The sequence below is a fragment of the Moschus berezovskii genome, chromosome 18 (assembly GCF_049115385.1).
Source record: "Moschus berezovskii isolate FMDL1 chromosome 18, NW_MosBer_1.0, whole genome shotgun sequence".
Classification (NCBI taxonomy): domain Eukaryota; kingdom Metazoa; phylum Chordata; class Mammalia; order Artiodactyla; family Moschidae; genus Moschus; species Moschus berezovskii.
Window position 1 is genome coordinate 20450407 of NC_142477.1, and position 288358 is coordinate 20738764.

The window sequence follows — 288358 nt, forward strand, 5'->3', positions numbered from 1 at the left end:
TAAACCAAGTCAGACAAGAATTTCTGACAAGACTAACAGGAAGTCTGTCTACTACATTGAAGTGGCCTCACAGCTCCCAGGAGTCCCAGTGAGGGACCCACATGTATATGTAAACACAGAGGCCTTGACAATGGACTTCGGCGCCTTCCAGGCCATCGGAAAGCGCCTCTCCCCCTCTCCTGTTTTCAGTGGACTGACGTTCTCCTTGAAGGTCCCAGCATAACGAGCTGCACTCAGCAGACATCAGAACAGATTTAAATAATTTCATACCAATGATGTTTCAAAGCTGAACAATTTCAGCAGCATGCTCTAGCCCTTTGAGTCTTACTAAGCTTTCTACAGAAAAATTTCAAAACGAAGGATGATAGCCGGGCTTTATTATGTGCACGTACTATGTCACACATGCTTTATGACTCTATAAGTAGATATTATTAATATCACCTCCATTTTATCAGTGAGAAAGCAGAGGCATCTATTAATTAAATTACTCAGACTCTTTGTATAAGAACCTATAAGAATATCAGGTAAGTCATGTTTGACCACACAGCTCAAACCATACTGCCTCAAGGACATTATTTAATTCCTCTGTATAACTTCCAGAATTTCAACCTTTGAGGATTACTAAGCAATTATTTTTGCAATTATACCTCCTGAAAAATTTAATGGTTTACAGGCAGTTTTAAAAAGCTACCGTGCTGGGGAATATGAAGTTTTTAAGTCATAGAGCTTTGGGTTTATCGCCATATACGTCTCAAGTGGTCAAAGGCCAAGAAGTTAGTTTCCCCCAGAGAGGACCCATAAGGACAGAACCACGTCACCCGAGCCCCTTCATGTAACGCAAGTTCCTGGGCTGGCCCAAGGTCCCCACGGACGTACCTGTGCTTCCAGTCCATCCCAGGGCCCTGTATTGCTGCAGGACCCGGCCCACAGCCTTCTGATTCTTAGCAACAGCCACAGCTCTCAACAAGCCAAACCGCTGCTTGTAGTATCTCATCAAGGAGCGATGACCCACCCTGGCACCTGGTTTTCAAAAGAACAGTACTGAAGCACGGAGTTGGATCATTTTTCAAAGCAGAGTTATAAAGCAAGGGCTTTCCAAATCACTTTTCATGTTCATCTAGCTGGAAAACACATGTGCCAGAAAAAAAGCACTGTTCCATCAGCTGAAGAAAGATGAAGCTGCATGTTAACCAACGAGGGAAAGAAGGAAAACCCGAGCAGAGACACTGAGGGACATCCCTGGTGGTCCAGTGGCCACGACTCCGTGCTCCCAAAGCAGAGGGCCCAGGTCTGGTCCCTGGGCAGGGAACTGGATCCCACGTGCTGCAACTAAGAGTTCACATGCCACAACTAAAGATCCTGAGCTTGCAACGAAGACCTGGTGTAGCCAAATCAAAGAGTAAATAAATATTTAAAAAAAGACCCTGGAGGAGGAAATGGCAACCCACTCCAGTGTTCTTGCCTGGGAAGTCTCATGGACAGAGCAGTCCATGGCATTGCAAAGAGTCGCACACAACTTAGCAACTAAACAACAACAACACACAGCCAGGCAGACTATGATTTGGGGAAATGCTTCTTGATGGAAATGTGGCAAAAAACAGTGAAGTGACCTAGCAATATGGAAGAAAGAGTTTTGTAAGAAATTAAAACTTGTGTATAGATAATAGCTGCAAATATTCAACCAATTAAGTCTATGGCTAAAGCATTAAAAAAAAAAAAAAACAGCAGAGACATTGAAAAACAGAGATAATGACAAGTCACTGTCAGGTGAAAAATGCAGCATCCATACTTACAATATGCCTCCACAGAAATTCATGTGGCTGTCCCTACTAATACAGATAACAGGATCCTAGGAGACAAGGAATTTTAACTTTCTTTAATAGAAAAAAGATTAAGCACCAATAATGGCCTGATGTTTAGTTCTACAAGCCATAGTCTGGGTTTAGAAGAGAAGCCAATCCACTTTTCCTTTGCTAACATTCTCTAATGCAGTGCGTCTCAAACAGGGGTGACTTTACCCCTAAACGACACGTGGCAATAACTGGAGTCACTGCTGGTTGTCAAAGGTAGAGGGAAGCTCCTGACACCTAGTGGGTCGAGGCCAGGGATTTGGTTAAACACCATACAATGCGCAGGACAGCCCCTCAACGAAGAATTATCTGGCCCAAAATGTCCACAGGGCTGAAGTGGAGAAACCCCGACCAATGCTTTCTAAATGTTGGACGCTTTTTGGGTAGAAAGACCATGAACGGAATACTATAACTACTATAGACGGCTATATTTGCTTTTAGAATCTAGATTTTTAACCTACTGGAAAAAACTATTAGGTGATCTTGTGTGAAGTCCCGGTACTTGACAAGCTACCTGGCAACATTTTGCTCCCTACACAGATATGAATAAGTGATTACTTCCAGGTGTTTGATTTGTGACCAGACTCAGGAGACAACAAAAAAAGAAATTTTCAATTCCAGGATGCTGTGGTCTCTGGATACTAACATGAATGAAAGACGTCTCCCTGGACCCGGCTGTTCTGGTGGGGGAAGAATTAACAAATGAGACACAGCGATGGAGAAGGCTCGCACTTACATGGAGGCTCTAGCAGGAAAGCCCAGCAGTGCTGATGATGACTTTCTATTTAGAATGTAGCTCAGGATGCTCTGAGTTTGCAACAATGACTTCCTTAGAATCATTAAACGATAATGCTGCTCATCAGCACTTACTAAATTGATTTATTTACATTCGTGAGCAGCATTTAGAAATACGTGTTCTTGAAGGCTGTCTTTTAAGACATGTTTGAAGAGGGTTCACGAATCAGTGCCAAGGTTTCTGACACCTGGCAGGAGCACTGTAAACCACATTTAGAGCTACCCCTGTCCTGTGGCAAGACAGGAGCGCCTGACGGTATGCACCGAGCACAGGCGCTGAGAACAGCTCAGCTTGCAGACCCTCCCCAAGGAGAATTCATATCAAAACACAGCGTGCCTGTCCATAAGTAACAGATGGGAAGTGTCTGAGTCAGGCTGAAGCTACCACCTGTCCATCTAGCTTTTGCCACAGTAATAACTGCTTAGAAGACTGTCCACTCCTGATCTAAAATATGATACAAGTGAACTTCTTAATAAAACAGAGCAGATTCACGGACATAGAAAACAAGCTTATGGTTCCTGAAGAGGAAAGGGGGTCAGGAAAGGAGAAATTAGGGCTTTGTAACTGTAGTAGCAGATACAAACAACTATTTAAAAAATAGATAAACAACAATGTCCTACTATATAGCACAGCGAACTATATTCAATATCCTGTAATAAACTATAATGAGAAAGAACACACATATGCATATTTATGTAAAATGTTGAATCATTTTGCTGTTCACCAGAAACTCACACAACAGCATACATCAACTATACTTCAATTAAAATGAAAAAGACTGTCTACTCCTACTTAACAAATAGCCTAATGTTTGACATTAGACAGTGAAAATGAAAGTATCTCTATAATCTCCCTAAGGCTGACTATGTGTCTCTTGTGGATCCAGTGGCAGATCCTTCTGGCCAGTCAGCAACTAACTGGAAGTGTCCTCACACCGACCTGCTCTGCAGGATCTGAAGAGCAGGGGGGACTGAGCCGACCAGTCTTGGATACGAGTGCTCACGGCGCCCTCTACTGGATGCTCCACGTCACTGCCTCTGGGACCATAGAGATCAAGGCATCCGGTCCCATCACTTCATGGCAAATAGATGGGCAAACAGTGGAAACAGTGACAGACTTATTTTCTCAGGCTCCAAAATCACTGCAGATGGTGACTGCAGCCATAAAATTAAAAGATGCTTGCTCCTTTGGAAAAAAGCTATGACAAATCTAGACAGCATACTAAAAAGCAGAGATATTACTTTGCCAACAAAGTCCATCTAGTTAAAGCTATGGTTTTTCCAGCAGTCATGTATGGGGATGTGAGAGCTGGACTATAAAGAAAGCTGAGCGCCGAAGAATTGATGCTTTTGAACTGTGGTGCTGGAGAAGACTCTTGAGAGTCCCTTGGAATGCAAGGAGATCCAAACAGTCCATCCTAAAGGAGATCAGTCCTGAATATTCATTGGAAAGACTGATGCTGAAGCTGAAACTCCAACACTTTGGTCACCTGATGCAAAGAACTGACTCCTTGGAAAAGACCCTGATGCTGGGAAATACTGAACGCAGGAGAAGGGGATGACAGAGGATGAGATGGTTGTATGGCATCACCACCTCAATGGACATGAGTTTGAGCAAGCTCCGAGATTTGGTGATGGACATGGAGGCCTGGTGTGCTGCAGTCCATGGGGTCACAAAGAGTCAGACATGACTGAGCGACTGAACTGAACTTGGCCTGAAGCAACTATAGTCAAGGAATCCCAACTACTTGCTGCTTTTGAAACCAGTTTCATGCAGATTCTAAGGGTAGTTGATTAAATATCACTATGCTCTCCACATAGGAATCCTTCTCAACTCGGCTTCATGCTAACGTCCACACTGACCCAGTCATATAACTGAGCGTAATCAGAGGATTCTGAAAGGTGAATTTGTTCAAAGAAATAACCAGGTGATTGAATATACTGCCGTAATACCACTACACGTCTAAACGGTGTTTATTTGAGAGTTCCTACTTCCTTGATTCATTAAAAAAAAAAAAACCCAAACCAGTATTGAGGGAGAAAACCAATGGACAGTAAATTGTCATATCTCATTACAACCAAGACTGACCAGAGGATGACTTGTTTTTAAAATGAGATAGTAAAAGTACATGTAACTGTAGAGCTGGAAAAAATTTCAGAATATTGCTAGTTTCTGGTTCACTAAGAAAGCCATGTACTATTGCTATTTAAATGAATTCTATTAGAAGGTTTCAGAAGTCAGTGATCTGTGAAGAAGACCCAGGAAGGCAATGAATGATTTATATTGAGATAGTTCTTTTTCTGGCTCCAGGTCACACATGCGTTTTAGACACTACATACAGACTCTCCCCAGGGGAAAAAAAATAAAAACCTTATCCACATGGTCAAAACAATCTGTGTAGCCACAGAGGTTGTTATTTGATGCCGTTATGGCCTTTCCCCAGGAAAATGCACACACAGGAAGAGATGCAGAGCCCAGTTACCCCGGGTTGGGGCAGTACCTGACAGCAGGTTAAGTCTCTCCAGAGGCTACATAATGGTACAGTACTGCCCGGTACTCTAGGACCACAAGGGTCACTCACTACTGCCAAGTCTCCCTCAAGAGCTGCCTGAGGTCACCATCCGACACTTTAAAACAGCATGACTCGCTATGTGGACAGGCAGCTGTCAGTAAGGAAGTTCATGTTTCAAAAACGCGAGAACAGGACTTCTCTTGAAGTCCAGTGGTTAAGACTTTGCCTTCCAATGCAGGGGGTGTGGGTTCGATCCTCGGTTAGGGAGCTAAGATACCACTTGCCCCAGAGCCAAAACATAAAACAGAAGCCATGTTGTAACAAATTCAATAAAGATCTCTTAAAAAAAAAAAAAAAGTCCACATAAAAAATATCTTAAAAATAAAAAATAAATAAAACCCAAGAAACTGGACCTACAAGTTAATCTCACGGCCCTTTCTTCTTTGACTGTGTGATGAACAAGCAGAGCAATCTGCCACCAGGGACTGTAGGCACATATGATGTGTGGTCCCTGAGGCCACGCTGGAGCCCAGGATGGCTCCTTCGGCTCTCTTTACCTGCCCTGTGGCAGGCCCAGGGAAGTCACCTCCAACTTTCCAGTCACTCAGTCAACAGACATTCACGCAGCTCCCGTGTGTCTGAGGCACTGTGCTGAGATGAAAGAAGCCAGCTCGGTCCTCACAGGAACAGGGACAGAAAGCAAGCAAGTCAGTAAGTACCAAGAAGAAAAGACCCATCATGAGGGCCGTGTGAATGTCACAGGAGCAAAGGAGACTCTCCTCACCCGGGGCGGGAGCTAAGCTCAGCCTCTTGGAGCAGGGAACCAAAGTTGAGTCTCAGAGGAAGACAGAGGCAGCGCATGTACAAAGGCCTAGAGGAGGGAAACTTCTCGTGGGCAGGAAAAGGAAGCACACAGAGACGCTGGGTGACAAAGTGACCCTAAAGGCCAGGGCTTCCCCTGGGAATTCCAGAGGGAAAAGAAAATATAACAGAATGGTGTTTGTTTTAGAAAGAATGTTCCGGTGGCCAAGTGGAAATCAGACTGGAGAAGGCCAGAGAGGAAGCTTTCATGGTAACACAGACAAATGGATAAGGAGGTAAAAAAAAGGAAAAATATTCAAAACCCCAATTTCTAACTAATTAGGAACTGCAATTAGTTCCCATCTGGATTTAGGAGAGGAATAAAGGATCCTGAGAAGACACCCAGTTTTGGCTTTGGCAAACCTGAGGAGACTGGATCACTCTGGGCAATGTGTTGTCTAGATAGCTAAGGAGTCTTTCAGCTTCCAAAATTTTAAGTCCAGATGAAAATTCCTCTCAAAATAGGCTATATTTCTTAAATAGGATATGCTCACTGTTGAGCAGACTTTTGTAATGAAAAGTGCTAAAGTGGCTGCAAAACGAAGCCCACATTCCTAGTGATCCAGCCAGACACTGCTGGCAGGGACCAGCTCATTCACTTTCTCAAAGTCTACTGTGATCTTCGTCTCCCAGGTGGAACTAGTAGTAAAAAACCCTGGAAGGTTCCATAAGGGTCTCAAAGAGTCGGACATGACTAAAGCGACTTAGCATGTAAGGAAGGGGAACCTAATAAAATAAGGGCCCAAGCAAACAGTTTTTGAAAAAGTTATCAAACTTATTTCTGACGTTCTGCATTAGTATTTTCACCAGGGGAAGATGAGGTTAGGTCCCTTGTGATACACTTAAGCCTGTTTGCTACTGTGTATTGTACAGGGCACAATATTCTGCTGCATTATAGCTTTCTTATCACTGTAGAGGAGTTAGATCCTCAAGACAGGTTCTGCCAGCACTTTCCTCCAACTGTCACTGTATAAAGCTGCCCTTCACCTTAGAAGGTTATTATTCCAGGTTAAGCGGGGCTGTCTGTACCTAAACAGCAATATTCCATGTGGAGAGCGAACAGCACAAAGTGGTTCCTTCATGGCAGACATGTATCCACCGGCAGCACAGCTGCTTCTGCCCCCACCATTACAGCGAATCTCCCAGGCAGTGGAGAAAAGGTGGAATGGGCTCTTCACTGATGAGGTCCATGATCTTAGGCAAATTACTCATCCTGTCTAAGCTTCAGGTGGCTCATCCTGTCTAAGCTCAGGTTGTCAAATAAAGACAACAGAATCTAACTCATAGACTTGATCTAAAGATAAAATAATGTATCTGCCTGAACATGCTAACTTCTCAGTAAATATATTATTAGAACCTTATTATCTTATCATTCCATTCCCTGTCCTTTTAAAATGTATATTCTCTAGCTGCTCCCATTCCCATCAGCTAAGCATAACACTATAAACAATATTTCACACTTCTCATATTCATAGCTTTCCTTCTTCTTTTCATATCTGGGACAAAGTTCTACCATTATAAATCCTGTTTCCCAAAGGAGAAGGCAGAATTCAAACTCCAAGTCTCTCCCTGCACCAAGAATATGAACAGGAAGCGTAGGTGCTGTCAATCATATCCAACCATGCCAGACTAACACACACAGTCTGAACAACCACGGAAACAGAAATTAGTTCAAGGAATAAGGGCAAAGTCAAGTTCAACAAGAAAAATCCAGAGGGGCCAAAAAGCTAGATAATAAACAAAATGCAAAAGGTTTATGTATTGAAAAGAAAGGAAATGGCCGATTAAAGCACTGTAAATCACAACAAAGTGAGGAAAACACTGATGCAACTTAAACAAATAGCTAAGTCAGAGCTACTGGGCTCCCTTCAGAGTCGACCTTGTCCAGGGTACACAGACACACACCTGAAGTTGTAGGCTCTCTCCCCACGGCGTGGGAGGGAAGTGATGGGAGCACACTTCTCTGATAGTCTCAATGGCGTGAAGCTACGCATTCCGGACAAACGCACTTACCAGAAGGGAGAATCAGCTCCATGGTTTCATCGTCGTAATCCAGGGTCTTTTCTGAGGGCAACTCCTCAGTCTCATCATGGTCCTCGCCTTCTTTGTGATCTGGGTAGCTACTCCTGGAACCATGGAATGCCATTAACACACAGACCAAGACCCCAAATCTCATTAAAATACTGCCAACCTACTAGATCACTAAAGGGGTGGCGGGTAGAGGTAAACATCTACAGGGACTACACTCAAAGCTCCTGGAGAGAAAACAATTTGCTAGCATTTTCTATTTTCTCTTCAGTAAAGTAAGCAAACAGCCTATGAATTCAAATTGGATCCCAGACCTAAATGTAAAATACAAAACTATAAAAAATTCTAAAAGATAATATAGGAGAAAACCTGGATGACTTAGGGTTTGGTGATGACTTTTTAGGCATGACACAAAAGGCACAGTTCATGAAAGAAAGAACTGATCAGCTAAACTTCATTCAAATTAAAAACTTCTGCTCTGTGAAAAACAGTATCAAGAGAATTAAAATACAGATGTAGACTTGGAAAAAGTACTGACAGAAGACACATCTGATAAAGGACTGTTATCCAAATGTAAAAAGAACTTTTAAAATTCAACAGTAAGAAAATAACCCATTTGGCCAAAAAGGGTCCAAAGACCTCAACAGACTCCTCACTAAGAAGAAACACATGGCAAACAAGCATATAAAAAAGATGCCCACAGCATATGTCATCAGAAAAATGGAAATTAAAACAGAGATACCACTACACACCTATCAGAATGGCCCAGACCCAGAACATCTAATGCTGGGGAAGGTCTGGCCAGTAGGAATCCTTCGTTGCCAGCAGGGATACAGGAGGGCACAGCCACCTTGGAAGAGCTGGCCGCTTCTTCCAAAATCAAACATACTCTTACCATAAGACCCAGCCTGCCGCTTGGGTTTACCCTAAGGAGTCGAAAACTTCTATCTATACAAAAACCTGCAAGTGGATTACAGAAGATTTATCCAAATTCTTACAACTTGGAAGAAACCAACATGGACTTCAACAGGTGACTAGATAAACAAACTGTGGTACATCCATGCAAGGGAATAGTTTTGGATTACACCAAAAAAAAAAAAATGAGCTAGCAGGCCATGAAAAGACACGGAAGAACCTTAAAAGCACTGAAAGAAGCCTAAAAAGGCTACATACTCTATGATTCTAACCATACAATATTCTGGAAAAGGCAAAAATATGGAGACATTAAGTATCGCTGTTTTCTAGGGGTCGGGTGAGGGAGAATGATGAACAGGCAGAAGACCTCTGTAAGCCAGTGAACCTACTCTAACGGTGGATGCATGTCATCATATCTGCATCCGCCACGCGCACAGAATAGACAACACCGGGAGCAAACACTCAACTATGGATTTGAGTGGTAACTGGTGGGTCAACTTGGTTCATCAAATGCAACATACGTGCCACTGGGGGAGGCTAAAATGAGGGAGGCTATGCACTCGTGGGGTAAGGAGCACGTAAGAAACTGCTATACCTTCTGCCCAGTTTGTTGAGAACGTAAAATTGTTCTTAAAAAACAGTGAGCAAATAACCTAAAACAATTCTTTCACCTGTGCTATTTGTTTCTCTCAAGGAGGGCTGGCAAACAGGGGAAGAGGAGGAGACTGTACAGTTGGAGATGCAGCTCTCAATTTAAATCCTTACAGAAACAAGTTCTAGAACAGCGCAGTCCAGGAGAACTCTGTGATGATACAGATCTTCAGTCTGCGTGTCCAGTATGGAGGCTACTTTCAAAGCACATCTGCTTTTAAGCTTAAGTCTTGAAATGTGGGTGGTGCAACTGAAGAACCAAATTTTTAATTTTTAATTTAATTAATTACCCCAAAGAGTGACATGAGTACATCTAGAAATTAGCAAAGTAAGACACTGTAACTCTGGAAGAATCTCTGTCTTTCACAAACACACACGGAAAATAACTGGAGAAATTCACACTAAAATGTTAACAGTAAGGCAGATAAGTCAACAGGAATGGACAAAAGACTAGATTGGACACTTCACAAGAGATATCCAAGTGCTTAAGATACCCAGTTTATAAAGGTTCTCAACTGCACTAGTTCTCATCATGGAAATGCACATCAAAACCACAATGGATACCCCTACACAGTCACCAATGTGGCTATAATGAAAAACTGTCAGGACAAGGGAGAAACGAGAAATCAGGAGGAAAATGCAAAAGGACAACTTAAAAGACCAGGGCTTCTCTGAACACCTATACCAGGTGGACTCTGCACTCCTGGCATGGTCATGACACACACCTGCTTGCAAAGCACACCTGTGCCAGGTCATAGGCACACTGACACTAAGAACTAACCATTCAGGCAAAACTGAACTTCGGACCATTGACACCACAACATACAAAAACAAGTTTTCAAACCAGACAAACTTACAGTTTGGGCCTGAGATCGTCTCTTTGTCAGATATGTGTGTTAAATTAACTCTGTGATACTCAGTTTCTCATTTACAAAATGACAGGCAATAACCACCTCTTATAAAAGTGTTCTAAGAGGTATTAAGACTAGGATATCTGACAGAGTCAGACACAGGTACCAGGGAGGGGCACAAGTGAATCCAATGCAAATGTGATGAGTTTGCTTCGCTCCATGTTACAAACCAGACTGACCTAAAATCATAGAAGTCCGCAAATTCCAAAAGAGCATCCCCGTCTGTGAAGAGCTTACAGTGACTCCGGTCATTCATGTGCGCCTGGACTGCCTCTGTGGAGTAGAAGGATTTCCCTCTCTCGTTGCACCACAAGCAAATCTTCCCAACACCAACTTTCTCTCCTGGAAAAACAGTTGAGAAAAAGATATGAAAGCAGCTTTTTGCAGCTTTATGATTATATCTCATCATCTACCTCATCACAATTCAAAAAACAGGCACCAGGTTTTTGATTTTCACAAAATCAGGTCATTCAATCCAAGACTGGTGAGAAACACAAAGTTAATGCCCCCCAATAATGCAGGGCTTCATCATTAAAAAAGAAAAGAACATTATACTCACCCAAATATTTAATCAGTCCCTTAAGATCTGAAAGATATTCTACATCAGGAATAAAGAAGCTGTGGACTTTGGTCATATGAGCCACATTTTTTGTGAGGGAGCTTGAGTGATGTGGACAAAACAAGCAGTCCGTTATGGGGATGGCACCAAGGGGGGTGCTTCCTCCTGCCTCTTCCTCCTGTGCATCCTGCTCCTCCTCCTCCTCCTCTGTGGCTTCAGCATCGTCACATTCCAAGTCCTCGTCAGAATCAATATCCTCCCAGTCTTCAAGCCAGAGATTTCGAAAACAAAATTAGAAGATGTCATTGTTAGCTATTCATTTACCACTCAGCAGTCTGCATGGCTAAGGAATGCCTTAGTCTTCCTTGTTCAGGGCAGAGTAAAACCCTTGAAGGGGGCTTTGGCTCCTTTTCCAGGTATATATGAACGCTTTCAGTGTTAGTGGGATGTGAGACGCCATAGGGGAAGAAAGGGGGAAAAAAAAACCTCACCAAGTCAAGGAAGCTAGGTTGAAGGTTCAAACCTCCCATTTCAGGTTAGTTAGCTTCTAACTAACCTGTTAGTGAACTTCTCAGTGCACGGTCTTACCAAACTAAGTTAAGTGCAAGGCCATCATAACTAGATACCCAATAGAAATAACACATTCTACAGCAGAAGGTGTGGGGGGTAATGTGTACCCCTCTGCATATGTTAAAAATCTCCCCATTCAACAAACAGAGAAAGGATCTATTCATTCTACAAATATTTACTAAGCTAATTCTCACCCTCCGCCCATCTTAAGGTTTCAGTATCTTAATCTATTTAATACAACTGTGACGGGACGACAGAGGATGAGACGGCTGGATGGCATCACGGATGCGTTGGACATGAGTCTGAGTAGACTCCAGGAGTTGGTGACGGACAGGGAGGCCTGGCGTCCTGCAGTCCGTGGGGTCGCAAAGCGTCGCAAACGACTGAGCGATGGAACTGACAACTGATGGCCTGAACTGATAAAATGCCCTGTAAGGATGCTGGCCACAGCGGTCAGTTCAGAAAGCACGGAAACCACCTCCACTCATCATCTTCACGTAAAAACTGACACCGCCCCGCCCCAACCTCAAGGATAAACTGAAAACCTGAGGACCGACCCGTCCCTGGCCCCGCCCCCCAGGCCGGGCCTCACCGTCCCCATCGAGGTCTTCTTCACTCTCCTCCTCCCCCTGTTGTTTCGCCAACTTCTTCGCCTGCCGTTCAAACCACTGCAGCCGCGGAGGTTTCTCGCCCGGGTCTCGCGGCTGAGTCCCACGTCCTCCGGCGGCCACGGGACACCCGGGCTCCGCCTCGGGCGCGGGCGCCGCCTTCCTGGGAGACGTGGACGGCTGAGCCTTGATGACCTGCTGGATGGCCGCGTTCACCGCATCCTTGTCCACACTGTCCACGCCCAGCCCTTTCTCCAAGTTCTTCTCGTTCATGACGGCCACTTTCCGACTCACCGCCTGCTTCTCGAGCTCCACGTGCCGCCGGGACCTGAGGTGGTTCTCGTAGGCCTTGAAGGAAGCAAACTTCTTACTGCAGACGGTGCAGTAGGTGGCCGCGCCCTTGCTCTCCGGCTCCGCCAGGGCCCGCTGTGCCCGCAGCCGCTCCTGGAAGCCCTCGAGGCTGACGGGGGCCATGCCGGCCACTTTGCGCCTCAGGTTGTAGCGGTGCCAGTCCGTCTTGTAGTGGACCCGCTGCGCCTCCGCGTCTTCCAGCACCGCCCGGCAGGTGTTGCAGGTGTAGGTCGCCATCCCCAGGCGGGAAACAAAGCGCGACCGAGGCAGAAACCTAGCAACCAGAGGCCTGACCACACCAGAAGAGACGGACTGCAAGCTGACTTCCGGACTGAATCGTGTCAGCCCCAGCCGGACAGGAAGTCCCGCCTCTCAGGCTATAGCCACGCCTCCGCCGCGGAGAGTCCCGGGAAAGTGGGGGAAGCCAGTGAGGAATCCGGCCCCGCCCAGTCGACCTGAGCTGGGTGTTGAGTCAACAGAAGTGGGCGTGGCCTGAGGTGGTTGTTGATTGACAGGCCTAGCCACAGCCGAGTTACTGTCTGGGTTTGTTTTCTTTTCTGTACGTGGAGACCTGAGGCCAGGAAGCGGGGTCGCCTCGCCGAAACGGGGCTTGGGGAGTCCGGAGGGCTGTTGTGGTCGACCACCCGACGGTCGAGGACTCTCTGAAGTTCGTGCACCTGCAGCCCCGGGAGTGGGTGTCACGAAAGCCAGGGCTGCTGGTTAGACCGTTGGTCGGACCGTCTGCACCCTCGCCCCGAGGGCTGAGAGGCTCAGGTTGGAGGCTGAGGGAATTCACAGGAAAACCAGAGTCCAGGCCAGAGCCTCGGCCTTACTGGGGCGGCCCTTCCAATGAAGGGCGCAGGGGAAACTCCTGGATCAAAAGTTTGCACCTGGGAGCACAGAGCCCCGTCCAGCTGCTGCCCAGTAGGAATAGAATCCCGGCCGTGCAGGTCGTCTTAAATCTAATAGTAGCCATGTTTTAAGAAAGCAGAAAGACTTAAGATGGCCATTTTTTTTAACCCCGTATCATGGCAAATAGATGGGGAAACAGTGGCTGACTTTATTTTTCTGGGCTAAAAAATCACTGCAGATGGTGATTGCAGCCATGAAATTAAAAGACGCTTACTCCTTGGAAGGAAAGTTATGACCAACCTGTTGCTGAGTCACTTCAGTCGTGTCCGACTCTGTGTGACCCCATAGACGGAAGCCCACCAGGGTCCCCCGTCCCTGGGGTTCTCCAGGCAAGAACACTGGAGTGGGCTGCCATTTCCTTCTCCAATGACCAACCTAGGCAGCATATTAAAAAGCAGAGACATTACTTTGCCAACAAAGGTCCATCTAGTCAAGGCTATGGTTTTTCCAGTGGTCATGTATGGATGTGAGAGTTGGACTATAAAGAAAGCTGAGTGCCGAAGAATTGATGCTTTTGAACTGTGGTGTTGGAGAAGACTTGAGAGTCCCTTGGACAGCAAGGAGATCCAACCACTCCATCCTCAAGCAGATCAGTCCTGAGTGTTCATTGGAAGGACTGATGTTGAAGCTGAAACTCCAATACTTTGGTCACCTGATGCAGAGCTGACTCACTAGAAAAGACCCTGATGCTGGGAAAGATTGAGGGCAGGAGGAGAAGGGGACGACAGAGGATGAGATGGTTGGATGGCATCACTGACTCAATGGACATGGGTTTGGGTGGACTCCAGGAATTGGTGATGGACAGGGAGGCCTGGCGTGCTGTGATTCATGGGGTCACAAAGAGTCAGACACGACTGAGCGACTGAACTGAACTGAATTCTGTAACAAGCCCAGTATATCAGGCTTCCCAGGTGGTGATATGGTACAGAACCCACCTGCCAATTCAGGAGACGTGAGTTTGATCCCTGGGTCAGGAAGATCCCCTGGAGAAGGATGTGGCAACCCTCTCCAGTATTCTTGCCTGGAGAATCCCATGGACAGAGGGGTCTGGTGGGCTACAAGCCATAGGGTCGCAAAGAGCCGGACACCACTGAAGCGACTTAGCAGGTACAGCACACATCCTGAATATTATTTCAACAGGTAGTTAAGACAAAAGATTTAATGAGACATTTACGTGGTTTGTTGGTACTAAATCTTGGGATTCCAGAGTGAATTTACAATTAATGCCCACCTCATTTCGGACTCAGAGAAGGCACTGGCGACCCACTCCAGTACTCTTGCCTGGAAAATCCCATGGATGGAGAAGCCTGGTAGGCTGCAGTCCATGGGGTCACGAAGAGTCGGATACAACTGAGTGACTTCACTTTCATTTTTCACTTTCATGCACTGGAGAAGGAAATGGTAGCCCACTCCAGTGTTCTTGCCTAGAGAATCCCAGGGACGGAGGAGCCTGGAGGGCTGCTGTCTCTGGGGTCGCACAGAGTTGGACAGGACTGAAGTGACCTAGCAGCAGCAGCAGCAGCACTTCAGACTAGCTTCATTTCATGTGCTCAGTTAGCTGTGTCCTTTCATTTGTCCCAGCCCAGTTCTACAGGAGGCACTTATGTTGACAGAACGGGGAGTTCTGACACATCTGTGCACAGCCTAGCTAGAGCAATCAGCCAGTTTCAGAATTGAATGGCTACATGTTTTGAATACAAGAGAGCCAGAGCACCAAAGAAAAGACTTAAAAAAAAAAAATCAAGTCTAGTCTTGTATTCTTCTTGCTGAAAACCTTCCAGTGGATTCCCCTGACTCACAATAAAATTCAAACACCTTCCTACTCTGGTCTGAATGTTTGTGTTCCCCCACAATTCACTGATTGAAAACAGTGCCCAAGATGATGGTATTATTTAAGGTGGACCTTTTGGGAGGTGTTAGGGTGTGAGGTCAGATTTCTCCCAATGGGATTAGTGGTCTCCTAAAAGAGACCCAGGAAAGGATACATAAGTCTGAGACTACAAAGAGGGCCCTCACCAGACCATGCTGGCACCCTGACTTCCAGCTTCCCGAACTGTGGGGGAAAAAAAATTGTTTATAAGCCACGCGGTCTGTGATATTTTATTGTCCATGTGTGATAAGTTGCTTCAGTCCTGTCCCAATTCTTTGTGACCCTATGGCCCGCAGCTCACCACGTTCGTCTGTCCATGGGATTCTCCAGGAAAGAGTACTGGAGTGGGTTGCCAGGCCCTCCTCCAGGGGATCTTCCCAACCCAGGGATCGAATCCTGCATTACAGACAGATTCATTACTGTCAGAGCCACTAGGGAAGTCCAAAGTGACGAAGAGGATTCCCTTTCTATTCTAGAATGCCCACTACACCTACCCGTGACCTACCGCCCTACCCTGCTTACCCCCTTTAGTCACACTGACACTTTTGTTATTCCTCTAACAAGGCTAAGCAAGCATCTTTTTGTTGGTATTGTCTCAGAAATCATTTACTCTTCTGCTTGAATCAACTATGGCTGTCTTGCTCCCTTACTTTTAAGGTCTTTACCCAAACGTTTTTATAGGAGAGGCCTATCCATACCCTCTTGTCATAGCAGTGCCTACTCCCAGCTCATGAATCTTTCCCGAGCATACCTTTTCTCCACAGTAATGCGTGTGTGAGTTGCTCAGTGGTGTCCGGCTCTCTGTGACCCCATGGACTATAACTCACCAGGCTCCTCTGTCCATAGAATTCTCTAGGCAATATTACTGGAGTGAGTAGCCATTTCCTTCTCCAGGGGATCTTCCTGACCCAGGGATCGAACCTGGGTCTCCTGAATTGCAGGTCAATTTCTTTTACCATTCTTTACACATCACCGTACTAGACATGTATTACTCCATATCATATTACCCCCAACATCCAGCAAGAAAACAGCAGACCTTGCTTATTTCCATTTCTGTAAGTCAGGAGTTGGAGTGGCTCACCATCTCATAAGGTTGCAGGGGACAGAGCTTAAGTCCCATCAAGAATCTAAGGCAGCTGAATGTCTGACTGTGGCTGGCGGATCCCCTCAGAAGAGGCTTGTTTGCACACCAATAGCAGGAGGGTTTGGGTTCCTCCATGGAGCTGCTTGAGTGTCCTTGTAACACGGTAACTGGCTTCCCTCAAAGTAAGCAAAGTGGAAGTCATGATGTCTTTAAGTCACACACAGTCATTTCTACAATATGCTGTTACTTACAAAGGTCAGCCCTAATCAGTGTGGGAGGGAGTATGTGAGTACATGAATGGGGTGTCTTTGGGGACCATTTAGGGAAATTAGCCACCACTAGGATTTGTTGTTTGCTTCTAACTTCCCAATTTTAGCACTATTAGTCCACTATCCCATGAACTGCCTCCATCCTGGGCAGACCAGAATAGTCAGTCCCATTATAGGTTAGTCCTCCATTTCCAGATTACAAGCTCCCTGGGAACACGGACTCCTTTCCTTGCTATGTACCCCAAAACTAGAACAGTGCTGGCACATGGATTATTTAGTATGTGTTGAACAATTCTTTTGTGGTGATTTTTATTCCAGAAAATTCTGAGATTATCAAAATCTTTTAAAATAGCTGAGTCCTCTGGATACCCGTCTTAATAAATGTAATTAGTATGACTCCAACAGGGATACACAAAACAGTGTATATTTTCAAGCTTCTCTAAAATTAAAGCAGAGAATGGTGATGTTAAGCAAAGAATTTTTGTTTTCTTTTCCATCATCTGTGGTTCTTCAAGCATCTATTCCTTCTTCAGGTCATTATTTCCCCCCGACTTCTTCCATCTATTTCATGACTCATTTCAGCATCTTTAAACTCACCAGAGTGTTCTTACTTTTCCTTCAAAGGGACTCTACTTTCTCCACCATGTGAATTTCCCCAAGGGCTGCAATTCTATTAATACTTGGTCTCCTACAGAGCCTTCTCGTTCCTCTGAGTCTACCCTCCAGCACACAGAGATCCCCCTCTGCCGTCTTTTCTCTGTGTCACTCCTTCTGCCCAAGAATGGTTGTCTGTTCCCACAGATGAAGCTTACATTCCTTTGCCTGGTTTTCAGTATCTCCTATCACCTCTCCTTGCTACTTGTATCTCCAGGAACATGTGTGTTTTCTTCCAGACTACAAAACAGTTATCCAGCACCAGCTAGTGTCCTCCAGTTCAACCTGAGTCTAACACTATCTACCTGGAGATGAAGTCAGATCCCACAGGTCAAAGTGGTCAGTCCTGCACGACTGACCCCACTTCAGAAGCCACTTCCAGGTCCAGGTTGTGGTGCTTCTGACCAACTGGCTGTAAATCAGAGGTTTCCAGGACCTCCTCTTCAGTCTTGAGTAATTTACTAGAGCAGCTCACAGAAATCTGGAGACTAGTTTACTCACTAGATTACCAGTTTACTACAAAGGAAACAAAGCTAGGTAGCTTCAGTCATATCTGACTCTTTGTGACCCCCTGGACTATAGCCTGCCAGGCTCCTCTGTCCATGGGATTCTCCAAGCAAGAATACTGTGGTGGGTTCCTGTTTCCTACTTCAGGGGATCGTCCTGACGCAGAGATTGAACTCACATCTCCTGTGTCTCCTGCATTGCAGGCAGATTCTTTATCACTGAGCCATCGGGGAAGCCCTACCAAGGAAGCTAAAGGATGTAAATAAATGGCCCAATGAAGAGATACTTAGGGTGAGGTTGCAAAGGTCCCAAACGAGATTCTCTCTCCCTGGAGTTTTGGTTATGACATCCTCTCAGCAAGCCTACCCAGGGCTGTCCAAAAGTCACCTCATCAAGATAACAAAGACACATTTATCATTCTCATCATTTAAGACCTTCCAAGGGTTTCAGGAGCTCCATGCCAGGAATGAGACAAAGACCAAATGTCTGTATTTTATTATCACGAAATCACATACATAATATCCTGCTGCTGCTGCTGCTGCTGAGTCGCTTCAGTCGTGTCCGACTCTGTGCGACCCCATAGACGGCAGCCACCGGGCTCCGCCGTCCCTGGGATTCTCCAGGCCACGTAATATCCTACCGGGTTCTAAATTAATACACCTTTGTTTGAGATTTTTCTGTCTTGTTAAGGATGATAAGAAATTCACAAGTAACTAACAGAATAAAGATGGGTCAAGTACAATGAGATACAAAGGAAGTGGCGATGGGTATTTGGAATAGAAAAATGGCATCAACTAGGGAGAGAAGTTTTCATTAAGGAGTTGCCATTTCAGATGGGTACTGAAGGCGGTGAGGATAATGAAGACTTCACCTGTAGGTGGAAAAAAGGGGCTAGAGAAGAGATCCTGTGGACAGAGGAAAATAAGGGGCAGATTTAGGGAGATTACATACCTAGCTTGTGTGATACAAAAGATATGGTAAAGAAAGGGAAAGAAGACAAGGAAATATTAAGGTATCACCTTTGGGTAAAGAGTTGAATTCTAGAATTTGCCATTCACTTTGCAGTTGGTAAACAGTAGAGACTCAGAGTGTTTCTGTTTTTATGGGCATGAGGAATATAACTGGACCTTGAGTAGATCCAGCAGCAGTATCTGTAATTGACTGGAGAAACATTAGGAAAGAGCAGGTCTATCACCAACAGGTCCCTGATAAATGCAAGCCCACTGACTAAGAGAACTTTGAGTTAAATTTCTCCTTGGCATATCAAGGTACTATGTTAATGTGTTTTTAAAAATCACTTCTGAAGATTTTTAGGGTGAAAACAGTAAGAATGTTGCAGAATGAGAATATAAATACTGCTTTAAACCTAGATTGACCTTCCAAAATGAACTTGAGCCCTGCTTTATTGTTTCAGATAAAAATGCATGATCAGTGTATGTGTTTCCCATTGTATGGTTTTGCTCAGCATTTCCTATGAGAAGTGAACAAGACATCTTTCTATAGCTCCTCTACAATTAGAAAATCCATGCTTCCCATTTTAATGACTGTATAAATTCTCATAGTAAAGGATCTGTAGTTTCCCACTGAACTGAATCAATCACTAGGTCTATTGTTAGCACATCTTAAAACCAGAAACAGGACTATATGTAATGTCCCCCCGGCCCCGACCTGCCAGAAACACACACACACACACATAAGATGAAAACCCTCGACATCCCGATGTTTGATAGACTTAAGAGTACCATTATTATGCTGTGTAAATTTATAGTCATATAGGGCTTCCCTGGTGACTCAGTTAAGAAGCCGCCTGTATTGCAGAAGACCTAGGTTCAAGCCCTGCATCAGGAAGATCCCCTGGAGAAGTAAATGGCAACCCACTCCAGTATTCTTGCCTAGGAAATCCCAAGGACAGAGGAGCCTGGCAGGCTACACTCCATGGGGTCCCAAGAGTCAGATATGACTTAGCAACTAAACCACCACCATTCTTCAATAAATACTATTAAAGTGCATATGTAGTTATAACGCAAGTGTCCACAGAAAGTTGGTATGTCTCCACCATAGAGCTGGTAACACATTTTTCTACTCTACCTACCTACCTCCCTATCCCCAACCCCTTTTAATTTATAGTTTATAACATTTGATTCTCGCTTTATTGTTTATACCATCAAATCTTGAGTTTATCTCCTTGTAAGCTTGTAAGCTTCAGCCCATGCGGTCGCAAAGAGTCGGACACGACTGAGTGACTGAACTGAACTGACTGAAGCTTGTAACACATTCTTTAATTATTTGACTTATTTAACTTATTTTTCTCCTCATAGAAGAAACTGAAAAGACCTTTAAACTTTCTGACTTCATGGCCAAGAGTATTTTTTCCAATGAAGAAAACATACACATGAAAAAAGAAACCTGGTAACAAGCTATTTTATAAATACGTGACTGTATTTTTCTTCATGTCCAGAAACTCTTGCTGTAGCAGAGGTCAGGGATATTCCTCGCAAACCCACACAGCTCATAGATCTAACAGCAGGTTTTCATTTGTACCGAAATGGGCAAGATGATGAAGGCACAGGCTCACTTTTGTATCGATAAAGGACATCAAACACAGTCATGAAGCACTAATGACATGGAAGCCTCGTCAATCACGAAAAGCAGGCGGTCAGAGTCTTCAGTCACTTCCCTCCCTTTAACATTTGGCAAAATTTAGTCTCGATGCTTTAATAACTCAGAAAGAAAAAATAAATATGAGAGGCTGCATTAAAATGTCAGGTGATGTACCATCACTCTTTAGACCCAGAAGGGAAGGGATGAAGTAAAGAGAGGGGACCGCAGATTTCCTGTATTCTTGGATTTTCCTTCCTTTCTGAGGGGCTCAGATATCTGTGTGTGTCTGTCGAAATGCCACCTCTACCTGAAGATTGAAGAGATGGTTGGTAGCTGCTGGCATGGTCCCTCGACACTATCAAAAGTTTCTATCGCACAAACAGAATTAGCTTGATTTCTGCTCTTTAGTCCTTTGTTGAAAACCTAAGTCGAATTTGATGATTTATAAGTGATCTAAAATGTTAAAGTAAAAGAAATATATATTCTAGCTTCCTAAGAAGAAACAGATTACAGGTTTTGACTTCAATGGCAAATAAATACACTTGAAAGCCAAGCAAGTTTCTCTCCTGCCGGGGAGTCAGACTATGAAAACAGTTCTTGTTTCTCTACAGTGGATGAACACATCACTCATAGAACATACCAGGAACTATTTTAAGAGACGTTTTCCATAATATGAAAGATGAGGGTTGAACCTAGTTCTGAGCAGGCAGAATAGATCTGCACTCACAATATCTTTATCACAAATACATGATAACTGAAACAACAAATCGCAGCCTATCTCTGTTTACATCAAAACCACGTAGATATGTGATATCCAAGTACTTGCTTTCTACGCGCTAATATCACCCATTGCCAAGACTCGAGCTGGCAGTCAATGGAGCATGCCATTTATAAGGAAGCCTAAAGTCTACAGCTGCAGAAATAACATGGAAATGTATCAGCCTATCCACCGTAAATATATTTTCAAAAAAAGTATCCTAGGAAATTGATTTTAATAGTATCTCCCAAGTCTTTCAACCAAAGTGACTTTGATAATTTTTGTCTTTTTTTGTCTTTTTTCAAAAATTTTTAACTGAGTTGGTGATGGACAGGGAGGCCTGGCGTGCTGTGATTCATGGGGTCGCAAAGAGTCGGACACGACTAAGCGACTGAACTGAACTGAAGTATTAGGCACGAGGAGCCAATATAGCATGTGCTCACAATTGTTAATATTTCGGTGAGTTACAATAAACTGTTTTTGCATGCTTGAAAAACTGTGAAGAAAATGTAAGGAATACTTATGGGAGGATCTCAATAATTGGGTGTTTTCATTTTACTTTTAAAACAACCTCTAGTATTCAACTCCAACAACACGGTGTGTGTGTGTGTGTGTGTGTGTGTGTATACATATATATAAAGTTCATTTCCATGCTCATTACATAAAAATAACTATGAGAAATATCAATCTATCAGTGTCAGCTGACATATATCCAATGAATTCACTGCAGAAGGAGGGGGAAAGACCAAAAAATTTCTAAAGTAATCAGTAAAGCTCAGTTTGAAAAGATTTGATTTTTTTTTTTTTTTGCTTGTTTGAAATTTTTTTGGTAGTTTGTGCTCTGTCATAAGCTGATTCCCAGACTAATGGCCTCCGAGCAGATTTGAAAGGAAACCTGAAGACTTCTTATTTTGCTGGGCTTCTGCTTCCTGGTCTTGCGACAGTCCCAATTCACTCTCAATTTGATCAAGCTCTGACTGGTCCAGGAGTTCAAAGTCATCGCCCTCCTCCGTGTCTGTATCCTCCCCCAGGCTGGGAGCAGCCTGAGATAGCGCTTGGTGCACTCCTGCTAACTGGTCTTTGACCGCCGCGGTCACCGCAGCCGTGATGACGTCCCCAGCCAGGTTGCTCATCAGGTGCAGGGTCTGGTCACTGCTCAGAGGAAGGGTGAGACCAGCTGCTGACTTCTTCTCTGTGTTCCGTCTGGGACCGCTGTCCAACTGCTCCTTTTTTCTCTTGAGCTCAGTGGGCAGGCCAAGGCTCAATTCATCTTCATCGTTTGTTCCTGTGCCATTTTCTAGTGATGGAAAATCTGAAAGGTCTCGAGAGAAAACTTCCTCACTAGGCCGGTCAAGATCTGTAAAATGCAGAATACAAGTTGAGGCTTAAGCACCATAATAATTTTTTTTTTAATGATTCAACTTTTAACTGATGAAGCTGTTGTTTAGTCTTTAAGTCACGTCCGACTCTTTGGCAAACTCATCAGGCTCCTCTGTCCATGGGATCTCCCAGGCAGTGGAAGTGAAAGTGAAAGGCGCTGACTTGTCCAACTCTTTGCAACCCCACGGACTGTATACAGTCCATGGAATTCTCCAGGCCAAAATACTGAAGTGAGTAGGGCAGCCTACTCCAGGGGAACCAGCCTACTCCAGAAGAACCCTCCAGGGGATCTTCCCAACCCAGGGATCCAACCCAGGCCTCACCGCATGGTCCATGGGGTCGCAAAGAGTTGGACAAGACTGAGCAACTTTCACTTAAGAATACCAGAGTGGACTGCTATTTCCTTGTCCAAGCGGGATCTTCCCGACCCAAGGATCAAATCCAGGTCTCCTGCATTGCAGGCAGATTCTTTACCATCTGAGCCACCAGGGAAGCCCCTGAGACAGGATGCTTAAGATCAAAGGGTTTGTTATCCTGGTCTTGCAGATGTTTACAGCTTGTAGAGCTTGAGAGGATTTCAGTGAGCCTCTTGTTCTAATACACTTTATAGATGAGGAAATTGAGATCCACAGAAATTATGCCACCTGTGCAAGGCCATATAGTAAGTTAATGACAAAGGCAAGGCTACACTTGGGCTTCCCAATTTCCCAACCTGTATTATTTCAACATCACACAGCCTTCTTCCTTCCTCTAGAAAAAGGAAGTGTGTTCTTGCCTGTAAAGACATGTGTAAAATAATTTATTCATAATCCTTCATTATAATTGCTTATATTTTCAGTATATGGTTAAAATGACTTGAAATAATCCAATGAGACTAGCAAAAGTTATTGCACAAGAGTTGTCTCAAATTTTATTTTAAATTGTACTTAACCTAATTATAAAAAAGAAGAAAGCTTTTTTTTTTTCTTAACTAACTTGGAAGAAGAATATGAGCAACCCTGGAGTAAGCTTTTGATTCAGGAAACCTGTCCCCTAAGGTTCAGTCCCTCTTAATGAGAGCTGGCCCTGGATGCATGGGATTAGCTCTTCTCTTCCTCTTTCCCACAGCTGTGGTCTTTCTTGGTGACTCAGATAGTAAAGAATCTGCCTGCCATGCAGGAGACCTGGGTTCGATCCTTGGGTTGGGAGGATCCCCTGGAGATGGGAATGCCTATCCACTCCAGTATTCTTGCCTGATTCCACGGGGTCACAAGGCGTTGGACACGACTGAGCGTGTGTGTGTCTCACCATTTCCCATTGCTGCTATAAATAATGCCACCAGATATTCCAGAATTTTCTTCATTGTCAATTATTTGTTTTCAAAATAAAGGCAGAATTGGACATTGACTGGCTTAGATGTTTTTCTCACACTCTTAAATAATAGATTTTTGAGATACAATTCATATCCTATAAAATTTACCCTTTTAAAGTGTACAGTTAAGTGGTCTTTGGTACATTCACAAGGCTGTACATATTAATTACCAGTCACCCACCAGTCCCTCTTCCCCCAGCCCCTGGCAGTCACTCATCTAATTTCCTTCCACATGGATTTGTCTGTTTTGGACATTTCATATAAATGGAGTCACATAATGCGTGGACTTGTGTGTTTGGCTTCCTGCCCTTCATGTTCAAGTTTTATCTATATTATAGCAAGCGTCAGTGTTTCTATAGCCCAGTGATATTCCATTGCATAGATGTAGCACACTTTATCCAGTCAGAAGCTGACACAGTTAAATACGTTTGCATGGACTCAAAATAACACTCAGCGCATCTACAGGGGTGAGCATACCGTCAGAAGTGTCTGTCTGTGGAGTGTATCCTTCTGAGAGGTTGAAGGTCCCATTGTCCGTCCAGGAGATCTCAGACACATCGGTGTCAGACACAGACAATTCTTTGGCAGCAGTGGTGAGGCTAATCTGTATTAATATAAATGCCGGTGACACATTTCAAACTTCTATGGGAGGTCTTTCTAAAAATCCAACTAACACCAAAAATGTCAGAATGGTAAGAACCAGATGAGTACTTTCCTTTTAATAGTTCAATCATCTTAGAGAAATAGGAGAAGTTGTATTAAGAAAATCATTCCAGTTTTGGTACAAGTAGATACATTGACAGGCAAACCACACAGGGACGAATTGAAAATTGAACAAAAAATACCTTAGGACAAAGAGCTGAAAAGTCTAATTCACTGTCATCCTTGTGACTTTTTTCTTTATCTGCTTCTGTTGAGAAAAAAATTTGGAAGCTTTCAGTTTCCTGGCCAGCTCAGACAGAGTGTATTTTATCCATTATATATCCTGATCCCACAATCCTCATATGATCCAATGCCTCCACAAAATTAAATGTTTGCACATAACGAGCTTCACACATTTGCAAGTGTTTGGTTTCTGAGGGAAACAGTCCATATCAGTGGCTCTCACATTGTGGCCCCTGGACCACAGCAGTAACAGCAGCACTGGGAATCTTTTAGAAATACAAATTCCCAGGCCCTTCCCCAGACCAACTCAATCAGATACTCTAAGGGAAGCCGTGTAATCTAAACTTTAAGACACTCTCGAGATACTTCTGGTGCTTGCTCTAGTTGAGAATCTATAAGGTCAGAGGCCCAGTTAAAATGTGAAAGAGGACTGTGCTGGCCTTCCCTCTATTTTCCTTTCCTTCCCCTCTTCCATGGCTCCCACTCTCTGCCTTATCTGTGTCATTTGTTATTTGCAAGCACCTATGGATGGCATCACCGACTTGATGGACATGAGTTTGAGTGAACTCCAGGAGTTGGTGATGGACAGGGAGGCCTGGCGTGCTGTGATTCATGGGGTCGCGGAGAGTCGGACACGACTGAGCGACTGAACTGAACTAAACCCCAAAAGAAAACAATGTAGAGAAAGTAAACAATAAATAGCAAATATAGACCTCCGAAGCCTTTTCTCTTTCTCCTGATAGTTTGGATTAAAAAGTCAGTTTATTGTATGTGTGAGAAAAGAATAATAAAAGCCTAAGTAGGAAAAAGCTATGTTACTTTGTTGGGGGTGGGATCTGCTTCTGAAATAATATGTAGTTAATGGCTAAAACACCCTAAAATGCATTCAAAGTGATTTCATAATAAAGAGCCAGCAATGCCTCATTTCAGGTGTGGAATCTAAAATCCAAATGTTACCTACCAGATCGCTCACGTTTCTTCTGGTTAATATATTCTCTGATTCCAAAATCTAGTTTCAGGAGAAATGACTTGATTTTGCTGTATATCTTTTGTCCAATATCATTACACTTGAACAGTGGACACAAAAACGCACACAGCACTGAAAGATAGGCAGGAAGAGGGGTTAGAGGAAATGACCCTGCTTTCTAACTACCTATTAGTATTGCACAAAATTATTTCCGTTCCTTTACTGACAAACTGGGGTTTTTTCCCTTGGAGAAATGCCTCTGTGAAATAAGTTCATAATTTCATTCTTCCCCTTGTAATGAAAACATTTTCTCCCATACACACACACACATACACACACCCACAGTCACTGTTCTCAAAGACTTGAAGTTAGATAACTCCATCCACTCAACCCTCTTACACTCAAAGTTCATACAAAGGTTACATAGTTCTCACACAACAGTCCTGGATGAAAATATCAACTCTACTTATTTGTTAAATGACATTTCTCCATAGAAAAGTTATCACTACCCATTAGCCTCTCATCAGTCATATTAGGATAACACCACCATCTCTGGGGGTTGCTGTGGAGAATAACTGAGATGAATACAGACCATCTGAATAATGCCTGGCCCGTATTTAGACACTCTTTCCCTGGTTCTCTTCTCCTTTCTCTCTTAAACAAGGCAGCTCAAGGGCTGAAACATTCCACATGAGTTCTACTTGGGAGAATGAATTTGAGCTCTGACCATCTGCCTTCCCTTGTGGCTCAGTTGGTAAAGAATCTGCCTGCAATGAGGATGACCTCGGTTCGATCCCTGGGTTGAGAAGATCCCCTGGAGAAGGGGAAGGCTACCCACTCTAGTATTCTGGCCTGGAGAATTCCATGAACTATACAGTCTATGGGGTTGCAAAGAGTCGGACTTGACTGAGCGACCTTCACTTCATCTGCCTTTTGTACTGGGCTTTAAGAATATGAAAAGAAAAGAAGATCAACACAGTATGCCCTAATCAACAGTATACCCTCATGTTTATTTCTTTGCAGTTGTTAGGACACATACCCATTTACCTTTTTGAAATAGGAGTTGTAAATTCAAATATCTTTAGAAGCTGAGGAGGTATATGTAAAATGTAAAGGCTGATGCAAGAAAAATAGGGAAATAAGAAGGTTAGTTTAGTGGAGAGTTGTTGCCCCATCTAAAAAGGTGGCAGGGCCAGAATGTCACATTTTTTCAGAAAAAGCATGAAGTCACAACTTCTTTACAGCACTTTGGAGTTATAGTTGATATACGATAAACTGCATTCATTTAAAGTGTACAGTTTGAAAAGTTTTGACACATGCATATAACTAAGAGATAATCACTATGACAAATAATGAACATAACTGCCAGCCTCTAAAGTTTCCTCCTGTTTCTCTTAGCCCTACCTCTCCTGCCTTTCCCCACTCCACTCACCTCATCCCCAGAGAATCATGTATGGGCGTCGTCACTAAAGATTACTGTGAGTTATATATATATGGAGTCATACAGTGTGTAGTCTGTTTTTTAACCTGGCTTCTCCCACTCACATAATTACTTTTATATTTATCCAGATTATTGCATATATCAATTTTTTAGTGTTGAGTAGTAATCCACTGTATGGATATATCACAATTTGTTTACCCACTTATCTGTTGATGGACATACGAATTATCTTCTGATTTCGGCTACTACAGATAAAGTGAAAGTTGCTCAGTCGTGTCCGACTCTTTGCAACCCCATGGACTATACAGTCCATGGAATGTTCCAGGCTAGAATACTGGAGTGAGTAGACTACAGATAAAGCCTCTATGAACATCTGTGGACAAGTCTTTGTGAAGGTGTATGCTTTCATTTCTCTTGGGTAAATAAATACCTTGCTTTGAAATGGCTGGGTCATAGAGTCGTGTTTTGAAAAACTGCCAAATTGTTATCCAGAGAGGCTGCGCCATTTTACCGATCCACCAAGAGTGCATGAGAACTCTAATTATTCCATATCCTGCCTAATACTTGATATAGTCAGTAGTTTAAATTTCCACCACTTTGGTGGGGGTGTAATGGTGTCTCATTGTGCTATTTTTTTTTTTAAGTAATTTTATTTATTTATTATTTTTGGCTGTGTTGGGTCTTCATTGCTGCGTGAGCTTCTCTCCAGTTGGGGCGAGCAGGGGCTCCTCTCTACTTGCTGTGCAAGGGCTTCTCATTGCTGTGGCGTCCCTTGTTGTCGAGCACAGCCTGCAGGGTGTGCGGGCTTCAGTAGCTGGAGCACGTGGGGCTCAGTAGCTGTAGCTCCCGGGCTCCAGAACACAGGCTCAATAGTTGTGGTGCATGGGCTCAGCTGCTCCAAGGCATGCGGCATCTTCCCAGACCAGGGATCAAATCCATGTTTCCTGCTTTTGGCAGGGGGATTCTTCACCACGAAGCCACCAGGGACACCCTCATTGTGCCTTTAATTACATTTGAGCTGCCAATCATGCACAATGGCAAAGGAATTAATGTGTTTTGGGGGGTGGAGCATATAACTTTATTGTTTTATTCACGTAACTTAAAATGAGTCGCTTACAACCTTGTTTTTTGACAGTGATTTGTACAATTGTGGAAAAGCAACATGTCTCTAGAAAAAGGAGAAACTTTGAAGAGCAGAAAACTAAATAGTCAACTTGCTTCATAATCAAGAACTCAGACCCACTCTTCTATGCTATAGAAGTTCTTATAGACCATTAAATAACATGTTATGTGTTGAATCAATTAGCTGAATGTTCTACATACTTACACAGTAGATAGCTGAGTATAACCCCAGGAATGTAACTTCCCAAGATGGTAAAAAAGGTGCACACGCTGCAGACCAGGAGACAAAACTAGAAGTAACAGAACGGGACAGTTACTCACTCGCTCATAACACCAAGACACTTCAGAGCACAGGATGCACACACAGTTATTGATCTATTTGTCATCTATCATGTTATGGCAAACGTTCTTCAAACAGTGTTCTCTGCACCTAGATCTATTGACTGCTGTGTTCAACGAGCCTTAATCCACTTTCACATTAAATAATAATCATTTTGAAGGTTCCAGAAGTTAATCGCTGGCACAGAGAACATCTCCCATTAATCATGCCTGTGGCTACATTACTAGATGCAAGAGACCTGAAGAGTAGTATGTGCCTGGAAACTTTTACTCATGTCCACTCTCTGAAAACAATGCAGCCCAGGAATGAAATCTGTAAGTTCAAACTACATCTGTAAGTCCATGGAAATCCACAAATCCAGCAAAACATGTTAGAGAAATTAGAGGTATTTACATAAACATAACAGTAATTTACCCAGCTGGTAAGCAATTGTGATTGTAGATTACCAGTAGATTGTAGGATAAATCTACTGGCCATTACTATCCTCCTTTCTAATCACCTGCTCCTCAAACCAACTCCACTCCTAGGTCACCTGGAAACCAATGACGAGTGAAACTAAATTCCTACGGCAAAATTCAGTTATTTTCTTTCTGTCAGTTGTGGCCAAAAGAATCTCGGTTGTTTTAGGAAATTAAAACATCAAGACAGAAAAATTGTCCCATAAAGTCTTCACTTCTTTCCCATACTCTATTCTTTAAACTATCTTATTCCTTTGCTTTAAATTATGGTACTAAATTTCACTGATAAGCCAAGAAAATTCATTAAGTGAATTTCAAAATAAGTCATGAGGACAGTATATATAATTCTGATCAATAACTGATAAAGAGAAACAGGAAGGGGGTCTAAAATTCAGATTAATTTTGATTTTTCATTCCTGGCACAGGGTTAACAAATTCACTAATCAAAAGGAAGACAGATGAAACTGTGGGAACAAAATTAAGAGCTGTTTCTCAAGTATCAGGGGTCCTTGAAGAATATGGAGCTCTATTTGCAAAATGGAAGGGGAAAGACCATAAACATTAAAAGTACAAATAAAAGCAGTACTATATACAGAATTCAGTTTTGCAAAGGGATTTCATATTATCCACTAAATCTGTATTAAGAGCATCATCATCTTAGGCTAACTGACTTGGGGCACATTAGTGTAACCCAATGCAAAAGTTTAAGTTCAGAATCTTCTGACAATGTGTTTAATCATCTCAGTAAAAAAAAGTAACAACAGCATGACTTACTCCACCCCCGCCACCATATTGGTATCTATTCTAAAAATTGCCTTCAGTGAGTAAAATGATTTATCCATATATAATGCTGTAATGTTAGTTTGCTCAAAATGTGTCCAAGTATAGTTCTACTCTTCATTGAAGGTTAGATTTCCTGTAAGAGAGGGATTTTAAATGAGGACATTCCTAGGTCCTTCCTTCCAATGACAGGTGGACGTTCAACAAAACCTGACTACAGCCCTGGAAGGGGAGGGTCTACTGACGGCTCTGGACCTCACCCGTGGTGTCAGGATACAGCGGGAACTACTTCTACACATAGAACCACTACAGTGTGCATTTCTCCATGCAGCCCCTTCAAACCACTCTTGACTCTGCTCCTCATGGGTTTCCATCTTCATTGGAAAAATACTCATTCCATTCATACGATCACTATGGATGTTTCTGCCAAAGGTTTCCTTTCTTAAGTAAATCATACAAGAATCTTCACTTTTTAGACTGAAAGTGAGTTTCAGTTACCTCCAAAAGCATCCTCAAAGGGCTCTGTGTTCATTCTATCTCCCTGTGACTTGAGAACCAGTCTAGATGAACATAAACTGAAATTCTTTAATTAATTAATTAATTAAATGATAATTGCTTTACAATGTCGTGTTGGTTTCTGCCATACATTAACGTGAATCAGCCATAGGTATACATATGTCCCCTCCCTCTTGAACGTTCCTCCCACCTCCTGTCCCATTCCACCCCTCTAGCTTGTCACAGAGCCCCTAACACATTTTTATCTTTGGTCTGACTGAGTGAGAAGGCAAATCATCATTCATTTTATTTTAGCTAATAAGCTACACAGATATTGATAAAATAGAAATCCAATTCCAACTAAATTATAAGGTTGAGGACTTTCTAGTGCTAACACACTAACATTTCCAGACCTTGCTAATATCAGTTTTAATGGCACAGTTCCTAGTATGTTACATTCAGAGTTGGAGAACTCTTACAAGCTGATGAAATAGGTTAATTCATTTGTTTCCAAGTTTATTGCACATCTTAAAGCACACACATCATTCTCCTTCCCTGGAAAACTTGCCTTGCCAGGGCTCTGCTGTTTAAACACAGACATTTCTTGAAGAAATATGCTGAAATTCATCCATGACTCTGCAAGACAGTGGCTGAACCCGGGTCTTTCATCCGCTTTAGAATTGATAACTTCCCAGCTAAAGAGAGAAAAGAAAACAAAACTTTTAACTGAACTTTGGGTAATTTACTCACTGCTTCAGCAGTGAAGCTTCAGTCACTGCTTCAGCAGATATTCACTGAGCATCTTCTAATGACTATACTCTCTGGAAAAGCCACATAAATTCAGAGATGAACAAGTCAGATATCTGTCCAAGGAAGTTCATAGGCCAAGGCCAGCACGGAACTCCATGATTATCTGGTCACAACAAAGGAAAAGCATAGAGTGGAGGCTCTGGGGCATCTTTGAAGATGTCACTTTTACAGTACGATCTGGATTTGCACTATTTCCTATAAGGGCTAGGAAGGGTTCCAGACAAAACAGTGTACAGCGTGTGCAAGAGGCCCTGGTGTGAGATGGAGCTGAAGCACCATTGAGCTGGTGTGGCTACAGCAGAGGGAAGCAGAGAATAACACTGCAGGGAGCTGGGATGATAGGAAGAGACCTTGTGAGATTCTTAGTAATGTTTGAAACCTTAAGGATACAGAAGCCACAGCACCTTGAAAGAAACCTTGGCATAAACCTTATCATCCTCAGCATCAACACCAATATTGCATTTTCAGAACACTCTTGATCCTTGCACAACGCTTCACTGAATCCATGTATGTACAATTTATTGTTGGCCCTTCATGTTGGTCGTTCCCCTGCATCCAAGGATTTAGCCCAGGAGGGAGACATGCAGACACTGGGCATTTCTTACAAAGCCATTAAGTTCAAATGCCATTCTTAAAATCCTACCTTATCACATAAATATATCAAACAAGATCTACCAAGGGCCCCCAAATTCAATCATTTCATAGATAATTTTAAACAAATGTGTCCAGTAGAGGACACACTGTTAGTGAAATGTCCTCTGAACTGTGACTGCAAGGGTGCCAGAGTGAGACTGATCTCTAGATTGGACTCCAGTAGCCCTGGTGGCTCAGACGGTAAAGAGTCTGCCTGCAGGGCAGGAGACCCAGGTTCGATCCCTAGGTGGGGAAGATCCCCTGGAGAAGGGAATGGCAACCCATTCCAGTATTCTTGCCTGGAGGATTACATTCCATGGGTCGCAGAGAGTCGGACGCGACGAGCGACTAACACTTCCATGCCCTTTCCCTTTCAGTTCAGCCGTTCAGTCGCATCTGACTCTGCGACGGAGCACGCCAGGCCTCCCTGTCCACCACCAACTCCTGGAGCTCGCTCAAACTCACGTCCATCGAGTCTGTGATGCCATCCAACCCTCTCATCCCCTGTCGTCCCCTTCTCCTCCTGCCTTCAACTCAGCCCCACAACAAATCAAAGCCACTTTGGCCCTTAGATGCTCAACTATCCAGAAACTGTTTCATTTTAATAAATTTTCAAATCAACACCATGACAACTATAAGCAATACAATTTCCCTTTTTAGTATAAATTTTAAGCTAATTTAAGTGAGTTCAACAGCATTAAAAAAGCAAAAAAAAGAAGAAAAAATCTTGTCCTTCCTCTTTGCTCTCAATCAAAACTCTGCAGACAGTCACTGAGCCTCCAGTGTTCAGGCTGATGCTACTCCATGAGGTAGACATCTGCCAAATGACTTCCCAACTATTGTAAAAAATGAACTTTGGGGACATTCAGCTATCAGTTTGTGTATTCATGAACTCTACCCACTCGTGACTCACTGAGCAAGCCTGTTGACACTGGTGACCAAATCGAGTACTAGGTCTGCATATCCTCTGAATGATTCCAGACCTATTAAAAGAAACAGTAAGTGCATGGCTAGGAGGTCACCATCTGTAACAAAACCTTGCCAGTGTACCAACTTAATGGGAAACGATTTTGTACAGGGGAGTAAAAACTGAACTGGCTACTAACCTATGGCTTCCATTCTACAACAAACTGGCTTGTTAACAAATTGCCAAGGGTAGGCTCCTCTGCATTTGGCTCAGTGCATGACATACTGGGTTGGCCAAAAAGTTCATTTGGGCTAACATCTTATGGAAAAACCTAATAAATAAATGGCCAACCTAATAAATAAAGATGTAATTTCTACTCTCTAGGCATAGTAGGTAGTATATGAGCATTTGGTTAAACTGACTGGCAAATATAATTCTAAAAAAAAAAACTATGAAAAAACATAATGGAACTAATTTGATTATTATTATTTTAATGATTACAATGGAATGAGTGAACATTTTGTATTTTGAAGCAGATTTAAGATATACTTCCATTAGGATAATGAACAAATAAAGTGAGCTGTGTTCAGAAATGAAAGACGGAATGGAAATGAAGGAACACAGGTTCCATGTTTGTACATGAACCTCGGGATCGTAATACTGAGGGGAAAAAAATCACAGAAGAATACACACAGCATAATTTCACTTTTATAAAGCTCAAAATCACATTAAGCTAACGGTTCTTTAAGCAAGGAAACGTTAAAAACAGAAAAAAACAAAATTCAGGAGAGCACTTACCGCAGATGAGAGTTTGTAAAGAATAAGACTTAAGATGGCAATTCTTGAATATCCTTATGTTATATATCTTAAGTGCTGGATACACAAGAACGATGCATCGATATTACTGTTCTTAAAGCTATATACATGTACACATGCACGCCCTTGATTTAAAACTTCTTGATTATTGTCGCTTTTCAGTCGCTCAGTCGTGTCCGACACTTTGCCACCCCATGGACTGCAGCATGGCCAGGCTTCCCTGTCCTTCTCCATCTCCTGGAGCTTGCTCAAACTCATGTCCATAGAGTCAGTGATGCCAACCAACCGTCTCATCCTCTGTCGTCCCCTTCTCCTCCTGCCTTCAATATTTCCCAGCATCAGGGGCTTTTCTAGTGAGTCGGCTCTTCACATCAGGTAGCCAAAGGATTGGAGCTTCAACTTCACCATCAGTACTTCTAATGAATATCCACGACTGATCTCCTTTAGGATTGATTGGTTTGATCTCCTTGCAGTCCAAGGGACTCTCAAAAGAGTCTTCGACAACACCACAGTTCAAAAGCATCAGTTCTTCAGTGTTCAGCCTTCTTTATGGTCCGAATCTCATATCCATACATGACTACCGGAAAAAGCATAGCTTTGACTATATGGACCTTTGTTGGCAAAGTAATGTCTGTTTTTTAATACGCTGTCTAGATTTGTCATAGCTTTTCTTCCAAGGAGCAAGCATCTTTTAATTTTGTGGTTGCAGTCACCATTTGCGTGATTTTTGATGCTTAAATGTATAATCATTCTTTTAATTAAATAAGTAACATTCTTACATGAGTATATCCCACTTCACATCTTATAGTCAAAATACAAATGTTACCTCCTATAACAGTACTTTGGGACAATAAATCCCACTGGTTACTTATCTTTATTTTTAATAAAATCCCCTTAGAGAGTTCGGTCATGGGCTAGTGGTTAGGACTCTAGTGCTTTCATTGTCATGGCCAGGATTCAATCTCTATTTGGGGAACTAAATACTTGAGGCTTACCAAAAAATCTTTTTAAATGCCTTATCTTTACTTTTCTCCTTTGTTTTTACGCTTCTCTTCTTTTCACAGCTACTTGTAAAGCCTCCTCAGACAGCCATTTTGTTTTTTGCATTTCTTTTCCATGGGGATGGTCTTGGTCCCTGTCTCCTATACAGTGTCACAAACCTCCAGCCATAGTTCATCAGGCACTCTGTCTATCAGATCTAGTCCCTTAAATCTATTTCTCACTTCCACTGTATAATCATAAGGGATTTTATTTAGGTCATACCTGAATGGTCTAGTGGTTTTCCCTACTTTCTTCAATTTAAGTCCGAATTGAGGAACTAAAGAACCTCTTGATTAAAGTGAAAGAGGAGAGTGAAAAAGTTGGCTTAAAGCTCAACATTCAGAAAACTAAGATCATGGCATCTGGTCCCATCACTTCATGGGAAATAGATGGAAAAACAGTGGAAGCAGTGTCAGACTTTATTTTGGGGGGGCTCCAATATCACTGCAGATGGTGATTGTAGCCATGAAATTAAAAGACGCTTACTCCTTGGAAGGAAAGTTATGACCAACCTAGATAGCATATTCAAAAGCAGAGACATTACTTTGCCAACAAAGGTCCGTCTAGCCAAGGCTATGGTTTTTCCCATGGTCATGTATGAATGTGAGAGTTGGACTGTGAAGAAAGCTGAGCTCCAAAGAATTGATGCCTTTGAACTGTGGTGTTGGAAAAGACTCTTGAGAGTCCCTTGGACTGCATGGAGATCCAACCAGTCCATTCTAAAGGAGATCAGTCCTGGGTGTTCATGGGAAGAACTGATGCTAAAGCTGAAACTCCAATACTTTGGCCACCTTATGCGAAGAGTTAACTCATTGGAAAAGACTCTGATGCTGGGAGGGATTGGGGGCAGGAGGAGAAGGGAACAACAGAGGATGAGATGGCTGGATGGCATCACCGACTCAATGGACATGAGTTTAAGTGAACTCCAGGAGTTGGTGATGGACAGGGAGGCCTGGCGTGCTGCGATTCATGGGGTCACAAAGAGTCAGACACAACTGAACTGAACTATTCTAATGATACCTGCATTACTGTAAAAATCACAAACAGAAATGATTGTGTAAATCATGAAAATATCATCTAACCAAATGGGTTTTGGAAAGAGTATAAATGAGATAAAAATAACTGTATAGATTGTCCTGAATAAAATTTAATGGAAATATGATTTAAGAATAAAATCGGAATTCAAGGGCCAAGAAGAGATGTCACTCTACATGTACACTCTAAATAAAAGATGCACCTGGCAGAGTTACTTTCTGGGAATTTCATAATACTTTCCAATTGTCCAGTGGCTAATCCTGAGGACCAGTGGGCCATACATTTCCATTGTCTTCCATTATATATAGTCTACCAGTAACTGACATCATCACAGTTCTATTTAGGTAATTCAGTTACATAATATATTTGAATAATACAGTTATATAATTTAGAATGAGATGGGACAATTGATGGAAACTTTTCAAATTCCCTTCTTTTATAAGTGGGGAAAGGGAGATCCCTATTTTCTCAGCTAGTTCAGGGCAGAGCCTGATTTCCAATACAGTTCTCTTCCCTTTAAAACACGTGCCCTCTTCAGGGAAGAATCCGTTCAATGACATCTTGGAAGAGACCATGTATTGTAATTTAGAACAAAAAGGAACATAAGCTGATCAACCTCACTCCTTTAGAGTCAGGGGAAATGAGTTGTGACCAAGACCAACCGGGTATCATTAGGACCTACTCTTTACAGAAAGAAAAGAGTACTTCCTGTTCAGAATCCAAATATTCATCAGAACGTAAGATTCATGCTTGATGGGTGGTTGACAAGTTAATACAGGTTACAGATGCACCTACGTTCACACATGCGTGGGTGCACACAGGCTCTGAGTCGCTCCATAAAGAAACTCTAGGCTTTCCTAGAGAGCCTCGTCTGGAAAACGCATAACCAGAGAAAGGATCTCCTGTGAATACTGGACGATGCTAGGGAGACAGATCTTTTACATGGCATGTGGCTTTCTTCCCACCATCCCTGGCGCTGATCAACGGGCAATGAAAGTCCCAACCAAGAGAAATGGAGGCTGAAAAATAGTGTGAATCTTGGCCAAGTTTTTTTTTTAATTGTTAAATTTTTTTAAACTCTAGTTTGTATTTGGGAATCGCTGATTCACAATGTTCTGATAGTTGTTAATCAGCGACTCAGCCAACCACATACACGTATCCATTTTCCCTCAAACTCCTCTCCCTTCCAGACTGCCACATAACACTGAGCAGAGTTCCCTGTGCTCCACAGTAGGTCCCTGTTGGTGATCCATTTACAATATAGCAGCATGTACATATCCATCCCAAACTCCCTAACTACTCCTTACCTCCATCCTTCCCCCCAGGAATCATAAGTCTGTGAGTCTGCTTCTGTTTTGTAAGTTCATTTGTATCATTTCTTTTTAGATTCCACATATAAGGGATGCCATATGATATTTCCGCTTCTCGGTCTGACTCACCAAGCTCTTCACCAAAGAGTGTTAAGTGTTCTATGACTGATGTTCATTCAAGAGAAAAAAAAATAGATACCAATGGCTTCAGCATTAATATTCCAGGGCTAAGGATTTTTCCCCCACAGTTTCAGAGAGAACATTTACTTCTTTTGTTCGTCTACCTTTTTTTCTTTCCTTCTTTCCTCCCTACCTTCACTTGCTTCCTTCCCCCACTAATTTTCTCTCTCCCTCCTGCCTCCAGCGAGGAGTGAACCTTCGGCACACTCCTGCCAGGAGACAAGGACCATGTAAGAGTCCCTCCATCATGACCATCAATCCCAGGTTCCCAGATTCTCCTAGAATCCAGGTCACATGGTTCCCGGAGAAGTCATACCTCCCAGCCTTCCCATCTGTCACTTGGGCTCTGCCCAAGAGTCTGCAGCTGTGCAGAGCTTTCCAAAACATCCGTTTAGTTACATTCTCCTTTTTTAAAAAAATGATTTATTCTTAACTGAAGGATAATTACAGTACTGAGATGGTTTCTGCCATACATCAACATGGATCAGCCACATGTTTACATATGTCCCCTTCCTCTTTGGCCTCCCTCCCACCCCCATCCTGCCCCTCTAGATTGTCACGGAGCCCCGGTTTGAGTTCCAGAGTCACATAACAAATTACAGTCTCCTTTTTAAGATAAACTAAAGGGACAGATTTTTGACAATGAACATGCTCAAGATAAGCAGCTGCTTACTGAAGAACCAACATGGTGCCACCAGCCTGAGAAGTTCTAAGGGAAATGGCTCCTGAGACAAGCAGCCTCACTTTGTCCCAGAAGGGAGCTCTGGGTTCCCGGGAGAAGTTGAAGCCAACATCCCTTCCTTCTGCTTCCATATCTGTGTGTGTGTGTGTGTGTGTGTGTGTGTGTGTGTATGCTCACACCATGCGCTCAGTCATGTCCAACTCTTTTCAACCCCATGGACTGCGGCCTGCCAGGCTCCTCTGTCCATGGAACTGAAAAAATGAAAACTAAGTGACAATGAATGTCTCTCAGTCGTTGCGGGGAGCGGCCCTGAATAAGGGAAACATAGCTCTGGGAGCTGCCTTGTGAATTCAAGGGTCTGTGCACAGACATAGCTCTCTGTCCCGCCACCCCTTGGAATTTAGGTAGTTAAAATAGTTAATCTTTAAGAAGCACCCTTTTGCCTTGAATGCACAAATGACACATATAGGATTTATTATGACTGCCCAGAGGAAAAACAGACCATCTTGGTATGACTCAAGATAACATGTGGCGCCTTGGGATTGATGTACTCTAGACATTATCTCTTATGAGAAAACACCTGTAGCAGTAGAAAGTTTCTTGTAGGATAAGTATAAATATGCCTGTGAGAAATAAAGTGGTATCGCTTGCTTGTCTCTTTGCAGCAGCGATCCTCTCAACCCCATCTGTTGTCTGTTTTTTTTTCTTAGCCGTCGTAGCCATGCTCCGTGCCCAATTAGCTGTTGCCGGTGGGCCCGGCAAGTCGTGTCTGACTCTTTGAGACCCCATGGACTACACAGTCCATGGAATTCTCCAGGCCAGAATACTGGAGTGGGTAGCCTTTCCCTTCTCCAGGGGATCTTCCCAACCCAGGGATCAAACCCAGGTCTCCCGCATTGCAGGTAGATTCTTTACCAACTGGGCTATCAAGCAATTATTAGAATACACTTAAGTGTGTTAGTCACTTAGTCGTGCCCGACTCTTTGCGACCCCATGGACTGCAGCCCACCAGGCTCCTTCTGTCCATGAGATTTTCCAGGCAAAGATACTGGAGTGGGTTGCCATTTCCTTCTCCAGGGGATCTTCCCAACCCAGGGATCGAACCCAGGTCTTCTGTACTGCAGGCAGATTCTTTACCGACTGAGCTACAAGGGAATAAACATTCAGTCAGTTCAGTTCAGTTGCTCAGTCGTGTCCGACTCTTTGCGACCCCATGAATCACAGCACGCCAGGCCTCCCTATCCATCACCAACTCCCAGAGCTCACTCAAACACATGTCCATCGAGTCGGTGATGCCATCCAGCCATCTCATTCTCTGTCGTCCCCGTCTCCTCCCACCCCCAATCCCTCCCAGCATCAGACTCTTCTCCAGTGAGTCAACTCGTCGCATGAGGTGGCCAAAGTATTGCAGTTTCAGCTTTAGCTTCAGTCCTTCCAATGAACACCCAGGATTGATCTCCTTTAGAATGGACTGCTTGGATCTCCTTGCAGTCCAAGGGACTCTCAAGAGTCTTCTCCAACACCACAGTTCAAAAGCATCAATTCTTCGGTGGTCAGCTTTCTTCACAGTCCAACTCTCACATCCATACATGACCACGGGAAAAACCATAGCCTTGACTAGACGGACCTTGGTTGGCAAAGTAAAGTCTCTGCTTTTTAATATGCTATCTAGGTTGGTCATAACTTTCCTTCCAAGGAGTAAGCGTCTTTTAATTTCCTGGCTGCAATCAGCATCTGCAGTGATTTTGGAGCCCAAAAAAATAAAGTCTGACACTGTTTCCACTGTTTCCCCACATGTGGCCAAAGTAATCTCTTTAGGCAGTTCCTACGTGGAAAGGTGTGTGAACTCCAGAGCACTGTTTAAACAGTGGCCATGGCCTTACTCCAGAAACTCTGGTAGAGCAGGCCTGGGGTGACTTCAGAAATCTGCCCTTTGAAAATAGCATCCCAGGTGATTCTCAGGCAGGTGTTTCTTTTAACATTACTTTTTATTGGAGTATAGTTGTCTTACCACACTGTGTTATTTTCTACCATACCAAAGTAAATCAGCTATTTGCTGTTGTTCGCTAAGTCCTGTCCGATTCCTTTTGACCCCATGAACTACAGCACACCAGACTTCCCTGTCCTTCACCATCTTCCAGAGTTTGCTCAAACCCATGTCCACTGAGTCAGTGATGCTATCTAACAATCTCATTTTCTGTCACCCCCTTCTCCTTCTGCCCTCAGTCTTTCCCAGCATCAGGGTCTTTTCCAATGAGTCAGCTCATCACATCAGGTGGCCAAAGGATTGGATCTTCAGCGTCAGTCCTGCCAATGAATATTCAGAGTTGATTTCCTTTAGGACTGCCTGGTGTACGTTTATATACATCCTCTCTGTTTTGGATTTCCTTCCCATTTAGGTCACCACAGAGCACTGAGTGGAGCTTCCTGTGCTGTACAGTAGGTTCTAGATAGTATCAACAGTGTGTATATGTCAGTCTCAATTTCCCAATTCATCCTGCACCCCCCACTTCCTTGGTGTCCATAAGGATTGGTTCTCTACCTGTGTGTCTCTATTTCTCCTTTGCAAATAAGTTCATCATGAGTCAGGTGTTTCTTATCCTAAGATCAAAATAAGAAACATCAGTGAGAAAATCACATAGGATTCTAGTTTCAAAAATTAGAGACAAGAGGGGAATTCTGCTTTAGGCAAGATGGTATAGCAGGGACCCAACCTGTCCTTCTGGAGCAGGCAGGGGCCACCCCCTCCCAAGGTGGGTCATGGCAACTACTGAATTGAGGAGGCAGACGTGAGCGTAAACAGAGGCTGGAGCTGGCAGGACAGTGGGTCGGGGGGAGGGGGTAAGAGCTTGAACAGAGAACACAGGCCACCTCCAGGTCCCCTGGACTCTCCAGCTGAGGGTGACCACGGTCCCAGTGAGGAACAAAAAGCTTCAGAAAGGATGTGAGGGAAGGAGGGAGGGGAGTCCCGTGCTCACACGGCTGGGGAGGACGCTGGGTCCCACCGACAGGACTAGATACGCTCAGGATGTGAGGGAAGGACGGAGGGGAGTCCCGTGCTCACAGGGCTGGGGAGGACGCTGGGTCCCACCGACGGGACTAGATACGCTCAGGATGTGAGGGAAGGACGGAGGGGAGTCCCGTGCTCACAGGGCTGGGGAGGACGCTGGATCCCACCGACGGGACTAGATATGCTCAGGATGTGAGGGAAGGAGGGAGGGGAGTCCCGTGCTCACAGGGCTGGGGAGGATGCTGGATCCCACCGACAGGACTAAATACGCTCAGGATTCACACAACTGGGTAGAGTGCTCAGAGGTCCGACCTCAGAAGCGGAGAACGATGAGTCCAGACTGAAATGCCACTGTGGTCCTAACGTGGCTTAAAAGCAGGGTCTCAAAGGATCCAACTGATTTAAAGTAATTTAACTGTGTCATGCTGTTGTTGTTTAGTCGCTAAGTCATGTCTGACTCTTTGTGACCCCATGGACTGTAGCCCGCCAGGCTCCTCTGTCCATGTAATTTCCCAGGCAAGAATACTGGAGTGCGTTGCCATTTCCTCCTCCAAACTCTGTTATACATAGGAATAAAAATTGGTGAGTTTTGTTATGGACCAAATAACCTACACGGTCAAACTTGGATCTAAATGATTTTCTAATTTTTTCTTTCATATCTTTTTTTAATTCAGTTGAATTTTCATTTATTTATAACACAGAAACTTACAAAAACAAAATTTTTTTAAGTATATAATTTACAGTCTCATCAAAAGCCACCAAATTCCTAGGAATAAATATTACAAAAGATGTATAAATCTCCACACTAAAAGCTACAAAATATTAGTAAGAAAAACTTAAGAAAACCTTAGTAAATAGAGGAATATGTTCATGGAGTAGATATATTGGCATATTGTAAATATGTCAGGTCTCTCCAATTTGACCTACAAATTCAAAATTTCATCAATTTTATGCCAATTGGCTGCCTAATCCCAAAATTTACATGAGAATTTATTTTTTTATTTTTTAAACAACACACATTTATTTTTCACACATCTTTAGACTGGGAAGTCCAAGATCAAGGTGCTGGCAGACACAGTTCTTGGCGAGGACCCTCTACTTGGCTTGTGGATGACTACCATCGAGCTGTGTGCTCATGTGACTTTTCTGTGTGCACACGGAGAGACTTAGCCCTGGTGTCTCTTCCTCTTTTTTTTTTTATAAATTTATTCATTTTAATTGGAAGCTAATTATTTTTAAAACCAATACAATACTGTATTGGTTTTCCCATACACTGACATGAATCCGCCCCGGGTATACATGTGTTCCCCATCTTGAACCCCCCTCCCACCTCCCTCCCCATCCCATTCCTCTGGGTCATCCCAGTGCACCAGCCCCGAGCATCCTGTATCATGCATCGAACCTGGACTGGTGATTCGTTTCACATATGACAATATACATGTTTCAATGCCATTCTCCCAAATCATCCCACCCTCGCCCTCTCCCAGAGAGTCCAAAAGACTGTTCTATACATCTGTCTCTTTTGCTGTCTCACATATAGGGTTATCGTTACTATCTTTCTAAACTCCATATGAAGCAGAAATGCAGGTCAGGAAGCAACAGTTAGAACTGGACATGGAACAACAGACTGGTTCCAAATAGGAAAAGGAGTCCGTCAAGGTTGTACATTGTCACCCTGCTTATTTAACTTATATGCAGAGTACATCATGAGGAACGCTGGGCTCGAAGAAGCACAAGCTGGAATCAATATTGCTGGGAGAAATATCAATAACCTCAGATATGCAGATGACACCACCCTTATGGCAGAAAGTGGAGAGGAACTCAAAAGCCTCTTGATGAAAGTGAAAGAGGAGAGTGAAAAGGTTGGCTTGAAGTTCAACATTCAGAAAACAAAGATCATGGCATCTGGTCCCATCACTTCATGGGAAATAGATGGAAAAACAGTAGAAACAGTGTCAGACTTTATTTTTTTGGGCTCCAAAATCACTGCAGATGCTGATTGCAGCCAGGAAATTAAAAGATGCTTACTTCTTGGAAGGAAAGTTATGACCAACCTAGATAGCATATTCAAAAGCAGAGACATTACTTTGCCAACAAAGGTCCGTCTAGTCAAGGCTATGGTTTTTCCCGTGGTCATGTATGGATGTGAGAGTTGGACTGTGAAGAAAGCTGATCGCCGAAGACTTGATGCTTTTGAACTGTGGTGTTGAAGAAGACTCTTGAGAGTCCCTTGGACTGCAAGGAGATCCAAGCAGTCCATTCTAAAGGAGATCAATCCTGGGTGTTCATTGGAAGGACTGATGCTAAAGCTGAAACTGCAATACTTTGGCCACCTCATGCGACGAGTTGACTCACTGGAAAAGACTCTGATGCTGGGAGGGATTAGGGGTGGGAGGAGACGGGGATGACAGAGAATGAGATGGCTGAATGGCATCACTGACTTGATGGACATGAGTTTGAGTGAACTCCGGGAGTTGGTGATGGACAGGGAGGCCTGGCGTGCTGTGATTCATGGGGTCGCGGAGAGTTGGACACGACTGAGCGACTGAACTGAACTGAACTGAAACTCCATATATATGCATTAGTACACTGTATTGAAGTTTTTCTTTCTGGCTTACTTCACTCTGTGTAATAGGCTCCAGTTTCATCCACCTCATTAGAACTGATTCAAATATATTAGAACAGCCAAGGAAATCTTGAAGAAGATGCACCAAGCAAGGTTCAGACATATGCTACCATATTTCAAGATCTATTGTAAGGCTATTAAGTATACATGCACACACAGATGAACATATATGTATGTGTGTTCATATATATATGAACATACAGCTATAATTTAGTTTTTCTTTTCTCTTTTGTTTACTGATTTTAGTGTAGCAGTTATGCACCCTTCATGACATTTGTTCCTAGAAATCTGATGGGTTTTGATGCTATTATATATGATGTACTCTTTTTAATATATGCATAGTGACTTCCTTGTACAGTATTTATTCGACAAAATATCAAACTAACAAATGATAATGGTGGCACTATAGTTCAGTGGTAAAGAATTTTTTTCATCTTTTTTCATTGAAGTATAGTTAATTTACAATATTGTGATAGCTTCACGCATAGAGCAAAGTACCTTTCTTTTACTTGACTGTGTATATTTTTTCTTTAAAAATCTACTTAACAAAAATACTGTCTAAATTTTCTATTAAAAGGCAAACTAGCCTTTGCACAGTTTAAGGGCTCCGTACATGAACCAGGAATGCACTTGGCTTTCTGGGTGCAGCACACAATTCTCCCCGTTAGGGGGTTCTGTGAGACTAAGAAATGTGACGCCCGGGTGCTCTTTAAAAATAGACGGTAATTCCGGAGGAAAGAACACGTGCCGGCAGCCTGTTTCATCCCTTTCACTCCCAAGTGTCTTTGAGCACAACCAGAAATAATGCTGAAATAAATGAATCCTGGCAGAGAACAGACAATGCATTTCAGTATCATTTCCCTTTCGGTTCATTTCAATCAACCTACACTGTGTGGTGGTCTGTCTGACACCAGTCCCACCTCAGGGATCTCAAGATGACCAGTGAGTGATCTGACTGCATCTCAGCCAGTGAGTAAAAGGGTTAGGTGTGACCCAAGATGAGTTCTCTCCTGCTCACATTATATATGAAACTCACTTTTATAAAACGCCATTTCATTGAACTGAGGGCTATCTGCCGGGGGTGGTGGGGGGTGGTGGCGGGGACAGTCATAATCCAAGCTGGGGACTGGATATACGAGGAGAGCCTGTTGAATATGTTACTATCGTTTCCTTATTGTATATTTGATAGGATAATAAATCTTTTTAGTATATACTAGTGAACCTTGGGGCGGAGAAGCAATGGCAAGCCACTCCAGTACTCTTGCCTAGAAAATCCCCTGGATGGAGGAGCCTGGTAGGCTGCAGTCCGTGGGGTCGCTAAGGGTCGGACACGACTGAGCGACTTCACTTTCACTTTTCACTTTCACACATTGGAGAAGGAAATGGCAACCCACTCCAGTGTTCTTGCCTGGAGAATCCCAGGGACGGGGGAGCCTGGAGGGCTTCTGTCTATGGGGTCACGCAGAGTCGGACACGACTGAAGTGACTTAGCAGCAGTAGCAGCAGTGAACCTTGGAGAAGGAAATGGCAACCCACTCCAGTATTCTTGCCTGAAAAATCCCATGGACAGAGAAGCCTGGCGGGCTACAGTCCACAGGGTCACAAAGAGCTGGACATGACTGAGCGACTGAGCACAGTGAACCTAAAACTCAGAAGACAGTTTTAAAACTGAAAGTAATTTCTCAAAGCAAAAGAAGAGGTTTTAATATTCCAAAGTTTAAATCCTTGCACATATTTCCTTTTTAATGTTTTTTTTTTAATTGTGGTCAAAGTAATGTAACATACTATTTTAACTATATTTAACTGTACAGTGACGTGGCACCAGCTGCATTGACACTGTTGAGCAATTCTCACCCTCATCGTCTGCTGAATTTCTCTCCTTCCTAAACTGAAACTCTGTCCTTGCTAAACACCAACTCCCCGTCCCCCTCCCCACTCCTCAGCTGGCCCCTGGCAACTACCAATGTACTTTCTGACTATGAATTTGACTGTTTGGCTGCCTGATACAGAGAGCTGACTCACTGGAAAAGGCCATGATGCTGGGAAAGATTGAGGGCAGGAGAAGAGGACGACAGAGGATGAGACGGTTGGATGGCATCACTGACGCAACGGACATGGGTTTGGGTGGCCTCTGGGAGTTGGTGATGCACAGGGAGGCCTGGGGTGCTGCGGTTCATGGGGTCGCAAAGAGTTGGATACGATTTATTGACTGAACAACAACAAGCTCCCTCGTATAAGTGGAATTATATAAGTGCAGACAGTATGTGTCTGCGTCTAATGCATACTGGAATAACTCTTGCACGTATTTCTTGAGCTTTCGAGTTGAGGAGATAATCACCAACAAGAGACAGGAATCATGGAGCAGATGGAGAGAGACAAAAAGCAGGACCAGGAGTGTGAGGCGTGGGGGTGAGTGACGGTAGAGGCTGTGAATGACTCCTGATGCTCGGTGTGAGGTCATCTGGTTTCTGTTGAGTCCAAAACAAACCCAAACATAGATGCCCTCTTTGTAGAACCCATTCCCCCTTTTTTGGCTCTAGCTGGCTTCTGATTTCTGGCATTTACAATGTAAAACAAAGTGCTATGTTTTTCAGGGAGGAGGGGGTGCAGTGGAGAACTGTAGACTGTATTTTAAATTATAAGGTAGAAACAACTATTAGAAAGAGTTATGGAATAAGATTCCACAGAGTTTAGTATGACAGGTTCGTTTCTCTTCTGCTTCCCTGCGGACTCAAATGGTACAGAATCTGCCTGCAATGCAGGAGAGCTGGGTTCAATCCCTAGGTTGGGAAGATCCGGAGAAGGGCATGGCAACCCATTCCAGTATTCTTGCCTGGAGAATTCCATGGACAGGGGAGCCTGGCGGACTACAGTCCATGGGGCCACAAAGAGTAGGACACAACTAAGCGATTTTCAACTTTTACTCTCTGGGTTTTGTTTTGTTTTTTAGTTTTTAGTACTCGAATGGTTTCATTTGTTAATTTTTTTCACCTTGTTTTATTTTTTATTTGTACTTAAGTACAGTTGGTATACAATCAATTTGTAATACTGATATAAATATTATATGTTACAGGTATATAATATAGCAATATACCATAATTTTTGAAGGTTATACTCTATTTATAGTTATTATGAAATACTGGCTATATTCCCTCTGTTGTGCAATATATCCTCGTAGCTGATGCTGTATCTAATAGTCTGTGCCTCTTACTCCCCTCTACTATTTTGCCCTGTCCCCTCCTCTCCATTGGTGACCACGAGTTTGTTCTGTTTTTGTCATAGTCACTACTTTATTATATTTTTTAGATTCCACATATAAGTGAGAACTTGCAGTATCAGTCTTACTCTGTCTGACTTATTTCACTTAGCATAATGCCCTCTAAGTCCACTCATGTTTTTGCAAATGGCAAAGTCTCTTTCTTTTCAAGGCTGAGTAATATTCCATCATATGTATACACCACATCTTTTAATCCGGTCATAAGTTGATGGACACTTAGGTCACTTCCACATCTTGGCAATTGTAAATAATGCTGCTATGAACTCTGGGGTGCATGTATCTTTTCAAATTAGTGCTTTTTAGAAGTTCTATTTAGAGGCCGTTTTAATAAATTTAGAGGTCTATTTAGATGATGTTTAAATAAAGTTTTAATAGAATGGAAGGATGGAAACAGAACAAAAAACTCACACCAAAGAAGATGATGAAAAGTTCAAGTAAAGGGGGTTCCAGACAATGCGAAATCAAAATAACAACTAATTCTTACAAGGAGGGGAGCACCATGCTGTGATGTTGAAAACTTACCATCACATTCAATCCTTACATCCAGCCTATGCGTGAGGTGCGGTTTATTATTCTGTCCTACGGATGAGGAAACTGAGGCTTAGATACATTAATGGTTAAGGTCAGAGAACAAATACACACAGAATAGGAGACCTTCATAAATGGAACTGAAAATGCCGATCATGAGAAGCGAGACACAGTAAGAACTTTCTGGAATGGAACTTGGCAGCGTTTCAAAGATGAGTGGGAAAGAACACTAGAGCAGTAACATGGATGGATTATGGACTCCCAGAATGCTGAGCTACAGACCTAGAGACGCTGACGAAGGTGCAGCTTCATCTAGGTTCCCAGGTGAAGCTCGGGACCCAGGAGTTTAGATTCCTATTTCCTCTCTCCACTGCTTCAGGACCCTCAAGTGATTCCATATCCCATGCCAAGTCTAATGACACCATGTATGATTTTTATTCATTTATCTGAATGCTTCTATATGTTACCTATCACAATATTTAGTGTGTATTCCTTTATATGTATAAGAATATACCATAGGCAAAAAGTCTAAATAATTTGCAAACCAACTTTCATTTACATGGAAAGTTTTAATTTTTTCTTCTTGGAAATGGAGCATTAAAGTGCCACTGAAATTAAGTAATAAGGAAATAGGGCTCATTTATTCCAAACGTTTCCTGAACTGGAAATTGGTGTTTTGGGTGGAATTCCTTCTGGCAAAACCTGGGTCTTAATGCCATGGAGATCCCTGGATCCAGGCCCACCTTCTATTACTTTCTCGTTACTCACAAGCACCAGTGAGACCCATGGAGACAGGACTGGGGCCCGTGAAGTCATCCAGAATGTGAAACTCCATGAATATTCATCTTGCTATCGGGACAGAAGGATATGTTTGTTGCTGTTGGGCAATGTCAACCCATTAAAGAATATTTTCAGCTATTGCTGCTTTCTCTCAAAAACATGCACAAGTACACACACACACACACACACCTTTCTACTCACTTTTTAGATTTTCCATATCCCTAAGCCCTCATGTTGCAATAACCATTTCCAAATATCTTTAGAAGAACTGTCAAACTACCTCCAGAGAAAATACATTATTTTTACACTTTCTGGTTTTATTTTTAATCCATACAGATTGGAAGTTGAAGCTGAACCATATTTTATAGAAAGTTAGCATGTCGACATCCCATGTATTGACAAACTTTTGAAGGAGGGAATCTGTTATAACCTAAGCTGTCACCTAGCAACCGGGACAAACAGCTGCTTCACCCAAGGCACCTATAAATACACTTTGGCCCCGAGCCCTCCATCGCCCTGTCCTCGGTGACTAATGGTCTCATGTTCTCCGTCGGTAGTGAACATCTGTTGATGTTAACTCCTGCCGAATTTTTCTTAGAAAGGTCAGTCAATCTCCAGTTACAGATCTGGACATTTCTTAGGGCGACGTGTTATGACTGTTTTTAATCCTCCGGATCCACGGCGTGTTCCCCTGCGTGCGGGCGTGTTTGCGCGTGAGGGTGTGTAGGCAGAGAAACAAAATAAAAAACAGGGATTTGTTTCCCTGCACAAACACTCACAGAATTAGAACCATGACAAAGCAAATGAGACATGTCAACTGGAGGATTAAATAAGCAAACACGAGATTAAGAAGTTACATAGCACTCCATGTGAAGCCCTCACTTTCTCAGATCAACAAACCACATGGACATCTTTCTCCCCGGGCCAGGGACCAGGAGGCCCACCTGAGTGCTGGCTCTTCCTGCCCTGAGAAGCTGCGCCTCACCTCCCTCCAGGCAACTTGGTGTTTGATTTGGGGCTCTTTCTCTCTTTCTATACCACGTCACAAAGGAATTAGAAATCAGTCACTTTGTGAAACTGCCCTTCCTTCCACCTCAATCTCTGCCTTCCCCAGGAAGCAGAGATCGTCAATGATCAATTCACCAAAATCGTCTGGAATCCAGGCATTTGGTTGCCCATCACATTGCTTTTGAAAAAAAAAAAAAAAAACAACTTCTTTTGTATTGGGGTATAGATGATTTACTATGCTGTGACAGTTTCAGGTGAGCAGTGAAGGGATTCAGCCACACATACACATGTATCCATTCTCCCCCAAACTCCCCACCTCAATCCAGGCTGCCACATAACATTGAACAGAGCTCCTTGTGCTATACAGTAAGTACTTGTTGGTTATCCATTTTAAATACAGCAGTGTGTATGTGTCCATCCCAAATTCCCGAACTATCCCTCTGCCCCTTCTTCCCACTCCCCCTGCCCCAAAACCATAAGTTCCTTCTCAAAGTCGATCTGTTTCTGTTTTGTAAGTTCGTTTCTATAATTTCTTTTTAGATGCCCATAACCCTACTTCTTATATGATTCTAGCTTCTATGAACAGATGCCCGTAGTAGTTATGTTCCAGCATTTTCAATTTTGTTAATTTTTCAACAAGTAGACTTTCCTAAGTCGAGGGCATGAACAATTTAAATTCCATTACAAGCTCCTAACAAGCTCCTACTTGAGACCTTCAAGAGAGTCAACACCCTTTCATTTGTGAACACTGAAATCTGCTTTAATAACTACCCCTGAGGAAAGAAAAGGTTTCTACTTTATCCCTGAAGGACAGACAATACCTGAGAACCAGGAAACACTCTCCAAAGAAAATAGAAGTTGTTCTTGGGAAGCACGTTTGCTAATTCAGATATAAGCCTTTCTCTGCATTCTGTTTGGGATCTACATTTCCAATGAAGCACCATCCAGGCTTTACTATAGTTGGGAGTCAAAAGAAAATGCCCCCTCCCTGCTTTTTCTTAAAACAAACAAACAAAACCCTTTGGCCTAGCTGCATGAAACCTAAGCTTCTGGGACAATACTGAAGAATGTATTTCTAACGGTGCAAAATTTTTCATTAACTGTAAAGTTCCTCATTTGGTTTTTTGAGAAACCTTGGCCATGGCACTGGGCTGGAACAGGTATATACAACCCAAACAGGCTGAATGATGATCAAGTTCCTCCAAGGGGCATTTTTTTTTTTATAAAGGTCAATTAACATCAATTTTGTTTCAAGAATTTGTTGGCAGCATTTGTGTTAAAGGGGTACCTTGGAATATGGCAAACAGCAAGTCAGTGACTATCCGTCATTGAGACATTTATTAAAAATGCTACACTGCTGGGACTTTCCTGGTGGGCCAGTGGTTAAGAATTCACCTTCCAATGCAGGGGACACGGGTTCGGTTCCTGGTTGGGGAACTAAGATCCCACCTGCCATGGGGCAACTAAGCTCAAGCACCACCACAGAAGAAGCCCAAGCACTGTAATGAAGAATATGTCTCACTATGATTATCTATATATTTCTTGTCCCTTATATTTCTTCTGATTTTGCTTTGCATATCTTTGTTTCTTTGTTGTTAGGTGTCTAATGGTTTATGGTGTCTATCTTCTCTGTGAATTGCACCTTTCATCATTAAAAGTACTCATCTTTGTTTCATTTAAAAATAAATAAACAAAACAAAGATGACTCAGCACAGCCACACACACAAAAATATACAAATGCTACACTGTTAAATCATGGGCCCAGTCTCATCTTAGATCTTTAAAGAGTGAATTTCCTGTTTATTTTCTTTTGAAAGTCAATAAACAATGTTGATGATTCCTACAACAATGTGTGGAGAAGGAAATGGCAACCCACTCCAGTACTCTTGCCTGGAAAATCCCATGGATGGAGGAGCCTGGTAGGCTACAGTCCGTGGGGTCGCAAACAGTCAGACACGACTGAGCGACTTCACTTCACTTCACAAGAATGTGCCCCTACCAAGATCACTGTTACCAGTCATAGGAAAAATGAGAGTTGCATTATGATGTCTTATTACTTGCTAAACTGGCCATCTGCTGCTGCTGCTGCTAAGTCGCTTCAGTCATGTCCGACTCTGTGCAACCCCATAGACGGCAGTCCACCAGGCTCCCCCGTCCCTGGGATTCTCCAGGCAAGAACACTGGAGTGGGTTGACATTGCCTTCTCCAGTGCATGAAAGTGACAAGTGAAAGTAAAGTCGCTCAGTTGTGTCCGACTCTTAGCGACCCCATGGACTGCAGCCCAGCAGGCTCCTCAGTCCATGGGATTTTCCAAGCAAGAGTACTGGAGTGGGGTGCCATTGCCTTCTCCAAACTGGCCATCAGCCTCCCTCAAAAGCAGATTTTTAACAATGAGCTGCTGTGTGAGTACTGCATGCTTTAGTTGTGAATGAGTACAAGGTCATATCCAACAGCAGCATGGCGGGAGGTGGGGGTGCGTTTGTCACAAACTAGAATGGAGTATGTGGTGGGGGTGAGGGGAGGTAGACCTGGCACAGGTTACCGAGGGCCATGTTTTCTCGGGGCAAGGGGTGCAGTGGTTGTTGATGCTGTGGAATGAAGACAAACTTCAGAAGAACTTATTTCTCCCAGTGATAGCTTCTTCGGGAAAACAAAAATTCTAAAAAGCAATTAACACAGCCTGTCTGCTTTCAGAGAGTTGTTACAGGAATGTATTTCCCCTACTTTCTCATACACAGAGCAGCAGTAAGAATCTGGCTGAAACAGAGAAGGAGAAATAGCATACAACATCCCTTATAGGTGGAATCTGAAAAGAAACAATACAAAAGAACTTACTTATAAAACAGAAAGAGACTCACAGACTGAGAGAATGAACTTAAAGGTTGTGAGGGGCCAGGGTGGGGCAAGGATGGGGCGGAAGAGATAATGAGGGAGTTTGGGATGGACACGTACACGCTGCTATACTTAAAGTGGATCTACTGTGTAGCACAGGGTTATGTGCCAGCAAGGATGGGAGGGCAGTTTGGAGAAGAATCAGTTCAGTTCAGCCGCTCAGTTGTGTCCGACTCTTTGCGAACTCATGGACTGCAGCACGCCAGGCTGCCCTCTCAAGAGTCTTTTCCAACACCACACGGAGAAGAATGGATACGTGTATATGTATGGCTGAGTCCTCTTACTGTTCACTTGAGCTATCACAACATTGTTAACTGGCTGATCAGCTAGACCCCAATACAAAATAAAAAGTTAAAAAAAAAAAAAAGAATTTGGCTGGTAATGAACGAAAAAGGAGTTACCTTCAGTGCATTTTTCACCACCTTGATAACTGTTATTGTTCATTTTATACCTGAAAAGTGAAGGGGTTCCTGCAAACACTTTATTTAACGAGTTCCCCCAACACTTCATTTGCATTCACAATAATAATTTGCTTAGAAAACCTTATTCTTAAAAATTCATATTCCCTTGTGCAATGCAGTTCGATGCAAATAAAGGAGACTGGAAAGATCTAGGCTGAACTTCAGGCCAGTGAGAGAGGTGCCTGCTATCTCCCCCGTCCCCTTTCATCTTTGCAGACACTCACGGCTGCCTCCAGGATGCAAATTCCTTCCATGGTGTTCAGGAGAATCTAAAGGCTGCCACAAGCGATTTCCGGGTGGGTAAACTGCCAAGCCAGTATATTGGAGAACACCTGCTTGCCCATTATTGTAGCCATTTCTAGGAAGCTACCGACACTGAATCAGATCTCCTAGGAAAGTGTGTGTTCACACCTCCCCAGCTTGCTCAGGCCCCATGTTATTGGCCAAAAAGTTTATTCCAGTTTTTCCATAAGAAGTTATGGGAAAAATCCGAACACACTCTTTGCCCAATATGTCCATACCCATTGCTCCTCTCCCTCTAGGTCACTCTTTACTGGATTGTCTAGTCAGTAAAATGCTACGGGCCTTCATGTTTCTACACACAGAATGTATTATGATCCCATGTTCTGCTTGTACTCTATTGCAGGGGAGCAAAATTTGCCACCCCACATTGTGGATTATTTTGAGCTGAAAACAACCAAGGCCCAAAAAACTCAGGAAGAAACTTTGACCTTCTCCCTAAAAGGCCTAAAATAATGTAGATAGAGGGCCTGTTCCAGGAACCAAGCGAGAATCAGGGATATCAGCAAAGAACATGATCTGAGTATGGTGGGAGAAACTCGGCAGGCCTAGAGATCAGAGTCCACTCTGTGTGCCATTGCTCTGCAGGCCCAGCCAACCTTCACTTACCAAACTTGCTTTTTTAAAATTTATTTGGCTGTGGCAGTCCATGGGGTCGCTGAGGGTCGGACACGACTGAGTGACTTCACTTTCACTTTTCACTTTCTTGCATTGGAGAAAGAAATGGCAACCCACTCCAGTGTTCTTGCGTGGAGAATCCCAGGGATGGGGGAGCATGGTGGGCTGCTGTCTATGGGGTCGCACAGAGTCTAACATGACTGAAGTGACTCAGCAGCAGCAGCCAGGTCTTAGCTGTGGCACATGGGATCTAGTTCCCTGATCAGGGATCGAACTTTTGCCCCTTACACCGGGAGTGTGGTGTCTTAAGCACTGGACCATCAGGGAAGTCCCCAAACATTTGTTTTTCTAGTTCCATGTCAACTGCCTTCTAGTCTTAAAAGTCTGAAACCACTACCCCCAACATTCTCCGTGTCTTTAGCTAAAGATGGTAGTTAAGGTGAAAGTTTTGGCCATTGTGGGCAGTTACTCAGTTCTTCTGAGTGTCTCTCAAGTATACACATGCTAACAAACTTCTGTTCGATTTTGTTCTGTTAATCTATCTCATGGCAATTTAATTCTTAGACCGGCCAGAAGTACCTAGAAGGGTTGAGGAAAATGTCTTCCTCCCCAACACTATAATATAGTTACATGAAATAGACTTGATAAGAGCCTGAATAAGGTGAAATAGCTCTTTGATCAACCTTAATTGTTTACTTTTTGTTGAGTCCTGCCCCAAGGCCATAGGTGCCAGGCCTTGAATCAAGGCCACAGAAGCAGAGCCCAGAACCAAGGTCATCTCCGAAGCTGACTGAGCCCCTTTGTGACTGTTGCCAAAAGCCCCCTTGATCATCACCAACAGGCTTCCTGCCTCATATTAGGCAAAAATGCCCACCCCTGAAGTCACCCTATGGCATCCGAACCAATCACCTAATGCCAGCCTTCCAGCAGGAATTTTCCTTGTCTTGAAGCTATAAAAATTGGCGACTAACCCTCCAAAAGTGGTCTGTCAGGAGGCTGGCACACTGCATTTGCAGTACCCTCATTATCTCTGCTTTTTGCTTTTAATAAACTCACCCCCTTCCGAAATGCTCTGTGTCAGAAAATTCTTTTCCAACACACACTCAGATTGCCTCAACACTTTTTCCCATGTGGAACCATCCAGAACCACAAGGACAAGACTACTGTGACACGGCATGTAACTGGGCCTGGACATTCCCAGGGTGGTCGACATCCAGTTAAGTAGATCAGTAAGTGAAAGTGAAAGTTGCTCGGTCATGTCCAACTCTTTGTGACCCCATGGACTATACAGTCCATGGAATTCTCAGGCCAGAATACTGGAGTGGGTAGCCTTTCCTTTCTCCAGGGGATCTTCCTGACCCAGGAGTCGATCCAGGATCTCCTGCATTGCAGGTGGATTCTTTACCAACTGAGCTATCAGAGAAGCCCTAAGTAGATCAGTAAAGTGGTGCTAAATATTTCATCCTGAGCTCCTTGAGAGTTCATCATCCTTGGTAAGAGCCTTAAAGATAACGGGTCTTCAGGGAACTGACCGCAGCCAAAATAAAAGCATTGGAGGCAGACAGTCAAAGAAAATCATCTATAATTAAACAAAATGATGACTATTTTGAACAGATATGCAGTGAAAGAGAGAGGGAGATCTTTGAATCGTTGTCTTGAAAGACAGTCTACGTTTAGAACTGAATGTTGACCAGGACTGAATTTATCATGCCCACGCTTTTCTTTCCCACTAGCTCATGCTGCCATGCATTTTTAACAAATGGAAAAGATAGCTCATCAAAATGTTGGGTTCTAGAAAAGGTAATTGCTTCTATACACAGATATATGCCTTTGCTTCTCTTGTTATAAACAAAAGCCTATACCTTCTAATTTATGTACCTTTTAGCAAAACTATCTAGTACTGACATGGTCTGAACAATCCCTGTACATAGCATAACCACCAGACACCCCAGATGGTAAGAATATGATTAGGTTCACTTAAAAATCAAGTTTATTTTGAATATATAGCCTGAGAGGCCAAGAATGAATCAACTCTGTTATGAAGGGACTCTTTGGAATCATAAGAGGAAATGAAATTAATGTTCTTTTAATGAATTATGCTAAAGAATGCAGGAATATAATAATATACCTATCAGTGGCATAGCAACCCCAGAAGTCACCAGAGAGCCATTCTGACTACTCCACAGGAGGAACTCAGGTTTCTATAAACTAAGGAGCTGGACCAGACTGGATATTAACTGGTTTTGGATAATATTTAGCCTCCTTTGAAATATCTCAGGGATTCAGAGGGTTCCAGGTTGAGTACAGCTGGATTAGATCATCAATGACACCTTCTGTTCAAGGATTTTATAATCCATTCACATGTTTACCTGAACTCAGGAAAACTCTGGATATGTCCTCTACTTTCATGAAATAAACGTTTATTCTCTACTATAAAGAGTCGATTTAGAAACTGACATTAACTTTAGAGAGAACTATTTAAAGCTGACAACATCCCTTAACACACCCCCGGTGATACCGATGGGAAAAAGAATCTCCGCCATTAGCTATCAGTGACCCGTCAAGTACTGATGTCAAAGTGTCAGATCTCAGGCCAAGAGAGGGTCCCAGCAAACAGACCTCCTAATAAGCTGTGAGGGCCCCATCTGCTTCCCTTCTCTGAGGCCCTGAGGATATTAAAGATGTAAACTGTCAATATCTGTGGTCCTAGGATGGAGAAACCTAAAACCATATAAAGAATTTCACGAGTTGGAGCAAACTCCGGAAGATAGTGAAAGACAGGGAAGGCTGGCGTGTTGCACTCCATGGGGTCGTGGAGTCAGACACGACTGAGTGACAGAATAACAAGGAAGGTTCACCTTTCCTTTACTGATTTCTGGGCCGGACCCTGGGGACTGCAAGGCCAGAGCAGACGCCCCTTCCAGCCAGCAAGCCAGGCTCAGTCAGCTGGACCCTGGAGGTGGCCCCAAGGCTCCAACCTTCACTGGTTTGTTATCTTTCTTTTCCAAAGTTGCTAAAACATGTGAGTCGAAATTCTGTGTCTGGTCAAAGCAGGACCTCTGATTTCACTGGAAACATTGAGCAGAAGATGCAGAGATGAGGGTCAGAAGGCAAAGGCAAATTTTCCAGAAGCAATGGGAGATCCTTACTGTCAGGGCCTAATTACCTGGGAGTGATTAAACTTCCTATCTCAGATTTTCATCGTGGGGATTAAAAGAGCAAACACAGCCCATCTTTATCTGTTGCAAACTATGGTCACTTTTAAGCTGCTTTTTCAGTATTAGATAACTTCCCTATTCCAGGTGTTGTTGTTATTGTTTAGTCCCTAAGTCGTGTCCAACTTTGCAATCTCATGGACTCGGGCTCCTCTGTCCATGGGGTTTTCCAGGCAATAACACTGGAGTGGGTTGCCATTTCTTTCTCCAGGGGATCTTCCTGGACCCAGAAGGCAGGCAGATTCTTTCCACTGAGCCACCAGGAAGCCCTATCTGGGCTCCTGTAGATGATTAATTCTCAGCCATGCTTATGAGAAGTTGGTATGAATATCCTTAGGCTCAGAGTAGAACCTGAATGCTGATTGGAGACTGACAAACCAAGCAGTACACTCGCGGGTCAGTCAACTCTATCCAGGGGACATTAATGCTTGCATATGTTCTGTGGGAACTATAAATGTGCCAGCTGAGTTAGGGCTTGGAACAAGACTGGCGTTCTGGCATAAAACACATCCCAGTGAATTACCCATAATTTCTCATTTCATTTATTTACAGAGGAACAAGAATTTAATAAGTCAAACAACCCACATATAGGATCATCCTCAACTTTTATGCTTATTTTCCCACCAACCTTTTCAGTTGTTTGTCCACTTTTTTCAAAAAAGTATTATTACTTTGTAACTGGCCCTTACTGATTCTAATACATTTAACTTAATTTTCATAAACAGCTGTATGTATTAAGTTTGCCTGTCGTGTGAAATGTCAGAGTGACAGGGGTTTAAACAGAGAGCACTTCTTCTCTCCCTCAGGGACACCAGATCTCTGTAACGCTGAAGACCCAGGTTCTTTCCATCTTGTTGCTCCACATTCTCAACATCACACAGCCATCCCCTGGTCTATGGGATGGAAGCAGAAGGCACCCCCTCTCCCTTTGAAATCACGACCTGTAAGTTGTATTTGAAGCTTCCAAGCACCTCCTACTGGCTGGAATGTAGTCACATGGCCATGTCTGGCTGCACGGGAGCCTAAGAAATGTACGTAAATTGCTGGTGGCCATCTTCCAGCTGGAACCTGAGATTCTTATTACCAAAGGAAAGGAAGTCAAGGATTTGCAGACAGCCAGTAGACTCTTCCACAACAATACTCCCTTTGATCTCTTACTTCATCAGTTTCTTATAATTTATAATTAAAATTATGTGATTACACTAGTGACAACAATGGCCATTAAGAGATTTGAGAATAAACACATGACGCAGGATGCAAACAGTGGAAGCTGTTATACCCTAGAGTAGAGGAGATAAACATGTTCTGGAAAGGGCCAAAGAGCAAATATTTGGGCCCTGCTGGCCAGTCTGTATACACAACTCTGCTTCACGGCATGAGGGCAACCACAGACAACATGCAAACGGAAGAGCGTGGTGTGTCCCAGGAAAATTTGATTTCTAAAAACAGGCTGCGGGTGGATTTGGCCTCAGGGCTTCACTGAACTTCTGGGTATTGCGGTGACAGGGATCACAGATTAGCTCAGCGAGCCAACCAGGAACCATTCAGAGGACTTCTAGTCCAAGGACGCCTTCCACTTATTGCGCACATATAAACTGCGAGGAACTACGTGTTGTTGTCACTAACTCATGTCTGACTCTCTGCAACCCCATGGACTGTAGCCCGCCAGGCTCTTCTGTCAATGGAATTCTCCAGGCAAGAATGCTGAAGTGGGTTACCATTTCCACCTCCAGGGATCTTCCCAACCCAGGGATCGAACCCCCATCTCTTGCCTCTTCTGCCTTGGGAGGCAGATTTTTTACCTCTGAGCCACCAGGGAAGCCTATGAACTACATTAGGAGCTTGATAACATTTTCTCTAATCCTCGCAACTATCTGACAAGGTGGACTAAATGCCCCCATTTCCCAGATGAGAAGGGGGACACAACCAAGAAGTGGCAGCACTCAGGATCTAAACCCAGGTCTTTTCAGCTCCAACCCACCAGCCTCTCAAGCCTGTGGTTACCAAAACAGTCCTTTTGCTAATGAAATATAAGCACACAGTTTGTCATATTACTGGTTGAAGCTGTTGAATGCCAGATTTGACCTGTCAAGTATTACAGTGAGAAAAATGTCCTCTGATCTTAAAATAGTCCTTGCCCCAGAAGTTTATCCAGGTTTTAGCAAAAGGCATCTAATCTTCAGACTTTTCCCTGGGTGAAGCTGCTAAGCTTCAGAACACTGGTATCTAATGGAGAGGAAAAGTCAACACCACTGAAAACATTTAGGGTCTTTCAAAGTTTATCTAAATAAACAAAGATTAGATCCCAGCCCCTCCAACTCCAACCCCGACTCCTCACCCTTGTGCAGTGGGCTTCATACACGTAACCACTCTACCCTCCCCAAGTACAGCAGACCATGCTTATTTGTCATCATACTCTTTCTAGAGTCTTCCCAACGAGGCCTCACAACGCCGTCAGAGCTCCAGGCACCATTTCCAGTTTACAGGAGTTGGCAACAGAGAATGAAGTCATTTGCCACCAAACCCTCAACACTTATGGAACAAGCCGCCTCCTATCTTCCCCTCTGCTGTGCCCCAAAAAGGGATTTTCTGTTTCTTCCTTTATTGTCGCTGCCAATGTCTGTCATATCTTAGTTTACTGAGCAAGTCTCTTCTTGTTTGAGCAAGCAAATCAATTAAGTCTAGGTTTATAATCTATTGATGTGTGTATTCCTACGTCTCAAGTCTTCCTTCATACAAACACTTCTAAAAGGAAGTTTTCATAGTATTACAAAGTGGGGAAACTATGACTATTTAGAATTCATATTCACTTTAATCACTTTGGAAGAAAAGTTATCTACTACTTATGTAACAAGTTACTCCAGAAACACTGAGTTAATTTCTTAGAGAAGAGAGCCACGTTTAAACACACACATGCCACATAAAGGGCTTCCCTGGTAGCTCATACAGCAGGAGCTACAATGCAGGAGACCTGGGTTCAACTTCTGGGTTGGGAAGATTCCCTGGAGAAGGGAATGGCAACCCACTCCAATACTGCTGCCTGGAGAATACCATGGACAGAGGAGCCTGGAGGGTTATAGTCCATGAGGTCGCAAAGAGTAGGATGCAACTGAATGACCAACACGTTCATGCCACACAATTAATGAGTTCTGCATAGAATACTCCCAGTAGTAGAGGCTAATAATTCCCCAAAATATAGAAAGACATCTGTAATCCCCTCATCTTCTCTGGGCTTCCCTGGTGGCTCAGCGGTAAAGAATCTACCTGCCAATGCTGGAAACACGGGTTCGATCCCTGGGTCGGGAAGATGCCCTGGAGAAGGAAATAGCAACCCACTCCAGTATTCTTGCCTGGGAAATCCCATGGACCGAGGAGCCTGGAGGGTTACAATCCACGGGGTCGCAAAGAGTTGGATACGACTGAGCCACTAACAACAACAATCACAACCTCTTCTCTGAAGACGGGGTCTGTAGGCATGATTTCTACAGGCACAACGTGAAAACGCTCTCCTGACAGATGGGCTTGTTTTCTTTTAAAAAATAAGACACTTGCTCAAAGTTCAACTAAAACAGCAATCAGGAGATGTCCCTTCCTGAGTCACGGGATAACACTGGTGCATGGCTGCTCGTTCAGTTTATAGCGAGCAAAGAGGCTGCATCTCGCTGGTAATCACAAGCTGACGCCTCTGATGCACCACCACAAGGGGGTGTCTGCCCAGCTCTGGGGAGCCAGTCTCCACCCTGGAAACACAGCAACCCGTCAGAAATCAGAGTTACGGAGACGAGCAGGCAGGTGGGGGCCTCAGCCCTTCTGTCACCTTGTTCCGTATCTCCCCTTCCAGGGAAGACCATGTGGGCTGGTGACCCCTCTCCAGACGCTGCTGAATCCACAGAGTAGCATCTTTAATAGCCCTCCGTGGCACCGTGCCAGTGGGTGACAGTCACGCCCAGGGCAGGGCAACCCTGCAGAAATGAGGCTGTGGTGTGGGGGATGGGGGTAGGGGAGCGTGTTCTGCCTGGAAGGCTCATGGGAGCCTCCTTCTAAGGGTCCCACGTGTGTCCTCCTGAGCACTGAGCTTCTGTGTGCCTTCCGGGAACAGCCAGGACACTCCCTACCCCACTGTTTCCCAACGTCTGCAACGGGACAGCGTGTGACCAAGATGCACTGCCACGTGTTGCTTCATCCAGGCTTTTGGCAGTTTGGGATGAAGAGGTGGGTGAGGCCCATGAGTGAGAAGGTAGTTCCTGGGTTGGAGGCACCAGGGAAAAGAGATTAGAGACAGAACGGATGCAGGAGAGGATGAGAGAGAAATTAGAAAAATATACAGGGAGGAACGGCTCAGGTAGAATCGTCCTAAATGATCATCTCACTCACAAAACATGGGAGAGGTGAGGTCACTCTGGCTGAAGAACCGGAAGCCAGGACTCCCCCAGAAGGTCACTTTTATTTTCCTATTCAGAGTTCACTGGTGGTTTCACAAGAACAGCTGGAGAAACATCAACAGAGTTTTAATTCACTTCTACCTGAAGGTCTTTCCTCTGACTTTGGGCTGGTTCTTATTATACACTCTTCCTAGGCTGTGATGTGGCCAACCAGCCCCAGAAACCAACTGAAACCCCTTGATTTTATTTGAAAGAGCAATGTGATTGCTGAAGAAAACTTCTCATTTTCAAAGCAACCTTCCTTTAAAAGACTGCAAGTGGATGCCCTATTTTCCCAAACACAAAATCGAGGCACTGAATTTCTTTCCCCTTAACCCCAACCCACAACTGCCCTTCTCCAGTACTGAATCCTTTTTGTCCCCTTGCTTCAGTTTAAACTAGGTGAGTGGTACACTTCAGTTTCTGTTTCTTTATACACGTTGCTGTTGCTGTGTCCATCTCTTTGCGACTCCATGGACTGCGGCACTCCAGGCTTCCCTGTCCTTTGCTATCTCCCAGAGTTTGCTCAAACTCATGTCCACTGAGTCGGTGATGCCATCCCACCATCTCATCCTCTGTCGTCCCCTTCTCTTCCTGTCCTCAACCCTTCACAGCATCTTCGTGTATGGCAAAGGTAATTACTTTATCTCACTCTGGTCCAGAAATGATTTGAGGTCACTTATAAAAGTACATAGCGAACGAGGGATAAATAAACAGCTCAGGGAGCAGAGCCTGTTAGTCCACAGGCTGTATTTGTACAAAACGGTGCACCTTTTTCCAGGATATGAAGTGTCACTTCAGGGCACAGGGCTTGGGGGTGGAGCCCAGGATGGACGTCAGTGGCCCTCACCTCCACTGACCCTCTCAGCTGGATGCCTTGAACACAACCCCTGCAGCCATGGGGCCTGTGGCTCTACAAAGGAACAAGACTAAAACGCCTGATGGGAGAGGAAATAGAAGAGCCCAGGGGAAGAAGAACACATAGAAGTACATCTGGAGGGTCCCACATACCATCTAGAAGTGAGCTGTGATTTACCAGCAAATGGCTAACTCAGAGATGGAAATACAATCGTTCAGAAGAATCATGGTGCCCATAAGATTAAAGCAAACCACTTAGACAAGTTGGCTTGTCTGGTGGCTCAGATCGTAAAGAATCTACCTGCAGTGCAGGAGGCCTGGGTTCAATCCCTGGAAGATAACCTGAAGGAGGGCATGGCAGCCCACTCCAGTATTCTTGCCTAAAGAATCCCATGAACAAAGGAATCTGATGGGCTGCCGCCCAGGATAGCAAAGAGTCAGACACAACTGAGTGACTACCATACACATGCTTAGACAAGGGACATGTGCAGTGAACTCCCTCCGCTGGGCACTCAGTTCTCTGTTGGCTGCATTGGGCAGACAGCCTTGTTCCTCCAAGAAAGAGTAAGTACTCTGACTCAACACAGGTCCCGGGCATGACACACTTGCTCACCTGGGTTACATCAATCCCAGGGAGAATCAAAACAATGTGAACTGAACACACACCCCGTTGTGGCCCTATCCAAACCGACCATCTCAACCAAACCAAACAGGAATGGGCCGATTCTGTACACACCCAAGGTTGAGTCCACCATCTAGACTGGATGGATTACACACATTGAAAACCCTCGGCACGGATCATGACCAGCAATCAGAACATTCACAAGGATGAAACCACAGATGGTTGAGGTGTTTTAACGCAAAAGTGACCTATTCTGTACTGCCTAAGGAAGTATATAACCTATGCAAGTATTATTATCATTAACTATTTCTTGAGGGCTTACAATGAGCCACTTATAAAGCTAAATATTTAATGTGGATTACCATATTTCATCTATAAGACAAACTGATAAAGGAAGTATTATTATCCCCATTTTATTGATAACAAAATGAAATTCAAAGATGCCACTCAGCTAGTCTTTGGTGAAGTTGGGATTTGCAGCCAGAACTGGAAACAGCTTTGCATCATTGCACAGACCATGTCTGCACTCTACAGAAGAGTTAAAATAGTTAAGTGTTTATGTGTAAAAATGTGAGCATCAGCAAACTAAGAAGTTATTCTATATAAAAAAGTTACCAAGAGACCAGACCACTGGAGCATTCCTCTCTTAGGAAGAGATGTCACTAGCCTGCAGTTTTTTTTAAAAGCTGAAGAGGGAGCCAAACTGTAATTTTTACCATTGATATCCTTTCAAATGACAACTGATAACATTTTATAAAAATCAATAGTAAGTAAACAAGTTTTCCCTGTCTACAAGTTTTAAAATAAAGCCCCCCAAATTTACTGACATTCTTCCCAAGGAAAAATGGGGTTCATGTCCTCTCCCTTCAAACTGGGATTGACTGCTTGACCGGCAGGACACGGTGGGAATGATACTTGGACAGTTTCTGGAACCAGGCCTTAGAAAATGGGCAACTCAGACTTCTTACCCTTGGATCTAATCATCCCCCTGAGAAAAATTAAAGTGGTATACCTTACTCCCATTTATATATGACAAAATAATCTTGAATAACAGAGTAATATTAAATAAATGGGAGAAATTCAAAGGTGAGAGTATTTTGAGGCATTAAAAAATGTTCCCCAAATCTTAAATGCCATTGAGAGGTGCTTAGAAGAGGAAGAAGCAACATACAAAACTGTGTATAAAATACATGATTGTAAATTTGCCAAGAAAACTTGTCCAAGGAAGTACTAGAAGAGACAGAATATAACAATCCTCTTTTTTCTTTTTTTTAGGGTAGTAAGATTATGATGGATCCTTTCTTTTTTATATTCATTTTTCTCTAATACGATTTTGGTTTCCCCAAATGAATAGTCATAACATCTTTAGTGGGAAAACCTTGTGTATGAGTTTTGGTCCTCAGGTGAGTCTGTGCCCTCCCATGCCGTCTATGGGAATCCGATTTCTACAGTAAGGAGACACCGAGTGGCTCCAGACACAGATTTTCCCATGAAGAGACAAAAAGCTGGGAGTAAGGGTGGCCTGAACGAGGGGACAGTCCCTCTGTCAGGGACAGCTTCTCGCAGCAGCCTGGGGACAGGCCTCTCGGCAGTCCGCCACACAACAGCTGCAGCCCTCCTCTGGCAATGGAAACCAAAGCCACCTTCATCACATTTTAAGGATTGCAGAGAATGAGTTACCCTGTGTAGATAAAACAGAAATGAGTTTCAACGGGGCTTGACCACCAGAAGCTTACTGGGGAGCCGTGAGGGTTTGGGAAGTTAACGGTTTGCTAACTGGTGAGTAAAGGCATCGCCACTAAACACAGTCTCTTGCAACAAGGACAGATCACATTGTTCTCCAAGCTCTTCATCAATTTCAAATATTAGCCTGGCTGGGTCAAAGCAGGATTTTGAAAATGGTAAACACTGTCTATGCCTGAGAGATATTTTCCACGACCGTATCAAAGGGTGGAAGAAATCATTCATTCCTTTGACAAAGCTTTCCTCAATGTCCAGTATGCCTTGAGGATATAGAAATGAAGATGGAGCAGTTTTTAACAGAATTAAAGGCTGATTCTTGCACCACTGACTACTAGGGAAGGCTGACTTGGGCTTCCCTCACAGCTCAGTCAGTAAAGAATCCACCTGCAATGCGGGAGACCCAGGTTCGATCCCTGGGTTGGGAAGATCCCCTGTAGAAGGGAAAGGCCTGGAGAACTCCATGGACCGTGTAGTCCGTGGGATCGCCAGGAGTCGGGCACGACTGAGCGACTTTCACTCACTTCACTTGCACCCCTTGTACGTTGCGGCTGACCCTTGCAGGTTTGCAAGAACCAGTTTTTCCAATCTCCTTTGAACCCCACTTTCACGGACCGCATGCGCGTGGTTTGAAATTGACCACAGTGGTTGTATTTACACCACAGGAAGAAAGCCGGTTGTTGAACATTTACCAACACACCACTGACTACAAGGCCCAGTGAGGGGATCCTAAACACCTCCCCCTCCCACCTCCAGCCACCCCTCTCCTTTCTCTGCGTGTGCTGACCACACTGGCCTTTCTAAGTGTCCAGCCCATACTGTGGGTCACCACATATAACAATGCAAGTGTCTGACCGCACAGACGCAGGAGGCAGCTGCCTGCCTTCACACATCAACTCCTTCACTTAATGGCTGTGTGACCTTTATCGTTTAACTTCACCTCTCTGTGCTTATTTCAAAACCAAACGGCAGGCAGCACGAGGACTTGGGCAGGCTTGCGAATGCTGAAATATCCTTGCTCAGGGAACCCAACTCAACAAAGCTTGAGCTGTGTGGAGGGGGGGCGGGCACGGTGGGTACTGGTCAGACTTCTTTGTGAGGCTTTTCTCATTCCAACTTATAAACTCAGATATGTTCTTAAAATGAGTATTTTTACCTTCAGAATCCATATTTCTATGAGAAATCAGAAACCATGTTAAGGTCCTGAGATCAATTCATGAAAGCATGTATCACCTCATGACATCTCTCAAGTATTTAGGAGGCCCCCCAGCCCCTTGCCTCAGACCCTTCCCTACCTTCTCATGCCCTTGAGGACCATCCAAGTCCCTGCCGAGGCCTAGGAGGTGCTGTGGACTTGGCCAACCCTCTTCTCCTAGTCACTGCTCTCTTTTCCTGTCTGTCTGCTTCTAACGGGTGTCAGGCTTCCCAGGTGGCTCAATGGTAAAGAATTCACCTACCAATGCAGGAGATGAGGGCAGGTTCAACCCCTGGGTCGGGAAGACCCTCTGGAGGAGGAAATAGCAACCCACTTCAGTTTTCTTGCCTGGGAAATCCCAGGGTCCAAGGAGCCTGGCCTGCTGCAGTCCATGGGGTTGCAAAGAGTCAGCCACGACTTAGCGACTGAGCACACACACACTCAGGATCTTGACCCGAGCTGGGTCTCCTTCCTGGGGACCTTACACTCCCACGTGACCACCCCTTCGCATCTCAGCTCCTAGGGCACTCCATCAGACAGGCCTACTTAAAGACTCTCTCACCCCACACGCCCACCAGGTCATCTCCCACAGGACCACTCTTATATTTTATTCTAACCCTTATTATCAGAAGTATTTTTTTTTACTGATTTTTTTAACTTGTGAAGTCAATCACCCCCATTCAGACTGTGCTCCATGAAAGCAGAGGCTCAAACCATCATACCTGGCACAGCCACCAGCTTAGATGCAGCTTGATTAAACACGCTCCAAGTGAACCAGGGGACGCATGGACAGAATGATCTCTTGTGGAAGGGCTTCTATGATAAAACACACTCAAAATTCAGTCTGGGAGGCCTGGGGTCCACACCCTTCGAGGCAGTTGGAACAGAAAAACAGAAAACCAGTTCTCCTGTCCACAAGCATCCCTCTCACACACACCTCACTGAGCTACTGAAGACACCCCAGGGCCCGCCTGCTACCTCCAGGATGGGGCCCCAAATGAGGTGAGAGGTGGGATAAGGGACCACGCAGTGCCCAGCCCCCGGCTCAAGAAGGACTCTCCTGGCATTTCTTGACCCAGTGTGCCTCCCCGGCCATGGCCCTCCCTTCCTTCTCCTTTGGCGCTGACACCTGGCTTTCTGCCTTCCCCACCCAGCATCGGAATGGCCTTCTCTCATACCCTCTCCCCTCATCTCCTGACCTTGAAACTGGCGTGGAGTCTTCAGAGGTTCTTACTGAGAGGGCTTATGACTGGCGACGCAGTGAGATAAAAGGCCAGGAGGAGGGTCTCTCCCCTGCCTCCCCAGCCCCCCGGTGGCTGTGTTCACGTGAAATCCACTGGTGGACATTCAACGGTGCGTCGGGCCCGCTGGACCACAGCCACACAGCAGTCAGCCCGTGTGATGCCCTAAGCGTGCATCCGGATACCCTCACAAAGTCTCCCCTCGCTTGCTTTCCACTGATGGAATTCAGGGTGAGCTCACTGCCAGCTATAGAGCCATTCAGCAAATTCCAAAATCAGACTAAGCAACATGAAGGAGCCCTAAATGTGGGACTCACCCAGAACCTGCCGCAATCAAGCGCCAACAACACATTTTGTCAGCAGATTCGAGACTGAACAACAGCTATTTCTCTTTCAGGAGTGACACCAAAGGGCATGTCCAATGACATTCCATCTCAAATTTAGCAAGAGTAAAATTCCCTCTCGTGTAGTATTTTACTTCTTTCTGGCCCTAAATGTCCCCTCTGTCTGGGGTGCCCTTTCTAAATCTCTTGCACAGATACGGTAGAAACAAACCATATGAGTCTAAGCAAAGTATATTCTATAGAAACCACCAACTGCTGAGAGCACGTCAGCAGAATAAACAAGGAGAGGCAGGGGTACACGACTTCAGAGCAGTGTGAGGGCGTTTTCACTTTCCGCAAGTCATTGGTCTTTGGTGATAATTATTATTAAGGGATATACATGCACTGTATATACAGGGTTCCCCTTCTTGCCTGTTTATCCTGTAACCAGTAAAACATTCTCAGAAAAAAACTTATGTTTGTTTAGTTTACATCATAAACTGCTAGTTCAAAGTATTTATAATTAACCACAATTAATTATGATTTAATTTAATTGTGGGAATGTTACATTTCATTAAGGCAAGATTTATTACATTTCTTCCAAGCCTCTCTCCCTTCAGTCTCTGAAATGATCAGGCCCCCTAGCTACTTCTTGCAAGTGTTCAAATGGTTTATAAATACATTCCATTCACAAGTATTTATTAAAAATGCCTGTTCTGTACAAAACATTTATGTAGAGTCATTAGGAATGCCATGATGTACGTAAAGTGAAAAAGGGAAAGTCCTGCGTTCAGAAATATTAAAATGTCAAAAGGGGGACACATACAATCCTGCTAGGTCACCCATCATCTCAAACCGAAAGTGACATTTAAGTGTCTCTGAAAATATTTTCTCAACTATTTAATCAATTAGTCTGTCCTAAATCTAGGCACGTGTATGACTGTCATCTTCAAGCACTTGATTTGATGTCTCATTTTATAGAGAAATCTCTTTCAATAGGCAATTAAATGTGAATTTCACGTCCCCTCTTAGGGACTGAGAAGGAATCTGGAAGAAAATGAAAACTAGAAAACTAAAGACAAAAGTAGCTTTTAAGGACATGATAACAGCTATATTATAGTCCATACACACACACACACACACACACCCCCAATCATACAACTATGGCTGAAAAGGGATGCTCATACAATGACAAAAAACAACACTGTGTTAATCCTTATTCCTAGAGATTTACCAGTTTCCACTTTTTTTGACGATTGGCAATAACCTCGTCCTTCTTTAAAACAAGTTTCTTTCTACTTTTTCACATATGAATTTCAATGACCGGAATCAGAATTCCAATGACACCCATTCATACAGATTTTGTTAACAGTGCAGTGGGCACTTTGGGACTCTGTGGGAGAGGGTGAAGGTGGGATGATTTGGGAGAATGGCATTGTAGCATGTATATTATCATATGTGAAATGAATCAACAGTCCAGGTTCTTCGCATGATACAGGATGCTTGGGGCTGGTGCACGGGGATGACCTGGAGGGAGGGTATGGGGAAGAGGGAGGTGGGAGGGGGGTTCAAGAGGGGGAACACATGTACACCAGGGGCAGATTCGTGTCAATATATGGCAAAACCAACCAATATATTAATGTAAAGTAATTTGCCTCCAATAAAATTAAAAAAAAAAAAACAGTGCAGTGGGGCTAGAAATGGAACCTTTCAGTATGGACACAAGTTATGTTCATATTAATAGGAATAACTGCCTGCTTCCTTTCCCATCTCTATACCCCTTCTCAGAGCCAAATATTAATAAAATATTCGGTTAATGTACTGCATATGGGGGCCCCAATGATTATATTTTCAAAGAAGAGAAGTTCAGTTTAAAAAAAAACTGTTTAATATCAAAATGGGTATGTTGATCTAATAGTTAACTTTTAGAAATATTCAACAAGTCTTTAAAATGCAAGCATTTTTGCAAAATGTTCACTAGCTTAAATTTCTAACAACTACCACCTAAAGTTAAAAATGAAACATCAAAAAACCCCAAGTAGACTTTACGGGGTGTAGGAAGAAGCACTTTTTGATAATTTCAGGCTGTCCCTTCCTCATTCAAGAAAACTGCTTATTGGCATATGTTTCTAAGGGTATATTATGTTAATTTTAGGTCTCTCTCTTCGTGCTAAAGAAAATTCCCTTTCCTGGAATGAAAGGATTTACACTCCTTTTTAAATTTTAATTTCAACTACCTTTTAAATTAGTCATAATTTTTTTTTAAAGAAAAGATAACAAGCAAAGGAAAGAGACTCGAGGAAAAAGTAAACATAGATCATTATTACCTTTTGCCTGGTCCAAAGTCTTCACCTTCAGGCATTTCTGCCCTCTAAAAATAATAACCAAGTGGAGAAAGCTGCAGCCCTTCTGTGCTATAGCAGTTTCTTCTCTGTACTGATGATGATTATCAGGAGGGGGAAAAAAACCCAGTAGTGAAGTTCTTTCCTTTTTGGAGAAAATCACTCCTCCCCTACTCAGAAGTAGGTGTTTACAAACTTCCGAAGTGCCGGCCTGACTTGAATGAAGCTGGGAGCCGGGTTATTAGGACTGTCCCCTTCTAAATATAAACAGGTCACCTCTTACTCCCAGTACTGTGACAGGCAGCTGGGAGCAAAGCGCTGCCTGGCTGCCCAGCATTTTTGCTCCAGTCCTGTGAGGAGGTGTCACCGCCCAGCTATTAACCTTTACTGGGATGACTTCACCGAAGCCAGCCTACCCTTTCTCTTTCCTGTTGTTTCTTTTTTTTTCCTGGCATTGACAAGGCAGCCCCCGAAGGGCGGCGTGGCCACCGGGAGCTTCACACTTCAGCCTGGGCTATCAGATCTCCAGCTCACAGGAGGGGCTGGAGGGCGGAGAGCAGATGGGCAGGACTGCAAGAGCCGAGAGGCTTGTTTGTTCTGGAAACACTTAGCCACTCAGCAAAAAAATCACTTCTCACACACATACACACACTCACACACAAAAGGGTCAGGGTGGGGGTGAGGGGGAGATACTGATAAACAGTTGTGTTTGGAGCAGTACTGTTTTGCAAGAAAATCTTCCTTTGGGTCATCTAGATTTCTCAACTCAGAAGTAAGCACACAAACACGAGCCTGTGAGTTCCTTTGGGCAACAGGGCTTCTTCGGAGGGGCCTCCCTCTGTCATCGGGGAGCAGCCTGACATTGGAACGTGGCTGAGCTGTTGGCCTGAGATGTTCTGATAGCCTGGCCCCTCATCACGTGCATGAGTGCGTGCCAAGTGGCTTCAGGCGTGTCTGACTCTTTGTTCCTCGTGGACCGTAGCCCGCCAGGCTCCTCTGTCCATGGGATTCTCCAGGCAAGAATACTGGAGTGGGTCGCTATACCTTCCGCCAGGGGATCTTCCCGACCCAGGGAAGGAACCCATGTCTCTTACATCTCCTGCATTGGCAGGCAGGTTCTTTACCACCAGCGCCACCTAGGAAGCCCCCATTATCATACACAGGTCATCAATCACCTGGTACCCTCATTCGCTACAACTTTTAAGAGCCGGACAAAAATGACTTCGTCCTGCTTTCAAAAGAGCTGGGCAAAACATTATCGAGATCCCTTTAGAAATGTAACCTGAAAGCTTTGCACAGAAACTTGAAATCACTTCTTTTCCTGGTTAGCCAAGTAAGGCTATAAGTAAGATCTAATTATTAAGAAACAATATATTTTCCTCAGGTGAATGCACCCCAATGTTCACTGCAGCACTATTTACAATAGCCATGTAAACAACCGCATTTAGGACATGACCTAAATGTCATCTACAGACGAATGAGTAAAGTAGATGTGGTACATATATACAACGGAGTTATTACACAGCCATACAAAATAATGAAATAATGCCATTTGCAGCAAGATGGATGGACCTAAAGATTGTCATAGTGAGCGAAGTACGTCAGACAGAAAAAGACAAGTCTCATATGATATCACTTAAATATGAAGCCTAAAAAAATTGTACAAATGAACTTATTCACAAAACAGAAATAGTCACAGACGCAGAAAACAAGCTATAGTTACCAAAGGGGAAGGGGGAAGGGGCAAAGTGGGGTGATTAGGACTGACCTATACACGCTGAGCACACGTGTGCTAAGTCACTTCAGTCCTGTCTGACTCTGTGAGACGATGGACTGTAGCCCGCCAGGCTCCTGTGTCCATGGGATTCTCCAGGCAAGAACACTGAAGCGGGTTGCTGTGCCCTCCTCCAGGGGATCCTCCTGACCCAGGGATCAAACCCACGTCTCTCACGTCTTCTGCACTGGCAGGCAGGTTCTTTACCACGAGCATCACCTGGGACGCCCCATATACACACTACTATACGTAAAACAGATAACTAATAAAACCCACTGCGTAGCACAGGGACCTCAGCTCAATACTCTGTAATGACCTATATAGGAAAATAATCTAAAAAAGAGTGGATATATGTATAACTGATTCACCTTGCTGTACACCTGAAGCTAACATAACATTGTAAACCAACTATATGCCAATAAAAATTAATTTTAAAAATAAAAGAAACAAAATGTTACACTTTTTTTTAGTATTCATTATATTTTAAATTAATTAATTTATTCTACTTGGAGGCTAATTACCCCACAATACTGTGGTGGTTTCTGCCATACAATGCCATGAGTCAGCCACGGGTGTACATGTGTCTACCATCCCGAACCCCTTTCCCACCTCCCTCCCCATCCCATCCCTCTGGGATGTCCCAGTGCACTGGCTTTGAGTGCCCCGTTTCATGCATCGAACTTGGACTGGCGGTCTGTTTCACATATGGTAATATACATGTTTCAATGCTGTTCTCTCAAATCATCCCACCATCACCTTCTCCCCCAGAGTCCAAAAGTCTGTTCTTTACATCTGTGTCTCTTTTGCTGTCTCACATACAGGGTCGTCGTTACCATCTTTCTAAATTCCACATATATATATGCCTTAATATACTGTATTGGTATTTTTCTTTTCTGACTTACTTCACTCTGTATAATAGGCTCCAGTTTCATCCACCTCATTAGAACTGATTCAAATGAATTTTTTCAAATAGCTGAGTAATATTCCATTGTGTATATGTAAAATGGTACACTTTTTAAAATGTGTTCCATCGTCTAAGGATTAGTCATAGCTAATCCCAGCAATATCTCTATATTCAATGTACACTTAACATTCACAAGTCTCTGAAGTGATTTCTAGAGTATTAAAAAAAATGAAGAGGGGAAACAAATATTATCTACTTTCTTTGAGGAGTATTAGCTATTTTGTGATACAGGCATGTTGCAATTCAAGACAATCCTTTAGTATTCCACACAAGACCTAAAGTTTTAGACTTCAAAGGCTAAGAGTAAGTTGCTGCAGTTACTCAAATACATAACTCAAATACTGTTGACCTTGGAAGCAAACAATCATAAGCAGAGTTCTGAAGATCAGGGTATGCCCGAGCCTCCCAGGATTGGAGCAATGTGCTGTGTTAGAAATTCCGGGTCCAGTGAAATGAAAAATTCATGAGAATATTATCCAGGCGACTATTTCCCTTGATCAACCACAATGCTAATTCTATGTTCTAATTCTCAGTTCTAACAATTCTATCTCATTAATTTTTACCTTTTTTTTTTTATTCTTAAAAGTTCCTCTTGTACTAATTTCTTGAATATCTGTGTACAGTTGTTGCTGAACTCAGCTGTGGATGACTACAGAACTGACCAGTAGATCCCTGAAACCAGTCTCTCAGTTTTAAAGGACAATTAACTGATCGGTGTGAGAGGTGAATCACTCATCACTACCATAAAATATCTTCTTTAATTTCCTTTAACAATACTTCCTTTAAGCACTCCTCCGTGCATTTTTTAATTTCGTGCTCCAACTGTAAACTCCCCTTTCGGTATGGCTTCCTCGCCCCAAAAGACACCTGCGGTCCTGCAGAGGATTAGGATGCCCAGGTCCCCTCGTCATCACCAATGCGAAATCTACTGGGCGCCTGAATTTAAGGACTCACAGAACACAGACATGGGAAAGACCCCAAAGGGCCACGAAAGCCATCCAACTGGGGCCCAGCAGACGCTGGAACTGGGGCCCAGCAGTGAGGTGAGCTGCTGGGGTCAGAGCCAGCAACAGCCTCCAGTCCTGAGGGCTCTTCTCATTCCTCCGGCTGAACAGATGGCAGAGCCTCTCATTCCGGCAAAAGGGCACCCAGACGGCCAGACACGTGTACAGTTCAAGTTCTCTTACACCCATACTCTTTCGAAATTCGTATGTGTTTAATTTTAGTAGTATATTTTAAGTGAACATTTCCATTTTCTCTTGCTGTTTAATCACACAGTATTATGGCCTAAGAAAATAAATGCCATTTCAAAGCTAAATGTCCACTTTTCTTTTTAAAAAAATTTTTTTAAAGTTTCGGATGCACTGTGTCCCCGTTGCGGTGTATGGGCTTCTCTAGCTTCGGCACTTGGCCTTAGTTGCTCTGCGGCACGTTGGATCTTAGTTCCCTGCTGCTGCTGCTACTGCTGCTAAGTTGCTTCAGTCATGTCCGACTCTGTGCAACCCCATAGACAGCAGCCCACCAGGTTCCCCCGTCCCTGGGATTCTCCAGGCAAGAACACTGGAGTGGGTTGCCATTTCCTTCTCCAATGCATGAAAGTGAAAAGTGAAAGTGAAGTCGCTCCCTGACCAGGGATCAAATGGGTATCCCTGTATTACAAGGCAGATTCTTAACCACTGGACCACCAGGGATGTCCCTGTCCACTTTTCTTAATGCACTTTTTCTCTCCACACAATCACTGGTCTAAGAGCTTTGTTTTCCCCATCACTCCTATAGCAGTGTGGACCGAGACTCTGGAACTTTTAGAGTCAAGAGGAGGGAACCTCCCTCTCCTGGAAGTTACTGGGTAATATTAGGATGAATGGCTAAGAAATGGTGGTGGTGGTGGTGGGAGAAGGTGGTTGTCATTGGTAGACAGAAAATTACTAAGAGGGGTAGGCTGCCTCTTTGCTGCACTGACCTTGCTGAATTCTTGCTGAAAGCTGGCCAGGTGATGAGACATGAGGGATTTGGTTAGGTATTGGTAGGTGCCCAACTCTTGCAACCCCATGGACTGCAGCCTGCTATGCTCCTCTGTCCATGGGATTCTCCAGGCCAAGAACACTGGAGTAGGTTTCCATCCCCTTCTCCAGGGGATCTTCCTGACCCAGGAATCAAACCTGGGTCTTCTGCATTGCAGGGGGATTCTTTACTGACTGAGCTACGAGGAAAGCCCTTGGTTAGGTATTCAGTTCCATTCAGTTCAGTTCAGTTGCTCAGTCGTGTCCAACTCTTTGTGACCCCATGAATCACAGCATGCCAGGCCTCCCTGTCCATCACCAACTCCCAGAGTTCACGCAAACTCACCTCCATTGAATCGGTTAGGTATTAAAGGTGATCAAATACCAAGGGTGGAGGATTCTCAATAAGGTGACTTGGCAAGTTTCCTGCTAAAATGGGGTTCCTGAGGTTATACTCATGCGACGAGTTGACTCACTGGAAAAGACTCTGATGCTGGGAAGGGTTGGGGGCGGGAGGAGAAGGGGACGACCGAGGATGAGATGGCTGGATGGCATCACCGACTCTGTGGACTTGAGTCTGAGTGAACTCCGGGAGTTGGTGATGGACAGGGAGGCCTGGCATGCTGTGATTCATGGGGTCGCAGAGAGTCGGACACGACTGAGCGACTGAACTGAACTGAACTGAACTGAGGTTATACTCACAGGCTGGGCCTAGGTGAAAAAGAGCTTAGCGGAGCCTTCTTAGAGTTTGGTCAAAGAGAGTCCACGTCACCTGCTAAGAACAAGACCTATTAAAAAAACATTTTTTTTAATAGTACTCAGTGCTACAAACTGTATGGCCCCTTCAGAAGTGCACGGTCCACCAGGATAGCTCCCAGCAGCAGCTGGCTTCTGAGCACTGAAAATGAGACCAGTCTGGAATTTTAGAAGGGAACAGGAAAAAAAGAAAGTAAAGTATCTCATTACCAATTTGTGTATTGATTACAAGTTGGAATAATAATATTTTGGATATATTGGCTAAATAAAATGTTATTAAAATTAATTTCACTTGTTTCTGTTTACTTTTTCTAGCATGACTGCTGCTGCCGCTGGGGTGGGGGTGGGGTGTGTGTGTGTGTGGGTGTGTGTGTGTGTGTGTGTCTTACCACTTGTTTCAAACAGTGTGTGTGTGTGTCTTACCACTTGTTTCAAACAGTGTGTGTGTGTGTGTGTGTCTTACCACCTGTTTCAAACTGTGTGTGTGTGTGTGTGTCTTACCACTTGTTTCAAAAGTGTGTGTGGGTGTGTGTGTGGGTGTGTGGGTGTGTGTGTGTGTGTGTCTTACCACTTGTTTCAAAAAGATTTCCAGAATCACTTTTAATCAGAAGGGAGAGGGGTGCCAGTGACAACAGGTAATTAACAGGACAATACTGAGAAGAGCCCACTGAGCATTTTTTCCTTTTGTATCTTGGCCTCTGCTTTTCTCTACCTAAAACCCTCTCCCATCCTTGCTTTCCTTCGGCCTCTGGAGACAAGAGCCCGTAAGCAACTGCTTCCAGGGCAGGCTGTCTCCCAAGTTCTTGATTCCCTCCCCTCCTCTCGTCTCTGGCTTGTATCACCGGTTCCTGCCACTTACTGACCCTTCCCAAGTGTACTTTCTCCTTGGCCCACAGACATACACAGGCCTTTTCGAGAAACCCCACTGCTCACCACACACCTCCTTCTAGTCTCACATCTCTGTCTTCTGCCCTTAAAGCCCAAAGTCCGAACCAAGGGTCTGGGGTCAACTCATTCCTCACCAGTTACAGCCCACTTGCTGACCCCACCGTGGGTAACACAGTAATCTTCAAAGGCAGCTAAGGCTTAGTGTCCACCAAGTACGCCGGACAGCTGCCCACTTCCCTTGATCTTGAACACTCTCTCCATCCTGGGCTCCAAAACTCCACTTTCTGAGCTCAGCTTCACTTCTCCCAACGTTCCTTCTTGGTCTCTAGGTTCCCCTCTTCTAACTGACTTTTAAGATTTTTTTTGTGTGTGTGTGTGTGTGTGGATCATTTTTAGAGTCAGTATTGGATTTGCTACATACGATATGGTTTCTGTTTTATGTTTTGCTTTTTGGGCCCTGAGGCATGTAGCCTCTTAGCTCCCTGACCAAGGATCGAACTGGCATCCTATACATTGGAAGGCCAAGTCTTAACCAGTGGACCACCAAGGAAGTCCCTAACTGACTCCTGAGTGTTGTTGATCTCTAGCGCCAGACTTCCCAAACCTGAAACAACACAGGAGTAGCAGTCCCACCCTTAGTCACCTTCCCCTTCTCCTTCTGGGGGTGGGGCCATGAATTTGCTTTCAAGATGCCACTGGTGGAGGAACCACTCTTTTGAGAACACAGGCCTGGCATTCCAACATGGGCCACCTTTCTTTTCATGCCACACACGACAAGATTTCTAGGAAATCTTTCCATTCCAGAATTTTAACTCTCACCTCTATATGCAAATCTATATTCCTAGTCACACACTCTCCCAAATGTCAAACCTATACAGGCGGCCCCCCAGCTTATAATTTTTCAGCATTACCATGGTGTGAAAGTGACACACATGCACAGAAACCGCAGTTGGAATTTGGATCTTTTCCTGGGCCAGCAAGATGTGGGACAATACTCTCTTGTGATGCTGGACAGTGGCAGTGAGCCTGGGCTCCTGGTCAGCCCAGTGATCCCAAGGGCCAATAACTGATACGCTTACCACCACTCTGCACCCAGACAACCATTCTGCTTTCCACTTTCAGTGCACTGTCCAATACATCACATGAGATCTGCTAAGTTGCTTTAGTTGTGTCCAGCTCTTTGCAACCTCACGGACTGGAGCCCACCAGGCTCCTCCATCCATGGGATTCTCCAGGCAAGAATACTGGAGTGGATTGCCATGCCCTCCTCCAGGGGCTCTTCCTGACCCAGGGACTGAACCTGTGACTCTTCTGTCTCCTGCAATGGTAGGCAGGTTCTTTACCATCAGTGCCACCTGGGACAATACATTACATGAGACAGTCAACAATTTATTATAAAATAGGCTTTGTGATAGATGACGTTGGGCTTCCCTGGTGGCTTAGAGGGTAAGGAATCTGCGTGCAATGCAAGAGACCTGTGTTCAGTTCCTGAACTGGGAAGATCCCCTGGAGGAGGACATGGCCACCCACTCCAGTATTCTTGTCTGGAGAATTCCGGGGACAGAGAAGCCTGGCAGGCTACGGTCCATGGGGGTTGCCAAGAATCAGACATGACTGAGTGACTGCTGTTTTTTTTTTTAGATGATGTTGCCCAATTGTAGGCTCATGGAAGTGTTCTGAGCACATATAAGATTGGCTCAGCTAAACTGCGATGTTCTGTAGGGTAGGTGTATTGATGCATTTTTGACTTACAATATTTTCAATCTACAATGGGTTTATTGGGACGTAACCCCATCATAACCTGAGGAAGCTTTGAGTCCTGTCACCCACTAGCTGTGATGCACCAAAGCTGCCTCTGATCTGCTCATGAAAACTCTTACCACTCCACCCTCAGTGCTCTGAAGGAGGCGGCTTGCATTAGCCACGGCATGGAAACTGGCAAAGGTCACATATCTGCTGCTATTCCCTACTGATAGTTGCTAGAAACGTACCCACACAAGACTGCCTACTAGACATCTGAACCTATGTTCAGTTCAGTTCAGTTCAGTCACTCAGTCGTGTCCGACTCTCCGCGACCCCATGAATTACAGCACGCCAGGCCTCCCTGTCCATCGCCATCAGATCCAGGTGGTTCTAAGGCCTTAGAAGCCTACGTAATACAATCATACCCTGAGCCTACAAATACTGCAAGGTTAAGAAGCATAAGGACAGCTAATCACATACATCCAACCAGGATTTCCCAAACAAGGGCGATCACTTATTTCAGCTCAGTCGCTCAGTCTTGTCTGACGCCTTTTGACCCCACGGACTGCAACACACCAGGCTTCTCTGTCCATCACCAACCAACTCCTGAAGCTTGTTCACACTGATGTGCATTGAGTTGGTGATGCCATCCAACCATCTCATCCTCTGTCCTCCCCTTCTCCTCCTGCCCTCAATCTTTCCCAGCATCAGAGTCTTTTCCAGTGAGTCAGTTCCTCATATCAGGTGGCCAAAGGATTGGAGTTTCAGCTTTAGTATCAGTCCTTCCAATGAACACCCAGGACTGATCTCCTTTAGGATGGACTGGTTGGATCTCCTTGCAGTCCAAGGGACTCTCAAGAGTCTTCTCCAGCACCACAGTTCAAAAGCATCAATTATTCGGTGCTCACCTTTCTTTATAGTCCAACTCTCACATCCATACATGACTACTGGAAAAATCATAGCTTTGACTAGAAAGACCTTTGTCAGCAACCACTTAGGCTAAAGCCAATCAGATGATTTCCTCTCTCTGCTTCTGCGTCTTCTCCATAAAAGACTCATTTGTCCCCAGTTCCTGCCAATGGAGCATCCTAACCACTTCTGGTTTGGTGCTGCCAGGTTCAAATTGATTTTTTTGCTCAAATAAACTCTTAAAATGCTTAATATGCCTCAGTGTATCTTTTAATACCTGGAATTCCCACAAACATCTCTAAAAAACAAGTCCAGAGAGGACCCACCATCGCTCAGCAATCGGCTCTCCCTTATCCTTTCCTATTTCTCCTCTTCTTTTTCTTTCTTTAGAAAAATCATTTCCCATATCATTCTCAATCTTATTTTTATAATGCATTTTCTTCATAGAATTTAGCAACATCTCCGTGGATCTTCACTACTTGTTGACTGCCAAATATCTGGATCCCTCCCTCCCAACTAGGAGACACCCTGGGATCTTAGCCTCGTGTACATTATTGTTTCTCAACAGTAGTATAGAGCGTGGTAAACCTAGCTCCTAGAACAGCACACACCATATTACTTTATGGTGATATTATCAGTTAGTTACATCAGTAAGTGAAGAAATGTTCCAAATGGTCAACTAAGACAAAAGCACGGGGATTATATTCATTCTTCCCTCTCCGTCACCAGCCAGGGGAGACTTCTCCCTAAGTACGATCTACTCTAATGCATGAGCTGTATTTGGAACCACCCTGGAGGCGGTGCCCGCTGTCCTTCTTGTCCTAATTCAGTCTAGCATCATCTGTTGTTTTGGCTGCTGCTGCTGCTGCTAAGTCACTTCAGTCATGTCCGACTCTGTGTGACCCCATAGACGGAAGCCCACCAGGCTCCCCCGTCCCTGGGATTCTCCAGGCAAGAACACTGCAGTGGGTTGCCATTTCCTTCTCCAATGTGTGAAAGTGAAAAGTGAAAGTGAAGTCACTCAGTCGTGTCCGACCCTTAGCGACCCCACGGACTACAGCCTACCAGGCTCCTCCATCCATGGGATTTTCTAGGCAAGAGTACTGGAGTGGCTTGCCATTGCCTTCTCTGGTTGTTTTGGTTAGAGACCACCAAATGTTTGCGATCAAGCACCCCTAGCAGGACACACTCCCCAAATCCATGGTGACTTCATCTTCATATATATTTTGACTTACACATATGACTTGCAAATACTTTATGTATTTCATACATCATATGTAAAATAAAAACACGTAGAGATAAAATAAATACAGGTACTCTTTATAATTGCAACCCCCCCCCCACCCGTCATCGGCAAAACAACCTAGAGGTTTATCAGCAAGGGGTTAATTATATTTCGGTGTAATGAAATCCTTTGATAAAAAGGATGAGATTATGAAAATCTTTCCATAATATAGTCAACTTTAAAAAGAGACTAGAAAACAAAATGTATAGCATCCCACTGACGTAAAAATATACATTTATATATTGATGAAAATATCTGAACAAAGATATGAATAAAGAAAGGGAAACTAGCAGAAAAGTGGAAGAGAAGCAGGGAAGGGAAGAGGAGCAGGGAGAGAAGAGAAAGGAGAAATGTTTCAAAGGACCTACGCTGAGCTATTAATTGTGATTTTCTTTTCCAGCTTAAGAAAACAATAAATATTTTCACTTGTATTGTTTTTGCCTGTTTTTTCCATTTTTCAGCAACAAATACAAATGCTTCATCTGATAAGAAAATGTTCTTAAAATAGGAAAAAGAAAAAAAGGTTACTTTTAAGTGGAAGGGAAAAAATTTTCTGTGGTTTCCTGTCATTAAAGGAAAAAAGAAAAATCTATATTCTTTCACTTGAGAAACAAGGCCTTCAGGGCTTTTCCCACAAGCCACACCAGAAAGAGTTCCCATCTATAAGCAGCTGACTGTTCAGAAAAAGATTTGTGTTGACTGAAAGAATGACAGAAAGAAAACAGAAGCAAGCCTTCCCTCCACCCACTGACTTGAGAGGGTAAGAATTCCCCTTCTCCACCTTCTTCACGCGTGCGTGTTAAGTTGCTTCAGTTGTGTCTGACTCTTTGTGATCCCATGGACTGTAGCCCAGTAACCTGCCAGGTTCCTTTGTCCATGGGATTCTCCAGGCAAGAACACTGAAGTGGGTTGCCATACCCTCCTCTTCCCGACCCAGGGATCGAACCTGTATCTTTTATGTCTCCTTTATTGGCAGGCGGGTTCTTTAACACTAACACCACCTGGGAATCCCACCAAAGACTTTCAATGCATATTTTTCATAGAAGAAGGTGGTGTCGCCAACATAGAAATTGTTTCCCATGAGAAGTCAGCGTATACATTATGCACTTTGCAAAAGTGGAATAAGGATGTCAGCTAGTATCAAAGCCAATGCATTTCTGGAACAAAGTGGAAAAGAATATCTTTCTCCTCTTAGATTAAAAAGAAATAAAAGGCTCAAATGACTGTACACATACACCATGTGAATAATGTCATTCAGTAGTGATGATCTGATGAACAGCCATAACATCTTACACTGAGAGATGGTACCTTTCTCTTGCTTTCTGGTTGGTGGAGTCATACTGAGACTTGTCCTAGATATGTGACTTTCAAAGTGAAAAGAAAACCTTATTTTCCCTAAATGCTGTTATGACAAAGCTTAGTATATAAAAGACACAACAACCCAAAAGAGTGATTCAGGATTAATTGGGGGCAGGGCACTGAGGGGTGGACTCGATTCTGCACAATGGCAGCCCCTGAATTGAATCCTTGGAAAACCAGAGTTGCGTGAGATACAGATGGAAAACTATGACCAGGATCATCTGGACAGCCAGGAAGAGAAAGTGGGAATCTTTTTTTCTCAGTCGCTTCTTATAATAATTAGAACAGAATCAACCCAGTTGAGTCGATAAAGAAGGCTGAGCGCAGAAAAAATGATGCTTTCAACCTGTGGTGTTGGAGAAGGCTCCTGAGAGGCCCTTGGATAGCAAGGAGATCAAACCAGTCAATCCTAAAGAAAATCAACTCTGAATATTCATTGAAAGGACTGATGCTGAAGCTGAAGCTCTAATACTTTGGCCACCAGATGTGAAGAGTCAACTCATTGGAAAGGACCCTGATGCTGGGAAAGACTGAAGGCAAAAGGAGAAGCGGGTGACAGAGGATGAGATGGTTCGATAGCATCACCCACTCAATGGACATGAATCTGAGCAAACTCAGGGAGACGGCGGAGGACAGAGGAACCTGGTGTGCTACAGTCCACGGGGGTCACAGAGTCAGACACAGCTTACCAACTGAACAACAAAACAACTCAGTCACCCATTTTTTTTTTTTTTTAAGCTTAGAGTTATGAAGCATTTTCCTCAAATTTCTTTTCATCCAAACATAGCTGGTACTCTGTAACCAACACATGGAGCCTCTGAGGTCCTGTCCTCCAGCTTTCAGGTCAACCTCCTCCTTCTTCTTCCTGGTAGTCATCCTATTTCCCAGCCTGGGACAGCCCTCATTTTCACCTCCTTTCCTTGTATAATCAATAACAGAGCCCTTGCACTCTCATCAGCGTCCCTGTTTAGGTCATCAGTTGTAGGATAACCCAACATGTTACCATAATCTTACTTGTCAGAACTTCCATGCCGCTAATTTGTGCTTGATTCTTGCTTTGATTGTCACATAATTTGTTACAGTCTCAACACGGATGCCCCTCAGCTGGAGCCAGGTCTGTGCCACAGATCATTCAGTTTAGCTAGGGAATGCCTCTCACACCTTTCCAGTCTGGTCCATACCGCATGCATCGTCTGACCTGTCATCGTGGATCGAACTGCGTCCTTTCCTAAAAAAGATACTGCTGGAGCGAAGCTGTCTGGAAACTGTGGTTTGGACATTTGTGGATGCAGCTGCCCCAGGGATGAAGGAGGAGCCAGCACTCAGGAGTGGAAGGATCAAACTATGGGAGAAGAATCAGCGAACGGCTGAAGGGAGAAGGGGGTGAAGGAGTAGAGAGAAGTTTCGGGGTAGGGAGGAGGGAGGAAGCACAGTGAAAGACCCAACAGCCCCCAAGAGGTGGGTCCTGTGCCAGTGCGTCTTGCTCATGCTGATCTCTGTGGGGCTGCATTTGATGCTCTGAAGTTTAAATCAAAATCTTTTTAATGATATATATCTGATTTACCATGTTGTGTTAGTTTTAGATGTACAGCAAAGTGATTCAGTTATATATATATATATATATATATACACACACACACTATATATATATATATATACACACAATATGTGTATATACATATATATAACGTTCTCGTCCAGATTCTTTTGCATTAGAGGTCATTACAAGACACTGAATATAGTTCGCTGTGCTATACAGTAAGTAGGTCCTTGCTTCTTGTTGCTGTGGCTCAGTTACAAAGTCGTGTCCGAGTCTTTGCCACCCTACGGACTGCAGCATGCCAGACTCCCTTGTCCTTCACTCTCTCCAGAAGTTTGCTCAAACTCACGTCGATTGAGTCAATGATACCATCCAACCATCTCATTTTCTGTCATCCCCTTCTTTTGCCTTCAGTCTTTCCCAGCATCAGGGTCTCTTCCAGTGAGTCGGCTCTTTGCATTAGGTGACCAAAGCTTCAGCTTCAGCATCAGTCCTTCCAATGAATGTTCAGGGTTGATTTCCTTTAGGATTGACTGGTTTGATCTCCCTGCAGTCTACTTTGATCTCCTCCAGCACCACAATTCAAAAGCAACAATTCTTTGGTGCTTAGCCAGAATTTTTATGGTCCGGCTCCCATATCCATACATGACTGCTAGAAAAACCATAGCTTTGGCTTATGTGTTTCTTAATGAAATTTCATTACCTGTTGTTAAATTTTAAATCGTGATATTTAGGAATGAATGACCATTTGAACCTATGAAGGAAAGTGTAAACAACACAAGTAACCATTTGCCTATTCATTCAGTGGGTTCACAGTGGGGTGATGGAGGTTGGGGAGAAGCAGGAAAGGGTCGGTGAATTTGGAGCACAGGAGTAGCCTCAGGAGACCTGGAGAGGAAGAAGAAGCTGCCTGGCAACTGCTTAAGGAACAGCGAGAAGAGGACTCTGGGAAACCAGCCAGGTGCTGGGACCTCGTGCGTCACGTCACCCTCTCTCACGGGCCTGGGTTGTGTGTCTTTGGTTGTGTGTCTTAAGGAAGAGTGAGGAAAAGATGACCCTGGGAAACCAGCCAGGTGCTGGGACCTCGTGCGTCACGTCACCCTCTCGCACGGGCCTGGGTTGTGTGTCTTTGTGTCAGTTCAGTTCAGTTCAGTCACTCAGTTGTGTCCGACTTTCTGCAACCCCATGCAGCATGCCAGGCCTCCCTGTCCATCACCAACTCCCGGAGTTTACCCAAACTCATGCCATTGAGTTGGTGATGCCATCCAGCCATCTCATCCTCTGTCGTCCCCTTCTCCTCCTGACCTCCATGTTTCCCAGCAACAGGGTCTTTTCAAATGAGTCAGCTCTTCGCATCAGGTGGCCAAAGGAAGCTTCAACATCAGTCCTTCCAATGAACACTCAGGACTGATCTCCTTTCGGATGGACTGGCTGGATCTCCTTGCAGTCCAAGGGACTCTCAAGAGTCTTCTCCAACACCACAGTTCAAAAGCATCAGTTCTTCAGCACTCAGCTTTCTTTATAGTCCAACTCCCATATCCATACATGACTACTGGTGTGCCATTTACTGAGACCCATTTCAATGTACTTAACAGGGTCTCTTCAAAGTCCTATTTGTGACTGCCTCTCCAAGGACCTGTTGTCAATGGTGACTGGTTTCATTCCCACTTACTTCCTCATGCCTTCTTTAGAAGTTGATGTACTTTCTCTATCCGAGGGATTATTTCTTTATCTCTTCTCCCTCCCATCCTTTTCAAACTCCTCCCCTCCCAATTCTATAAAACTCCAGCAGGAGTACAGACATGGTAGAAATCAAATTCCAAAGGCTTGCAATGTCACTATTGCTTCAAGCTTCCCTTCACAGAATAATCCTGAAGAAAAACAATCCTGTTTCTGAATAATCTTGCATGCTTATTGAAAGCTCCTTTCTCAGGCTCTATGTGTATTTCAGGGGTGAAAAATCCTTGACAGAGAATCTTTGGTTCCAAGAAAGTTAGGACAAATAGCTGTAGGAGAGAAAGAACTCTGGCAGGTCTTACTGCTCTTAGTAAACATAAGGAAATGGAAAATTTCTAAAGCCACAAATCGTAGAGACAGAGGTCTTTGTGGATGGTAAAGCCTGGAGTGACTCAAACAAGAGTGGCACACAGCTCAAGCCAAAACTTATCACTTGCACTTAAAAATAAGTTGAGCTCCCTGGGTCATACAGCAAATTCCCACTGGCTATCCATTTTACATAAGGTAATGAGCACATTAAAAAGCAGAGACATTACTTTGCCAACAAAGGTCCATATAGTCAAAGCTGTAGCTTTTCCAGTAGTCCTGTATGGATGAGAGTTGGACCGTAAAGAAAGCTGAGCACCAGAGAACTGATACTTTTGAACTGTGGTGCTGGAGAAGACTCTTGAGAGTCCCTTGGACTGCAAGGAGATCAAAACAATCAATCCTAAAGGAAATCAGTCCTGAATATTCTTTGGAAGGACTGATGCTGAAGCTGAAGCTCCAATCCTTTGGCCACCTGATGGGAAGAACTGACTCACTGGAAAAGACCCTGAATCTGGGAAAGATTGAAGGCAGAAGAAGGGGACAACAGAGGATGAGATGGTTGGATGGCCTCACCAACTCAATGGACATGAGTTTGAGCAAGCTCTGGGAGTTGGTGATGGACAGGAAAGCCTGGCATGCTGCAGTCCATAGGGTTGCAAAGAGTCAGACATGACTGAGCGACTGAACTGAACATATATGTCTCCACGCTACTCTCTCAATTCGTCCCATTCTCTCTTCCCCCACTGTATCCACAAGTCTGTTCTCTACATCTGCATCTCCTCCAATTAAAAATAAATTAAGTAATTTTAAAAAAACACAATGAAAAACAGAGGGTAATTACAACCTATGTTTAACCAAGGATTATGTAACACTTTCATCTGTTAATCTTCCTTATCACATGTTGCTAAGTCAGTGTTAAAAAGTAGTTTTCATTCCTTAAATAGCACCTGATAAGATGCTTCTTGGTTGTACATTTATCCAGTATTTGCTGGAGAAGCCAAACTGAAATGGAGACTATACAGCTCCATAGCCTTGTACTAGTTAATCATTATTAGCTTTGAGGGTATGGGCCAGGGGACCAGAGAATCTCTTTCAAGTCCCATTTCACCACGTATCAACTGACACCCTTGTAGCCTTGGCTGGATGAGTTCCACCTGCTGCCCTGGCCTTGGGGAGGGCTGAGAGATCTCAGACACTGAAAGAACCTCCCCTCCAGGTAACTGCGTTTCCGCGAATGTTCTCCAGGCCTGGCTAACATCCGATGGCCTCCAGGCATTTCTGGAGACAAATCAGTCCCTTTAGAAATGCTTGCCATAAGAAAAGCTGGTCTTGCTGTTCAGTCACTCAGTCTCGTCTGACTCTGCAGCCCCACGAACTGCAGTACGCCAGGGTTCCCCGCCCTTTGCGATCACCCGGAGTCTGCTCAAACTCATGTCCTTTGAGTCAGTGATGCCAACTAACCATCTCATCCTCTGTTGTCCCCTTCTCCTGCCTTCAGTCTTTCCCAGCATCAGGGTCTTTTTCAATGAGTCAGTTATTTGAATCAGGTGGCCAAAGTATTGGAACCTCAACTTCAGCATCAGTCCTTCCAAAGAATATTCAGGGCTGACTTCTTTTCGGATGGACTGACTTGATCTCCTTACTGCCTCAAGAGTCTTCTCCAACACCACAGCTGGAAAGCATCAATTCCTCGGCACTCAGCCTTCTTTACGGTCCAACTCTCACATCTGTACACGACTACTGGAAAAACGACAGCTTTGACTAGACAGACCTTTGACTCTTGCTGGTCTTCATCAGTAAAGAGAGCCTTCAGAATAGATCGCCAGTCCAGGTTCGATGCATGAGACAGGGTGCTCAGGGCCAGGGCACCGAGATGACCCAGAGGGATAGGATGAGGAGGGAGGTGGGAGGGGGTTCAGGATGGGGAACACATGTACACCCATGGCTGATTCATGTCAATGTATGGCAAAAACTACCACAATATTGTAAAGTAATTAGCCTCCAATTAAAATAAATAAATTTTTTTAAAAGAGAGAGCGCCTTCACTGCAGAGACCCACATCTGCTTCCTGTGGCAGGATGGCTCCCTCCAGTAAACCACAGGACGAGCATCTCCTTATCACCTCAACCACTGTCTGACCACCTGATGATAAACCTGGCCTCTCAGAAACGCACTATCTCTCCTTCAGGCCACCTCAAGTTTCCAGATAAGGCAGTCCTGAGTGAGTTCGTTTCTAGCAGGTATGAATAAAGCCCTCTCAACGACTGGCAAAAAGCAATGCATTTTTAAAAACCCAATGAAACGAATCGAAAATGTGAACCTGAAGGAAGCCTCAGCAGAGAAACTGGGTCCACTGAGACTGACAGGGTAGGGACTTCCCCGTCGTCCAGTGGTTAAGACTTCGCCTTACAAGGCTGGGGGTGTGGATCCCATCCCAGGTTGGGGAGCTAAGATTCCACATGCTTCATGGCCCAAATACCAAAACATAAAACAGAAGCAATACTGTAAGGAATTCAATAAAGACTTTTAAAAAAATGGTCAACATAAAAGAAAATCTTAAAAAAAAAAACTGACAGGGTTTATCTCTGATCTCCAGCCTGTACAATGATTTAACAAATGTGTTTTATTTTAATAACCTTTTCATTTGGGAATGATTTGAGATTTACAGAAGAGCCGCAAAGATAATACCCAGAGTGCCTGCTCACCCCCCTCACTTAGATTCCCGTGGGTTAACATCTTACGTTACCAAGGGACATCCGTCAGAACTACATGCCAGCATCAGTAGGTGACTATGAACACCAGATTTTATTTTTAGTTTCTTCCACTAATGTCCTTTTTCTCTTCCAGGATCCCATCGGGGCATCACAGTACTTTCCATCATGATACCCCCTGAGCTTCTGTGGTCCGGGAGAGCTGCTCCTCTTCCCTTGGCCTACCTAGACACGTTTTTTGTTCGTGTTTTTTTTTTTTTTTTATGACCACACTGCACGGCATGTGGAACTTTCCCAACTAGGAATCAAACCGGGGCCTCCTGCCGCAGAAGCACAGGGTCTTTACCACTGAGCAATCAGGGAAGTCCCTTTACCTTGACAGTTGTGAGGAGTACTTCGTAGCTATCAGGTAATTTTATAGGATGCCCTCAGTTTGGATCTTTCTGATGCTTGTCTCGTGAGTCGACTGAGGTTACGGATTTCCCTGGTGACTCATCTGGTAAAGAATCTGCCTGCAATGCGGGAGACCAGGGTTCGATCCCTGGGTTGGGAAAATCCCCTGGAGGAGGGAAAGGCTACCCACTCCAGTATTCCGGCCTGGAGAATTCCAAGGACAGTATAGTCCATGGGGTCACAGAGTTAGACACGACTGAGTGACTTTCACTATGGATTTGGGGGCAAGACGACGCCGAAGGAGAAGGGCCCTTCCCATCACACCGGGGCTTTTCTGATTCCACATGACTTCTCCCTGGTGACAGTCACTTGATCACTGAGATTACACAGCGTGTCTGCCAGGTTTCCCCATTGCAAAGCTATCGCTTTTCCCTTTCCATACTCTGGTCTTGGAAAGAAAATCCAAGTCCCACCCACATTCAGGGGGAGGCAGGCGGTTCCCAAGGGATACAGCTCACCTCCTGAAGGTAGGGGGAGCAACTTCAACTCTTCAGAATTCTTCTGGAGGGAAGACTTGCCTTTCCTCCTTCCCTCACCGACTCATCTATTCACGTATATCAATCAGGGCTTCTGCGGACTCATAAGCACTCAGAGAGTGTGTGTGTATGTATGTCAGTCGCTCAGTCAAGTCTGACTCCTTGTGATCCCATGGACTGTAGCTGGTCAGGCTCTTCTGTCCAAGGAATTCTCCAGGCAACAATACTGGAGTAGGTTGCCATTCCCTTCTCCAGGGAATCTTCATGACCCCGGGATACAACCCTAGGTCTCCTGCCTTACAGGCAGATTCTTTTACCATTTGAGCAACCAGGGAAGCCATAATCCAGTGCTATATGATGGACTTTTTGTTGTGCAAACTGTTCAGCTGCCAACTCTGCCCACCCTGCCCTCTTCCACGACTCCTCCTCCAGCCCCTTAAGAGACCTAGAGAGGCCACCTCTTTGCTCCCCCCTTGACTGGCCCAGCTCCAGCCCCTCACTCTCCAGCTGAGCTTAGGATCAACCACAGCGCACCTGAACCCCCGCAACATCATCTTGCTCCCTTCCCACTCAGTGTAAGCACTAGCCAAGGGATGATAGCGAGACTGAATTCAGAAGTCAGAGGTGGGCAGACATGGGAGCAAAAGCCCGTGCTCCACACATGCATGTCCATTTCCACAGACATGGGTGAAGTGGGGGCACTGCGTCTGCCCCCCTGGGGGGTGCCACAGGTCATGAGCAGTGTCCTCGGAGGTGAGCCATCTGCACAGCAGCGCGTTCTTATGAAACCGTGACCACCTGCTATTTTTTCCTTACTCTCATAAAACGTCCAGGTTTGTAACCAAGTTCAGATTTCCTTTCCACGTGTGCCATGCGTCCTGACGTTTCATGTGTCTTTCCTATTTTGAGTGCAGAGGAAGTCCACAGTTTAAAAATGGAAAGGAGACTTGGCTTCTTCACCTGTGCCTACTTTTAGCATCGAAACCATGGCAACATCATACACACAATTCATCACACATTTTCACAGCAGATTTATGCTGCCAGGGACGGCTTTCTGATCTGCTTATTTAAAACCAATGTGAATTTTATATCAAATTTGACTTTACACATGACAATGAAATCCTACGCTGTACTGAAAACTGGAGAGGCCCATGAGAGGTGAAGACTCCTCCTGACCCAGCTTCTGTGTTCATCAGGAGCAGTAAGAATGTACACACCGCCTCGGTCCTAGGTCAGCAAAGAGCAAGGGACGGGCTGTGTCAGGGGCTGGAACAGAGGCCAGGAAGCAACATGTCTTCCCACACCAGCCTCGATGGGTGTGCAAGCAGGGACACCACGTTTCCACATGTCTTCCAGGATAAGCGGGGGTTCACTTCTCCCATCAAGTGCAGATGCTTTCACAGAAGGGGTTCACAGGGAGGCTCCCCAACAACGAGAAATAGCTGTTCCTGGGGTCTCGGCAATGGCATAGGATTACAAACCCGAAGGGCAAAACTGAGGTTCTTCTAGGGGCGTCGGCCTGAAAAGTAGGCTTCACTGGATGCATGCCCACAGGCCCCCAAACAGGCACCGTTCTTTAAAACATGCTTTGCTGCATTGTGCTAGAAATTATCCCTCTAAAAGATGATTTCAAGCTGGAGAAGACTATTGAGAGTCGGACTTCAAGGAGATCAAGCCAGTCCATCCTAAAGAAAACCCTGAATATTCTTTGGAAGGACTGATGCTGAAGCTGAAGCTCCAATCCTTTGGCCACCTGATGGGAAGAACTGACTCATTGGAAAAGACCCTGATGCTGGGAAAGATTGAAGGCAGGAGGAGAAGGAGTGGCAGAGGATGAGATGGTTGGATGGCATCATTGATTCAAAGGGCATGAGTTTGAGCAAGCGACGGGAGATGGTGAGGGACAGGGAAGCCAGGCATGCTGCAGTCCATGGGGTCACAAAGAGTCGGACATGACTTGGCGACTGAACAGCGACAACAAATCCCTCCAAACGAGGAGTTGTCACATGTCTGTAATCTGTCACTGACCAGGGCTATGCATTCAATTTTAAAATTTTGAACAGAAAAACACTAGGAGAGGAAGAATCACTGAAATGACATCAATCAATGCTGGTTCGGGAAGCTTTTAGATGTCCCAGAGGTTGCCTGATTGATAGGGTGGATAAAAATAATAATAACACTAATTAAAGAGGTGGGTAAAAAGTAATAACACAATTAAAGAGAAAGACATTTATCACAGATTTCTTAATTATTTTGGGGTGTGCAACTTCACAGCTTAAGTGGCTGTGTTATCGTAATATAAGCTTAGCAAAAATTTCTCCAAAAAGCAATTATACTAGCACACATACCTCTGTTCAATGTCATGTGGCAGCCTGGATGGGAAGGGAGTTTGGAGAAGAATGGATACATGCATATGTGTGGCTGAGTCCCTTCGCTGTCCAGCTGAAACTATCAAAATATTGTTAATCAGCTATACCCCAATACAAAACAAAAAGTTTTAAGAAAATTACTAAGTATTCATGTGCCAAAGATGGAGCCATGCAGTTCTCCATCGATGGGGGTTGTGGGAAGGGAATTGGGTGAAGGTGGTCAAAAGGTACAAACTTTCAGTTATAAGATAAACAAGTGCTGGGGGTGTAACACATAGCGCTGTCACTACAGTTAATTACACTATATTGTATATTTGAAAGTTGCTAAGAGAGTAAACCTTAAAAATTCTCGTCACAAAAATAAGGGTAACTTGGGACTGCCCTGGTAGTCCAGTGTTTAAGACTTTGTGCTCCCAGTGCAAGGGGCCCAGGTTCGGTCCCTGGCCAGGGACATAGATCCCACATGCTGCAACGAAGAGTTCACAGGCCGAAACTAAAGATCTCCAATGCCGCAACTAAGGCGTGGTGCAGCCAAGCAAATAAATGATGAATGAACACTAAAAAAGAAAACCTGCAACTGTATGGTTGTCGTTGTTTAGTCGCTAAATCGTGTCCAACTCTTTTGTGACCCTATGAACTACAGCCCGCCAGACTCCTATCAGTGGGATTCTCCAGGCAAGAACACTGGGGAGGGATGCTATTTCCTCCTCCAGGGGATCTTCCCGACCCAGGGGCTCAACCTGAGTCTCCTCCTTGCCAGGTAGATTATCTATCACTGAGCCACCAGGTGAGTCCAGCTGTATGGCCATGGACGTTAACTACTGTGGTGATTGCTTTGCAATGTGTGTTTGTACTGAATAATTACCTTATACACCTGAAACTTATACAAAGTTGTATGTTAATTATATCTCAATAAAATGGGAGGGGGAGGGATAAAAATAGAGTGAAAAAGTGATTGACAGAAATAGCTGTTTACAGCTTGGATTAAATATCTGTGACTTTAGTCCTCTATCACAACTCAGGAAAGAAAACTTGTTCTGGAAAACATGTTAAAGGACAAAAAGTGGCCCTCATTTTAATAAAACTGACGTGAAGGGAGAAGAGGAAAAACAGCATTTTTAAACTAAATATGCATAAGATGTTACGCAAATGAGCTGTGATTTTATACCTATCAACACAGTGAGCTAACAGTGATTTCACAATTACTACAAGTCAAAAACTGGACCCTTTCTATTTACATTCCAGGAAGCGGACGTAGGCAAGGTGGCCTAAAACTTTTCCTGGATCTTGGCGATGGAAAGGAGGGCCAGCAACACACATTCGAGGTGCCCTTATGTTGCACATGAATTATATTCTGAATGGAAGGAGAAATCATCAAAATAGTCCTGGCTGCTACATGAAGACCCCTCTTTAGGGTTAAGAGGAAGTGTGGGGGTCAGTCAGGGGTAAGATCTGGCCCAGGTTCAAGGGGATGACAGAGTGGGGCTTGGAGATGGAGCCAAGCAGGTTTCCCTATGGACTAAACTTGTGAAATATGAATAAGGTGAAACCATATATGACTTCAGTCTATACACCTGACCCCCATGAAGTCCTTAAAAGCATGTTTTTGAAGAATAGATAATGGTCTAGGATACCCGACATATTAAAAAAGCTTGGAGAACTTTTCTGCAAAATGGCCCCACACTAAATATATTCAAATCTGTGGGCCATATGGTCTCTATCACAGCTAATCAACTCCACTACTGTAGCTCAGTTTTCCAGTCATCATGTATGAATGTGAGAGCTGGACCATGAAGAAGGCTGAGCATTGAAGAATTGATGCTTTCCAATTGTGGTGCTGGAGAAGTTTCCTGAGAGTTCCTTGGACATCAAGGAGATCAAAGAAGGCAATCCTAAAGGAAATCAACCCTGCATATTCACTGGATGGACTGATGCTGAAGCTGAGGCTCCAATACTTTGGCCACCCGATGTGAAGAGTTAACTCACTGGAAAAGACCCTGACGCTGGGAAAGACTGAAGGCAACTGGAGAAGGGGACGGCAAAGGATGAGACGGTTAAATAGCATCACACACTCAATGGACATGAATTTGAGCCAACTTGGGGAGACAGTGAAGGACAGGGAAGCCTAGTGTGCTGCAGTTCATGGGCTTGCAAAGAGTCAAACACGACTTAGTGACTCAACAACTGTAGCTCAGACAATATGTAAAGGAATGAATGCAGGCCCCGGTTGGCAAACCTCTGTTTTTTTAAACATACCCCCACCACCAGTTAGAGTATGTGCTATTTTTAATTGATTAAAGAAAACCAACAGGAAGGAACTGTTGGAAGGAACCCAATATTTATAGCAATCATCTCTACGGTTTCTATTTTCTTTTGTGATTTTCAAGTATTTTCAAAAATTTCCCCACACGGATATATGTAGTCAGATAAAAATCTACCCCCAGAAAGTGTGAAATTCTACCTTTACAAATCTACAAAGGAAAAACAAAGTCAGGATACTGCACTTTGGTGTCCTGTCATTGATCATACTTTCAAATGGAGATTTTTTAATATAAAAATACTTACGGAAAAGGTCATCAGTAAATAAATTCTAAATCTGTAGATGACAAGAAAATAACCTGTCATGCTTCCTAGAACTGGAGAGAGCCTGTGTGAGGAACAAGGAAGGCTGTTTTTCACTGCATTGGCCGAGTCCCTGGAAAAGATTGCATCTTGACTTAGCAGCTGGATAGTGTGCAGCCCAGGTAAATATTGTGTTGCTATGACCGAAACCGTCCTGCCATGTGGGTCATCCTGTCATATAATTAGTGTCTTATCATATCAGGTGCAAATCAAAGCCGCAGCAATCACTGTTAATGTGGTAACTGAACAAACCAGAAACTCTCTCTTCCTGGATCCGCCTCTGATTTCAACCAGCCCACCCTGGTGGCTCAGACGGTAAAGAATCTGCCTGCAGTGCGGGAGACCCAGGTTCAATCCCTGGTTCGGGAAGGTCCCCTAGAGGAGGAAATGGCAACCCACTCCAGTATTCTTGCCTGGAAAATTTCATGGAAAGAGGAGCCTGGTGGGCTCTAATCCACGGGGTCACAAACTGAGTGGACGTGGACACGACTGAGTGACTAACACATCAGCCCACCGAAGACACCAGAAGGGTCGTCTGGAGGAACCTCAGAGAATACGGACCGTCTCGAGGACCCCCCAGCTGTCTCACTGCTTCCACGTTTCATGTCCTTCACTGCAGAGTGGCGAACCCCTGTGCATCCACCATGGAACGGGGCAGGGGGTGAAATTTAACCTTGAAGTTCACGGATACCATCCTCAGCCTCTCCCATTCACCTCGCCCTGCACACGGTGAGGCTCAAGGTCTCCCATCCAATACCATCCTCCCCGCCCAGAAGGCTGGGCCAAGTGGCAGATCCACTTCCTCCCTGCCCTCTTCCCCCGGCCCCGTTCCCAGGTCTTGATCCAGACAAATGTGCTGCAGCTCATCTCCATCCCCCAGTCCACTTCCAGGAAACCCACCCTGGTCATCAACCTCTCCTCTGCTGCAGAATGTTCTTTACTTCCAATGCCATTGTGAGTCCTCACGCCCAGCAGCAAACCCGCTGGTGTCTGGTCCCCTCGCTGTGCTGGGCACACGGCATGTGTTCCTTGGGCAGTAGTACCCAGTGACCCCTGCAGGCAGCCTGCCTGGGTCCTGATGTGGCTCCATCACCCACCAGCGGGGTGAGCTCGAGCAAGCGACTTAACCTCTCCGCCTGTTTCCTCGTGTGTGCAATGAGGATCATAAAAGTACTTGGCAACAGGGGCTGCGAAGACTTAGGGCACACGTAAATGTTGTAAGTGGATTAGACTGAGTGTATAAGATTAAACAAGATACTGTCATATGCAAAACACTGAGGCAGCGCGGGGGTTCTGACTGTCCTTACGTGTTGGCTTTAAAAACACACACACGAGACAGAGATTCAGTCTCACGTTTTCCGTGTTGCTCTCTCCAATCACAACGATCTTTACGTTCTCTGACTCTCAGTGGAACATCAATGTAAGGAATGAACAACCGACTCGATGGACATGAGTTTGAGCAAGCTTCGCGAGTTGGTGATGGATAGGGAGGCCCGGCGTGCTGCAGTCCATGGGGTCGCCAAGAGTCGGACACGACTGAGCGACTGAACTGATGTTTAGGTTTCCTATTCTTTCATTTAAAAAATAATTTTATATTTTATTATTTTTTTTAACTGGAGGATAATTACTCCACAATATTATGATGACTTCTGCCATACATCAGCATGAATCGGCCAGAGGTATATCTGTGTCCCCTCCCTCTTGAGTGCCCCTCTCCACCTCTTCCCCCCTCCCCAACTCTCCCCCCAGTCCCCAGTCCCTCTAGCTGTCACAGAGCATTGGCTTTGAGTTCCCTGTCTCATACATCAAATTCCCACTGGCTATCTATTTTACATACGGTAATATATATGCTTCCATGCTAGTCCCTTAAATCATCCTACCCTGAGGAAACTATACTGAAAAAGACACATGGAACCCAACATTCACTGCAGCACTATTTAAAATAGTTAGGACGTGGAGGCAACCTAGCTGTCCATCACAGATGAATGGATAAGGAAGTTGTGGTACACAATGGAATATTATTTAGCTATATAAAAAGGAATGCATTTGACTCAGTTCTAATGAGGTGGCTGAACCTAGAGACTATTCTAAAGCGTGAAGTCAGAAAGAGAAAGACAAATATTGTATATTCTTTCATTTTTGATCCTTCATGACTGCTGGCCAGTTCTCTTGATAATAATAACGGCACCGAGGACTGCTTACTATGGATCAAGTGCTTTACGTTCGTTATTTCACGTAATCCTTGGAACATCTTAGGGAAGGTATTGTTCCAATCCCCTTTCACAGAAGAAGAAACAGACGGGGAGGAGCAGCACCTTGCTCGAGGCCACAGCGGGGACGTGGAGACGGGCTGAGCCAGGGCTGTGTTTCTTCTGCTCGATCACTCGTTGCTCATAGCGCCAGTCTAGACTCATCTGAGTTGCTCATTAATTCGAATGTTTGGCTACATGACTGATTCATCTAATAACTGTTTATTGATGGCAACTGTAGGCCAGACGGCAGGAGGGCAAAGATTGGAAAAGCTCCCTGTTATCACCAGGTCTGTCTGGTGGGGAAGACAAGACAAATCAAGGGGCAATTACAAAGTAATGTGATGGGTGCTGTCAGGACAGGTCAAAGACAGACAGGGTGACAGGGAGAGGCACGTGATGAGCACAGGAGGTGGCGGGCTAGAGAGAAATGCGGGGAGGGGCGTGGGGAACGAGATCCCCCAGGCATTAAACAGGGTTTTTCCCAACAAATGAGGCAGTGGACAGCCTAAGTCGGGCTTTTCCTAGAGCACGTGCGGCCAGCAACCTGGTAGGAAGGTCTGTGCCCCTCCTCCCGCTGCAAGGTTCCTTTCCAACACCAGGAAGCGGCATCCTTGGGAACCATCGGCCCTTCTGGGCCCTGCCACACTGTTAAAGGACTTAGACCACTAGGCTGGAGGGAATGGGCCACGTCCTCCTTGGCCTTAGAAACTGTCCTTTAAAAACAGACACGGGACGGCAGACACTGAGATGCATCCTGATATCCAAGTGGAGCTAGTGGCAAAGAACCTGCCTGCCATAAAATCCAAAAAAAAAAAAAAAAAGAACCTGCCTGCCAATGCAGGAGACATAAGAGATATGGGTTTGATCCCTGGGTTGAGAAGATCCCCTGGAGGAGGGCATGGCAACCCACTCCGATATCCTTGCCTGGAGAATCCCATGGACAGAGCCGCCTGGCAGTCTATTGGGGTCACAAAGGGTCGTAAAGAATCGGACATGAATAAAGCAACTTAGCACGCATGCACGACGTCCAATGGAGACGCAGTGCCACTGAATTTCAGTAGCCTGTCTGTCACTCGTCTGTGGGTATCAGGGTAGTGATGCAGTTTCCCAGGACATCAGAGGTTTCATCCTAATTGACTCACTAGTGTTCAAAATGTTTTTCCTTTTTCATGTTTTTTTTTTCCTTTCAAGTTCCCTCATGATGGGTCTCCATGTGGATGATAAAGGGAACGCCTAAAGCCATTACCTAAATTAAAAGACGCTTGCTCCTTGGAAGAAAAACTATGACCAACCTAGACAGCATATTAAAAAGCAGAGTCATTACTTTGCCAACAAAGATTCGTCTAATCAAAGCTATGGTCTTCCAGTAGTCACGTATGGATGTGAGAGTTGGACTATAAAGAGAGCTGAGTGCCAAAGAATTGATGCTTTTGAACTGTGGTGCTGGAGAAGACTCTTGAGAGTCCCTTGGAAAGCAAGGAGATCAACCCAGTTCATCCTAAAGAAAATCGGTCCTGAACATTCATTGGAAGGACTGATGCTGAAGCTCCAATACTTTGGTCACCTGATGCAAAGAGCTGACTCTCTGGAAAAGACCCTGATGTTGGGAAAGATTGAAGGTGGGAGAAGGGAATGACAGAGGACAAGATGGTTGGATGGCATCACTGACTCGATGGAAATGAGTTTGAGCAAGCTCCGGGAGTAGGTGATGTACAGGGAAGCCTGGTGTGCTGCAGTTCACGGGGTCGCAAAGAGTTGGACACGACTGAGCAACTGAACTGAACTGAAAGCAATTACCTAGATGCCATTTTTAAAGCATTTTTGCCAAGTGAAAAATCTGCATATTACACTGTATTATCTGCATATTTGTGAAGAAACTTTTACTGATTACCTGAAAAAGAAGATAATGGCATGAATTCTTTGCCTGAAGTGACAAGCCAGAAAATTCTCCTTCAGGGCAAAGGTCTGGGCAACCAAAAAGAATGACACATTTTCTCTAAGCCACTGACTTACAACAACGAGCATGTTATCAACAGCAACGAGAAACCCCAGCATTAGGGTATGTGTTCCGAGTAACCGAGGCTCTGAGTGTGAGAAGTGTGTTGTCCACACACACTCTAAGACACGAGATACGAGGTCCCCGCTGGTGTGACGCCGTGAGACGGGATGCTCCCCCAGGTCACTGCGTGCCGTTCAGGGCGCCCCACGCCTGCCCGGCCCCACTGCAGAGTGCAGACATATAGAGCGGGTGGAGAGGAGAGGCTGCCCTGCTTCTTTCAGCCAACCTTATCAAGGCCAAGGCCATCAGGTGATAATGTGTGAATGAATCAGAAGGGGTGGCCCGGGGATTTCTGCACTCACAGCAACCTTCACACTTCACTCCTGGCCAGCTCGCATTTTCCTCTGCGGAGCGCTTACCAGCCACTTTTCACAGGAGACGCAGAATACCCATCTTACTAATTTGTTCAGGGCAGAAGCCCCGTTAGAATTATACTCTGTCCCAGAGATCGCTGCATTGCTACAAGATCCCTGCCAAACTCCCACAAGGCGGTGTCTCCTGCTGTCGTTTTTCTTCTGGAAACAACGGCCTCTGGTCACTCATTCACTCATCAAGCATTTTTAGGGAGCACGTATTAAGTGCCAGGCACTGTGCTAGGCCCTGGGGGGAGGGGGTCACAGGGGCAGATCCAGGAGACACGATCTCCATTTCATAGAGCTCCCAGGGTAGTAGAGAAGTCATGGAGCTCCCAGGGTAGTAGAGAAGCTGAATTTGAAGCAACTGAAGGCACAGACCAACATGTGTGTGCATGCTAAGTCACCTCAGTCATGCCTAACTCTGTGACCCCGTGGACTGCAGCCGGCCAGGCTCCTCGTCCATGGGATTCTCCAGGCAAGAATACTGGAGTGGATTGCCATGCCCTCCTTCAGTGATTCTTCCTGACCCAGGGGTCGAACCTGGGTCTCCTGAGGTTCCTGCATTGCAGGCGGGTTCTTTGCCACTGAGCCAATGGGGAAGCCCACAGACCAACACATAAAGGCCCATTTAGTTAAGAGCTAAGATCATTTGGTTAAAAGCTAAGCTCTGGGTCCTAACAACGAAGGATTTAAAGCAGACCACCCATGTTTTTTCTCTTCTCTGCACCCCCAAATGTGTACAAGCATGTTTGTAGGCGGCATGAGTCCTCAGGAGATCTGAGCACTTGGTCAATTTCAGTGGCCCCAAGGGTAGGAGTGGTCTCCTCGCTGGCGCTGGCGGGAGCCATAGGACAGGTGTGGGATGTAAGCTGCATTGGGTCAAAAGAGCTGTCTGCCACGTCTCAGAGCCTAATTTAAAATCACACAAAGGGACTGCCCTGGTGGTCTGGTGGCTAAGACTCCACGCTCCCAATGCAGGGAGCTTGGGTTCCATCCCTGGTCAGGGAACTAGATCCCACATGCCACAGCTAAGAGTTCCTAGAGCAGGAACTGGCAACCCACTCCAGTATTCACGCCTGGCAGGCTACGGTCCATGGGGTTGCACAGTCAGACACCACTGAAGTGACTTAGCACTTAGCACAAGAGTTCACAGGCTGCAGCTAAGACCCCGTGCAGCCAAATAAACAAGTAAACATCTTTTTAAAAAACCACACAGGAGCACAGGAGAGCTTTGTGAGTCCTTTTCTCTTCTTTGCAGCCCACCTCCTGTGCCCAACCATTTTCTTGTCTCTTGCTCAAAACAGACCACCCAAATGCTGGGATTGATGACAATTTTCTGACCAGTTTTCACCAACGAAGTGAAGTAAAGTCGCTCAGTCGTGTCCGACTCATAGCGACCCCATGGACTGCAGCCTACCAGACTCCTCCGTCCATGGGATTTTCCAGGCAAGAGTACTGGAGTGGGTTGCCATTTCCTTCTCCAGGGGATCTTCCCGACCCAGAGATTGAACCCAGGTCTCCCGCGTTATAGGCAGATGCTTTACCATCTGAGCCACCAACGAAGAAGCCTGCCTCTTCCCAGGGGTGGCCTTGAAGTCCGTGAGCCCTCTTGCTCATCCCCAGAGAGAAGCTCACACAAACCGCCCTGGAGCTGGACAGGGTTGATAAAACCTAAACTCACTCCTTTATGTGTTCAAACAGGAAGAATTTGATTACTCACAGTCACAATGAGAGCAGCAAGGATTATAAGTCAACCTAAGAGGATCACCTCCCACAACATGGAAACGACGCGCCAGCCCTTCCACACATTTTAACTCCTCTCCCAAGGCTCCCCCGAGACACACAGGTCTCAGGACAAACACAGGTCTCTCGAGACACCCTGGTCTTCCGTATCACTTCTTCGGCGCTCTGACATTTATCCCCTCATCCCACCCAACAGGAAGTACTCAGGCATGGGTGGTGTCAGAGCCAGCTGGGTGGAAAACCATGGCCAGTCCAGGGGCTGTTGGGCGATTGGTGAGTGATGCTGAGGACACCAAAGCAAAGGGATGCCCAAGGTCATGGTGATTTTGACAAATTAAAATCAGAGTCTGGAACAGAATGGACACATGTATACGGATAGCTGAGTCCCTTCCTCTGTTTACCTGAAACTACCACAACGTCGTTAATCGATTATGTGCGTGCACACTAAGGCGCTTCAGTCGTGTCCGACTGTGCGACCCCATGGACTGTAGCCTACCGGGCTCCTCTGACCATGGGATTCTCCAGGCAAGAGTACTGGAGTGGGCTAAACTGGCTATACCCCAATACAAAATAAAAAGTTTAAAGTTAAAAAATAAAACAGTTAACGACAACAAAATATCAGAGTTGGAAGGTTTTACCACTAATGAGGCTTCCAAGTTCACCTGAGACTCCTGGGGGAGGATTTTCGCCAGAAGACCAGAGGAAGGCTTTTCAAATACGGACTTGCTTGAGGGTCCCCCCAGGATGAGCTGTCAGGGCGAGGAGGGCATATCCACAGAAACAGGGCCCCAAGACGGCAAAAGGTCCCATCTCGGCCAACAGTCCTTCTGGACCCCTGCTTGCTCTCCCCCTGACCGTCACCCACCCATCCCACTCTGCCTGTCCTGTCCCCACACCCTCGAGGGGCCTAACCTTCTACCCTGGACGGCGGCACAGATCAGAGAACCGCCCTTGTTCCTGGAGCCCCCACTGGGAAGAGCCAGGCCCTTGGCAGGGTTCCATGGTCTCTAACCCTCATCGTGACCCCTGCATTAACTATCACTTCCCATGTATCAAAAGTGAAGAAATCAGGGGCTTCCCTGGTAGTCTATGGTTAAGACTCCATGGTTCTACTGCATGGGGCCTGGGTTCCACCCCTGGTCGGGGAACTAAGATCTCTTAGGCTGTGTGGTGCAGCCAAAAAAAAAAAAAATGAGGAATTGAGGCCTTGAGGTTTTGGAACTTGCCCAGAGCCAGGTGCCTGGGAAGAGAGCTGGGCTGCAACCCCAGGCAGTGAGCCTCGGAGCCCGTTCTGTAAATGCTGCCCCTATGCTGCTTGGATATCTGCCAGCTGCCAGCATCTGCAGCAGCTCAACTGTGGGGCATGGGCATGGGTCCTACATGGCGTGTGGCTACGACCACAGATCAGACCAAGGCTCTGGTTCGTCAAAGGAAAAAAAAACAGCATGAGGCATGGGTGTGGGTGGCCACGGGGTGACTTCAGGTCCCAGGGGCCCCTCATCTGCAAAGGGGAGTGTGAGGACCCTGCCCCGGGCTGCAGGCAGGGGCGCTGCTGTGGGAACAGATGGCAGGCAGATCAAATGCAGGAATTCTCAGCCCCCAAGTATATTCACAGAATACAGAGGAACTCAGCACTAGTGTATATTCAAGGATCTTCACAGGGAGGACTTAGATCTTTTACTGATATCTGTGGCTGTGCTTAGTCACTCAGTCGTGTCCAACACTGTGCGACCCCCTGGACTGTAGCCCACCAGGCTCCTCTGTCCATGGGGATTCTCCAGGCAAGAATACTGTGGTGGGTTGCCATGCCCTCCTCCAGGGATATCTGCGGGGACTAACAGAGAGTTCCAGCAGGACCCAAGTCAGAGCAAAACACACAGAGCCCGACCCCCGGAGAGGATTTGAAAAGTTAACCCCCCCACCACCACTCTGGGAGAGGTGACCCCGGCTCTAGTTTGCTCTGAATGAAGGGAACCTGAGGGATGACCGCTCTGGGCAGCAGGAGGGTTAGTGCACCACCTGGCTCCCTGCAGAGGCCTGTTCTGGGCAGGGCAGCGGCTTTAGATCAGCAGCTCTTCTCACACGTGTGCTCAGGCCTTCAGTCCTGTCAGACTCCTTATGACTCCATGGACTGCAGCCCACCAGGCTCCTCTGTCCATGGGATTCTCCAGGCAAGGATACCGGAGCGGGTTGCCATTTCCTTCTCCAGGGGGTCTTCCCGACCCAGGGATCAAACCTGCGTCTCCTGCATTGGCAGGTGGACTCTTTACCGCTGAGCCACTTGGGAAGCCCCAGGGGCTCGTCTACGTCTCGTGAAAATGATCCCCAAGTAACAACAGCCATGACAGCTCTGATGATCTGCAAGCGCACTGTTCTGTTTGATGCTATACATACAGGATCGCCATCAAGCCTTCCCAGAGCTCTGGGAGGGGAATTCTATCACTATACCCATTTTAAAGATGAGCACAATGAGGTCAGGAGACATCCGAACTCAAGTCTGTCGTAACCAGGACTCTGCCTCTTGGCATGACCTCTGACCTCCTAGAACATCCTGCACTCTGTCCTCGGTGTCCCCAACCCCACCTGAGAACTGAAAAGGGGTGACAGCACTCTTCTCCAAAGGAAAACTGAGGCCGGTTTGTAAGAAGCTGTTACAAACTCAGTTTGTATTTCAAACATTATCAGAAATGACTGAAATCATCTCTTCAGAAATCAAGTTCGAAATGTCCCTATATGCAGCTCAAAAATCTCTGCTTTGGGGGTATTCCCCAGGAAGGGCCCCACACTTCACATCCACATGGCTGGGTAAATTCACAAAGGGGACACAGAGGCAGGGAGGCCCTGACTTGGAGGTCTGTTACAAGGAGGCTGGAGGAAATAAACAAGTTATTTTGTTCCTGAGCTCACGTGCTCTGTCCCATCGCCAGCAAGGAGAGTCCTCAGAATTCAGCGACTAATCAGATGATGGGCTGTAAAACACACCCCTGAATGTCATCAGAGCCCAGGCATTCGCACCAGGAATCCAGAAATAAGCTGTCACCACAGGGATGTGTGCCGGCTGGAAATAATTTCCAGAACATGTTTCGTAATCTAGGGCCGGGACTCAGCGAGCCAGACAGGAAAGGTCAAGACCAGCCTCTCGTCCTGCTGGCCCGGCCTCCTCTCCTGTCCTGTCTCTAGGGCCTCTGCTTGCTGCCCGGCCCTGGGCCCCCGGGTCCCATCCCCACAATCACCAGCAGAGCCAACTGTCCTGGCACCATGTCTCACCACGTCCCTTCACTCTCACTGAAGGCAGATCTCATTGTTACCTTGAGTTGTCTTAGACATGTTTCGAGTAACTGTCAAAATTTGTTAAGTAGTTTATATACCAGACATTTAAATGTCAAGTGATTATTGCTATCAGATTCTTTACTTACCCAATACGCCTAAATTGAAAGACATGTTTTAAAATAACTTTTATTTTCCAAGTCAGCTTTGCTCAGAGTAGAAAACATGAATGACAAGTTTCAATGAATAGATAAGAACTCTGCCTGAGGAAAGCGCACATTCAAATAATTATTTTAATGTAAAACTTCTGAGTATCTTCTTTAGACTCTTGACTGCTTTTTTGGTTAGGACAAAAGATGTGGTTGCTGAAAAGAAAACGGACATTCAGTGAGTAGATTTATGAAAATTGGTTCTTTGGGAATACTTCTTGATGGGGATCTAAGCGCCAAAGAATTGATGTTTTTGAACTGTGGGGTTGCAACAGACTCTTGAGAGAGTCCCTTGGACTGCAAGAAGATCAAACCAATCAACCCTGAATATTCACTGCAAGGACTAAAGGATCAACCTAAAGGAAATCAACCCTGAATATTTATTGCAAGGACTGATGCTGAAGCTGAAACTCCAATCTTTGGCCATCTGATGCAAAGAACCAACTCACTGGAAAAGACCCTAATGCTGGGATAGACTGAGGGCAGAAGAAGGGATGAGATGGTTGGATAGCATCACCGATTCAATGGACATGAGTTTGAGCAAACTCCGGGAGATAGTGAAGAACAGGGAAGCCTGGCACGCTGCAGCCCATGGGGTTGCAGAGTCAGACACGTCTGAGCAACTGAACAACAACAAAAGCAAGCCAAAGTCCACGGCTTTCTTGATGCAAACTGGGTCCCCCGACTAAAAACCACCAACACAGTAAGTTTCGGTTCCCAGGGCACTGGCCTCTACCCTGCTGGTGCCTTTTAAGCACTTGTAAATTTCTTAAGAACAATGACCTCATTATGCTTGTTTACGATCAGAGTCATTTGTGAAGTCAATCACTGATAAAACTTGAGAGGACGGAGTGTACCAGCCTAAGGGGGAGAGGGAGACAGTGGGATCTGATGAGGCTGGACTCAGGGACTCAGGATTCATGTTTCTGTCACACAGAAGCTCCTGTCTCTGCAGACACAGGCCGGAGCCCAAGAGTGAGCTCACCTCTACCACAAACTCAATTATGTGCGACAGGATCTTAAACACTGAGAAGCTGAAACCCTTTGATTCTGACCCCTGTAGGAAATTCACATACCTATAAATGATTCACTTGGTCGCTACAGGAAAATCAAATCTGAGAAAGATTTAGGCTGGTTAATGAGTAACGTGGAGCTGACTGATGATTATCTAACAAGGGAAGGGAAGGAGAGGGATGTCGGGGACCTGTGCCCGACAAGCTGGGGTGCTGGGCACTCGTGTCCATCAGTTCCCCCGGGATCCAGGGAACCGAACAGAAATGACCTTTCTGAGCACAGAACTGGGGACGCAAAGTGACTGGGAAGACATTCGTCACGGCTGGCTGATGTGTCCTGTGTGTCTTTTGTGGGGATGAGGGAAACAGCAGTTGTGTAAAAGGATGATTCACCACAACTAAAGTGGAAAAAAAAATAGCATCAATTCCATCAAGTGACAAGTAAACAAGAAACATTTATCACGTGGTATCACTGTGCTTGGGAGATTCCAGAACAAGCATCACCTCTGACCCTGCCCTGTCGCAGGGCTTACTTGTCTGAGGAGACATGACTGCACATCACTTTCTCCCCTGTTTCATGAGCTAAAACAAATGGCTGCAATTTCACACTTGACTCTGTCCTTAGAAACACAGACATAAAGGAAGAGCATCCAAGTTTCACAATAAAATCTAATGTACCTGCCTGTGCTTTCTTGTTCCAAGAACTACCAAGGGAGGCAACAATATTATTATTTTATTAAAACATAATCAGAGTGTGTGTGGAGGGGCTGTTACATTCTAGAGTTGAGAGCTGAGGGCAGACAAGGTACGGAGTTCTAAAATAACAACTTCGGACTTCCCTGGTGATCTACTGGTTAAGAATCCGCCTTGCCAATGCGGGGGACACAGATTCAATCCCTAGCCCAGGAAGATCCCACGTGCCTCGAGAGCCTGTGTACCACAGCAAGAGAGTAGCCTCCACTCAGCCAGCATGCAGCAAAGGAGACCCAGCACAGTCAAAGATAAAAATAAAATACAACCTCAATAACAACTTCATGGGGATAAAATTTCAGAGAATAAATTGCATACGTTTAAAGCATAAGACTTCCCTGGTGGCTCAGACGGTAAAACGTCTGCCTATAACGAGGGAGAGCCAGGTTCGATCCCTGGGTGGGGAAGAGCCCCTGGAGAAGGGAAATGGCAACCCATTCCGGTATTCCTGCCTGGAAAATCCCATGGACGAAGGAGACTGGTGCGCTACAGTTCATGAGGTCGTAGAGTCAGAGAGGACCGAACGACTTCACTTTCACTTTTGAAAGCATAAAATTGGGTGAGTTTTGACAGATGACTGTACCCGTGGAACCACCACCAGAAGCAAGATACAGAACTCTTCCAACACTCCCCTACTAAACACCTACCTACCTTGCCCTGGCAACCACCGCTCGGTTTCCATCACTGCCGAGGAGCAAAGGTGCCAGGGAGGAGCGCTCCATCTGACTCCTGCCCGAGGGCTGTGTGTGTGTGCGTGGGGGCATTAAAGCACAAGTATATTTTATTTTGCTCCACTGTATACAATACTAGCAGGTGACAGAGCTTTATGAAGACAGAAGACAGGTCGGGGACCGGGGGGTTGGGGGTCTCAGAGCCAGTAGAACCTACAAGTGAAAGTGTTAGTTGCTCAGCAGTGTTTGACTATTTGTGACCCCATGGACTGTAACCCGCCAGGCTCCTCAGTCCATGGGAATTCTCCAGGCAAGAATGGAATGGGTGGCCATTTCCTCTTCCAGGGGATCTTCCCACCCCAGGGATCGAACCCGGGTCTCCTGCCCTGCAGGTAGAGTCTTTACTGTCTGAGCCGCCAGGGAAGCCCTGGTGTCCTCCAAACATCCGGCCCTCTTTGGCGGTGGTTTTTTCCATGAAGGGCAAATGAGAAGGTTGACACCCACAGCCCAGCAAACTCAGCTCAGAACTCAGGTCTACGCTGTCCATCTCCGCACTGTGCCTCCAGAAAGCATCTCTTTTTGGTTTTGAATGTATGACACATTGTTTTCGTAAGTCAAAGGACTGCTTAATCGTTTCAACTAAAAGAAATACATGCCACACAGCACATGTGAAGGGACATCTCAGCCACATGGAAGGGTGTGGGAACTAGCTTTGGGATTACCTGGAGAAAACTTTAGAAAATTCCTGCCAGGATTTTACAACTGTCCTGTTGTGCTGGACTGCAAGGAGATCAAACCAGTCCATCCTAAAGGAAATCAGTCCTGAATATTCATTGGAAGGACTGATGCTGAAGCTGAAACTCCAATACTTTGGCCACCTGATATGGAGAACTGACTTATTGGAAAACACCCTGATACTGGAAAGATTGAAGGCAGGAGGAGAAGGGGATGGCAGAGGATGAGATGGTTGGATGGCATCAATGACTCAATGGACATGAGTTTGCACAAGCTCCGGGAGTTGGTGATGGACAGGGAAGCCTGGCGTGGTGCAGTCTATGGGGTCACAAAGAGCCGGACACGACTGAGCGAGTAAACTGAACCGAACTGTGTCTGTCTATACAGAACAGCTCCTACTGAATTTGTCTGTCTCACGTATTGGTATCGATTGATGTAGCTGCTCTGTTTTCTCTTATAAAGTGTACTTGACGTACAAAAAACTGCATATTTAAAGAGGTCTATCTGATAACGTCTGACACATATACACACCCAAGAAACCATCACCGAAATCAATATAATAAACAATCTATCATTCTTCCCCAGTTTCCTGACACCCTTTTTACTCCTTGCCAATCACCCTTCCCTGACCACCCCACTCCATTCCAAGGCAAGGACTGATCCTCTTTCTGTAACGTAGATTAGCTTGCATTTAAAAAATTTGCTACAAATGGAATCTTACAGCATGTACTCTGTTTTGTCTGGCTTCTTTTATTCAGCATAATTATTCTGAGATTCATCCGAGTTGTTCCATTAATTCATCCCTTTTCACTGTAGCGTGCATGCGTGCTAAGTCGCTTCAGTCGTGTCCAACCCCTTCACGACCCCACAGACTGTTGCTCACCAGGCTCTTCTGTCCATGGGATTCTTCAGGCAAGAGTGCTGGAGTGGGTTGCCATTTCTTCCTCCAGGGGATCTGCCCATCCCAGGGATCAAACCCGTGTCTCTTGCGTCTCCTGCCTTGCAGGCAGATTCTTTACCCGCTGAGCTACCTGGGAAGCCCTTTTCATGGTAGAGCAGAGTTCATTGTACGGATAGACACAATTTACCCACTCTGTCACCTGTCACAGAACAGTGTGGGGCTACTGCAAATAGTGACACTGTGAACATTCACGTCCAAGACTTTGTGTGGACACGTTTCATTTTTCTTGGGTAAACACCGAGGAATGGAATGGCCAAATCACATGGCAGGTGTATGCTCATCTTTTTAAGAACTGCGCAGCTGATTTAGCAAACAGCTGTATATAGTCTGACATTCATTCGGTCTATAAGAATGTGAGGACACGACAACAGCAACTGCTCCACATCCTCATAAAACAGGGTGTGCTCAGTCCTTTTTAAAGAAAAAACGGCCATTCCGGGAATCCTCTGCCATTGCAGTGGTTCAGATTCCTTGCTCTCACTGCCAGGGGCCCAGGGTCAGTCCCTGGTCGGGGAACTAAGAAACCGCAAGCTTTGCAGTGTGGCACAGAACAGAACAGAAGAAAATAAAATACCGTTTGTCCACTCAAACTGGTATGGGGGTATCTCGCTGTGGTTCTAATCTGCAGTTCCAGTGACTAATGCTGCTGAGCATCTGTTCATGTCTTTATCTTTGTTGACGTATCTGTTCAAACCATTCGGACCTTTTATTGGGATATTTATTAAGTTTTAGTTCTTTACAGACTCTGGGTATGATTTTTCTGTCAGCTATATGATTTACAAAACTCATCCCATGTGTGCCTTGACTTTTCATTCCCTCAATAGTGCCAGTTAAAGAACAAAGGTTTTTTTAATCCCGATGGAGCCCACTTTGTCATTTTTCTTCTTTTATGGGTCACGCCTATAGCGTTTTATCCGAAAAACCTTTCCTTAACACAAGATAATGAAGAGTTTTCCTATTTTCTCTTCTGGAAGTTTTATAGATGTAGGTTTACATTTAGGTCTATGTTTTAATGCCCTTTTAAGCTATTTTTTTGTGTACTGTACAAGATATAGAACAGAGTTTATGATTTTGCATGTGGATATTCAATTTTTTAAGCACTATTTGTTAAAAGCCATCCTTTAGTTTATGATTTTGCACATGGATATTCAACTTTTTAAGCACTATTTATTAAACGCCATCCCAGGTGGCACTAGTGGTAAAGAAACTGCCTGCTTGCCAATGCAGGAGAGATGTAAGAGATGCAGATTTGATCCCTGGGTTGGGAAGATCTCCTGGAGGAAGGCATGGCAATCCACTCCAGTATTCTTGCCTGGAGAATCCCATGGACAGAGGAGCCTGATGAGCTACAGTCCACGGGGTGGCAAAGAGTCGGACATGACTGAGTGACTGACTTTCATCCTTTCTCCACTGAACTGTCTCTGAATCTTCGTTGAAAATTAGTTGTCATATATATGTGAGTCTCTCTGGACTCTACTCTGCCTAGATTAGCACAAGTTTTTAAGGAAAAGATAATTAAAAAACCACTTTATTTATTTATTTTTGGAGCCACACCATGAGGTTTGTGGGAATCCTAGTTCCCCAATGAAGGACTGAACCCATGCCCCCTGCAGTGAAAGCATGTGTCTTAACCACTGGACCACCAAAGAAGTCCCAGCATAGCTTTAAAATAAGCCTGCTCACTTGGTTTAGCTGGTAAAGAAACTGAGGCCCAAGAGTTGACCCTTGTTTGCTCAAAGTCCAAACTGTCTTCCACTGGTGACACATCATTTTCTAAGATTCAATTCTTTTACATGTTAGGAGAAATTCTATCCCAAGAAAAAATTAATCGATATGACAGAAATCAACATATATTTATTAGAATACAGTCTCATTTCTGTGATGAAAGCAAGGTATACAACTATGAACAATCAGCTTTTAGCAAAAGCAAAGAAACGGATAAATATATTTCAGTCACATAGAAAGCACAACTCTCTAAACTTTAGAGACCCCCTTCCCTTCTCACTGGCCTCCCTGGTGGTTCAGAAGGTAAAGAATCTGCCTGCAATGCAGATTGCAATGACCCAGGTTTGATCCCTGGGTCAGGAAGATCCCCTGGAGAAGGGAATGGCTACCCACTCCAGTATTCTTGCCTGGAGAAACCCATGGACAGAGGGGCTTGGTGGGCTACAGTCCATGGGGTCACAAAGAGTCGGACATGACTGAGCATCTAACACTTTCACTTTCCCACGCCACCGCCCCGCTCAGGGCTCCACCGAGCTCCAGTGTCCCCCAGGGCTCTGAGTATCTCTAATCCTTGCACAATGATGCCACCAACATTCCATTCATTTCCTCACTGCTGGCAAGTGAAGTGGTGAAAACATTTTAAACTCTTAAGTACACCTTAATTTGCCTATATCCTGTTTAAGAAGCTGTACTCTGGGAGGAATTCCCTGGTGGCCCAGCGGTTAAGAATTCATTGCCTTGCAATGCAAGGGCCTCGGGTTCAATCCCTGGACAGGAAACTAAGATCCCACACGCCTTGGAGCAACTAAGTCTAGGCGGCACAACTGCGGAGCCCTCCTTCTCGGAGCACGCGTCACAAGCAAAGATGTGCACGATGCAACGGAAATCTTGTGTGCTGCACCTAAGACCTGATGGAGCCAAACAAGTAAATTTTGAAAAAGAGCAGCAGCAGCAGCTCTACCCCGGAAAAGGACATAGAAGCAGGTTGGCAAGAGACGCAGTAAAACGCTGAGGTAAACCCAGCCCTTCGGAGGTGGACGTGAGTCGATGTCTTCCATCACTTTAATCAAGTTAACCAAGCTGCGGTGCCCTTGTGGAATTCCTTTACACGGGGCCAGCACTTCCTGCCTCATGAACAGTCATGCAGGTAGGTCAGGTAAAGCTGAAAGCATAGTATTTAGCTCATGTGTGCGTGCTCAAGGGCTTCAGTTGTGTCTGACTCTTTGTGACCCTATGGACAGTAGCCCTCCAGGTTCCTCTGTCCATGGGGTTCTCCAGGCAAGAACACTGAAGTGGGTTGCCATGCCCTCCTCCAGGGGATCTTCCCAACCCAGGAATCAAACCTGTGTCTCCAGCATTGCAGGCGGATTCTTTACCCACTGAGCCACCTGCGAGACTCTTTGCGACCCCATAGACTATACAGTCCATGGAATTCTCCAGGCCAGAATACTGGAGTGGGTGGCCTTTCCCTTCTCCAGGGGATCTTCCCAACCCAGGGATGGAACCTAGGTCTCCCGCACTGCAAACGGATTCTTTACCAACTTAGCCACAAGGGAAGCCCAAGAATACTGGATTGGGTAGCCTATCCCTTTTCCAGAGGATCTTCCCAACCCAGGAATCGAACTGGGGTCTCCTGCATTGCAGGCAGATTCTTTACCAACTGAGCTATCAGGGAAGCCCATATTCAGCACAGCGCCTGGCATATGTTTGGCGCTAACAGATGATGGCTCTTCACAAGTTACCATCATGTTCATCCCAGGCCTTCCCCTTCTGTGAGTGTCCCACCAGTCCCCTCTGATTCCCAGGGCACCTTCTAGGAGCTTCTGTTCCAGTCATTTTCCAGCTCCTGTTTCCTTACGTTTCAGGGTCTCAGCCTTCAGGTGATACTGAGCCCAAATAACAACCTCTCCTTCTCGAATGCTGGATGGAGGGGTTTCTGTCTGTTGTCATCACAGACGCTTCCTTGGGAAGCCATGTGAATGAGCGTCTCCTGAGTGTAGTGCTCACAGTCCGCCCCACTCCCCTGGGTCATGTGGGGACACTGTTTCTTCTCTCGGGGGGCCCGGGAGGCGTGCTGGGCTGGAGGCACCACTGGCTTCTGATGAAATGCATCATACACACGGTAAGCTAAAGACCTTTATCCCTCAGCATCTAAACAAGTCTGGTCTTCAAAGGTCATAAAAAGCAAGGCTTTGAGATTCAGATAACTGAAATGCCAAGAGAAAAAAAAAAAAAACAAAAAAAGCACTAAAAAAATTTCTTTTGGTGCTTCTGTTTGCCACAGAAGAAATCCTGAAATTTCATATTCCTGATAAAGAAACATTTGACATTTCAAAAGAGGTGCAACAACCTCTTTTTTCAACTGTTGTTAGAAGCAATGTGTTACTTCGAAGATGCTATTATGGTTTAAATGAGATATAATAGGTGATTGGAAAACAGGAATAAGACAGGGTACGGCATCAATACACACAAAAATTAATGCCACAGTAATCAACGTGTACAAGATAAACCTGGTGGACTTCTTCAAGTATCCCTCCCTTTCTTTTTTCTTACTTTCTCTTGAAATTACCATTTTAAAAAGCGAAACTGAAGCAATCTAAATATAACTGCAGACTTCCTCCCCTCAAGACATAAAGTACCAATGAAAACTTTTCCTGATGATGTAATACAGCTATTTTCATTCAGGTCCCACTGGCTCTCTCCCTTTAGGTAGAGCAGGCAGCCACAGACTCCCTTTAGAATTATTTAAAAGTGAACTGACAGCTTCAACCCCATTCTGACAATGCACAACTCCCTTATTATTTGTACCACCTCTCTGATGTCTGAGAACTTTACCCCCTGTGCCAACATCAAGGGAAATACAATCAACTCTTGACAGAACATGAGGGGCCATGCCAGGCGTCCAGCGGAGTGCCTTATACACAGCAGGCATCTACTTAATGTTGGAAGAATGGAGCCGCTGATTCGAGCTCAAGACACCAACGGGGCAGGTGGCCCCAGAGTTTAAGCAGGAATCCAAAACAGCAGCTCTGTAGAGACTGAAGGGTGACCATGGACACCGTCACCCCCCTTCTCCATTCACAACCCAAAAGACCGACATTTGTAAAGTGTTTCATCCCATTTCAAAGATCACAAGAAGTTCAAGTGCAGAATTTCAGGGTGAGGCCCAAGATGAAAAAGATTTTAAGGGAGGGAAAGCACAGAGGGTTAACCATCTCCTCAGCAGATCACAGGAGACCTGGGTTTCCTCGGAACAAAAGGAACAGTTTTAATGCATCCCACGTTCACTTCCTACCACCCTCTTGCAGAGCCGAGCACATAACTGGCTTTCTGCTATCTTGTGTTGAATAATAACCATGAGCGTGTTACCAACAATGGAAACAGTTTATGGTCCCCAAACAGTAACTCTTGCTTTAGCAGCATGAATTCTGGCTACAGAAATAGTTGGATGGTTTGGCCAAAGAATATCTCTGGTTCTTCCAAGTTCTCTTTTCAATGTGTACAATGCAACCTTTCCAAACACAAAGGTATATAATACCTTCAGTTCTGTTAACAGTAGGTTTTACAAAACCCTTCAGCTGTGTCTGGAGGAATATATACAAATATGGCATCATCATGTCAAAAGTCCCAACAATTTCATATCCTGAGATTATGAGACCCCAGGGTTGGGGGAGAGGAGGATGACTAGGGTTGATAATCAGCTCTGCACACGATACTATCTTGATGCTGGGTGTCCCCGCCACATGACACACTCCTCTCCTCAGTCCCTACCACAGAATTAGACCCAATCTAGTGGCTATAAAGTTATCTGCCAAAGGAGTCAACATATAGGGACTTCCCTTGTGGTTCAGTGGCTAGGACTCCACGATCCCTATGCAGGGGGCCCAGGTTCAAAGATCCTGAGTGCCACAATGAAGGCTAGGTGCAGGCAAATAAACAAGTAAATACATAAATATGTAGTTTTTATGAAGAAAGGTGTCAAAATATAAATGATTGAAGGCAGTATGTGACTGAAAATGTGGACCCTGCTGTCCACACTGAAATATCTACCACGTCCCTCAAAATAGCCCTTGTAATTCGAGAGTCCCAGAGCTCAACTGTAATAGGCAGGAAAGAGTGTCTGTAAAAAATAAGAAAAGGAGTGTTTCTCCTTTGTATCTCAGGGGGTCATGAGATGCTAGAACAATTTAACCAAGTGTAGCCGCGTGTGTGTGCTTAATTGACTCTTTGTAACCCCATAGACTGTAGCCCACCAGGCTACTCTACCCGTGAAATTTTCCGGGCAAGAATACTGGAGTGATTACCATTTCCTTCTCCAAGGGATCTTCCCGAAAGGGATCGAACCCGGGTCTTTTGCATCTCCTGCACTGACAGACAGGTTCTTTACCAGCTGAGCCACTGGGGAATCCATTTAACCAAAACTGACTATGAAATAATCCCTTCTGTAGGAATCTGAGTGCTGGACAGATTATCTTTACAACTTTGTTTCATTAAAATCTTTCTCGGAGGCTTGGATTACCTGTTGCTTCATCTTACTCTGTAATTCTGCCTTCTTTATGAATTTTATCAACCATTTCATTCCCCTTTCTTACCCTCATTATTAAATTCAAAAGGGTAAAATGGAGAAGATGGGCAGAAAGAGAATCTGAGGCCAGGAGGTCACACAAAGTCTAAGTAATGAGCTCAGGCAACATCCAGCCTCACTCAATTCTCACTGGCCTCCCTCGCTCTCTCAAAATCACATGCTTAGCAGAGGAAAGTTGCTTTTTTCTTTTAATTCTAGAAGTCAACTGGCAGTATTAAAAAGAAAAGCCTTCTCTAGGATTTTACAAATAGCTATCTGTTATTGATTAAATTATTAGCCCCACATTTTAATGAGCAGGAGAAAATTCATTTATTATAAGCCTTGCACTCTTTCACCGTTGGAGGACTTCTGTGCCTCAAACAAGGGACAAAGACAAACTTGTAAGTCAGTCTGAAGCTTTCCATATGCCCTACACAAACAGCACAAATTCCTCAAACCAGGGTCACTTCTCTCCTTCCCCGTGTATGTGTGCATGCTCAGTTAATTCGGTCGTGTCCGATTCTTTTCGCCTCTACGGGCTGTAGCCTGCCAAGCTCCTCTGTCCATGGGATTCTCTAAGCAAGAATACTGGAGTGGGTAGCCATGCCCTCCTCCAAAGCATCCTCCCGATCCAGGGATCAAACCCGAGTCTTCTGCATTGCTGGCAGATTTTTTTTTACCACTGAGCACCCCCTTCCATGAGGGAAGCAGAAATGATCCAACCCAGTCATCTGTGTATTCATGGAACAGCTCATCTACGAGCAGGACTGGGGAGAAAGGCAGTCTTTCAAAGCCCAGTTTACTGAGGACCTAGATTTGGGACAGTCCTGCTGTGACCACAAATCAATTTCAGATCCAGCTCTCAATTTTAAAATACAAATTTCTTTTTCATTTAAAGACCCTCTCAGTTATTGAGTTTTCATTACATATCCCAAGCCTGGTGCATCTGTTAAAAGCCCTATAAAGGAAGATGATTTCATTCCAACTCAGCCTCAGGAAAAATAAATGTATTTGAGAGTGGAATTTATTCAAAATAAACATCCATTTCTGACTTGGGGATGTTCAGCTTGATAAACTTCAGAGTTCAGTTAGTTCTCTTTCCAGAGCCGATGACTCCAAAGTCATGACTACAAATATCCCTCATTTTAATAGAGATAATAACAACATCACCTGAGCCCACCTTCCCAAAAAAAACCCCAAACATCATGGAAAGGTGTTTTCAGCAGAAGCAAAAATCCTATTTAAAATAAAAAAACTTGCACTTGGGCAGAAATGGATACTGAGACCACTTCTTGTGCTTTAAGTGACACTAGAGGGCTTTGAAAGCTAAGAGTTTAAAAATACTCTCTAAGAACACAAGCCAAATGACTGCAGGATTATAAGTTCTCTCCCAGTTGCTCAGGTATTAAAAACAGGCACAAGTAAGAATAGCCTTCAGAAAAAAACCTAAAACGGCACATGAGTAATGCAATCCACCCCAATAAGGGGACGACACCATGGCCCTCTTCCTTCTCTTACGAAGTACCTCTAAGTCATAATGCTGTCCCCTCCCACTCCCTAACTGCACAGTCCCCTCCTCTTTCAAAAAAAAAATTTAAAAAGACACATGATTAAAATGACAAGTGAAGGGCACATTCTTGGGAGCCTCCTCCAGAAGCAATGCTCTTATTGCCGGAGGCACGCAGCCTGCCTAGAATTCAGCTTCCCCAGTAGGCATGCCGGCATTTGCTGAGCTATCTCACACTATCTTCAATGCTCCAGAAGAGATTTATGGATGAAAAGCAATGCCAATAACCTGCCCAGGTCCACCTCTCCCCCAGACATCATCCTGCACCCCGAGTGACTCTCCCTGCAAGTTCTACCCCAGCGACCAGGCAGCCTGGACCACAACAGTCCCTCCAAGCACGGCGTCTTCAAGACTCTTTCGGGCCATCTTGACCTCCTGTTCCCTTTCCAAGCTCTCCAAAACCTACTTGCCAGTGGGAACACTCTCCCTGTCCTTTCCCGCAGCTGCGTCACCTCACCTGGCATCACTCAAGGCCTCCTGGTTTCGGGAGGTGCTTCTCCCATGTGCTGGGGTCAGAAAGCATCTCCTTCAGGGGATGGAGATGTGAGTCGGTAAACCTACCCTGAACCTTTACAAACAAAGTCGGTTCTTTCCCATCATAAGGAACACTGTAGAGTTTCCCATTGCCGCTACACAAGCTATCAAATTAGTAGCTTAAAGCCACACAGATTTATCATCGTACAGTTCTGGGGACCAGAGTCTAACATGAGTCTGCTGATCTACATTCCTCCTAGAGGCTCTGGGGGAGGATCTGCTTCCTGGGCTCTTCCAGCTTCTAGAGGCCGCCTGCCCTTGGCTCGAGGCCCCATGCTCCATCTCCAAGCCCAGCAGCATCTTTTCTCCTCTCTGCCTGCCTGCCTCCCTCTCCTAAGATCCTTGCGATTATACTAGCTCATGTGGATGATCCAGGATCATCTCCCATCGTTAAAGACCCTCAACATCATCACACCTGCAAAGTCCCTTTGCAATGTTAGGAATAAACTCACAGGTTCTGGGCATTGCAGATGGGCAATCTAAAGATTTAGGTGGGTGCTGGGGCATGACTTGGTCTAGGACACACCTCGGCAGCCCCTTCCTTTCTTTTGCACATTTCCAACAAGCAGGGACCTTTGTCCTTAGTATTTCACAGATCAGTTGCTGAACAACTGACCAGAAGTTGTTCTGATCAACTTGTTGTTGCTCAACTCAGAAGAAGCCCTCTCTTCATGAAACTGCAAATTAAGCCATTTTCTGGGATTCTTGATCCAAGGTTATTTACAGCTCTGGTTGGGGTGGGGGGCATTTCCCTGGAGGCTCAGTGATAAAGAATCTGCTTGCCAATTCAGGAGATGCCGGTTCAATCCCTGGGTCAGGATGATCCCCTGGAGAAGCAAAAGGCAACCCATTCCAGTACTCTTGCCTGGAGAATTTCATGGACAGAGGAGCCTGGTGGGCTAAAGTCCATGGGATCACAGAGAGTCGGACACAACTTAGCAACTAAAGAGCAACAAAGAGCTCTAAGGGAAGTTCTTCATTTCCAAGAGAGGAAAAAGTACCAAGTGAGGGAAGGAGACTTTGGAGAGCACATGGAAAACGTTCAGAAGATTCCTTAAAACACTGGATAGAAATACACAGGAACAGGGTGATACCCTCAAAATACTACTGAGTCCTTAGAGGCTTTGAACACCAGCTTGTTTCTCATCTGAGAAGAGTCATCTGTCATTGTTTTGGGTCATCTGTACGTGAATTTCCTCCGCACCCAATCTGTCTTATTCTTTGATGCTTATTCATTTCAGAGGATGGGATGGTTGGATGGCATCACTGACTCAATGGACATGAGTTTGAGCAAACTCAGGGAGATAGTGAAAGACAGGGAAGCCTGGTGTGCTGCAGTCCACGGGGTTGCAGAGTCGCTACAGTGTGACTTAATGACTGAGCTAACTAACACTAAACTGTGGGTTTAACCTGGCATAGACGTGTACAGATACAGATGTGACCTTTAATTGGACTTTCGTACTGTAAATGGAGCGATACTGATGATTTCGCCCTGCTGAAACGTCCACATACTAAAAACGCTGGTGCCACGGGGCTAGGTTTCAACAGCAGTCACCTTATTCTAAGCTGCTTCAACACGCTGGTGGCCCAGCTCTCCTACGCCCTCTAGTGGTGGCCAGCACTAGAACACTGCCAAGAATCCAAGAGTGCAAGGCAATCATCATTCTACTAAAACAGCTGTCTGAGCCAAAGAAATGACGCAGACTTTACACAAGCTTTCAAATTACAGTATTCTGGCCTAGAAACCCTTTCACTTTCTCTGCTAAGTATTTGCCTTTTCTTCCCATTTTCTGAGTTTTGGTGCTGTCATATGGTAAACTCAGAAAGTGACAGAAGCAGTGGACAGTCTGGTGACACATGTCCCAAAGTTCAATGAAAGAGAGCACATAAATCAATTGTGGTGCAGCTGCAGGGTGGAATATTATACAGCAACAAAAAGGAAGGGCCCACAGCCACACACAGCGACGTGGGTTCTTCTTTTTGAAAAAGGTTTAGTGTTAAGACACTGGTTCATAATTACGGTACCATTTTTATTAGACTTCAAAGGTGGTGCAGTGGTAAAGAATCTGCCTGCCAACCAGGAGACAGAAGAGATGTAGGTTCGATCCCAGGGTCGGGAAGATCCCCTGGAGTAGGAAATGGCAACCCACTTCAGTACTCTTGCCTGAAAATTCCAGGGATAGAGGAGACTGGCAGGCTACAGTCAATGGGGTCACAAAGAGTCAGATACGACTAAGCAACTAACACTCGCATCCATACATGACTACTGGAAAAGCTACATTCTTCAACGAATCAAATACAATCATTAACAGATAATTAAGGAATACGCGAAGGTATAGACTATGCACCCTAACTAGGTTGTATAGACAGAGATGACAGACAGACTGACTAACAGGGCTACATAACCCAGAGATGGGGTACTCAGAAGAGAACACAATGGCTTCTCAGGTTCATTCTTGCTTGAATTGTCCCAAGACTGCAGTTTGGTGCATAAGGATTGAAATATAAATAAGATATAAATCTTATCTGGATGATACAAAGAGTTTCCAAATTTTACTTCAATAAGCTTTCCAGGGGCATCTAAGTCAGGAGGCTATGCACCCAGGCCTTTCACCTGCACCTGCCACCAAGCCTCAGAAAGGAGGGAGCACTTTTATCCCACCCTCCAATTCCACCTGACCTTGGAAATTCATCATTTTAACTTATCACTTAATCACACATTAACATTTTCTTTGCCCCAATCCTCAGAGGCTTAGTATCAAGCGACACTTGGGCTGGTCAGGGCCCCCTGTAATGCCTCTGATGGATCCCTGAGGCTCCAGCCTCTCCTCTGAGTCCTGCTGCATCTCTAGACTTCAGCCCTGACCTGTCTCCAAAGCCTGGGCGATGCCATCCTGGTAACCAGAGCCCCGTTTCCAGACACCAGCTCACGTGAACTGAATACCTGAAGTGATGCGTCACCTCCCAGGCCCACAGTCACAGGCCTCCCCTGCCTGGTGGGTTGCTCTCCCCTCTGAGTATCTGTCATCTCTCTTCAGGTTAAAGGCTGTGCATGCTCATTATAGGGGGGGAAATGTGATAAGGATAAACAAATCAAGAAACTAAAGACTACTTCTTTTCCCTTCACCAAGAGTTTCCAGACATGAACCAGCACATAGCTGTAATGTACCACGTATGATATTAACCCTGCTGCTGCTGCTGCTAAGTCGCTTCAGTCGTGTCCGACTCTGTGCGACCCCACAGACAGAAGCCCACCAGGCTCCGCCGTCCCTGGGATTCTCTAGGCAAGAACACTGGAGTGGGTTGCCATTTCCTTCTCCATGATATCACCCTACAGTACTTTAAATCTACAATTTTTTTTTTACAATTAGCAGTAAATGATACATTTTCACATCCCGTATTCCATTTTCATACTCTTCACAGAGTATGAAATTAGCTTAATGAAACACAATGAAATATGATCTTAATCAGCTACATAATATTTCATTTATTCTAGTTACCATAGCTGCATTTAAAAAATAAAAGTAATGATGTAAAACAAAAATCACCCTCATATACAACTCCTGCCCCAGGGTCTGCACTTGCTGATTCCTCTGCCTATAAGCTCTTCAACCAGACATGACTCACAGCCTCACCTCCTCCAAGTCGTCCCTCAAAAATCATCTTCCCGAGGACTTTAATACAACTCAACCCTCACTTCCCACCTTCACTCTCCCTAATCTCCCCTCTACTGCTTCAGTTTCCCTTAAACATGGCTCACCACTTAACATTATATATTATAGCAATTTATTTATCTTCTGGCTTTACTCACTAGAATGTGACCTCCAGGAGGAGAGAGTTGTTTGTCTGTCGTTGTTTTTGTTTAATTCCACAAATGCCTAGAAGTACTGGCAACAAAGGCACTCAATAAATAGTCGTTCAAAGGATGAATGAACAAATGGGCGTCCCAAGTGGCTCAGTGGTAAAGAATCCACCTGCCAATTCAGGAGATGTAGGTTTGAGCCCTGGGTCGGGGAGATACCCTGCAGAAGGAAATGGCAGCCCACCCCAGTATTCTTGCCTGGGAAATCCCATGGACACAGGAACCTGGTGGGCTATCGTCCATGGGGCTGAAAAAGAGTTGGACACGACTGAGCAACTAAACAGCTAAAAACAACAAAAACAACAGATACATTTATAAAAAGACTGGAAAAGCATAAAATTGAAAATGAGTTTAATTTCTAGGTGACAGTTTATAAGGTTTTCTTTTTTATCATCAGTTCAGCTCAGTCGCTCAGTCGTGTCCGACTCTTAGTGACCCCATGGACTGCAGCCCACCAGGCTCCTCTGTCCATGGGATTTTCCAGGCAAGAGCACTGGAGTGGGGTGTCATTGCCTTCTCCGTATTTTATTTAATTATAAGTGAATTGTATTCTCGAATCCTTAATAACGCAGGAAACAAATGTAGTAAAAGTGTTACTCACTCAGTCATGTCCAACTCTTTGCGACCCCATGGACTGTAACCTGCCAGGACCCTCTGTCCATGGAATTCTCCAGGCAAGAATATTGGAATGGGTAGCCATTCACTTCTGCAGGGGATCTTCCAGACCCAGGGATCCAACCCGTGTCTCCTGCATTGCAGGCATATTCTTTACTGCCTGAGCCACCAGGGAAACCCAATACACGGGGTCCAGTACCAAATCAAACCTAATAAGCAAGGAGGCTAAGAGAATCTGAAAACATGAATTACAATGATCAAAGCTAGAACTTTCATTCCTTATCACGTGGCTGTAGACACCTGTGGTGTGGTCATAGAGCCCAGTGATGGACACACAGTTTGAATTATGCAGAAACGGAGTAGCTCTAAAATAATGGGGAAAAAAACTAACTGGACTCATTCAGTCAGATTATCAAATTTAAGGAACGCTCAAAATTATAAAACCCAAAAACTATAAATTATTATAAAATATAATAGTGAATGTTTTTCACTTAGGAGCCCTGAGTATTAAGTAAGGGGCCGCTGCTTCCAGACTCACCAAGAGCCTGGCCTGAGGTTTTCCACCCATGTTCTGACTTGATAAATCTGCTTGAATATAAGGAGAATATATTCCTCATGAAAGGACTATACAGCCAGAAACAGGTCTAGCAATTTGTCTCCCTTGTCAATGAAACACGTGGGCCCTGAAACGTACTTTCAGTTTCATTTTCTTTGTTTTAGTGAGGTGTAGTTGATATGCGATGTTGTGTAAGTGACAGGAATATAGCACAGTGATTCATAAATTTTAAAGTCATATTCCACTTACAGGTATTAGAAAATATTGGCTCTATTCCCTGTGTTATACAATATATCCTTGTAGCTCATTTATACATAACAGTTTGTACTTCCTGTTTCATTTTATTTTTAATGCCTAAGAAATAGATTGGTTTGCAATTGTTCAGATGCACATTGGTTTCAAGAAGGGCTTTTAGCTTGATGGGCTCCTGGGCAGGGGCGAAGCCCTTAAATGTCTAGCATGAGGCATTTTCAGGAAGTCAACACTCTTTATATAGAGACCCCACTGATGGTGAAGAGACAGGAAGCAAGCAGAAGTAGCCCTCTTGTCCTCAAACAGCTTTAAAAGCAGCGTACAGGAAAAAAAATTAAAATAAAATTTAGAAATTTTTCATTAGAAAATAAAATGCAAATTTTTTTAACTTTTTTTTTTTTCAAAATAGGGGACTTCCCTGGTGGTCCGGTGGTTAAGACTCCATGCTTCCAATGCAGCGGGAGCGGGTTTAATTCATGGTCGGGGAACTAAGATTCCCACATGCCATGAATGGCACGGTCCAAAAAACAAAAGAGAGAAAACTTGGCTTGTCCTTTGCTCTGTACTTGTCTTCAACTGGTCTGACTGTCAAAGCACAACTTTGAGAAATGAACATAACAGATTGGAATCTGGATGAAGAATTCTGAGAAACGTTCACAAGGCAGCAGTGCTGGCTAGGAGCTTGCCATCTTTCAGGCACTGATGGGTCTCTTCTTCCCCAAGAGAGAGGTTTATAAAAGGACCCTGGCCCTCCACGGCACAATAAATGACTACAGAGTTGTGCTCAGTTATGATTTTTGAAAACAGGAATAAAAGGCCTATTCGCATTTTTTGTGTTGGCAGGGTAGAGACTTTCAAGGTGGCGCTCTGCCTGCAGGCTGGCCACACATCTCCAGCCTGAGACGCCACAGGCTCAGATACGCTTGTGCTAAAATCCAGCAGGTTCTGAACTGAAGTGAGCATTTTTCTTCTGAGGAAAAGAATTTTTCATTCAGTCCAGGTAAATGTATCCTTCATATCTAGACTTTCTTTTAAAACTCATGGAGATACGGCTCCCTAACTATAGTCCTGGCTGAAGTTAAAAAATAACAGCTTCAAAATAGGATGCCTTATGAAAAAAGGTAACAAAATACAAGTTACGAAGTGATTTTAGACACTTTTGAAAATACTAAAAACTGTAAAATCTAGTAGTTTCGGTGCATGAGTCCAGAATTCCTGCTGTGCCAGCCTGGAGGGCTGCAGTCCATGAGGTCACAAAGAGCTAGACACAACTGAGCAACTAACACACACACACACACACTAATAGCAAAGAGAAAACTTTTGAAGCTACCATCTTATTAGTTAATTCTTTTTACTTGGTAATTCATCCTGGCTGTGGAATTTTGACAAGTAATAATGATTCACAAATAAGAAAACGCAGTTTTCACACTGAACGCTATTCCTCAAAGGAGACAATTTAGCAAATGCTACATGACTCTTCACTTTCAACCAAGGCGTGAGTTTGTGCTCCAGGGTTTAACTAATTAGACAGCCCTCACGTCAATGCTCCACTTGGTTCTGGGTCTATGAGCTAGGGCAAGCTCAGGACTGGGGTTTACGACCAATAATTCTTGGCTCCTTTTCCTCGGGGGAAAAAAAAAAAACAGAACCAGCTAGAATGCTTTGACTGGCAATGATCTGGAAGCTGACAAGACAAAAGGGCATTTCACTCCACAAAGTGAGGCCACAGAACTGCTGCTCCTGAGAGTAGGAGCAGGGCGGGGGGAGAGAGAGAGAGAGAAAGCTCAGAGGAGTCCTGAGATTTGACCGAACTGGAGGTTTAAAAAGCCCACAACTCTCGCTAATCCCAGCTGGCTCTAGAAAGGCAGTGTCTGTTAATTCTCTGCTGTGCCCTGCAAGAGTCAGCTCGAGGTCAGGCACAGTAGCCCTGGCCCTCGTTACAACCCTGGACAGCCACTCCCCACTTTCTGTGTAAGACAACAGCCAAGGTATCGGGTTTCTAGGGATGTCTGTAAGAAAACCCCAGGGTTCTCAGCCATAACTCCCAAAATCTGTAACATTAATGAAACAACAACATTTTCTGTAAACTGATACTGAACAGTAAAACAGGGTTTATGATAAAAATAACTCTCTAATCTGGGAAATTTTAAATGATCAGTATATAGTAAGTAAAAATACTTCTTTCCGATTTATACTTACTTAGAAAAATCAGGCCAAACTGAAACCAATTTTATGTTTTTAAAGGTAATGGGGACAATTTCTCCTTTATTAACAGAGGTTTTATTCAGTCACGGCCATGGTCACATGAGAATTAAGAGCTATGATACCCCAGGTCAGCTTTCATTTTACTAGAAATGAGCCACAGAAAATGTTAATTTGGTTCAGTTGACAGACCACTCCGTACAAATCCTGTTCAGAATGCAGAGCTGGGCCTTACTGTTTATTAAAGAATAAAGCCAAGCACAAGCTCTTCTCAGGAATTTACCCACTGAGAATCATATGTACACAAACTGAACTTTCCAGGTACAAAAATTGGTATGTGAATGGCATCTGATTAAAATGATCCAATTTTTATTTTTGGTAACATCAGACATTTGATACTGGCTTTACTGTTCTTTACTAGTTAAGTGTAACTCATTATACTTGACAATATCCTTCATGCACAGAGCCATCAGGGCTTCCCAGATGGTGCAGTGGTGAGGAATCCACCTGCCAATGCAGGAGACACAGGAGACATGGGTTCGATCCCTGGGTAGGGAAGATAACCTGCAGAAGGAAATGGCAACCCACCCCAGCGCTCTTGCCTGGGAAATCCCACGGACAGAGGAGTCTGGTGTGCTGCAGTTCATGGGGTTGCAAAGAGTAGGACACGAATGAGCATGCATGAACATGCACACAGAGATATCATTATTTTAGTGCTAAATTTTGGAGGAAGTACTTTAAGCCTAGCTGACAAAGCAAATTTTCTCAGACTCTATGGAAATAAGCCATTAGGACTGTAGGAAGGAGAAATTACTTTTCTTTCCAGTTTTGTTGAGATATGACTGACGTGCAACATTGCACAGGTTTAAGGTGTACAATGGTGATCGGACAGATGTACCTATTGCAAAATGATGACCACAGCCGGTAGTTTACACATTCTTCACCTCACGTGATTATCATTTTGTCATGGTGGTGGTGGAAGCATTTAAGATCTACTGTCAGCAACTTTCAAGCAAGCAATATAGTACTATTAACTATAGTCACATGTTTCACGTTAGGTCCCCAGAACCCACTCACCTCATAATCGGAAGTTGTACCCACTCCCCAGCCCCCTGGCAACCACCATTCTACTATTTTTTTTTAATGAGTAACTTTTTTAGATTCCACATGTAAGTGAGATCACACAGTATTTGTCTCCCTGTCTGATGTATTTCACTTAGCATATGCCCTCCGGGTTCATTCACATTGTCACGAATGACAGAATTTCCTTCTTTCTTTAATGACTGAATAATATTCCATTGTGTTTACACACCAGTTTTCTCAGTTTTCTCACCAATCAGTTCATCCATCGGTGGACACTGACTTGTTTCTATGTGTGACTACTGTGAATAACGCTGCAGTGAACGTGGGGCATGAACATTTCTTCAGGGCAGTGATTTCATTCCCTTCAGATCTAGACTGAGGAGGGGAATTACTGGACCACCATCAGAATGGCTTATTTTTAATTTTTTGAGCAACCTTTATACTATTTTCTGTAGCGGCTGTGCCAATCTACATTCCTAGCAATAGCGCACAAGAGTGCCCTTTTCAAGGAGCTCTTTGTTAATGGAAAAACTCTACAAAGGCATCATGAAGGTAGAATGGGCCACTGTTTGTTTGTTTTTTTAATTGGGGTAGAGCTGCTTTACAATGTTGTGTTAGCTTCTGCTGTACCATGAAGTCAATCAGTGATATGTATACATATATCCCCCCTTTTTTGGATTTTCTTCCCACTTAGGTCATCACAGAGCATGAGGTACAGTTCCATGTGCTATGCAGCAGGTTCTCATTAGTGATCTATTCTATGCATATTACTGTATATAAGTCAATCCCAGTCTCCCAGTTCATCCCACCCTGAGCATCTCACCTTCCCCGCTGAGTGTCCCGACACTGTTCTCTACATCCGTGTCTCTATTTCTGCATAGCAAACAGGTTCATCTATGCCATTTTTCTCAATTCCACATACATGCGTTAATATATGATATCTGTTTTTCTCTGACTTATTTCACTCTGTATGACTGACCCAGCAATCCCATTATTGGGCATATATCCTGAGAAAACCAAAGTTAATAAAAACACATGCACCCCAATGTTCCCTGCAGCACTATTCACAACAGCCAGGACATGGAAGCAGCCTAAATGTCCATCATCAGATGAACTGATAAGAAAGATGTGGTATATATACACAACAGAATATTACTAAGCCATAAAAAGGAACGAAACTGAGCCATTTGAAGAGACATGGGTGGACCCAGAGGCTGTCATACAGAGTGGCCCATCATTCCATCCACCTTTGAACAGTGAACTTCATGGCCCTTAAACCCAGCCCTCAGAGAAGAGGCCGGGTGCATTCTGGGACCAAGCACAATGCACTAGTGCAAAGCTGGGGTGAGGAAGGATAAAGCCAGGCCAACAGACCTGGGAATCCAGCTGTACGGGCTGTAACGGGAGAGGGGAAGGAGAAATGCTGATGCCTAACTACCACCAAGGGAGGCAGACTTCTGAGCTCAACACCGCAGACCCTCCAAGTGGAAAGACCCTCATCCCACCTGCCTCACAGGGGCAAAACCCCACCCACTTCTGCCTGCGAAGATCCTACTCATCCCTGCACTTTATTCTTAAAAGAAGATGGTTTTGAATGTTTCAATGCTCAGCATGGTGCTCTGTGATGACCTAGAGGAATGGCAGGGGGGATAGGTGTGAAGGAGGTTCAAGAGGGGGGCACATATGTATACTTATAGCTGATTCACGTTGTTGTCACACCGCAGACCAACACAACACTGTAAAGCAATTATCCGCCAATTTAAAAAAAAATCTATGATAAACCATAAAGGAAAAGAAGACTTTAAAAAGAACGTGTGTGTGTATATATATAAAACCGAATCACTTTGCCGTAAAACAGGAATTAATAACACTGTAAATCAACTACTTGGGCATGCATGCGAATCGCTTCAGTTGTGTCCGACTCTTTGTGATCCTGTGAACTGTGACCTGCCGGGCTCCTCTGTCCATGGGATTCTCCAGGCAGGAATACTGGAGTGGGTTGCCATGCCCTTCTCCAGGGAATCTTCCTGGCCCAGGGATCAAACCAGTGTCTCCTGGGTTTCCTGCACTGGCAGGCAGGTTCTTTACGACTAGCACCATCTGGGAAGTCCAAACAACTATACTTCAATAACAATAAGTAAGAAAAAATCCCCCTGGACTAGCCAGTACCAGATACTAAGAATCACTGTAAACAATAAACCAAACCATCGAAGAAATGAGAGAAATCAATATTTTAACTTCACATCTTCAGTGCAGTGTGATGAACAGAAAACAGAATGCAATTATACAGTGGGAAAAGGAGTAAGAAAATTTGGGGAAGTATCCCTTCTGCTGCTGCTAAGTCACTTCAGTCGTGTCCGACTCTGGGTGAACCCATAGACGGCAGCCCACCAGGCTCCCCCGTCCCTGGGATTCTCCAGGCAAGAACACTGGAGTGGGTTGCCATTTCCTTCTCCAATGTGTGAAAGTGAAAAGTGAAAGTGAAGTCACTCGGTCATGTCTGACTCATAGCGACCCCATGGACTGCAGCCTACCAGGCTCCTCCGACCATGGGATTTTCTAGGCAAGAGTACTGGAGTGGCTTGCCATTGCCTTCTCCGAGTATCCCTTCTAGTGAGAATTAAGTCACTTTGAAAGAAGCACTGGCCAAACAGAAAGGTAAAAGGGTAACAATCTGAAAGGAACACTGCATGCATACATGTAATCGCTCAGTCATGTCCGACTCTTTGTGGCCCCATGGACTGTAACCCTCCAGGCTCCACTGTCTGTGGTATTTTCCAGGAAAGAATACTAGAGTAGGTTGCCATTTCCTACTCCTGGGAAGCTGAAAGTAACACTAATCCCCTTGAATCACATCGCAGACTTTTTAGGGCTGGAATGAATATTTGAGATTATTCTCTCTGTTACCTCTCCCTTTGCAGATGAGATAATTGAGGCCGACAGAGCAGTAAACTTGGGAAGAGCACTAGGAGTAGGGTTAGGACCAGGATGGAAAACTAGTTGCATGTGAATATCCAATTGGGTGACTTTGAAGTAAAAGAGAGCTCCCTAGAAAGGACTATTTCCATGAGCATGGCTTCTCTGGGGGCACACAAGCACTTCCCCCAGAGGAGCAGAATGTTACAAATCTAAAAAACCACATTATAAGGAGCTAACCTGATACTGGCAAAGTGAGATCCTTGGTCCTGCCGAGCTCACTAATAGCTAAGGTTTTTCTCCAAACCCCTATCAAATACTCTAGTTAATTTCCATGCTAAGAGAAAGTGTGCCGTGGAAATTCTCCCAGGCAACTTGCAGCTACTTCAGAAGGGCTGTGGACAGCAAGCCCTACAGTAAAAATGGGCAATGCCTTAACCAGTCTGACTGAGTAGATATAAAAGGATATTCCACTGAAGAGCTTTTAAAACTCCTTTGAAATTTCACCTGCTGACTTGGTCAGATCTTCCCCCAGCCAGAATCAGGGAGCATGCTCAACTTCTCCACCTGATATTTGGAGAAGCATCTGCGGACACTTATCCCAGGAGACCCAGTGTGTCAGCAGGGACAGGACAGAACCCTGGACGGCCAGGCTGGGGTGAGTCTGTGCCCGGAAGATCACATTTCCCTTCTTAGAGTCAACGTCTCCCTCTGCTGAGTCTGTTGGCAAGTTTACATCCCTCCCCACCACCCCTCCTTGAAAATCTGGGGTCCAAAGTGAAGAAGCACACAGATGTCAACTGGTCATAATACACCTGAAATAAACACACAGCTCTAAAGGGTACGCTATATACCAGGTTATGGGGTGGTTTTTTTCATGGATTTTTATAGGCATTACCCTTTTTGAGCCTTCACTGCACACTGTCCACTTGGATGTAAGTGGAGCACTCAACCCTCTCTTTCAGTCATACGAGAATACTTTGAAGGCAGAATTTAAATAAATAACTACAAAAATTCGTTTTCCTGCAGTGTTAACCCTTACGTCTTCTTCACGTTCCCACTTCTCATACATGTAGTTTCTGCTATTGATCACTTTCCCCACGTCACCTGCCCCAGCTCGCTCCTCCGCCAGGCGGCAGAGCACCTTTACTTCCGAGTGCAGCACCTTTACTTCCGAGTGCAGCACCTTTACTTCTGAGTGGAGCACTCTTACTTCCAGGTGGAGCCCTTTACTTCCGGGTGAACCACCTTTACTTCCGGGTGGAGCCGCGTGGATGAAAACGGAACTACTTTGCCTGCGGCTGCACAGGGAGCCCAAAGGTCGGTGTACACTCGCTGCCCCATCAGACTCAGGAGCCTGCTACCCCTCCTCACTGTTGCCCAACCCCAGAGCTCTCTGAACCGACAGCGCTCTCCTGGTTAACCTTCAGGAACGTTCCAGCAGAGTTCCAGGCCTCAGGGTCACCTTGTTTTCCACCCACCTCAGCAGTGATGGTCACACCCCGAAATGAGGTTGGGGAGGAAATCCCCAGTGAAATCCACCCCCCCAACTCTTCCCATTCCGTCCTCCCTCACACACTGACTCTCATGCAAGCTGCTTCCAAGAACGAGTCCCAATTTTATCCTCATCCTCAGTTCAACTGTATTTTTATTTTCCCACTCTTGTAGATGACTATTGTCATTCTTGTCGCTAAACGATGATTTGAGAGGCGCATCTCGGTGGCCCAGGCACCTCCCCCACCTGCCCTTCATCAGTGGTGACACTGAAAGCAAGTCCCCTACCTTTCACTGAGGCTTCGCCACAGCTGTGCACCTGCAATAGAAGTGAATGTGAAACGTTAGTGGAGGCATTTTCCCCTTGAGGCATTTCTCAACTTAGAAAGAAAGCTGTTTAAAATGGAATGCTTAGATCTTTAAACTCCAGAAACTCTCATATCGTATACACTGTCTACCTCTAGTACCATAACTCATTCAGGGAAAGTGTCCACAAATATCCACTGAGATTCAACTATATGCAAAGCTGTTGAATAGGTAGCAGGAGAGATGGAATAGCACAGAACACATGGTCCTGCCTGGAGGACTGTACTGTCCAGTGGGGCAGACAGAACCTGCACTCAAGTGAATGTGAACCAAGGGTTAGGTTAGAAACTCTACAGGAAACATAAGCCATGGGAGTCCAGGGAGGAGAGAAAATGTGGTTGGTCATGAGAGCACCAATGACAGAGGTGGTATATGAGGTAAACTCTGAAATGGTACTGACAAAGGGACAACTGTTATTTGAGAAAGGAGGTTTGTATCTATTCATTCTTTAAGTGTTTTGAGTGTGTATCTAGGCTCAAACAAAATCAACATTAAAATATATATACATGTATATATGTATAAACATAAACCTAGATCTCATTTGCTTTCTTAATTCTCCAATGACTTTCTTCATTGGATTATGTCTTGACACTATGTTCCCAGCTTTAATGAAGTTCAAGAAAAGAAATGGCCATGAGGCGGTTTCTGCTTTTTTCCATCAAATAAAGATGTTGTCCCTCTTGTGCTTCACTGCATGCTTTTGTGTGCTCAGTCACTCCAGCTGTGTCTGACTCTTTGCAACCCTATGGACCACAGCCCACCAGGCTCCTCTGTCCATAGAGTTTTCCAGGCAAGAATACCGGAGTGGTTGCCATTTCCTCCTCCAGGTGATCTTCCCAACCAGGGATCAAACCAGCATCTCCTGCATTGGCAGGAGGGTTCTTCACCACTGAGCCACTTGGGAAGCCTCTTTCAAAGATCTGTGCGATAAAGTCTTCTTAGAATTCAGCCCCAGGAAGTTTCTCAAAATTGCTTACATCCTTTTATCAGATTATTAGAACTGTATAATTGATCTGGGTTCCCTTTTACCTAGATGAACAAATAAAGAAGATGTCGTGTAACATCTTATGCAAAAACTCAAATGAACTTTTTGGCCAACTCAATGTACATAATATAGTGGAGTATTACTTGGTCATGAAGAAAGAATGAAATCCTGCCATTTGCAGCAATGTGGAAGGACTTGAGGATATTATGCTAAGTGAAATGAGTCAGAGAAAAAGAAATTCCACATGATTTCACTTACATGTGGAATCTAAGAAACAAAACAAGTGAAGAAACAGAACAGAAACAAACTCATAGATACAGAGAACAAACTGCTGATAGTTGCCAAAGGGGAGAGGGGTCAGGGAGATAGACCAAATAGGTGAAGGGGATTAAGAGGTACAAACTTCTAGCTATAGAATAAGTCATGGGAATGCAATGCACACACAGGGAATATAATTAATAATATTGTAACAACTTTGTGTAGTGACATGATGGATGGTAACTGGTCTTACTGCAGTTATCAGTTCATAATGTATAAAAGAGGGCTCCCCTAAGTGCTCAGTTGGTAAAGAATCCATCTGCAATGAAGGAGACCTCGGTTCAATGGTTCAGTTCCTGGGCTGGGAAGATCTGCTGGAGAAGGGATAGGCTACGCACTCCAGTATTCTTGAGTATCCCTTGTGGCTCAGCTGGTAAAGAATCTGCCTGCAATGCGGGAGACCTGGGTATGATTCCTGGGTTGGGAAGATCCCCTGGAGAAAGGAAAGGCTATCCACTCCAGTATTCTGGCCTGGAGAATTCCATGAACTGTGTAGTCCATGGGGTTGCAGAGCTGGACTGAGTGACTTTCAATGTATAAAATATTAAGTCACTGTGCTATACACCTAAAGTTTATATTGTATGTTAATTATAACAATAAAATGGGAAAATGGTTGCTGCCTAAGGGAGTGAGAAAATCTGAATGATGAGGACAGCAGCACCAACATCATTGAACGTAGACCAGGCTGTGGCTGCTCAGGGCTGAGGATGGGGCGGTGGTGAGAGGCTGAGCATGAGAACACTTGAACTGGGGACACAGAGCTGGTTCAGTGGCAGTTAGGCTGAACAGAAGGAAGCACCCTCCAGCCTTGGCAGGGGTTGGAGACAGCACTTCCAAAGGCTGAGGTCCAGGATGCAATGACAGTCTAGGGGACCAAATCCAGGCCTTCACACAAGCCATGAGGGCACAAGCTGGAATGACAGCACAGACTGAACACAAACGCCTACAGTTCATAGGCCATGCTTCCAGGTGGGCCCATGTTCTGCATCAGATGGATCGTGTAGATTTGGCAGGAGGACAGGCATAAAGGGACAGTGGTTGGTCATGCTCCACGGGGAGTATGTGGGGCTCTGCTGAGTGAGCCCTCCTCCACTGCCCAGGGAAGTATGTGAAGAGTATCTCAAGACAGTGAGGGGCAGGTGGGGTGGAGTGTGGAGATGACTGGTTCTTTAGTAAAGAGAGAGAAGGTGGTGAAGGAGAAGTTGAAGGCTGCAGGAGGAGTTTCCCACACCACAGATGCCTGCCCAGGGACCAGACTAAGGGGTTAATGCTGGGAGCAGGCACTTGGGCACAAAACAGCAAGACAGAAATCTATCACAGCCAGGGGGCATCCCCACTGGTGACTCAGAAACCAGAGACGTGGGGCCCCATGAGTTTCACAATGATTAATTTCCAAGGCAGTATGGCCACACTTTTGCTCATCTATTTCATATTAAGTGTCTGAGATGGTGTTAAAGATATAATGAAGGGAAAGGAGGGATACAATTAAATTCTTAATAAGAGGACTTTGGCTAATATCTTTAGCCAGAAATGCTGTGGGAAGCAGGAAAGTTGGGGGAGAGGCGAGGAGACAGATGAGTTGGGGGTCCTTTCCTCACCACTCCTTCTGGGGGGCCAGGGTGTCTCATGAGAGCCCAGTGGCTCTAAATGAAGCCAATCCCCATAGCTGGGTCCAACTTGAAGCCAATTCTGTGTCTCCTGGAGACCAATTCATCACCACAGGGTCCTAGGCTGAAGGCCTATAAGACCAGGCTCCTGCCAACCACACATGGGATTCAATGGGCCTTTGTTCTAAAAGACTGGATCAGAAAGGATGAAGCAGGCACCAGGGCTTCTTCAGCCACAGAGAGGGAGCCCTGGGAATGCACAGGGATGAATCTTGTTTCTCCTTTTCTCCTCATGCAGCAGAAACGCTGTATTGAGAGCAATGTCCCCCAGTGAAAACTCAGACAGAAAGATTGGTCCATTCCAAATGCCGGCCTTACGGGCAAAAGTGTGAAACTGATGGGTGACCAAACCTGTGATATTCAGGTGATGGGCCGGAAGCTGAACAGAGGGGCCCATACTGATGTAGGCACTTCTTTTTTAATGCTTTTGTCTGACCTCTACACAACCCGGTGGTATGAGAAGGATTTTTCATCATAGGATAAAGAGGTTCCGATTATATAGGAGGATGAATAACAGCCCCCAGAACTATCAGGCTTTAATCCCTGAATCCTGCAAAATGTTACTTTATGTGGAAAATGTTATGTGTACACATTCATTTGTGCCTGACTCTTTGTGACCCGAGGGACTATAGCCCACCAGGCTCCTCTGTCCCTGAGAATTCTCCAGGCAAGAATACTGGAGTGGGAGACATTTCCTCCTCCAGGGGGACTTCCCAACCCAGGGATCAAACCCCTGTCTCCTGGAGCTCCTGCACTGGAGGCAGAGTCTTTACCACTGTGCCACATGGAAGCCCTCAGATATGGAAAATGGGATTAACCAAATGTGACGAAGTTTTGGGCCATGAGATGGGGACACCGTCCCAGATTATCCAGGTGGGGCCCAGATGGAATCACCAGTGTTCCTGTAAGACGAGAAAGGCAGAGGAGGATCTGACTCAGGCAGAGAAGGTGTTAGGACCACAGAGCAGAGACTGGAGGGACGTCCTACAAGCGAAGGACACCAGGGACCAGCAGAAGGTGGGTCAGACAAGGGATCTTTCCCTAGAGCCTCTGGAGGGAGCATGGCCCTGCCCACACCTCGATTTGGGCCCAGCAATACTGATTTTGAACTCTAAGTGAAGACATTTCTGTTGTACTGAAGAACCAAACTTGTGGTAATTTGTCATTGCAGCCAGAAGAAGCCAATAGTCTATGAAGAGGTCCCTCCACTGCTAAGAAATGGTGCCAGCTAGTTCTAGGAGGTTGGTGTGCTTCCCACCCTACCACCTTAATACTTTAAAGGACTGAATCCTTGCACTGGAGAGCGTTCCTGCAATGCATGATATGAAAGTTCCACGTGTGCAGCAGCATCGAGCTGATGAGTCAACACGGGGAACGGTCCTTGTAAGAGAGAAAAGGAACAGTTGGGAAGTCTTTCCACTTCATCCTTGGCCTCCCCATTTGTCTGTTCCTTATAACTTGTGCCCGGCCTGGGACCAGATCCGTACACCAGTGCAAACACTGAGATGCTCAGCTTGCTGTGTGAGTCCACTTGCCCTATCGAGCTAGAATGACTGCAGGTAAAATAGGTAAGTGGTTATTTTCTTTCTTCTAAGAAAGAATATAATCTTTCCTCTAAGATTCCCTTGAGGGAGCTTCTGGAGGGTGAAGATGTTACCAAGCCTATTTGAGATAAACAGACTCTCCTCTATTAGTTATAACCCAGGCAGAAACACAGGTATCGCCATGGGTTGTTCCTACCAACCAAGTACAAAGCTCTACAGCATGGAGGTGCCCCAACTCTGTGCTGTGCTTAGTAGCTCAGTCATGTCCAACTCTTTGTGACCCCAATGGACTGTAGCCCTCCAGGCTCCTCTGTCCATGGGGATTCTCCAGGCAAGAATACTGGAGTGGGTTGCCATGTTCTCCTCCAAGGGATCTTCCCAACCCAGGGATAGAACCCAGGTCTTCTGCATTGCAGGCAGATTCTTTACCATCTGAGCCACCAGGGAAGCCCCAACTCTAGGCAGAATTAGTATTTCTAGGGCAAACAGAGTAATGGCTCAGCAGTAAAGAATCTGCCTGCAATGCGGAAGACACGGGTTTGATCCCTGAGTCGCGAAGATCCCCTGGAAGAGCAAATGGCAACCCACTCCAGTAATCTTGCCTAGAAAATTCTATGCACAGAGAACCCAGCAGGCTACAGTGCAAGGGGTCACAAAGAGTTGAACACAACTGTCAATGGTTTTTCCCGTGGTCATGTATGGATGTGAAGAAGGCTGATCGCCGAAGAATTGATGCTTTTGAACTGTGGTGTTGGAGAAGACTCTTGAGAGTCCCTTATACTGCAAGGAGATCCAACCAGTCCATTCTAAAGGAGATCAATCCTGGATGTTCATTGGAGGGACTGATGCTAAAGCTGAAACTGCAATACTTTGGCCACCTCATGCGACGAGTTGACTCACTGGAAAAGACTCTGATGCTGGGAAAGGTTGGGGGTGGGAGGAGAAGGGGACGACGGAGAATGAGACGGCTGGATGGCATCACCGACTCTGTGGACATGAGTTTGAGTGAACTCCGGGAGTTGGTGATGGACAGGGAGGCCTGGCGTGCTGTGATTCATGGGGTCACGGAGAGTCGGACACGACTGAGCGACTGAACTGAACTGAACTGAACTGTGCACGCACGCATGTGTTAGGGTGAACAGAAAGTATCGGGTGCCCGGTTAGGGTTAGAAGGGAGACAGTTAAGAGCCTGAAACAGAAAAGAGGGGTGTGGGGAGGAGGAGGACAGGGCGAGAAGGAAGAAAACGTACAAGAATATAAACTAACCTGTATAGATTCGAGAAAAGTGGTAACTGGACAAAACCAAATCTGTTCATGTTCCCACAACAGGGACCTCCAAACCTTGGAGGAATCACCTCCAAACCTTGAAACACGGCCATGTGAAACAATCTTTCTAAATGGTTTACACATGAGTAAATTTAAGAACCATATAGACTTAAAATATAAACTGGATTTAAAGCGCACTGTAGAACACTGTAATGTTCCATATACTGACATCACTGACTCAATGGACATGAGTTTGAGTAGGCTCTGGGTATTGGTGATGGACAGGGAAGCCTGGTGTGCTGCAGTCCATGGGGTCGCAAAGAGTCAGATATGACTAAGCGACTGAACTGAACTGATAGAACACTGTAGGAGCTTCCCTGGTGGCTCAGACAGTGAAGGATCTTGCAGCAATGTGGGACACCTGGGTTCAATCCCTGGGTTGGGAAGATGTCCTGGAGAAGGAAATGGCAACCCACTCCAGTATTCTTGCCTGGAGAATCCCCAGGGACAGAGGAGCCTGGCTGGGCTACAGTCCATGGGGTCACAAAGAGTCAGACCCGACTGAGTGACTAAGCACCAGCACTGGCACTATAGAGGACTGTGATGGTGTCTCCTTAACAGATGATGCTACCTCCCTAACGGCTGACATCCCTGGTCCCAAGGATGTCATCAGGGAGGTCCCACCAGCAGCCTCAGTGTCCAAAAGGGAACAGGACCCTGGACAGTTCTTATGTGCATCCACTCAGAAGGACCCCAACCAAAATTATCCATTGGGGTTACATTCATTGGAATCAACTGCCTACTGTAACCCACTCTTAGCTACTTTTGATCAAATCAATCCTATTCCACTTAATTTCATGGAGCCCAAGTATTCCAAGCAGGGATTTTTGCCTACTTACAAACACTTGCTCAAACCTTGGTAGAAAGAAGTCCCCCATCCCAAGTATGGAAATGCCTGACTCAGATGTATAGCATAGTTAAATCTCAAACAAATTTTTTAAATAATTCAAACTTTCACTTTAATTTTTTAAATTTGGTGTTTAAAATGAATTAATTTTTTTCAATTCATTTTTTAAAAATGTATTTAACCATGACTTAATTGTTTTTAAGCCCTGAATTCATTGCTTTTCTCCACTGAGGCAGAGAAAAAATTTACATCAACTAGTCCATTTACCTGGAGAAGGAAATGGCAACCCACTCCAGTACTCTTGCCTGGAAAAGCCCATGGACAGAGGAGCCTGGTAGGCTGCAGTCCATGAGGTCGTGAAGAGCTGGACACGACTGACAGACTTCACTTTCACTTTTCACTTTCCTGCACTGGAGAAGGAAATGGCAACCCACTCCAGTGTTCTTGCCTCAGAATCCCAGGGACAGAGGAGCCCAGTGGGCTGCCATCTATGGGGTCACACAGAGTCGGACATGACTGAAGCAACTTAGCAGCAGCAGCAGCAGTCCATTTTCCAATGGCCCAGTTTCGTCATGTGGGATGTAATAAATATTCAACTGTCATCCTCACTGTGGCCTACTTGAATATCAAAATGCTATTTAGAATAACAGTGCTTAGACCCAAAAGAGAAACCAGCACACACAAACCTTTTGCCCAGCAGCAGCAGGACACATCCATTCAATAAATGATAAATACCTAAATAAATTTAATAAGTTTAAAAGTAACACTTAACAAACATTTAAACTAGAAAAGCCAGTGCCTATACAACCTATTATTTTGTTCCTTTTCAAAGACCACTTGGTTAAAATGTCTACACACAGGTCAGATATTCAGAATCTAGAAAATTAAATGCCATAAAAATGAATTCAAAGTTTTCTTACCTCTTGTTCTAGACAAAATCATATCCTTTATTATCTGCATAATAACACGTGTAAGGATCATGACGGAAATCAGGTGATACACTCTCCATGGAGTCAGTGCAAGGAACCTATCACAGCAAAAACAGACAAATCATTGTTTCAATTTGAGGATTTTACCTTTTTTAAACAATTAGGTTTACCTTCTGCCACAGAAACAAAAAATAGATTCAATAAATGATTTCACTTGTCAAAAGCACCCACAACGTGACCATATGAAAGTTACTTGGGACTTCCCTAGTGGTCCAGTGGTTAAGAATCTACCTGCCAATGCAGGGGACACAGGTTCGATCTCTGGTCCAGGAAGATCCCAGATGCCCGAGGGCAACTGAGCCTGTGCACCACAGCTACTGAGCTCGCGATCAAGAGCCCATGAGGGGAAACAGCTGAATCCCGTGTACCTACAGCCCGTGCTCCGCAACAAGAAAAGCCACCACAATGAGAAGCCCGAGCACCGCAGCTAGAGAACAGCTTCCACTTGCGGCAACCAGAGAAAGCCTGTGCACAGCAACCAAGGCCCAGAGAAGCCAAAAAGTAAAGAAGAAAGAAAGTTACGTAACAGGCATTAGAGACAGTGAAATAAAAGCACCTGAGCCATGTGTACTTTTGCGCCAGGCTTTTCTGCTCTAACTTCCCATCTGGGCAGAGGATTTGCAATCTTGGGTATGGCCCAAATAGCACTCTGCTGGATGGAACAGAATTGGCCTGGAGCAGAATCATAACAAAGGCAGAGCTGCAGGGTCTTCTCAGGCACAGTTAGTCGTCAGTTCAGTTGCTCAGTCGTGTCTGACTCTTTGCGACCACATGGACTGCAGCACGCCAGGCCACCCCGTCCATCACCAACTCTTGGAGTTTACTCAAACTCCTGTCCATCGAGTCGGTGATGCCATCCAACTATCTCACCCTGTGTCGTCCCCTTCTCCTCCTGCCCTCAATCTTACCCTGCATCAGGATCTTTTCAAATGAGTCAGCTCTTCGCATCAGGTGGCCAAAGTACTGGAGTTTCAGCTTCAGCAGCAGTCCTTCCAATGAACACCCAGGATTGATCTCCTCTAGAATGGACTGCTTAGTCCAAGGGAAACTCAAGAGTCTTCTCCAACACCACAATTCAAAAGCATCAATTCTTCGGCAATCAGCTTTCTTCACAGTCCAACTCTCACATCCATACATGACCACGGGAAAAACCATAACCTTGACTACACAGACTTTTGTTGGCAAAGTAATGTCTCTGCTTTTTAAAATGCTGTCTAGGTTGGTCATAAGTTTCCTTCCAAGCAGTAAGTGTCTTTTAATTTCATTGCTGCAATCACCATCTGCAGTGATTTTGGAGCCCAGAAAAATAAAGTCTGACATTGTTTCCACTGTTTCCCCATCTATTTGCCATGAAGTGATGGGACCAGATGCCATGATCTTAGTTTTCTGAATGTTGAGCTTTAAGCCAATTTTTTCAGTCTCCTCTTTCATTTTCATCAAGAGGCTCTTTACTTCTTCTTCACTTTCTGCCTTAAGGGTGGTGTCATCTGCATATCTGAGGTTACTGACATTTCTCCCGGCCATCTTGATTCCAGCTTGTGCTTCCTCCAGCCCAGCATTCCTCATGATGTACTCTGCATATAAGTTAAATAAGCAGGGTGACAATATACAGCCTTTTTGTACTCCTTTTCCTATTTGGAACCAGTCTGTTGTTCCATGTCCAGTTCTAACTGTTGCTTCCTGACCTGCATACAGGTTTCTCAAGAGGCAGGTCAGGTGGTCTGGTATTCCCATCTCTTCAGGAATTTTCCACAGCTTGTTCTGATCCACACAGTCAAAGGCTTTGGCATAGTCAATAAAGCGGAAATAGATGTTTTTCTGGAATTCTCTTACTTTTTGGATGATTGAGTGGATGGTTGACAATTTGATCTCTGGTTCCTCTGCCTTTTCTAAATTCAGCTTGAACATCTGCAAGCTCACAGTTCATGTACTGTTGAAGCCTGACTTGGAGAATTTTGAGCATGACTTTACTAGCATGTGAGATGAGTGCAATTGTTTGGTAGTTTGAACATTCTTTGGCATTGCCTTTCTTTGGGATTGGAATGAAACCTGACCTTTTCCAGTCCTATGGCCACTGCTGAGTCTTCAAATTTGCTGGCACATTGAGTGCATCACTTTCATAACATCATCTTTCAGGATTTGAAATAGCTCAACTGGAATTCCGTCACCTACACTAGCTTTGTTCATAGTGATGTTTCCTAAGGCCCAGTTAACTTCACATTCCAGGATGTCTGGCTCTAGGTGAGTGATCACACCATCATGATTATCTGGGTCATGAAGATCTTTCTTGTACAGTTCTGTGTATTCTTGCCACCTCTTCTTAATATCTTCTGCTTCTGTTAGGTCCATACCATTTCTTTCCTTTATTGAGCCCATCTTTGCATGAAATGTTCCCTTGGAATCTCTAATTTTCTTGAAGAGATCTCGTTTTTCCTATTCTGTTGTTTTCCTCTATTTCTTTGCATTGATCACTGAGGAAGGCTTTTTATCTCTCCTTACTATTCTTTGGAGCTCTGAATTCAAATGGGTATATCTTTCCTTTTCTACTTTGCCTTTCACTTCTCTTCTATTCACAGCTATTTGTAAGCGCTCCTCAGACAGCCATTTTGCTTTTTTGCATTTCTTTTTCTTGGGGATGGTCTTGATTCCTGTTTCCTGTACAATCTCACGAACGTCCGTCCATAGTTCTTCAGGTACTCTATCAGATCTAATCCGTTAAATCTGTTTGTCACCTGAACTGTATAATCATAAGGGATTTGATTTAGGTCATACCTGAATGGTCTAGTGGTTTTCCCTACTTCTTCAATTTAAGTCTGAATTTTTCAATAAGGAGTTCATGATCTGAGTCACAGTCAGCTCCCTGTCATGTTTTTGCTGACTATATAGAGCTTCTCCATCTTTGGCTGCAAAGAATATAATCAATCTGATCTTGGTATTGACCATCTGGTGATGCCCATGTGTAGAGATTTCTCTTGTATTGTTGGAAGAGGGTGTTTGCTATGACCAGTGCGTTCTCTTGGCAAACTCTCTCTCTCTGGGGTCTCCTGCATTGCTGGAGTATTCTTTACCAACTGCGCTATCAGGGAAGCCTCTTCTCATGCACAGAGAGTAGCTAAAGTAGATGTCCTTCATTTACCATCCTGTCTTAGTTTCTGTTTTATGCCATATTCATTTCTTTAACTCCTACCTTTTTTCCCAACAATCTCTTACAAATAGCAGTTATTAGGAGCCTGGTTTGCCAGCCCTTTCTCTCTAATATCACTGCTCTTTTGTCTATCTGCCCACTTCCTCTCCAGAAGAAAACAAAGAATTCTTTATGATGAACAGCACACAAACCCTACAGTACTTTTTTGGTTTGTTTGTTTTTGATTGGTTTTATAAAGGAATGGAAAGGCAAAGAAGTCACAGGGAGCTTTGAGCCTTCATACACAGGTTGAAGCCCATTTTACATAAGTTAGTTGGTTAAGCTGCTAATTAATACTTCTTTGCAATCCTGTGAACTGAAGCCCACCAGGCTCCTCTGTCCATGGGATTCTCCAGGCAAGAATACTGGAGTGGGTTGCCATTTCCTTCTCCAGGGGATCTTCCCGACCCAGGGATTGAACCCATGTCTCCCACATTAGAGGCAGATTCTTTACTGTCTGAACCACCAGGGAATCCCTTCACTTGGGGCAATCATAACTCAGAAAAATTAACAGATATGTCACTTAACACTAACTATAAAGCAGTGTAAAATGTATTAATATAAAGAAGCAAAGAATACATGAAAACTGCCTTCTAGGAACTTACTTCCTCATCAGAGAAATGAACACAGGCTGTGCTAACAAAGTCCAAGGCGATGAGTCTTAATGCTATAGCAAAACATGGGCAAAGAGAAAAGAGAAGCAAAGGAGGAGAAATTATTAACTCCAAATCAGGGAAGATCTAGAAAAGTGGCACTGAACTTGCTCTGGGAGGATGGATGCAATTCAGAGGAAAATAGAAGCTAAGTTCCAATTAGTGGATATAACATGAGTAGAATAATCAGACAAGGGTGAGGTGTGCCTGGGGCATGCAGGTGGTCTGGGGTAGCCCCAGTAGAAGCAGAGGAATAAAGAAGAGAGTTGGGAGACTGGCGGAGAGAAGAGATTGAGGTGCCAGGCTCAGGGCTGACTGTGGCAAGCCTTGAAGGATATATAGGGAGTTTGGCTTTAACACTACTGACAGTAGAGAAAAAGCCAAAGGCATAGAGTCGGAAAATGAAATTGAGTGATTTAGGGAAATGCCTGAGGGCAGCAGAGAAGATGAGGTAGATAGGGAGGAAACTGGCATTCAGGACATCTATTAGAAGGTTAAGCAATGTGCTTGGTGAGAAGTGGTCACCATGAGATGCTGGTGAAGTAGGGGTAAACCCTCTCCCAGAATGTGGACAACCCAAGTTCAAGGTCTGGTTCTAATGCTAATTGTCGGTGTGTGACCTGGGCCAGAGTGGGTAGAATAGGTCAGTGCTTCCTAAGTATAGTTCTGCAACTGTTAGCAGCCTGGCTGCCTGGACAGCTTGTTAAAATACAGATTCCCAGACCCAGGCTCCTCCCCCCAGATCCTCTGAAACAGGTGGTTTAAATACTAGTATTTACATTCAATAAATATCTATTTATGGGGGCCTACACTGGGCCACTTCATGGCAAACAGTTGTGGAAACAATGGAAACAGTGAGAGACTTTATTTTCTTGGGCTCCAAAACCACTGCAGATGGTGACTGCATACATGAAATTAAAAGACACTTGCTCCTTGAAAGAAAAGCTATAACAAATCTAGACAGCGTATTAAAAAGTAGAAACATTACTTTGCAAGCACAGGAGATGGTGAAGGACAAAGAAGCCTGGCATCCTGCAGTCCATAGGGTCGCAAAGAGTTGGACATGACTGAGAAACTGAATACCACCACACTGAAGTGGCAGTTCTCAGAATTTTTGATAATGATCCACTGTAAGAAATTTGTTTATATCTACATACATACAGATGAAACCAGCTTCAAAAGTAATATTTGTCCTTATAATATGTGATGACTTCTGATACTTTCCTTCAATTCAACTATATTTTAAAATGCTGACTGCGACTCACTTAAGTGACTCTACAAATGAGTTATAACTCAGTGTGACTCACATTGCATCAGAAGAAATCTGCAGATTTTAGATTACTATCTTTCATTAGAAAAGCCTTTGCTCTAGAGTCAGGTAAAGACCTAGGACAGAAAGTTCCCTCAAGTTCAAAGATATTTTGAGCTAGCCAGGAAGCCATTTAAGGATCTTTTAAAAACCAAAGAAATGCAAAATGAACTGAAGCAGTGCTGGTCATTACTTATTCTTTTAGTGGAAATTACAATCTTCCAGGAATACAAAAATTAAGGAATGATAGGACTTTGACCCATCACCCTGGCTGCTAATAGCTCTCATTTAGAGGGCATTGCCATAGCAACTCCAAGAGCCCTGAGGATGCCCCTCATGTGCCCTGAGCCAGGGACTAGTTGGTATCTTGCCCAAGGGTCTCATTGGCCAGTAAAAATCCTCAGCCAAATGAGAATGCAACCCAATCACTGTTCAATACTTGGAGCGGAAATGCCAAAAGTGTATGGGATTGCATGTCTCCTTGGTCAATGAGTGTCTTTGCAGTCCAAGAGTTAAGAATAGAAATGTCTGAGAAACAAAGTCCTAATAGTAATAATTTGTACTTAGGACAAACCTGCATATTTTTGGTATTTTAGTTATTTACACTGTCTATGAGGATTCATCTCATGGTTCCAATTAAAATAAGTAGCATAATTTAGACTTGTGATTTGAAATTCAAATCATAGGAACACTTATGAATGTATTTATTTTATGGGAATTGCCTAATATTTGGGAGATCTTGGTTGTTAGACAAGGTCATTTTTTAAAAACTTCTATTTTGGTAACTTTCAAACATATACAGAAACAGAGTCTGAAGTACAGTAAACCCAGCTTCAACAAGTCTCCATTCGTGGCCAGTCTTGTTTCTCTATATTCCCACACATGGAAGCTCTCTCCTACTTCTATATCTATTTCTGCTTCACTGACTATGCCAAAGCCTTTGACTGTGTGGATCAGAACAAGCTGTGGAAAATTCTGAAAAAGATGGGAATCCCAGACCACCTGACCTGCCTCTTGAGAAACCTGTATGCAGGTCAGGAAGCAACAGTTAGAACTGGACATGGAACAACAGACTGGTTCCAAATAGGAAAAGGAGTTTGTCAAGGCTGTATATTGTCACCCTGCTTATTTAACTTATATGCAGAGTACATCATGAGGAATGCTGGGCTGGAGGAAGCACAAGCTGGAATCAAGATTGCCGGGAGAAATATCAATAACCTCAGATATGCAGATGACACCACCCTTATGGCAGAAAGTGAAGAGGAACTAAAAAGCCTCTTGATGAAAGTGAAAGAGGAGAGTGAAAAGGCTTAAAGCTCAACATTCAGAAAACAAAGATCATGGCATCTGGTCCCATCACTTCATGGCAAATAGATGGGGAAACAGTGGAAACAGTGACAGACTTTATTTTCCTGGGCTCCAAAATCACTGCAGATGGTGACTGCAGCCATGAAGAAAAAGACGCTTACTCCTTGGAAGGAAAGTTATGATCAACCTAGACAGCATATTAAAAAGCAGAGACATTACTTGGCCAACAAAGGTCCGTCTAGTCAAGGCTATGGTTTTTCCAGTGGTCATGTATGGATGTGAGAGTTGGACTATAAAGAAAGCTGATCATTGAAGAAATGATGCTTTTAAACTGTAGTGCTTTTATTTCCAATATTCTGGGAGGTGGGTCATGGAGGATCCTGCTGTGATTTATGTCGGAGAGTGTTTTGCCTACGTTCTCCTCTAGGAGTTTTATAGTTTCTGGTCTTACATTTAGCTCTCTAATCCATTTTGAGTTTATTTTTGTGTATGGTGTTAGGAAGTGTTCTAGTTTCATTCTTTTACAAGTGGCTGACCAGTTTTCCCAGCACCACTTGTTAAAGAGACTGTCTTTTCTCCATTTTATATTCTTGCCTCCTTTGTCAAAGATGAGGTGTCCATAGGTGCGTGGATTTATCTCTGGGCTTTCTATTTTGTTCCATTGATCTATATTTCTGTCTTTATGCCAGTACCATACTGTCTTGATGACTGTGGCTTTGTAGTAGAGCCTGAAGTCCGGCAGGTTAATTCCCCCAGTTCCATTTTTCTTCCTCAAGATTGCTTTGGCTATTCGAGGTTTTTTGTATTTCCATACAAATTGTGAGATTATTTGTTCTAGTTCTGTGAAAAATATCCTTGGTAGCTTGATAGGGATTGCATTGAATGTATAAATTACTTTGGGTAGTATACTCATAAGCAAAAATAAACAAATGGGACCTAATTAAAATCAAAAGCTTCTGCACAGCAAAGGAAACTATAAGCAAGGTGAAAAGACAGCCTTCAGAATGGGAGAAAATAATAGCAAATGAAGCAACTGATAAAGGATTAATCTCCAAATTATACAAGCAGCTCCTGCAGCTCAATTCCAGAAAAATAAATGACCCAATCAAAAAATGGGCCAAAGAACTAAACAGACATTTCTCCAAAGAAGACATACAGATGGCTAACAAACACATGAAAAAATGCTCAACATCCCTCATAATCAGAGAGATGCAAATCAAAACCACAATGAGATACCATTTCACACCAGTCAGAATGGCTGCTATCCAAAAGTCTACATGCAATAAATGCTGGAGAGGATGTGGAGAGAAAGGAACCCTCTTACACTGTTGGTGGGAATGCAAACTAGTACAGCCACTATGGAGAACAGTGTGGAGATTTCTCAAAAAACTGGAAATAGAACTGCCATATGATCCAGCAATCGCACTCCTGGGCATACACACCAAGGAAACCAGAATTGAAAGAGACACATGTACTCCAATGTTCACTGCAGCACTGTTTATAATAGCCAGGACATGGAAGCAACCTAGATGTCCATCTGCAGACGAATGGATAAGAAAGCTTTGGTACATATACACAATGGAGTATTATTCAGCCATTAAAAAGAATACATTTGAATCAGTTCTAATGAGGTGGATGAAACTGGAGCCTATTATACAGAGTGAAGTAAGCCAGAAAGAAAAACACCAATACAGCATACTAACGCATATATGTGGAATTTAGAAAGATGCAAATGATAACCCTGTATACGAGACAGCAAAAGAGACACAGATGTATAGATCAGTCTTTGGGACTCTGTGGGAGAGGGTGAGGGTGGGATGATTTGGGAGAATGGCATTGAAACACGTATGTTGTCATATGTGAAATTAATCACTAGTTCAGGGTCAATGCATGTTATAGGATGCTCGGGGCTGGCATGCGGGGATGACCCAGAGGGAGGATAAAGGGAGGAGGGAGGTGGGAGGGGGGTTCAGGAGGGGGAACTTATGTACACCCGGGGCGAATTCATGTCAATGTATGGCAAAACCAACCAATATAATATTGTAAAATAATTTGCCTCCAATAAAAAATTAATTAATTAAAAAAAAATAAAAAGAAAAGAAAAATAAATAAATAAACTGTAGTGCTGGAGAAGACTCTTCAGAGTCCCTTGGACTGCAAGGAGATCCAACCAATCCATCCTAAAGGAGATCAGTCCTAGGTGTTCATTGGAAGGACTAATGGTGAAGCTGAAACTCCAATACTGATGAGAAGAGCTGACTCATTTGAAAAGACACTGATGCTGGGAAAGATTGAAGGCAGGAGGAGAAGGGGCCGACAGAGGATGAAATGGTTGGATGGCATCACTGACTCAATGGACATGAGTAAACTCTGGGAGTTGGTGATGGACAGGGAGGCCTGGCGTGCTGCAGTCCATGCGGTTGCAAAGAGTCAGACAAGACTGAGCAACTGAACTGAACTGAACTGAAGCTGTCCACCACATACACAGCTAAATTATTTGAAGCCAATATCAAACTTCACAAAGTTTAATTTGCAAATGTCATTTATCTTCAAAAACAAAAAGGGACTTCTAACCTAACAACAATATCACTATCACATCTCATAATACTGTTTAATGTCCTTAATGCAAACATTCTTTAATGTCATCAGGTACCTGTCAGCATTCCCAATTGCCCAGTCATCTTTTGCAGACATGTACACACACACGCACACACGCACACACACACATAGAAAGACTGAACCAGAATCTGAAAAAGTCATACAGTGAAATGGACAGATGTGAGTTTTAAGTTTCCCGTAATTTGTAGGTTTCCTATCTGCCCCTCATCTCTCTCTCTCTCTTTTATTTATTATTATTACTATTTTTGCTTAAAATTATCATGGAAGAAACAGACTCATTTTGTCCAGTAAAGCTTTCCAAAGTCTGAGAGTCATTTCTCGCATCCTTGTGGTTTAGTGTAACATTTTCCTTTATCCCTTCTGCAGACTGAAGACTGGCAGTTGCGTCTACAGTCTTGACCAGACTTCGGCTCAGTTTCTTTTACTACAGAGCTGCATGACAGGTGGACCTGCGTGTTCCCATCAGGAGGTACACAGTGACCGCTGTCTCGATTCTGTGACATTAGCAGCCGTTGGTGATGGCTGCCAAGCCTGTATTTCGTCAGGGGCTACCTGGGGGTGGGAGCACTTCGTTCTTGCTTCAGGTGTTAGCTGGCTCATGTCGATCAAGAGAAACTTCCCTTCATCAATGTCGGATGACCAGCAGAGACGGATCTCAAGGGAAAGGTGGGATCAACACTTGATTCCTTCTCTTTATTTACCAGCCTTCAAGAAAATGAGACCGTTCTTTAGTGTTCTCTAATACTAAGATTTACGGTAAAGGTAGAGAAGCTGGTCTCCTTCAGTCCTTTTCAGTGTTTATGAACGATGTGCCACAGCCCCCAGCGTCTCACCCCTACAGACCCTCAAGTGGCCCATCTTGGCTGGTAAGACCTTAATCAGGTTGGTTCCTGAGTCCCTTTGGTATAAACTGTAGTAACCTTTGATAATAGAACACTTTAAAGGGACAGGGAAAATATAAACTTTACAAATGCAGTTTAACATGTGGAAAGGAATATAATGAAACTTTCTAATGAAACCGATCTCAGATGATAAAGAATCTGCCTGCACTGCAGGAGACCTGGCTTCGATTCCTGAGTCAGGAAGATCCCCTGGAGAAGGGAACAGCAACCCACTCCAGTATTCTTGCCTGGAGAATCCCATGGAGAATCCCAGAGAATCTGGCGTGCTGCAGCCCATGGTATCACAAAGAGTCGGACATGACTGAGCGGGAAGATCCCACATGCCTCAGAGCAACCAAGCCCGTGTGCCCCAACTATGGAGACCATTCGCCTACAGCCTGAGTTCCGCATCAAGAGAAGCCACAGCAATGAGAAGCCCCAGCACCACAACAAAAAGTAGTCCCCACTTGCTGCACCTAGAGAAAGCCCTCCTGCAGCAGTGAAAACCCACTGCGGCCAAAAATAAATAGGTAACATCTTTTTTAAAAAAATAGTTGAACAGGTTGTTTCGAACCAATCTTTTCTTTTATGAAAACTGTCTTATAGGACATCAAAAAACAAACAAAAAACATCCCTGCCTGCCGGCCATAGGCGATTCTGATTCTGGCACTCTGTGGCACTACTCAGAGAAAGACTACACTTTTTCATCCAACCCATGACTCCCTCAGTAAGCAGCACCCAGTCCTACTGAAGTACATCTCATTTGGGGAAGCTCAGCATGTCTTCTGCATCCAGTTTCCTACAGTGTCCTTTTATTACTGGGGAAGGGGAAATCCCATTTCATTCCCTAACCAGTGACTGTCAGGCCCTGGGCTAGCTGCAGGGATACACTGAGGAATAAATCCCAGAGAAGCTGAGGAGCAGACAAGTAAACAGCTATGTTTAACCCAAGTACTTTCCACAAGACTGTGGAAACAGGAAAGAGGACCGATGACCACATAAGAAAGGCAGGGAGAGCTCCAAGAGAGGGTGGCGTTTAAGCTGTCGCCTCCCCTAGAGCAGTCGGACTTTGCCAGGTAAAGGCACCAAAGGCATCCCGGGTTGGGGAACAGGGTAAGCAGGAGAACAGCAGGAGGCTTGGACAGGAGAGTGAGAAAGTGCTCTTAACGCTGGCCTCCCTCGACCCAGAGGCTCAAGTTCTGCCGTCTAGAACCACATTGCAATGAATAGAATGGCTGATGTCTAGTGAGTGCAAGCATGGTTCTGGACATCATTTAATGTACGTATTCACTCGTTTAATCCTTATAACAACGTATGCATTCACTCGTTTAATCCTTATAACAACGCATGCATTCGCTCATTTAATCCTTATAACAATCCCATGAGGAAGCTACTACGATTAGCCCCATTTTGCAGATGAGCAAGGAGAGGTTAAGAAATTTGCTCAAGGCCCCAAGATCAGGGGAGGTGGGACCAGGATCCAGACAGGATCTGGGAATCCAAACAGCTTAGCTCTAAGCCACCACCCTCACCACCTGGCAAAACGCCTCCAAAACACAAGCTCCTCTTCTTCCTCCTCCTGTTACTACATGAAAACAGCTAGAAGGGCTGTCACCGAGTTTGGAGAGTCTGTCTGCTCGGGGTGTGCTGAACTGACTCAAGAGATCCCAAGAGCACCCCTCAGTGACACCGGCCACCACCACCAAGGCTGCAGAACGTGGGGGTCATGATCACGCCTCGCCAGGACAAACATCCCTGGTCCCAATACCTCTTCCCCAGGTGTCTAATCCCACTCTGGCCGGGCTCCAGGGGTGACTCTTTTCAGACCAAATGCTCCCACTGGGCATCGGTAGGGGAGCCAGGAAGGGCCTTGAATCCCTTTGTTCTGGATTCCAAAGCTCCACTTACACAGATTTTTAAAAATTAATAGGCTGTATTTTTAGAGCAGTTTTAGGTTTACAGAAAAACTGAGTAGACTGCGCAGAGACTTCCCATATCCCTCCTCCCCTGTCCTCCCATCCCACCTGCAGCGTCTCCTAGTATTAACATCTTGCTTCAGTGTGATACATGCGTTATGACTGGTGAACCAATACTGACAGGTTATTAACCAAGTCTGTCGATCACAGGAGAGCTCACTGTGTCACACACTCTGTGGGTTCGGACAGATGCAGAATTTCATGTGTCCATCATGACAGTGTCACCCGGCATATTTTCACTGCCCAAAACATCCCAGAGCTCCACATGGTGATACCTCTCTCTCTCCCCATAAACCCTGGTAACCACTGGTCATTTTACTGTACCGATGAGTTTGCCTTTTCCAGAACGTCATATAGTTGCAATCGCACAGCAGGTAACTTTTTCAGACTGGCTCTTTTCACTTAGTATTTATTTAAGTTCCTCTGTCTTTTCATGGTTTGATAACTCGCTTCTTTTTATTACTGAATAACATCCCATCATATGCTGCACCACTGTTTATCCACATACCAGTTTGTCCTCCAGAAGGACATCTTGGTTGCTTCCCATTCGGGGCAACTACAAATAAAACGTCTCTGAAAATGTGTGCGCAGCATTTTGTGTATTCATAAGTTTTCAACTCACTAACTCACTTGGACACAGCCTTTTTTTAAATAGCTCTATCAGCATGCTTTTCGATTTATAGGCAGCTAAAACCTTCACGGATTTTATTTTTCTGCTGCAACTTTTGAATCTCAGTATGTCCTGTTACGTTGGTGCCTGTTTGACAGCCCATCAGTCAAACCTACAGCCCTTACTGGTGGCAGCAGTCACCTTTGTGCTCTTACCCAGTTCCATGTCACCCACACATCTGACGTCTGTGTGTCCTCTGTCCTCATCCTCATCAAAGACGGATCAGGACTGGAGCCTGGTGATTCCCACGGAGACCTAGTTTACTATTAGTAATCAGTACTTTATGAATATGACAGACCATCCAGCTTGCCATTACCTTCTGCCCATGTTACTCCATCCTGTCCATAAAGATATAATGAGAGACTTTTCTTAAACACCTTGTTGAAACCTGCTGCATTCCTCGGGTCTGAGTGTCTATAAGTGCTGATCTGCTTGGCTGACGCTGCGGATTACACTGTGAGGTTTGGGAACATTCAGTAGAACTAAACACCATTAGGACCTGACAGCAAATATCACATGGCACAGCCTGACCTGAGTCCAAGACCCAAGTGACCTTGCCGATCCGCCCATTCACAGAATTCACAGACACCCACAGTGACCCCCCTCACCCACAGGGGTAGTTTTGAAGCAGAAATGGCCACACCCAGGTGGCCAGAGGATTCCTGAACGCTACTGAACAACGATTCAGAGACGGGTTGCAGTCACAATGCAGGATGCCCATAAGGCCCCAGGAAGCAGAATGAAAAAGCACAGACTTTTATTTATTTATTTTTTTTTTTTGGATGAAGTCCAATTTATTTTTTCTTTTGTGCATGCATTTTTCTCCAGGCTTTCTTTCTCTATTCTATCATTCACACTACTGCAGTAGCTACTTTCTAATCTATAAATCTGGTCATGTCATTCTGTCTTCAAGCTGGTTTTCCAGTTGCTGCTGCTGCTGCTAAGTCACTTAAGTCGTGTCCGACTCTGTGTGACCCCACAGACGGAAGCCCACCAGGCTCCCCCGTCCCTGGGATTCTCCAGGCAAGAACACTGGAGTGGGTTGCCATTTCCTTCTCCAATGTGTGAAAGTGAAAAAGTGAAGTCGCTCAGTCGTGTCCGACCCTTAGCGACCCCATGGACTGCAGCCTACCAGGCGCCTCCATCCATGGGATTTTCTAGGCAAGAGTACTGGAGTGGCTTGCCATTGCCTTCTCCGAAGCACAGACTTTTAAAAGAGAACTCAACCTCCCCTTCCCACCAGGCCGCAGGCCCCACCCACAGCAAAGGGGGCTCCCCACGACACCGCAGCCCCTCCTCCAGGGCGGGTTCGGGACCTGGATCCAGGGCAGGGGTGAGGACCCTGCCGACTGGTCGCTCAGGGCACCGGGGTGCTCGAAACTGGGGCAAAGGGATGGTCTGTGTCTCACACTGCGCCCCAGTGAGAAACACAGCCCTCCTCTTGCTGATGCAACCCGGCCACCGCCCTGGGGCAGCCATCCAGGGTGGGGTGGGGAGGTGGAGGCTGGCAGGGCCAGCACCAGTGGCAGGGAGGGTGCGCCCATACTCCACCCTGGGGAGGAGACCCCACGCGTGAGCTGAGGCCCCTTGCTCCCCTTGCTTCACTGTCCTGTTGCACTTCACCGACAAAACACAAATTCCAGGACAGAAGGGCTAAGAATTACAAGACTGCAGCCTCAGAGCATCAGTCTCTGAGTGCAGGGCCTTCTAAGCGCCAGGCTCTGCGTGGCTGCACAGGTCACACGCCCTTTCAGCCAGCCCTGGAAAGGCTTTTTTCTTTCACTTTAAAATCATTGTTAGTTCGATAAAAAGGTCATAGACACTTGTCTTTCTCCAAATTAGCCAAAGGATCCTGACTGTATCAACAGATGCTTCTTAGAAGTGAGAACAGTAAGAAGCCCTGCTGCTGCTGCTGCTGCTGAGTCACTTCAGTCGTGTCCGACTCTATGTGACCCCATAGACGGAAGCCCACCAGGCTCCGCCGTCCCTGGGATTCTCCAGGCAAGAACACTGGAGTGGGTTGCCATTTCCTTCTCCAATGTGTGAAAGTGAAAAGTGAAAGTAAAGTCGCTCAGTCGTGTCCGACCCCTAGCGACCCCACGGACTGCAGCCTACCAGGCTCCTCCATCCATGGGATTTTCTAGGCAAGAGTACTGGAGTGGCTTGCCATTGCCTTCTCCGGTAAGAAGCCCTACCAGCCCCTAAGTCTCTGGCTCTGGTAAACATTGTTCTGCACGTGAGCTTTTCATAACCAATTACATTCGAATACCATTTTAAATTAAAACATTATTTCTGTTTACTAAGACAGTTACATGCACATTTTTTTTTTAAATCTTTTTGTTTTGTACAGGGGTATAGATGATGAAAGACGCTCTTACAGTTTCAGGTGAACAGCAGCCGAAGGGACTCAGCCAAACATATACACATATCCATCCTCCCCCAGACTCCCCTCCATCCAGGCTGCCACACGCCACTGAGCAGAGTTCCCTGTGCTCTAAGTAGGTCCTTGTTGGCTATCCATTTTAAATATAACAGTGTGTACTACATGTACTTCTTTTATCTGACAGTGGATAATCCAGACTCAGAAAACCAAGAAAGGTACATATTACACATGACAAACTATAATATACATACACACATCATGGTAGGTGAGGCTTGCCAGGTGGTGCTAGTGGCAAAGAACGCACTTGCCAATCAATGCAAGAGATGTAAGAGACTCAGGTTCAATCCCTGGGTTGGGAAGATCCCCTGGAGGAAGGCACGGCAACCCACTCCAGTACTCTTGCCTGGAGAATCCCACAGACAGAGGAGCCTGGCGGGCTATAGTCCACAGGGCTGCAAGGAGTTGGACTGAAGCAACTTTGCACCCACACATCATGGTAGGTAAATACTACATATGACAATCATATGTTATATACAAATAAATTATGTATGCCTATACATATAAAATCATATGTATATATGAACACCCATCTGTCTTATAAAGACATATTGTATGGTTTAACAGTTATTGGAAAGGTCAAGTTCTGCAACTCACTGTGTGTACTTTCTTTTAGCAAGTTGTGTCCAATTTCTACATCTCAGTGTGATGATTGCTTTAAAAAACACTGCATGACCAGGCTGACTCATGTCTAGCTTGTGATAATTACAGTTTACGGATGATTTCCAGCCATGCTAGTATGGCATCATTTCTGATTCATTTTTATACTGGAATAAATACATTTGTCTATTTGCTTTTTTCTTTCTGCCCTTTATTCTACACTTTCTTCCCCAGTTCAGGAACATCAATTTGCATTTCAATCTAGTTTCCAAGTCACCAACGGCCACAGTCCAGTTGGTATTGTTGGGATGGTTTATAACACTAGTCTCTGCTCTGCTAAGAAATAAGACCCAACCCATATGCTCAGAGACAAGGGAGGGTCTAAGGAAAACAGACTCAGAGAAAATCTACATGAGTGTGACTTCATGACTCTTCTAATGGTGGGGAAAAAGAGGAGACCAGGGAACTCCCAAATGATGTCCATTTTGGAAAGTACTGTGATTTTAAGTAGAAAATTTTCCTATCAAATTATGGGCTTTGACTCATATAAAATCAGTCTGAAATCACTGCCTATAAGCCATGGACAGGGGGATCTTCCCTCGAAGCTCAGTTGGTAAAGAATCTGCCTGTAAGGCAGGAGACCCAGGTTCAATTCCTGGGTTGGGAAGGTCCCCTGGAGGAGGAAATGGCAACCCACTCCAGTATTCTTGCCTGGAGAATCCCATGGACAGAGGAGCCTGAACACCCCTCCACAAAGGTGCTCAAAAAGGAAAACAACACGGTGGGAACTAAATTACACTCCAGTCTCCCATCGCCTCAGCACTTGTGCACAAGTCATTCAGGGCCACAGCTTCTCCACATCCCACACTGGTTTCAGGCATTCCAAAGGTGTGTGGGGCTCCAGGGTGCTAGCTCCAGCTCAGGACTGGGGGCAGGCAGAGCACTGGGCCAGGCCGGCCAGAGCCCCAGGAAGGGCTGTGTGGACAGTGTGCCCGATGAAAAGCAGCTGAAAGTACCACAGCGGCCTTCTGTGAACCTCCCCTCGGGGGCCAACTGCAGTCTCAAAACAACCTTTTTTTTTTTTGGATTAGTTGTGTATCTATTTGATAAGAAACACTAACTGAATCTTCCATTATTTCATGATGAGTTTTTCAAGGCCAAATTAAATGGCTTGACAGGATATATTTCTTAAGAAGCAAAAAAGGGATAATTCACAAAAGGAAACTATAATTTCTTTGTTAATGGATGAAAAGGACAATATTCAGCTCAACCCACATGTAAAAACCTAACCCTCTTTTCTGGGTAAAGTATAACTCACTTTTTACAATGAAATGAAGGCTGTTGACAGCTAAACAACACTTTTTTTTTTTTTTTGTCTCCAGAGAAAGAAAGACAAAAGCACTGAAACTCTCCAAGTTCTCAAGCACGAATTCATCTATAGTGTTGGCTTTGTAGCTCTTTCAAAACAGAGATCTAAAAAGGAAGTTTATTTTTTTCTTTACTGAAATATACAGAACCATAGGCTTTGCCCAGATAGAGTTTTATTAAATATTACATTAACATTACATGGCTCTAATCACAAAAGAAAGGCCTCATATGATTTATCCAACATTATTCAAACTCCAGATCACATTTTTCTGGAAAATAATTCCATCATCTCATCAAGAGTTAGGCACACTGGCAGCAGTCCTCCTTAATATCACAAAATTCTGAATCTTCACTGAAGTTGGCTTTAATTTTTCCTGGTCTTTTATCCAGCAAAAATATTGTCTGAAGATGCCATGTGCAATTACACACCACCAACGGGGAAGACTCAGGAGACACGAGTTCAATCCCTGGGTCAGAAGGATCCCCTGGAGGAGGAAATGGCAACCCACTCCAGTATTCTTGCCTGGAGAATCCCATGGACAGAGGAGCCTGGCGGGCCAAAGTCCAAAGGATTGCAGCGTCAGACACGACTGGGCACACACACGCCACAAAAGGGGAAGGAAGCCGCCAACTACACTCCGACCCTCTGAATTGTAAACTGCAGCCCCATTCAAAGCTGCCCAAACAAGAAGAGACGCCAAGGGGAGGAGGGGTGTACTTCTTAGAAATCAGCTAAATACACATTTTAAATAATGGAGAAAGAAGAGGGTAATCATGCAATCCAGTGAGATAAAGTAATGACTCAAGAAATTGCAAATCAGAGACGACAACTCTGAAGTGTTAGTCTCCAGAGAAGTGCTTTTTTTCCCCCAGAGAAGTACTTTAGTTGCAATGACCAAAAAAGTGAATCAGAAGCAAGAGAGGTGAGAAGTATGAAGAAAAATAAAGAGGTGAGCCTCTTGACCCAGGGAGATGAGACATTTTGGAAGCCACGCATAGGCAGGGAAGTGTCAGGCTAAGGCAGTCAGAAAGGGTCCACTGCGGTCAGTGGAGGAAGGAGTCGGGCTGGCTCCAGCAGAAGCCAGTGGTGATAATCCAGTGAATTCAGGGAATGTGCCCAGCTCAGCAACTCGGTGGACAAACCACAAGACCGTGGGGAGGAACAGCGGGGCATCTGTGTTCTTGAGCCCAGGGAGTGGGAGAAGCCAAGGGCACAGCTGGAGAGGAGCCACGTCCAACTGAGGCCCAGGCAAGGCGAAATCAGGCCTGCCCTACCCCAGCTCTGCAAAGGAATTAGGAGGAAAGCCATGGGCAAATCAAGTCAGGAGCAGCCAGGTGAGCAGTGGGTTTTCCAGCACCGCCACCTGGGGTACAACATCTGCCCATCCACCGTGCCCCACACCTGTCCCAGGTGGTCTCCGCAGCTCAGCAGAAGCTGGCTTCCAAGTAGGGTGAGTGAGTCAACCTCTACAGCCCATTCCAGCTGAGCTACCAGTAAGTTAAAGACCAACTCCAAGATTCCGTCACAGAAAGGCGCTAGAAGCAGACAAAAGAGATGCTATCGAAGCCATGCACTGCAATGGGGCCTGATGGAGGGAAGGCGGGGGAAAGGGGGTCTGGGGGTCAGGGATGGTGGAGACCAGAAAAGGGACAGTGAGACCCAGAAGCACAGGGGGTGAAAATAATAAATACAACGTCAGGCATCTGTTTTCATGGCATCGCTGTTGGTTTTGTTGTTTAGTCGCTAATTTGCGTCTGACTGTTTTGCGACCCCAAGGACTGTATCGCCCACCCCCTCACCACCAGCTCCTCTGTCCAGGGAATTTTCCAGGCAAGACTACTGGAGTGGGTTGCCATTTCCTCCTCCAGGGGATCTTCCAGACCTAGAGATGGAACTTGCGTCTTCTGTATCAGCAGGTGGATTCTTTACCAGTGAATCACGTGGGTTTACATAGGTTTTCATGCCAATAACAAGGGGATATATGGTGTGTCTGGCCAGTGGCAACTGCAAAGTTTGAATTTCAGCAGCCCCAAATCATACAGCCGGTGAGAAACACCTCCATCCTCCTTCTACGCCTCAGTATTTTCACCTGCAAAGTGGACACTGGCGAGATAAGTCCTTCCCCGAACTGACTGACCATCAGAATCACGCAGGACACTTTTTCCAAATACAGATTCCTGGGCTCCACGCTGGACCTAGGAAAGCAGAATCCTTGGGGTGGGGCACAGGAGTCTCCGCGTTAACAGCCAGGTTTGCAAACAATGAACTGCAATGATTCCCCCAGCATTTCCCATCCAAACATCCTCTGAGTTCAAGAACCATAAACCTAGATGTAATACCTTACGGGGGATCCAAATCGGAGCTGAACTTGGGGCCTCTTCCTTCATAAATAAATAAATGTAAACACTGGGTGCAATACACAGTGGCAGGGGCAGAAGGGGCTTCTAAGGAGACTAGCTCTTGGGAAGGGGAAAGGGCGGCCAGACACACGGAAAGGAATTCAGTGAAGCTTTGTGGGTGAGCCCGAGAAAGAGAGAAGCTGGGGTATCATGAGGGCTCACCATGTGCTAAATATTTTCACACGTTCATCTCATTTTATTGTGTTAGTTTCAGGTGTATAGCAAAGCGATTCAGTTATATATTTTTTTTTTTCAGATTATTTTCCATGATAGGTTATTGCAAGATACTGAATATAGTTCTCTGTGTTATACAGTTCAATTCCTGTTGCTTATCTCTCTGTGTGGGCTTCCCAGGTGGCACAAGTGGTAAAGAATCTGCCTGCCAATGTAGGAGATGTAAGAGACACAGGTTAGCTCGCTGGGTCAGTAAAATCCCCTGAAGGAGGGCACAGCAATGTACTCCGGCATTCTTGCCTGGAGAATCCCATGGATAGAGAAACCTGGCGGGCTACAGGCCACAGGGTCGCACAGCACAGAGTCGGACACAACTGAAGTGACTCGGGGCACACAGACACACACACACCTCTCTTGTGCAGAGCAGCTGGCATCTGTTACTCCCATACTCGTAATTTATCCCTCCCTCCCACTTCCTTTCCCCTTTGATAACCGTAAGTTTTTCTACATCTTCACCTCATTTAATGCTCCTGCACAACCTGGGAAGCTAGATATTTGGAAATCATACACTTATAAATAGACTGCTGCTACTGCTAAGCCGCTTCAGTCGTGTCCGACTCTGTGCGACCCCACAGACGGCAGCCCACCAGGCTCCCCCGTCCCGGGGATTCTCCAGGCAAGAATACTGGAGTGGGTTGCCATTTCCTTCTCCAATGCATGAAAGTGACAAGTGAAAGTGAAGTCGCTCAGTCATATCCGACTCTTAGCGACCCCATGGACTGCAGCCTACCAGGCTCCTCCGTCCATGGGACTTTCCAGACAAGAGTACTGGAGTGGGGTGCCATTGCCTTCTCTGATAAATAGACTACGTTAGAGCAATTTGTCAAAAAATGTGCAGCATATAACTGACAGAGCTTGAGTCTTCTTCACTCCAAGTCCACTGCTCTGTTTACATACCATCTACAGATTCCCTTGGCCTCCCACTTGAACCAACCAATCTAAAGCACCAGAATGCTCTAGAGAGCAGGGGAGTGGTGGTTTTGCTTGGGATTTTTTTTTTTTTAATTTGGGGCCCTGGTGAGGCAGGCGGGGGTCTTCATTCCCCAACCAGGGATCAAACCCACACGTCCTGTGGTGGAAGTGAGGAATCTTAACCACTGCACTGCCAGTGAAGTCCCTAGATAGCAGGGTTGAAAGAGCAACTGTCATACGGGCTCCTCTCATTCTCATTCCTTCCCAGACCCTGATCCAACGCACCCTGTCCAGGGCCCCACAAGGGTCAGACACTGCAGTTCTGACAGCACTGCCCCAGCTGTCGATGCTCTTATTCCTCCAGCTTCTTCACTCTGAAAACCCAAGGATGCAAGGAACTGGACACCCAAGTCCCAGTGCTTCCATGTGGCCCCCGCCCCAGTTGGTCTTACCCTGTTGGTCAGCCTGGTTCTCCAGCCCTTCCCTACCCTGGTCCTTCTCTTCTTCCTCATGGGAAGCCTGGCCAGGACTCTGCCTCCCCAGCTCCAGACAACCCCTATTCAGGTGATCCAATCTTGATCACACCCTAGTAACACACTGTCGAGGATCACAGTCTCATGTCAATGGGCCTCCTGGAATGACCATTCCTGGAATCAAGATCCTAGGCTCAGCAACAAGATTCACACAGCCCAGACCCTCGCCTCGCCGGTCTCAGCCCATAATGTTCCAGAACTAGGACTGAGGCTTTTACAGCCCTTGGGCCAAGTGTCTGGACTGAACTGCTCACGGCAAGGTCTACTTCTGTGTCAAGGTGAATGAGCCTAAAGTTGCCCCAGGGCCACCCTGCAGAGCTGAGGACAATCCTGTCTCTTCCCTCTCGGCTAGGGAAGAAGACATTCTCTCAGGCTGCTACACTCAGTGAACAAAGATGCCAAGGCTGAAATAGCTGAACAAACTATAAGAAACTGCAAATTAGAAGAGACAGGTGACTTAAGACCAGAGAGACCACAGTATCTCACCTGACACCTTGTCCAGCGTCCTTAGGATTGGACAGAAGGTCACACACTCACCCAACTAAAGAGCCAAATACACAACACAGAGAAGCACCAGTTTGATTTGTTTCAAATACTGAAAACATCAAACAGACTGAGTATTGAGTTAGTAATTCTGCCATCCTGGGAGGGCCATTTATTGGAAGGCCAAGATCAAGTGTCCTTTATCAGTATACGGAAGCCTCATGGAAGAAAAGTTATGACCAACCTAGACAGCATATTAAAAAGCAGAAACATTACTTTGCCAACAAAGGTCCGTCTAGTTAAAGCTATGGTTTTTCCAGTAGTCATGTATGGATGTGAGAATTGGACCATAAAGAAAGCTGAGTGCAGAAGAATTGATGCTTTTGAACTGTGGTGTTGGAGAAGACCCTTGAGAGTCCCTAGGACAGCAAGGAGATCCAACCAGTCAATCCTAAAGGAGATCAGTCCTGAATATTCATTGGAAGGACTGATGCTGAAACTGAAGGTCCAATACTTTGGCCATCTGATGCAAAGAGCTGACTCATTTGAAAAGATCCTGATTCTGGGAAAGATTGAAGGCAGGAAGAGAAGGGGACGACAGAGGATGAGATGCTTAGATGGCATCACTGACTTGATAGACATGAGTTTGAGCAAATTCCTAGAGTTGGTGATGGACAGTGAAGCCTGGCATGCTGTAGTCCATGGGGTCGAAAAGAGTCGGACACGACTGAGTGACTGAACTGAACTGAAGCTTCATGGGTCACCCCATTTACCAACATGGCCCCCTAAAAATATGAGTAAGCAGCCTCCCCACACAAACACTCCCTTAATATCAGGAACACCATATCCAGGAGCTCTGCCAGGAAAAAAATCACCCACCTTCATCTGATGTAAAAACATTCAAAAAACTACATACTACCCAAAACTAGTCATCTTGTCATCACATCAACCCAGAATCTTGACATCACAGTTTCCACAGGGGACATAACAATGATAACAATGATGACACAGGTGGGCATCTGTCCCCACAAAAGGCAACATGGGGACAGGCCAGTCAAAGTGAAAGTGTTACTTGCTTAGTTGTGTCCGATTCTTTGTGACCCCATGGACTGTAGCCCTGCCAGGCTCCTCTGTCCATGGGGATTCTCCAGGCAAGAATACTGGACTGGGTTGCCATGCCCTCCTCCAGGGGATCTTCCTGACCCAGAGACTGAACCCAGGTCTCTGGCATTGCAGGCAGATTCTTTACCGTTTGCGCCACAAGGGAAGTCCAGGCCAGTTAAAGCTAAAGATTATAATCCTACCTGGGTGACTGCCTGACCAGCACAGCGTGGGAGACGTTTTCCAAACTTGAGTAAAAACAAAAAGCATGTGTGCAGGTCCAGTGGATGTCCTTCCAGTTGCTGACACAGGAGGGGAAAACCCAGGCTGCCAGGAAGGCCCACTCTGGGCCCACGGCCACTGTCTGCCTGGATTCTGATTGACAGGGTTGCCTCCAGGCCCGAGACTGTGCTCTGTCATCCAGGTAGGAAAACCCTTTCTGGTTCTTTCCTATGGGTCCAATCCAAAGAGAAGAGAGTGACAGAGAAACGTATACGGGGCCAGGGAGGGGGCTTATGGTATTCATCAGTACAGAAGGCATGAGAGAGGACCAGCAGCTGCCTCGCGGACTCCTGGCCTCAAATACTGAAAACATCAAACAGACTGAGTATTGAGTTAGTAATTCTGCCATCCTGGGAGGGCCATTTATTGGAAGGCCAAGATCAAGTGTTTCTGGAGTGTTCCAAACCAAGAGTAAATTTCAGATATGAATGATTTTTTTTTTAATTTTTACTTTTTTTGCCATGCCTCTCGGCATGTGGGAGCTTAATTCTCTGATCACAGATTGAACCCACATCCCCTGCATTGGAAACACAGAGTCTTCACCACTGGGCTGCCAAGGAAGCCCCAGGAACGAATCTTTTCTGATGGATGTCAATTCTTCAGGGTCCCCAACTCCAGCCCCTGGTCTTGGTACCCACAGGACCCCTGAGCAGGTGGAGCAGAGCCTCTCCCACCCTCCCAGATGGAGGACACGTGGGAACTGGCCAGTGGGAGGGAGTACTGCCGTCACGAAACCATCCTGCCAGGTGGATTGGTGGAGTCTGCCCCTGGAAGTGCAGGGTAACCTGTAAGTCAGGCTTCCAGCCCCTAGGAAGTTATTTTTATTTGAAAGAATGTTTTAATGTCTTCTTTCACATCTTAAGATGAAAGAAAAATAACTTTTGGTATATAGCACAAACAAGTGGTAATATACAATTTAATGGAGCAATTTTAAGTGGGAAACTGTGATATCTAAAAAAGAGCCACAAGGCCAGGGCACAAGCCTGAGTGAGTTCACGGCTGGAGTGCTGAGAACGTGAGGCGGCTGGCTCTGTAATCCTTACTGCTTTTGACAAACGAGCAAACCGAAGCTCAGAGAGATTAAGTCCTTTAACTGGGCTCATCTTGGTAGAAGCTAGTTCACCTCCAGTTCACCCCTCCTCCTTAGCCTGACACAAACACAGACACACACACACACATACACACACACAATGAGAGAGGCAGACACACACGCATACACTTTTCTGCCTCCATGAGCATTTATTTCTACTCCATCTCAATCCAAAAAGCAACTGAGAGGAGAAATGGGGAAAGGACGATCACGCAGGTTTAAGTTTAGCCCACGAGAAATCAAACCCAGAGCCGAGATGCAAAATGACAGCCTCAAATTTGGGTCTGAGATGACCTCCTTGGGGTAAGAACTTGATATTTCATCACTAGAAAAATCCTTTCTCACCCCCAATAGTAGAAGGCAAACTAAAACAGTGAACATTTCCTCATCTTCTGAATATGAAAAGAATTCATCAATAAAATAGAGCCAGTGGATAAGTGAAGTAGTGAAGTGGTAGACAGTTGTGTCAAGCACACTTTGAGAGCCGGGGAGATGCAAGGACCTGAACAACAATGCTTCCCTGACTAGTTAAACGTGAAGTCAGACAGAGAAAGACAAACGCCATATGCTACCCCTTGTAGGTGGAATCTTAAAAAATGATATAAAAGGTCGTATTTACAAAACAAAATAGATTCAGACACAGAAGACAAACTTACCGTTACAAATGAGATGGGAGGGAGACAGCGTTTGCAACTAACATATAAACAGTACTACATATAAAACAAACAACAAGGGCCGAATGGATAGCACGGGTAACTATACTCAGTATCTCCAGTTCAGTTCAGTTCAGTCGCTCAGTCGTGTCCGACTTTTCGTGACCCCATGAATCGTAGCACACCAGGCCTCCCTGTCCATCACCAACTCCCGGAGTTCACTCAAACCCATGCCATCCAGCCATCTCATCCTCTGTTGTCCCCTTCTCCTCTTGCCCCCAATCCTTCCCAGCATCAGGGTCTTTTCCAATGAGTCAACTCTTTGCATGAGGTGGCCAAAGTATTGGAGTTTCAGCTTCAACATCAGTCCTTCCAATAAATACCCAGGACTGATCTCCTTTTGGAAGGACTGGTTGGATCTCCTTGCAGTCCAAGGGAAACTCAAGAGTCTTCGCTAACACCACAGTTCAAAAGCATCAATTCTTTGGCGCTCAGCTTTCTTTATAGTCCAACATTCACATCCATACATGACTACTGGGAAAACCAGAGCCTTGACTAGATGGACCTTTGTTGGCAAAGTAACGTCTCTGCTTTTTAAAATGCTGTCTAGGTTGGTCATAACTTTCCTTCCAAGGAGTAAGCGTCTTTTAATTTCATGGCTGCAATCACCATCTGCAGTGATTCTGGAGCCCAGAAAAATAAAGTCAGCCACTGTTTCCACTGTTTGTCCATCTATTTCCCATGAAGTGATGGGACCAGATGCCATGATCTTTGTTTTCTGAATGTTGAGCTTCAAGCCAACCTTTTCACTCTCCTCTTTCACTTTCATCAAGAGGCCTTTGAGTTCCTCTTCACTTTCTGCCATAAGGGTGGTGTCATCTGCATATCTGAGGTTGTGGATATTTCTCCCGGCAATCTTGATTCTAGCTTGTGCTTCTTCCAGCCCAACGTTCCTCATGATGTCCTCTGCATGTAAGTTAAATAAGCAGGGTGACAATATACAACCTTGACATACTCGTTTTCCTATTTGGAACCAGTCTGTTGTTTCATGTCCAGTTCTAACTGTTGCTTCCTGACCTGCATACAGGTTTCTCAAGAGGCAGGTTAGGTGGTCTGGTATTCCCATCTCAGTATCTTATAACAACCTACAAAGGGTGTGCCTGATGGCTCAGACTGTACAGAATCCTCCTGCAACATGGGAGACCCAGGTTCGACCCCTGGGTCAGGAAGGTCTCCTGGAGAAGGGAATGGCTACCCACTCCAGTATTCTTGCCTGGAGAATCCCATGGACAAAGGAGCCTGGAGGGTTACAGTCTGTGGGGTCACAAAGGATTTGAAACAACACTGCCACATTTTCGCTTTCATAGAGGAAAAGAACCTGAAAAGAAGATATGTATGTGTGTGTGTGTATAAATGAATCACTTTGCGGTACACGAGAAACACAACACTATAAATTAACTATACTTCAATTTAAAAAATGGTTACAAAAAATGGGAATCTCTGGAGATGCTGGGTTTTAATGCTTTTGACTGTCTGTCCAAAAGGAGCAATAAAAGAAAGACAAGATGGTGGTTGGAAGTGTTGGTAGGAGGAAACCAAGCCACCTGCTCCAACACACGCAGTTTCAAAACTCCTGTGGGTGTGCTAGAAGGTGCGAGCATCACCGACAGGCCTGCCCTCCTGTGCATACCTGCACAGTGGCAGGGCAGCTCTCTCTAATTAAACAAGGAAGACAAAGCCATCCCCTAGCACAGCCCTCACCAACCTCCAGTGGAAAACACACGTCCTCCTGAGAATGCCACCCGAGATTCCCAGCGCCAAGTTAACTCTCCACACGTATAGACAACGCCCGTGCAAAACAATGCCTGGAAGCAGAGTAAAAGCAAACATAATGAGCAGAGACAACAGCTTCTCATTAAGCTCTCCAAATGAGCGACTCCGCCTCTGTGTTCATAACATCTGACGTTAAACACGAACGATAAGAGAAAACGCTTCAGTGCAACCGCAAACAGCGGACACAAGGAGCCAGACACATTAGGATCCACATTTCAGTCATAAGCAGGCATTTCAAGCAGATGAGACGTGAATGTGAGGTAAAATTGCTTCCCAGGTGGCACAGCGGTAAAGAACCCCCTCCCAATGCAGGAGACGCAGGTTCGATTCCCAGGTCGGGAAGATCCCCTGGAGGTGGAAATGGCAACCCACTCCAGTATTCTTGCCTGGAGAATCCCATGGACAGAGGAGCCATGGTGGTCTACAGTTCATGGGGCTGCAAAGAGTCAGACACGACTCGGCACACGTGTGCACGCACACACACACACAAATGACAGAAAGATACCTTCGGTCAGTTGTTAACATGTCTTTATTTTTTTTTATTTTATTGGGGAATAATTAATTTACAATGTTGTGCAAGTTTCAGGTGCAGAGCAAAGTGAATCCACTATACAAATGCCATCATCCACTGTGTTTTAGATTCTTCTCCCGTACAGGCGGTCACAGAGAATTGAGTTCCCTGTGCTATACGGTAGGTCCCCATCAGGTCCACATTCGTTATCAATTATATACACAGTAGTGCACAGGTGCCAATCCCAATCTTCCAATTTACCCCTCTCCTCCTTACACCCTGGTAACCCTAAGTTTATCTTCTACATCTGTAACTCTGTTTTGCTTTTACAGATAAGCTCGTGCTTGAATGCTAAGTCCCTTCAGTGAAGTTTGATTCTTTGCAATCCTATGGACTGTAGCCCACCAGACTCCTCTGTCCATGGAATTCTCCAGGCAAGAAGACTGGAGTGGGTTGCCATGCCCTCCTTCAGGGGATCTTCCCAACCCAGAGATGGTTTAATTTGTAGCCTTTTTTTATATTCCACATATAAGCACTATCACGTAATATTTGTCTGACATTTCATCCAGTGTAAGAATCTCTACGTCCATCCATGTTGTTGCAAATGGCATTATTCTTTTTACATCTGAGCAAAGTTCTATTGTATATATGTACCACATCTTCTTTAGCCATTCTTCTGTTGATGGATATTTAGGTGACATCCATGACCTGGGTATTGTGCACAGAGCTGCAGTGAATATTGAGGTACATCTATCTTCTCGAATTATCTTTTCTCCAGATACACGCCCAGGAGTGAGATTGTTGGATCCCACTGTAGCTCTCTCCACCCACCAGAAAACAGGTACAGGTACTAGTCCCTCCCAACACATCTTTTAAAAAAGACCCCAACCACACAGTCAGCTACAGTTCAGTTCAATTCAGTACAGTTCAGTTGCTCAGTCGGGTCCAACTCTTTGCGACCCCATGAACTGCAGCACGCCAGGCTTCGCTGTCCATCACCAATTCCCGGAGTCCACCCAAACCCATGTCCATTGAGTCGATGATGCCATCCAAATATCCCATCCTCTGTCGTCCACTTCTCCTCCTGCCCTCAATTTTTCCCAGCATCAGAGTCTTTTCCAGTGAGTCAGCTCTTCACATCAGGTGGCAAAGCATTGGAGTTTCAGCTTCAGCATCAGTCCTTCCAATGAACATCCAGTACTGATCTCCTTTAGGATGGACTGGTTGGATCTTCTTGCTGTCCCAGGGACTCTGAAGAGTCTTCTCCAACACCACAGTTTAAAAGAATAATTTCTTCGATGATCAGCTTTCTTTATAGTCCAACTCTCACATCCATACATGACCACGGGAAAAACCAGAGCCTTGACTAGACGGACCTTTCTTGGCAAAGTAATGTCTCTGCTTTTTAAAATGCTGTCTAGGTTGGTCATAACTTTCCTTCCAAGCAGTAAGCGTCTTTTAATTTCATGGCTGCAATCAGCATCTGCAGTGATTTTGGAGCCCAGAAAAATAAAGTCTGACACTGTTTCCCCATCTATTTGCCATGAAGTGATGGGACCGGATGCCATGATCTTCATTTTCTGAATGTTGAGCTTTAAGCCTTTATCACGCTTCTCTTTCACTTTCATCAAGAGACTCTTTACTTCATCTTCACTTTCTGCCATAAGGGTGGTGTCATCTGCATATCTGAGGTTATTGATATTTCTCCCGGAAATCTTGATTCCAGCTTGTGCTTCTTCCAGACCAGCGTTTCTCATGATGTACTCTGCATATAAGTTAAATAAGCAGGGTGACAATATACAGCCTTGACATACTCCTTTTCCTATTTGGAATCAGTCTGTTGTTCCATGTCCAGTTCTAACTGTTGCTTGCTTCCTGACCTGCACACAGATTTCTCAAGAGGCAGGTCAGGTGGTCTGATATTCTCATCTCTTTCAGAATTTTCCACAGTTTATTGTGATCCACACAGTCAAAGGCTTTGGCATAGTCAATAAAGCAGAAGTATTTTTTTCTGGAACTCTCTTGCTTTTTTGATAATCCAGCAGATGTTGGCAATTTGATCTCTGGTTCCTCTGCCTTTTCTAAAACCAGCTTGAACATCTGGAAGTTCATGGTTCATGTATTGCTGAAGCCTGGCTTGGAGAATTTTAAGCATTACTTTACTAGCATGTGAGATGAGTGCAATTGTGTGGTAATTTGAACATTCTTTGGCATTGCCTTTCTTTGGGATTGGAGTGAAGACTGACCTTTTCCAGTCCTGTGGTCACTGCTGAGTTTTCCAGATTTGCTGGCATATTGAGTACAGCACTTTCACAGCATCATCTTTCCGAATTTGAAATAGCTCAACTGGAATTTCATCACCTCCACTAGCTTTGTTCGTGGTGATGTTTCCTAAAGTCCACTTGACATCACATTCCAGTATGTCTGGCTCTAGGTGAGTGATCACACCATCGTGATTATCATGGTCATGAAGATCTTTTTTGGATGTGTATTCTTGCCACCTCTTCTTAATATCTTCTGCTTCTGTTAGGTCCATACCATTTCTGTCCTTTATTGAGCCCATCTTTTCATGAAATGTTCCTTTGGTATCGCTAATATTCTTGAAGAGATCTCTAGTCTTTCCCATTCTATTGTTTTCCTCTATTTGTTTGCATTGATCGCTGAGGAAGGCTTTCTTATCTCTCCTTGCTATTCTTTGGAACTCTGCTTTCAAATGGGTATATCTTTCCTTTTCTCCTTTGCTTTTCACTTCCCTTCTTTTCACAGCTATATTCAAGGCCTCCTCAGACAGCCATTTTGCTTTATCGCATTTCTTTTTCTTGAGGATGGTCTTGATTCCTGTCTCCTGTACAATGTCATGAACCTCTGTCCATAGTTACATCAGTCAAAACTGCTTTCTCAGAAGGGATTGGCTATTTTGGTCAAGGATGATGGTAGTTCTCTGGCAAAAGGCGTTTTCAAAAGCTTGGTAAAGGCACTAGATCAAAGCACTTCCCTGTGGTCACGCTCAATAGCAACAGAGTCCAGAGAACCAGTCTCCTTGGCTGACTGTGATCATGTTTGTCACCCTATTGCCTTCCCAGAAAAACATTTATTCCTTTCATGACTCATCTTGATTCCTACCTGTACATTAATTTGCTTGTTTATCATTTGCTGACACCAAACCATTAGCTCCAGGAGAGGACACCCTCTGTCCAGTTCACCAATGTCACCCCTGGACGAGGCCACCTTCTGGCTGGTCGCGGGTGCTCAAGAATGCCTTTTGGTTTCCTTTGCTGTGCAGAAGCTTTTAATTTTAATTAGGTCCCATTTGTTTATTTTTGCTTTTATTTCCAATATTCTAGGAGGTGGGTCAGGAGAATCCTGCTGTGATTTATGTCGGAGAGCGTTTTGCCTATGTTCTCCTCTAGGAGTTTTATAGTTTCTGGTCTTGCATTTAGATCTTTAATCCATTTTGAGTTTATTTTTGTGTATGGTGTTAGGGAGTGTTCTAGTTTCATTCTTTTACAAGTGGCTGACCAGTTTTCCCAGCACCACTTGTTAAAGAGACTGTCTTTTCTCCATTTTATATTCTTGCCTCCTTTGTCAAAGATAAGGTGTCCATAGGTGCGTGGATTTATCTCTGGGCTTTCTATTTTGTTCCATTGATCTATATTTCTGTCTTTATTCCAGTACTATACTGGCTTGATGACTGTGGCTTTGCAGTAGAGCCTGAAGTCCAGCAGGTTGTTTCACCTAGTTCCATTCTTCTTCCTCAAGATTGCTTTGGCTATTCGAGGTTTTCTGTATTTCCACACAAATTGTGAGATTATTTGTTCTAGCTCTGTGAATTAAAAGCTTCTGCACAGCAAAGGAAACTATAAACAAGGTGAAAAGACAGCCTTCAGAATGAGAGAAAATAATAGCAAATGAAACAACTGACAAAGACTTAATCTCCAAAATATACAAGCAGCTCCTGCAGCTCAATTCCAGAAAAATAAATGACCCAATCAAAAAATGGGCCAAAGAACTAAACAGACATTTCTCCAAAGAAGACATACAGATGGCTAACAAACAATGAAAAAATGCTCAACATCCCTCGTAATCAGAGAAATGCAAATCAAAACCACAATGAGATACCATTTCACACCAGTCAGAATGGCTGCTATCCAAAAGTCTACAAGCAATAAATGCTGGAGAGGGTGTGGAGAGAAGGGAACCCTCTTACAATGTTGGTGGGAATGCAAACTAGTACAGCCACTATGGAGAACAGTGTGGAGATTCCTTGAAAAACTGGAAATAGAACTGCCATACGATCCAGCAACCGCACTCCTGGGCATACACACCGAGGAAACCAGAATTGAAAGAGACACATGTACTCCAATGTTCATTGCAGCACTGTTTATAATAGCCAGGACATGGAAGCAACCTAGATGTCCATCTGCAGACGAATGGATAAGAAAGCTGTGGTACATATACACAATGGAGTATTACTCAGCCATTAAAAAGAATTCATTTGAATCAGTTCTAATGAGGTGGATGAAACTAGAGCCTATTATACAGAGTGAAGTAAGCCAGAAAGAAAAACACCAATACAGTATACTAATGCATATATATGGAATTTAGAATGATGGTAATGATAACCCTGTATGCGAGACAGCAAAAGAGACACAGGTGTATAGAACAGTCTTTTGGACTCTATGGGAGAGGGTGAGGGTGGGATGATTTGGGAGAATGGCACTGAAACATGTATATTATCATATGTGAAATGAATCGCCAGTCCAGGTTCGATGCACGATACAGGATGCTCGGGGCTGGTGCATGGGGATGACCCAGAGGGAGGATAAGGGGAGGAGGGAGGTGGGAGAGGGGTTCAGGAGGGGGAACTCATGTACACCCGGGGCGGATTCATGTCAATGTATGGCAAAACCAATATAATATTGTAAAGTAATTCGTTTCGTTTTTCGTTTCATTCAGTCGCTCAGTCATGTCTGACTCTCTGCAACCCCATGAATCACAGCACGCAGGCCTCCCTGTCCATCACCAACTCCCGGAGTTCACTCAAACTCATGTCCACAGAGTCGGTGATGCCATCCAGCCATCTCATTCTCCGTCGTCCCCTTCTCCTCCGGCCACCAACCTTTCCCAGCATCAGAGTCTTTTCCAGTGAGTCAACTCGTCGCATGAGGTGGCCAAAGTACTGCAGTTTCAGCTTTAGCATCAGTCCCTCCAATGAACATTCAGGATTGATCTCCTTTAGAATGGACTGGTTGGATCTCCTTGCAGTATAAGGGACTCTCAAGAGTCTTCTCCAACACCACAGTTCAAAAGCATCGATTCTTCAGCGATCAGCTTTCTTCACAGTCCAACTCTCACATCCATACATGTAAAGTAATTAGCCTCCAATTAAAATAATAAGTAAATAAACAAAGGGGCTTCCCTGGTGGCTCAGAGGTTAAAGCGTCTGCCTCCAATGTGGGAGACCCGGGTTCGATCCCTGGGTCAGGATGATCCCCTGGAGAAGGAAAGGGTAACCCACTCCAGTACTCCTGCCTGGAGAATCCCATGGACGGAGAAGCCTGGTAGGCTACAGTCCATGGGGTCGCAAAGAGTCGGACATGACTGAGTGACGGAACGGAACGGAAATAAACAAAATAAAAAAATATTTTAATTAAAAAAAAAAGAATGCCTTTTGGCATTGTGGCTCCTTCTGTGTTTACTGAATGGATGAGTCAATTAAGATAATTAAACAATTATGCATGTTATTAACATTATCATGAATCATGAACTCCCTAAAGCACACTATCACAATAGTAACAGCTTGCCAAAATGGAGGGGGTGGGGAGGGACAATAATTGCCAATGGAGCTTAAATATTTCTGCAGTTTTGGAAGACCTTTAGAAAAGCAGCTGATAAGATGATGGCCCTGGGACTTTGGCCTAGGTTAATATGTATCTCTCTAATGGGAAGTCAGTATGACCCTCTGAACTTGCCACAGTGCTGAATAAAGCCCTGCTGCAATGATGTGATTGGTCAGGTCCCTGAGGACGGTGCCCTGGCCGATGATGGCACACTGTCTAAGCAGCCAGGCTTACGTGAAAGCAATATGAACCAGGGCTTCTTTCCACATATCCAGAAGCTCTAACTAGAAGCCAAAGATCATCTCTGACACTCTGAAGACAATACCCAATAATGGTTCTTCTCTTAACAGCCTCACTTTTGGATGCCAGAGGCACGTGGCAAGCGTGGCATGATTCAGGGGCTAATAAGGCATAAGACATCCACGTTCTGCACCATGCAAACCCACACACAGCTGAGATTCCACGAACAACATCAGAGCTAAAATACTCAGGATATTACTAAAACTGAAAATTTGAATGGAAATGATCAATTTCCACTTTGATAAATGAAAACTAGAGTCTGCTCCTACTAGTGAATTAAAAAAGCAAAAAGCAACCTAAGATCATATTTTCCATTTCCACTACCTTATAGTTTAAAATCTAAGAAACTTAGAACTTTAGCAAAAAGGGAAACATTATTGTTAAATATCTCTAAATATTTGGATGTAATTTATAAGAAAAAGGTTTGAAGTTTCACATATGTACCATATTTTTCATAAACTATAAAAATAAACTGGTTAAAGTCCCTCGCTATAACTCTTAGACATCCTACACAACGTAACAATGCAAGCTGTTGTTTTGAACTTATCCCAAAGGTATTTGGAAGTTAAATTCATCAGATATGATAAGAAAATATATATTCATTCTAAAAAGATGACTTAGATTAAGTAAGGTTTCCAAGCTACAGTCAATAGTCTAAGACATATCCATTCAACGACAGGAACTCAGCTGCAGAAGGAATTTCATTACCATCCCTTCCTCCAGTTTATGAGCCATTTCCTCCACTGACAAAGATGGATTTGGATTTTATGCAACTCATGAGCAACAGAGCCCCAGGCAAGAGACCACAAGGCCACCTCCGGACTACCAGTGAAATTCCCCTGGGGGGACTAGGGTTGGGCAAATCAGTAGCAGCTGCAATCTTGTGTACCACAGTCCCTAAACCTCACTGTTCGAATGAATAGTTTTAATCCTTATTTTTTTATTTGGCTGTTATTTTCCCTGAAATTTTGAACTTTATTTTTTTATTTATTTTTTTTACAGGAAGTCTTCATTTATTAATACTTTTTATGAAAAGTGAAATTCAATATATTGATATAATGCATAATATAGTCAAAGATCTGAAATAGAACTGGTTTCTTCTTAACCATTTCCCATCTGTAATCAATAAAGATTATTCCTCTTAAGAGGAGGTAAAAAAATTACCCATATTAAAAACACTGATAATAAATACCATTAATAAGCACAATTAATGATGAATAGTTTTACATCTCTCTAATAACCTCTTTGTATTCTGTCAAGGAGCACTCCAAAATAAAAATTATGACTTCTGTTATGGCTTCATATTTCTTTACGACAATCACTAGAGTAATTTCCAATTTGGTAAACTAGTAACGTATGCTGTTTAGTTTTAACGGAATTACATCTTAATCATCAAGCTAAAGTCATATGAAAATAATGACACTGTCACTTGAAGGTCATCTCAGTCTTCTGATCACCATGTGTCTAATCAGACACATTTAAATTAATTCCAGCAGAAAGTCTAAGGAATTAATGGATCAAACTCCTAGCATATAAAGTAGTATGCTAATACAGTTAAAAGACAATACAGTAGAACATCGTATTTAAACTTTTGATAATAGAACAACACAGAAGTGGAAATCTCTACGAAATTTTTTTTCCTCTTTTTGGTACCAAAACATTAATACCTTATACTAGTGTGGTACTTATAAGGTTTAAAGAATAAAATAACAGAGCTACAGAATATACTTGAGACAGGAGAGACTGTCCTAGAACTTACAAGAACAAAGTTCCTTAAGTTCCAGGCACATCTAGTCAACCTTCATTTTTCACTAGAACAACTACAAGTGGGCCAGCTTATAAAGAAGCTGTTCTCTACAGACGGCTCCTACCCATTACAAAGCTCTTAGGATACACGTGTTTATGCTTTGGCAGAACTGTCACGTGGATGCTATAACCTGTACAATCTCTAAAATTGCGGGAATTATACAACAATATTCGGTGAAATTTCTCGCCTTCGTTCATGATTTCTTCAGTCTTTTTTTCAGTGGACATACAGTTTTCTAAAAAGTTTGAACCTTCTAAGTACATCTCATCTCCTGGTAGAAGATGTATCATCCCGTCAGCAGTTAACAATACGATCGGCATCCATCTTTCCGTTCCTTCTGATTCACGATCCAAAGAAAATTTGTGCAAGTCAGAGAGAGAGGCAAAGTTTCCTAGTCTACGTAGTTCGTAGAACTGTGGGGGTGCAAAGGACATTTCCTTTGATATGAGGCTTTCAAATGCCTCTGATGGAGACGACCACTGAAGTAAGTCAGTATGCTTTGGAACTGGAAGTACTGTATGATGGATCACTTGGATAATTTCCTTCACCTCTGTTACCTAAACATAAAAATGATAAACCTTGCAGTCCACCACCTCCACTAAGTCCGGGAAGACCTGCGGCGGCTCATTCAGGCAGCACAGGAAGAAGGTGGTCTCGAAGCGGCGGTTGCCGGGCCCGTATGAAGGGCGTGATCCAGCCGCTCCAGTCGCGCAGCGCCCAGATGTCGGGAGTGCAGTCGAGCTGCGCGCACAGCTTCAGGAAGTGCCGCGGGTCGCGGCGCACGCGCGCGCGCCAGTCGGTCAGGGCGGGCGGCGGCGCGAGGGCGCAGCCCGGCGCCTGGTCCCGCGCCCAGGGGCCCCTGGGCCGCAGCCTGAACTTTTTTAAAATATTGAGTGCACGCATAATTTTTTGTGTTTTATCATGTGTACCAGCTACAGGAGAGCTGGAGGGGAAGAGGTCAATAGCTCTTTTCAAGAGACTTTATTACCAACAAAAAAGTTCTTCTGGGTTTGAAAACAAACGGTTACCAGGTACGTTGTTGAGTTTAACAGGTCTCGATGATATTTGAGCAAATGTTATCCATTTGTAGTTCAAGAACATATAAAAATATTTCCTTTGAATAATAAAGGCATATCCAAGTGACATGAATTCTCCCTCGGAAAGGTCTCCCAGGATGGAGTTACCTTATCACTTGAAAGAAGGCAGATCTCCATCATCTGGACAGTAGACTTCTTGTTTCCAGTAGACGTGGTCAAATGCAAGCCTTGACTACTGAGAGAGGAGAAAGTCCCCTTCTGTCAAAAGTGACTTTTACGAACTGGCTCCTGTGACAGTAGGTAAGAAGTGAGGGTGAAATCTGGAGGAAATGCCTGAGGCTCACAGCAAGGAGCTTTGGAGCGGCCTGGCAAGTCTTGGGGAGACCAGTCAATACACCTACGGCAGACGCTCAAGACTCCTCAAAGACATGCTTGGATCAACTCAGCAAAGCCTCTATACAGGCCTGCAAAATCTGAAGGGCGATTCTGCCCTGGGAACTTTATGATTCCACCTTTGTAAGTTTCCTCGCTCACTGCTTTTACGCTTGGCAGTGTGCAGTTTTCAAAAGGGGTTGAGTTGGATTCTCCCCTGGCAGTCCAGTGGTGAAGACTCCACGCTTCCACTGAAGGGGGCACGGGTCTGTCCCCACATGCCATGAAGCCAAAAAATAATGGGGGGGAGAAGAAAAAGAAAAAAGTATTGAGCTGAATAAAACTGAAAATACAACATATCAACTTAAAAAAATATTTTTAAAAAGTGGAGGAGGGTTTGCATTGTCACCAGCTCTCTGTGAGGCCTGGGGGCTCAGTTTCTTCATCTATAAAATGAGGTGATTAAACCGAAGCAAAGATTGCCTACCTTTTATTTCATCACACAGGTGCCTGCCTTTGAAAGGTTTTAGTTACTAACGAAATAAATAATACAGTTTACTAGGTCAGAGCAACTGCAACTTGACTGTAGAAGTAAGCCTCTTCCCCAGTTGTTTGAAATACCGAAAGCAGGTCAGTACCGTCAGAGAACTGGGGCGCTCAGGGTCTTAGCTGATTTTAATAGATTTACTCGATGACTCTGGGGCTGAAACCTGAGACTCCAGATGTCCATTTCATCCAAGGCTACACAGGTCAGCAAAGCACACACACAGAAGCACCAGTGAGGCTTTATGGAAGCAGACAAAGCAGAAGTGGGCACCTACTTAGCATTCGGCTCCACGCCAGACCCAGAAAGTGAGCAGTGACTCTGGACTCAAGCGTCCTGGTCTCTGACGAGTAAGGAAACTATTTGTTCTGTGGTTTTAATCGTTCAATCACTAAGTGTGTCCAATTCTTTGTGATCTGATGGACTGCAGCACATCAGGTCCTCTGTCCTTCACCATCTCCCAGAATTTGCTCAGATTCATGTTCATTGAGTTGGTCATGCTATCAAACCATCTGTTTTGAGTGCTGTGCTAACGAGGTCAACGTATGAATTCTCCCAGTCTTTTAGTTCAGTTAGACCCAGCCTATCCTAGGATGGTAAGTTTCCACAAAGCCAGGTCAGGTACCAGGCCTGATGCCCCCGGGGCACGACTCAGCCAAGCTTGTGGGACCAGCGGGGTGGGCATGGGGTCGGGGAACAGGTGTTACTCAGGCTCATTTCTGCATGAGCAACCCTGGCAGGTACACAGAAGCCAGTGTTCAACTCCATCCACCTCGAGAATGGACCACCGAAGTCAGATGCAGCCTTCACAAGACAAGCGCACTTTAGGTCTCAGAAGTAAGTCAGGCAAAGAGAAATGAGCTTGCCCCAAAGATCTAAAGCACAAGCTATAGTAACAGCTCTCAGGCCGACTCTTTACCCAAATACCAGAAATGACAAACCGTCAGGTGGACCAACTACAGACGATCTACCAAGATGGGCTACTGGAAAGGGATCCATCTGTGAAAAGCAACCCTGGATACGAGTGAAAGAGGGTGGTGCTTCAAAATTCTAAAGGGAAGATGACTCCAAGCTCCGAATTCTACACCAAGCTAAACCAGCAGCCCGCTGGATGGGTGAGATAGAGACGTTTCCGCACACAAGTTCTCAAAATGTGCTGTTTCCTCTGTCCTCTCTCCAAGGTAGAGGGTGTGCTTTCTCAGGATGAAGAGTCCACCAAGAAAGAGTGCAGCAACAGAGAGAGCAAACAGAGGCAAAGCGCGAACAGAAGGAAACCTTAAAGCATCAGGAATAACCTCAAGGAGAAGAAACGGGGGCTCCCCCATTTCAGCTGACTGTCCCGACCCTGCTCTCAGCAGCAGGCCAGTGGCAGAGGCTCTCACCCTGGAGGGGGGTGGGGGGTGAAGTGATGATGCAGATATCCTGGGGGAGAGGAGGCCCAGGGGACCATGTTGGGGGGTGAGGACTCCAAAAGAGGGGGCTCCCTGGGAAAGAGACAGAGAAACTGAAGTGTGGGCCTGATAGGCTTGACCTTTATCAGAAGGAGTTTTCTAGAAATGCTAGAGAGTTACAAAGACCTAACAGAAAAAAATGCTAGGAGCAAGGGCAAAATAGTTGTACCAGAAAGGGACCGTGAACATGGCATCCTACTCCAGCTCACGTATGAACCACGCTGATGTTGAGACAGAACCCGAAATGGTGACCTCATTTTAGTAGCGGGAGGAGGTCAACGGATTGCTAAATCCAGAAAAGGCATTGTAAAAAAATTTTGTAACTGTGCGTGGTGATGGGGCTTCCCTGGGGGCACAGTGGTAAAGAATCCTTCACTATTGCCAATGCAGGAGGTGCCAGAGACATGGGTTCGATCGCTAGGTGGGGAAGATCCCCTGAAGAAGGAACTGGAAACCCACTCCAGTATCCTTGCCTGGGAAATCCCATGGACAGAGGAGTCTGGCGGGCTACAGTCCACTGGTTCGCAAAGAGCTGGACACAACTGAGCAACTAAGCACACACTCATATGTGGTGATGGATGCTGGATTTACTGGCGTGATCATTTCGCAATATATATAAATGAAAGTCAAGAAAGTAAAAGTGTTAGTCATTCAGTCATATCCGACTCTTTATATCAAATCATTATAGTGTAACCTGAAAACTAAAATAATGTTCATCAATTATACCCCCCAAATTTTACTAATGTAAATGTAAACTAAATGCAGGGGGAAAAAAGGAAATGGCATTTTAAGCACATTATCTAGAAAAGCCTAAACAGAGCTAAAAGCAGAAAATTAACAAGTTGCCCTGAGAAACATGACTTGGAAGTGGGAAGAGGTGAGCACGAGACTGCTCTAATTTTATTAAAAATCTGGTGGAATTCGTTGATCTAATTATGAGAGAGAGAAGAGACGAAAAAGAGTATTTTACTTTCCTGTGTAGCATTCTTCAGGCTTCCCAGATGGCGTGAGTGGTAAAGAATACACCTCCCAATGCAGGAGACACAAGAAAGGCGGGTTTGATTCCCAGGTCAGGAAGATCCCCTGGAGGAGGGCATGGCAACCCTCTCCAGGATTCTCGCCTGGAGAATCCCCATGGACAGAGGAGCCTGGAGGGCAGACATGACTTAGCAACTAAACAAGAAGAAGAAGATGCCACCTGGAGTGGGAGGCAGTCACACCTCAGTCCACCTGTTTTCCTTTCGGGAGTGCTGCCTTCATGCCCGAGACAAAAACACTTACTGCCCCAGTGAAACGAAATCGGGAGAGAACAAAGAATCTTCGAAAATACTCACGCTGAACACTTCTGAGTATGTGCATAGTGATGTGTGTCTGGAAAGACCAGACACAGGCGATCTCACTTCTTCAGCAAATGGGAAACTTCCCCTAAAATATTTCCTGTTAAGCTCACAGAGCACAGAGGTGACCACACACTAAATCTGGTGCTGTTCTATGAAACATGCACCTTGAAAACTCATTGGTCTATGAGGACAAAGATGAAAATAGATGACCCTGATAAACATGCATTCACTGAAGAAACAGCCAAACATACATAAAGCCAAGAAAATGTAATCGAGCTTCCCCGCCACACCGCACCCAATAGTTTCTGGTTTCCTGTTATCCTTCCCCATGAAATCAACAGTCAGGCTCCTCCTCCCTAAGCCTCCTCAACCTCAGGAGCTCATCCTCTTTCTTTAAAGAGAAATTAGCCACCACTAGCAGGGGACCCCGGCCACCTGCCCGCCAGGTGTGCCCACCTTTCCCCCTGGTCCTCAGAAGTCAGAGGAGGAGATGTCCTTTAAGTCCAGACCCCCCTGGGCTCCCCCAGAGCCCCTGCTGTCCCTGTTGCCCCCGATCTCCACCTTTCCTCCAACCTCACAAGGGCCCATGCCCTTCACAGGCCCCACCAGGCATTTGGGGAGCAGTGGCAGGTGGAGAATGGCATGGGGAGGTGGTGAGAACTCTACAGAAGGAAGGAGTGAACGTGGAAATTGCTGACATTCAAAATCAGAGCTCTTGATGGGCCTGAAGGGCAGGCGCTGGGACGAGAACGGATTTCCTGTGCTGCCTGAACTCTGCTGGCCAAGGCTGCAGCTGGTCGAAGGACCTAGACCCAGAGGGACCAGGCGGACAGGGCAGGGAGTCTCCACAGAGGCTGAGCCGCGATGCTGGGGCTGGAGGAGGCAGGGAGGCGCTGGGAGAATGGGAGGGTCCTCCTGTCTGGGGTGACTAGGAAAGCCAGGCTCTCATGCTGGCCAGGAAAGGGCACTTGCTGGCTGGAATCCTAGCAGACCTGGCTACGAGCTGACCTGGCCCCTCAGGGACACCATGCTTTGACCTCCCTGCCAAAGATGCTCCTTCAAAAGGTACCTTCCTGCTGTCGGTTTCCTCCACCCTCCCGGGCTCTCCTCTCGTCTGACCCAGCAGGTGGTCCCGGGAAATGTCACCACCCCAAACCTGCATGCCAACACACCCAAATCTGTCCTTCAATCCAATCTGTCCCTAGGCATCACCCATATATTGACTCCATGGGGACTGGCTTGGATAACTTCAGTGGATGGTCCATGGGCACAGCACACACCCCCATCAGGAAAACACCCTCCTCCCCCACCACCACAACCTGCTGCAACCCCAGAGACCCTCAGAACAGTTAATACCAGCTACTCCTCACGTACCCTGAGAGGCTGAGTCACTCCCCCCTCCTCCCACCAATGAACTCACTCAGCCCCCCTCCGATGTTACCTCCAGAGTCTCCCCCACCCCACTGCCTCTCCTCACTACCACGGGCTCCTCTCCAAAGGGGCCCTGACCCACCTCTGGCTCTGGGTTTTCCCTCTCCTAATTCATCCAAGGAGGGGTGATGGAAAGTCAGCAAGCAGAATCTGCTCCCCTCGCTGCATGAAGCTCTGAGCTAGAACTAGCAGTGCCTCTCCCTTGCTCACCCAGCCCCAGGCACACTGGACTCCATGCTGCTCTGCAAACCCCCCAAGCTCACTCACCCCAGGGCCTTTGCACACCCCATTCCCTCTGTCAGGAGCATTCCACCACGGAGGTAGCTGCTTGGATCCTTCCCTAACTTGCTTTTTGGGCATCAGCTCATGGTCACTCCACTGAAAGGCCAGCACTGACCATCCTCCAGGAAGGTAGCACCTCCTTGTCCCTTCCTGTCCCTAACCCTTCCTGTCCCTTGTCCCTGCTTTAATTTTCGCCTAGTACCCAACATCCAGCTTCTCCTATTGGGCTTCCATTGTAGCTCAGATGGTAAAGAATCCACTTGCAATGCGGGAGACCTGGGTTCGATCACTGGGTTGGGAAGAGCCCCTGGAGAGGGGCATGGCAACCCACTCCAGTATCCTCACCTGGGGAATCCCCATGGACAGAGGAGCCTGGCGGGCCACAGTCCATGGGGTCACAAAGAGTCAGACACGACTGAGCGACTGAGCACAGCATGCATGGATGAATATAAGCATTTATAAGCACTATGTATACACTGCTCAAGCGTCCATGAATTAACTGAGCACCCAGCATATAATAACTACTCAGTTCATATTAGTTCTCTTCCACTTTTATATACTGATCATCCTGTCTTCTCCCCAGTCTCCACGCCCTCATTTGCTGCCTAAGGAAATCCTATTGGCTTCTCTTGGCCCATGTGTGATAATCTAGTGCTCACAGCATAACCTAAGAATTACTTGTTTACTAATCTGCGCTTCTCACCAGGGATCGTAATGTGTCTTAGTCAGCACTATATTCCCAGCAGCTAGGGATAATGATACAACACATTTATCGGGACTCGTTTGGATCAGTCAGGCAGCATAAAAACATTCACACACAGCAGGACAAGAAGAGAAAGGGCAGCAAGAAGAAGCTGAGACAAAGTTATTACCCAAATAAGCATAACCATAAAACTGTGAGAAATCACTAAAGGTGAGCTTTGTGGTTACTCCACTAGAGAAGAAAACCTGATGGGTTTCTAGAATAAGCATTAATCTGGTTAAAAACAGCCCTCTTTCTTAGGACCTCCAACCAGCAGCTCCTGGTCTTCAAACAGCAAGATCTAGAGAACAGCCTTACAGAGAAACTCGTGAAAGGTACCCCGGGTCTAATAATAAGCACATGCAGCCACCACTCAAGACACGTTTGCTGAATACAAAACTGTCCACAATTTTCAACGACCTGAAGATTCTCTATTCTGAAAGACCTTCCTTAAACCATCCTCACCCTATCCAGGCTAACCATGAGCATCTTTAAACTTTTTAATAGTTGTAGTTTGACAGACTATACCTGCCTATATATAGTTACATATATACAAGTATAGTATAGGGGAATATCCTCTGCTGCTGCTGCTGCTGCTAAGTTGCTTCAGTCGTGTCCGACTCTGTGCGACCCCACAGACAGCAGCCCACCAGGCTCCCCCATCCCTGGGATTCTCCAGGCAAGAACACTGGAGTGGGTTGCCATTTTCCTCTCCAATGCATGGAAGTGAAAAGTGAAAGGGAAGTCGCTCAGTCATGCCTGACTCTTCGCGACCCCATGGACTGTAGCCCACCAGGCTCCTCCGTCCATGGGCTTTTCCAGGCAAGAGTACTGGATTGGGGTGCCATCGCCTTCTCCAAAATATCCTCTAGTCCAGCCCAGTTCACTAAACCTTTGGAGTATCTATAGCATTTCAGACTCCATGATGGTTCCAGGTATCTGAGAATAAGAATTTCTCAGATATGTATCCTCAGCCTGAGGCAGGTGAGTCTCCCTAGACTGACAACAGCCAGCTTGTCCCTCATTTATTCCTGGGTCTGGCCCACACAGAAAACCCTCACTGTTAACCTCACTCTGACAGTTACACCTTCTCTTCTAGGCCTATTTTGTTGTGGTTGTTTAGTCACCAAGTCTTGTCTGACTCTTTTGCGACCCCATGGACTATACCCGCCAGGCTCCTCTGGCCACAGGATTTCCCAGGCAAGAATACTTTAATGGGTTGCCATTTCCTTCTCCAGGGGATCTTCCCGACTCAGGGATTGAAACCGTGTCTCCTGCATTGGCAGGAGGATTTTTACTTATAAGCCACCAGGGAAACTAGGCTATACATACAGTAAATCGTACAAAGCTTTTATCAACTATTCCAAACCTTTCTGATATTCACTATTCCTAAACTGTAAAGCCCCAGAGAGCCCGTGGCATGCAATTTAGAAGTGTGGTACATTGTTTCAACCAATTCACTGAACCAGCTATATCTCCAAAAGCAGCTATAAGCTCTCAGAGCTGAGTGCAGAACGGGGACTTCTGGTATATCCTCTGGGCCCAGCATCATGTGGGCCTGAAGCAGACACTCTTTCATGGCTCCTCATGCCCAGATGGAGCTGAGAAAAGGTGGGGGATGTGACCAGACTTGCTAATAGGCTTAAAAAGATCCTTCACAATGTAGAAACAATCCTCTCCCAATAAAATTATTTTCACCTATGCTGAAACCATTAAGTGGAATTCTGTAATACTTATAAAATGTAAGCCCTAATTTTTGGCTTCCATGTGTGCTGTGCTGGGCTTAGTGGCTCAGTCGTGTCCAGCTCTTTGCAACCCCCTGGACTGGAGCCCTCCAGGCTCCTCTGTCCATGAGGATTCTCCAGATAAGAATACTGGAGTGGGTTGCCACGCCCTCCTCCAGTTTGCTCCCATATCTGTCTTCTATGATTCTTCAGAGTGATAGAATTTTTAAAAAAAGAAGAAGAAAGTATGTGGCTTCGTAACCTAGGCCCATGAGCCAAGTTAGGACTGCGCTATTGACTATGGTAGCCACTAACCACATGTGGCTATTTAAATTGAAGCTTAAATTGAAGAAAATTTAAAATACAGTTCCTGAGTCATACTAGCCACACACTGTAAATTCAATAAGCACAGCAGGCTATTTGCTACCCTACAAGACAGAACAAATGTAGACTATTTCCATCACTGCAAATTTTCGATGGAACAGTACAAAGTCATCTTTAATAATTCAATTAACTTCTATGGGCCTGTTTCCTCTTATGTAAAAAGGGAACAATATCTGCTTCTCTGGTTGCTGTAAGACTTAAATGAGGTGCTAACTGTGAGCATCTTTAATCATTTTAATATTTGTAGTTTGACAAACCCTACCTGCTTCTACCGTTATATATATAGGCGTAGTTTGAGGAGAGCAGCAATCATTAAAAGTAGCGGCTGTCAGAGGAGTTACTATCAAGTAGAACAAATAATTTCTATTTCAGGCCATGTGAACAGAAGGATGCTGTCCAGGAGGATGGGGGGAAACCCACACTGTTCAGGTCATCTCAGAATGCTGCATTTGAGGAGGAATATGGATAAACTGAAGCATGTTCAGAAGAGCCTGGGGAGTGGAAGGAGCCCAGGATTTCTCACCTGGGGAAAAGAGACTCAGCGGAAATGGAGAACAGAACAAGTCTTGAAACAGACAATGGACTGTCGTGGGGAGGTAGCCTGGATCTTGGGCAGCTGGAGAGGTAACAAAAAGTTGAGTTTAACTCAGTATTAGAAAAATAGTTGTTAGTCAAGAGTTGTCCCACAATGGAAATGCTGCCTTATGGAGAAGAGTTCATGATCCCAGGGAGTGCTCAAATCCAGTGATTCTTAAACTTGAGTCACCTGGGGAGCTGGAGAAAACTCAAATGTTCTGGCCCCACCTCCAGGGATTCTGGTTCAAGGAATGGGGTGGAGCCCGTGATATGCAGCTCCACAAGCACCCTGGAGATGGCCGTAATCATGCTGGTGGCTACTGGCTCTTTGAGGGGCACTACTCTGACATCAGCTGGCCCAACCCATCAGTGATGGCATAGAGGGGGCTCTTGACATCAGGTAAGAGTTGGATTCTGCAAACTTCCAAACCAACTCTAGAGGACGGGCCTCCAAGGACTCCCAGTGGGTCCTGGGCATTCCAGACTGCACGGGTGCCCAGTCTGAGAAATGGCAAAAGTCAGAGGACTCAAGGTCTCCAGGCAGGCACACCCTTGCGTCATCACCTCAGGCTAATCACCTTCTTGCAGTTGAACTAACTGTATAAGTGGAGGGTACTGTTATCACGCAGTGTCAGATGCTCTGAAGAAAAAAGTCCAGCTAGACTTCACATGCATGGTCTCCAACAGCGGGTTCAAGACTAAATCACATCAGAGCAGCTTTCTAGGTGGCATCGTGTGGCACTCAATTTCAGTATCATGACCATCAAGGAGCACAAGAGGGACCTTCTCCTCCAGCCCTTGCTATCCAAGGTAATCACCATATGGCCATACAAAGCACAGCGAGAGCTTATCACTCCTTTCATCGAAACCAGACATTTCATGCAAAGATTTGTGCCTGAATTTTTTCAATAGCTTCACTCATAACAGCCAACCGTAAAAATAACCCAAAAAAACATCAGCTGGCAAATGGATAAGTAAATTGTGGTATATCCCTGAAGCAGCTGTGCTGTGCTATGCTCAGTCACTCAGTCCTGTCCGACTCTGTGCAACCCCATGGACTGTACCCCGCCAGGCTCCTCTGTCCATGGGATTTTTCAGGCAGGAATACTGGAATGGGCTGCCCTTTCCTCCTCTAGGGGCTCTTCCCAACCCAGAGATCAAACCCGAGACTCCTGTGTCTCCTACATTGGCAGATGGATTCTTTACCACTGAGCCCTCCAGAAAGTTCCCAAAGAGGCAGACTACTCAGCAAAAATGAGAAACAAGCCACTGATAAGCACAATAGGGATGAATCTCAAAGCTTTCTGCTGGGTAAGCAAAGCCAGGCACAAAAGACATCATATTATAAGGCATCATTTACAAGAAACTTTAGGGAAGACAAATCTAATCTACAGTGAGAGAAAACAGATCAATCCCTGGGGTGGGTGTGGATGGGGAAGGAACTCAAAGTAACCTTTGAAGTGAAGTGAAGTGAAGTCAAGTCGCCAGTCGTGTCCGACTCTTTGCGACCCCATGGACTGTAGCCTACTGGGCTTCTCCGTCCATGGGATTTTCCAGGCAAGAATACTGGAGTGGGTTGCCATTTCCTTCTCCAGGGGAACTTCCCGACCCAGGGATCGATCCCGGGTCTCCCACATTGTAGGCAGACGCTTTACTGTCTGAGCCACAAGGGAAGCCCAACATAGGGATTACATTTTGTTAAATCTCACTGACCAGACTTTCAAGAATGTGATTACAGAGGTGGATCACGTGGATCAGTTCACTCCGTAGCTGAATTATCAGATTCAAAGATTCAACATCCATGTGTTCACATAAGCTTCCTCCCCCCACTGCCCGCCCCTCCCCGACCATAAAAGCTGCAGATTAGTTGGTGCTTTTGTAGCCTTTTTACTGGAGACCATAAGTTTGAGTTGTATTGTTCAATGTGAGGGTCACAATGAGAGAACGTGGATCTTTCTTATTCTTGTGCATTGTGATCTTTCCTTCCAAGGCTTCACCTGCTTTAACTGAAAATGGCTTTTCCAATAGAAATATTGTTTGTTTCCAGTGTGTTTTGGTGCTCAGTGGGCCCGTAGAAAACACACCTTGTTGTGGCAATTCTTCTCAAAATATATATCGAAGTAGCCAGCAATTGCCGTGCACAATGTCTCTGTGATTTTTAGGGTAAAATCTGAAGAAAATTCCAAATCTGAGACAGATGTCGTATGACAATCTATATGCTTAATACTACAGGCATCTGAAATAAGTGTCTTTGCATCTAAAATATCCACCACAGCCTCTGGAATGACTGCTTTCTTCATGCAGGACATGTAGAAGCCATACACGTCATCCCCAAAAGCAATTCTATCAGCATGCTTATTCATATCACTTACAGCCACAAGGCTGATAGTGCAAATATCAGGGTAGACCGATCCTCCTTTTGCCAAGTATTTGTTCTTTGCATAAAGGACAGAATCTAACATAGACTCAAAGAGAAGAAAATAGCCCATCCACTTGGATATAATTGAGCTAAACGGGCGCACGAGGGGCAGGCAGAGGAGAAGGCTTTGGGCCCAGCCGGCCCTCCCGCCCCGCACCTCCCCGTCCCTCTCCGCTGGGCCCCTCCACCCCTACCAGGCCAAGGGGGAGAAGGGGGCTCTCACTGGCCCCACGGCAGCGCGGCCTGCGCGCTGAGGGGCCGGGGTACCCACCGGTAGCGCCTGACTCTAATGAGCCAAAGTAACCTTTAAGAGAGGTGAAATGCTCTAGATCTTGAGTGCCAATTTGATTCCACAGGTGATGACACTTGGCTGTTCCCTTAGAATGTGTGTGTGTTTATTGACAGTATACTGCAAGAAGTGATTTCTTTAAAAACAAAAGCAAATGGGGTATTTTCTGTTTCACTGGGTTCATTCTATTTGATGGTATACTGGTTGCCTCTGGGAGGAAACAGGCAGTCAAGGACAGGCGTGGGAAAGACATCCAATTTCAGACTTTTAAACTTCTGAACTATGAGGCAGTATTAGCCATTTTAAATACATAAAATGTAAGATAAGAAAAAGAATTTATAAACATGTCCCTCACTGGTAGAGTGAGAGAGACCCAACCCTATGACTACTGGACTGTTGCCCAATCTATTTCAGGTTGTGGAAACCCTGCTTCTTGAGACAGGAGCTATATGGTCTGCATTTTACTAAACTCCTCTGAGCTATGAGTAAATAACAATTGTTTAAAGCATTATTTAAGAGGTTAGTATTTTTCAAAAATACATCAAAGATAAGAATGTGCACATACAACCACAGTTTTAAAATAATTATAACTTGAACATCAGGTAACTACCACCACCAAAGTCAAAAAACAGAACACTGCCTACACTCCAGAACCTTTCATGTGCTTTCTGTAATCAAACCTTCTCCCTCTACTCTTGATTTTACAGATAAGAAAGTCTTTTTATCTGTATATCCCTAATCAATACTGTTCAGGTTTGGACATCTTAAAACTTTCAAAAAACTGAATCATTCTGTACATATTATTAAAGGTGCTTTTCTTCCCCAAATTGCATTTGTAAAATTCATCTATGTTGTTGCCTATAGCTCTAGTTTACTTTTATTGCTCTATGGAAAGAATTTTATGGTAAGAATGAATGAATCAACCACAATTTTCCTGCCCACTAAAATATTCCTGGGCACTTACACAAGGCATTTTGGGGCCTCCATTGCCTATAGAAAAAACAGATCCAAACATGAAGTATGACACTTGAGGCAACCACTGCCCCCAGATGGGTCTCTAAAACACCTAGCCAGTCTCATCTCCCCTACTTTTCTCCACTACCTCATGCAGCACTGCATCAGTTGAATATATTGGTGGAAACATTAAGTACAATTCCTAGGCCTGGAGTGTTGTCCACTATTCACTAGATCTACCCAAATCATTCCTGTCCTTCAAAATCTGAGTCAAGCCTGGTCTCCTTAAGAAGACCCGACAGTCTCATCTATCCAGGATGCCACCCGCCCAACAAAAAGCTGCATCAGAATGAATGATTCCTCCTCTGACGCTTCAACCACACTCATGCCATTCAGCCTTGAGTTATACCCATACCGTCACGCCCCTGTCTCAGCTTTTTTCCTTTCAATATACAGCACTAAAATCTTGCAAAAAAATGGGCAGATAATAAATGTTAGAGCTTTCAAACTCAAAATCCTGAGAGCTACTGCTGGTACCAGGTACTAAACAGTCAAAAATATGTATTTAAAAAGTTAATTTTCACAAAATAACATCAGTGAAAGTGAAATCATCATGATTGCTTCAGACAAATTTGGGTTCTTCATGCTTCTAACACTGATTTTTTATTTTAAAAAAAAGTTTTATGTTATGCTGTATACTTATACTTTGCTAACTACATGATCTATTCTTTAGACATGGTACTTCAGTTTATGAAACCACTGTTATGTTTTGTCATTTAAGTTTTATTTAATTTTCACTATTATAAATAAAACATTAGTAAGCATAAAAATACAGACTTTAGAGTTCTTGGGACACTGAATGTCAGTGCCACAGAATTTAAGATAGCTTGATAAGAGGTACACTATTTAGAGAAAACAAAGTCCTTGAAAGAATATTTCAACCTAGGAGCAAAAATGGGGGAAACTACAACATTTTAATGAAATTAATAAATGGGTCAGAAATTCCAATTAACAAGTACTTCAAATTTAAAAAGCAGGACAGTCATTTTTCTGTCCATGAAAATATACACATAGGATTGTAAATTCTCCAAAAAGGAGAAATAAAACAGATAAACAGAAAACCTATAGCCATTGTCTGCCTTGCTACCATACTTATTAAAAAAATATATGGATGGAAGACATCATTCCCAAATAAAATTAAATATGCCTTTCAATTATTTAATGCAAAAATCATTATTTTCAATAAACATTAAAAATACATCACAGGAAAAACTGTTTGCAACTCATATTACAGAAATTAGGTTAAAGTTCTTAATATAAAAAGAGTTCTAACAACTCAATAGGAAAAGCCCAATGACTCAATTAAAAATATGGATAAAAGTTTTCTGTAAACAGATAATGTGTAGAAAAGATAATTAAAATGGTTCCTGAACATAATAAAAAATGCTCAAGCTCAGAGAAATGTAAAACCATAAAACCATACTGGATAGCCTTTTTTACCTATCAGATTTACAAATCAAAATTTTGATAAAATGCTGTTGGCAAGGGTATAAATAGGCAGTCACATGCACTGTTGGTAGGAGTATAAATTGGTAACATTCCAAGGAAGTATAATAATACAATGACAGCCATCAAAACTACAAGGGCGCATCCCCTCTGACCCAACAATTCCACTTCTGGGACTTCCTCCTACAGCAATACTTGCTTACATGCAAAATAATGCATGTTCAGACCCTTAGCTATAACTCTATCATAGCAAAAGTCTGGAAACAATCTTATTCTGTCGGTAGGAGACAGGTTAATCTGTGACATCCATACAGTGGGATTCAGCTGATCACAATAAAGTGATCACCAAAGTGCACTAAGAAGAAAAATAGCCCAGATGGTAGTCCACAATTTGCAGAGAATATTTTGTATTTGTTGAAATATGCACTATCTGGAAAGATACACAGGAAACCGGTACCACTGGTTGCTTCTGGTAGGAAAGTGGGTAGCCAGAGAAAGGCATGGGGAAGACATTTACAGACTGTTTAACTTTTTGTACCTTAAACTTTCGAACTCTGAGGCTATTAGCTATTTTTTTAATAAATAAAGTTTAAAGTTAAGAATTTTAAAAACATGTTCCTCATTGGTAAAATGAGAGAGACAGCCCTATGACTACTGTTGATACATATATCTTCCTGATTTTGAGTGCTCACTATAACTTCATAACAGGTGAGAGAAATACAGAATAAGCTCTAGAAACAATGACAGCTAAGAGACCCAAAGTAAGGTTAATTCACACGCAGGGGCTCTATTAAGAAACAGTCTGTTTCAAGACAAGATCAGTCTGGCACAGATCTGCAGAAAAACATTATGGTTAAACGAGCTAACAGAGGAAGTGGCAGGTTGTGTACGTTTTGTTCGTTTATTTATTTCCTAACTTTATTAAGGTTAAGAAGTCAATGTCCTGTGACAAGGTATGGGTCACTGAAGCTCTGCTTAGTCTGCAGTGTCGGTCATGCTTGTTACGAGAACACAGGTGCAAACAAAGAAGCTTTTTCTCCACCCCCATTAGACTGGTAACAGATGACCAGGCAGGGGTTTCCATGAAGCAGCCAGACATTTCCGCGTCTTTAGGGCGAAGGGCGCTTTTGGAAGAGACAAACCTGTTGATCAAAGGCTTTTCAGAGACCATTCCTGGGTAGTCTCTCTATTCTTCAGCTAAAAATAAGACTGTTTTCTACACTATGCACACCTGGGGGGCGGGGTGATGTCCATAATCCACCTGTCTGCCTCCTGTTTTCTTCTTGGGGAGTAGAGACAGTATACCCAACCCTCCGGGTGGGATGGAAAAACAAATCACTCGGTGCCCGTCTCAGCTGGCTGATGGCGATGGCTCAGTCTTGAGCGTGTGCCCAAACTGGTCCAGATATGCCCTCTCTGGGGGGGCAAGAACGGACACAGGTTCAAGTGCGCGTGGTCCGGCGGGCTTTGGGCGAGCAGGTCACGACCCGCGAGTTTCAGAAAGCCAAAGGTCCAGTGCGCGCGGGGGCGCACCTGCCAGTCCAGGTGCGCGCGGGGTCAGCCCATCGTCTGGCCCGCGAGGCTGGGCTACCCCCACGGAGGACGACAGCTGCTGGCAGGGGGCAGGTGCGTCTGGAGAAAAGTTGCGAGTGTGTGTGGACCTGTGCGGGGCAGGGTGGCCGCGAAAGTGGGCCAGGGCTGACACCTTCCCCCGCAGGGTCGGCCGTGCACCGCCCCCCAGCCCCCCAGATCGGGCCCCGGGCGCCCCAAGGTCACCTGCCCGCACCCCCCGCCCCAGCCATCCCGAGCGCTCACCAGAACACCAGGTTGGCCGCGACGAAGGCGAGCAGGCTGCGCAGCGGCCTCTTCCAGCTCAGGAGCTCGTCGGCGCGGCCGCCCAGCCACAGCGCCGGCTCCCCCAGCAGCCAGGTCACGGCGGCCGCCACGCCGCCCGCGGCCTCCGCCCGCCGGCCCGCGTCCGCCGCCGCCCCTGCCGCTGGGGGCGCGGCCCCCTCCGGCTCCTCGGGGGGCGCCCGGGGCGGCGGCGGCGGGGCGGCGGCGGCGGGCGCCGAGGGTGCCTGCTCGGCGGGCGCCGGGCTCGCCATCTTCGGCGGCGCGGCGGGGACGGGCTCGGGCGCGCGCCCGGGTGTCGCGCCGGGAGGGCGGCGGGTCCCCGCGCGGGGCGCGCGCCGCGGTGCGCGGGCGGCCAGGGGCCTTGCGGCGTCAGCGGCGGCCGCGGCAGGGCGCCTCCGGGGGAAGTGGGTGCGGCCGGGCTGGTGCAAGGCGGGGCGGGGCGGGGCCGGGCGGCTTCCCCCGGGAGCGGGGGCCCTCAAGCGGGGCCGCCGGAGCGTGATCCCTTTTTCCCTTCCCAGCCGCCGCCCGCGCGCTTATCTACAAGGGAGTCCCCGGGCCACGGGCGGAAGCGATTGGCCGTCCTCACTTTCTCCGGCCAGGGCCTCCGGTCGCCCATCCTGCAGCCTTAGAGGGCATAATGGGGCGGCCCTGAGCCTGGCAGCGTGTTTCACCCCCAGTGACCCCCCGCAGCCCCACCGAGTGCCCTTGCAGGGACAGATTGCACCCCCATAGCCGAAATCTTCAGGACTCTTAAGAACAACGTGATGATTTAAAGGCTGGATTGAGAAAGGAAAGGGCCCGGGAGGAGGGGGGTGGGGGGAGAAACATGTTGGGTCCATTCGGAAGCATGTGGCCCTCTGGTTTTACAAAGCAGGAACCGCCAGGCCTCCGCGTTGTGGCAGGGGGCTTCCTCTCTGCGACTTGTGGACAAAGTCATCTGGCTCCAAAACGCACGCTGGTCTATGGAGGGTACAGGTGAGCGGGGAGCTGAGACGCAGGACCTCTTGGGTGTGTTACACAGGTTTGGCCAGAGTCGCTGTGGTCACAGCAAGCATCAGGACAGGGGTCAGGTGCTGAGACGGGGTGACCAGGAGTTCTGAGATCTCTCAGACCTGGCCTCACAGGCCCTGGTGCTTCTGGGTGATTGGGGGGAGTGAGGAGCTGGGATGAAAGGTAAACGTTTATGTTCACTTTCCCCTACTTGCATTTTTTAAATGTTCTCTTCCTTCATCCCCATTGTCACTTTTCTCTAGAATAAAATGTTCCTTCCCTTTGCAGAGCATTCTACCTTGATGAATCAGAGCATCTTATATCCTCTTGGAGTTTACTACTGGCAACCAACTTCTTTCACAGGATGGATGGTGCTCATTCTCAGAGCTATTAAAGCCTGTTGTTTCCAGGGAGCCTCTGGAGAATGTTCTAGAGTGTTTATACCTCGGTGTACACATACAAAGAAATTCACTGATGTACATTGCAAATGTATGCACTTTCCTGTGTGTATGTTATACCTCTAAAGGGGGTATGCCTATTTACTCAGAGGTTTATTGAGCACCTACTGTGTACCCAACCCCTTGCTCTGCTCTGTGAGTATGACTTCCACCCTCAGGAAGCTCACAGTCCAAGGAAGGGCCAGTGACAACTTGTGATCGCCGCTGTGACGGAAATAATCACTCAGGGCTAAGAGTTCTTACTTCATTTGTGTGTCCAAAATTCGGGACAAGTGGAGGAGTCAGGTTTCTGGGAGCTTTTTGGAATAGAGGCTGTCTGTCCTGAATTGTAAGCAGGAGGGCAGCAAAGGAATACTCATTCGAAGGACTGATGCTGAAGCTGAATCAGTGAACCAATACTTTGGCCACCTGATGTGAAGAACCGACTTCTTGGAAAAGACCCTGATGCTGGGAAAGTTTGAAGGCGGGAGGAGAAGGGGACGACAGAGGATGAGATGGTTGGATGGCATCACCAATGTGATGGACATAAATTTGAGTAGGTTCTTGGAGTTGGTAATGGACAGGGAAGCCTGGCGTGCCGCAGTCCATGGAGTCACAAAGAGTCGGACACAACTGAGCGGCTGAACTGGGCAGTAAACGCAGGATAGGGTAGGGAAGAGGAGGCAATCATGTCTGTCAGGAGATGAACACAAGTGAAGTTGTGGACTTGCAGGTGGAGGGCATGGTTCCTTATGTGTATCTGCAGCAGATCGCCTCAACTGAGCCACTAGTGAAAGGAAGTTTGGGTTTTGACCTGCTGGCAACGCAGAGTCTCAGGTTTCTGGCTTGTCTGTGAATAGATTCATGACAACCCAATACAGTAGCCAGGGAGGCATGAAAAAGCAACATGGAAACAGTTCTGGTGTTTTTACCACAAAAGAAAAAACAGTCTTTCCCTGGGGCTTCCCTGGTGGTAAAGAATTTCTCAGTGATAAAGAATCCACCTGCCAATGCAAAAGACACAGGTTTGATCCCTGGGTGGGGAAGAGTCCCCTGGAGAAGGCAATGGCAACCCACTCCAGTATTCTTACCTGGAGAATCCCATGGACAGAGTATCCCGGTGGGGCATGAGGTCACAAAAGAGTCAGATACAACTTAACGAATAAACAACAACAACGTTTCCCTGGGTTTTGTGCCCTCTCTTAGCATTGGTGCAGGAGCTTTTGAAAGATAAAGGATGCTTTATTGTGTCATCTGGCCTTTGCTTAGCAAAGGACTGAGACAGCCCAAGGGTTGCCCTAGACTCCAAAACTGGAGGGAGGAATTGAGAAACCTGATATCCCCATTTTCCAAACCAGGGTGATGTGCTTCTAGAAACATGTCTTGCAAGATCCTACACATTCCTCTTCTCCCTGGAATTTAATTACTGTCATCAGGATATGCTGAAGTAGTAAAAGCTGTTGACTGCCAAGACACGTAAAAGCTCAACTTCAGTCGCTGTATGTGGGTTGCAATGCTTACCTCCACTTATTGATAAAGCTCCCTCCTCACAGCTCCATGAAATCTTTCCTTCTCTCTTAAAATGCTACACAAACTGTTTTGCACAAAAAGCTGGAGTAAGTGCTTCTCATCTGTCCTTTTCACCTCTGACCTCTAATGATTACCAGCAAATAATGTCACAGGAGTAGATGCTGGCCTAGACACATAACTGGGTGCGACTGGGTGTTTTTGTCTAATTAACTTTGCAATGTGTGAATAATGTATTCAGTGCTAAGACTGCATCAAATTAATACTAATGATGCTTAAAATAAACCTTGTCCCCTCATGTCTACAACATGTCACATTTAAAACTCCTGTGAGGAACCTTATCGTTTAAGATTCTCTTCTGAATTTTGCATCACCATGTCCGGCGAACAGAGTGATTCACACTAATGAGGTAGACAATTTGAAAATATAGATCCAAGGAAAACAAGGAAGACTGGGGATATGTCAGAGGGAAAAAAAGAAGACAGCGAGACAAAGAAATTCAGTTGTAGCCACTGAATCTAAGTGACAGTTTAGAAAATAGCCAGTTAGGCAAAGAAAGCCAAAATACACACAGGAACTCTTAAAAGACGTCACTCGCCTTTCTCCTCCAAAAGTAGCTAGAAAGCTTGTAAGAGGAGAAAAAAGCAATGAATAAATAATTCCTACTCCAGGAGGCCACATGGGCAACCTCGAGCTAAATAAAGCCTTAGGACAAGAGGGAAATACCTCCATATTTTCTTCCCCTAAAATGTTTCGTGTTAGACTCCTAGGTCCTTCCATGATGGAGCCGTGTACTCATGCTGTGTTGTATTGGTCTGGCAGATAGATCTTTGTGTGCTGATCATTTTGTTAAGCTTTGTTAATTTTGTGAAGCTCCAGTATATTGGCCACCTAATGTGAAGAGCCAACTCATTGAAAAAGACCCTGAGGCTGGGAAAGATCGAAGGCAAAAGGAGAAAAGGGCGGCAGAGAATGAGATGGGTAGACAGCATTACCGATTGAATGAATGTGAATTTGAGCAAACTCCGGAAGACAGTGATGGACAGGGAAACCTGGGGTGCTGCAGTCCATGGGGTCACAGAGTCAGACATGACTTAGCGACTGAACAAGAACAGGAGAGCCTAATAGTTCACACTGAGCAGAGAGAAACAGGAACACCACGCCACGACAGCCACAGCAGAGGGAATGGAAAGGAAGATTGTGCCTGGTTCCCAGGGCCCAAGTCACAGAAGGAACTGGCTTTCTGTTCGGGACTGACTGTTGTGCTTATAAGAACTGGAACATCCAAACCAGAATAACCTAAGTTTGACAAGCATTCTGTAAGGGGGGTGCTTACCAGAAGCGAACTCTAGCATGGTGGCCAACCACCAAGCATTCTGTAAGGGGGGTGCTTACCAGAAGCGAACTCTAGCATGGTGGCCAACCACCAAGCATTCTGTAAGGGGGGTGCTTACCAGAAACGAACTCTAGCATGGTGGCCAACCACACCAAGTTGGGGTACTCAGTGTTAGGTATCATTCTCTGCTGCTGCTGCTGCTGCTGAGTCACTTCAGTCGTGCCCGACTCTGTGCGACCCCATAGACGGAAGCCCCTAATAATATAAAAAAGAGCTTTTGCAAGTCTTCAGGAGGGTTTATGGAAGGGACCTGAGGTCACACTGCAGGAGTGTATATCCTGAAAAGGTACTAGTTTATCCGCCCACAGGCACACACATCAACACAGACATCAGCAGCAGCAATGATTTCAGAACATTAACTGCCAACCACTTCCCATGGGCCCAGCAGCTACACTCACCTCAGCGGACTGGCCACCCTTCTGGTCCTATTGAAGGAGTTCACCAAGAGGACATGACCTCTAATTGACACTCAAACTGGACCCAGGCGATTGGAGGCGCTGCATCCCCTCCTCTGTCCTGGGACGTATGTTCTGCCCATCGTTCCCACAGCGGGAGCGGTCCCAAGGACGCGGCTGTGAGAGACAGGTGTGGTGTTGAGACTATTCGAGCTCAGTGTGACTGAGCTCCATTAAGGCCTCAGTGGAAGGACACAACTTAGGGACTAGACACCACCAACAACAATAAACTCAGGATTCTTGCAGGTGGGGGTGGAAATCGACTGTCTCCTCCCATGGACCACTAAGAAGTCTGAGCTTTGGGACCTTAAGTAGACTTCCAGCAGGAGAGTCAAGTGGCCTGGCTGGTGTTGCAGAAAAGTATCTGGGGCAATGGATTATACAGAGCCTAGCAGAGACCCTGGGATAGAATTTTAAGACCGAGACAAGGAAGAAAGGGTTTGGAGCATCTTTGGAAAAGCCAGGTAGCAGGTGGGCAACGGGATCTGCGGCTCAGCAGCAGGGGTTCTGAACAAGAGCTGGATCAGAGGTAGGAAGCAGCCTGTATGAGAACTTGGCAGAGAGGCGAGGTTGGTGTGAGCTCACAGGCAAGATCAGGTTGACCACGTGCAACAGAAAATGCCGTGAGACTTTCAGACAGACAGATCAACAGAAGGGAGTTTTGAGCATCATTTGCCAAGTTTAGACCCAATTCTGTGAGCAAAGGAGGAATCCTGAAATTTGTGAGTTTCTTTTTTATTGTCTTTGTTTTTACCGCAGAATCAATAGACTCAAAATTCCAGTCTCCTGAGGCCCCAGGAATTCCAGCTGGACGTCCATCTTTAAAGCAAAACCGTGAATATGATTGTCTCTAAATGCAGGTCTCCCAAATCAGGCCTTCAGTCTCAAGGGGTATTCTCGAAGCTAAAATTAGAGTGGTGGAATGTCATGGAATCACTGCAAGCATTACATCCCACGGACATCCCTTCAAAGTCTGTATTTGGTTTGTCACCTCTTACTAATTTTAGTTCATTGGAAATCAGGCACAAAACCTGGTGACTTATTGGGCTGGCATAGTGGTCCAGGCACTGCCAAGCACGTGCAATCAGGCTGTGTCACCTGCATCCTCTGAGACCCGTGCATGGAGGGGCCCAGCCAGGGCTGTTCATGGGGACCCTTAGGCTTTACAGGACTCAAGTGCCCTCTGAGTCATCAAAGGAACTTGGAAATTGCATTTAATATAACTCATAGTATACTACAGGGACTTCCCTGGTGGCTGAGTTGTAAAGAATCCCCCTGCAACACAGGAGATGCAGGAAACACTGGTTCTATCCCTGGAGAAGGGCATGGCAACCCACTCCAGTATTCTTGCCTGGAGAATTCCATGGACAGAGAAGCCTGGCTGGCTACAGCGCATGGGGTCACAAAGAGTCAGACACAGCTGCAATAACTGAGCATGCATCCACAGTATACTATATTAGCTTGGAGACCAATTTATTGAAAATGGATTGTCTCTGGCTCCCCCATTGCACGCTCACTCTGGTCCCACCCCTGCTCTAAACCAGGTCCCCCAAAATGGCCTTGGGAGCTTCCTCTGGGTTGTATGGACAAGGGCTGGGCTGGGACTGAAGGCCTTTCTCTTTTCTCCAGGGAGAAGATGCATGTGAACTTAAGGTCCCACAGACTCAGGGGCCTCCACTTCCAAAACCAGCTACCCACAGGCTCTCACATTCCCCATGTTCTGGACAGCTGGATTTCCCAAACTCTGCCAACTACTGCATCCAATGGACCTATAGACCATTCTTTCTCCCACTGATAAAGTGGTTCTCGCATGTGTGTGTGCAAAGTCACTTTGAGTAATAGTTGCTCAATCATGCCTGACTCTTTGCAACCCCATGGACTGTAGCCTGCCAGGCTCCTCTGTCCATGGGATTCTCCAGGCAAGAATACTGGAGCTTACTGACATGCCATCCTCCAGGGGATCTTCCCGACACGGGGGTCAAACCCATGTCTCTTTCATCTCCTGCATTAGTGAATAAGTTCTTCACCAGTAGCGCCACCTGGGAAGCCCCGAATTGGTTGTCACTTTTGCCCTGTAAAGAAGGGAGGGGACAGAGTTGGAAGGAAGAGACTCCTTCTTTGGAAATGTCCTCCCCTCCCCCAGTGGGTCCCAGAGAACTCCGCGGCTCCAACATTTCTTCTGAGTTAACCCATCCTATGTGGGACTGATTCTTTACAAGCCCTGTTGGAGAAGAAAAGGGGAGATCACAAAGAGAAACCCCACTCCAGCACAAGAGGGAACTTTTATGACTGCCTTGTCAACCACAGTTAACACACAGTCTCCAAGGCAAGAAACACTGGGGTGAGTTTTGAGTCTGGTCTCTCCCCCCTTCTCTGTCTGGAGCAACCATATGTCGGGTTTGCCCATGACAGCCCTGGCTTATGCTTGCTGTCTGGCATGGTTATTAATAGCACTTCGCTTTCTTTCCCAAGGTGTCCAGGTTTGGATGATAATTTATATAGACTCCCCATCCATCTCTCATTTGTCAGCGACCGCTGAGAACCCTTCTTCCCAAATGTTCCCATGCCCATCTCTTTTATTCTCCAGTTTCAGAGCCACCTTCTCTGTCCCAGATTCATTACTGCCTGTCTGAACTGCAGTAACCCCTTCTCTTCCGATCTATACCATACATGGCTCATCAAAAACACGGCTTGCAACATGGAACACCCACCCAAATGCTTCCAACTATGCCAGTTACCCAGGACCCCTAAACTGAAATAATTATAAGCCACCTTCTAAAGTCCTGGATCACCTCCCTCTAAAAGTCGCACTTCTTTGTAGGCAGACTAAGCCACTTCAGTCATGTTCGACTCGTTGCAACGCTATGGACTGTAGCCCTCCAGGCTCCTCTGTCCATGGGATTCTCCAAGCAAGAATACTGGAGTGGGTTGCCTTACCTTCCTTCAGGGGATCTGAACCCAGGTCTCTTTTGTCTCCCACATTGGCAGGTGGGTTCTTTAACACTAGGACTGCCATTGAAGTGAAGTGAAGTCGCTCAGTCGTGTCCTACTCTTTGCCACCCCATAGACTGTAGCCTACCAGGCTCCTCTGTCCATGGGTTTTTCCAGGCAATAGTACTGGAGTGGATTACCATTCATTAGCTAATGCTAATCTGAACACTCAGCTGTAGTCAGATTAACTTCATTGAATCCATACTCCAAGCAAGCCCTCTCATTCATGCCTTTGTTGACACAGTAAAACCTTTTCCTGTCTTCTCAAGCCCTAGTTCCCGGATCTGTAGCTTTCCACTCCTTATCCAGAAACCCTTCCTCAAGTGCAAGGAGCCTGGGTTTCAAAGTCATGAAGATCTTAGATTGTTTGTAGCTCTTAGTTCCAAGCACTGCAAGTGAAAGTGAAGTCACTCAGTCGTGTCCGACTCTTTGCAGCCCCGTGGACTGTAGCCAACCAGGTTCCTCCGTCCATGGGATTCTCCAGACAAGAATACTGGAGTGGAGTGCCATTCCCTTCTCTAGAGGATCTTTCCAACCCAGGGATCGAACCTGGGTCTCCCGAGTTGTAGGCGGACGCTTTACCGTCTGAGCCACCCCGGAAGTCCAAGCACTAACCACTGCGTTTTATCGATCTTCAGACTCACTTTTCCCCTGTATTTATTTACTTATAATTGCATAGGTCTTTGTTGCCGCTCTGGCTTTGCTCTGATTGTGGTGAGGCAGGGCTACTTTTCTTTATGGTGCGTGCACTTCTCATTGCGGTGGCTTCTCTGGCTGTGGGGCACAGACTCCAGGTGCACACGCTTCAGTAGTTGCCACTCCCAGGCTCTAGAGCACAGGCTCAGTAGTTGCACTGCATGGGCTTAGTTGCCCCAGGGCAGGTAGAATCTTCCTGGGCCAGGGATCGAATTCGGGTCCCCTGCACTGTGAGGTGGATTCTTATCCACCGCACCACTGGGGAAGTCTTCCCCCCGATTTGAACATACCCGAGAATGAAATATACCTTCAAATCTATGCCATCCTAGAATCAATACAGTGACTCTCTGGCTTTCTGTTATAACACTAAGTCTTGGCTCCTCGTCTTTTTTTAAAATAGGTGTGTGCTGTGTGCTTAGTCACCTCTGACTCATTGCGACCCCATGGACAGTAGCCCGCCAGGCTCCTCTGTCCGTGGGGATTGTCCCGGCTGGATTACTGGAATGGGTAGCCTAGCCATTCCCGAGGGAAACTTCCCAGCCCAGTTATCAAACCAGGCTCTCCTGCACACAGATTCCTATACCAGCTGAGCTATATATGTATTTCTTTGGCTGTACCAGGTCTTAGATGCGGCATGTGGTATTCAGTTCCCCGACCAGGGATCGAACCCAAGGCCCCTGCATTAGGAAGACAGAGTCTTAGCCACTGGACCACCAGGGAAGTCCCCTCCTCATCTTTTTTTTTTTTTAAAAAAAGCTTTTTATTTTGTATTGGGGTATAGCCTATTACTGCAGATGCTGATTGCAGCCAGGAAATTAAAAGACGCTTACTCCTTGGAAGGAAAGTTATGACCAACCTAGATAGCATATTAAAAAGCAGAGACATTACTTTGCCAACCAAGGTCCATCTAGTCAAGGCTATAGTTTTTCCAGTGGTCATGTATGGATGTGAGAGTTGGACTGTGAAGAAAGCTGAGCGCCGAAGAATTGATGCTTTTGAACTGTGGTGTTGGAGAAGACTCTTGAGAGTCCCTTGTACCGCAAGGAGATCCAACCAGTCCATTCTAAAGGAGATCGATCCTGGGTGTTCATTGGAAGGACTGATGCTAAAGCTGAAACTGCAATACTTTGGCCACCTCATGCGATGAGTTGACTCACTGGAAAAGAGTCTGATGCTGGGAGGGACTGGGGGTGGGAGGAGACGGGGACGACAGAGAATGGATGGCATCACCGACTTGATGGATATGAGTTTGAGTGAACTTCGGGAGTTGGTGATGGACAGGGAGGCCTGGCATGCTGTGATTCATGGGGTCGCAAAGAGTTGGACACGACTGAGCGACTGAACTGAACTGATAGCCTATGAACAATGTTGTGATAGTTTCAGGTGATCGGTAAAGGGACTCAGCCATGCATATACTTATATCCATTCTCCCCAATCCAGGCTGCCACATAATACTGAGCAGAGTTTCCTGTGCCATACAGTAGGTCCTTGTTGGATATCTATTTTAAATACAGCAGTGAGGACATGTCCATCCCAAACTCCCTAACTACGCCTTCCCCCATTCTTCCCCTCTGCAACCGTAAGTTTCTTCTCCAAGCCTGTGAGTCTGTTCCTGTTTTGTAAGAAAGTTCATTTGTCTGGTTTCTTTTCAGATTCCACATATAAGGACTGGCTTATTTCTCCTTCTCTCTCTGATTTTCTTCACTCAATGCCATCTCTGGGTCGACACATGAGTCTCAAGAACGTTGTGGGAATGACTTGAGATAATATAGTCATGACCTGGGGTGCGGAACCTAGATGCTATCCCCAGCCATTCTGTAATCATCACCCAGCATCTCACGGTTAGACATATACCACGTGCAAAAATTGTTGCAACACATACCAAAGTTTGTATATTAATAGAATCTTACAGCATCCTCTGCACTGTGCAAAATCACCAGCAGCAGCAGCACAGCATCCTCTGCACTGTGCAAAATCAGAAAGAGAAACTAGTCTCACCCCCAGGGGTGGCTTAACCACAACACGCCACTGAGAACCCTGTTCAGAGGAAATAAAGGGGACCTTTCTCCAGGGGTAATGGGTCAAGTAGCTTTGAGTTGTAAAGATGTCATTTGCGTGAAGAAACAACAAAAGCAGCTTTGTCCTTCATTTCTTCCTAAGCAGAAAAATCTTCAAAAGCTGAAAGAAAGTGAAAGTGTAAGTCGCTTCAGTCGTGTCTGACTCTTTGCAGCGCTGTGGACTGTAGCCCACCAGGCTCCACTTTGTCCAGGCAAGAATACTGGAGTGGGTTGCCATTCCCTTCTCCAGAGGATCTTCCTGACCTGGGGATCAAACCTGGGTCTCTCCCATTGCAGGCAGATTCTTAACAGTCGGAGCCACCACTTAACAGTCAGAGCCACCAGGGAAGCCTGATTTTATGTTAAAAAAAAAAGTCCACAGGCAGATAACTATTGGATCCTAGGTGGCTGTTTTGATAATGTTCCTTTGGACAGTTGCCTTCCCTTGTGAGAGGTCCCTCGCTTTCTGTACAGAAGTTTGTCCACTGCAAGAAGTCCGGCAGGCAGTCACCCTGGCATGCAGCTAGCTGACTAGCAAGGGAATCTTTCTTTCTGTGTCATTTTGCCACCACCTTTGTGCTGCTAGTGGTAAAGAACCTACCTGCCAATGCAGGAGATGTAAGAGATGCCAGTTAGATCCCTGGGTCGGGAAGATCCCCCAAAGGAGGAAATGATAACCCACTCCAGTATTCTTGCCTGGAGAAGGCCATGGACAGAGGAGCCTCGTGGGCTATAGTACACGGGGCTGCAAAGAGTCAGACATGACTGAGCGTGAGCACACAACACAGGTAAGGCCCAGCGTTTGCAGAAAAGCCTCAAGTCCAGATCATCAAAGGGCTGAGGTTTAGGATTTGAATTGGAGATATCAGTAGCTATGAGGTCATGATCTGATAATATTCTAACTCTGCCCACAGAAAGAGCCTGACTCAACGATACCCTGTAGCAATGAGCTCACTCAGGGAGCAGATGGCTTCTAACTTATGGTTATTGTTTGCTGTTGTTGTTCAGTCACCAAGTTGTGTCTAACTCCTTTGTGACCCCATGAACTGTAGCCTGCCAGGCTCCCCGTCCATGGGATTCTCCAGGCAAGAATACCGGAGTGGGTTTCCATTTTCTTCTCCAGGGGATCTTCCCCACCCAGCGAGCAAACCTGCATCTCCTGCATTGGCAGGTGGATTCTTTACCACTAAGCCACATAGGAAGCCCCTGGTTTCTACCAAAAAGAACCTAGGCTCCTTAGAGAATTGGCTGATGGCTAGGTCTGAGTTAGGAACATGTTGCCTCCCAGAAAGCAAAGGCATGTTCGAAGATGATTTAATAGTTCATATCAAAAGGACACAGAAGCCAACTTGAAAGGGATTCCATTGACTAAATCTGGGAAACTTTGAGGATCAAAAGGAATAATCTTGGCGAATGATTACAAAATATTGAATTTAAAAATGTTTATGATTCCATCGTGACTCAAAAGAGAAAGAGACAAGATTCTGCTCTGCAAAAGATTATAAGCTCTCTATTTCTCTTTGTGTACATCTCATCCTCATGGAAACTGACATCACCATATGTGAAATAGATAGCCAAAGGGAATTTGCTGTACGGCTCAGGCTCAGGAAACTCAAGCAAGGACTCTGTATCAACCTAGAGGGGTGGGATGGGGAGGGAGATGGGAAGGAGGTTCAAAAGGGAGGGGATAGATGTACACCCATGGCTGATTCATGTTGAGGTTTGACAGAAAACAGCAAAATTCTGTAAAGCAATTGTTCTTCAATAAAAAATTAATTAAAAAAACATCATAAGCTAGTAAGTATAGACTAATTTACAGATTTAGAAAAGCACCTTTTCGTAACTCTCAATGTAATAACTGATTCAAGCAATGCTCGTCAGTGAAAAATACAAACCACTGGGAAAAAGACTCTAGGAAAGAGGGTATAGACATAACCTCACGGTTACTTTTTAATTACAAAAAGCAAAAGTGTGTCTTTGCACTGGAGAGACCTTATCTGATTCTTCTCATACTTGGCATCACCAGTAGTGTGACAATCTGACCTTCTGAAGAACGGACCTCCTGCCATGGGTGAGACACAACAAAACCTGCTGGAAACATTTGCTCTCGATCAGATCCTGACAAAACAGAGGAATCTGGAACTTAAGATGTTCTGCAGGTCAACTGGATTGAATCTTCAAAGTGTTTCATATCAAGAACAGGGGAAGAACTTGAGGAGAATAAAGGAATACCACAGCCAAGTCGGTTTGTGAAACTTAATTGGATTCTGGGTCAAAAACTTGCTATTAAGGTCATTTGGAAGGAAAATTAGGGAAATTTGAGTCCAGACTGCACAGGAGGTGACTTTGTTGAATTAATGTTGCTTTTCTTAGGTGTGATATTGGTGTTGTGGTGGTGTAAAAGAATGTTCTCCTTCTGAGTGAGGCGATATGAAACATTTAGAGGTGAAAACCCGGGGGGCAGCCATCTGCTTTCAGCAAAAAGGAAGTGTGTGAATAGAGAGAGGTATATAAATACAGAGCTAGAGGAAATGGGTGTGGCAAGACACTAGAGAGTCTGTGTGAGGGGAATCTGGGTGTTCACTGTTGTGTTCTTTCGACTTTCCTGTGGGTTTGAATGTGGTCAAGCAAAACAACTATTTTTTAGAAGGCTATGTGGGAGAATAGGAAATAGAGAAAGTTTTCATATATAAATATTTTAAAACATACATCAATTCTATTTTCTTTGGGCCAAGATTGTGACCTTTGATGATTTCTCCTTTCCAAGAACTCTTGCTTGACTTAAAATCATTGTGACAACAGAGCATGGGAATCATATAATTTCTGACATATGACAGCAACAGGAAATGAAATATTTAGGTTTTTTCCAGAAAACTGTAGCTTATCTATGGAATTTAATCTTCTTCCATTGAACATCAACTATATACAAGATCCATTGAACATTGAACCATATACAAGTTCCTCTGAGAGATACCATGTGTGCCTTCAAAGGGCTTAAAGATACCACATAAACATGGACTTGACATGTTTTGAGTGCTTCGTATGAGCTAAGGGAAAGACTCGGACTGGGGATCTGATTATGAATAAGACACAGTCCTGGCCATCAAAAAGCCCCTTGTCTTTTGAGAAATACAGACACATACATGAATGTCAATATAACAAGATTTATGAAAAGATCTTTGTCACAGTCTAAAAATTATGACCAGGCATCCACTGGAAAAAACCATAGCCTTGACTAGATGGACCTTTGTTGACAAAGTAATATCTCTGCTTTTTAATATGCTATCTAGGTTGGTCATAACTTTCCTTCCAAGCAGTAAGCGTCTTTTAATTTCGTGGCTGCAATCACCATCTGCAGTGATTTTGGAGCCCCAAAAAATAAAGCCTGACACTGTTTTCCCATCTATTTCCCATGAAGTGATGGGACCAGATGCCATGATCTTAGTTTTCTGAATGCTGAGCTTCAAGCCAACATTTTGACTCTCCTCTTTCACTTTCATCAAGAGGCTTTTTAGTTCCTCTTCGTTTCTGCCATAACGGTGGTATCATTTGCATGTCTGAGGTTATTGATATTTCTCCCGGCAATCTTGATTCCAGCTTGTGCTTCTTCCAGCCCAGCGTTCCTCATGATGTACTCTGCATATAAGTTAAATAAGCAGTGTGACAGTATACAGCCTTTTTGTACTCCTTTTCCTATTTGGAATCAGTCTGTTGTTCCATGTCCAGCTCTAACTGTTGCTTCCTGACCTGCATGTAGGTTTCTCATGGGGTCTCAAAGAGTCGGACACGACTGAGCGACTGAACTGAACTGAAGAGAGATGGAGGCTAGTTAATCAGGAGATCTCACGTTATACTAAAGAGTTTGAGTTGTATCCTATAGATGTTGGGAAGGTTCTGACCGTAAGTGTCATGATCTGATTCTTATCTTGAAAGATAACCCTGGTGGTAGAGTGGCAGGAGATTGAGAAAAGATGAGAAAGAGAGACTAATAGACTTTTGTAATAGTTGAGATGAGAGATGCTAATTGAGAGCCTAAAGCAAGATGGGGTAGGCAGAGACAGAGAAAGGGCAGATGCAGGAGACATGACAAAGCACCGATTGGCTCTCATGACTGCAGGAATGCTGGGAAGCGAGGGAGGGGAGATGGTCCAAGATAACCCCTGTATTTGGGTTCTCCAGAGAAACAAAGCCAGCAGGGGGCGTGTGTGTGTATGGCAACAAAGGGAGGCAGTTTTAAGGAATCAGTTCATCAAGTTGTGGGCACAGGCAAGTCTGAAGCCTGCAGGGGAGTTTGGGAGGCTGGGAATTCCCACGCGAGTTGATGTTCAGTCTTGAGTCCACATGTAGTCTGGAGACAGAATTCTACCTTCCTTAGGGGATTTCAGGTTCTTCTCTTAAGGCCTTCAACAGATTGGTGAGGCCCACACAAACTATGGAGGGTAATCTGCTTTACTCAGGGTCTACTGATGTAAATGTTAATCACATTTATATTTATTTATAAATTCATTTATAATATTTATTATTTATATAATTTATTTCTTTATAAATTTATTGTTTATTTATTTATAAAAGTAACTTCACAGCAATATCTAGACTAATGTTTGAACAGGCACCAAAGCCTGGCCAACTTGACACATAAAATTAACCATCATCATAGCCCTTTTAAAGACTGGTTATATTTTTGTCTCCTTACTGAAATGTGAAATAGAGGGGAATGGCTGGGAACAAATCTTGGGGGGTGGGCATGGCAGGAATAACATCAGCTTGGAAAATGTTGAATTTTAGTTGATCCTGTTGCGTGGTCAAATACAACACATGCACAGGGACAGATCTTTTTAATGGGCCAAATTTAGAGAGCTTACTGGAAGCCAGAGGACCAGGTGAGGCTGCTCCATGAGAGACTGTTCATTCATTCAACAAAAAATGTCTTCTGGATGTCTCTATGGGCCAGACAGACTGGGGAACCATGGTGTACCCAAGGTAAAGTTCCTATCCTTCACAGAGCTGAAATTTTAGAAGGGTTGGCAGGCAGTGAGCGAGTCTTCATGTAGATATAAAATTTCAAATAGTGACAGGTATAATTTACTGCTGCGTAACAAACCATCCCCAAACTCGGTGGCTTAAAACAACTTTTATGCCCTCATGGTTCCATGGGTTGGAGACTGGGAAGAGGTTAGCTGGAAAGGCAAGTCTCAAATCCATGCCATGGTGTTGCAGGCTTCACTTATGCATTTGCCATCAACTGGCATTTGGTGCATGGCTGCTGGAGGAGGCTGCCAGCTGTCCCCATACGGCCTCTCCAATAGGCTAGTTCGGGCTCCTCACTTGGCAGCTGGGGTTCCATGAGGGCAATCTAATGTGCATGCCCTTATCTGGCCTCTGAATGGGTTACCCTTCCTAATGTCCCAATGGCCAAGGCAAACAGCATGGCTAAGCCTAGAGTCGTCATGAGAGGGGACCACACAAGAGCATGGGATTCATTAGGAACTGACCATAAGCATAACAACCTAACATGTGCTAAATGCAATGAAGAAAATCAGAATAGGGCAAAAAGACAATTAACTCAGAAGAAGGGGCTTGAACAGACAGGGTAGTCAGGGAAGTGACTTTTGATCAGAGACCTAAATGAAAGAAGACAGCCAGTCATGTGAAGTTCTGGAGGCAGGGACATGACGGATGGAGGAACAGCAGGTGCAATGATCCAAAGCTAGGACCAGCTTGGCATGCTCACGAAACAAGAAGAAGGTTAAAACAAGGAGAGCAGACTGCACCCAGGCAGAGAACAATTATTAATTACTGCTACGAAGCCAAGTTTTACTTCCTCATAGATTTTTGGCTGTGTTCTGATTTACTGAGCTTGCTAAATAAGTACCATATGGAAAATTCATTATTATAATGTCATTTATCAAGCTTCAGCCATATAACTCTCTTTGAAAACAATTAACCCTTTCCTAAACATCTTGTATGGGCTTCTCTGGTGGCTCAGTGGTAAAGAATTCTCCTGCCAATGCAGGACATAAGGATTCGATCCCTGGGTTGGGAAGATCCCCTGCAGGAAATGGCAACCCACTCCCGAATTATTGCCTGGGAAATCAGATTGGACAGAGGAGCCTGGTGGGCTACAGTCCAGGGGGGTCACAAAGTCAGATATGACTTAGCAACTAAACAACAACAACAAAACATCTTGTGTACCTTCAGACATACAGTTCTACCTTCTGATTTCAGTTCACTTGAAATTAGTTCAAAGAACAATTCCAAGGCAGAATGAATGTTAAATCACACACAACACACACTGAGGCCAGGCTATTCTGACCTGGCCATGAGACCACATCTGTCACAGCAATTGGGACAATGTTTAGTTGACTTTGCCATAGTTCACTGGACATGTCTGGTTTTCTCAGGGTCTAGCCTCGTGCATTAAAAGCAGCCTGGTGGGGGCCGCACCCTGATCCTCTAGGTCCTTAGGAATGACACTTATTTCTTCCATTCTCCCCAAGGACGCCCTGTCAGTTTTGATTCAATATCTTGGTCATGGAGGGGATTCATCTCAGAGCATTCTCCTTGGCCCTCCGCACTCTGGTAGTCTTACTCAAAGCCAAGGAACAAATGTGAGGTTGTGCAGCTACTGAGCATTTGGGCTCTCATGAAACGACCACTAGCTGGGGCCACAGACACAGTGGACCCACTGGATGTTGGATCTGGCCAGGTCTCCATTTCTATATGTGTGCCTGCTCAATTGCGTCCAACTCTAGCCCGCCAGGCTTCTGTCTATGGAATTTTCCCAGCAAGCATGCTGGAGTGGATTGACAGTTCCTTCTCCAGAGCTCCATTTCTACTCTAGTCCCAGTATTCTTATACTCTGACAGAGGCCCGTGATTGTGATTAGTGTTTCTAGGTATCAATGTCTATTAAGACCTTGCCTGATGGTCACCAAAATTCTTGGGCAACCTTCAGAGTTCATTCAAGTTGCCCAAGAAGGTCCCTTTGGTAAAGGACTGGGAAACCCAAGACCACATACACTTGTGTAATGTTGTAGGGTCTGCCTCCTGCAGATACAGACTTTCTTCAGTCAATGGGCCTGGATCCAAACACTGGCTCTGGTCTGGAACCTGGACAAGTGATGGTGACTTTCTATTGGGATGGCAGCCTCAGCCTTCTGATCATACATCCTTGGCTCCTTTCCAGTATAGGCTGAGAAATCTCTTGTTGGCTACCCATCTGTCTTGCTCCTAGAGACTCAGTACCTAATAGGATTTTGAGTTAATTCCCTTGTTGTTGTCGTTCAATCACTAAGTCATGTCAATCAAAACAAACTGTGGAAAATTCTTAAACAGAAGGGAATACCAGACCACCTTACCTGTCTCCTGAAAAACTTGTATGCAGAACAAGAAGCTACAGTTAGAGCCAGAGATGGAACAACAGACTGGTTCAAAACTGGGAAAGAAGGACGTCAAGGCTGTACACCGTCTTGACAAATACTTGCTTATTTAACTTATATGCAGAGTATATCACGCGATGTACTGGCCTGGATGACTCACAAGCTGGAATCAAGATTGCCAGGAGAAATATCAACACCTCAAGATACGCAGCTGAAACCACTTTAATGGCAGAAAGCAAAGAAGAAATAAAGAGCGTCTCAATGAAGGTGAAAGAAAGTGAAAAAGCTGGCTTAAATTCCCTTGTTTTTTTTTTTGGCTGGAGGAAGAGTTTTCCATATTTGGGGGAAAGAATCTTCATGGATAGTTCTTGTCCAGAGGAGCAGCTGCCCACCAAAGCTTCAGTCTCCCCTTATCTAATTATAGTTTTTACCGAAAAGTCTGAAACTACATTTCCCAGCATTCACCACATAGAAGTAATGCTATGTGACTAGATCTTGCTGGAAGGTTGTAAGCAGAAGTGATGTCACTTCCAGGCCAAGGAGGTTAAGAAGTGAACGTCCTTACCCAATCAACTGTTCCCACTCTGCCACCTGTTTATGCCCAAGGTAGCTTGAATGGTAAATGTCGAAGATGGCAAGGTCTGCATCTGCCAGGGCCCCTGAATAACCACAGGAGCAAAACCATCACCCTCTCTACAGGACGCCTGTTTGGACAGATACATATGTAAGAAATCACCTTTAATTGTATTAAGCAGTCAAATATAAGAGTTTGTTTGCTAAAGTTACCCTCATACAGTTCAGTTCAGTTCAGTTCAGTTGCTCAGTCATGTCCAACTCTTTGCGACCCCATGGACTGCAGCACGCCAGGCCTCCCTGACCATCATCAACTCCCAGAGTTTATTCAAACTCATGTCCATTGAGTCAGCGATACCATCCAACCATCTCATCCTCTGTCGTCCCCTTCTCCTTCTGCCTTCAATCTTTCTCAGCATCAGGGTCTTTTCCAATGAGTCAGTTTGTGTCAGGTGGCCAAAGCGTTGGAGTTTCAGCTTCAGCATCAGTCCTTCCAATGAATGCTCAAGACTGATTTTCTTTAGGATGATATAAACTCTATATCAAATCTACATTAAATAAAATTGTTTCTGCCTCAGTAGATTATGACCAGATTTGAAGGTATGTTTGTGATGGTCTGACTCAGATACAGATTATGGGACAGTACTGAATTCACTCTGGGAGGCCCAGGGAGCTAGGCAGCTATTCTTCACCGTGACTGGAAAGGAAGTATAATAAAATGCAATATTAATACAATCAGCATGTACACATTTCCTCCAGTGGCTCAGTGATAAGGAATTTGCCTGCAGTGCAAGAGAGGAAGGAGACGAGGGTTCGATCTCTGGGTCAGGAATATCCACTAGAGGAGGAAATGGCAATCCACTCCAGTATTCTTGCCTGAAAAATCCCATAGACAGAGGAGCCTGGCAGGCTACAGTCTACGGGGTTGCAAGAGTCGGACACGACTGAGCAGGCAACTTCTTAATATACGTGGTCATTAATATACGTGGTCATTCCCTGGTGGTCCAGTGGCTATGACTCTGCACTCCCAACGCAGGGGGCCCAGGTTTAATCGCTGGTCAGGGAACTAGATCCCACATGCCACAACAAAGACCTAGCATTGCCAAATTCCAAAAAAATAAAAATAAATGCCAGTCCCTGTATTGTGTGCATGTCACGTGGCTTGGTCGGACGCCAGGCTGTCAGAGTCAAGTAGGCAGATGGCCACTCTGCAGGCCCATCCTTTTTCGCCCCTTGAGACTGACCTGGGTCTGTATCTGGGGGCCTCTGGATCCTGCTGCCATAGATTTAGAGGAATCTCCCCCTACAGGGCATGTGTGTTAATTTCCTGTCACTGCTGGAACAAGTTAACACAAACTCAGTACTTGATTCTCTTACAGTTTAGGAGCTCAGATGTCTGAAATGAGGCTCACGGGATAACACCAAGCTGTCAGCAGGGCTGGTTCCCGCTGCGAGCTCCAAGGGAGAATCCAGCCCACTCCTCCCCCAGCTTCCAGAGGCTGCCAGCATTCCTGGGCTTGTGGCCCCTTCTTTGCATCACTCCAACCTCTTGCTTCCTTCTCCTCTCCTCCTGCTGACTCTGATCTCCTACTTCCTCCTTATGACACGTGAGTACATTGGACCCATACGGATAACCCAGAATAATCTCAAAATCCTCAATTTCATGACATCTGCCAAGTTTCGTTTGCTTTACAAGGTACCATGTTCAGGTACCTTGAGGAGGTATTTTTTTAAAAAAACTTTTTATTTTATATTGGAGTACAGCTGATTAACAATGTTCTGATGGTTCCAGGTGGGGAGCAATATCCATGCTCTCCCAAACTCCCCTCCCATCCAGGCTGCCATCTATCATTGACCTGAGTTCCCTGTCCCATACATAGGGCCTTGCTGGTTATCCCATTTTAAATACAGCAGTGTGTACATGTCCATCTCAAATTCCCTAACTGTCCCTTCCCCTTACCTTTCCCCCGTGCCCCTGGTAACTGTAAGTTCATTCTCTAAGTCTCTAAGTCTGTTTCTGTTTTGTCAGTAAGTTCATTTGTACAGTTTCTTTTCAGATTTGGCATATATGTTTGGCAAGTGATAATCATATGATATTTATCTTTCTCTGCCTGACTTACTTCACTCAGTATGACCGTCCACAGGTCCATCCATGTTGTTTCACATGGCATTATGGTGTTCTTTTTAATGGCTGAGTAATATTCCACCCTATATTTGTACCACATCTTCCTTTAGGATGAGGGTATCTTTGGGGACCACCGTTCAGCCTGTGAACGTGGGGAATATGGCTTCCCACGTGGCTTTAAAGGCACCAGATGACATGGAAAGGTGAGGGAGGAAGTAAAAGTCGCTCAGTTGTTAGACTCTTTGCGATCCCATGGACTATACAGTCCATGGAATTCTCCAGGCCAGAATAATGAAGTGGGTAGCCTAGCTCTTCTCCAGGGGATCTTCCCGACCCAGGAATCGAACTGGGAGCTACTGCATGGCAGGTGGATTCTTTACCATCTGAGCTATTGGGGAAGCCCAAAGGTGAGGGGACTGACTCCCTATGTGGCGAAATTCAACCAATGGGAACCAGGAAGCAGGACCTATCCAAGAAGACATTTCTTTCCTCCTTCCTGGAGGAGAGTGCTGAGGCAGGAATTCCCTGGGGCACCTGTCTAGAGACACCGCCTGTGGCCCCAGAGTGGCTCCAGCTGAGTGCCTGGTCTCTCACGGTTCCCTGGGAGGCAGCGGCTGGCACAGTGACGTGGTCCTTTGCCTTGCCTCCCATCCTCCTCCAGGTCACTGCCTTCACCTTGCTGCCCTGGGATTGCCCTTTTTAAGCCTCAGCAGTTAATCTCTGCCATGGCCTCTGTTCTCTAGGGAATCTCATCTGATGTGCCTCCCTCCCCTAGCTGAAAGTCACCATTTATTCTTTCACTGATTCAAGAAATAATTACTGAACATCTACTATGTTCAGACACTGTTCTAGTTAACAGAGTCACAGTGATAAATATAAAATGATTTCTGTTCTCCTGGAGCTTACATCCTAACTGGGGAAGACGTGCAAGAAACAATTAAATAAGAAAATACCGTTTGTGGCAAGTGCTATTTAAACCACAGGGATGCGATAAAAGTCTCGCCATTTTATATTTGGTGGTGAAGAAAGGCTTTTCTAGGGAGATGACAATCAAACTGAGACCTGCACGACAAAGAGCCATTTGTGCAGAATGAGAGGGAAGACGAGGCGACCTTAATGGCAGGTATCAATTTGCCATCTCACATGGATGATTCTGAGTAGCATCCTCTGGGTGAATAGCAGCAGAAATTTACTTTTAAAAAATTCATGATTCTACTAAGCAACAGAAGGCCAGATGGTTTAAAAGACAAACATTTCTAGCAAAGTCTTCAAACTTACCAATAGATGGGATTTTCTTTGTCATGAAAGGATATATTTTGTCTTATTAGAAATTAGATTATTTTTTACACCAAGCATCGTTTAAGAGGACCATGAAATTAAAGTGATGAGTCTAGCTACTTCGCCTGTATAATAAACTGGGTTATAAACCGACTTCCTCCGATTTTTGTTTCTAGGATTAGCTGACGTCTGGTGCCGAAGCTAGCTTTCTCCCTATAGCTTTTTCACCTCCAGTACGGTGGCTGTTGTACTCCAAAAGCACGCATCCCACGAGAGAGTCAAAAACAACTGTTGTGTCCATTTTCATGCCTTGGTTTGGGAGTTGAACAGTGTTCCTCTGCCACGTTCTATTTTTTAGAAAGAGGAGAATCGAACTCCACCTTCTCGTGGGAGGGTTATCAGAGAATTTGTGGATGCATTTAAAGCCACCATGATTGGTCCCCTGGTCAAATTATCGACTTTTCTCTTTCATGCACTTCTGAAATTCAGCTAACACATGATCAGGACTCAGTTCTACTAACTGGGAATAATTCTCCATGGGTCTGTTCTCTGAGTCATTATTCTTTTTCTCTTTAGTTTTAATTGAAGGACAATTGCTTTATAGTATTCTGTTGGTTTCTACCACATATCAGCATGAATAGGCCAGAGGTTTACCTGTGTCCCCCCCAACCTGAACATCCCTCCCACTCATTATTCTTTAAATGCTAGTGATTGATAAAAAGGCTGAGCATTGAAGAATTGATGCTTTTGAACTGTGGTGTTAAGACTCTTGAGAGTCCCTTGGACTGCAAGGAGATCCAACAAGTCCATCCTAAAGGAGATCAGTCCTGAGTGTTCATTGGAAGGACTGATTCTGAAGGTGAAGCTCCAATGCTTGGACCACCTGATGTGAAGGACTGACTCATTGGATAAGACCCTGATGCTGGGAAAGATTGAAGGCGGGAGAAGAAGGGGATGACAGTGGATGAGATGGTTGGTTGGCATCACCACCTCAATGGACATGAGTTTGAGTGGGCTCTGGGGGTTGGCGATGGACAGGGAGGCCTGGCGTGCTGCAGTCCATGGGGTCATAGAGTCAGACACGACTGAGCGACTGAACACTTACAACAGTGACAGCTTTGTGCCTCCTGCCTCCCCCCTTTAAAAATTAGTGTCCACAGCTGTTATCTTTTGCCAGTCCCATTATGGTATGGAAGCATAGAAAACTTGTCTCTTTAGTGCCGAGACCTTCCAATCAACAAGAGTTTAGTCAATGAGCTATACCTGGGGACCACACCCAAGGAGACTCATTCACAGTGGAGCTTGATTTAGACGACAAGGTCTTAGGCCTCAAGCCTGAACTTGATGCTCTCAGTAGATAAGACTTTGATGGGTCTGCAGAGGGAGGGAGTGGATTTTGCATGAAGGGTGATTTAAAGTTAGTGGCTGAGGGACTTCCCCAGTGGAGGAGCAGTAGGAATCCACCTGCCAATGCAGGAGACCCAGGTTCGATCCCTGATCTGGGAAGATGCCACATGCCCGTGAGCCACAGCTGCTGAGCCCGTGCTCTGCAACTACTGAAGCCCAAGTGCCTAGAGCCTGTGCTCTGCAACAAGAGAAGCCATCACAATGAGAGGCTGGGGTACCGCCATGAAGAGTAGCCCACAGTTGCCAGAACTAGCGAAAAGCCCACGCAACAGTGAAGACCCAAAGCAGACAAAAATAAATAAAAATTTTTTAGAACTTTTTTTAAAAAGTAAAAATAAGTTAGTCACTGAGATGATCTAAAGACCCTCACACATCATGGTTGAGATTTACGGGACCAACAGTGGGTGATGGTCCACTTGGGGCTTGTCTATCTCTACGTGGCCTCCTGACAATCTTTTCAGCACTGCTGCTTCAGGTTAGGGGGATTTCCTGTCAGCTCAGAGCACTTAAGGTGTGGTTCCCAAGAGAAAGAGCAGGCAAAAACAAGCCACCTTTGCTGACCTGGCTTGTAAGCCAGGCAGGATCACTTCCACCACATCCCGTTAATTAGAAGTGGAGTCACTAAGCTGGTATTTAGTCGCTCAGTCATGTCTCTTTGGGATCCATGGATTGTAGCCCATCAGGCTCCTCTGTCCATGGGATTTCCCAGGCAAGATTATGGGAATGGGTTGCCATTTCCTCCTCCAGGGGATCTTCCTGACCTAGGGATCAAACTCGAGTCTCCTGTGACCCCTGCATTGCAGGCGGATTCTTTGCTGCTGAGCCGCCAGGGAAGCCTGGAGTCACTCTGGCTGGTCCTTTATTCATGAAGTGAGACCTCACCTTTTATGGGCCGGGTATGAAGAAGTTGCAGCATATTTTAAAACTACCACACACACACACACACACACACTAAGCGGCAAGGGAGGCTGGGAAATGTATTCTGTAGCTGAGTATCTGTTGCAAGCTAAAGCTTAGGGGAATTCTTTTACTATAAGGTAAAAGGAGAGGATGGACAGATGCCTGGTGGATGGTCAGCCTTCTCTGCAACAGGCAGCTTTGTGGAGGAATTGGCATCTAAACCAGATTGCCAAAGATAAAGAAACTGTGAACGGGGAGAAAGGGCGTTTCACGCAAGGGAAGAACATGAACAGATACTTGGAGGAGGGAGCAATGTGGGCATGTGGGTCTGTTTACACTAAGAGTGCTTACCTATTTAGAGGAAGCCGTTGGTGGGATGCTGGCAAACTATGCCCCCTAGGATGGGGGTGGCCTTATGAAGAAACAGAGAGGAAGTATTTGGATTTTAATATAGCTTTGTGATACGAGCAAGATGTCACATGAACCCAGGTTTGAATTCTCTGTCCATTGTAGTTTTATGATTTTTCAGCCAGCAAGGCAGATTACAAAAACGGCTACTATTCTCCCCGCTCTGACTGAGCGACTCGGCAGAAACTTCCATCAAGCCATGGAGTCTGTTCCCTCATCTCTTGGCTCTGGTCTGGCATTGGGTTTTGCTTCAGCCAATGGACCAGGGCAGAATTAATCATGTGATTGTTTTAAACCTAAGTGTCAAGATACTTTGCCTGCTAGCTTTCTTGAGGTCTTGCCAACATGTCCTTTGAATCAGCTAACACTGGTTAAGTAGTGGACAAGAGACCCCATAGAGCAGAGCTCAACCACCCATCTGAGGCCCCAGTTCAGCTCAGTTCAGCCACTCAGTCATGTCCTACTCTTTGCGACCCCAGGGGCTGCAGCATGGCAGGTTTCCCTGTCCATCACCAACTCCTGGAGCTTGCTCAAACTCATGTCCATCGAGCTGGTGATGCCATCCAACCATCTCATCCTCGGTCATCCCTTTCTCCTGCCTTCAATCTTTCCCAGCAACAGAGATTTTTCCAATGAGTCAGCTTTTCGCATCAGGTGGCCAGTAACTGGTTTCAGCTTCAATATCAGTCCTTCCAATGAACACTCAGGACTGATCTCCTTTAGGATGGACTGGTTGGATCTCCTTGCAGTCCAAGGGACTCTCAAGAGTCTTCTCCAACACCACAGTTCAAAAGCATCAATTCTTCAGTGCTCAGCTTTCTTTATGGTCCAACTCTCACAGGCAGAGGACAAAAACAAGGCAAGATCAACAAAGAGGACTGGCTGCCTCTGACTCGCAGAGTCATGAGTGAGACCATCAGGGAAACTGTCCCCTATAGAATCATGCTATCGATAAAGGCTTGTTGCATTAGCCACTGGATTCTGGAGTGACTTGTTACACAACAAAGCTGTTACAGCTAGTTAAACAAATGACCTTCTACACCCCAGTGTCCTCAGCGTAAGACAGATTTGCCAGCATCTACATCACTGAGGCCACTGAGGGGACACAATGAGATGACGATGACTGTGTACTCGACACCAAGCCTGAACCATGACGTGAGCTCAGCAAAGCTGACTAATGCCACCGGTCACATCAGAGAGAGAGGGTCGCGGGAAAAACACCGTGAAAGGGGAGTGTGAGAAGGAATGACTCGTTCTGCTGGCATGAGCTCACATCACAAACCTGCATTTTCTGGCTCATTATTCACCTTTGAAAACTTTCCTCCTCGAATTCTTGTTTTCTGGATGCTTCAACACATATGCAATGATCAGCATGTGTTAGAATCAACTTCTGGCTTCATGTATTTATATATTTTATCTCCAGCTAGGCTCGGCTTCTCTCCTGGTTCAGATGGTAAAGAATTTGCCTGCAATGCAGGAGACCTGGGTTCGATCCCTAGGTCAGGAAGATCCCCTGGAGAAGGGAATGGCTACCCACTCCAGTATTCTTGCCTGGAGAATTCCATGGACAGAGGAGCCTGGTGGGCTACAGTCCATGCGGTTGCAAATAGTCAGACATGACTAAGTGACTAATACTTTCAACTTTCAGGTTCTAAGCAATTTAGATAATCTTGGGTTTCCTTGGCAAACCCTGCTGAGATGGTGTTTTGCTTTTTTATCCAACAGCAAGAATGTAGTAAATACTCAGTAAATTAATTAAATTATATTCTCATTGGTGTTATTCTTGGGGTTATCATATCTTTAATCAAGAGGACTATTAAATTTCCTCAGTGTCAAGTAAACGTACAGAGAATGATTTCCCCCAAGACATCAGAGTTAGAGGAATTATTCATTTTCTTTCCTGGCATGTCAGGAGGGAATAGGGAGACCTCTAATCTGGCAACTGGTTCCCACCAAACAAACGTCTGGATGCCTCTGGGACAGTAGACCCTGTTGATGTCTCAAACTGCTCATCAACTCTAATCCTGTTATTACATGAAAGAGAAAATAAAAGTGCCTGGGTGAGCTAAAGATAGGCACTGTCTCTATACTGTGAAAACATCTTTAATTTTCCCACATCTTTCCCTCACTCAAAATGCTGCAGGCTTCCTAAGCATCTTCCTTTTTACTTCCTTCAGAAGGTTTCCTCTAAGGTGCTGCTTTTTATTGAAAAATTATTTATTGATGTGTCTTTTCTGTTGGGGATAAAGGACCCAGCTTCTACCCGCTTTGGGGAGCCGACTACGCATCTCGTTTCAACTCTGTGTGCAGCAGTGTCACCTCGGAGCTTGCAATCAGCCATAGTGGGAATATTGCCACCCTGGAAATCAGCAAACACTACAAAGTGGGATTGTTTTCCCTGGGGAGCCTGGAGATGAATTTCTCTGCCAGCAAGTCACTGCTGCCAGAACACCGGGTGCTGGAGAATTGCAGCTCTTGTTGTCCTGAGCTCAGACACTAGGTCTCAGCAGTACACGTCAGGGTCACCTTCTCACTGCTGGGCGGAAGAATGCTCTAAGTTTGGCTGACAAAGGCGGGGTGCGGGGGCGGGGGGCAAAATTAAAGCAGGGCCAGCCGGCCCAGGTATGTGCCACTGAGTTGGAGCCAGCAATATGGGCTGACACGTGGTTGAGGCAGAGGGTGCGTCAGACAAGGCTGGACGCAGGCGGGCAGAAAACACAGAGCATCTTTTGGTTAGGTACAGGAGAGTTTTTCGGAGAAGGCAATGGCAAGCCACTCCAGTACTCTTGCCTAGAAAATCCCATGGATGGAGGAGCCTGGTAGGCTGCAGTCCATGGGGTCACTACGAGTCAGACATGACTGAGCGAATTCACTTTCACACATTGGAGAAGGAAATGGCAACCCACTCCAGTGTTCTTGCCTGGAGAATCCCAGGGGCGGGGGAGCCTGGTGGGCTTCCATCTATGGGGTCACATAGAGTCAGACACAACTGAAGTGACTTAGCAGCAGCAGGAGAGTTTTTCGTGCAAGGGTATACTGGGCTTCCCTGGTGGCACTCTGCCAATGCAGACCTAGGAGACTCAGATTTGATCCCTGGGTTTGGAAGATCCCCAGGAGGAGGGCAACCCAGTATTCTTGCCTGGAGAACCCCATGGATAGAGGAGCCTGGACCCTACGGTCCATAGGGTCACCGGACACAACTGAAGTGACTGAGTATGCATGCATATTTGGATTTATGTTTGATAGAGACATTCTGGGCATCTTGTCTGTGGAGAATAGCATTTGGGGTTGGGGTGAAGGGTGCCAAGATGGAAGTATGGAGACCAAGAAAGATGCCATCTGGGGCTGGGGGGCTAGGAATTGGCTTCTGACCTTCGTCCTGACACCTGCTCCATGCCTGCAGCTCTGTGCTCAGGCTCCTTGAGGGGCCCTCCCCCCAGGAATTCCTCCCCTCTGTCACAGGGCAAGACCCACTCAAGGTGCCCCACTCTTGAGGCTCCCCCTCGAGGGCGCTCCCCCACCCCCACCCCCAGTCACACGGACCTACGTGCTTTGGGCACCTGCACCAGTACTCCCTGGATTTCCTGGAACTCACCCGACCACTGCTGTGTCACCTTGTGTGGTCACATAGCATCTTCACCTGCATTTGTCTGATCTCTACAACTCCTTGAGTTGGGGCTGGGACTTGATCACTGTCTGGCTAAACTCAGCTTCTGGGGCATTCCCGGAGGGCACCGTGCTGGATTTCTTGGGCACGTGGACAGAAAACATTTTCTGTCCTGAAGAAGCTCTCATCAAAATCTAGGGGCTGATTAGGTAGAAACCAGATCTGTGCTGATGAGAAATGCAAGGAAGGCCGATCAGGAAGGTCATTCAATATGGTGGACAAGACAAAGCAACAGATCCAAAACCAGGGACTCTATTCCACGTCTGACATGTGGAATCAAAATCCCAACTAGAGCCAACAGTTGGTCATAAAGGAAATGGTATACTTCTGTAAGTACTTAAAACAGGGGTCCACAAACTCCTCCCACAAAGGACCAGACTGTAAATACTTGGGCTTTTCAAGAGCTCCTGTCACAACTCATCAACTCTGCTGTTGAATGGTAATCACACTTCTAGATACCACACAAATCGGCAGGTAGAGCTGTGCTCCAATAACTGTTTAGAAAGCAGCTGGTCTCTGGGCTGTAGTTTCCTGACCTAGAAGATCAAAATTAGACTTGAAAATGGTAATGCCACACTTAGAATCCAGATCCAACGCTTTCCCAAATACCATGATGCTTCTCTGGTCAGTTGTACAGAATAGGCATAAGGTGCTGGTTAAATTTGGGTGAGTGAGTGAAAGTCACTCAGTCATGTCCAACCCTGTATGACTCCATGGACTGTAGCCCGCCAGGCTCCTCTGTCCATAGGATTCTCCAGGCAAGAACACTGGAGTGGGTTGCCATTCCCTTCTCCAGGGAATCTTCCTTACCCAGGGATCAAACCCAGGTCTTCAGTTTGGTATATTATTTTGTTCACTATTATTAATAGATAATGTTTAGTGGATGAGAATTATGTTCTTTAAAGCACGTATTTGTATACCCAGAAGACACATGTATTTCTAGAATATATCAAAGATCCCAATGGATGAGATAGATTAAATACAGAATTTTACTGTAAGCGTGTATGTGACCCAACTTAAGGTGCTTAGTAAAAAGTCTCATAAATGTTTGCTTTCTTACATTTCTGAACTATTTTTAGAGAGAAATCAAATGGGTTTTTTTCCCCCTCTCCAAAGCTGTCTAGGACACGAAAAAAAGACTAGGCACTTCTAGAGATACCATGTACAATCATATCTAAAATATCCTGGGAGAAAAGGAAGGTGCAAGAGAGTTTTATGCTTTTGTGTATTTCTTAAAATGTAAGGGGTTGGGAATATTTATGTGAGTATATGCTTGGAATATTTCTGGAAGAATATTCTAGAAAATGGTAAAAATAACTGTTTCTGGGGAAGTAAATTAGGTAAACCTGGGGATCACAGATGGGTGGAAAAGTCATTCTACTCTCACTGTTTGAATAAGAAAACCCCCAATCTATGTGTATTCTCTTCTAAAAGAATTAAAAATTAGAATGAATGAAAAAACTAGGTTGTCCAACTAGTTGTCCATGTTGATGCCTTTGTCTGTAATAAGCAGAGACTCAACACTACTCCACTGGCCATATGCACAAACCTGTTAGTCTCACACACAATGGGTGCGAGTCAATCTGGTGACATCAGAATAAACTGCAGATGGAGGAAACTCAGTTTCTGAGCTGTGATCTTTTCTGCGGTTTTGTGAGATGTTACCCCTGGGGACACCCAGGTGAAGGGTGTAGAGGCCTTTCTGTACGTTCTATTCCAACTTCCCCTGAATGTGTAATTACTTCTAAATAAAATGTTAAGTTGAAGCTATTGATGCGTAAAAGCTTTTGGGTAGAGAGACCTGGGTCCAAGTCTGGTGCTGCTGCAATGCCTCAGCCAAGTTACTTTGCCTGTCTCTGCCCACATCCTCATGTGTGACCGGGGGCGTGGGGCACCCTTCTGGGGTATGAGAAGTTATAGAGGAAGTCCTGAGTGGTCAGCAGGGGAAAAGGCACTTCTGCTGGCTGCTCTCGGGGCCTGAAATGAAAACGATGACAACAAAATACCGGAGTCTTAGCTCACCTTTGTTTGGTCACCTCCAAGCCAAGTGCTAGAGTGGCACTTGGCTTCGGATCACCTCCTGATTGCTCCTGGGAGGAGGCGGCTCTGGGACACAAGGACACACAGGTGATGAGAAGGACATTGGGGGGACCAGTGATGTCACGTGCCGTGTCTGATTGAGAAGCCTGTGTTCTTTGGGGGAAATCGGTCACTAAACAAGTTCCCTGTGTATTCTGCTCGCAAGCAGGTGAGCAGGGCTGCGAGCAGGTGGCGGGACAGAGGCTCCACCATCAGGCGTCTTGGGGCTCGGCTACAGGAGACAGTCCAACATCCATGATTCACGTCCTCAGATTCCTGTGATTTCAGTGAACCTGGTGTTTTACCTTCTCTGCTTTCTCGGGGTCATGCTGTGTGTCTAAAAAAGCTGCTGACATGACTACGTGGTTGCCACATAGTCCTGATGATCAAGTGCATGAAACACACAGCTTTGACCCTTTGAAGCCTTGAGCATTAAAACGAAAACCCAACAGAAACACATACAAAGCCCATGTGGTATCGAGAGCCACCCCATAAAGAAAAGACACTGCACGTTAGCTAGTATCTTTTATTGTCAGACTTTCTTGAGCCAAGAAACAATGATTCTGCATGGCTATCCATAGGGATAAGGCAAGTTTCTTCTCTTGGTGGGTAGACTTAGTTGGCCTAAGTCTTTACAAGTTTTCTGTATAAAAATAGAAGTCCAAGACCAGATTATCTTTTGCCTGGTTGTAAATGCTGATTTATTTACAGGGGCCTTGTTCAGGCCATCATTATAAACTTGGGATAAAATAGGTGTGTATTTTATTAAAGCCTCAGCATTGAATGTCAGGGTCCTTTAAAGATTTGCTCAAGTTGCTTTCAAGGAAGGTGACAGCTTTCCCTCATATTCAAACAGGGTTAAGTCACGATCTACCCACAGAGTGATTCAAGCTAACCTTCCAGGAAACATTTTTTAACTTAAATCTCTTAGAAACTGAAGACTCCAAAGTGACTTCATACAGTTCTAAAAACTGCCTTGGAGCCAGCTGTTTAAGAGTGGTTTATAAATACAGTTATTTGCGGGCTGCAGATCTGTTTATAATACAGCAGACACAGACTGCAGACTTTGCTACACGTAAAACAAAACTGGAGTCAAAAATGTGGCTTTTGAAATACAGCAAAGACAGGAAAAATCCAGGATTCCGGGTTGTTAATAAAAACCACCTTGCAAAGTAACAGTTGAGGACTCTCGACTCTGAACGATTAAAATCTACAGATGCGACACCATTCATTGCACATCCTCTTTCCCTTTGCTTTCAAGGCTCGCGGGACAATGATGAAAGTGATGTGTTTATGAACACATGCTTGCACAGGCAAGCGCATGCACGTTAAAGATGAAACAAAGAGAAAAAGTTAATAGGCGTCTGTGAGGAAGGCTGCCAGCAGCTCTCCACCTAAAACAGACCATCCCCTCTCGCTCTCTCTCTGTCCCCCTCCCCACTCCCTCACCTTCCCTCCCAGGGGAAATCAGGCCAGGAGGTTAGTGCAGAATTGATGGATCGACGCCCCTCCCCCACCTCAAGCTCAGCAAGCCTTCCTGAAAAGCAGGGGCGAGCATCTATCACCCTTCAGTAGCACAGTCACAGGGGGTTCGTGTTAAGGCACTTCCGGCTGCTTTGGTGGCAGCGTGGGTTTCATTTCCTCTCTTTTTAAGGCATGTGTCATCTAAGAGAAGTAAAACTTTGGAAACTGGGTTAAGGTGGTACAGCTGAATACACCGATCGCTGGAATGGACAGGGCGAAAGGTCCCCCGAGACACCTCCCTCCGACGAGGGTCTTCTGGAAAGTCCGGGGTGGCTGCAATTCGGACTGCAGATGCAGGAGCTGGCGGAGGCCGAGGAGCAGGGTGGCGCGTGCAGGTGCTGAGTTCGCGAGGACTCAGGCCGCCTTCACCTGGAGCTGCCCTGGCTGCTCACGGAGCGCGAGGTGCTGTAGCGCTTCTTCACGATCATGCTGATATAGGCTTTCATGAGCTTGGCCACGTCCACCACCTGCCGGGGGAGCAGAGTCAGGCCACGGTCACCAAGTGTCCGCAAGGCCAGGGGGCCCAGGCTAACAATCAGACATCCTCCGCCCAGCGTGGGCAAGCAGGGGTCCGTCCTGCCTGCAAAAGTCAGCAGCCTGCCCATGTGAATCCATGGTGCAGGCCGTGGATTTGGCCAAAAGTTCAACAACTTTTGCCCTTTTGCTCCTGGAGGGGAGAAGGGACTCATGGCCTTCCCTCCCTGTGCCACCTGGTGGTTGCCTGATGTAAAACTGTCGCATTTTGCAGGTAAAATAAAGCCCCCACCTAATCACATTAAGGGTCTTGGTATGATCAGGGCTGGGATGACTGTCCCCATTGAAAATAAGGGCAACACAAGAGGCCACAATCACAGCTTTTAAAGACTGGATCCCATCCTGCCAGTCAGCACCTTGTGATACAGCTGGAGAAACAGAACTGAGGGCCGGGGCAGTGGAGGGGGAACCACCACCTCCCACCCCCACCCCACCAAGAGCCACCCATGCACGTTCTGCCCCCTGCCAACTCTGCACGCGCAGTAGCTCTTTCATGGCGTGTCCACTGCTGCCCCTTTCCGGCCCGTTCCTCCTGACGGCTGGCCTGAGTCCCTGCGAAGACATCCTAATTGGCTTCCATCTCCCTGGTCTCTCTCCCTTCTAATCCCACCGGACATCCCTGTGAAAGCACTGTCCTGATACCACGCACAAAGATCTCACAGCGGTTCTCTGCCCTCTACTGGAGTTGACCAAACCCAGCAGCCGGGCACCAGGGACCCTCCCATAAAAGCCCCCACCTCCTTCCATCCCACTGCATGCCTCCTGCACCACATCCGTGGTCCAGTCATCACCTCCCAGCACCTCGCCCTCTCTTTATACCAGTTGACAAATGGGAGGCATGGGATTCACGCCCATTTCTCACCTTTGCTTGTTAGCAGCTCCCTGTGTGGAGCCCTTAACAGGCTTCCTGCATTCTCATCATGATTGCTACTATATTTTATGCTTTGGAGTGGGATGGCATATATACAGAGGTGTTTTTGTGATTTTTTTGTGTGTGTTGTGAGAATTAGCTCTTCCCAGGACGGTCTGCCATTCACTCCCCTCCTGCTCCTTGGACACTGCCTGGCCCCAGTCTCACAGCTGTGATCCACTGCCACCTTGTCCAGTAATTTTCGCAAGGCTTTATTGCCAAATTATATATAATTTTTTGGACCTCTATGTCACTTCCCTTTCTCTTCCTGCAAGGGTAAGACCCCCCTGACAGCTGGAAACCAAATTTCTCCATTGCAAAGGTATACAGGAGAAACGTGGGACTATGAGAAACCTGCAGCAGGGGAGGGACCACCATACTGTATTATCCTATTTCTTAGAGCAAAATATTCAAATAAAACTATTTGGCCAAAGGCATCAGGAAATGGGATGTTGTCTTACTAGTTCATCAAGGCCACGGACAAAAGATTTGCCTCCTACCTCACTGGTTTCAAAGAGCAGCTCCCTTTCATCGACGACGATCTTGTAGGTGTTGGCCAGGGGGGCACCGAAGGAGAGGATGTGTTCGTACTGGAAGACTTCCAACGGCCTCCCCTCCCCGCGCTTGTAGACAGAGACTGCATCGGCGCTGACACCCAGCCAGAGGTCCTGGGGAAAGCCACCTTCCTTGCACTAGGGGATGGGCAAGAGTGGGGGCAAGATCAGATCAGCAAAGTCAGAAACAGGACACAGAAACCATCAGATGGGCTTTGAGCCCAGCCCCCTGCACAGAGTACTGAATACATTCAATGTGTCTTTATGCAGAGGGCAACCGAAATACAGATATGAGAAATGGCAGCTCTCTGGCTGTCTTGATTGATTTCTGACCAACTCATCAACCCCACGCATTTGGAGAACACCAACTTTTGAATTCACCTCTCAACATCACCACTGTCTCGGCCATGTGAATTAGCGAGGAACTTGACAGTAATTCCCCATCAAATCAAGCAGCCTGTCACTGGACGCTAAGGGACTTCAGCTGTATCTGACGCTTTGCGCCCTACAGACTGTAGCCCACCAGGTTCCTCTGTCCATGAGATCGACCAGGCAAGAATACTAGAGTGGGTTGCCATGCCCTCCTCCAGGGGATCTTCCCGACCCAGGGATGGAACTGGCATCTCTTACATCTCCTGCACTGGCAGGCAGGTTCTTTACCACTAATGCCACCTGGGCATCCCTGTCTATCTCTAGTTCTGCCTCAATCCTGTTTTGGATGGCTGTTCTTCAAATACAAAATCTAGGATCATAGAGGGAAATTCTCCAATATGTGCTGGACAGTTTCAGCTCCTCCTGAAAAACAAATCTTGTGACAGGAGCAGCAATGACCTTTTTGTGTGTATGGTGGTTGATCTCATTGGTTTACCAACAGACTTTTCTGCACACATAAGTGGAGAGATACAGGAGCTGGGATACAGGGATGACAACACCAGGCAATTGGACTCAGGAGGGATAAACGTCGGTGACACAGGAGACGAGGTACTTGTACAAAGCACCTGACTTAAAAACAAATGTAACTGACTTAACCAATCAACCCACCCACCCAAAGATCGCATCCAGTGAAAACTCATGGAATAGACATCAATATTTAGGGTTTTATAAAGCCCTCTTTAAAAGTCAGCAAGTAACATGCTGAATGGCTCTGATCATAAGAAAAATAGATACTCATCTAGACCAAGAGTTGGCAAACTTATCTGTTAAGGAACAGACAGCAAATATTTTAGGTTTTGTGGTATCAGTCACAGCTACTCAACTCTGCCATTTCAGCCTAAAAGCAGCCAGAGAAAAATACATAAAAGAATGAGCACTGCTGTATTCGAATAAAACTTTATTTACAAAAAAAAGAGAAGGCAGGCAGCATTTGGCCCTCAGGCTGCAGTTTGTCAAGGCTTGATCATTAATAAAATTTTCTTTCAATAAATGGCCTACTTAAAAAAAGAAAAAGGATATGAATCAGTACTGGGTTGATGCAAACTTAGCCAAATTCCAATTGTGTAAAAGAAATTCTTCCCTACAAATAGTCATGGGAAAAAAAATTAAAATCCAAGTATATCCAATTTTTCTAATTTTATGGACATACTGCTAAGATTTTTTTAAAAAACTTTAATGCAGATTTTTACCAGCACTTTTTCATTGGGTCTACAGCTTGAATAAGAAAGAGTCAGTTATTTAAGAATAGGTAATATCTTTTCACTTGCTTCTAACATTACAAAAGCATTTACTGAAAAAGAGGAAGAATACTATGGGTGGGTCTGGGAGGGTGTGAAGAGTAAAATTAGGGAGCTCTAACCTACAAGGGCAGGGCTTCCCAGGTGACACTAGTGGTAAAGAACCCACCGGCCAAAGCAGGAGATATAAGAGACACGGGTTTGACTCTTGGGTGGGTAAGATGGCCTGGAGGAGGGCATGGCAACCCATTCCAGTATTCATACCTGGAGAATCCCCATGGACAGAGGAGCCCGGTGGGCTATAGTCCACAGGGCAGAAGGAGTCTGATATGACCGAGCGACTTAGTACGCACGCAACCTCAGAAGGTAAGAGTCCCACCTGGTCCTCCCACCCCATGACCTTGACCGAGGTCACACTGACTCGGGTGTGCAACCTGGTCCGGGAAGCAGCAGCCTGCTCTCACCTCCACATCGAAGAGCGTCGACCCGTACCCAGGCCACTCCTTGATCAAGGCCATGTACTTGGCCATGGCCTGTTCCTGGCTCATGCCCTGGAATTTCCTCCACTTGTCTAGGATGCTGGCCCGCGCGGAGCACACCTCCTCCCTGACCCACATGTCCACCATCTGCTCCTCCTCCGCCTTCTGCCGTGTCACCGAGCCTGTCCGGAAGCTCCGCCGCAGGGTCCCCTCCAGGAAGCTCGTGCGCCTCTTCTCCAGCCGCTCCCCCGGCGTGAAGCTCCTGGTGGACTGGCTGATGCGGGCCTTGAGCCTCTGCAGCGAGTAGACTTCCTCGAGGGGCGGCACCGGGGCGTGCGGCGTGTGATCCCCCTGCAGGTACTGGAGCCGCAGGGCAGCCAGCACCTGCAGGCTCTCCTCGGGGGCCGGGTAGTGGCCGTGGATGACGGCTTCGTGGGCCTGCGAAGAGGCGGTCGATGGCTTTACAGGGTCAGACACTGCCGTGTGAAACGACCCGCCTGGAATGCCATCTTCCATAAAATGGTACCCTAACGCCCCTTTGCATCTTTAAATTTCTCCTGACTCACTGGAAAAGACTCTGATGCTGGGAGGGATTGTGGGTGGGAGGAGACGGGGACGACAGAGAATGAGATGGCTGGATGGCATCACCGACTTGATGGACATGAGTTTGAGTGAACTTTGGGAGTTGGTGATGGACAGGGAGGCCTGGCATGCTGTGATTCATGGGGTCGCAAAGAGTCAGACATGACTGAGCGACTGAACTGACTGACTGCCAATGGGTACCACTGAAAACGTGTATTTATTATTTCCTCTCCCTCTCCCTCCTCCCTATCCCCAACTAGGACAGCTCCTGGTACAGGAATTCTCATAATACGTACGTAAGCTTCCTCCTACCAGTGAATAAAAGAGCATCCCACACTGGTTATGCTGAGAATTCTACGGCCATGCCTGGTCTCTAAGGACTAGCAGTTAACTTGGGAAGGGCATGAATGGGTTCACCCCTCCTCTGCAAAGGAGCCCGAGAACTCCATTCACCTGTTCAAACATAAAGGCGAATTCCACGCTGTCTTTGGGCACGTTGTCCGTGTCCAGGAAGCAGTAAAGTTTGAAGTAGAATTTCCAGGGCTGCTCGCCTGCCTCTGAAGTGGCGGCCAGCCTGCAGACAGAAGCGGAGAGAGACGCGGAAAGTAAAACCGGATACGGGCCAAGGGTGACCCACAGGGCCATCGGCGCATGGGATGTATTCTACGTCAGGATTCAGATACCCTGACTGAAGCTTCTCAGAGTTCCCTGCTAACTCATCCGGAGGAGAAAAGCACGCTTTCATCCTAGTTTTAAAGACAACAAACAGGCAGCCTTCAGGTAAACTGAGCTAACAAGTATTTTCTGAGTGCCCATTCTGGTTAGCTCCAGCTAAGCATTCTGCTGCATTCACAGGGAGAAAAGAAACAAACCCCATTCCTTCATTCCCTTTGCCAATTCTCAGCTATTTACAACAATTAACCTGAGGAATTCCCTGACAGTCTAGTGATTGGGACTCTGCCCTTCCACTGCCCAGGTTTGATCCCTGGTCTACTAAGATCCTGCAAGTGCACAGCCCAGCAAAAACAACAACAACAAAAAAAAAACCCAACCTGAACAAAAACTGACATGAATATTAGGGAAGCTGTGTTTACATAAAGTAGAAATATCTTTTTTTTCTTTCCATTTTGGCTTATTTCCACCAAAGCACTTAGATCAGGCCCACCCAGCAGAGAGGATGTCACTTCTCAGAGACTTGAAGCTTGGGGCTGCTCTAAACCTCGTGGTCGCCTGCCACATTTCTAAGTTAAAGCTGCTTCTGCATGTTATGCAGTCGGGGAGGGTGAGGGCCTAGCCTGGCTGGAGTCTTGTTATTGGCACTAGCATTTTTCTGAAGTAGGAATATCTTGTTACTTGGGGGCTGTGAATATTGTAGGTCCAAGAAATACTAAATGGGGTTTGAAGAGTTTATATGCTGGCTTCTGTCTACTCGCCCAGCTTCAAAGCTAATGACAAGTGAAGATCTGAGAAAATCAGAAAACTCTGAGATAATCGGAACAAAAGGGGACTTGAGAGAAAGAATGGGGCAGAGGAACAAGATGACTGAATCCTACTTGAGAGAGAGGCTCTATCCAGGGTCAAGGGAAACAGGCGGCAGAGAGAGATGAGAAATTAAATATGCTTCAACACAGGTAAAGTGAGGCGGATTCAAACATGCGCTGAAGCTGAAAATGGAACAGAAATTCAAACCCTCTTCTCTTAGCTTCGTTTCTCTAATCTGCAGGCACCTCAGGGAGAAGGAACTCACTTTTCAAACTTCGCCAGCACATCCGCTACAATGGTCCTGCTCTCGATGGCTTTATCGGCGTGCCCATTGTACTCAAAGAGCGCGAACATGTTTCTGCTGTCCTCCATGGCCAGGCCCCGGATCAGCTTCTCCACCACCTGGAACACACGGGGGCCTCAGCTGTGGTTCTAGAGCATACCTTTACCAGAAGCCAGAGGGCGCTGCCGGCACACGCGAGGGTCCAAGCAGCTTTCCGACACCGTCGTGTGTGGAATTTCAAAGGTGCTGCTCCCCCTGGCTCTCTTGAAATCAGTTCTGTGTCTTCCTCGCCAAAAAGAACACAGGCTATTCTGCCTCCTGGTAGGGGCAGATACTGGGCCAGTTTCTTGCAAACTAGCCAAGTATGCGTGAAACTAAAGTCCTTTGAGGGACTTCCCTGGTGGTCTAGTAGTTATGAATCCTCCTTCCAATGCAGGTGATGCGGGTTCGATCCCTGGTTGGGGAACTAAGATCCACATGCCACGGGGGAACTAAGCCTGTGTGCCAACACATGAGAAGCCCACACACTGCAACAAAGACCCAGCTCAGCCAAAATAGATAAATAAAATTGTAAAAAACAAAAATAAAGCCCCTTTGTCTAACAGTGATTTCCATTGATATTTCTGCTACACCAGCTTTCCTGGGTTTTACTGCACTATTCCTTTTAGCCCATGGGTTTTACAATATTAATACTAGGTTGACACTGAAAAAAGAAAGAAAAGAAACTGTGTTCCTTCTCCCAGTGTTCCAGATTGTTGGTGTTGTTTAGTCACTCAGTCATGTCTGACTCTTTGTGACCCCTTGGACTGTAACCTGTCAGGCTCCTCTGTCCATGGCATTCTCCAGGCAAGTATACTGAAGTGTTGCCTTGGTCTCCTCCAGGGGATCTTTCCGACCCAGGGATTAAACCCAGGTCTACTGCGGCCCCTGCATTAGCAGGTAGATTCTTTACCACTGAGCCACCTGGGAAGACCCCATGTTCCAGATTATTTGTGTGGCAAACAGAAATATTTCACTGGAGAAACGATCAGAGACACCCTTGTCATGGTGGGTATATCTGAGTCAGGTCCATAATCTCTACGAGACACTCCACTGCTTCTCAGATTAGTGGGATTACGGGCACTTCCTCGTTTACTGAGCAGCTGCAGTACGCCAGCTTAACTGTGCAGTTTTCCTGACCTGAGGAAGCGCGTGGGCACTTGGGCCTCCCGCTTACCTCCCCAGCCGTGGTGTGGGAGTTGATGGTGATCTTGCAGGAACCCCCACCATGGCAGTACACTGTAGACGTCATCTCTTGCCGATGGATCAGAGCTTCTATCTCATCTCGCGAAGGCACAAACTCTCTGCATTTGGTTTTCTTAAGAGATTCGTAAATGAAGAGGGCGTATTTTTCCATCTCAGTCCCTGGAAACTGTTCCCGTATCCTAGGAGACAAACACTGACTTTTAGTTGTCAGACCGAGAGTGGCTGGCTAGGGAGGGTTGGGCAGCTTCAAGGCGCCACAGACCAAGGTGGCCAGTGGGGTCTTGGTGGTGAGCAGAGCCAATGCCAGCCACTTCTGTAGCTCACCCTGTGCTGTTTAAAGACAAAAGCAGCAGAAAGGAAGGAAGGAAGATAGATAGAAAATCCAGAGACCAAAGAGCCCAAGTATGACTGGGAGCAACTTTTGCTACCAGATGACCTCTGCAGAGCTATTATATTTGAAAAAACCATGTGCCTCATACTGACTTGTGAAAATCTCTTTTTCACAGTTAATCTGCATCTGAATCAGACAGTTTCCACCTGCTTGATCTGAAACAAATATCTACGTTTTTTTTGTTTTTTTTCCTGTTTATATAGAGTTTGCATGTGCTAAGTTGCTTCAGTTGTGTCCAACTCTCTGCAACCCCATGGACTGTAGCCCATCAGGCTCCTCTGTCCATGGGGATTCTCCAGGCAAGAATACTGGATTGGGTGGCCAAGCCTTCCTCCAGGCGATCTTCCCAACCCAGGGATGGAACCCATCTCCTACGTTGCAGATGGATACTTTACTGATGAGCCACCAGGGAAGCCCTCATATAGAGTGGTGGCATTCAATTCATCCAACGTCCTACACATCAGGACACAATCCTCAAAGTGACCTGGTCCCTGGACCAGCCCCGTGTTGTTTAGAGACACAAAAGTCGTCTGCCCCTGCTAAGCTGCTCAGGTGACCTAGGAGGCTGACCCACACTAGATGTCTTCTATTCTAGGTCTGTTTTCGGAGCCATGGGCCACTGTACCCCCCAACGTGAGCAGAGCCGCGCAGGCCACCTCGTACCTTCTCAGGTGGAACTTGAGGTACTTGAGGATCCCGCGGCTGGGCAGGAAGGTGCAGCTCAGGCAGGTGAGGATCTGCCAGCTGCAGAGGTTGCCCACGCTGCCCGGGTGGGGCACCTTGTTGGTCTGCTTGATGAGCTGGCAGTACAGCTCATCTCGCAGAGGCCGGAGGTCGTGCCCCGTCTGAAGGATGCCCTGGATGATGGGAATAGGGTCGGACATGGACTCCAGCTGCTGGAGGGAGTTGAATATCTTGATGGCTTCGTCCTGAAGCGTCGTGTAGCCCTTGTCTTTGAGCACTAGAAGAAGCAAAACAAACACGAGTCACACGAGGGGGTTCAGAGACGGTACCCTCTGGGCAGTGCCCACCATGTGGGGCTCAGAGAAAGTACCCGCTGAGCGCAGACAAGAGGCAGGACTGGGGACTAGAGCTATTCCAGGATGCAGTGCCCACCACGTGCCCTGGACACTCCAACCAGCCAAACTGAGGCAGGCTAAATTATTTTTAGTTGTTTAAACTATTTAAACACATAACTGAACTATTTTACTGTGCAAAATGCTGAGAAGCTGGTCTATGCCAAGCAAGTTCCACATCTGACAGGTAAGACACCTGTTTAAGGTCTGCTTCTCACAGCGTTCCCCAATCGTTTTTGCACCAGAGACCGATTTTGTGGAGGACAACTTTTCCGTGGACCAGGTGAGGTGGGTGGGGATGGTTTGGGGATGATTGAAATGCATTGCATGTATTGTGTACTTTATTTCTATTATTATTACATCAGCCACCTCCGATCACCAGGCATTGGCTCCTGGCAGCTGGGAACCCCAGTTCTAGTATACGAAGGGTACCGTGAGTTCCTGGGGAGAACTGGCATGTTCTTTAATACGACAATGCTCATGCCACTATAACCAATCAACGCTTGGATGGAGCTCAAGAGTTCACAGGGAACCGCAGCACCGTGTCCCAGGTCCCGGGTCCGGGTGGCATCTGGGACTCACAGTTGAGGTTGATGTCTCCGTAGGGGAGGGGCAGCAGTGACGAGTGCAGCGGGTGGTGGGTGTGCCTCAGGATGGGGTTCCGCTTGTATATCTGCTCCACCACGTCCGCGTTCAGGCAGTTCTCCTTGAGAAGAACAGGGCCATGAGAGAACGCCCACGAGCTTATCGTAAGCAGCACATACATGAAAGGACAAAGCCACCCGTATCTACCTGCACATGAATGGTTTTCATACGTCACAAAACACCTGCAGCTTGGGGATGGAGGTGGGAATCTAGCATTAATCATCTCAAGCACCAAGATATCCACAAGTGATGTTTCAGGACAAATTACACATTCCTGTTTTTCTTATACAGCTTATTCTCATTCTCTTTCTTTGGTCTGCATATATTTTCCTATGTTATTAAAAAACCTTCCCTCTGGAGATTGTTGGTGCTGTTGTTGAGTCACTAAGTAGTGTCTCAACAACCCCATGGCCTGCAGCACGCCAGGCTTCCTTGTCCTTCACTTCACTCTTGGAGTTTTGCTCAAACTCATGCCCATTGATGCCATCCAACCATCTCATCCTCTGTCATCCCCTTCTCCTCTTGCCCTCAATCTTTCCCAGCATCAGGGTCTTTTTCAATGAGTTGGCTCTTCACATCAGGTGACCAAAAGATTGGAGCTTCAGCATCAGAACTTCCAATAAATATTCAGGGTTTGTTTCTTTTAGGATTGACTCCCTTGATCTCCTTGCAGTCCAAGGAACTCTCAAGAGTTTTCTCCAACACCACAATTCGAAAGCACTAATTCTTCCACACTCAGCCTTCTCTATGGTCCAACTCTCATACCCACACATGGCTACTGAAAAACACATAGCTTTGACCATACAGACCTGTGTCAGCAAAGTGATGTCTCTGCTTTTTAAATATGTTGTCTAGGTTTCTCATAGGTTTTCTTCTAAGGAGCAATCTCTGGAAATTACATATACTTAAAAAATTAATAACTTCTCTTGCTAATTATTTATCCATAAGCCATTTGGCAAATCATGCTATCCTGGTTAGTAATTCATTTTAAAAATAGGAATTCCCTAGCTGTTCAGTGATTAGGACTCTGAGTTTCTACTGCAGGGGGCCTGGGTTTGATCCCTGGGTGGGAAACTAAGATTCTGCAAGCTGTGTGTGGTGGCTGCTGGAAAAAAAAAACAAAACATTTTGCTAGCTCTCTCATTGGTCTTTTGTATCATCCATCTGAAAATGACACTGTAATATGCTATCAGTGACGCTGTTCTTTCAGGACTGAGAACTCCTGAGATATAAGAGCTCCTCTCAGAGAATTTCACCATGTATTCATGTTCCTAAACCATTAATATGGGATCTGAAAAAGTCACAATGATTTTTAGAACTTTGAATCAACAGAAAAGTTGGAGGAGAGGCAATAAACCATTCTATTGTGGCAATTTCATTTCCACTATGAAACTCTGCCAGTAACACTCAACTGAAAACGAGAAGGAAATATGTTTTAATTCCTTTAAAAATCTGATATGGAAATAATTAGGGCAACCTGACTCATTTCTTAAGAAGCATTGTTTCCTATCTAAAAATTCTACTTACTTTTAAACATCTGATTTCAAATTAATTAAATGTATTTGTCTAAGTTAAGAAGTGCTTCTAAATGTTAAGAATCACAGTTTCACAGTTAAAAACTATTTACTCTTTCATGTTTGATTTATATAGTAAACAGAGGGGTAGATAAGATATAGCTTTGAAGAGAAAGTTCAGCTGAAATATGCTTTTTTCTTTCTTTTCTCCAAGAAAGCGTCAAAAAATTCATTTTTTTAAAGACAAGAAATGACATTATTAGTTTCAAGTGTTCCTAATGACATATCAGTTTCAAGGGTTCTCCAAACAGCTCTGCAGTTTATAGGATAATTGACTTGCAGGAATTTGACTCCAAATACCCAGAAAACATATTTTGGAATCAAGAGGCTGACTTGAATTTGTTGGGAAAGGTTGGGGGTGGGAGGAGAAGGGGACGACCGAGAATGAGATGGCTGGATGGCATCACCGACTCTGTGGACATGAGTTTGAGTGAACTCCGGGAGTTGGTGATGGACAGGGAGGCCTGGCGTGCTGTGATTCATGGGGTCGCGGAGAGTCGGACACGACTGAGCGACTGAACTGAACTGAACTGAATACCCTACCGATGTGTTACACCCTCTCCCACCTTTACAAAGGCACAGCTTCCTTCCTGGATCTGATGCATTCCTTTCCTTTGACATACATCAGTAAATAAATGCCTACCTCACTATCATTCTGGTATCTTTTCTGTCATAGCTCTGGCTCTTTCCTTCATATTGGAACCCTGTCCTCATGGAAAACTTGGAGCAACAGCCTAAAAATAATTCCCCTGACTTGCTTCTGCACCAGGGAGTAACCTGTTATGTGAACAATGCAACCAGAACATCCCATGTCTTCATTTCCATTCCTGGAAAATGAGCGCCGTGCCGTCATCCTTGTTCATGGCTGCCATTTAATCATTCATTCATTCAATATCTACTCAGAGCAAGTAATCTTATCAACAGAAAATCACAATTTAACAAGGTCAGTATTTGTCCACAAACTTGGGAGCTTCTTCTGTGAGTTTAGGGGCACCTTACAAGGATTCCAATTTTCTAGACCCATCTTGGGATTCTTCCCGGTGGTTCAGGGGTCAAGAATCCACCTGCCAAAGCAGGAGGCCAAAGTTTGGTCCCTGGGTCGGGAAGATCCCCTGGAGGAGGAAACAGCAGCCCACTCCAGTATTCTTGCTTGGAAAAGCCCATGGACAGAGTAGCCTGGTGGGCTATAGTCCATGGGATCGCGAAGAGTCAGACATGACTGAACACTAGGGATTAGTTTTAGATTATGGGCTCTTCACACAAGTGAATCCACTTGTGTGGTCTAGAAACAGTTGAGTGAAAGTAGAATTATTTTGTGACTCCTAGAAGGGCCCCGGAGAAGGCAATGGCAAGCCACTCCAGTACTCTTGCCTAGAAAATCCCATGGATGGAGGAGCCTGGTAGGCTGCAGTCCGTGGGGTCGCTAAGGGTCGGACACGACTGAGCGACTTCACTTTCACTTTTCACTTTCATGCACTGGAGAAGGAAACGGAACCCACTCCAGTGTTCTTGCCTGGAGAATCCCAGGGACGGGGGAGCCTGGTGGGCTTCTGTCCATGGGGTCACACAGAGTCGGACACGACTGAAGTGACTTAGCAGCAGCAGCAGCAGCAGCAGAAGGGCCCCTACTTGGGCTCAAGTGGAATCTATGACATGCGGGTTGTCCCCAACACAGGTCACACCACGTCCCTGAGACTGGAAAGCCCCCACCCCAAATTATAGACCACTGTCCCTCTGCCTACACAGTTCGACATCTGGGTTTGCCTCGGCGGCCATGCCTGACACCTCCCCAGAGACACGACAGCTTTAGCATCACATTCCACGTGCAGTCGAGCACTTAAGAGTTTTTAAAACCCGGGATGCACAAACATGAAATTGACCAAGAGTTAGTTTTGATTGCCGAGTGAAAAGGATGCTGGCGTCTTGGTGTTCTGAGGGTGAGAATCTGCGAGCTACCATGAACCACTGTGGCTGCTCTCACCTTGATATCCTGAATCAGCTGCTGCGTGGGGGTGTCAATTGGGGCCTTGGTGTCGGTCACGTTTTGAATGGCGCTGGACCACCTGGTGGCCTCGTTGAGCAGCTTGGTGTAGAGCCGGTAGCAGTGCTTGCGTCCATACACGGTGACGTTCCAGTAGCCTGTGAGAGCAGTGACACACACACACCAGTGGGAACCCTGGGGACCAAGGTGACATCCCGTACCAGAGTCCCAGAAATCCAGCACCCACATCGCTCCACCTAAGTCCCTTAATTATTTAGTTCAGGAGCTACTTGCTGACTGCTTCCTGCCCTGCACTAGATACCCAAAGTCACGTGGAGTTTACAGTTGAGAGGGAGAGACAAACATTAAAATGATAAGCCCAGAATCAAACATATAATTAGTACCATCTGCTCTAAAAGGAGCAGCAGGCATAAACTAAAGCCCGGGTTCAAGGCTCTAGAACAACAGTGGAACTCTTGCCTCAGATTTCTGACTTCTTCCCCCCCCCTTTCTGTTCCTTCTCTTCTTTTCCTTACAATTCTCCCTCCTCCCTTCAAAAGAAGCTGTTTATGCAAAGCAAGCAGTCCACATGTTCAGACACCAGTTGAAAGTGGAATGGAGTGATTTCAGTTAAAAAAATAAAAAAGTATTTTTTGAATGGAGTAACTATACTAAAAAAGCACAAAGTCACAACTAGCAACAAAAATCAAAATAAACAATCTAGAAACATCTTTCATAATACCCAAAGGGGAAAAGAAAAAGAAGCTCGTGTGACTGCTTTATATTCTACTGGGTTATGTTCACCGACACTCAGAATTTACCTTGTTTTTAGGCTGCATTATGACTCTCAGGGTGCAACGGTGAGAGAGACAAAAACACAAGCACAGGAAAACAAGGCATTCTACAGGAAAAGCTTTGTCTGTTTACATTTCATTGCCCTGAGAAGAATCTTTCTGCAACTCACTAAATCAGGACACTTTACTATGGCTGACATTATCAAGGGTTCAAATAGGTAACCATGGTCAGCCTCTAAAGAAAATTAAGCAAGGAAAGAGATATTTTTGGAGGGGAGAGGAGGGAATATACACATGCTAGGTGGGGACCTCGCCCCTTTGCTCTGAGCAAACCCGGAACTCCTACAATCAATCGGGCCATGTCTCAAGCATGATCAGCCCAAAGCATACTGCACTGCTTACCCGTCTCCTTAAAGATCTTCTCATCAGGTGGGACGACCGAGCAAAGACTATTGAGAACCAGGGTGCCCAACTTCAGAGCGTTCTTCTCCGAGCTCTTGTAGTAATCCAAGGAATTGTGCGTGAGCACAAACCACCGTTTCTTCAGTTTCAGGGAAGACATCTTCGGACTGTTTTTCACTTCTTTGTGCAACCACCCTGGAAAGACAGACTGAGGTGTTAATTCAAAACCAGAATGAGCAACATCTCATACCAGGTTGACAACTGGCTTACAAATGGGGTGTCTTTCTACACATCTGCTAGCAATGGCCACAATCCTTCCTTATTTGGTGATTTTTAACAACTCCAGCAGGCAAAATCATCCGAGGAGGAGGGGATATATGCATACATACAGCAGATTCAGTTTTGTACAACAGAAACACAACACGGTAAAGCAATTATGCTGTTGTTCAGTCACCGAGTTGCGTCCGACTCTTTGCAACCCCGTGGACTGCAGCACACCCCCCCTCCCTGTCCCTCACCATCTCCCCAAGTTTGCCCAAGTTGATGTCTATGAACTTGGACAAAGCAATTATACTCCAATTAAAAAAAAAAAAAAAAAAGGCAAAATTATTCAGAAAAGAGGCTCAAAATGGAAATGCGGCAGATACTCATGTAGATGAAAACAGGGCTCCTAAGTCAGAAAGCCTAAGGGCATCACCTCTCACTATGAACTCCTGGCCCTCCACTCTGGTGTCACCCTTGGACCTCTGCAGCAGCGTGATCCAGTGGTGCATCTCCTCCGGCGTGTCGGCGTTGCAGTGGAGCACTCGGTTGGCCGTGATGATCACGAATGAGTTGGGTCTGAGAGGCGGGGAGAGAAGGAAGCAAAACCACTTAGCTCCACTGAAACCGCCACCTCTACCTCTGTGTCAACCAAGACTGAACGGCTTTTTCCTGGCTGAGGGGTCACGGGGAGAAAAATGGCAGTGCTATTTGTATTTTCTGCTGAGGCGAACCTCGCTCATTTCTGCAGGATTTATTTCATGCCTCATTAACCGTTACACTTGGAGCAACACATTCTGAAAGGTCCTGGAAGAGAAACCATTTCTACATGCAAAACTTTCCAGACGAAATTCAGTTCCGGGCAGGCTAACCAAGGTGGCCGTGGGGGGAAGATTTTTTTTGGATGCCTCTCCAAAGTAAATTTCTTCCTGCCTTGGATAATATTTCTGTGGGTCGGTAATGAAATGTCAGACACCAGTAACAGAAGATCAGTGAACAGCTGTAAGTGGAACATCTTATACACTTGACTATGCCCGGAACAGAGAGCTACCTGGATCCATGACCTCAGTGTGAGCTGACAAGGGGGCCTTTTCCAGGCAGAGATAAATTAATAATGGAAATTTACTTTCTCCTGCATCTTTTTATCTGGCAATGCCCTGAATCTCTCATAGGACCTTGCTTCTATTAATTCTTAATCACTGCAGCTAGGGACTATGAACAACATTTTGCAACTTTTCAAATGTTTGCTGAAGCTAAGTGCTGCAAAAATTCAAGGAAAAGAAAGAGGAACAGGACTCTAGTAAAGACAGACAGGTGGTCCTTAAAAAAGATTTTTCTAGAGTCGGGAAAGGAGAAAGGTGAGCACTTGGGGAAGAGGGAAAAGCCAGGTAGGGATGGAAATTTCTCCCACAGATCACCACATGCCCAACGTGCCAGATGAAGGGGTTTAGAAGAGAGATGAAGGCAGGAACGTGACCGTCAGAATAAGGACCTGGGCTTTGATGACTGACATGACATGCACGTGTTCAAGGTTCCTGAGTCAGGTATGAGGAGGTGCAGGGTGACTAGCAGAAACAAAGAATATAGTTCAGAAAAGCCTTCGTGAACGGTGAGTGACGGACATCTCAGAACTCTCATTTGGCCCAGGAGACATGATTTTTGTTATCAATTTGAATTCATTTCTATTCTCTCTAAAGCAATGTTATTGAAGGCAGAAGTCAATTTCCACTCGTACTCAGAATTAAGCGGAGAAGCAAAGTAAAGATGGTAAAGATGATGGTCACTGCGTACAAAGACCCCTGAGATCACTGCCAAAGACGATCTGCCTTCAAAAAACAAAACTGAAAATATGCTAATTTTAAGGGCAGGTAAGGAAATAGATGGAAAAACAGTGGAAACAGTGTCAGACTTTATTTTTTTGGGCTCCAAAATCACTGCAGATGCTGATTGCAGCCATGAAAGTAAAAGACGCTTGCTCCTTGGAAGGAAAGTTACAACCAACCTTGATAGTATATTAAAAAGCAGAGACATTACTTTGCCAACCAAGGTCCGTCTAGTCAAGGCAATGGTTTTTCCCGTGGTCATGTATGGATGTGAGAGTTGGACTGTGAAGAAGGCTGATCGCCGAAGAATCGATGCTTTTGAACTGTGGTGTTGGAGAAGACTCTTGAGAGTCCCTTATACTGCAAGGAGATCCAACCAGTCCATTCTAAAGGAGATCAATCCTAGGTGTTCATTGGAAGGACTGATGCTAAAGCTGAAACTGCAATACTTTGGCCACCTCATGCGACGAGTTGACTCACTGGAAAAGACTCTGATGCTTGGAAAGGTTGGGGGCGGGAGGAGAAGGGGACGACGGAGAATGAGATGGCTGGATGGCATCACCGACTCTGTGGACATGAATTTGAGTGTACTCCGGGAGTTGGTGATGGACAGGGAGGCCTGGCGTGCTGTGATTCATGGGGTCGCGGAGAGTCGGACACGACTGAGCGACTGAACTGAACTGAACTGAAGGAAGGCATGTCAAGGAAAATAAATGACTGTGGTTTAACTTATTAATACTCTACATATAAACGTCCATCAAAATCCTTTTCCAGTTCATTATTAAAATACAGAAGGGGCAAGTTCACCCACCCCTGCGCTAGGACGCAAGCATTTTTTTCCTATATGAATCCCAAGTTTCTCCCTGTTTTCTTCTTGTTATTGTTTAATCGCCAAGTTGCATCTGACTCTCTTGCGACCCCAAGGACCATAGGCCCTTCTGTCCATGGGATTTCCCAGGCAAGAATACTAGAGTAGGTTGCCATTCCCTTCTCCAGGGATTGAACCCACATCTCCTGCATTGCAGGGAGATTTTTTACCACAGGGCCACCTGGGAAGTCCGTTTGTCTCTTTGACTGTCTAAATTACCTAATTTAATCCATGGTCTCCCCCACCCCTGATCCCCCGCACACCAAAGACACCCAGAGAGGAAGACCATGATTGTTGGAGCAGACCAGGTGGGAACACGAAGCCTGGAGTCATCTCCAAGGCCAGAGCGTAGAGGCCTGTGGGTGCCTGCAGATAATGAGCAGGTACTTTTGTTAACCGTCACACCTGAGCTTACCTATCTGGGCTGTCCGAGGCGCACACAGAATCGATCAGCCCCACATCCAAAGTGCCCTGGAAAGGAGTGAAAAATAGAAAAACTCAGAGTGTTGGAGTACAGCATGCATCATGATAACATCCCTAGATGATGCCTCTCCAAGCAGGCAAACAAGAAAGGCTCCTTCTTTTTGTGTTAACTGTGAAGTACTAGTTACCTGAGGAAACATTCCCCTTCATTCAGTACAGATAGTCTTGAGACAGGGCAGAATCTACGTCTACTCATTAAATAAATGATAAGCGAATCTTTCTGTCTTGTTCCTAAAATACTTTCAGTAAAGAGTGTTTACGAACTTCTTTCAAGCGTACCAATTTTCTGATTTATATTATGATCTATCTTGAATTTTATATTTAGATGAAAAGGAAACTACTTCTAAAATATGGTTTTGTGGCTCTGTTTATACGTGTCTGGGATAGAGTAATCAGTACATCTTTTGAAGAAAATATAATAAGCTCCCATGATTTCATAAAAATCGGAATTGTGTTCAAGATGGGCAAACTGTAATCTATTACTACTCACAATCTTCTATAATTTCTTGTTTTTCTACATGATTTTTACCAAAATGCTCCTGTTCCTCTCTTTCATCATTATAGTGTGTGTGCTTAGTTGCTCTGTCATGTCCAACTCTTTGTGACCCCATGGACAGTAGCCTTCCATGTCCATGCAAGACATGGCTCCACTGTCCATGGGGATTCACCAGGCAAGAATATTGGAGTGGGCAGTCATGCCCTCTAGAGGCTCTTCCTAAGCCAGGGATCAAACCTGCATCTCCTGCATTACAGATGGATTCTTTACCAACTGAGCCCCCTGGAAAGCCCAATTATTATACTATTACTTACTAAAACAAACAAACAAAAAAAAAAACCCATCCACGAGTTCCTGGTCCCCACTCCCCCCTCAGGATTGCCCCCTTCCACCCCACTGCAGCTCACATACCACAGCATTTTGTGGGTTTGCCTGCTCGTCATGCATCTCCCGAATCTCCTGGTCTGTGGATGCGTGGACCTGACTCAGCACACTGAACCACTGGCTGTGGGAAGGAGACAGTGAGGATTAAGGGATGGCCAAACTCTGCACTTACAAAACAGGGACACCCTTTTCCACCTCCCCTGAAAAAATGACATATCCTCTGAGCAACTTTAACTTGCCTGTTACTCACAGGTAAATGCAGATATCCTACTACCAAAGGAGCAAGGGTAGAACAAACAGCCAAGGTACCTTGAAGTACCATCTGATGCAACTTCCGATCAGTGGAAAAACCCTTTTCTCTGGCCCTACATTCACATGGACATTTAATGGTGATGAAAATGAGTTTCTAGAGAAATTGGCAGCAAGAAATGAAACCCTCAGTTCTACCCAAAACCCTTCGGTCAAGAGTCTTTACTGAAGATATTATTTATAACCCAGGGAACATTCAAGTGCCTTCTCGGTTTTAAAAAGTATATTCTGAGATAAGAAGGCCTATAATATAAGAGCATCATCTCGCGTGTCTACTTTCCCTACCCAATCCCAGGATGAGGTTTCCAAACACATGATAGGATTTCAACCTAGGTGCATAAAACCACAGGAGAGTTGGAAATAGAAAACAAATGCCTAATGTAGGAAATTATTTTGAGTAGAGAACTCTTCTGTATTTATTTCAAAGGTTTTTGGTACGTCCAGCCTCATCAGATTCAGATAATGAAGGAAAACAGGTCAATTCCAGAAAAGCAGAAAAAAAGTTATATTGTAACTAGAAACACAATACATGCTTGAGAAAAATGACTACGCATATCCAGTTGTCTGTTGGCCCGTCAATCTATCCATCCATTATTCACTAAGCGGCTACAAGTGAGAGGTACCGAATGTGAGATTCCAGGACATCCTTCTCCTGCAAGGGGCTGATCAGACACATATACACACTCCTGCAACTAAAGCTGAAAGTGCTTGGTATCCAATGGCATATTTAAGTAAAACAATATCTATATTTAAAGGTAAGTCATGCAAATTACTTAAAACAAAGCACTAAAATCTTCTGTGATTCCTAAAGCAGAAACATGTAATGAAGCTTGAAAATACTCAACACACAGAGACTCTTAGGGAGACCAATGGAAACATTTTAATATGAATTTGTTCATCAACTCTAGTTAACCCAAAGGCAAAACTTCAGTCATTGCTTTATAAAGCTCAAAAACATCCCAAGTAAAACACTAAGCAACGTATACATTTAAAATGTAGGCCAATGGGATCAGACAGATACACACACACACAAATAAAATTTGCTCTGGCTTCCATCTGTACAGGTGACCCCCTCAAATCTAAAAAACCTCTTCTCCTAAATCAAGTACAACTTAGAATCTGAAAAAGAATTTGTAAAAATGTTTTGCACTGGTCAGGGCAAAAAGTCCTTGGCTTCAATGCTCCAAATGTTAAATTTAGCAGGTTCATTATGGCACAAAACACACAGGGCTGCTGCCAAATGCTGGGTCTATAATTCAGTTGCAAAGCCGTGGGCATTCCCTGGACCGCAGAAAACCACACGTGGTCTCCAGGAGTCCCAGACAGAATGATGGGGCTGTAATTCCAGGTCTGCTTGTTTTTCCAGCATGTGTCATGATTTATGGATCTGAGCAGGGGTTTTAGTTCGTTCCCATGGGAAGAATTATTTTCTTTGCCCTTAATGTTGCTGCCATGGTGTTGTATCAACACAGAAACATCCAAAGGGCAAGGGGTCATAAAGGCCCCGAGAACTCTCTGGAAGATTCTAGTGGTTTCTGAGCTGACAAGCGAATTCTCCAGGCAAGAATACTGGAATGGGTTGCCATTCCCTTCTCCAAGGGATCTTCCCAATCTAGGGACTGACCTGGGTTCTCCTGCATTGCAGGCAGATTCTTTACCATCTGAGCCTCCAGGGAAGCTCTGAAAAGTGAAGAACACTGGCCAAAGGATGTCACCCTCATAAATTTGAAGGAATTTTGTGGCATTGCTCAGATGAGCATTTTGAGCTCAGACGAGTTCTTTTTGTTGGCACTGGATGACAGGCAGCTCCGACCTGACCCGACACACCCAGAAAGCAGCAGGGACAGACAAGGCTCTCCTGAGTGATCCTGCCACAGGTCATACTGAGGGGCAAACCCCAGTCCTTAATTGGTGCCCATTGGCATAACAATGGACATCGAGGTTCAGGAAAGTCAGATAACTTGCCACAGCCAATAAGACACCACTGTCTCCTGAGCTCAGTCATAAGTCTAAGCTCCTAACAGAGGCTTTCTGCCTCTGTTCAACAGAACTGAGCGTGACTTACTTTACAGATTACACTAGCTTTTCTCTGTACCTCGGTCTCCTACTCTGTAAAATTGGATAACAGGAACTCCTGCTACCCTGTCAGGTTGTTGTGAGAATTAAATGAGTTAGTACACGTGAAGCATTTTGAACACTGCTTGAACTGTAGTAAGTTCCCTCTAAGTGTTAACTAACTCTCCATCCACAGAATTCTTCACTGTCACAGCCTTAATTAAGCACCCTCCCCAAAGCCACAATCCTGGCATTTGTTAAAACAGCCAGTGGTGAATGTTCCTGCTTTTTCAACCCTTAAGCAAACAGAAGCTGCTCCCTTCCAAAGCTCAGAAGCTTCCAGAAGGTGGCTTTTAGCTGTGTGTAGGAGCGCAGTTTCCTTATGCTGCCGGTGACAATAAAAGCCTGAGTGGACCCAACAAAGGGTCTGTCCAGTGGCAAGTGAAGCTGGAAATCCAAGTGCTTTGTTACTGTAACAGACATAAAGCCCAATGACAGAGCCCCCGGGAGACAAGTGTGCAATACATTCAGCTCTTCCGACTCAGTCCTTCAACCCTCCTAACAGAAATACCCAACTAGAAAAATCAACTAAGAGCTTTTCAGGGCTGGCCAGCTCAACAGGGACCCATGTGACATCCAGGCCGGCAGAGGAACGAGGATGCAGTTACGATCAAGTTGACAGCGCAACGCCTCACCTGGCGTCTTCCGGGGACTCAGCGATCAGATGGAAGGTCCTGTCGGCCATGATGATGTCAATCCCGTTCTCTTTGCTGGTGTTATCTATGATCTCCCTGCAGGGGAACACAGGCACCCAACGCGGATCAGGAACAGAGAATGAATACTTAAGGAGGGGCAAGAGGAGAAATTTCACAGTAACTGAAAAATCCGACACCAATCCTTCAGCCTTTTCACTCTGAGAAATGATGAAGGGGCCTCTGGGGGTGGGAGATTCCTTCCTGCTCGAAAATGGGGGGTCTACTGGGGGGGTGTGGAGAGGTGGGAATGGAGTTGGGGGGCATCCTTGACTTCTCCAGGGAGGGGCCTCTCTTCTCCCACTGGCCCATCCAAGGCCCACCCAGTTCAGGTGCCCCAGTCTGCCTGTACCTTCCCCTGGCTCCCCCACTGCTCTATAAAGGACCCCACATTGCAGCCGCTCTGCAAGAGTTCTTTCATTCATCCCAGTATTCCACCAAGGTTTAAGGCCACCGCTAACACCTCTGACTTCCTCTAGTAAGGAAGGGCACACTATTTCTACCAGGGGCTTCGGGGTGAAGAGCAGGACTTGAGTGTTTCTAGATCTCAATTCTACCTTGATCTGATCCTAACATTCTTAAACAACCCTAGAGGTTCAAACTCAGTGGACCAGGCTAAGAAGAGCAGGGTAAAACACAAGCAGCTGTTTGCGGCGGCAATCTCCTTGATGAAAAAGGGTGCTAGGGATACAGACAGCTTGCTTTGACAGCTGAAGCAGCACAACTCTTTCCAGTAAAACACTTATTTTACAACTAGAACATTCAGCAGTCCACTTAGAAAAAATAAATACGGTATGACCTTTTAGCTAGAATCACTGAGATGAGATTTCTTAAAGGAAATCAACCCTGAATACTTATTGGAAGGACTGATGCTGAAGCTAAAGCTCCAATCCTTTGGCCACCTGATGCGAACAGCCCACTCACTGGAAAAGACCGTGATGCTGGGAAAGATTGAAGGCAGGAGAGAAGGAAGCGACAGAGGATGAGATGGTTGGATGGCATCACCGACTCAATGGACACGAGTTTGAGTGAACTCTGGGAGATGGTGAAGGACAGGGAAGCCTGGAGTGCTGTAGTCCCTAGAGTTGCAAAGAGTTGGACATAACTTGGCAAGTGAAGAACAACTAATATAAAATATTTTGAAAAGCCAAGATCAGAATTCACACAGGAGTCTGTGGTGCCCTCTCAAGAGCGGAAGAGAGAGGCGACCCTGATCGGGGAGCGACCAGACGGTGTCTGATACTGCAGCCTCTCCAGCAGGGTGACAATTTTCAGGGGAAATCTAACCAGACCACATCATTCCAGACCAGCCCCTTAGATTCCTGGGAACTCAGTTACCTTGTGTATAAAATGAGTGGGTGCCGTGGTTCTGAGCCACAGCAGGTCCACCGGAATCCTGGGGAACATTTAGAAAACTCAAGAGTTTTTCAGGGTAGAACCCAGGGACCTGCATTTATAAAAAGCTTCCCTGGAAATGATGATACTGTCAGGGTCTCAATAAACACAGCCTGTCAACTACAGGATAAATGAGGCAGCACCTCCAATAACAGACGGGGAGTGAAAGAAAAGATGAAGGGGATGGAATACAAATTGAAAGCAGTTTGAGAGATCCGTCAACTGATCAAAAACTATGAACCTTATTTGGATTCTGATTTGAAGAAAGAAACCAACCCGAACCAATAACACTATCACCTCCATTTATAAGATAACCGGGGAAATCTGAATAATGACTAGAATTCAGATGACAGAAGGAGTTCGTGTTCCTTTTTAAATGTGATAATAATATTGTGATTATATATTTTAAAACGTCTTAAACTTTAAGTGAATACCAAATATTCACAAATGAAATTATATGGGTAGGGCTTGCTTTAAAAATGTAGTTTGGGGAATTCCCTGGCAGTCCGGTGATTAGGACTGGGTGTTTTCACTGCCATGGGTGGGGGTTCAAACCCTGGTTGGGGAACTAAGATACTGTGAGTCACACAGCTCAGTCAACCACAAAAAAAGTGTAATTTGCAGGGGGGAAAGAGCAGTGTGGGATCATAAATGAAACACTGCTGCCTGGGAGTGGGTGACCACTGAACACTGAGCAATGAGCACACGAATTTCATTCCAGTCTCCAACCGATGCTTGCCTATGACTGAAATTTTCTATAATACAAAATATATATTTTTTATATAATAAAATACAAAATGAAGAAAACCTTATGATGGTGAAACCTTAGCCACTCATTGCCTTCTCTCTACAGAGCATGACCAGCAGCTGAAGAACACTTCCTTACCTCTGTAATTTCTACAGAACACCTGGAGAACAGGGCTCTGTTAAGCATTTATTTGCTATACAGCGAGCAGCAAAAGGAACATCCATCAAATTTACACTGGTGAAATTCACGACCGTAATTGTCTCTCTCAGCCTCCTGGCATCTGTGAGCCCCTCTGCCTATGGGGTGAAGAGAGGACCATTGTGGTACATGCGGCAGGGGAAAACTGCAGGAGGCTCAAAGCTGGGCCATGCTGCAAACACTTGCAGGACTCAGATCCATATTTCCATGAACCCATCTGACTATGGAACATGGGCTCCTCCTAAGGAACCCCAAAGGGGCAGCCTGGAAAGTTCAAATACTCTGCTGTTTGCATTTCATTGTTTGTCCTTAAAATTAAATACATAATTGATTAAATTCTCCACTTTTCAATGAACCATGTTCCAAAGTTCCTCACGCTGGTTGAGTAGAAACGGGATGTCATTTTTTGGTCTCATGAATTCAGGGGTTAATTCCGTCTCTCAAAGCTTATTTTTACCCATTTTCTAAACATACATGATTGCTCAGTTTGAGTGGGGAGTAGCTACATGCCATCCCCAAATTTTATGCTCAGTATTTAGTTACCCAAGAAAACCAGCTACTCCTTAATTCTCAGTATTTTCTGAAAACCTTACTTAATTTTTACCAAATACAATAGGCCCTCAACAGTTCAAAGCTTTGATTCATAAGAACCAGGAAGAAGGGAATTCCCTGGTGGTCCAGTGGTTAGGACTTGGTGCTTTCATTGCCATGGGCTGGGGTTCAATCTCTGATTGGGGAACAAAGATTCCACAAGTTGAGTGGTGTGACCAAAAAAAACCCAAAGGTGGCAGAAAAAGGAGGGTGTTAGATCAAATCCCAGCTCTGTTGCTCTCATTGTTGGCATGAAGAGCCTAGGAATCCCAGCAAAGGTGGGACACAAATGATTCATTTCACACCCCTCCAGATGGACTGTCCGCTCCCAGGATAGCCATCTGTTGGCTACAGTTGGGCGTGGGAAGAAATAAAAGTGATAGGCTGATCCATAGAAGGATGACAAGATGCTCAACCAATGGATCAATATCCACACCATGTGTAGTGTGTATGGCCAATCACATTTCCAACAGGTTAGTTCTATGTTCAGCGAGCATCTTATAACCCAGAGCTGAATGTTTGAAAACTCAAGTGAATTTTCACAGATGGTCTTATTTCTCTGATTTCCTAATAATTCAACCCACTGAAAGGAATGGTGAGGACTCTCGATAACCTCCTAAAACCTACTGCTTCAAAGAGCGTGTCCCAGCCTGGAGTCAGAGACCTACGTGATGAAGCAGCCCCAAGCCCCTGCCAGGGCTCATCAACATACTTGGCCGCCCGGACCTCCACGGTGCCCTTGAGCTTCTCCTCACTGTCGTTCTCGAAGTACATCAGCTTGGCCTGGCGGAGGACGAACCAGCGCTTCTTCCAGTTTCTCCTGGACAGGGTGGAGGAGCCGCCGCCCTTCTTGTGCAGCCAGCCTTGCTTGAGGGCCTCCTGCTTGGAGCGAAACCACAGGAACGTCTCGTCCTTGAGTACACACCAGCGGCGCTTCCAGGAGTTCATGAGGCCACCTGTCTCCCCAGGTTGGGGGGGAAGGGAGGGGTTTAAGGAAAAGTCCATCAAGTTGGATGTTAAGATCAGTAGGTCTTAAGGTTCAGCCCATCCTTAACTTTGCACCAAATGTCCTCCCTTCAGACATGCCCCCAACGATGGAGCATAGCGCTGCAGGGTCATGTTCAGAAGGCATGAGGCAGGGACCACACTGGCTCGCTTGAATTACATCAGAAGCCTTCCTGGGACTTCCTGGGTGGTCCACTGGTTAAGACACTGCACTTCCACTGCAGGGGGACACAAGTTCAGTACCTGGTCAGGGAACTAAGATCTTGCACACCATTAGATGCAGCCAAAAAAAGAAATATAATCTTTCCATATTTCCAAAGAAGTTCCTACTCACTTAGCTTAGAAATCTTGGTGAGGAGCTTAACACCAAGACCACAAAGGGACTGCTATTATAACCCTGGAGTGATGCAGGACCATGGGGGTTGGGGCAGAGGGTAGGGGAGAACCATTTCCATACTTATGGATCGTGTTTCTGTCCAGACACCCCAGGGAGGGGAAATCAGTTTAAAACTGTGTCCGAGTTAACACTTTCCTTCTTAGTTTAGTCAATGTGAGGAACAACATCTATAAGATTCCGGAGTTCAGCAATAAACTCTAACTTACATAGGAAAATAACATGTCCCTTTTCCCAATAAACATCTTTTTAGAGAAAAGCATCATTATCTGAAAATAGTTTACATATACAAGGTATAAAATTTAGACTATGAAACAAAGTAAGACTCCAAACTGTGATAGCACCGTGAACATGAGAATTCAGCTGTAATTTCTTTCATGCAAATAAACCTGGTTGAAGGAAACTAGACCAGGATATACAGATATTATCTTTTACAACATAAAAAATATTTCTAATAGTCTTCCAGCAGGATAATTCTATTATTCTTAGATTCCCAAGACATTCAAGAGTGACATTTTGCCACCACGAGTCAAGAATCTGTTTGAAAAAATCCACCAAAGAATATCACATCTACTTCAATAACTGTAAAATGTCCATAAGCTATCTCTTTGATCCACCAGTAACAGAAATAAAATATCAAAATGTGGATACTGAAAATGAATATAGAGGAAATGCTTTCCTTTTACAGATTAGAAGTATATTTAAAACAGACATTCTCAGATTAATTTTTTCAATGGCTGCTCAGTGATTACAGATCTCAGTCTCACAGTGGAACAAGAGAAGCAAAGATAACACTGGTTTGTGTGCGCGTTGCAGAGCACACACGTTTCGCTGACTTGTACAGACGACAGCCCTGTCTCTTATCTACGGAACGTCCTGCTTACCTAGCTGAGAAGCCTTTGTGATCATGCCAAGCACCAGAGCTGTTTCCTAACAAACAACAAACTTGCCAGGGACTCCCAGAAGAAAACTTCTTTTCCCTCTTGATTTGTGGCTTTAATCTAAGTTTCTCAAAATAAGCCAAGAGGAAACTGTAGTATAAAGTTATCCTATTATCTTATCGTCTTTGAACGATAAGGGTTATTCACAGTTGTTTCAGAGACACAGATTAATAGTCATCACCACCAGTCACTCTGATATGCTCCCGTTATTGATGGGGCTCACGCCCAGCCCTCCGTTCCCCATTCCGGGGGCTCCCTTTGTATTTCATCTAGAGAATCTGATGAGTGTTCTTAGTTTCCTCACTGTAAGCACCTTCAGGAGGTCATTAGGATGGTGCAAACTGATTCACACTCACAAAATATAACCTGGTGGTTAGATGTGCCTTATCACTCGTTTCTTTGAAACTTTTGGTCACAACTTAAAGCCTTATTAAACATCAAACGACAATGTATTGGAGATTAAATGGTGACGCAGTTACACAATAATTTGTTTTGTTAAGAGATGAGTTTGTCAAATGTTTACTTGCTTACCTTCTTGAGCTCTTAACATTTTAATGTTGGGATCTGAGTGCTCTGAATGTATACTTAATTTTTCATAATCTTATTTGTTTTAATCAAGACAATTATATAATAAATGAATGCCATATATTATAATTAAGAATGATTTAAGGGGATTTTAAAGCTAATTTAGAGAACTAGATTAATTAAGGGTTGAGGAAAATACAAGAATAATAAAAACTTATCTTTATTCTGGGAAATGCATGAGAAAATCTTAAAATGCTATGATTAGATATGAATTACATTATTAGACTCTGCTTTTGTGATGACATTTTTTTTTCTCATCCAATGAACACTCGATTATTTGGTTAGAATTCCTCAATCCTTTTCATCCCAACGCAACTACAAGAATTTCCATCAAGTACCTTTCACCAATAGGAAGATCACCCCGAAAACAAACCTGGAGGTTTCCATGAGCCCTTTGAGGCTGAGAACAGCAGAAATTTGAAAAGTAAGTGACTGACGTTAGCAGCTACACAGATGTCAGGGAAGGAAAGTGAAGTAGCAAAAAAGAAACCAAGTTAAAAGGAAAAAAAAAATAAACACACAGAAAAAGTATTAAGGAGAACAAAAGAGATATGAGAAAATAAAAATATACCAAAAGAAAAGAAAAGTAAAGGCAAAGCACAGAAACAAAGGGCCAGAGAAAACACAAAGAACTGAAACCATCTGGGGAGGGTGGGTCTTGTTATCTCCACTGGACCCACAAGACTTGGCCTCTCCCTTGCTTCAGTCCAGGGCCCAGCGAGAAACCAGACAATCCCCTCTTTGGATGACCTACATAAAACTGGTGATGACTATGGCTTCTCCCGATCCCTCTCACTGATTGGGAAGTCAAGGTCGAGAACACGAATAAGCCACAGGGGCGAGGTCCTGATTAAGTACTTTTCCAGAAGGAGGGTGCTTCAAGGTCCCCGAGCATTAAGGTCCAGTTCGATACATTCCAAGTTCCACGGCAATGAGAAAAGATAATTAAAATTCTCATCACGAGCAAGGGACAGACAGTAGGTGTCACAGGCAGTCCAAGCCAGGGGCAGCCCACTCTCAGATCTTTACTTTTCTGTGTATAAGACATCCCTCCGGGGTCTCTAAGACATCCCTGCAAGAGGCAAAAATGCAGCTTTATCATTGTAATGGGTTGCACCAACCACAGCGGCAGCACACAAGTGTGTCTGTTCACGTGTAAGAAAGAGAGAGGCGGGGAAAAGATGTATGGACAGAGAAAGGGAGGGAGGCAGAGAGCACAGATACGAGATGCGAAGTGCTGCCCTGGGGGCTCAGGTGGTAAGAGAATCTGCCCGCAGTGCAGGAGACCTGGGTTCAGTCTCTGGGTCAGGAAGATCCCCTGGAGGAGGGCATGGCAACCCGCTCCAGTATTCTTGCCTGGAGAATTCCATGGACAGAGGAGCCTGGTGGGCTACAGCCTATGGGGTCATAAAGAGTCGGACGCGACTGACTAACTCACACACATGAAACGTGGAGGCAACAGAGAGAGAAGGACTGAAAACGGTGACAGTGGCTGCAGACCCTTCGTCCTAACGCACCGTCTGATCGGGTCACCAATGTCACACCACCATGGCGTCCCCTCCATCCCCCAGGGAAGGGGGATGCGGGGCGATTTTCCCGGTCCCCCTTCCATCAGCCTCAGTTTCCCATCGCTTCACTCCCTAACCCAGGCACCAGGACAGCTGCAGGTCATACCTTTCATGTACAGGAAGCTATGGAAGTAAGGCAGTGTGACACAGCTGTACACAGAGTCCCGCCGGTACGAAAGCTCGTCGTCTGTATCAAACCGAGAATCGAAGTCCTCTTCACTGTCTTCAAACTGAACCAGGAGAGAGAGAGCCAACAGTGAACCAAAAGGACAGAAAACAATCACCAGAAATGCCCAGCACAGATCAACACCGAAAAAATAGAAGTAACTGACAAAGAAGCCACAGGCCGATTTGTCACAGTACAATGGAGCGTGGTCATCAAAAGAATTCAGAATTACGAAATACTGACTGCTGGTGTAGAGTGGTCGGTGGACTTGAGCTGGAGCACACGAGACATACTTTAATCCCAAGACTCTGTATTCTAAGCACAACACTACTGCTTAAACATATGATTTTAATCAAACCACTCAAGAGTTAATCCCCTCTAGGTTACTGTGCTAAATGTATCTTCAAATCTTAGAAAACTCCAGAGAGTGTTTAATACATGGTCAACGAAAAGAAAGAAAAAAATAAAAAGTAAACTACAAATAAATCCAGAAGCTAGAAAGGGTCTGCTGAAGCCTGCAAAGTTTCCTCCCTTACAATGAGAACAATAGACAATATCCTGCAGTGAGCCTGAAGCTACTGTCTGGAGAATTCTCTGAAAGGTCCCTGGTGAGCCTCATTAGAGCTTACAGCGGGCCTTATTTCCCAACCTCCTGCAAAGCCAGGACAGACACCAGCCAAATTCTCCACTAGGCGTGCCAGTTTTCTTACACTTTGAGCAAAATGCAGTTCTCTGGATTTTGTGCTGAAGCTCCAACAGGCCCATTTTCTCACTGGATTGCTTCTGGCAAGAGAGAAGGGTCTCAGACCAGCTCAAAGAGCCTGCCTTTGGCCCATCCTGTGGGGGGGATGTCTTCATCCCAGGGAGGATGCAACAGGGGCGTGGATGACAGACAACTTGCACCCCAGTGAGAGCCAGCAGGGGGCGGGGGTCAGGGCGGTGGGTGGCGCCTGGCCGGCGGGTACTCACCGAGGACTGGGCGCCCTCCGAGCTGAACCGGTAGGCCCCCGAGCTGTTGTAGGTGCCCACGGAGCATCGGTAGTCTGGGGACCACTGGCTGCTGCAGGAGTTGGAGAAGGTCACGCTGCTGCCGGAGGTGACGGCTCCGTCTTCGTAGTCGTCCTGATCGTAGTCGTAGTCGCCCTCCGGGGCAGGCAGGGCCCCCGGGGTCTGGGGCAGGCAGTAGGCAGGCTCCCCGACGGAGGAGTCGTGCTCCGAGGGGGCCAGCAGCACGGTGCTGTCGGCGCTGGGGCTGGTGGGCACCACGGTGTCGTTCATGTAGGGGTCCTCCTCCGAGGACTCGTCGCTCGTCCGGATGCCGCTGGTGCGCTGGTCCGAGTGGCCGTGCTCGCTGGGGTTGGGCGAGTCCTTGAACGCATCGTCGTCGGCCTCGAAGCCCTCGTCCACCTCCTCCTCCTCCGGGTAGGGCTGGCTGAAGTTGAAGCTGGGCTTCTCCGCGCCGGCGCCCGGCTCGCCCGCGCACCCGCTGCCCACCGACAGCGAGCGCTCGATGCTGCGGACGCACTCGTCGATCTCGTCGAAGTTGAGCGACTCCAGGAACTCCTGGGCGGCGCGGCAGGCCTCGTCCTCCAGCCGCCTCAGCTCTTCGTCCCGCAGCTGCTGCAGCTTCTGCAAGGACGCCTCGGTCAGCGACAGCTCCTGCCGCTCCTTCATGCGCTGCAGGTCCTCGATCTCCTTCTCCAGCCGCAGGATCTCCTCCACCTGCCTGTTCTCCTTCTGCTTCTCCAGCTCCCGGCTCAGCTCCGCGGCCCTCTGACTCTCCTGCTGCAAGGCTTCCAGTTCCCGCTGCTTCCGGGCTGCTTCCTCCTGGATCCCGGAGGAAGGAAGAGGTCAGGAAGTGACCTTGCAAAGACGGGGGTGGGGGGGAGGCAGCGGCCCTCCCACATGATGGGATGGGGCCCGTTGTGGGCTGTCCCGCACCCTTCCCTCCGCCAAATTGCCACGTGAAGCCGTAACCCCCAGTTCAGTTCAATGGCTCAGTCATGTCCGACTCTTTGTGACCCCATGGACTGCAGCACACCAGGCTTCCCTGTCCATCACCAACTCCTGGAGTTTACCCAAACTCATGTCCACTGAATCGGTGATGCCATCCATCTCATCCTCTGTAGTCCAACCCCCAGGACCCTTGGAATATGCCTGGATATGGGGACAGGACCTTATGGAAGTGATAAAGTTACAGTGAGGTCCCGAGGTAGGGCTCTAAGCCAATCTAACTGATGTCCTTATCAGAGGGGATACACACACACAGGGACACCAGGGAAGTATGCACACAGGTGTAAGACCATGTAAATGACACACCATGAACCTACAGAGAGAAGCTTCAGAAGAAACCAACCCTTGCAGAAACTTATCTTGGATTTGTAGCCTCCAGAACTGTGACACAATCAATTTCTTTTGTTTAATTCCCTCTGGGCTGTGGCACTATATATTATAGCAGACTGAGCAAAGTAGTACACTGGTGCTACCAGTTTAGAGCTAGCATGCTTTTGCAATTGGCACAAAAATCTTAGACATTCACACATTTTTACCCAACTGCAATGGGTTAGAAATGGCAATAGAAACATCTCCTCTAAAATCCTTCTTCCTGTGTCTTTAGTTTTGAATCCTTCTCCCTATATCATTATTTTAGTTTCTAATACCTCATGCGACAAGTTGACTCACTGGAAAAGACTCTGATGCTGGGAAGGGTTGGGGGCGGGAGGAGAAGGGGATGACAGAGAATTAGATGGCTGGATGGCATCACCGACTCTGTGGACATGAGTTTGGGTGAACTGCGGGAGTTGGTGATGGACAGGGAGGCCTGGCGTGCTGTGATTCATGGGGTCGCGGAGAGTCGGACACGACTGAGCAACTGAACTGAACTGAACTGAATCCCTAAGGCAAATTGTCAGTGAAGGTGTTAGTTACTCAGTTGAGTTTGACTCTGTGTGACCCCATGGACTGTAGCCTGCCAGGCTCCTCTGTCCATGGAATTCTCCAGGCAAGAATACTGGAGTGGGTTGCCATTTCCTTCTCCAAAAGTGTCAGTAGTGGGAAGGTAACAGACAAGATGCTACGTGGTCATGGCGTTTTTCACCTGTTGGGCGCGGAGCTCTGCTTCTCTTCGTTCCTGCTCTCTTTCTCTAAAAATAGTCAAGAAAAAAGACAGTGAAAATAAAGCAATGAAAAAAAAAAATCTGAGAAGCACTTTTCAGAAAGCCAAGGTTTTTTTCCCAAGATTATTGTTTAAAAAACAAGTCACCACACTAAGCTTCTGGCGCATTCTGCCGATGCACAAGCTACAAATGCTTGCTCAGCAGTTGAGGGGCACGCTTTAGTAGCATGCTTGAAAAGTCAATAAAAATCCACATAAAACAAATATTCAAATGGTTTCCAGAGGAAGATAGATTACTGTGATCCCATCTCCCAGTTTTACACATTGTTGCATCTGTGCCAACTCTATTCACATAGACATCTCAAAATGAGCATTAACTGGGCTTCCGTGGTGGTCTAGTGGTTAAGAATCTGCCTGCCAGTGCAGGGGACTTGGGTTCAGTCCCTGGTCCAGGAAGATTCCACATGGCGCAGAACAACTAAGCCTGTGTGCCATAACTACTAATGCCTGCCAGCCTAGAGCTGTGCTCCGCCATAAGAGAAATCAGGAACCCATGCACTGAAGAGTAGCCCTGCTCACCGCAACTAGAGAAAGCCTGCAGGTGGCAATGAAGACCCAGCTCAGCAATAAATAAATCTTAAAAAAAAAAAAAACTAGCAATAATTGACGAACCATTAATGGCTACAAGAATGGAATCTACCATTACTAGGAGCTAAGAGTGAACTTTTTAACAAAAGCTTTGCAAAAGATGACTTAAAAGGCATGAAGGATGAATGGGGTCTTCCCTGGGCAATACAGACAGCTATTCTTCGCATGAATAAAAATATACACGAAACTGGGTCTTCAGTGGTGCCAAGGAATTTTATCTGACCCACCAAGAGGTACTGTTTCCAACAGCAGGTTCGGCAGCATGCTCTGGGAATTACGGCCTCAAGGCTGGATCCAGAGCATAAAATCTCCAAAGGTGTCCTGCCTGTTTCATGCAAATAAGGAAAGTCCATACCTTTCCTCCTCCTCCCGTTTCTTCTTTTCCTCCTCCACCCGTTTCTCCGCCAGCAGCTGTCTGTAAACTCTTCTGGCAATCTGACCTCGGAGTTGCTTCTGGAAAACCACAGCTGCTTTTTTCAGGTGCAAAAATCTCCTCCTCAGGAGGAAGGCCCTGTAGTTCTTCTGTATGATCACGACACAGTCAAGGACCTTCTTGTACTGCTTTCTGAAAAACGAGAACGAAAACAGCACAAGAGCATGGCTGAGGACAGGATGAGGCCACGCGTTCTCCACAGGAGTTTATGTTAATGTTACACGTCAAGAGAGCAGGACCTCAAGTGGGGCTGATCCACTCATTACTGGGACTCATTACAGGGAGCCAACGAGCAGGCCCTTGTGGGCAAAACAGTAGGAAAACAAAAGAATAATAACAGAACTCAAGCAAGAAGCCTATCATCATGTTGGCTAAATAAACACATCGCTCCTAATAACTGACTTTGCAAAGTCCTGGCAGGAAGTGAGACTGTAAACAGAACCAAGGGATGTGATACTTTCTGCTGTTTTTAGGAGCAAAAGGGAAAAGGATTCACCACAGCAGGATGGCTTTTATGTTTGAGAAAATGTAATGTATGGTGATGAGACGATGACCAGCAGACCAGCCCGCTGCTCCAGGGATGCACAAGAAAGTACCTGCCTCGTGGGCAAACCCAGGAGAGGGGGCCGCTGTGGAACCCCATGGGTCGACATGAAAGTAAACAGGTGAGCTGCCTGTGGCTTCAGTATATGGCCCCGAGAAATTAGGGGAACTATTTAAATATCTCGCCCGGTGCCCCCCAATGACACCACCGCTCTGAGACATCACAAGCTCCTGTTCCCACTTCCTGCCCAGGTCAAGCTAACTGGCATCACCAATTAGGAGCACTGCCCTGGCCCTCTCTTTAGCCTGGTCCTGATAAGAAACCATCCAGGTCTATTTCAAATGAAAGCATATAATTAGCCAGCACCACCGCGTGAAACATACTAGACACACTCCTCCCTCACTTCTTACCTCGCCAAGTAGCCCAAGACGTGGGCCCGGATCACCATGGCCGCCCGTGTCACCTCCTCTTCCCGTCGCTTCTCCAGTTTCTGTTCCAAGGACTCACGAAGGAAGACCTGCCCAGAAGGGAGTGACAAATCACAACCGCAGAAAGTGGCGGGTATAGGGAAGGCCTCTCTGAGTCAGAGATCTCTTTGGCGGGGGGGGAGGCTTTTTTTCCTCTCTCTCTGATTTTTGCTCCAAACACAAAAAGCGATGCTGCCCAGCAGAGGGAATCTCAAATTCCTAGTGGGGAAAGGATTTTTTAAATATCCCATCTGTCAGAGACTAAGACTTTTGTAAAATGTAGTCAAAAATATATTACCAGAAAGAAAAAAAAACAAAAGGATATTTAACATAGAAGTCTTACTTTTTTGGTTATTATTAGTTCAACAGGCATAAGATGACTGTGAAATTGTCACCAAAGTTTATAAACACTTATCTCATCGTGGGCCAGGGCAAACAGTTCAGGGACCAGCACTAGTAACTGGTACACTAAGTAACAAGAGATATGAAAAGATTCCCTGATGAAAGAAAGAAACGGAGGGGGAAAATAACCACAACATTTGTAAGATGTTATTTGTCATCACGTGGACAGTCTCTCTTTATGCTGTGAAATGATTACAAATCAAGCATCTTGGCCTCAAAAATAAAGCACATAAAAAATTGACATTTAAGAGTGTAATTCTATAAACTGTTTGAAATGAGCACTGAATCACTGACGCTACATCTTGGTTCAGCCGCCACAAGACAACCAGAATCAGGACTAAACAGATGGTAGCTATCTGTTGGCCTGTTTCTGGGTATGGACGTTTCAATACTAAGCTTGTCATTTACATAAAGTAAGTGTGTCAGGTAACTGGCATTTGTATCAGAATTCTTAATATTTGAAAGGTATGAAAATAAAAGACCCTCCCCTCAATCATGGCAGGGCTTCCCTGCTGGCTCAGACAGTAAAGAATCCACTGGCAATGCAGAAGATCCAGGTTCCATCCCTAAGTTGGGAAGATCCCCTGGAGAAGGGAATGGCTACCCACTCCAGTATTCTTGCCTAAAGAATCCCATGGGCAAAGAGGCCTGGCAGGCTAAAGTCTGTGGGGTCACAAAGAGTTGGATAGGACTGAGCGACTAACACCTTCACTTTTCAATCATGAGAGCTTTTAATTTTGTAGTTTCCAGCGTGATGAACACCTAAGAAGTTCTGCATTATTACCTAAAAAAACTAATGCCAAATACTGGTCGGGGGCTAAATGACACACCCCCTCATTCATGATTTCTTGACTTATGCTCCTGTGACTCATTCCAGCCTACGACGATGCATCATGTCCCCTGATGGCACATTTTTTTCCAGACTCTCTGCTCTGTTTGTTCCAAGCCATTTGAGCAAAAAAGCAAATAAAGAATTCTACCACCATGTGACTCACAGTAGCCTTACCTACTCCTGCTGTGGATTTCTGAGCATTTGTAAAACTCTCCCACATTACCTCTCCCAGAAAACCTTTTCATACAATGCTCTTGTATGAAAAAAGAGACTGCAAGGTTAGTAAAAAAAAAAAAGTAAAAAGCAGAAGCTACAAGCATAAAGTGTGTGTTCGATAATGATAAGAAGTTTCCAGAAATATGAATCTCTACCAAAACCATGGGTCAGCAGCAGTTTTCACCAAGACTGGACTTCAAAGAAATATTTAAACTTCTCTTTGAGATGACTCTTACATTAAGGAGCTTATTCAAATGCTTCTGCTCTGGTTACTGTTTAAAAGAAAAAGTAATACACTCTTTTTTTTTTTTAACATTCTCCATTTACTTTTTTTTCTTTTGGCCGAGCTGTGTGGCATGGCATTCCAGATCTTAGTTCCCTGACCAGGCATCAAACCTACACCCCTTACAGTGGACGTGAAGCTGTAACTACTGGACCCCCATGGAATTACTAAAGTTAAATCTTGATGAAGAGTGATGATGGTGGTGGTGACATAATAAAACAAAAGTGTCAGTTCCAAAGAGCCATAAATTTATCACACGAACAAACAGGAAGCTTTATGATGGAAAAAGATGCTTGCTTCTTAGAAGGAAAACTATGACAAACCTAGACAGCATATTAAAAAGGAAAGAAATCACCTTGCTGACCAAGGTCCATATAGTCGAAGCTCTGGTGCTTCCAGTAGTCAAGTAGGGATGTGAGAAAAAAAGAAAGTGAAAGTCACTCAGTTGTATCTGACTGTTTGCAACCCCATGGACTACACAGTCCATGGAATTCTCCAAGTCAGAATATTGGAGTGGGTAGCCTATCCCTCCTCCAGTGGATCTTCCCGATCCAGGAATCGAACTAGGGTCTCCTGCATTGCAGGCAGATTCTTTACCAACTGAGCTATCAGGGAACCCCAGGAATGTGACAGTTGGACCATAAAGAAGGCTGATCACCAAAGAATTGGTGCTTTCGAACTGTGGTGCCAGAGAAGACTTCTGAGAGTCCCTTGGACTGCAAGGAGAGCAAAGCAGTCAATCCTAAAGGAAATCAATCCTGAATATTCATTGGAAGGACTGATTCTGAAGCTGAAGCTCCAATACTTCGGCCATCTAATGCGAAGAGTTAACTCATTGGAAAAAGACTCTGATGCTGGGAAAGACTGAAGTCAGGAGGAGGAGGAGAAGGCAGCAGAGGATGAGATGGTAGCCTCACTGGCCATGGACATGAACTTGGGCAAACTCTGGGAGACAGTGAGGAACAGGGAGGTCTGGCATGCAGCAGTCCATGGGTTAAGAGAGTCAGACGTGATTTAGTGACTGAACAACAATATGAAGGGAAAAGCATTTTACACTGTATCAGAAGTCTAAGAAGAAATACCTGTTTGAGGTTCATGCCCATCAGAGAGCTCTCTGCTCTGCCCATTAGACTTACATCCATGTTTATCTAGATCCTCTTTCCATAATGGAAAATGGAGTAAAATGCTTTAGAGACCTGACTTGGTTTCATTAAGAACATCTACCCTGAATTTACACAGGGACACATGGGAATTGATGCCATTTCTTCCAGCTCAGGGTGTCTTTTGCCACGTCACCATGTTCCTAGGACACAGCCAAGATAAAGTTAGCAGGATCCAGCTGCTGTGAGTGGAGGTCCTTGCGGGAATCATCAAACAGCTTAGGAAAGGTCAACACCCACTCAGGGGGCTGCTCGGCCAACCTTGACTCACTACCCAATATGAGTATTTTCCTGTGACTCTTTTTTTAAAAAAATCCTTTCTTTAGATAGCTTAAGAGCCTATGGATTATTCTAGTACACATGTCTTTATAGAACACCTCTTGCAGACTTTACTGCCACAGAAGAAGTAAGGTCTGGCAGTGTAGTCTAGGTGACTGGAAAAGTGAAACATGCTGGAGTCACAGGGCAGAGGGAAATGTCTAAGCCAAGAAAAAAAAGAGGCGAGCAGCTGTCCACCTCTGCCTCCCTAAACTCAGCTTCTCAGTGGGGATACACATCACATCTCTTGCTCGGGCTGCTCCGGGGGCTCAGCCAGCCTCCTGTCTTCTTTAGGGGTGCTTCCCCAGCAGATACAAATCCTTGCCTTCCAACAACTAGATGTGTTTTTAAGCCTGTGAATTCAGACCTGGTGCCATGATTAATTTCCTGACTATAGCGCTGCCCACAGTTCCCTCCATCGTGTAAGGGTCGACAGAAACTTCTTATCCAGAAGATCTGGATATTCCTTAGCGGTTTACGGGTTTAAATGCAAAGACCTTTGGCAGTGGCACAGACAGAAACACTGCTAGCATATAATTAAGTCAAAAGTTGGTCAAGGTCAAAGCTATTTAGCGGATACAATTCAAATGCTCTCAATGTTTACATTCACTTCCCAATATTTACATGAAATGATAAACTTCCATTCTACCACCAGTGTGTCACCAGTTAAAGTTTAACTCCTCTTTAAGGACTTCCTTTTCTTGAATACTTTTCTGATCTTTTCAATTCACAGTGAGCTCTCTTCTGGAACTGTGTCCTCATTCCTTAAAGAGATCACACTATAATTTATGAGTTGTATTGGAAAAAAACCCTGATGCTGGGAAAGATTGAGGGCAGGGGACAACATAGTTGGATGGCATCATCAACTCAATGGACCTGAGTTTGAGCAAACTCTGGGAGACAGTGAAGGACAGGGAAGCCTGGAGTGCTGCAGTCCGTGGGGTTGCAAAGAGTCGGACAGGACTGAGCAACTGAACAATAGCAATGGGATGCCGTCTCCCAGCAGATGAGTTATCGAGGGGCAATGCTTTTGTGTCTCTCTATCCCAGTGCAACACTCAGGTCTAAGCTGTGTGGGGGCCTGACTTCCACTTGTAAATGAAGTTGGATTGGTTTTTTGGTGCTCAGTGCTCAGAAAAGTGACTGCTATTGGCTCAGTAAGTCAATGATCTTTGATATTATTCCACTATACAAGGAAGTGAGATAGGAGGAAGGTATAATATAGAGAATGTTAATATATTATAGAGAATGTAAGATTCCAGGGAATCTTCCTGACCCAGGGACTGAACCCGGGTCTCCTGCATTGCAGGCAGATTCTTTACCAACTGAGATATGAGGGAAGCCATGACAGAGGAGGGGGCTTAATCCAACTTAGGGGTGAATTGCAATGCAGGGTGAGATGAAGAACGTTAAAAAGGATGCCCAGAGAAAGACAAATACCACGTGATACCACCTACACGTGGAATCTACACTATGTCACAAATCAATGGATCTACAAAACAGAAACAGACTCACAGACAGAGAGAAAAGACCGGGGGTTGCCAAGGGGGAGCAGTGTGGGAGAGGGGTGGACTGGGAGTTTGGGATTCACAGATACAAACTATTACAGGGTGGATAAACCACAAGGCCCTACCGTATAGCACAGGGAACTATATTCAATATCCTGTGATAAACCATGATGGAAAAGAATATGGAGAAGCACATATATACGTGTATAACTGAGTCACTCTGCTGCACAGTAGAATTAACACAACACTGTAAATCAACTATACTTCAATTTAAAAAAGAAAAAAAAAAAGGATTCCCACCAGTCTGCATCCAAGCAGACTTGAAGGATAGACTGGCTAACACAAGGAGAGGGGAGAGTTCCCGGTAGAGACCTACAAACCTAAGAGGACACACCCACCAAGGGACCCCAAACGCCCCAATGAGTTACGCCCTTGCTTAATCCGGCTAGCGTGGGTGGAATCTGTGACTTTCTTCTAGGATGTGGCACAGGTGAAGGGGTATCACTCTTGCGAGTATGTTCCATTATACATAAGACTCCACCAAGCTTCTCCTGCTGGCCCTGAAGAAGCGGGTGGGCCCAGGGCGAGAACACCAGTGGGTATGTTCCTGAGTGACTGAACGTGTAACAATCTTGTGTCATCCCCTAACAGTGTGTGTGTGTGTCTTGTTTGAAGCACTTAACTGCCATTGACTGAGCTCCTACAACGCGCACTGTGTAATGCACAGTGTATCTGTACTACATGGGGTAAGAAACTGGGTGGGAAACTCTAGAAGCTGAGAGCAATTTCAGGGTAGCAGCCTGCAGGAAAAGAGAGACCTGGGAAAGACTGAGGGCAGGAGGAGAAGGGGACGACAGAGGATGAGATGGTTGGATGGCATCACTGACTCAATGGACATGAGTTTGAGCAAACTCTGGGAGATAGTGAAGGACAGGGAAGCCTGGTGGGCTACAGTCCACGGGGTTGCAAAGAATCGGACATGACTGAGTGACTGAACAACATCCTACAACCACAAAGAACTCAGTTCTAGAGCCACATGAGCTGGGAAGAGGACCACAAGCTCTGGAAGGGAATGCAGCCCTGGCTGACACCCTGAGACCCAGAGAGAGGACCAGCTATGCTATGCCTGGACCCTTGACCCACAGATCACTGACTTGTGTTGTGAAAGCTGCTAAGTTTATGGCTGATTGTTACACAGCAATAGATAACTAACACAATACCTCTGCATACTATTTCTACCCTAATAGATGCGCGTGTACTAAGTCACTTCCAATTGATGCCTAAATACTTGTCATTAATTTCACATCAGGGTTGCAGACTGAATGTCTAGCACCCCTTTGCCTCCAGTTCATATGCTGCAGCCCTAAATGCCAGTGTGATGGTATTTGAAAGTCGGGCCTTTAGGAAGTAATTTCATTTAGGATGGTGAGGCCCCATGATGGAAAGAAGGAAGAAGACAGACCAGAACGAACTCTCCACCATTTGAGGACATAATAAGAAGGCAGCTGCCTGAAAAGAAAGGAGGAGCCCTTTGCTAAAACCTGACCACATAGGCACCCTGATCGCAGAATTCCAGCCTCCAGAACTGTGTGAAATAAATGTGTGTTTAAGCCACGTTATGGTATTTTATCAGAGCAGCTCTAAGATGAAGACAGTCAAACTGCAAGGTCCCTGTCTCTCTTTCCCTCTTCTTCCTCTCTTTTTTAATACAAGAAACTCCTAGGTTAAAAACATAATCTGAGCAGCAACTTTAAAATACTTCTCTGACCCTACACTGCTGCTTGCAGGGTCAGAAGATGAGGTTCGAGGAATTCCTCCAACTCTGAGGACATCCATACACTCAAAGGCCAAGCTCCAGCTGCCTGCATTTCTGCCTCTCCTATGTGATAAGACACTGGAGGTGGGAGGGGAGACAAGGCTGGAAGTCCAAATGGGGGTTCTGGCCATTTCTGATACTGGGAGTAAAGGTCATGCTGCCAATTTTATGGCTAATTTTTGCAGTTGAGGCCAGATTACTCACCACTTAGCTAAGGGGTAAAGGCCTCATACCTGCATGTGTAAAGAATGGATTTCACCTTGGCGTTCGGGACTGGACTTTGGGCAACCTACACGATTTCAGACAACTTGCTGGTCTCCCACACAACAGCCCCTGTGGTGCACAGGGAACACACAGCGTTATGACAACGCAAAGTTAGAGGGTCTGGTGCCTCACTTCTTAGATGCTGGAGGCTGCCCAGCTCTTTGCTGGCACTGAGCTGCCCATCAGCCAACATCTGTTGACCGACTGAATGAAAACACACACAGGACCTGATGCTTCAATGGGTCCCCAAGAACAGAGTCTCCGAAGAGTCAAGGACTTCAAATAAAAGGTTAATGGTGGAAGGGCAAAGAGTGTTGGCCAGCGTGATACCCTGCTACCATCTTCCTAACGCTGACAAACAATTGATTAGCGGTCATCACAGGACACTGAACGCAAACATCTCTCCGGGGGTTGACAGGCCAGCCACTCGCTCTCTGAAATCTTACCTTCGTCTTCCCCAGCTGCCACTCACTGTTGGAGGCGTCGTAGAGCTGCAGCAGGGCCGTGCACTTGCCCCTGATGTCCTCAGGCAGCGCCACGTTCCTCAGAAGCACCTTATACCTGCAACGTGAGCACGCCCAGCATCACCTCGGGCTACAACCCTTTCCCCAATCTCTTTGAAAAGAAAGAGGGTCTCTGTAGCTCCATCTTGCCTTTTGTAAAAGTCCTGGAAGGGTCTCCGGACGGCATAGCCAGCTTTCCGGATCCTGACTGTCTCCAGCATCCCCGAGTACCGCAGCTGGTTGACCACGACTGCCTGGTCAAACTGGTCAGGCATCTAAGATGTGCCAAAAGATGAGAAGACGAGGTTATTAACAAGACCGCCCGCACCACAGCTGCCCACACATACACTTTGGGCCTACACAAATACATAGAAGAGAAAATGAACTCATCCCATGTACCTACAGACTTGTCATAATAGCCAGCGCTATCACTCCTGCCCCATCCTTAGCCACGTACTCTTTGTTCCTGGATTTTTTTGGGAAACAAGTCCCAGACAGCACACCCTCTCATCTGTAAACATATATCTTTTTCTTTTTTTTTTTTTAACCACACTGTGCTGCATACAGGATCTTAATTCCCCAAATGAGGATCAAACCTGTGCCCCTGCAGTGGAATCATGGAGTCCTAACAACTGGACACTAAATATATTAATCCTGGAACATACAAATGAAAGACAGAGGAAATCAAACCAAGACTTAACATTCTGAACCGTATTCTCAGATCTGCTCAGTTGCCAAACAAACTGGCATTGCTGACAGGACAATGGTCTTTCAGGGAAAAGCCCAAAAGTAGGCCATTTCCCATTCACAGTTTTTGAGCAGTGACTTGTTTTTTTTAATCTAGACACCCCATTTCCTTTAAATAACTTGTATTTTGTTGTCTTACAGAACTGTGTATAAGATGACTGAAAAATAGTGCCACAGGACCCAAAGATGTTGTCAAAAAGTGCAAAGACATAAAGTGGCTTAAATTTGTGAGCTTTAAAAACACATCCAGTCATCAGCACGAAATCAGGCTGAAAGGCACATTATCCTATTCGCTTTCCAAACTAGCAAAACATAAATCTGAAGAATGCTTTGCAAATCTTTGCAGCATTTGATGGAAAAGTTGCTGTCCCATGCAGCAGAATGATTTCTCTCGTATTTAATTTCTCCTAAAACACTGTAGTCAAACCGTCTCTACTCGGCAGTATTCTACCCAAATCTAGCCAATAAACTAGGGCAAATACCCAAAGAATTGTGGCTCACTGCTTTCTAGTCAATTATTTCAAATATTCTTAAGACAAGAAAGAATAGAATAAAAGCATGAAAAAATTAGCCTTGGTTACTCCTCTACTTAATCTCTGGATTAAAAAAATGGAGAGGTGCAACAGTTCTGAAGGTATGTGGTTAAAAGTTCTTAGATTTACGTGGGGATATAATCTGAACCCACAATGACCACCAGAGAGCTAACATAAACACTGAATAAGACATCAGGCTTAGTTACCTGTTAAATTCATAGTCAGAGAAATCTACACACTTCATGCTTAATCATTTGATGCTTGGAGACTTGTCCAATTTTTAAAAAATCTAAACTTTCACCATTCCTGACCCATAGTGTTTTTCCCTTGCTCCTTTTCTTTCGATCTCTACTTAACAAAGTCCATACAATTCCTTAGTTTGGTACTAGTTATTAAAACTCTGAAAAATACTACTAAACAGACCCCCTATCCATCAAGTCCAGCCGCACTTACCATCTTCCAGTCCCTCCGAGGAACATTGCACATTCAGTTTCGCTCTCAGGCCAAAATTCATATGGAAAACAACTGCCACACTGACCTTTCCGCCACAGCTAAAGACACTGAACAATAATGAACACCATGCCTGTGCTTTAAAAAGTGCTCGGTCGCCATGACAACCCCTTCCATTCTCGGGCTAATTAGTGTGGTGTGGTTGTAGGGTTTCATAGAGCCCAGGGAGGGGAGGGCGGGAGGCAGCCACCAGGAGTGGCCACTCTTTCCAGGCTCCCATTGTGACCGTGCTTCTGCCCCTTCACAGAAATTTAACCAGGGGAAGGCGGATCTCTGGGCAGATTGTCACCCTGGGCAACCCACAGGGCCATGGCGAGGGGAGTAGACCTGTATTTCCATTGGTGGGTCTCTTGTGAGTTTTAACTTTTCTTTCTGGTTCAAAGATGACACAGCTTGGGGGGTGGGCGACAAGTCACAACTCAAAGGCATGTGTCCTTTTGAAACTTCCCTCATGGCCTCCAGTCCACACTGGTAACTAGTTGTCCAGAACTGGAGGGCCCCCCTTCAAAGACTCCCTGCAGTGTCCTAACTGGGAAGTTTTGCTGGCCAATAGCTAAGGAGGACGGAGAAGGAAATGGCAACCCACTCCAGTGTTCTTGCCTGGAGAATCCCAGGGATGGGGGAGCCTGGTGGGCTTCCGTCTATGGGGTCATACAGAGTCGGACACGACTGAAGCGACTTAGCAGCAGCAGCAGCAGCTAAGGAGGATTTGGGAAATAACAGCCATGGACTAGGGTAATTAAAGTCCCAGGAGATCCATCTACCAAATATTAAATGAATAAACACCTACTATGCGTCAAGGTTTTGTGATTCATGCTTGGGGAGAAAACATAAAAATACGTGCTAGATTCTTTTGTGTCTTAAACCAACAGCCCTCACCAGAGTAGCGCATTCATTATAACTGATGAACCCACAGGATCCGTCCTAATCACCCTGAGCCCACAGCTGACGTCAGGGTTCACTCTTGGGTGTTCACATTCTGTGAGTTTTGATGAGTGTGTAATGACACGTGTCCGTCATCAGAGCCTCAGACACAGTGGTTTTGCTGCCCAAGAAATTTCATCTATTCACCTCTACCTCTTCCCAACCCCTGGCAACCACTCATAGTTTTACTGTCTCCACAGTTAATTTATTTTTTTAAGAGCAGTTTTAGGTTCACAGCAAAATTGAGAGCAAAGTACAGAGAATCCCTTATACCGTCTGCATTTCACTTGCATAGCCTCACGGGCTGATTCTGTCTCCAATGACCCTGGAATTTAGGAGGGTGACAGGTATGCCAGATGTCAGTGCTTATATAGTAGACAGCCTAATATCAAACTTCATCTGTCCACTGGCAGACGAATGGATAAAGGAGTTGTGGTACATACACACCGTGGAATACTACTCAGCCATAAAAAGGGAGGCACTTGACTCAGTCCTAATAAGGTGGATGCCTATTATACAGAGTGAAGTCAGAAAGAGAAAGGTAAATATCATATACTAGTGCACAGATATGGAATCTAGAAAGATGGTACCGATGAGCCTATTTGCAGGGCAGCCATGGGGACGCAGACATAGAGAACAGACTTTTGGACACAGTGGGGGAAGGGCAGGGCGGGACAGGTCGAAAGAGTAGCATTGGAACATACACATTACCATATGCAAAATTAGATAGCCAGTGGGAATTTTGTGGCATGATGCAGGGAGGTCAAATCTGGTGCTCAGTGACAACCTAGAAGGGTGGAAAGGGGTGGAGAGGGGCAGGGAGGTTCAGAGGGAGGGGACATATACATATACCTATGGCTGATTCATGTTGATACACGGCAGAAACCAACACAATATTGTAAAGCAACTGTCTTCCAATTAAAAGTGAATTTAAAAACACATTGAAAATTAAAATTGTGTTCCTTGGGAATACAGAAGAAAGAAAAGTACCGAGATGGTACAGGTGGCACATGAATTTGAATTAAGATCCCACAAGTCAGAATCTGGACTCTCGCATCTACAACTCAGTGCTGGGGGGATGGGACATTCTACACAGAGAAGAGGCGGAGAGGAAACCTCCGCTGACAGTGACACAGCACTCAAGTCTGAAGCCAGTGCTTCCAGAATCAGGGGCTGCCTGCTGGGGTCAGACCTGGGCTGTAGGTGGACCTCCCCTCCCCCTTCCATTGGTAGTGGCAAAACTGGAAACCAGACCAGAGGAATGGCCGGGTATACGTTGATATCATGCCCATCATGAAATATTATGTGCCCATTAAAAAATAAGCACAAATTAAAAATGCCCCTGTAGGGACTTTCCTGGAGATCCCAGTGGTTAGGACTCTGTTTTCACTGATGAGGGAGTGGGTTCAATCCCTGATTGGGAACCATGATCCCACAAGCCAAGTGGTGTGGTAAAAATAAACTTAAAAAAAATTAACAAATTAAATAAATAAGCCACAAATATTAGATACAAACAGTATATAAAATAATTAAATAACATATAACTGGGCTTCCTTGGTGGCTCAGCTGGTAAAGAATCTACCTGCAGTGCAGGAGACCTGGGTTGGGAAGATCCCCTGGAAAAGGGAAAAGCTACCCACTCCAGTATTCTGGCCTGGAGAATTCCATGAACTGTATAGTCCATGGGGTTGCAAAGAGTTGGACACAACTGAGCAACTTTCACGTCACAGAGAAATAAATACTAAATGTATTTTTAAATACCCCAGTTAACTCTCATGTGTAAGGTGAGAAAAACAAGATGCAGAGAAGTATGTATGAGAATCTCATTACTGTAAAACAAACAGTGGTCCCATGAAACATAACACCTGCTCGACGTACGCACATGTGTGTGTGAATATATACATCCAGATACACAATGTGCAGAACAGGACAGGAAGAGACATGCCAGGCTGTTGTGGAGCGGGGGGCACTATTCTGGGTGGTGGGAAGAAGAGACAGCTAAGGAAAAAGGGGGGAAATCAGATGGCACTAAAAGAAGGAAATAATCACATACATACCACGTGAGAAATTTCTGTCTGGCTGTATATCTTTGAAGACAGTTAAAAATTTTTTTTTTACAAAGTGAAAGAAAAAAATCAGTTACAGAATGGATTCTAGAGGTCCTTCATGGAATAAGGTGGAAATGGGGGTAGAGAAGCAGGGAGACCAGGGAAGAAGCTGCTGAAAGGGTACTTTAAAGTGGAAGCAACCCAAATGTCCATCAACTGATGAGCAGATGAAAATGTGCTTCATATCCATGACATGGAATATTATCAGCCATAAACATGAAGCGCTACCTGCTACAACATGGATGAGCCTTGAGAACACTAAGTGAAAGAAGCCAGTCATACAAAAGACCACATGTTCCATGATTCCATTCATGTGAAATGTCCAGGACAGGAAATCTACAGGGACAGGAAGTACAGTGGTGGCTGCTCAGGGATGGAGAGACAGAGGGGCAGCAGCTGACAGGTAAGAGGACTTCTTTTTAAGCTAATGAAAATGCTTTAAGTATGGGGGTGAGGGTTGCACATATCTGTGAATATGTGAAAAACGACTGAATGGTATGCTCTAAATGAGTCAATTGTATGCTATGTGATTTACAGCTTAATAAAGCTTAGAAAAATTGTAAAGCCAGACTGACTCAGCGGCATTTAAAATGGACAAAAAGAGATGGATGCAAGAGAAAATCTGCATTCTGGAGATAGGACTAAATACATTTAGCTTCAGGTAATTTAATTCTACAAAACAAAACAAAAACTAGAGCTTCTCCCCTTACAATCTGAAAAAATAAGATTTCACAATGCCTCAATAAAACAAGTGATGGATAACAGGGCATGCTAATCCCGCCACAAAAATCAATTATGGGTAAAGGCAAGCTTTGTAGCTAAAAGTCTACATAAAGGGCAACAGAAGTGCTGGCAGACAGGACACTGGACAGGGAAGGCGTTTTACAACAAAAGAAGAAAAATGCATCTATGTGCTGATGAATACGATTATCCTGAACAGTACCTAGCCTTCCATAATTCCAAAAGTATTGTAGACAGACAGTAAGAAGTATGACGGTGGGACTTGGAAATAGTCACCTGTCCATAGTAAGGGGATGCTCAATCTGTGCTTATTTAATTAATGAAAATAGAAGGAGTTAATTATCTGTGGGTCCTTGAAGTTCTAATGCTTTTCAGTGCTTGAGACCTCATGGATCTGAGATGTCCTAGATTTGAAACCAAGGAGCCCTGAGAAAGGCCCGGGGAGAGCAGGTGGGAACACAGTCTGCCACATAGAGGTGGGTGTGTGTGTGCCTGTCTGGCACCAGCCAGGACTGCAGGCAGAAGGCATTCTCTCTCCTCTGATGGGAAAAGACACACACACACAGACACAGACACACACACACACACAACTACACAGACCAGAAACCAAGTCGGGGTGGTGGGGAAATCCACACACACTCGGGGGTGATGGGGAAATACACACACACACACACACACAGACACACACAGACACACACACACACACACAGAGTAAGCACTACATTCCCTGGTGGCTCAGATGGTAAAGCATCTGTCCATCAATGCAGGAGACCTGGGTTCAATCCCTGGGTCAGGAAGATTCCCTGGAGAAGGAAATGGCAACCCACTCCAGTACTCTTGCCTGGAAAATCCCATGGATGGAGGAGCCTGGTGCAGGCTACCGTCCATGGGGTCGCAAAGAGTCAGACACGACTGAGCGATTTCACTATTATTCACTATTAGACCATAGACCAGAAACCAAGTTGGTGGTGGTGGGGAAATCCAGTCCTCCTGCTAAGGTGAGACCCTCTCCAAGCTTTGGAGTCTTCTGAAGAGAAGACCCCCTGAGCGGAGAGAACCAGCTGGACAAGGACGTAGGGCTGGCACAGAACCAACTCTGACTCCACTCTGCTGTCATCCATTGTCATGCAATATCACTTAACATGGATCTGTGAGACCATTTTCTTAAAAATTTGCTATGAGGGGAGAAAACTATTCTCTCTAGAAGAAATGCTATGCTTTATCTGACTATACACTCATAAATTGATGACTATCAAAACTCACTGTGATTTACTTATGCACACCGTGCCAAAGAGGAATTAGGCAAGATAAAATAAACTGGAAATAAACACAGTGATTAAAAGGGAACAAAAAGTAGAAAATGAATCACATTCACCTTTTTACCTTGGTTGACAGGAAGCTCAAGCTTAAATTTACTTTTCAACAATAACTTTTGTTAACCAGGTATATTTTATTTTGCCTTAATTTTTGGATCAGGCTTCACAGATGTTAATCAACAGATTATCAGCTTCTTTAAGGAAGCTATGTTATTTTTATAGTCTAAAATAAGAACCATAAAAAGATAATCTTAAAAACATTAATAATTTTTAAAAAAGAATTCTATTATTCTACCCTCAAAGAACTGCTGATGAGTATACACACAGGATTTCAAATGGTTTCTTAGCAGCCTTGCAGGAATCAAGTCCTCTAATTTGATACGCCGGAGATTCCCACAGCTATCCTTCAACTCACACAGCACCTGAACGCAGAAATCCGATGGGGTGGGTGTGATGAGTAATACTATTCCATTCTGCAGATGAGGAAACTGGAAGTGAATAATGCTAAAAGACTTGTTCAAGCCAGTTTTAATATTTGCTTAAATCACACGAAGTTCAAAGTGCTTTGCATTCCTGAAAACTAGTATGTGAATCAAACTTGATTCAAACCATATTTTCCAACTGATACGTTATAAAATTGGAGACATATTTCCATAGGATACTATTCTCAAAGAAGTTGAGCTGGAAACTTCTCTAGGGAAAAGATTACAGTGAAATCTAGGCAGAAAATGTGCCTTGTATTGTAGCATTTCCAGAAACTCTGGGTCTTCTGGGCACATGGAGACAGTATCTAAAAATAGTAACACTGAGGAGGGGGCCTTAGAAATAACCTGTCAGGTACAGATGTGATGTAAATGCAGGTGATCAAAGATCACAATTCTAAGGGCCATGACAATGTAAAGCAGAAACTGGTTCACTGCACTGTGAGTTCAGTCAAATATCTATACATGGAAATAACTAGTGGACAGAGGAAACCTTCTGGAAAATCTAACAGCAAATTCTGAGCAAATCCATCTTTGGTAACTGTTAACACAGACAATGAAAGACTGATAACACGTTTCACTGCATCTCAGTCTCAGAGAAAGGACAGAATTTAAATGTTCTTTGACCCACCGGTGGTTGCAACTCCTGCTGCCTCTCGTCTCTCCTCCTTGGGTACCACCTGCCATGGACAGGTGCTGGAGAAGAGCTGACACATAACACTCGCTGAACCCCATCCCATGGAATGAGCCTGCCTGGGACAACACATTTAATGCTGACTGCTTCTGCTTTCATAACAAATGCAACTTGATAATTCAGGCAGGTGCTTCTGAACACAGGCTACAATTTATTTCCAGAATGAGTCCTAGGAGATGCTTAATTTATTCGAAGTCTAAAAACTAACCACTTGATAGGATCACAATGTCTTAGAGATGAGGTAAAAGCAAACATTACTATTTTCATCAATTGAAAGTATTTATTAAGAATCTTTCATAGACTGGGGGCTTCCCTGGTGGCTCAGATGGTAAAGCGTCTGCCTGCAATGCGGGAGACCTGGGTTCGATCCCTAGGTTGGGAAGATCCCCTGGAGAAGGAAATGGCAATCCACTCCAGTACTCTTGCCTGGAAAACCCCATGGATGGAGGAGCCTGGTAGGCTAAAGTCCATGTGGTCGCAAAGAGTCGGACACGACTGAGTGACTAATATTTTCACTGTTCCATAGACTGAACAACACAAGCTCTGGGATGCATCAGAGCAAATCCAGTCCCTGCTTTGACCCAACAAATGCAGGCTTTCTTTGGTTCCCCAATCTGCTTGGTGGTGAAACCTAGGTCTGGCACTATGAGTCCCCAGAACACAGAATAACCAGACATGGGATTTGAGCCTTATACCTACATGTGTCTTATTGTCCTACTTTAGTAGCCTAATAAATTTGTTTTTAACTTCATATTCCAGGGACGTCCCTGGTGATCCAGTGGTTAAGAATCTGCCTGCCAATGCAGGGGACACAGGTTTGATCCCTGGTTCAGGAAGATCCCACATATTGCTGGGCAGCTAAGCCCGTGTGCCACAACTTCTGAGCCTGGGCTCTAGAGCCCAAGAGCTTCAACTACTGAAACCTGCAAGCAGCACTGAAGACCCAGAGCAGCCAAAAATCAATTAATTAAAAAAAAAAAAAACACTTTATATTCTCTAAGACTTACCCCCGGCCCAACACTGGTAGGTTGTTTCTGAAACTGAGTGGTGTAACATTCGAAAACTAATAAGGAGTTCTATTTTTTATTGTTTTTTTTAATGGCTTCTGATTTGCTTCCTTGATGAAATACTGTCAACTTTATTTATGTACATGGCAGCTTTGCAGTGGAGGGACTTGTTACACGGTCCATATTATGGAGGATTAGTATCTAGCTTTCCAAAAAATATTAAGTTGATTCTTGCATAAAACCATTACATGACTCTTCCTTTTGATAAGTAAACATTGTGGAGTGAATGAGAAACACCAGTGTTCTAAAGAGGATTTAATATATTAGGTATATTCGTGTTATGATCAGATCATGGGATATGGGTTTCCCTGGTGGTTCAGACGGTAAAGAATCCACCTGCAATGCAGGAGACCCAGGTTTGATACCTGGGTCGGGAAGATCCTCTGGAGAAGGGAATGGCAACCCACTCCAGTATTCTTGCCTGAAGAATCCCGTGGACAGAGGAGCCTGGTGGGCTACAGTCCATGGGGTCACAAAGAGTCCGAGACTGAGCAACTAACACTTTCACTTTTTTCATGGGATACACCTTTACCCTAATTCAACTTTAAAAGGAAACAAATAAGAAGGCTGATAACCCATCATCAACTTTAAGAAGTAAAAATATTACAGAAGGGTTTACCAAAAATTGACCACACTAATAAAATACCATTCCCATTGAGTCTCCACAAGACTCCTGTCCTTACGTCTTACTAATCAACAAAAAATTAAGACATAAGACCTCTCAATCTTTATTGGCTGTTTTGTTCCATCAAATTCTCAAAAGCAGTTAATAAACAGTGGACAGGGGTTTACCCTGCTTTTGAACGGTTTTCAAAAGCACAGTTGCTGAAGCAGCAGTGTGAGTTTCCTGACCTCACAGGAAGTAAGCAACAGCCAATTAAACCAGAGACAAAGGTTCTCTGTCCCACATCAGTCACTTCTCTCCCGCGCTGTTCATCATTCAAGGCAGTTGCTGCCACTTGTTACGTTTTTCATTTTGAGAAAGAGGCAGAAAGAAATTCCCCCTGGAGAAGAAGCAAGCCTACTCCCCTCCCAGGTGAGGAAAGGGAAGCCTCTTGGTTATATGAGTGGCGAAAGCTGTCAGTCAGTCCTGGGGGTCGGATTATAGAGCCTGGATATTTCTAACCCACCAGATACAGCCTTCAAAACCACACCCTTCCCAGATGGGCGCAGTTTAAAAAAGCAAGGCAAACCAAGCTGTTGTAGGTGGGCACTGTGGTCCTCACCTCGGATCCACACAAACCACAACACTTAATGCGGAAGAAAACTCTGAACATAAATAATATACAGGCACATCATGAAACCTTTCCAAGGCACTGTGTTAGCACTGTCCTTCTCCTGCCTGTTCATGAACTGACCACACACCAAATTAACACAAAAGCTTCAATTTCCCAGTGAAGCCCCCCACCCAATACGTTCCAATCTATTTTCCCCATCAATGCATCCCACCCACCCTCTACATCTAACTCAGATGAGAAGTAACTCTGGCAGCTCCTTGACTACAACTTCCTATCTTGGCTCAGCTGAAGCCAGCTTCCCCACCTGAAATGTTCTCCCATTGTCTATTGAGTTTCATGGGTCTTTTAAGGGCTTTGCAAACACTCCCTCCTCAATAAAATTGTCCTGGATGCATCTAATTCGTGCCGTCTGTGACCTCATCATGCTCTTTCTCATGTCTTTTTTTTTAATTGACAGTTAAATTACAATCGTCTTAGTTGCAGGTGTATAGCAAAGTGATTCCATTTTTTATATATATAAAACAGATTTATATATATTTATATATGTATATTACATATATTTACATATATGTATTTCTTCTTCAGATTCTTTTTCATTATAGGTTATTACAAGACACTTAAATGGCAACCCACTCCAGTATTCTTGCCTGGAAAATCCCATGGATGGAAGAGCCTGGCAGGCTACAGTCCATGGGGTCGCAAAGAGTCAGACATGTCTGAGCAACTTCACTTTCTTTCTTTTCTTTATTACAAGACACTGAATATAAGTCCCAATGCTATACAGTAGATCCTTGTCGTTTCATAAATCGTAGTGTGTATCTGCTAAGCCCAAACTTCTAATTAATTCCCCTTCCCTTTCCCCTTTGGTAAAGGGGAAGTTTGTTTTCTGGGGGCTTCCCAGGTGGTGCAGCAGTAAAGAATCTGCCTGCCAATGCAGGAAACCGAAGAGAAGTGGTTTCAATCCCTGGGTTGGAAAGATCCTCTGGAGTAGTAAGTAGCAATCCACCCCAGGATTCTTGCCTGGAAAATTCCATAAGTAGAGGAGCCTGGCCGGCTATAATCCATGGGGTCCAAAAAGTTAGACGTGACTGAGTGAATGAAGCGTGTGTGCGCGCACACCCTCCTGCATATAACTTATGTAAATCCTCCTGTATACTTCACCGCAGTGCTTAGTCGCTCAGTCATGTCTGACTGTGTGTGACCCCATGGACTATAGCCCGCCAGGCTCCTCTGTCCATGGTGATCCTCCAGGCAAGAACACTGGAGTGGGCTGCCATGCCCTTCTCCAGGGGATCTTCCTGATCCAGGGATTGAAACCCAGTTCTCCTGCATTGCAGGCAGATCAAGCCCATAATACCTGATACAGTGTAAATGCTACCCAGATAGCTATAAAAATAATGTAACTGCTATATAAATAGTTGCTGGTAAATTAATGTTTTGTGTTTCGGAACTTTCTGGAATTTTTTGTCCTGAGTATTTCTGATCTGAGGTTGGTTGAATTCCCGGATGTGAAACCCTTGGATCAGGAGTGTTAACTATATTTACTCAATTGAGTTGAACACTTCCATTCACACAAAAACATACACGTGAATGTTTATAGCAGCTTTATTCAAAACCATCAAAAGCTGGAAGCAATCTTCATGTCCTTCAATAGGTGAATGGAAAAATAACTGCAGTATTCATTCAATGGAATTTTATTCAGATTTTTTTTTTTTTAACTCTCAAGACCCCAGAAGACGTGGTGGAACCTTAAATGCACAGTGCTAAGTGAAAGAAGACCCTCTGAAATGGGCATATACTGGGTTGGCCAAAAATCTCCTTCAGGTTTTTCCATAAGAGGTTACAGAAAAACTTGAATGAACTTTCTGGCCAACGCAATAGTATGTATGTGATTCCAATTTCCTGACATTCTGAATAAAGCAAAGCTAAAAGTAGGGGTCTGCAACCTTGGGACTGCAAACTGGTACCTCCTGTCAGCGGTGGCATGAAATTAGAAATACAGAGCACAATGCACGTAATGCGCTTGAATCATCCTGAAACCATCCCCACCCACCCCTGGTCCATGGAAAAACTGCTTCTACGAAATCATTCCCTGGAGCCAGAAAGGATGCAGACAGTAGAAAGAGACAGCAGAAAGATGAGTGATTGCCAGGGCCTCGGGGAGGGCTGAACAGGTAAAGAATAGGAAAATTCTAGGTTGAGGAAACTGTTTCATATGATACCATACCAGACATGATATGTATTCATCTTTCTGTTATATGGAATCTAGAAAGGTGCTACCGATGAACCCATTTACAGAGCAGCAGTGTAGACGCCTGGCACCAAGAATGGACCTGTGGACGCGGGGTGGGAAGCAGAGGGTGGGCTGAATTGAGACGGTGGCCTGGAGACATACACACTACCGTCTGCCAAGAGCTATGATGCAGGGAGCTCAGGTCAGGCCCTCTGTCACAACCTAAGGGGTGGGACGGGGCAGGAGACAGGAGGAGGTTCAAGGGCAAGGGGACATATGGATACCTACGGCTGATTCATCCTGATGAATCCACCATAATACTGTAAAGCTATTATCCTCCAGTTAAAAACAAACACAATTTTAAAGACACATAGAACTTTACAGCCAAAGAATGAGCCTTGGAGGATCCTAGGAAACAACTCAGATTATCACAGAAGAATCTGAATGTATTACAAACGTATGAAACAACATCGCGGGAAGGACTGAGCGGAAAACCTGCAACTAAGGTACAGCAGCGTTGGACACGGAGTCTAGTCTAAGACTCAGAGGCAAAAGGAGTCACCTAAAAGCACGATATTGTGGTGGATAAAGCTGTTTCCTGCGGGGTGTAAACGAACAATTCTGATACCACTATACCTCTACACTGCAATAGAACCATTCAACAAATGCACGGTGGAAGAAGACCTTAAGGAAACTAATTCTGCCCAACTAGAGTTGACTCACTTTCATGAAAACAGCAGCAGAAAAACCCAGCTCTGATGCTGTCTCAACCTCAACTCTAAATAAAGGATGCCAGTCACAAGGTCCAAGCTGTCCTCAAAATGTGTTTCTAGGGAACAAGCCCAAAAACTCAGTTCAACAGCTACCTCGTTTTTCAGTGATTTACATGACACAACTGGAATGTGTTTCCATGGGAAAGAGTTCAGCCCACCGTGTACCGAAGACACTTTCTGGCAGAGAGTTTAACTAGGACAGATGTAAAATACTGGGAGATGCAAGCAAAATCTGGTTTCCCCATTATCGTTGAAGGAAAGAAGAGTGCATGCCAAGGGCTTTTTAAATAAAAAATAAAGAGAATATATGCAATGAAAGCCCCACAGCTCTCCTGGAGAAAACCACTCTCGCCAGCTTCCTGTGTTGTCTTCTGGATGTATTCTATGCGTGCACGGATACGGACGTGCACCTGTGCACATGGATGAACACATGCTTGAATTTTTCTTCTTTTCTTTTGAAAGCAAATAAAGACATGTTCAACGCTTTGCTCTCTTCGCCCGAGGTAATCTTGGAGAGCTGTTACGACACACAGACCTCCCAGGTTTCTTTCACAGCAGTACACTGTGCTTTACCAGAATGGGTATGCAATCAGCACTCTTTGCAGGGACACTGAGGCTATTTCTCCCATGAGCTGTTTTCTATTTCGCTCTTATGGAATGAAAGGAAATACAGTGGGACTGTGGAGTCCCCACGCCCGAGAATTTCCTATCAGTACTTCCATCCCAGGCCCCCTCTTTGCTTCATGGTGAATGAATCCTGTACTTCTGATGCCAATGGTGAGAAGCCCACAGAACAGGAAGGTGATTACCCTAGTGTGAAGAATTATAACCTCCTCCAAGATGGAGATCATCCAACCTCTACTGGCAAGGAAAAACAATTACTAGGACACCTGATATGTCAGACTGGCTCTTGATCTATGAGAAGATTACACTGTGGACTCCCTGATTATATAAAGTGTCAGCAACACTTCAGTACATTTTAGTCAATCAATTGGAAACTAAAGATGAGATGGCTAACTAGCAACGCAATGATGCAAATTTCTATTATGTTCTGGTATTTCTAGTCCACATGATGGATAGAAACCTAAAGGGGTGTGTTATAGTAAAAGGTTGCATCTTAAGTAATTTGATAATAAAAAAATACCAGCTACCTTACCCATGGAACAGGGACCTCTTTCCATTTTACGTGTATCTCAATCTTTACAATCCACCCTCTGAGTAAATCAGTCCATGATGATCAAATGAAATGTGAGATTAAGGAGAAGAGAGGCAGACATTCAGGAAATGCTACTAGCTGACATTTGCATAGCACTGTGTAGACCAGATGCCATGTGTTCATCTCGACTGCCCTGTGAGGTGGGCAGGGCAGCAATTAGTATCTTCACTACACAGGTCCAAAGGATGTGAGTGATCTAACCCGAGTCACACGGCAGTTAACAGGACACAGGAATGACAGGCACCCACTTCTAACATCAGAATTCCTGCAAATTCTGCCAAAACTCCCCTAAAATGTAGGAACTCCTCTACTTATAGACAAGTTCAAGTCCAAAGTGACATTGTGTGAGTAGCTGCTCTGATTGTCTGTGAGTGGCTGATGTACTTCCATTCTAGTGCATGGATCAGTCTGTATTTATGACTCTTTAGGGAGGTGGTGGTAATGGGAACAGTACGAATACTGCTAGCAGTAATAGACTAGCAGCAGCAGCAGCCAAGGTAGCAGAATAATGACTGCTCACATATCTGTGTCATGCTGCATGCTCACTTCATAATACTAGATTTTATTTTATTATTTTTGGGAGCATTTGGATCTTAAATTCCTCGACCAGGGATCAAACCCTCACCCCTGCAGTGGAAGCACAGAATCTTAACCACTGGACTAGCAGGAAAGCCCCTAGCTTTTATTTAACTTTAGCCACTCTTAAGGTAGCACTCATCATTCCCATTTATGACCAACCTTGACAGTATATTAAAAAGCAGAGACATTACTTTGCCAACAAAGGTCCGTCTAGTCAAGGCTATGGTTTTTCCTGTGGTCATGTATGGATGTGAGACTTGGACTGTGAAGAAAGCTGATCGCCGAAGAATTGATGCTTTTGAACTGTGGTGTTGGAGAAGACTCTTGAGAGTCCCTTGGACTGCGAGGAGATCCAACCAGTCTATTCTAAAGGAGATCGATCCTGGGTGTTCATTGGAAAGACTGATGCTAAAGCTGAAACTGCAATACTTTGGCCATCTCATGTGACGAGTTGACTCACTGGAAAAGACTCTGATGCTGGGAAAGGTTGGGGGCGGGCGGAGAAGGGGACGACAGAGAATGAGACGGCTGGATGGCATCACCGACTCTGTGGACATGAGTTTGAGTGAACTCCGGGAGTTGGTGATGGACAGGGAGGCCTGGCGTGCTGTGATTCATGGGGTTGCAGAGAGTCGGACATGACTGAGCGACTGAACTGAACCTCAGGAACAGAGAGGTTAATTAACTTATCTAGGGTCACAAACCTAGACAGCATATTAAAAAGCAGAGACATTACTTTGCCAACAAAGGTCCGTCTAGTCAAGCTATGGTTTACCCAGTAGTCATGTATGGAAGTGAGAGCTGGATCATAAAGAAGGCCAAGCGCTGAAGAATTGATGCTTTTGAACTGTGGACTTGGAGAAGACTCTTGAGAGTCCTGTGGACTGCAAGGAGATCTAAGTCAATCACAAAGGAAATCAGTCCTGAATATCCATTGGAGGGACTAATGTTGAAACCAAAGCTCCAACCCTTTAGCCACCTGATGCGAAAAGCTGACTCACTAGAAAAGACCCTGACGCTGGAAAAGACTGAACACAGGAGGAGAAGGGGATGACAGAGGACGAGATGGTTATATGGCATCATCGACTCAATGGACGTGAGTTTGAGCAAGCTCCGGGAGTTGGTGGTGGACAGGAAGGCGTGCTGCAGTCCATGGGGTCGCAAGGAGTTGGTCAGAACAAGCCTGAGCAACAAGGGTCACAAAGCTCCTCTGAGACAGAGTCCAGTGAGTGAGGACCAAGCCTGCACTAGACCCACAAGCTATCCCGCTGGTCTGCAAGGTGCTTTTTAGGAGGCAGGGTGGGAAGTTCCTGCAGTTCAAGAGTATTCATTATTTAACAATGGAGTTTGTTTCCTGATACATTTGCCCTAAATATTTCTGAATGAAATTCATCACAATAGCTATCTTAGTAGCAGACTTTAAGCCAAAACAGAAATCAATTTCTTGGATTAAAACACAAACGAGACAATATATTCAGCTGGAGCAGGGGCTAGCAAAGGACAGCCTTGCAGTCACATCTGGCTTGCCACCTGGTTTGTAAATAAAGTTTTATTGGAACACAGCCATGCATTGTGACTGCTTTCACAGGACAGTGGCAAAGCTTAAAATATTTACTGTCTTGCCAGTATTAGAAAAAGTTTGCCAACCCGAGTTGGAGAATCAAAGCCGGGAAAATGTGCACTCAAATAGCACAAATTGAATTGTGTTCCAAGGGTAATTCTACATGAGATTTTGAGAAATAAATATGCAAATAAAATGTCAATAATTTTGAAATGTATTACATGTTGAAATAACATCTCAGATTTGTTGGGCTAAAGTCTCATTCCACAAAAATTCCTTCCTTTTAAAAGTGGCTACTGGAAAAACTTTAATTACATATATGACTCACATTTTATTTCTACTGGACAATGCTGCTCTAACAAATCAGGCTGAACCTCTGCCCTGTAATGACTTGGGCAGTGAAAGAATAACAAAACTTAATACTGTACTTTGAAGCTTGGAGCATCTTTTATATAAATGAACTGTCAAGACTATTTTAATACAAAGCTTATAGAGAGACAGACAACACCTATCACTTCTCATTGAAAACATTATCCATTGTTCAAAGATGAAAAGCAATACTCACACAAATAATGTGAAATAGAAGAGACCTCATGAAGAGTTTTCATGAGGGCAATGACGCTACGCAAAGGAATGAGATGTGAAGAATTTCCATTTACTTCACATAAAGTGTAAAATACCGATACAGTGATTCTCAAATGAAATATGCTGATTTCATTTTCCTAATGAATTTATGTTTTGTTTCCAAAATCACTCCAGAATATTCTAAGCAATTAAATGTGTTTTCTTGTTTGACAAGTCATTGACCCTAGCGTCTTCTGCACCTATGATGATGATGAACTAGAGAACCACAGGGGGAATCTCTCATAACATTAGACTGAACAGGCCAAAACGGGAACACACACATTCTCATCTTCTTTCCCCCAAACTTGGCAAGTAAAGGCCTGGAAAGGCTACACAGCTAACAGCTCCCAAAGTTTGGCTGGAGCAACTTAAGTGGATCCATGGGGCATTTCCTCCTTTGATTCTTAGCTGCCATTGTGCCCATGTCCCATACTTGTTTCCAAGCCCCACAAATGGCCTGAAAACCGCACGTATTTAACATTTGGTCGAATGGTTCCTTGAGTTACAAGAATATAAGTCTCCCCCCGCCCTCCACCGCCCCCACCTCCCATGGCTTCTTTCTTCCATTCTTATTCCTTTCCGGTTTCCTGCCTTTAACTACCAGCCTTGCACCTGCTGCTCTGACCACCCTTCCTCTTCATGCTGGCTGTGCACGTGGAATACAGCTCACTGCTGGGTTTCCTCTCCTCTCCTGCATACTCGGCAGGCACTCTGACTCCCTCTGGGCCACGGATCCCCAGGAAACCCTGCAGGAAGAGCCTGGTCTTCAGGCCTGCACATCAGATCCCTCCTGGGTACCAGGCACCCTAAACTTTTCTATTATGCCCTCCGCCACTCACGTGGGGCAGACAGAAAGAGTTCCTGCAAACTTGAGACCCCTGGATTGCTAAAAGTGGAGCTGGCATTTAATTCTCATCACTGAAAGGAAGTGATGGTTTTCTTCTAAAACGCAAAGCAGCAAATAATGGTTCTCTATTATTTAAATATGAGTGACTATCTATATGAAGGATTTTTGGTACCTTATTTAAACCTGAAAGAACTCTATTAAGAGAAGGGGCAAGCCAGAATGATTATTCCCTTGCATGCATCGGATACAACTTGTGTGCTGGGTCTGAGGTCCTGAGGCTGGCAGGCACTAGAGTCTGTGCCTAGATTCTGGGTCTTCCTTCTTGTAGGAAAACCAGGAAGGCGTGACTCCAAGTGTGGCCTGTGACAGGTGCTGGCCCATGAGGAGATGGATCCCGAAAAAGAGAGGAAGCATTTAGGAACTTTAACAGCATAAAGAAAGCTGAGTGCTGAAGAACTGATGCTTTTGAACTGCAGTGCTGGAGAAGACTTCAGAGTCCCTTGGACAGCAAGAAGATCAAACCAGTCAATCCTAAAGGAAATCAACCCTGAACATTCACTAGTAGGACTGATGCTGAAGTTCCAATACTTTGGCCACCTGATGTGAAGAACTGACTCATTAGAAAAGACCCTGATGCTGGGAAAGATTGAAGGCAGGAGTAGAAGTGGACGACAGAGGATGAGATGGTTGGATGGCATCACCAACTCAGTGGGCATGAGTTTGAGCCAGCTCCGGGAGTTGGTGATGGACAGGGAAGATTGGTGTGCTGCAGTCCAGGGGGTCACAAAGAGTTGGACATGGCTGAGCAACTGAACTTTGAACTGAACAGCAAAATGACATGGCCACACCATTTTTTATTCTGTTTTTCAGAAGTACCAGTCCACAACGAATTAGCAAGAATTAAAAGGGTTCCTCTCTTGTCACAGGTATTTTGAGAAGTACTGCTGAACTTGGGGTAGTGCTTATCAGAAATTTCTTGATAATCATGAGTACACAAATCGGCTGTTATTACACCATTATCAATCTTGCATTAAAGTACTAGACTTACTCCCCTTTCTATTGTTTAACACCAAATCAAGCTCAACAGATAAGGAAAATGTACTTATCTAAATCCTTCCTCAAAATTGTCAACAAGCACAAAGTACCTATTCAGAAATTCTGATATCACATTTGTTAAAAGTTCTCCGAACTGTACACAAGATATAATTCAAACATTTTTGTATTTCCTTATTTCCAGCTTCATCCTTTCCACTCTTCTTCTAAACTTTTATTTTCCAGTGGGACCCATGAACGCTCCCTTGTTAACGGAGCTCCCACTGTACTCAGGGCAGCTGTCCTGGGAATGAGATCATTCTAAGTGAGCTCTGCAAACCCATTCCCCTTTGCCAGATATTCACTCTAAACTTTCTATGGAGTGAGGCTCAGCAACAGGCCTCAAGCTGGCCCTAGAACCAAGCAGAGAAGCCAGGACCAGGGAGATGTGAGACAAATCTACTGAAAAAAAATTTTTTTTCTTTCTAATTAAAGGACAGCTGCTCCTTTTGGCAATCTTGATTCCTTTCAGAAGTAATGTTTACTCCAAAAGGGCAAAGCCTTGGTTTGATTTATTCAGAGATGCATCCCAAGAGTACAACAGATTCTCAAAGACTATCTGCTGAAAGAACTAAATGAGGATGTTTTGTGAAGACGTGATGGTTGCCACTATGGTAGCCATTTTGTGACCTTGAGGAAGGACCGGAATTGCATATACATCAATGTGAAGCCCTGATATTGCGAAGTCTCTGAACAAACGCTTCTTATTAAATGTGATCTGTGTGTTCTTGTGTAGGTCACTGTTGGCTGAGTTATTTTGTGTCTTATCACTGGAGAGCTGGGACTCTGCCCAAAGGGACACTGAGGGGTATCGTGTACGTGTGTGACACACCTGTATGGTCTGATGGTAGACGGAAGAGGTTCAATTTTAGAAGCGAAGGATCACCCCTGGCAAGTACGGGGTGCCAACAGGGAATGGACTTAGACCAGAAAGATCAAGCTGCCTGGTGAAGATGCAAGGTTGATATATAGCTTAAAACTCTACAGTGGTTAAGACTATCAGCCACAAAAACACCCAGAAGGCAAACGAGGCACGGAGCAGAGGTCAGCAGTGGCAACATGAACTGGTGTGCTCTGCCAAAGCCAGACAGACATCCCACGGCTGTGGTCAAGTTCAAATCTAGGTCTGGAAAGTAGGAATCAAAGACAGAATGAATGGACCCAGGTTCTGTGAGCACGGTGGGGACCAGTAGGTGGTGGTCTCATGGGAAACAGCCAGACGGGCAGGAGGCTTGGGACATGGTTTGAGGAAGGAGGTTCTCAAAGTGTAGCAAGGACCTGATGAAGAAGGGGAGAGAGGGGAGGGAGGAGGAGGGCGGGGGAGCTGGCAAAGAAGAGATGTTCTCAGGCCTTGGGTGGGTCACGAGGTGAGGTCATGTGCAGGAGTGGAAAGGCTGACATCAGGTGAGGGGTGTGGGAGGGCTTCGAGGGAGGGAGGCAAGGGCACAGAGGTCACCTCCTCCAAGGCTGGAGCCAACGTGCCCTAGAATCCACTGGAGCACTTTCCTCAATATTGTCCAGCAAACCATGGAATCTGAGACACAGGACAACTTGAGTATCACCCAAGACAAGGCTGTCCCTCTGAAGGGAGGTGAGATCAGTGAGCCAAAGGGACCTCACAGACTCCGCAGGTTCATAACTACACGGCTCACCTCTCCTCCCAGACCTGAGACGCTGTTTCACGTCTGGGATCACCGTGTGATTATACAAAGCTGTACACGTACGGTTTGATGGCTCCTTAAAATATGTGTTCTGTGTTCCCATTTTTTGAACATGAAAGGCCCACAAATGAATCGAGCTGAAGCAAGAAAACAATGAAATCCCAACATGGGTTCATGAGCAAGAGGAACTAAGGGACCCAGGTCTGTGTGAAGGAAAGGACTGAGTCAGTTCTCTTAAACGAGGGAGTAAAAACAACGGAAGAATGACAGGGCAGGTTGGACGGCGAACGTAAATTCCAACTAGGTCTCATATATCTAAAGATCAGATTCAGCAGTGCAAGATGAAAAAAAAAATGATCCTGAGAGTCAGTTAGTATGTGTTGAAAGACAACCTCAGAAAAACATAGAGACAAATGGCGGGGGGACTAAAGATTTGTTTTAAATCAGACCACAAACCCTGACAGAGCCAACAGATCATCCAAACCTAAAGCTATAAACCCTATCTGGAAATCCTCACAGGGCAGCCTCTCTCTTGGGGTATCATCTATTGTGATTTTATCCAATGATTGTAATTAAACCCTTTTTATCTTGCCAAACTAAGCCCTGATCTCACCCTATTCACTGCTGGACTATTTCTACTTCTCCGTCCACCATATAGGACAGGTCACAGTCCCTTTTGTTCAGACTTGCGGTGAAAAACCACGCTGAGAGCTACTAATTGAGGGGCAGCCGTCCCTCTTTGTAGACTTTGGCAAGAAAGCTCAAATCAGTCCTGAAAATGCTAAAATAGCTGTGAAACTTACCAAGTCATTTCTGCAAAAACCCAGGTCATGTTGATATGACAACGATGCTGAGGCAGAGAATGTAAAGCAGGGGATGAGGAGGAAAGACAGGTGGACGCCCAGGAGCCAGGCAGCCAGGAAAATGTGTCCACCTGCGAGCTGTCATAGTCCACCAGAGTCATTACTCTTATGATGTTGATCAGTTGGGACTAGGGTATGCCATCATGATAACATAAATCAGTGTACAGATAACAATCAGGAGAATAAACTTGTGGTCTCTTGCTTTTGTAATTGAACTTCTGAGACAAAACACTTCTGACCCACTGAACACTAGAGACTGTTCACCATACTTAAGTTTCAAAAAATTTTTCTTTTTAAAACATCAGGATACACAGAAAAACAACAGTTCTTAGAGACAGAAAAACCAATGGTTCTTAGAGACAAGAAGGTCAAACCAGTCAAGCCTAAAGGAAATCAACCCTGAATATTCATTGGAAGGACGGATGCTAAAGCTGAAGTCCCAACACTTTGGCCACTTGGTTCGAAGAGCTAACTCATCAGAAAAGACCCTGGGAAAGACTGATGGCAGGAAAAGGGGATGACAGAGGATGAGATGGCTGGACGGCATCACCAAATCGATGGACATGAATTTGAGCAAGTTCTGGGAGACAGTGAAGGACAGGGAAGCCTGGCGTGCTGCAGTTCATGGGGTCACAAAGAGTCTGGCAAGACTTAGTCACTGAACAACAACAGAGACAGATAAATAAAAATTCATATTAGGACCAAAGAACTTGAAATGTCAGAAAGTATGAACACAGCAACTCGGAAAATTTTGAGCTAAAACCCAGAATGTCAGTTATTAGAAAGAATGTAATTTCATCAGATTCTTCATTGTTGGTTGAGAGCTGAAAGGAGCTTAAGAAATTATCCCATCTCATCATCCCATTTATATAGGAAGAAACTGAGAGAAAGCTACCTGTCTACATTTGTCTAAAAGAATGTGCTAAGAAAAGAGTTACCTCATTGATAATGGATGTGGCTGGTTTATAAATATTCATCAATACAGGTTGGGCTATCAGAAAAAATCAAACGGAGAACGTTACTTGAAAGCCTTTTGGTGGGGTCTGGCCTGAGAGAGGTGGCATCGTATTGGCAAGTCCTTGGTAAGGTCTACTGTCCCGAAGGAAAATGAGGGCTTGATGAGCACGGCCTCCTAGGAGCCTTTTCTCTTGCTTATTCATGTATTAAAGTGGCTGTCTGCAAGTCATAATGGGAAATTAGCCAGCCTTAGACACAGCCAATATCTGTTAAGCACAAATTAGGAACGCCACAAAATATTCCACTGAGCACTTGAAAATTGCTAGCAAACAGGTCAGGTGATGCCCAAAGGCCAGGTTACTCCCATCCCCAGGGCCTGGACAGGACTGGTTCTGGCTGGAGTCCCAGCATCCCAGAGCTGTGTGACTCAAGATGCTGAAATCTAGAAGCCCCTCTTGACACCCCTACCTGGGGAGAGGACTCAATGAGAAAATTCAAGGGAGGCACAGGAGACAGCATACTTAGGGCAGTAACACACTCTTTCTCCTCATCCGTCCTTATTACATGTGAAAAACATATTTCACACACCCCCTAAAACTGTTAGTCCCTCAGTCGTGTCCAACTCTGTAACCCCATGGACTACAGCCCACCAGGCTCTTCCGGCCATGGGATTCTCCAGGCAAGAATACTGGAGTGGGTTGCCATTTCCTTCTCCAGGGGATCTTCCCCACCCAGGGATTGAATCCAGGTCTCCTGCTCTGCAAGCAGATTCTTTACCATCTGCACCACCAGAGAAGCCCAAAAGCCGTATTTGACAAGGACGGGACTTGAACCCACGCATGCAGAGCACAATGGATTAGTAGTCCATCGCCTTGGAACACTCGGCCACCTCAACACACTTCCCTTAGCGATCCAATTTACTTATTAACACTCACCATGTTTCCCATTCACACGCTAGTAAAGTAACGCTCAAAATTCTCTAAGCCAGGCTTCAACAGTATGTGAACCGTGAACTTCCAGATGTTCAAGCTGGTTTTAGAAAAGGCAGAGGAACCAGAGATAATTGTCAACATCTGCTGTATCATCGAAAAAGCAAAAGAATTCCAGAAAAACATCAATTTCTGCTTTATTGACTATGCCAAAGCCTTTGACTGTGTGGATCACAATAACTGTGGAAAATTCTGAAAGAGATAGGGATCTGTATGCAGGTCAGGAAGCAACAGTCAGAACTGTACATGGAACAACAGACTGGTTCCAAATAGGAAAAGGAGTCCGTCAAGGCTGCATATTGTCACCCTGCTTATTTAACTTCTATGCAGAGTATATCATGAGGAACGCTGGGCTGGAAGAAGCACAAGCTGGAATCAAGATTGCCAGAAGAAATATCAATAACCTCAGATATGCAGATGACACCACTCTTATGGCAGAAAGTGAAGAAGAACCAAAGAGCCTCTTGATGAAAGTGAAAGAGGAGAGTGAAAATGTTGGCTTAAAGCTCAACATTCAGAAAACTATGATCATGGCATCTGGTCCCACCACTTCATGGGAAATAGATGGGGAAACAGTAGAAACAGTGGCTGACTTTATTTTGGGGGGCTCCAAAATCACTGCAGATGGTGAGTGCAGCCATGAAATGAAAAGACGCTTGCTCCTTGGAAGAAAAGTTAGACCAACCTAGACTGCATATTAAAAAGCAGAGACTTCGCTTCTCGACCTTTTGGCTAAGATCAAGTGTAAAAAGCAGAGACATTACTTTGCCAACAAAGGTCCACCTAGTCAAGGCTATGGTTTTTCCAGTAGTCATGTATGGATATGAGTGTTGGACCATAAAGAAAGCTGAGCACCAAAGAACTGATGCTTTTGAACCGTGGTGTTGGAGAAGACTCTTGAGAGTCCCTGGGACTGCCAGGAGATCCAACCAGTCCATCGTAAAGGAGATCAGTCCTGAATATTCATTGGAAGGACTGATGCTGAAGCTGAAACTCCAATACTTTGGCCACCTGACGTGAAGAACTGACTCATCTGAAAAGACCCTGATGTTGGGAAATACTGAAGGCAGGAGGAGAAGGGGACGACAGAGGATGAGATGGCTGGATGGCATCACCAGCTCAACGGACATGAGTTTGAGTAGACTCTAGGAGCTGGTGATGGACAGGGAGGCCTGGCGTGCTGCAGTCCACAGGGTCGCAGTCAGACACAACTGAGTGACTGAACCGACGTTTCCCATTCTTAGATTTAAAGCATAGTTCTCAGGGTTCTGGTAATACTTCTTCCATGAATTTACTTTCCCATACATCTACCCTACATGGATGTTATGTTCTTCATAAATTCTATCTAAGGATATGGTCCCAAGTTAAGAAAGTGGTGAACAAGAAGAGGAAACAGAAGCCTCTTCGTGCTGGGACAGCCAGTCAGTGTGGAAGGCCTCCACAAACACACAGATGTTGTCTCTTTCCAGAGAGACAAGTATGATCACTATTATTTATCTACCAGCACGACCAGTGGTGGCCAGTGTGTGCCCGAGTCTGGGCCAACAGACATGATCACAGTTAACCTTGCAACCACCTTAAAAATGGGCGACTTCAGTCCTCACACCATCAAGGAGGCAACTCGAGCGGCTACACCAATGTCACATGGCTTCTAATACATCTTGGCTAATCATTTTAATCTAGAACTGTTGAAAGATTAACCAGTTATATCAGTCTGTGTACTACGGAGTGTCTGAAGGACAGGCTGCCTTATGCACTAGCAAACAGAAATACAATCAACTTGTCCCCTGAGAATCAAAAAACCTTATTCCATGAGTCCTAGAATGCGTAGAAAAACAGGCCCAGGTTAACTGACAGCTCTAGAGTCACTGGGCAGCCTGGGATTAGGTATGAATTAGAGGTCAACTTTTGCGATTCAGGCCACAAAACCACGGGACCAGGCCAGGTGAGACCAGTGTGGTGGAAAGACACATTGTACACTGGTGACTGTTCTCAAATGTCCTCCTGGGTCT

The 288358-nt window shown here is 45.2% G+C and overlaps 3 protein-coding genes, 1 non-coding gene and 1 pseudogene across 5 annotated transcripts in view; all 5 read right to left on the reverse strand.

Moving 5' to 3' along the window:
• ZNF622 (zinc finger protein 622) overlaps positions 1–13673 on the reverse strand; it is a 14186-nt gene extending 513 nt beyond the window's left edge. The window contains exons 1-5 of the mRNA XM_055422245.2: positions 12246–13673; positions 11084–11347; positions 10704–10866; positions 8033–8145; positions 877–1020 (exon numbers count right to left, since the gene is read on the reverse strand). Coding sequence (XP_055278220.2) covers positions 877–1020; positions 8033–8145; positions 10704–10866; positions 11084–11347; positions 12246–12849 — 1288 coding nt within the window. The 5' untranslated portion in view covers positions 12850–13673. The remainder of the gene's footprint in view (positions 1–876; positions 1021–8032; positions 8146–10703; positions 10867–11083; positions 11348–12245) is intronic.
• Positions 13674–20326: 6653 nt separating this feature from the next.
• Positions 20327–188878, reverse strand: RETREG1 (reticulophagy regulator 1). 2 transcript variants are annotated; one of them, XM_055422244.2, is made up of 9 exons: positions 188533–188878; positions 136611–136717; positions 128926–128956; positions 31054–31180; positions 28618–28702; positions 25844–25981; positions 24843–24907; positions 24475–24601; positions 20327–22623 (listed from the first exon to the last, which is right to left on the reverse strand). In XM_055422244.2, the coding sequence occupies exons 1-9, from the start codon at positions 188820–188822 to the stop codon at positions 22130–22132; spliced, it is 1464 nt and encodes a 487-aa protein (XP_055278219.2). In that variant the 5' UTR covers positions 188823–188878; the 3' UTR covers positions 20327–22129. The 2 variants fall into 2 exon arrangements, with proteins under 2 accessions (XP_055278219.2, XP_088683764.1); XM_088827638.1 differs by lacking the exons at positions 128926–128956; positions 136611–136717; positions 188533–188878 and adding an exon at positions 69342–69874.
• Positions 172087–173727, reverse strand: LOC148774958 (acyl-coenzyme A diphosphatase NUDT19 pseudogene; annotated as a pseudogene).
• Positions 188879–219447: 30569 nt separating the features above from the next.
• MYO10 (myosin X) overlaps positions 219448–288358 on the reverse strand; it is a 256624-nt gene continuing 187713 nt past the window's right edge. The window contains exons 20-41 of the mRNA XM_055422243.2: positions 262742–262866; positions 262535–262649; positions 255234–255340; positions 254202–254411; positions 253181–253226; positions 251053–251910; positions 250024–250147; positions 246137–246380; positions 242436–242531; positions 239404–239497; positions 238429–238484; positions 235759–235901; positions 235062–235256; positions 233866–234023; positions 230248–230371; positions 229253–229550; positions 228170–228377; positions 226936–227072; positions 225642–225762; positions 224592–225044; positions 222404–222595; positions 219448–220926 (exon numbers count right to left, since the gene is read on the reverse strand). Coding sequence (XP_055278218.2) covers positions 220825–220926; positions 222404–222595; positions 224592–225044; positions 225642–225762; positions 226936–227072; positions 228170–228377; positions 229253–229550; positions 230248–230371; positions 233866–234023; positions 235062–235256; positions 235759–235901; positions 238429–238484; positions 239404–239497; positions 242436–242531; positions 246137–246380; positions 250024–250147; positions 251053–251910; positions 253181–253226; positions 254202–254411; positions 255234–255340; positions 262535–262649; positions 262742–262866 — 4206 coding nt within the window. The 3' untranslated portion in view covers positions 219448–220824. The remainder of the gene's footprint in view (positions 220927–222403; positions 222596–224591; positions 225045–225641; positions 225763–226935; positions 227073–228169; positions 228378–229252; positions 229551–230247; positions 230372–233865; positions 234024–235061; positions 235257–235758; positions 235902–238428; positions 238485–239403; positions 239498–242435; positions 242532–246136; positions 246381–250023; positions 250148–251052; positions 251911–253180; positions 253227–254201; positions 254412–255233; positions 255341–262534; positions 262650–262741; positions 262867–288358) is intronic.
• TRNAS-ACU (transfer RNA serine (anticodon ACU)) lies at positions 286170–286252 on the reverse strand. The gene has a single exon. It is a non-coding gene; the product is annotated as a tRNA-Ser (tRNA).

Excerpts from the sequence above, each read along its gene's own strand:
- RETREG1 (XM_055422244.2), bottom strand. The coding sequence starts at position 188,822 with ATGGCGAGCCCGGCGCCCGCCGAGCAGGCACCCTCGGCGCCCGCCGCC. Across the intron at positions 31,181-128,925 it reads TGGCGAAGCCTCAGTGAAAG|CTGGGAAGTTATCAATTCTA; the intron begins GTAGGGGACTTG and ends TTCTCTCTTTAG. Across the intron at positions 28,703-31,053 it reads AACAGCAGAGCCCTGGCAAG|TTTTGTCTCCTGGTCTGCAG; the intron begins GCAAGTTTTCCA and ends TGTTACTTCTAG.